Raw genomic sequence first — 284,464 nt, forward strand, 5'->3', positions numbered from 1 at the left:
CACACTGAGCCCCCACGTGGAGCTGCCACGTGCCTCTGGACCATTTGCCTCTATACTTGATTTGCATGAGATACTGAGGCCCTACATATTTAAAGTCTCCTTATGTGGGGTTTTCTAGAATATGAAACCGAAGTGAATCCCAATTGGAAACCCCAGCAAGCCCACTTCCAGGAATTTACTTTACCACATTTCCCCACAAATGTTTATAATAGCTATGGATGTTGAAGACCACCTAGTGTCCACCAAAAGTACTGGGAATCACCATCCAAATACATTATGGCAGCTCCATATATATACTGCACCTGGGGGGTGGGGTGGGTATGTGTTGCTTTCCAAGGATCCAATGTGCTTGTCATGAGCTGATGTACAATGATGTCCTTGATGTGGTACTAAGAGCCTCATGTAGAATATGCTACTATATATGTAAAAAATTAAAAAATATGTGAATATAAATACATAGAAAATCTCTGATTAATAACTTGGTGGTGGAGGGCTGCATACCTTTTTGTGACTTTTTAATTTTATCCAATGTATAAATTTACCTATTCAAGATTATAAAATGAACAAAAGACACAGGATCAGGAAGAGAGGTCACCTTGTGAATGGGACACAACTACCAGATATCCAGCTTCCTCAGAACCAAGGAAATTAGACAAGCATAGTCTTTCTGACCAAGGGATGGGTTATGGTGCTGGAGCCTGGATTCTAATTTGCTGTGTTCCTTTAAGCTGGTCACTTTCCCTCTTTGAATCTTAGCAGGACCACCTGACTTCTAAGGGCCTCCCAGATCCCAAGCTCTGCTCCTGTTCTGCAATTATGAGGTTCACTAGACAACCACTAGATGGCGAACCCATCCTGCTGCTAGAAGACAGATGAAGGGGGTGGGGGAGGGCTATTTAAATTTTAAAAATTTGGGTCACCCGAGGGAATTTTAACATCAAAGAGCAAACTCCTAGTAGTGGTGATATCTTGAGCATTGAAGGGTAAGTGGTTCAGGGAGATTCAGAATAACAAAAAGTGCTGAAGGTTCAGTTTAACCAGGGCTAAGAAGGTGGGGGTGGGCAGTCAAATTGTTCAACCAGGATGCAGGGGTGCCCAGCTCAAGGTCAACAGGACCGCAGGCCTGCTGGAGGTTTCAGACTCCACGTCAACTTGGGATGACTTCCTTGGCTGAGGCAGAGAGCCTGAAGGGTGTGGGCTGTGGAATCAGGGCTGGGCAGGTCTGTTGACCCCCCCTGAGCCTGTTTCCAGCTGTAAAATGTGTAGAACAGCCGTAGCTGATTCAAAGGGTTAATCTGCTACATATGATATTGGATGTAATTCTTTCAGTGGCCCTTGTCCTGGCCATGTTAGTTCAGAAAATGGAGCTGTAGTGCTCATAAATACTGGGGACGCTGCCTCTACACAACTCACTGTCTTCTGGGGATTAATACAGAGGACCCAGCTGGGAGGAAGGAGTCTGGGCCTGAGGCAGTGAGTTCCCTCACTCCTGCTCAATGCTGGGCTCCAGAGAAATGCTCTTGCCGTCTAATGTAGATATTCCCCAGATTTTCCTTTTTATGGGGACATGTGAGGAAAGAGCTGCATATCTTTGCTTAGAAGTGGTTCTGTTTAAATGTTGTAAAATGTAAACGCTATGGAATAAGAAGGAGGATGGCCTTTTAAAGAAGTTTTTGGCCAAAGCCAGCATTTCAAGCCGTTGGAAACCACTAGGGCTGTTAATGTGTAATGTTCAGTGACTCGGGGACATAGCAGAGATGGGCTTTAGCACAACCCAAGAACACTTTTGCCTGAGTAAGGAGTGATCCTGTGGGAGGGGCGTCAGCTGGAAGCCTTGGGTCCTTCTGGTCCTTCTGTCTTCCTTTCCAGCTGCGCAGGCCTTCAAGATGAGTGCTTGGTGGGGCTCCTATTCCCCACATAGGATTGTATGTCTTAGAAAGGGTGCCTCTCAGTTTCACCACAAGGCCAGGGTCCCTATAGGGTAGAGGGAAATTGGTGTCTCTTTCTCAAAAATAGACCCAAGGCCTTTCTTGAGAGCAGTAGATCCCAGTCTTCATTTTCTAAAATAGTGCTTCTAGAATGTGCCCATTAAAATGCACTTTCCAGTGCCCAGAACCCAGGGATTTTCCATGGGTGGATATGGCAAACCGGTCTTGGCACACAGAGGTCAGGGAGAGCAGTTCTGGCTGCCTCAGCAGTGTTGGATGAGGGTCATCCTTGCCTGAGGGGCCTGGACAGGGGCTGGGAGGGTACAGCACTGAAGGATCCTAGAGCACTGGTTGGAGAGAGCCAGGTGAGGGCCCACAGGTGGTGTGGATGAACAGACGAGGCAGGATCATTTCATCTCAACAGTAGAGCCTAGGTTTTCAGACCACTAGGGTGACCTTAAACAAGTCACTCAACCTCTCTGAGCTCTCCTCACCTGTACATTAGGGAGCGTGATTCTTGCCTTGCCCAGTGCCTGGCATCTGACAGTTACTCTGCAATGGTAAAAGCTGCTTTCTTCCCTCTGTCAGACCATTAACACTTGGACCCCTGGGGCACAGGATTCAGTCTCTGGTGAGAACAGGGCATGGGGCAGACTAAGCCTGGGCCCCCCCGATGGTGCCCATATACAGCCCTTCTCCTGACAAGGACCCGCGTGGCCAACCTGTCCAGGTCTTTCCTTATTCTTAGTCTTTCGGATCAGAATAGCTGAAAATAGACTCGATACTGCCTCCTTGGGCCTTATTAGGCCTCCAGTGCTGATGAAGGAAATGATGCAGGTTGAGATAAATTTGGGGTTCCTTTTTTTTGGTACTGGACATCGAACCCAGGTGCTTAACCACTGAGTTACATCTCCAGACCTTTTTATTTTTTATTTTGAGATGGGGTCTCGCTGAGTTGCTTAGGGGTTTACTAAATTGCTGAGGCTGACCTTGAATCCCAGCCTCCTGAGCCACTGGGATGACAGTGGCTCGCCAGGCTCAGTGTTCCTTCTAACTCTGGCCAAATCTTGTACAATGATTAGTTCTGCCTCTGCAGTCAGGGGCAGGGACAGGCGGGGGGCACTCCATCCTTCATGGCCTGTGGTGACTTCCTGACTGTTCTCAGGGCATCTTCACTAATATGCGCTTTGTTTAGATGGAATAAAAAACGTTGACCATGAGCCAACAGGCAAGAAGGAGAGGGATCCTTTCCATAACTCTTAAAATCATCCTAGCAGCTTGGAGTCTGAGGCAAGAGCATTGCAAGTTCATAGCCAGCCTCAGCAACTTGGTGGGCCCTAAGCAACTTAGCAAGACCCTGTCTGAAAAAATAAAAAGAGTTGGGGATGTAGCTCGGTGGTTAAGTGCTCCTGGGTTCAATCCTTGGTACAAAAATATAAGAAGAATTAAAAAAATAAGTCCGAGAAGTTTTCTGGCTCCAGACTTTTTTTTTTGTGGGATTCTGGACACACTGTTTCAGCTTTCTGCCCCGAGGGCCCTCATTCCTAAGGAAGGGATAGGATGAGATTGTCCCTAACCTGTCTCTCAGGAATGACAGACCCACTGAGGCAGGGATAACTCCATCCTTCTATGAACCCTCTGTAAATTTCCCCTGAAGATCCATTCCTCATGCTTTTGGGGCTCCCTTTGAGGCAGCCAGGAAGCCAAAGCTCCCCTTCCTAAGCATTTTAGCTGTGGGACTTTAGATAGCTCCCCTGTCTGTGTGTGGGGCCCTCATTTCTGAGGGGGCATGATTTTGACTCCCTATTCACTTCACAGGCTCAGGGAGTGGATGAGATGCTCAACTAGAAAGTGCTGACCGAGGTGTGGTGAATTATAAGGTCCATCTTGTGCCCGTGAGATTGTGCTGCTGTTTGGTTGTGTACCCCTGGAGATGCCGACACTAGTAAATCTAAAATCTATCAACCAACCAAAAAGCCAAGGTCCACCTAATGCTCCACAGCATGACGGAGTGGGAGGGAAGGCAGCTGCTGCTCATTTTTAATGTCCCAGTGTCTGACAGCAGCCTGGCTGGGGCAGGAGTCCAGCCTCAGCATCCTGAGGGCCCCTTTGCTTGTTCACCACCACTCCCAGCCAGGGCTGACCACGAGGGAGGTGGTGTTCTGGGGGAGGGACTGTGTCTTCTGTCAGTTGGGCAGGAGCTAGGTGGACAGGTGCCTACCCCTCACCAGCCTCAGCACACTCCTGTAGGTGTCTCTTCCTTCCAGCCCAGGAGGCAGGGCCACTGGAACCACTACCATGGTCACTAGGGTGGCTGCCAGGAAATCTGATTAGTGGGTTGTAAGCTACTGTGCAAACGTGAGGCCAACGAGAGCCAAAGAGATTCCAGCCCAGGCTTTTGACAATCTTCTTCTTGGCAGCCAGGCAGGTGAGTAGCTTGGTCCAAGCTCTGGAAGCATCAGTTAAGGCATCCCAAGCTCTCCCAGACTGCAGAGCAGGGTCTGTGCCCCCTACCCTGCCACTCCCCTCTCTAGTCTGGGATAGAGAGAAAGCGCCTCTTCCAGAGGGCAGGGTTGGGCCCAGGAACATCCCTGAGGAGTGAACGATGCAGATGCATCTTCCAGAAACTCTAAATTACATGCACTGTTCTCTGCTCTGAAACATTCCCTGGTTCCCATTTCCTGTGGGATAACATAGCTAAACCTCCTACCTTGGTGGATGCCTCCAAGGTCTCCCTTCCATTCTCCTCCTCTCTCTCTCTCCCTCTTCTCTTCCACACACTGTACTGACCATTTATTGATGCTCATTAAATGTAGATATAGTGTGACACTCCAGAAATATAACCACCAAGGAGATGCATACAGCCCAGACTCACGTAGCTCACCCTGTCTCCTGCCTGAGGAGATCCTGAGCTCTCCTCATGGTTCTGCAGACTCTGAGAACATTCTCCTCTCCTGCCTCTAAACTCCATTGTCCGTTGTTCAGCTCCACCATTTCTTTAAGACTCAGAACCAGGCCAGCGCACCTCTATGCTCCTTGCTCCCCAGCCTTGGGGCCGTCTCTGTCTCATTTGGTACTTGGCCTGCACACCTTCTCCCAGGCCTTTATCTCTTCCTGCAAAGCATGGTCAGCCCTATGGCCACAGTCCTGGTGTGCAGCAGGACTGGGATGCCTGTTCAATTCTGCCCCTGGGATCCAGCCACTAACAATGGATGACAATGTAGGGGTCCCCCTGGGGCCAACACTGGACTCATTGAGGAGGGCAGGGCTGCCTGACTGAACTGGAATCCGTAGGTAGTCATTTCACCTGAGGATCTAAGGTGCTTCTTGGCAGCCTCCTCTGGAAGGCAGATGCCAGCCCACAGGGGAATACCCAGGGAGCATGGCATTGAGGTTTGAATGGTCCCTGCCACTCACCCCAGTTCTCATGGCCCCAGGAAAGTGGGCTGGGCCACAGGAGGGGCTGTGACTAAAAACCTGGAAGGCATTTCACTAAACTCACCAGGAGACACTGGAGTATCAGACAGAATACTTTCATGATGCAGAATGGAGTGTGGCCCTGGATGGCTGTGGTGTGGGGACAGTCCTCAGTAGGTGAACCCTGCAGTCTGAGCAGCAGCATGGATGACCCACCTGTTTGGATGATTGTGGGAGAGGATAAGTCACCCCACCCTTCACCCTGAGCAGCTCTAGCCCCAAACAGCAGGTGGCAGCATGCTTGGGTCTCATGGCACTTGCCTGACCCCTGGTGTGGGTACCAGCCCAGGAGCCAAGGAGGTAAATGGTGGCTGCTCAGCAGTGGTTTAAATGGTGTGAGACCCTTTGGGACTCCTAGAAAGATCTGGAAGAGTGATTTTAAAAGGAGAAGAAACAATGAAATACTGTTTCATGGATTCTGAGAACCTCCCATTTCCCTGTGCCTGGTAGGCATGGGCATAAAGTTTCATACTACCTGCCACCCTATGCTTGGGCCAGCAATACCCTGTGGGGGCCTCGTGGGGAATTGTTACATCCACCTACCTTGAGTTATTCAGCTTTGAGTGATGCAGGTGGCACCACGTTACAGCAGCATGGGTTGAGGGGGCAGAAGGTGATCAGAATGACTGGTGGCCCTCTGACAAAGAAGTATGCCTTCTACCCTGGCCATCAGAACAAGTGAGTGTGGGTGGGGTTGCTTTGCTCGCTTGGTGGGCCATGCATGTTTAATATCTCTTCAGCTTATTTTTAAATTTTTTTTAGATGTTTATGGACCTTTATTTTATTCATTTATTTATATGTGGTGCTAAGAATTGAACCCAGTGCCTCACACATGCTAGGCAAGCACTCTACCACCAAGACACAACCCTAGCCCTGTAGCTTATTTTTTTTAAATAAACATTTCTTTGAGGCAAAATGAAAATATAAAAACTGCACATATTCAATATGTAAATTATCTTTTGAGGTGTTGGAAATCAACCCGAGGGCCTCATGCATGGTAAACAAATCTCTACAACTGAGCTACGTCCTTGGCCCTAGAATGTAGAATCTGATAAGTTTTGACAGCCATATATACCAGGGAAACCATCACCACAATCAAGAGAGAATGTATCTGTCCCCTCAAACCTGTCCTTATTCCCCTTTTGAGCCCTTCCCTCCTGTGCCCTCTATCACCTCTGTCCCTCTAGAGTGGTTTGTTTTCTTGAGCTTTGTATAAATAGAATCCTACAGTTATGCTTTTTAAAGAATTGTATTATTAACATTATTATTATTATCATTTGGTGCTGGAGATTGAACCCAGGGCCTTGCATACCTGAACACATGCTCTTCCATGGAGCTGTCCCCAGCCCCTATGCTCTCTTTTGTCTGACCTCTTTCACACAGGATGATGGCTTTGAGGCTCGTCCACGTTGTTGCCTATGTCTGTAGCTCATTCTCATACAAAGAATAACCATCCTGAACATGTATGCCAAGTTCGCTTATCTTTTTACCTGTTGAGGACCTATGAGTTGTTTCCATTGTGACCTATTCCAGATACAGTGGTCTATCACCAGCCAGGGAGTTCTGAGGTCCTGGCTCTGTTGCCCTTGCTAGATGCCAGTCCCTTCTCCTCTCTCAGCCTCCTATTCCCTTTGGAAACATGAGTATCCAATTCAAGTTCCTAAGGGTCCTTCTGGCTCTGACAATTGGCTACCCTTGTGTTTCCCTGTTGTTACCATATCCCATGCCCACCTCAGCCTGAGGGACTCCTATGACAGTGGGGCCGATGGCAGAAGCAGGCCCAGTCAGGACCTGGGTGCTCTGAGCACCACACAGTCCAAAACTCCTGAGCCTGAGGGGTGAGTCTCTGTAACTTTTTAGCATTGCAAGGCTTAGGGTAAGGAGTTTGGAATTAGGAAGCACATGTAATATTGAGTATGTGCATGAATCCCCTTTTACTACCCCCAGAGAAGTGTCTCTGCCTGGTGCAACAGCTGTACCCTGCATTGGCAGCAGAGAGCTGACCTTCCAACCCCCTCAACCAGAGGTGCTGGCAGGTGGGGTGGAGCTGGATGTGCCTACCCCCACTCTCTCCCACTGACACTCACCTTGTGGCTGGCTGGTCTCCCTTCCTGCTTAGCAGCATGCCCTACTTAGACCCCTCAGAGGGGTCAGCCCATCTGTTCACCATAATGAGGATGAAGGGGGTGGGGTGGCAGCAGCTTCCCATTACAGCTCTGGTGCCAGATCTGGAAGATTAATCCCAAATCACTCAGGTCTCAGGAACCCTGGAGTGGTTTCCTCCTGGCCTGGCGTCATCCCACCAACCTGCTGCTCTGTCCTGCGGGTCAGGAAAGGCTTATGCTTACCCTTTCTTCCAGAGGCTTCTGAGCAGTTTCCAGAGTCTCTAATTGCCAGGGGTGGGATGTGAGAACCCTGGGAAGGTAAGAAGACAGGCGGCCCCCAGAGTCGGAGGATGCAGTGGCCCATGTGGAAAGTAGAGCCACTGTAGCCTTGGGTTCAAAAGCTGTTTCTGCCATTTGGGCTTGTGAGGTGATTTCCCTGGTCTCCAATGTCCTTCCTGCTGGATGCAGAGAACTGTGTCTCTGCCTGCAGGGGAGTTAGCAGGATTTGGTGTCATTCCTAGCCCAGTCTCTAGCATATGATTCTTAAATATTCTTCACTCACTCACCCCAACCCCGACTGGCCTGAGAGCCCTGGTCCTCAAGCTCCCTGTGGCAGATCTCAACCCTTAGGGCTCCCTGGAGGGCCTTGCACACTTCCTTCAAGGTTGGACAAGTCTGAGCTGGAAAGGGGCTGGCAAGGCAGAGCCCTGCCCAGGAGCCAGGATGGGGTGTCCGCCTGGAAGATCTCAGGGAAATGTAGCAGCCCAGATAAGGCAGGGGCAGTTGGTGGGGAGGAGGGGAAGGCAGAGCCAGGCAAGGGAGCACCTGCTATTTTCAGTAAGTTCAAATCCTCAGTCCAAGTCACTGACACCCCAGGGATGAGGGAGCTCTGCGAATGTGACTGGAGCCCAGTCACCTGCCAGCTTTGATTAAACAGACAATTTTAGAGCATAGATAAAAGGAAGTGGTGAGTAGATGGAGCCAGCAACAGTTCACCAAGAACATGCTGGAATAAATGTCACCCTCAATTAAGGGCCCTCTATCGCGTCCTGTCCTCTTTGATACTTTCATCATCAAAGGCTTGAGTAATGGCACCGAAGGCTGGATTATCAAATCAGTGGATGAGGTGGGGCTGGGAGAGGGGAGAAATCAATTTATCATGGAGCCAGTCTTCAACACGGGGATGTCACCAAAAGCCTGGCCCAGCAGCAGTGGTATAAGTGTGCAGGTGTGCTGTGTTGCACCGACACGGGAGGAGCCGCTGCTGAGCTTCAGCATGGGAGAGGCCTGGCTTGAAAGGGGTGTAAATGGGCACCGAGCTTCTCTCTTGCCCTAGAATTTGCCACCAGAACACACAGCCAAGGACAAAGAGGTGTCCCCAATTCTCTGCAGTCTGGATCACTGAAAGGGAGGAGAAAGGATGACTGGGGTTGAGAGTTGTCACCGGGGGAAGACTCCAAGACAGGCTGGGGCAGCAGGCACCCAGGAACCAGGCATGGACTCTACAAGGAGGGCACGTGGCTTCTTCTTCCCTGGGCAGATTTCTCTGCTGACGTGAGCTTGCTCCTCTCCCTCTGCCTGGGACCGAGGGTAAAGAGCAGTAGGCAGAGGTGGCAGGGCTCCTTGGGGTCTCTCTGCACTCCCACTATCTGGGATGGTCAGCATGTGTGCATTGTCTGTGAGCCAAGTGGACACTGGGAAGTGGCAGAGGACTGGCTGTGGGGACCAACAGGAGCAGAGCTGAGGGGGCATTGGGTGGCTCCTCTTTGGAGCAGGGCTGGGAGAGACTCCTGCATGGGCTCTGGATCCCAGTAGGTGTCAGTATCTGGACCCTGGCATACCAAGGGCTCCATTGTCATTTTTGTCCCTCTCCCTGATTGGACTGTGGTATGGTCTATCCCAGAACAGGGAGACTATTAGCATTTGGTGGATTTGAGACTGAAGTTTTTAAGAGGGTCAGACTGGACTGGATTTCTGTACATCCAAGAGAGACCACCAATCTTTGAGTGTGGCCCTCAGTGTCATTTAAGAGACAGGAATGGGAGAGTCAACTTAGGGTTGTTAAGGATCCCAAGGGAGGGGGAAAACCTATTTCTTCCTTGGGGTCCACTAGGCTCAGACTGTATGACAATCCTGTCACAGGAAGCGTGGGCTGTGAGGCCTTCAGCTGCCACTAACAGAAAACCCATTTGGGTCTGTCTGCCCACTTTCATCACTATGACAAGAGTGTGGAAGGCAGGGCTCCCTAGGTTTGTTCAGTCTTTCCATCTCTTCCCTTTGCCATCTTCATTGTGTCCCTGATGTTTCCCCTCATGGTTGCAAGATGGCTGCCTCGGTTCCCAGACATCACAGACCTGGCAAGGCCCAAAGCAGAGGGGTGTGTCCTCCCCCATGATATATTTTAGGAGGAAGGAAGCCTTTCCCAATGCATCTGCCCCACCAAGACATTCCTGAAGAGCCCCAAACCAGAATGAAACATAACCCAGCCTTTGGACAGGCGTTAGAGGCCACTGTGATTGGTGGAGTCCTTGGGACTGGGTCAGGGGAAGGGCGAACACTTAAAAAATGTCAGACCTCAGCAGCAAGCAGAAGAGTATAGGAAGAGCTCTTGATTAGGTACAATGCCTGCCATGGTAGCAAGCGCGGGAGGGTTGGCCGCCGGAGTCTGATGTGTGTTTGGGCGGCATTAATAGAACAACATCCACAGCAGGGCAGGGATGGTCACCCTCTCTTTACTGGCTGGATCACATGTATATCAAGCCACAGGAGCAGAGGACTCTGAAGGTCTTCCTGATAGGGGCACCAGCTGGTGAAGGGGTCTATAGGTGCCGTCACAGGAGGTGTGGCTGAAGAGCTGGGGCGTTTACCTGAGAAGGCTTGGAAGCACCTGGCCGAGTGGAGGGAGGGCTTTTTGAATTCTCTGAATGATGCCATCTGTCCTCTGGTGACAGCCTCAGAGGCAAATCCACACTAGAAGCAGCTCTTGTCTCAGGAAAAGGGAGCCATTATAGCCTTTAGAGCTGCTACCGGGGCTGCTCAGTGGGTGTCTTGTGAGAGGACAGTGACCACCCTGTAGGACAGCTGCTGGGGGGACCCGGCTTGTGTGGCTGGACTGCATTCCAGGCCCAAGGTGCAGCACAGTGACTGAGCTTCAGTCAGGGGGTCCTTAAGGGCCACACCCTTGACCTCTGGCCTCTCCTCTAGAGAGAAGTGGGCAAGGACGTGGACACTCAGTACCCTGGAAGCCAAAGTGTCTTGGACTTTAGTTGGACATATGACTAAGTCAGAATGAGAGCTTGTACTACAAAGATGGGGGGTGGGTGGGGACTAAAGAGAGGTCAGAGCACAAACTGGCTTGCCAAGCTCCTCGTCCTGTTGTGCCTCTAGGCCCCCAGGTTAGACCTGTTGATCTGATTGGACAGCGTCCCTTGAACCCTAATTCTGGGTCCAGAGAAGGCCATGGGTCTTCCTGCCCCTCTGGCCTGGCAGTCAAACCAGAGTATTTTAGTCAGGGATGACCTGGTCACATGTGCCTTCCTCCAGGAACTATGGCAGAGTGTAGATGTGGGGAGCTGGCTCAGGTCAAAGGCATGACCTTTCCCCAGGAAACTTTGTCCCCTCAGTTGAAGGGCAGGGGTTGTTGGCTGGACATTCTGTTGCTCTTGATCTCATGTCCAGGGCTCTGGGGGACATGGAGGAATGTTTCTAACTCCATGTCTCCTTTTGCTCACAGGTTCTGGGAGCCAGGTCCATCTGAACCCCTCCCAATCCAAGAGGCATGGCCAGAGGACTAGGAGGCTGTAAACAGTGGGACACTGGCTGTCCTGGAGTGCTTGGGACCTGGATATAGTCCAGCCCTGCACACCAGGCACCAAGGAAATGCTTGGGACCCTGCTCAGCACCTCATATACACAGTGCATTCTAGCAGGACCTTGGGCTTCCTGACTGTAGTTTTGTCATCTGTGCAATGAGGACATTAGTTCTCACCTAAATCACCGTGCTGTCCTGATGGTTTAATGAGGACACGGCATGAAAGAGCTCCGTACAAGCAACATGGCATTAATGTAGATTCTTGAGGTGGGTTCGGTCAGTCACTGACCAGAGAGTGCCATGCAGTTATACCACAGCATCTACCCTAAGGATGGCACCGCCCACAGGGCCCTCTCTGCAGCTGGGAGACTGGGGGTGGGGTGTGTGAGTCTCCCAATGTTTGTCCAGATGTGAATGTGGTAAATTTCCAGCGTCAGAGTGACTCAACCACAGAGATTAGTAGCTTTCATTGATATCAGAGTCAGAGAAGCCTGGGCCCTCGTGTGTGTGGTGTGTGTGTGTGTGTGTGTGTGTGTGTGTGTATGAAAGTCAGGATATGTGGATGCTAATCCTGGCTGCACCATTATCTTGCTTCATGACTTTCCCTCTGTGAACCCAAATCCCTTCCTCTGATACAGTGGAATTGGACTAACAATCTAAAGTGTGTGTGTGTGTGTGTGTGTGTGTGTGTGTGTGTGTGTGTGTGTGTGTTTGCAATTTTTGTCAAGGGCAATGGTATCTGGAGGGATGTCATCTGGCTGTCAAGGCCCCATCTGGCTGGGCAGGAGGAGAGCACTGAGTCTACCCTAGAACAGGCTTTTCAGGGTCTACTTGGGAAACAGGGTCACTAAGCCTCCTAACCAGCACCCAGCTTTGAGATGGAGAGGGAGCATCAGTTTTAAGCTCTTCAGTGGCAATGATGAGGCCAGAGTTGGGCGTGGTCATCTGTGGGTAGTTGCTCTTTTCTCTGGCCATACGTCTATTCTGAATACATCCTTCCCTGGCCCTGAGACACCCCCACCCCTGCCTTGGCTTCCTGAGATGAGTTGTGAGGAGGCTGTTGGGGTTTGGGCAGAGGCTGTAGAAAGAATTACATAACCCTAAAGGTGGGGGAGGGCCTGAGGGGGAACAGCTTTTCTCAGCTCTGTCAGAATCTGCCATCTTGGCAGGATGGTGTGTTTAGATCACAGCGTCCCCTCTCACCACGATTGTGAATAAGAAGCGACCACTGTAGAGAGGTCTGCAACTTCTACCAAACCTCTGCTCAAGACCTGGGCCATCATGAAACAGTACCCAGCGAGGAGGGTGGGAACATGTGCTTGGTCAATGCAGCCACTGGGCCTGGGTTTAGACACTAGCTTTGCCACAATTCACTGCCTGATCTTGGGCCAATGGGCTGCTCTGAGCCTCAGTTTGATCTGGCACATAATTGAGCATCACATACATATTTGGGGTTGTCACAGATGCACTGACAAGCTAAACTCCTTCTAGGACCTAGGGCAAGGTAAGAGGGAAGGATCTTTTCATAAATGAGATGAGCATTTCCCATAAAGTGTGCTCAGGAAATCCAGGACATGGAGAGATGTCATGCATACAGAGGCTCTGATGCCTGGAATGAGTTTGGCAATGCTGGGCAAAGCAAAGGCAAGCAGCATCATGCTGCGGGATTTTCATAGCCTTTATTAAACTATGAAGTCTCGTGAAGCTCCATGAGAGGATGATGAGTGCAGCGTTTCCCCAAATCGGTTTGGCCAAGGAACCCCTTTCCTAGGAGGCATACATAGGACATATTTGGGGTAGAGATACCACTACATCCCTTTCTCTCTTGACTCCCAGGAAGTGCCTATCTCCATTGAGGCTCATCCCAGTGACCAAATCCATAGGGACTTGGTGTATTTCTGCCTAATCCTCTGTCTGCTGTGCTGGTTATCTAATTCTCGTGTTGCTGTGTGTCTATCTTTTAGTGCGGGAGGCCTCAGATGCCATGTGGAGTGAGGAAGGCGACACCAATGTCATCCACTGATAAAGAGCCCACTCTAGAACCATGGGCAATTCTGAGCTCTAATCACCACGGGCAGGGACTGGAGTGCGGTTCCCCTGGGGGATCCTCACAAGGTCTGTTTGTGATTATTTTTCGATGAAGAAAGGAGGGCAAGGGTCAGCATGTTGCCCAGCAAGCACTTTTAAGAAATTAAAAGTAACCTTGTGCTGTCATCGCTGACCTCCAGAATGAACCAGTTTCTGGTCTCAGTGTCTTTAACTGTTCTAGGAAAGGCAGAGGCTGTTTGTGCCATAGGTCATAAGCCCTGGATTTTGATGAGGTGGCCTTGGGAGTGGGTGAGCCAATGGGGAATTAAGCCCCAGTTCTGCTGTGGCCACCCTGATCCACCTAGGAGCATATGCTAGGAGACTGCCTATCGCAGCAGGGAGCAGGCAGGAGTACCATCACGGGGAAGCTCCTCGTGTCCTGTCTCTGCAGAGGGGTGCAGGTGCCACCTCTTTCTGCTTGAATCCTGAACCCCTTATATAGGTCCTTCTCTTATCTGTCAGTTGTCGTATGTGTGAAAGAGAGAGGATTTGGAGAAAGTGTCCCTATTTCATCCCCTTATTTCTCAAGTATACTTCAGTTTGCACATAGCAAAACCACTAGCAGATGGAGAAGTCACTTGAGTGGGTGATGACCAGCATTTTATAACATGCAATAGAATAGGATTTACATATTTATTTATATGTATTTTTGGTACCAGGGATTGAACTCAGGGACACTCCACCACTGAACCACCCACCCCACCCGCCGCCCCCCTTTTTTTTATTTTGTATTTTATTTAGAGACAGGGTCTCACTGAGTTGTTTAGCACCTTGCTGTTGCTGAGGCTGCCTTTGAACCAGCAATCCTCCTGCCTCAGCCTTCCGAGCTTCAGGGATTACACGCATATGCCACCACGCCTGGCAAATATTATTTTATGAAAGCTAGATGGGGGCTGGATAGGTATGTAGACTGTGGATTGTGCTCCTTGAAATTTGGAAGCCACTGGTTAGCTAACTCTGGGTGCTGTCACCAGCTGGCCAGGGTGGGTCTGCTCCGGGCTCTGAGGCCCAGACCTAAATCTGAGGTATAACCTCTAGATCCAGAGAAAAGATGTACCCTGAAGAAAGGTGTTTGTGATATGTCTTCTTTGAAAGAGACATTTTTTGGGTCAATCAGGTCATTGAGGCAGGGAGTCCACTGAAAGAGAATGGCATGTCACTCCTAGCTGTCGGTGTAGCTGGGGTGTGTCCAGCCAGGCTGGACACTGCAGGCTGTGTGAGGAGAGGGACATGGGAGTGAGGATTCTCGGTTCTCCTAGGTTGCCACTCATGGTTGTATGACTTAGGACGAATGACCTGCCCTTCTATGAGCCTCAGTTTACTGATGTACAAGGATGGGGAGATGTCTAAGCGCTTGTTCTCATAGTGTGTTCCAGGATGATAGTAAGAAAATCTGGATCTTCTGAGAAGTCCCAAAAGGGAAAGGAGTGTTCCCCATTAGGCTTCTCCCCAAGGCCCGCAGACCAGCCTGATTAGCCCGAGGCGATCAGTTAGGTGTGTTTGTAGACCTGGACTGGGGACCACGGGGTGGCTGCCCTCTGACTGCCGTAAGGGTTTGTGATAACAGAAGAGCTGGAGCCTGACCCTGGTCTCCATGGACAGCATTTATTAGGCGCCATTCTCAGTGTGAAGACAGATAGGCAGGGGAGCCAAGGGGAGGCCTGGCAGCCACAGCCTGGGGTATTCAGGGCTGCCCGGGTGGGGTGTGGGTGTGGGGACATGTCACCCACACATATTGCATATTCTGTGGCAGTGTGCCCAGGCATAAGGCATTGGGGAAGCAGAAAGACTGCCTGCGGTGTGTGTGGGGTGAGACGGGGAAGTGACATTGGCCTTCCAGTTCCCTGGAAAGGAAAGACCCAGTTGGAGACCAGCAGGCTGCTGTGCTCTGCCCCAGGGCCTTCTGCCTCTTTCTCCACCATCTCTCTGCAACTTTGGTTGTGGTTCCCTCGGGTCTGACGGGACTTGACCCCTCGAGGGCAGGGTCACACATAGGACAGAGGCAGCTAGCACTGTCCCCCACCCCCAACATAAAAACAGAGGGCACTCTTCTAGGCCCTGGGCCCCACCCCACTTGGCACCAGGGCCAGGTCTTCTACACTGAGATGGGATCACAGACAGGCCGGACTTCTTCCCTCTTGGGGTTCCCAGGGCCTAGAGGACATTGCTGAGGTGGAGCTTGAGGCTGACCATCCTTCAGGCCCCTCTCTCCAGCTTCACTGAATGCCAGGGCTGACCTTGCTCAGCAGAGTTGAGGAGCTGACCCTGGAGCAGCACGGGAAGGCCGAGCTGTGGAAGGAGAGGTCCCTCACCTCCACCCTGATGCTGTCCCAGCTACTCTACCAGCTCTAGCTGTGGGGAGAGTAGAGGGCATGCCCCCACCCACCACACTCCACCTGAGCCTCTGAGTTGCAGGTGGGGCAGGCAGAGGGCACAGAGGTCTAAGCCTCCTGCTCGGAGGAGTATTCATGATTTTGGCCATAGCTTATCTGTAGCTACTTGGGACACAGGTACCCACAATGGCTGCTGCGGGGCTAGGGACGATGTCCCAGTAGGACAGCAAAGACAGGCTGTCTTTGCCTCTCTGCCCAATTTTCAACTGCCCAAAGCTGCAGTTCCTGACCTTGACTGCTTACCTTGGTCCCAAGGACTTTCCTGCTTGTAAGCAGGTAGCCCAGAGACAAGGGCCCCTTCAGAGTCCCTGTCTTGGGACAGGAGTAGCAGAAGCTGCGCATTAGCAAGGTCCCTGTCCAGGGCTTGTGGTTCTGGTTTAAACCTCGGCTGCCCACAGGATGCTGCATGTGTGGGGCAGGAACCTTGCTTCTAAGCTGGAAGGAACATCACTCAGGCTATGACAGGCAAGAGGGTTCTTGTTCCCCTTTGCCTTTTGCTCTCTGTGTCACCTTGGGCAGGACACTTCACCTGTGTCCTCGTCTATGAAATAGAGACAAGAATTCCAGCCCTGGTGAACTATTTGGAGTTTTGTGAGACTCAAACGAATGAATAGACGAGATGGGGTTTGGGGAAGCTAAAAACCCACTCCACAAATTTAAGAGTTGGTAATGAGTAGCAGTAGCAGCCAGGGGTGGCCAGTTGGTGTCCTGTTCTGGATTTCAAGAGCAGTGTGTGGAAGGCTGGAGTCCTCCCCTTCCCCCAGATAATGCACTAGAGGCCACTAGGTCTACCCACCCGAGGCGCTGCCCTGCAGCCCAAAGCCCTAGAGCCTTTCCTCCGCTGCTCCCCTCTCCCCCTCCTGCCACCTGCCTATTCTTTCTTTCTGTCCTGCCCTCTGGGGGCTAGCTTTAGGGGCTGCTGAGGTTTCCACTTTCTCCATAAGGTGAAGCCATGCAAAACAACACAGAAGGTAGTGAGAGGCCGGGAGGCACAGCTGGGCATGAGGGGGTGAGGGGTGGGACTGAGTGGGGGTGACCTGGACAAAGACACCCTGGCTTTTGGAGCCAAGGAACGGAGGGAGACCCGACAGGACAGAGGTATAAATAGAGAGATGCAAACCAACGTGGAACACTAAGTCCCCTGGGGAGGTGGGGGTCTGGGTACCAGCAGGGCCTCTGAGGACTGGGGAGCTTCTTAGATTTCCAAAAGGGTTGGGAGGCTCCCTCCTAGCTTCTGCCTTCCCTCTAAGACCCCCCAAGTTTCACATTTCTTGGAATATGCTGGGCTCGGATGGGGGCTCCAGGAGTCCTCAGAGCCCGGTCTCCTGCCGGCTGGTGCGAGCAGGCACAGTTGGAGTTGGGGAGGTGGGGGACAGTGGTGGTGGGGGACTGGGGGCATCCCAAGGACCGAAGGCGGCTGGTGGGGGTGCTCCTGGCCGACCCCCCTCCCCCGATGCTCTTCGGGTCAGGAGCCCCGGCCCCCACTGGCAGGTGGTCCAGGCCCCGCGCAGGGGTTCATACGGAGCTCCTGCGCTTCATGAGGCTGCGGAAGGTGGACAGGCTGTGAAGGCCCGTGGACACCGAGCTGATGGCGGAGCGCTGCGTCCCGCTGCAGAGGCAGCGGTGCGAGTGGGTGTCGCTGTAGCGGCCGCCCACTCCGGGCGAGGAGTGGCTGTGCTCCACGCACGTGTCGGACGTGGACAGGTCCCGCGGGATGATCATGGGGATGGAGTACTGCAGCTTCTCGCGGCTCTTGTACCAGAGGCACGAGCACATGGACTGGAAGTGCAGCACCTCGGCGTACACGTTGCGGAAGCCGCTGCCCCCGGGGGCAGCCGTGGACGAGGCGGTGTCCGTGGTGTGCGCGCTGTCGCCACCGCCACCGGTGCCACCGCCCAGGCAGCTGAGGCCGCCCAGTCCGCTGCCCGTCTGCCCATTGTGCGTGAGCAGCGCGCGGTGCTCCGCGTCGCGCTTCTCGTCCTCGGCGTTCATGGTCATGAAGCGCAGCACCACGAGATTGAGGAAGGCGCCGATGACCGTGAGGCCCGTGAGGATGTAGACGAAGCTGAAGGCCACGTACTGCGGCTGCGTTTGCAGCGCCTGGTCCTTCTGCAGAGCCACGTAGTCGCCGAAGCCGATGGTGGTGAGCGTGATGAAGCAGTAGTAGTAGGCCTGGAAGAAGGTCCAGTGCTCGTAGTAGGAGAAGGCGGCGGCGCCGATGCACAGCGTGCTGATGCACGAGAAGAAGCCGATGAGCACCATGTTGGCCATGGACACATCGGCGCGCCGCATGCCCAGCCCCTTCTTGGCACGGTGCAGCAGGTACCTCACGAAGGTGTTGATGCGCTCGCCCAGGCTCTGGAACATGACGAGTGTGAGCGGGATGCCCAGCAGCGCATAGAACATGCAGAACACCTTGCCGCCATCCGTGCTGGGCGCTGCGTGGCCATAGCCTGGGGAGAGCGGGAAGAGGAGAGAAAGCACAAGCTGTGGGGCTGCCTTTCCGGAGAGCCTCCTCCTCCTCGCCTTCCCTCCCCATCCTGCAGATCCTGAGCCTTTCAACCCCTGTGGGCATATCTTCGTCCCTAGTCCCTGAGCCTGTGCAAGTAATCTTGTGACAATTTCAGAAGGCAGGTAAGAAGGAAGAAACTGGAAGGGCCCCGTAATTTTTTCCAAGATCACCCTGTTTGGAAGCAGAGCAACCCAGGTCAACCTGGGTCTGACCTCGAATCTGCTTGGCTTCAAAACCCAGGTGGTTTTATGAAGCTGGAGAAGGAGCTGGCTCTCAGAACTGCTGGACACTGTGTCCAGAGGCAGCTGAGGGAGTGTGAGTACCAGAGTCACTTGAAAACTGGGTTCTAGTTTAGTGCCCCCACCCCCGACATGCTCCCTGAGCTCTTTGGACCTTGACTCTGAGGGGAGGTGTTTGGATGAATGGGTTCTGACATCCTGGGATTCACTGTGGAGCGAGGGAAAATGAGGCAGGGACCAGCCTTGGATGATTTCCCTGCTGCCAGCCAAAGCTATGGGACTGGTAGGCCCCTGGGGCTGCTGGCCCCGCAGTGGCTGATAAAGATGGCCTTCCCAGACAGAGGAGTAAGTGCTCCAGGTCTTTGCAGCTCCCAATCTGGTATTGGGGCCTGGAGTCTTCCCTGGTCTTGGCCCCAAAGTAGGATATGCCCTCATGGGGATGACATTACCCTTGGCCAAGCAGGAGCTGAGTGTCCTTCCAGGTGTGTTACTGTCACTAACCAGGCAGTCTCTGTAAACCCCACCCCCACCCCCAGTACTCACAGAGTCGGGAGCCAAGCAGAGGCAAAGCCTCTCTTTGAGCCAACCATTGCCTGGTTACCTGGACAGAAAATGACCCTGGATGGGAACTTAGACACTCTGGAAACAAGTTCGGGCCCTGTCACTAGTGGCTGTGACCTTGGGCAAATTACTCTCCTTTTCTGATTATGTTTTTTTTTTTTATTTGTAAAATGAGGTCCACTGCTCTGAACCTCTGTCTTTCACCAAGCTGTGGAGGTATTGATTTCTTTTATTAATAGAATTATGCTAATAAAATAATGCTGGCAGCATTTCCAATTTTGCCTTTTTTCGAAGCCTTAAGAAATCTTAACCAAACTCTTCTTGTTCCATGCAGTCCTCCTGGATTCCTCACAGCTGAAAGTGATTTCTGCTTATTTGACTGGAATTGGTAATGTTCAACTTTGAACTCTAGGGCCCTGGATGACATACATCTAAACACTACCTTGTGGGGGGTGTCACTGGAAGGCCTGTCATGTTCCTCTCTAACTCCCACCTCCACATTGTCAGCCACATTGCCCCCATGGGGACCCAAAATGCACTTGATGTCTAAATTGCAGGGCAGGGGACTGCACACTTTTGTATCTGATCTGCCATGACTGGAGTGTGTGTGTGTGTGTGTGTGTGTGTGTGTGTGTGTGAGAGAGAGAGAGAGAGAGAGAGAGAGAGAGAGAGAAGAGAGAAACCTTTCTAACCTTAGTTTCCATATCTGTAGAATGGGGCTAATGAGTCACCTGTTTTGGGGAGGAATAAGTGAAATAATGTAGGCGGTGCACTTAGCCTAAAGCCTGGTTCATATTAAGTGCTCAATAATGGCTCACTGATGAAGAATGGATGAAGTGCCAGGTGACTGTCACATTTCCAAGACAGCACCAGGTCTGGGGGCAGCTGTGTTCCTGTTAAGCTGGCATCTCTGCCAGCCTAGGGCCATTTGAATCTTAAAGCTCAATGAGGTCTGGGAACAGCTGCTCAGGGTGTGTGAGGTGTGGGGCTGCCCTTAGAATGGGCTCCCCCACCCCCACTGTGGCATCGAGCCAGTGGCTGTGTCCCCTTTGTCAGAGGCCTGGACAATGGAGCTGCTGAGCAGCGGTCCTGGCCCATCCCTGGCCCAGCAGGGTGAGAACAGATTGTGCCCGCCAGCTCGGCCGCAGCAGCCAGACCACAACTCACCTCGACAGCTGTGCAGGTCCCGAGCCAGAGCTGCTGCTTATCCTGTCCTTCAAGTCCCCAAGGCCAGCACTGCACAGGCTAGAGGGCGGGTGCAGCACTGGTGACAAGACTCCACAGGGAGTGGGGAGTGTGGGCCTGGCCCTAGCTGTGTGGTCTTGGGCAAATCCCTTTCCCTCTCTGGGCTTCTTTGCCTTGTAATACTGGGCAGGGGTTGAACTAAAGCTATTAATCCCTGCCCTGGCTGCCTGCTCGAGCTGTACTTGGGAGTAAAGAAGATACTAGGCGTGAAAGTTCTTCGGAACTGGGTATGAAAGTGCTTTGGGATTGTAGAGTGTGCACTGGAACCAGCATGATGGGACCCTGGGGGAGAGTGCCTGAGAGCTAGTCCAGGGAGCAGGGCTCTCTGTGGGGTCAGGGTAGGGGACCTCCCATCTACCACCAACACCATCCCTGCCTCCTCGCTGGGCGATTGTTCATAGACTGTGACTTCTCTGGGCCTAACACCTTTTAGGAAACCCAGTGGCCACCTGCCCGGCCCCCTCACTGCCACCTTTGCTCACAGTGCCTGTCCTGCTGCTTGTCTTCACCGCTACTGCCCAGCACCCATTCCCATGGGGCCCAGCATTCGCAGCGACAATCCCCACCCCCGGCCTCCTCCTGTTGAACTTAGTAACTCTCAAAGCAAGTGACTCATGCAGGCCTGACCAAGGCTCTTACCAGGACAGAGCCACTGCCCTGGCCAGGGGGGCCCTGGCCTGGGTGGGCCTGCCCCTTGGGGTCAGATGTCCCCAAGGGTATCACTTCCCACTGCAGGCCAGGGCTTAGCAATCAGAAGCTCTGACTCCTCGGGGACATTGTTAACTTAGTCCTCAGAGCTTCCTAGGAGGCCATTGTCGAGACCGGCTCCACTTCACAGTTGGGGTCAGGAGGCCTGGAGAGGCCTTGTGAGCTGGCCAAGCCCACCCAGCCGTCCTGACTCAGTGTGTACCCCCGGGCACTGGAGTCAGTGTGGCACCGTAGGAAGGGTGACCGGAAGGGCGACCGAGGAGCGTCACCCTTGGAGCCTCAGCCTCAGATGCTGACTTGAACAGGACACAACAGGAGGGGGAGGGGAGAGAGATGGCCAGGGAGACGGAGGCCTCTCCAAGTATGGGGTCCCAGGTGAGCATGCCCCGCCCCTTTGCCTGTCCCATGTCACTGGGTGAAAGGGCAGGGGATCTGGGAGGACCTGCTGACGTGGGTGCCCAGCTTGGAGGACAGCCAGCCGGGGTGGAGCCACTCCCAGGAGGCCCCAGACTTCTGGGAAGTAGCTGGGAGTTTGGCAAGCCCCATCTGTTGCCAGAAGGTCGGCCGCCCTGGTCCTTGCCCACGTCAGGCTTGGCCTTGCGAGGGAGGGGGTAAGAGGTGTTACCCATCTCCTCCTTGCCCAGCCCTGGCTGAGGGGCTCTGCTGTCCCTCTGGGGCATCCTCTCTCACAGTATACCTCCTGGGCTGGGCAGTCAAGATTGACCACGAGACACTTGCTGCTGCCTCTCTGAGTCCTCACCCGGCTGTCTCCCCTTCCCTCACTCTGTCTCCCTTCCTTGAACCCACCATAAGTTTAAAGGTTCTCAGAGCCAGACAGGCTCTGAGTGATATTTGGTTCAGTCCTTATATTATACAGATGAGGAAATCAAAGACCAGAGAGAGAAAGCTACTTGCCCAAGCTCACACAGCCGGTAAATGATAGAGCCAGGACTATAACCCAGGATACTTGATTCCAAAACCAATATTTTTTTTCCCTGATCTCTGGCTCATGGGTAACCAGAGTCAGTTCATTCAACTAGGGCCAGCAACTCCAACTTGGGAGCAGCTTAGCTAAGAGATGGCTCTGGAACCTGGCTGGAGAAATAGAAATTGCCTTGAGGAAGCCAGGTGACTGGACATAAAAATTAATTATATATCTGGGTATGAGACCTCATTATTAGTATAAATATTTGAGGGTAGCGAGAAACTAAGAGATAGGACGGGAACTCCAGGTAGCTGTTCTTTTCCTCCTGGCCTCAGCAAGGAGCTCAGACACTGGCTGTCACCATCTTCTGGGGTCATGCAGAGCCTGAAGGGGTGCATCTACCATCCCCCCTCCCCCGCTGATCCTTCTCTCTCTGTGGCCTGTTTCCTAGTCAGAGCACAAGTAGCCACTCTGAGCCCTTGGCAATGGCCTTGGCTGGCCAGGGCTGGGCTGCCTGCTCCCACTGGCCTCAGATGCTGCTGGCCTGCCTGCCTGACCTCCTGCCTCTGGCCTAGCTGGTCACAAGCCCAGGCTGCCACCTGCAGCCTTGGGTGGAGGAAAGAGCCTGGGGCTGGGAGCAGGGACTGCGGGTCTCACCTGCCCCTGACTAACTTCGTGTCTTGGCCAGTGCCTTCCCCTCTCTGGTCCTCACTTCCCCCCATCTCAGTGTCATGGGCAGAGAGGAGGCTCCCACCTTCTCTCATGCTATCAATGCCTTGTATTATCTTCTCTGTTCCCCTACCCGTTTGCAGAGCCAAGATTGAAATGAAAAAAGTTTCATTAATGAAGTACCATGTGTTAATCAGTATCGTGTTGATACTACGTAGAGCAGACACTGAATACATGGAATACATGATTATTAAAGCCATAATGTATTTCTCCATCAAAATTAATTAAGAACACATCTGCTTATAGAACATCTGATTGGCATGGGATAATAATAATGATTCCATGAGACTGACTGACTTAATTAATTGTTATATGTTTGAAAGACTGAAAATAAGGAGGGGATCTCCGTAGTTTGAAGCTAAATAGCTTTTTAACCTTGGCCAAGTTTCTTAATTCTCTGTGCCTCAGTTTCCCCACTTATAAAATGGCCATAATACTATATGTACCTCATAGAGTTCCTGGGGGGATTTAAGCAGACTTAAAATGCTTAGGGCATTGGGATCTATAGATATTAATTATTAATAACATCAACAACCCCCGATCAGTCTTTCCCAAGGATAATTCTCTGAAATATCAGTTCCATGGGATGTTAATAACTGTTGGTTGAGAAAAGGGTTGCTTGGTTAAATTAAATTGGGGAAATGCCGGATTAAAGAGGATTTGTCATTTGATTTAAGTGTAGGCTGTGTCAGCGCCAGCCATGTGTTAATGTGCAAGGCCAGTGGAAGCCGGGGGAAGCTGCTAAGTTTCCTGCGTATTTGATCATGGAGAATTTTCCTCACAGTGCATTTTGCTGAACAAGCATTCTTTGGAGCACAGTTTGGGAAACACTCTTCCTTCACATCCAGAGCCTGTAGGGTCCTTCTTCCTATTTCTGACTTTGAGATCTGACTCTGATCTCCATCTTGGAGTGGATTAGAAACACAGTGCTTGGCGGTGCCCGGCCATATCCTGTCTCCCTGCAGACCCAGTTATCTAATGTAAATATGGCCCTGGCTGGGCTAATGTTTGTCCCGAGGGAAGATGGATGAGGTGACCTATGGCCTGAGACACCCAAAGGCTTTGAATTCTGGACTGATGCTGGAAATGGGGGAAGGGCCTGGCTTTGGGGTGCTGCCTGGGCCCTGTGGGGCAGCCAGCAAGGAGCGGGGGGCTCCAGGGAGGAGAGGGTCGGGCTCATCTGCGGTAAAGCAGAGGGCAGCCAGGCCTGAGCTGAGTGTCTCCTAGGAAGGGCCTTCGAGTGCTCTGCCTCCTCAGGGACAGACAGAGGCATGGAGCAGAGCTGCCTTTAGTCTGGAGATGGCATCAGTGTGGAGCCGGGAGGTGGGACTGGGGGCTCCTAGGTAGCCTGATTGGTGTGTTAAAGGGGGTGAGGGAAGGCATCGGGCACAGGAGCTCAGGCCTCTTGGAGGCAGAGGGCAGGGCTGCTGGTCTGGGGCATTGGGAGGGGGGAGCGCAGGTGCTCTCCCTCCCTCTTGGAAGATCTGGTTCAGGAACCTGCTGGAATCTTTCTCCCAGGGCTGCAAGTCCCCTCAGAGTTCCACACAGGGCCTGTAGGGGGCAGTTGCTCAGGAAATGTTGTTCAACCCCAAAGGCCAAGGTTTTGGAGGACTTTGCAGTCTGAAATGGCAGAGAGTAAACCTCCCGGCAGACATCCAGAGGGGGAGGGGAGGTGGCCATCAGCAGGAGGTCCTTTGGTGACTCATAGTTCCTGCTCTTGCTTTGGTACCCTGTCCCCTTCAACTTTAAGGCCTTAGAAGGACCCCCCCTCCCCCATGGCTTGGCCAAACCCAGAGCTGGGCCTGGGAAACCACAGAGCCTCGTGAGTTGGGGTGGGGGTGGGGACCAGCGTGCAGAACTGGGTCTGGAGTTTGTCGCCCTCCAGGCCAGAGCTCCCAGGAAGGACAGCTCTGAAGCCCAGCACCCGTCCCCTGGCTCAGCCCTGCCCCTTCCCAAGGCCTCTCTTCCCATCTCCTCTCATCTCCTCTCGTGGCTCTTCCCCCCACTCCAAACCAGCTTGTCTGTCCCTGCCCCTTCCTTCCTCCTGGATTTCATTCTCTCTCTCCTTAGCTCTCTCCCTTCCGCAGGTGCCCCCTTACTGATTGGGGGGCCTCTGGTGTAGGACTGTCTCAAGGCCCCCAGCCCCCACCTTCCCTGGGCCCACGTGGAGTGGGGGAAGCTGAGAGGGAGGGTGCTGGTGTCATGGAAAATCCCTGCGGCAGCCAAGGTCAGTGTTTGCAGACACAGCCTGGCCTGGAGCCAGGCCTGCCTCCTGGGCCAGCTCCCTGGGGCCTGTCCCAGAGGCCGGCTTTGTGCAGGGACCTCAGAGGCACCCAGAGCTGCTTTGGGTGCCTGCCACAGGGACCTCAGCAGCGATCAGTGCTGGAGTATGGAGACGGTACAGTTCAACTTGCCCATTTTATAGATAGGTAAACCAAGGCTCAGAGAGGAACAGGGACCAGCCCCTGGTCACAGCAAGTTGGTGATGAGCAAAGACTGGGTTGCAGGACCTCTGTTCTCTTTGACTGACCCATGCTGTGAAGGAGAGCCTTCTATAATCTGTTCTACTAGGCCAAGGAATAGGGAAGGCTGGGTTTAAAATGTCCATGAACTCAAGGCTAGTTTGAGGTTAGGCTAGACTCAAGGTCAGTGATGTGGCCAGGAGAAGTAGACCAGATGATCAAACCAAGGTGACCTCAAAACATTTCCCATCTGGGAGTATATCACATGAACCGTTTCAGTGGAAGCACTTTGAAAACTTCAAAGTCCCATCTAAAGCCCAGGTTAGCACTGCCCGTATTATTCAAATGTGTGGCAAAGTTGATCAGTTTTTAGGTGGGGTCTGAGATGAACAGAGGAGGGCTGGAGGTGAAGAACTTCAGGGTGTCAGGAGGGCTTCATGGAGGAGGGTGCATTTTCCCTGAGCTCCAAGGGGCTGATGGGAAATGCAGGACTGACAGGGAAACTGCTGGGAACTGGACACCTATTGGTAGGGGCAGAGAAAACAGGCGGGGTATTTTCATATGTCGGGCTGGGGAGACCTGCAGGATCTCAGAACTGCAGCTTCCTGGTGCTCGAGAGCCTTACAAATGCATCTATCAGGGGACCCTGCGGTGCCACTTCTAGGAATCTCTGCTGGGAAAAAAACCAGAGATGGGAACAGAGATTTATGAACAAGGATGTTTATAGCAGCATTTTCATTGTGAAAAATTGTAAACAGTCCAAATGTTCACCAATAGGGTTTGGTTAAACATATTAAGGTATATTTATGGGGCAGAATATTGTGCAGCCATTAAAGTGCTGTTCCTGAGGAGTCTCTTAATTACATAGAAAACCTCATATCACGTTAAAGATGGGAGGCACAACCCCTTCTGTATGGTGGGACCCCATACTAACTATATGCATATAAAAAATGTATGTATACATGCATACCCGCAGCAGAAGGAGCTAGGAGGAAATATCCTAAAAGCTCATGGAGTTTATCCTGAATAATGGGCTCATGATGAATTTTAATTTTCTTTTTATACTTTCTATGTTTTGCAAAAATTTTATTACTTTTATAAATAGAAGATGATGAATATTATAAACCTAACGACAATACACATCTTCCTGCTGGAGCAAGAAGTTCTGTTGAAAAGTGAAGGTCATTGAGGAGGGAGAGGGCTCAAATTTGAGGAGCTTTGAAAGGCAGGTTCAGGGTAGAAATCTTACCTGGAAGGCAATGGGGAGCCATTGACAGCTCCCGAGTAAGGGAAGTAGGTGCTCAAAGAGGTGCTGAGATGTATGACATGGCACCCCTGGGTGGGGGCAGGAGGATTCATTAGAGACCTTGGCATGGCCCAGTTGTCAAGGGCCCGGGTGTGAGCTAGACAGAAGTAGAGAATTCAAGAGTTCAGGTGGGGAGAGTGGGGGGTGGGTGGGGAAAGGTAAAGAGAGAAAAGAGGAAGGGAAGAGAGGGGAGAGAGAGCACACAGTGTGGGGGACACCTGCTGATGTGGTGGCACAGGCCTGTCATCCCAGTGACTTGGGAGGCTGAGGCAGGAGGATCACAAGTCCAAGGCTAGCCTCAGGAAATTCGTGAAACCCTGTTTTCAAATAAAAATAAAAAGGACTGGGGCTGTAGCTCAGTAGTAAAGTGTCCCTGGATTCTATCCCCGATACCAAAAAACCAAAACAAAACACCAACCCACAAAAAACAAACAAAACCCCAAACCCCCAAACAAAAACCAGTGTTTGGAATGCCCTTGTACTTATGAGTGAAACTCCCAGCTCTACGGGTGGAATTTTTTTGTCTCTTTTGTTCACTGGTATCTCCCCCACACATAGAAGAGTGCTTGGCTTAGAGTCGGTGCTTGATAAATCTCTGCTGATTTATTGAATTAGGGGGAGGTGGGCATCCCAGAGATGGACCCGATGTTTGAATGGGATGGAAACAGGGAGGATGAATGGAATGCGAGGCCCCAGAGGGAAGTGGGCAGGAACACACTGCAGGGCATGATCCTGGGAAGGACGCTGCCCTGCAGCTGTCCTTGGGCCTTTGGGATCTGCCCTAGGGCAGACCTGTGTCTTGTGTGTCCTTATGACCAGCTGTACATGGTATCTTTTTTTTTTTTTTAGTTGTTGATATTTATTTATTTATATGTGGTGCTGAGAATCAAACCCAGTGCCTCACACTTGCCAGGCAAGTGCGCTACCGTTGATCCCCAGCCCCAGCCCTGGACAGGGTATCTTTGAGTTCAGAACAACAAATTCAGATTTGATGTAGTGCAGTTTAATTAAATAAATCTGCCAGGGACAGCCTGGCATTGAGAAGGAATTCTACAGCCCAATATAAAGTGAACTTGCCACAGTGGACAGCCCAGGTAGGGGTCCAGAGCCTGGACGCCTGAAATCTCACCGTTTGGGCAGAGTTATGGGGGAGGGTTGGGTCACAGAGAGGTGATGGTGCACAGGAGTTAAAGAGAATCCAACTGGGAGTCAAGATGTCCTGTGTGTGCCCATCCTCACTTTGCCTCTGTCTTGCTATAGAACAGAGGTCAGCAAACCATTTTAAATAAAGGGCCTGACGGTAAATGTTTTGGGTTTCCCAGGCCATATGATAGTGTCTCACAACTACTCAACTTTGCCACTGGATCAAGGAAGCAGCCATAGAGGCTTTGTAAACAAATAGACATGGCCTTATTCTAATAAAACTTTATTAACAAAAATAAACAGTGGGCCAGATTCAGCTTCAGGCCCTAGTTGGCCTAGTTCTCTTACCTATAGATGGGATATTAGATTAGAAGTTCCCCAAGGTCTCTCTGGAAAGTTATATTTAGTATTTAATAAATTGTTAGCTCCTCCATGTCCCATGCACATGGGAGAGGGGTGAGTTTTGAGGAGGGCCAAGAGCCCAAACCTGTCTGTGGGATTGGTCCTCATAGCTCTTGGGAGGACCCATTTCCACATTATGGATACTTATGTTCTTTTCCTACCTGATGCACTCCTATTCCTCCATCAAAACACACCTCAAAAGCCACCCCCTCTGGGAAGCCTTCCCTGAGTTCACCCATCTAAATAAATCAGTGCTCCTGGGGCCCTTTGATCATTACTCATCATCCTTCAAACATTCATCCATTCATCTTGCCAACATTTTTGAGTCTTTCCTATGTACTGTGCTCTGAGTAGTAATCATTCCTCGTATTTCCTCCACACCAGCCTCCATCACTTACAAAGCAGTTTCTGTGCATTCCACTGTTGAAGTTTGCACGGAAGGCTGGCCAGGGCACTTGGACAATCTTGTCGGCCTCAGGTTTTCCCTATTGCCTGCCCAGCCCCTCCTTCTGATCCTGGACCCTGCCTCCTGGGGCCTTGAGTTTCTGCTTCCTTTTGCCTCTTCAGTGACTGATGTGTCTGAGTTTGATCTCCTGTTGGTCTTTCTGGCCTCTGAGCCTTCTGCGGGTGGGGTTGGCTTCTACTTCTCAGCGGCTCAATACCTGGCGTACAGTAGCAGTAGTGGTGGTGGTGGTGGTTAAGGTAGGAAAGCTCATGGTTATCAAGCACGTGTCAATAAATGCTTGGTGCCTCAGTGTCTGTCAGGCACCGTGCTAAGTGCTTTACACATGATTTAATCTTCATGGAAATTTTATTTTATTTTTTAATATTTATTTTTAGTTTTCGGCAGACACAACGTCTTTGTTTTGTATGTGGTGCTGAGGATAGAACCCAGGCTGCACGCATGCCAGGCGAGCGCGCTACCGCTTGAGTCACATCCCCAGCCCCACAGGAATTTTATGACAGAGGCATTATCTCCACTTTACAGATGAGAAAACTGAGGCACAGTTAGCTTTCATAACTCACTCAAGCCCACATGGCTGGTGAATGGCTGAGTGCAAGTCCTTGTTGGGGCCTGTCATCATGGACAACCCTACCAACATCAGCAGAGAGTGGCTGAATTCTGAATCCTGGGTTTCCAGCAATAGGGACTGAGCTGAAGGGCTGATATAACTCAGACAAGGCCACACAGGCATATGGCAGAACCAGGCCTTCCTAGGCCAAGTCCTGTTCTCTTTCTTTTTCATCTCAGTGGCCTCCTGGGCCTCTGGACTGAGGTCAGGGATCAGGCTCATCTGAGCATGACCTTCAAGAATCACTGCTCTTAAGGCTGTCCTGGGAAAGGGGTGACATGGGGTGGGTGAGTGGTGGGAGGCAGGTACTTTCCACTTCCATTCCCCCAGCCCCTTCCTACAGTGGCAGGGCCTGAGAGTGCACTGGGACTCCTTCACTGGTCTGAGCCAGATGGCAGGAGGTGGCAGGCTGAGGCTGCCACAGGCTGTCAGGGAATTCATGGCTGGCCCTGGAAGAAGACAGCCAGCTCTGGCAGAGAGGGTTATGGTGCCCAGGGAGGCTGAGCAGAGAGCAGGGACCCCTGGAGCTGAAGGGCTCAGGTTTTGGACAATCTGTAACGCATGACTGTCCAAGTGTACCCGCTGGAAAGTCAGTGAGACAAACATGACTTTGTTCCTTCTGAGCTTGTCTTAATTAATAAATAGAGCCAACATTTCCTAAGCACCTACCACTTTGTGCCAGGTGCTAGGCTAAGGGCTGAGACCGGATAGCTGGGACTGGCCTTTTGGGAACAGACACCAGCCAGCGGGCAGGTGGGAGAAGCCTCAAAGTGGAGATTTGCCCCGGGATGTGCTGAATCTATGTGGGAGCTGGAGGTGGGTGGTACTAGGTGAAGATGGGACTGGAAACCAGCAGGGTGAAAACAGATGCACAAATGTGCCAGCCTCTGTGGCTGGGAGCCTGGCAGCTCTGCTCCCAGCAGCCTCCAGAGATGGCCCTGGGCATCATTTAGGGTCAATATGAGCACCTGGTTGGTGTGTCAAAGCCTCTGGGCCCTGGATGTAACTACAAATTGGATCAAGTTCAATGTCTGAGGCCATACTCTCTTTCCCCCTTCCTTCCGTGTTGTTTGTATGGTTGGTTTCACCATTTACTGTTTGTACAATATCCACTTGATTTTGGAACAGTTTTAGATTTACAGAATTATGGCCAAGACCTCCCTTCTGCGTTGGAACCTCAGCAGCTCTCCTGCACTGGCTGCTGTGTGCGCCTCCTTCCCGCCATCACCTTCTCTTAGGAAGCCTTCCTCCTACTCTGGGTCCCTGAGCGTCCCCTTCTGCCAACTGCCCACGTAGCATCCTTCTCTGCCACACACTTGGCCTCTCTTGGCGACGTTGGCCGACATAGCATCACAGCAAAGTCTCCATGAGCAACGCTCCTTCTAGTCCAATCTGCATGTGCAGTGTGGGGGGCCAGCTGGCCCCTAGCACGGTGGGCGTTTCTCACCTCTGGACTTCCCCCCATGCCAGCTAAGTCTGGGGCTGCCAGTGAGAATGCAGATGATGGGTGTAACGAGGAAGGGAAGATCAAGGGAGGGTATCCACACACCAGAACAGACACGGGCCTCCTCTGCTCTTAGTGTGTCTACTAATAATAGCAGCAGTGTCAAGTAGGCCAGGCATCCTGTCAATTATCTCTGCTTCTCACCATGACCCTCCAGGTGAGCATTACTAGCTCCAGTTTGAAGAGGAAACCAGGGTCCAGAGAAGGGCAATACTACTGGCCCAAGGTCATCAGGCATAAATGGATGAATCTAGAATTTAACCTAGGTCTTTTGGCCTTCAACATCAGGTGCTTTCAGAGTTCTGACCACCTAAGGTGTCCCTGGGACCATCCACCTTGTCCAGAGATTAACAATAGCACATGCCTAGCAGCTAGGAGACCTGGGCCTGGGTCTCCTGACACCAAACCTGCTGCTTCTACCATCCACACTGCCTCCGTGGTCCCATCTCATACTAGGTAGCTGTGTGACCTTGGGGTAAGAAATACAGTATGCAAAATACCCCCACACTCCACTACTATAACCCCCTCAGGGCAGGACCTGGTCTTACAGTCTTGGCACCCTCCATTTGAGGATATAGGATGCTATTCTGGCCAAGAACCTTTTCTCCTCAGCCTCATTCCTGTTCTCTGCCAGCTGATGGACCCAGTGGTTGGATGGCCAGTCCCTTCTGTCCAGAGAGCAGACCCTGAAGCCTCTCTTTGGAGACCACCAGAAGGCTTCAGTATGGCCCTGAGTCAGAAAGCACAGGAGAAGAGAGAAAGCCGGAGGGCAGGTGCCAGGGCTACAAGGAGGCTGTCGACGGGCACATGTGAGGTCTGCCTGGCCCTGCCTACCTCTTTGGATTGGTCCTTCTTACTGCAATACATCAAGGGCGGGCATAGGTAGCCTCTTCCTTGTCCAAGCCATAGTGGACCAAAGACAGTGGACAAGTCACCCTGTACCTTGTCATCCTGGCCCAGATCACAGTGGATTGGACTAGCATGGGACACCTGACCCAAGAAGACCCAAGCTGCTGGCTCGCCTGAGCCACTCAGGTTCTGTCACTCTGAGTCACAGTCACATGCAAGTCAGAGTTACAGAGGAAGGAAAGCCAGAGAGCGATCGAGCAAAGCAGAGACAGGAGTAATGCAGCCGGAGAGACTGGGAAGGAGAGGCCTGTGCTTCTGGCTGCTGACCTTTGACACTGGCTAAGTGGTATTGTTTCCTTTTATAAGTCCTCTTATTTGTTCTGGTCCAAAGGGGCACTGTGCCCTGGCGAGGCCCCAGCCATGCCAGATGGAGGGCCCAGCTCTATGCTCGGCATCCCAGCAAACCCCACATGGTGAGCTGTGTAGCAGGAGGGCCCTGGTTGGGTTCTAGGAGACCCACATGGGCAGCACTCTACAGTGGTCAGGGGCATAGTAGCCCTGTGCAGCCCACTGGCAGAGATGATATCCATTCAACACTTGGGGACGTGAAGTCTGGCTAGTCAACATCTCACTCACAGATGCAGCTCCAGAGCTGGGCCTGGGTCTCCTAATACCAGACCTGCTGCTTCTCCTACCACCCATACCACCTCCCTGGTCCCACCTCTTACCAGGTAGCTGGATGACCTTGGGGTAAGAAATGTAATATGGAAAGTGCCTAAAACAAGATTTGGTATGTGGGGGCTCAAGAAGCAGGGGCTGTTATTACTATATCTGCATGGTTTTCCAGCACAGTGCTGAGCTACCACTCATCACGCAGAAACTTTAGTTCTCCACAATCAGTTGTGGGGAGGGGGCCTGGTCCAGCACACAGGCTGTTCATCTGCAACCCAACCCACCCCAGCTTGGCCTGCTCCTTCCCAACGCCCCCAACACTCCAGCTCCTGCTGTTCCAAGAGCTTCCCACCCTGTGCCAGCTTCTCCTCTGAGCACTTGCTCACGGGCTTGCTGTTGCTTGGAGTTCCCTTCTGCTTCTCCTCTGCCCTCTTGGACAGGTCTGGGTCTGCCTCGTCTGGCACACTTTTCCCTGTCCCCTAGCTGGGAGAAGGACACCTTCTGTGCTTGTCACTCTGCCTGGCCCTGGGTTGAACTTGGAGGTGGGTCTTTCTCCTGCTGGCCCGCCTTGCCCTGTGCCCATAGTGGAAACCTTGCAGATGTGTGAAACTGGTCTTGATGGATGGCTCGGGTGAGGTGGGGAGGCCTTGGAGCATGGTGGCCCCATCTCCATCACCTGCTCCTCACTCTCCTTCCTGGTCATGGCTAGTGGCCCAGACAGCTCTGGCCTGGCAGGGAGTTTGGGAGCAGATGCCAGGAGATGTGAAGGAAGGCTTTTCTTAGGCTCAGCACCCTCTCCAGGGCTCAGGAGCTCAGATGGTGAAGGTTGGCATCGTGCCCGGGAGGAGAGGGACTCCAAGCAACAGGGACTTCAGACTTGAGGCAGCTGCTGGGACCTTGACTCCTTTGAGCAAGCCTGTAGACATGGGGTCCCACCTCCGACACACACGGGCAGGTGCATTCTCTCTCTCTCTTTCCCTCTCTCTCTCCTTCTCTCTTTCCCTGACACACATGCATGCACACATACTCCAACATCCTGCCCACTTCTCCCAAGACTCCTGGCAGAGCTCAGTCTACCATCCAAGGCAGAAGGCAAGAACCTGCTGGCTGTAGAGCACACAGTCCCAGGAAGCAGAAAAGCCTGTAATGCAATGAGGGAGTGAGGGCCCCTCACAGAACCTGGCCCCTGGGTCCCCACTCTTCCTGCAAGTTTTGGGCCCTGAAAGCTCTGGGTCCCTCTGCCTTCCTCCAGCCCAAAGGGATGCAGACTCTTCTCAGAGATTAAGATTCCATCACTGTCTGTGAAACCACGCTTCAACCCTGGGCCCTGTTGGAAATGTTCTTTATGCAGAATCAAGTGACCAAGGTTTCAGCCATTCCTGGTCGGCATCCTTGGGGACGCTGCCCTTCATACAGAGACTGGGAGGCAGACACCCCTCCGCTTCCCAATGACCTCTGCCAGGCCACTTGCCTTCCCAGCTCTTCAGCCACTCTGCTTCTCACCGGACACAGTCGGACAACAGGTGGGCCCAGCCAGGGTCGAATACGAGAGTGACTTCCCGACTCCTGTGGCTTATAGAGGCTGCCCATTTATGCATTGGTGTCCTTAGCTTGTGTTTTATGGTGCCAAGAGCTCCAAGCTCAGCAACCTCTCCAGAGACCCAGGCAGCCTCCCTGGGTCCCAGGCGGCCTCCCCAGGACCAGCTCTCTCTAGTCACTGCTTACAGTACTGTCTGCCTCCCCTCCTCCTCCCAGCCCCACCGGCAATGTAGAATCCAGGCAGGCTGGCTTTCTCTGCACTTGACTTTATTCAAATGATTAAATGCCTCTGTCACTGGTCCTCCTCCCCAATTCAAAACAATACTCGCTAACATTTACACAGCGCTTACTACGTGCCAGGCACCGCTCTGAGCAAGCTGATATATGCACCTCGTTTAATCCTCAAACAACCCTATTCAGTAGGGACTATTATTATCCCCATTTAAAGACGTAGGAACTGAGCCACAGAGAGGTCAAGTACTTGTTCAAGGTCACACAGTAAGCACATGGCAGAGCTGGGCTCTCCCCAGTACTGTCCCTGACTGTTTCCATGTGAGTTTGGCCAGTAGGGAAATGCGAAGGCAGGTCTCTGGGTAGGTGGGGAGGGATGAACGAGAGCAGAGGAGCTCTCACAGATGGGGGAGTCACTCTTCCAGGGAAGAAGATGAGCCTGGGAGGGGTCTCGTGGGAGAGTGGGAGGCAGCCTGGTCTATGGGAGTTAATCATGTTCCCTATGTTTGTGCACCATTTCCGTTTGTGGTTCACTCTTGAGTGTTTTGACAAAGAGTGAGGCAAGTGTCACTATTGCTCATCTCAGTGAGAAACGAGGAGGCTGAGCTCCCACGGGAAGGTGACTCGGTCAAGGTCATGTAATGTCTGACATGGGACCTTCCCAGGGCCTTCTGCTGTGGGCCTACCTGCTGCCCCAGGCTGAGGCCCTGGCTTCTGCATAGCAGGAACCTTCTTTGAGCCATCCAGAGAGGGGCTGGTTAACTCTGGTCCTTAGGAGGGGACCTGGGGAAAGGGGCCCATCTTGCCCTGCTCATTCCTGGTCCTAACTGGAACAAGCACCTGGGAAGGGCAGCCGGCCAGGCACGTGCCACTGTTACTTTAAAAATAAACCGTGGAAGAATGAAGCTTAAAAATAACCCTGGAGATGTGTGAGGAACTAATTACTACTGCAGTCCCCTGTCAGGACTGCGGGGTGCAGCTGGGCCTCCATGGTATCTGGGTGTTGAGTCCCCTCTGCTTGTCTCTTCCAGTTGGAAGCCAGGTACCCAGCCCTGCCAGGGTAGCTGGTGGCAGATGGGGGTCTCACAACCCCAAGAGTCAGAGCCAGAGGCATCTCCTGGCATCCAGGGTGACATTCCTCAACTCAGAGATCAGGGCATGAGGCAGGATAGACAGGATGTGACCAGGCAGGGCAGGGCAGGGCAGCATTGGGTCTGCAGAGAGCTCAGGTCCCCTAGCTCCTACCAGATTTTTCTCTCTTGACCCCACATTGTTTCTGGGTGTCTTCCCACCACGACTTCCCACTGCAATCGCCTTGGCTCCAAAAGAAACTCTGAGGTCCTGAGCCCCCACCTTCTCCAATGCTCTGCCTGCCACTTCTCAGCTACAACATTCTCTTGAGAAGGACTTTGAGGTCCTTGATCCACCTGGATGACTACAGAGGCTCTCTGGCTTCCCACTCCTGGCTGCCTCCAGACTCAGTGCTCAGTGCTGGGCTGGAACTGGACCGAAGCTTAGCTAGACTCTCTTCTCCAGAGAGCAGGCAGGGAGCTGGGTAACACTCCTGTCCTGCAGGCCCAGGTTCCCTCAAGGCTCTTGGAAGCTCATGCAGCCCCCATCTTTTGCAGAGATTACGGGAACATCCTGCAGCCGCAGGGAGGGCAGGACATGGGGGCCCAGCTGAAGATGCAGCTGAAGACAGGCGCACAGGGATCAAAGAAAAAAAGAGCTTTCCCAGAGGAGGGAGGCAGAGGCCAAGACTGCTGGGAGCTGACAGGAGTGATCAAAGGACAAGGAGGATGGGGAGGTGGGGAGCTGCAGGCTGGCAGGATTGCAGGGGAGAGGGCTACTGGAGGAAGATCAGGGCTGCAAGTCAGACAGAGCTAGCCTGGGATTCCCGGCTGGGTGCCCTGAGCCCACAACCTGGCTGGCCTAGAACTTCATTTGCATAATGGATATAATGATAACTACGTCTGGGGCTCTGTGGGAGATCTGTGATGCACATGTGGAAAGGCCAGCAAAAGAAAGGATGATGTTGGTTCTCTTGCCTGCCTCTCCTGGAACCTAGTCCCTCTGTTCCAACAAGAACAGAAGCCCCTGTGCAGCCACCAGCAAGAACAGAGAACCCCTGTGCAGCCACCTCCTTCCTTGGCACCTGGAACAAGCTGTCAAATGCAACACTGTTTTCATGGCCAATGTCTCTGTTGACCAGCGTGTTGCCAAATCCACTGGCTGCTCCTCTATGGTCATCTGATTTGACCTCCCAGCTGCAGCTGGCACAGTGGACTGTTCCCTCTCTTGGAACACTCCTCCTGGCCTCTGGGACACCCATGTTGCCAGGTACCTCCCTATCTCCTTCCTTGCTTGACCTCTCACTATGGGAAGAAGGGCTGGGCACTCTGCTCTATTGACACCTATCCCCTCTCCCCAGGAACCTTGTCTAGCACATAAATTTCACTACCAATTTTCTAATTCCTGAGTTTATGTATTTATTTTTTATGGTACTGGGGTGCTCTATCACTGAACTATATCCTCAGCCCTTTTTCTTTTTAATTTTGAGATAGCATTTTGCTAAATTGCCAGGGCTGGCCTCAAACTTGTGATCTTCCTGCCTTAGCCTCTTGAGTTGCTGGAATTATAGGATATGCCACCTTGCCAGGATAACCCCCAAGTTTATATCTTAGCATTGTCTTCTGCCTTGAGCTGCAGACTTGTCTATCCAACTGCCTTTATGGGTTCATCAAGAGCATCTCAAAATCAACCTGAACATCTAAAACAGGAATTTTGAACCTCTTCACAAAAACTGTTACTCTCCAGGTTCCATTTTTCCATCTAGTAAATGCTTTTCCTCCACCTAGGTGCTCAGGTCAAAGATCCAGGACTATCCTTGATTATTCTCTTCCCCACACTCTCACAGATATCTCCCCCCACCTCCTCTCCCCGAACACATGCATCTTACCCATCAGTGGGTCCTGTCCACTCTGCTCGTAAAACAGCCTCAATTTGTCCACACTCTCCACCTCCCCACCATCTGTCCAAACTACGATTGTCCTCTCTTATGGGTTATGTACCGCAGTCTGGGAAACCCTGCTATCCCTCTTGTACTACGTCCACTGAGTATCTAGAGTGATCTTGTGAACATTTAAGTTGAATCATGTCACAGTCCTTCCGATGGTGCTATGGTCTGAAGTGTCCTCCCAAGTTCCTAGGTTGAAACTAATCACCAGTGTGATGGTATCAGGAAGTGAGCCTTTGAGAGGTGGAGGCCTCATGAGTGGGACTAGTGTCCTTATAGAAGAGGTTCCAGGAGGCTGCCTTGACCCTTCCACCATGTGAGGATGCAGCTAGATGGTGCCATTTCTAAACAGGGAAGTGGACCCTCACCAGATACTGGAACTTGCCAGCAGCTTCGTTTAGCTGCCCGGCCTCTAGAACCAAGAGAAATTATTTTTCGTTGTTTTAAGTTACTCCGCTTATGGTGTTTGGTTATAGCACCTTGAACAGACTAAGCCAAGTGACTTCCACTGTAGTTAGGATAAAATCCATACCCAGGCCACAACCTCCATGGCCCTGAGGATCCAGCCACCTCCTCTCCAGATCTTCACTCGCAGGCTGTAGCCATACTGCTCTCTCTGCTCCTGTTCCTCAAATTCCTCAACTGCAGCTTCCCTGCAGACTTATGCATTAGTTGTCCCCCTGCCTGGAGGCTCTTCCCCATCTTTGCATTGCCAAGTGTCCTCTTTGGCAGGCGGTTTTTCCAGGTCACTGTAGTGAGTGACCTCTAGTTGCCCATCTCTTCCTTCCTTCCTTCTCTACCATATCCCCTGGCTTTCCTGTCTCCTGGTGTGTCCTACCATTGACATTTGTTGTTTATCTGTTACAATATGGTTTGTTTATGGACTTTCTACATTCCCTGAAATATAAGCATCAGGAGAACAGGGGCTACCATTTTCCCCCTGTGAGTCCCTGAGGCCTAAGATGGTGCCTGACACATGGAAGATGCTTGAAATAATCAGGTGAAGGAGAAAACAACCGTGCAGGTGCCTGAGAGGGGTGGAGAGAGTCAGGGACTTGGCTTTGTTAGGAACTGCTGTGGGGCTGGGGAAGCCACTCCCCATATCCTCACGTGTGTCTCCTTTCTCATCTTGAAGAGAGAAGAGCCTCCAGGAAGGGGGACAGTGCTTAAGGAATCCAAAGGACTCAGGATGTCCATGCATGGCCACCTGAGGCCTTATTCTGCAGGAGTGGCCAATGTCAGTCCCTCAAATGCTCACCATCCTCGTCTAAGAATATTCTGAGATAACAAACCACTGTCCTAATCCCTGGCCCTTCAGAGATCTAATAGGCCACTTGTCCAGGTATAATGTTGAAGGCTGGTCTGTGAGCAGGATATCAGCTCCCAGGGCCCTGGAGCCTCAGAGTAGGCCCTGCATCTGTGCACATCCTGGGTTTGCTCAGTCTGAGAAGTTGCTGCTGCAGCCTCGCTCCTCGCTCCAGGGTCAGCCTGCACTCAGCACCAGCACTCCCTCTGCACTCCAGCTCAGGGGCTAATGAGGGAGCTGCCAGCCTGCAGCCCACCCTTCCCCATCTCTTCCCCTTCTGATGGGAGGTTCCTGCATTCCAGCACCCCAGGGGCTGGAGCAGTGTCCTAGCTTTGCTGATAAGCAGGACCTTGGCCACAGTCAGAAATGCTCTCTTTCCAGAACAGCGTGACTTGGCGGTCATATCCAGATCTCTGTTCTTGGGACTGGCCACAGAGGAAGTCCCTCCAGGGTCCGGACAATATGGGGTGAAGTCGGGACAAGAGCATAATTCATAATAGTGTGCTTCCTAGGAGGGAGTGGGAGGGAAGGTCAAGCTAGATCCAGTGGAGAACATCTGAACTAAGGGGCATCACCAGACCAACCCCTCACAGGCAAAGCCAAGTTCAGGTCTGACTTGCTCCAGGAACAGAGAAACAGTGGAGGGGACCAGGTCCCCCACTTTCCTTAGCTTAGCTACACTAAGTCAAATCCTCTTTCAGCTCCCAGAAAGAACTGGTAACCTGCCTCTATGGGTCTACTGTCGACCCTGGGACAGCAGGAAATGAGTACTCAGATCTCTGGGGCACTGAGCGAGGTGCTCCAAGAGGAGGAGGGTTGCAAATGAGTTGAATTTTAGGTTCTCTCTCACTCTTTCTCTGGCACCAACCGGAGGAGGACCAAGTACAAGAGGGGACCCTGCTCCAGAGCCCTGGGTCTCACTCTGTCTGACTCTCAGTGTGGAAAACCCATGGTTCTGAGCCATGAAGATGGGGTCATGCGGGTCAGTCTAGTGCAAGCCATCTGACTTGTTCCTCGACAGGGGAGACTCTCCACCGGTTGAGAGCAGTCTGAGAGCCTCAGCCATGGTGGGGACACTGCTTGTCCTCAGGTCCTCCACTGAGTGCCCGGGGGGAGGGCAAATGTGACCTGTTCCTGGAGCCACCCACTAACTCCTGATGACTTGCCACCTGGCTCACTCAGGAGCTTTGGCTTTGAATTAGTGAAGATTCTTCCTCAGCCACCCTCTGAATGTTTCTGAGATGCCAAGGAAATCCAGAAAGCACAGGTCTGTGGCTGGCAGGTGTCCCAGCCTCCCAAGGACAGAATGTTGGTCCTAACAAGCTCTCGTCTCCCCTGCACTCTCCACCTGGCTGCAGCTTTCCATCACCTGGGGAGTTTTAAACTTGACTTTCTTGGGTTTTTGCTCTAGCTCTAGTGAATGAACTCCTGGGGGCAGGGCCCTAATACCCATGGTTCTATTTGCTACTGTTCTGGTTGCTACAATCTTCCTACCAAGCATGACGGGGACATCTTACTTGTCGATGACCCCCCATACTGCCCCCCATACTAGGGAGTATGTTAGTTGCTCAACTCACTCCCAACAAGGCCCCCTAATGACCCCTCTTAAGAACTGTCACTCAGGTTCCCACTTTGATGGTATTAACAAATGTATTTCTAAGACACCTGCCCTTTTTGCCCTCTGTAGGCTGATGTGCATCTCTACAATGTCCCTATACCCACATCATGGAAGAGACCCCCAGCCTCTACCCAGGGGCGAGAGCAATTGCATTCTGGGGAAAGGGCTTAGTTAGAAGGTTGGAAGTTCTGGATTTCAACTTGACCCCTGCCTCACATATACTTTATCTGGCTCACAGGAAGTGACCCTCTTCTTTCATGTCCAGTTCTCTATTGGCAAAGTAGGAATAAGGATGCCTACACCTTGGGGTTGACGGGGATTTAGGAGAGGTACTATATGACCAAATGCTGTGCATGTGGGTTACAGCCCTGTTGTGCCACTTGCCAGCAGCAGCAACCAAGTACTGATTCCCCTAGCCTCAGTTCCCTATCTTTAAAATAGAGATTGGAGTATAGCCTCCCTCCTGGGGTGGCTGTGAGGGTTGGATGAGGTACTACATATAAAGATGGCAACCCAGAGTAACCACCCAATGAATGGCAGTCTTGGGTCATGACTGTGGAAACCGAGGCAGGCTCCATGAGCACTGGCTGCTTCACATCAGGTCTAAGAGTTGAATGGAACAGCCAGGGACAGAGCCATCTTTTGCACTGATCAGAGGCTGGGCCCTGCCTGGAACTGCTTGTCCCTTTTTGTTGGCTCCAGGCCTCATGGGAGACTTTTGCAGGGGCAAGAGCACTAGACCCTGTCCTGGAGGAGGGCCACCCCTGTCTGGGAGACTATTATCGCTCTCTCCAGGCTGCTCCACAGGACCTACAGTTCAGATCTCTGGAGAAACCGCCCCCTGATGGTCCTATGGCCAACAAGCTGGAATGTGACTCTCTGGATGTGTCTGAGATGGTCATTTCTGAATTGGAGCTGTGGTCAGGAGAGGCCCTGCACATTCCTGAAAAGGGACAATGAGTCCACACCAGGCTTTGGAATCTGAAGCAGAAATCTAGCAAGGGATGCCTGGAGTCCAGAAGTGTAGACTTGGGAGAGGGTAGAGGAAGGGGTCTGAGACAGGAACTTGGAGTTGCCCTGCAGAAAATATCTACACTGTTTTGAGTGACAACGTCCTGCCTGCAGCTCAGTGTCACCATCCGGGGGCTCCTGCACACCATCGATAAGGCTGTTTGGTCTGAGCTCCAGAGGGACCTTTGACCTAGAAAAGGAAATGAGCAGGGGAGGGAGGGCAAGTGCTCCTTGAGGGCTGGTGCGGGCTGCTGGGTGATCAGGGTGAGGGGGAAAGCGAGCAATCAGGATTCAGGTCTCCATAATCCACTGGTTTAACTGGATTTGGGAGCAGCCACTTGTAGGATCCAGGTGAGAGAACACAGGTTGTCTCTGTCACTTCTCATTTCCAGGGCTTATCAACTCTAGTCCAGCACCAGAACCCAGACCCCTGCAGGGTCTGCTCCTGGCCACCTTTCCCTGGGCACACTTAGACCCTCCCAGCCTCTCTTGTGCGTCCCCTTCTCTGAAACTTACACTGCTAATCATCACCCACTGAGATCATCACCTGCTCACCATAGAGGCCTGACTCAAACTCCACCTGCCCCCAAGAAACCTCTTCACACCTCTCTTTTGAGTTGTTTCACTTGGATTTAGCACATATACCAGTTGTGCTTTTCAAGATTCCACTAGACCCAAGACTTCCCGGGAAAGGATTGGAGTCTCCATTGTCTATTCTCTTGGGGACTAGCATAGTCCTTGGTGTACAGGCGACTGCAGGTGAACTCGATGATTTTTTGGTAGAGTGACCTGAAATGAAGGCAAAAGCCAGTTTTATTTGGAAGGTGACCCAGAGGGTCTGGGAGCCCCAGGACAGCCCTGAGTTCAACTCTGGGTGATCCAATTTACCAGGATGCTCCTCTGAAGATCAAGAAATCAAGGCATCTCAGGGCTTGAAAGAAGCTTAAAAACTGATTATTGTAACCTTCAGTCCAATACACACGCAGTGTTATGGTCTTTATGATGTGTTGACTAGGCTGGGATGGAGCCCCTAGTTATTCAAACCCTCATCTAGGTATTGCTCTAAAGGCATTTTGTAGATGTGATTGAAGTCCACAATCAGTTGACTTCAGGTAAGGGGGCACAGGTTGGCTCTAGATTAGAATCCAGGGTAATCTCAACAGATTATCCTAGATAATCCACATAGGTCTGATTCAATCAGCTAAAAGACCAATTAAAGAATAACTCTTTCTGTGGACAGCAATGTCAGCCCTGGAGAGAGTCATGGTCTGCTCTTTTTGATGTCCTGCTTTGTAAAATTTGGACTTGCCTTGCCTGCTCTACCATCCTCAACACAGTTCCTCCCAGCACATCTCTTTAGGCCTATCTCCTACAGGTTCTGCTTCTCTGGTTGAAGCCTGGCTGATACGGTGACCTCTGCAGCTTGTTCACCCAGGGCATGCTTATATGTTTCCTGTGATGGGGAGCTTACTACCTCTTGAAGTAGCACCATCCATCTTTGGCCAGCCTCAACTTTAACAACTTCTGCCTCAGATTGGACTGAACCAAGTCTTTCCATGAACTCTACCCACAGGTGTTGGTTAAACCCTGTGGGCACACCATATCCCTATTTTTCCATCTTAAAATATTCTTTTTCTTAAAACCATAGTCCATACCTCATGTTTTAATCCCAGAAGCCAGGCCTTCAGATTCTTTAGATCCTTGCTACTCAAAATGCGTGCCTTGTTAAGGGCACAAGAAGGGTAAGCCCACGTCTCCTTCAGTTGGTGACTTAGCCACTGTTGTCACTTTGTTACCTTTCTTATAAAATGGGGGTTTCGTTTTATTTTGTATTTTACTTTTTCTTTTTAAAAATGCCAGTAAATATCTGCATTGAGCTAGGGGAGAGGGGGGCAGAGACCTGGCCAGCTGCCCCATTTTTTAAATTCCTGCCCCTGGAGCCAATCCTTCTCTTTGGGCCCATTTTATTTTTGCTTATAGCTACCATGAATGGGACATGTTCCATCTTGTGCTGCTTTCCCACTTCAAGGTGCCATTTGGAGGGGAGAGGATCTGCTTCCTGCTGTGACAAGACTCTGGAATTCTGACTCTATTGCTTTATGATTTGATAAATTTGTGGTATCAAAAAGCTTGACATGTAGGATGGTAATATATGGCTATTTATGTTTTTGGAATATTTGCATCAATTACAATTAACAAAACTATGTTTTAAGCACCCCGCCCCCCCCAAAAAGTATGCTTTGGATCTATATCAATGGTGCTTGAGAACTTGGTAGACATGCAGAATCTCTTGCCTGGTCCCAGATCTATGGATTCAAAATTTGCATTTAAACAAGATCAACGGGTCACTCTCTCTGGATGACCCTTTGAGATGCATTAACTTAGGGAATTCCACTTGCTGAGCCCCAACTCCATATGGAAGAGAAGACTGAGGCCTGAGGCTCACCAGGGAGGTGTCTGCTCCTCCTGTGATCACAGGGCACAGGGTGGAGGGCAGTTTGTCTAAGGCCACTTAGCGGGACAGAAAGAACCCAGCGTCTAGCACCAAGGCCAGGTTCCTGTCTCCCATTTGTGGCAACCATGAACTCCCTCATTAAGAAAGTTTTGCTGGGTCACTGGAGGATGTAGGATGGGGAAATAAGGATGGTAAAGGAGGGACCAGCCTTTACGAAGGGCTAGATGGGAGGTGTGCCCCAGCTGGGCAGGGATCCCAGGCACAGAGAGGCCCGTGGGCCAGGATACCTCTTTTGTTGTAGGCAGCTGCTGAGGCAGCTCTAGTCAATGAGCAAGTGAAGCTGTGATCTACTGCCTTAGCCAGGGGCTGGGTGACTCCAGGCAAGGGGCAGGTCTCTGGGAGCCCTCTGAGAGCCCTGGGTCTGGGCAGTTTCTGGACAACACAGGAGGGTGCACAGACAGGGAGGCAGCAGCTGGCATTGGACTGCTCTCTGCACTGCCAGACGGGCATTTGTCATGTGGCTCTCTGAGGACTAGAGGCTATTGGAAGGGTCAGGGAACAAACTCCAAGCCTGGCTCTGATGATAATTGTAAGTGTGGCCCTCAGCACGCCCCTTCTCCAGGCTGGTCTACACTGAGAGTTCTGAAGCTAAAATTCTGCTGTGTCTTTGGGCTAAATGCTCTATGAATAGTGCAAGTGCCTCTGCTAAACCCTGGTTCCCATCATTCATCACTGGCTACATCCATGTAGAAGGAATCACAGAGGCTTCCTGGAGAGTGGGGGCGCGGAATAACTCCGTGAAAAGTTGCTCCCTCCAGGCTGGAGCCCACTTCCCTGTGCTCTCATTTGATATCTTCAGGGTTCTGGGCAAATTTCCAAACTTGCCTGAGCAGGGCAGGGTGGGAACACTGGTGATGAGGAGCTCTAGGCAGTACCTGGCCTGTTGCAGGCATGTGTCACTTCCCTGTGGCCAAGGTGGGGGTGGAGGATAGGAGAGCATGGCCGGCCCAGGTCTCTGCTGAAGTTTGCCTAGACGGACAAGGGGCTCCGTTAGAGCTTGGTTTTTTCCCTTGCTGCTGGCTGACGACAGGGAAATCATTTTTACATTTTTTTTAATTACAAAATCAACTCAGAGATTCACCGTTTGTGCTGCCAGCTGAAAGCTGTTTATAGTGGTGATTTGCACTACATTCATCTGTGCTTGTTTATGTTTTCTTTGAAAATACTTATTGTGTTTGTCCTGTCCCCACTGCGGACAGGCGTGTGTCTTCTATTTTTGTTCTATTCTTATCCCCACTATCTGCATGCCTCCGGGCTTCCACCATGATGTGTGAGGACTGGACACACAGGCAGGAGGCATGGCAGGGCCAGAAGGCCAAATACACCCACTTTGTAGATAAGGAAACTGAGGGTTAGAGAGGACAGCAACTGAGCTATGTGGGATTAGAACTTTTGCCTCCTTGCTCCAATCCAGGGTAGATTCTCTTACTCCAAGGAATCTCTCTCTCCCTAACTAGTTTTCTTCAGGGTCTATTTGCTGGGAGTGGGAGGAGCTGCCCCTGAGCCTGGACATCAGGCATGGGAGAGGAACTGGGAAACTTAGGGTGGGGCAGTGGGATTGGGAGCATAAGGGAAAGAGATGTGGCAGCTTCCTGGTCCTCAACTCCAGTGTCCCTACCTCTTAGAAAAGAGCAGAGGTAGCTTCCGCCATGGTGACCCTGAGGAGATAGAGCAGTTCCCTCCAAGGGGAAGTAATAAAGCATGAACAATAATATTAATATAATAATAAATGCAGATGCCATTTATTAAGTGCCCATTATGTACCAGATACTTTCTTTGCATGGTGCCATTTAATCCGGGGAGGCAGATGTTGTTATTTCTATCTTATCACTGACGAAACAAACTCCAAGAAACTAAATAACTTGTCCAAGGCAGGGTGGGGGTGAGGAGTAGGTTGAGAGGACACCAGGGACACTGGCTTCCAGGTTCATGCCCACGTTCCCACACCACCCTGCAGAAAGGCGTGTGGGGTAAAGCAGAGTGGCTGGCCCTCAGGCATGGAGGATGGAAGTGCTGAGTGGGTACTGAGGCTACTCCAGCTGGGTTGCCCCTCTGTCCCCTAGAGGGTCCAGAGAGAACTCTGAATAGTGGGGGCTGAGGCCTTGGTGCTGAGAGAGATGAGGGTATCAGGGGAGTCGTGGTACTGAGAGGTCCACTCTGGGCACCCAAAGGCCTGCATTCTAACCAGGACTGTGCCTTCATTTGCTGGTGACTATGCTGAGTATTTGGATGATGGCTAATATCTCTCTCTTTTATTAAAGGGTTCTAGGATTTGGAGAATGGAAGGTCACTTCTGGACTTTCCTCCTTTTGAAAGGTGTAAAAAATTCACATTCCCTGATGATCCATTTGTTTGAACTCTCAGACGCAGGATGCCCTGGACCTGTGGCAAGCATGAAGTCTGTGCTCACCTGGGGACAGGCTGGAAGCTGAGGGAGGGGCAGGACAGAGCTCCCGTCCAGCTCCAACCAGTGATGGATCACCTGGTCTCTTGTTGCCTTAGAGCCCCAAGGATTCCCGGTCTTGCAGTGGGAGAACAGGCACCTGTGAGTCTGTGGAAGACTCAGGGAGGGTCTGGTGCTGGGCACAGCTCTGGCACATGGTCTGGTTTGGTCAGGGGCCAGGCTGCAGGGGAGCAGCAGACTGGCTGTACGATGCTAGAGCAAGAGGCTCCCTCCTTCTGGGTGCTTTGCCAGGGAACGGTCCAGCTTTGGCTCCTCAGCGCCTGGAGACACAAGGGTCTGGCTGGATTCTTGAGGTAGAACAAGAACTGGTGAAAAATCCAGGGTGAGAGTCAGAGAGGCCCATTGAGTCTGGGCAGGTGCCTCATTTCCAGCCTGGAGGCCGTGGGAAACTCATTTCTATGCAGAGCCCATGGTTCCTCAGCTGAAAACTGGGGGTAATAATGCCCATCTTGGAAGGTTGGTGAGAATTAAATGAACGGATATAAATTAAGTGTCCAGAAGAGCCTGCCAAAGAGTCAATAATAAATGGAGGCTGCCATTATTATTGTTGTGCTGTTGCTGTTAATAAAATAACAGGGCTGGGGCTGGAGCTCAGTGGTGGAGGGCTTAATCTAGCGTACCTGAAGCCCTGGGTTTCATGCCTAGTACTCCAAAAATAAATAAATAAGCAAAGAAACAGATAAAGAAGCATCCTGAAAAAGTGGAAGGGGCAGGGGTCTGGGAGTTAGATTTTGCCCTCGCCCCCCCTCACTACTCTGTGTCTCTTTTCACCCCTCTGATTCCTATCTGTAAGAAGAGGGGGTGGTACCAGCTGATCCCCAGACCCCTTCCTGCTCTGACAGCCCCTGGCTATGAATAGACCAAGCTGGGGCACTGGAGGAGTTTGATGACTCAACAGCTAGGGAGGGTAAGGTTTCCCAAGGAAAGAGTTTCCATTTGTGTTTGGTGAACTTGGAGAACAACAAAGGAAGGGTTTCCTGGCTGGGAGGCCAGGGATGAGGGAGCGGGAGGAACCCTCGAAGCCAGTGGAGACTGTGACTAACCAGGTGAATGACTAAGTCCGGCCAGGCTGACCTTCAACCAATCAGGGATGCCTATGAGCACCCTGCAAGCTGGCATCACCCAGCACACTGTGGCTCTGCCAGGCCCAGCTGAGTCTGGGCTTCACAGCATATGGAGATATGGAGGCAAAGGAAGCAGCCAAGAGGCCAGCAGGGAAAGAGCACCGGGCTGGAGTCAGAAGACCCAGCTTCTGGCTCTGACTTTGCTGCTCACCAGCTGGGTGGCTCCAGGGGGTCCTCTTCTCTGACCTGACCTTCCCCCAGCTTCATCTGTACAAGGGAGATAACAGTATCTGCCCTGGCAACTTCACCAAGTGATGAAGGCTGAGAACCAATCACGAGATGAAAACACTGTGATCACTAAGATACCAGATTAATGATAGTTTCTGTCATTATTCCATTCCTATGGGACTCCCCATGAGAGTTCCCAAAACAGGTGTACAGGGGCTGCTGCCCTTGGGTTTTGGGTAAGGGTCACTTTAATAGCAATCCAACACAAGGCCTATCACTGCCCACCCAGGTAGGGTTTGTTTAGAGCAGAATCCCTGCAGACAGTTTCCTGCTAGGTGGCATGGTCACAGTGGGAAATGACAAAAAAACCTGAGATGGTTAGGCAGGGCAAGGAGTGCCAGTCTGGGGACCCCCAGAACTGGGACGATGGTCTGATGCTGTCTTTCTTCTTGCTCAGCACTGTATAAATAAATAATCGCCGGAACTGCGCTCTGCTTCTAGCCCCAGCTTTTAAGCCTGTCTCTAGGTGAGGACCACAAGCACTTTGGGAAAAAATGGCAAGAATGGAGGAGAAGGGCGGTGCCCTTTCTTTTCTGCATACCTTAGACCCATCAATAACATTTCCTGAGTGCTCACAGCTGCTGGGTACCGAGCTGGAACTGGGAGTACAGCGGTGGGACCTACAAGGCTCTGCTCACTTGGAGATTAATTATAATGTGGTTAAAGAGACAAACGCACCTTCTAAAATGTGAATAACCATTCAAATGAGCCTGCACTTGATCTCTCAGGTGGTCTTGATAATAAATCCTGTGGTCATCCACAGCAATGCCTGGGAGGCTTTGCAGAGCAAGTAGGATTTGAGCTGGACCTGGATGGTTAGCTTGGACAAGATAAAGAGAAGACCTAGAAAAGGCGCACATTTAATGCATCCTCAGGGGATAGTCCGGCTGTAGCAGAGAGCAATCATGTAAGAAAGAAATGAGAAATAAAGTCAGATATGAGAGGTTGGAGCCAGGTATAAAGGTTCTTAAAATTGGGATAAGGAGAATGAACTAGATCCTGTGGGCAGTGGGGAATCATGAGGGAGTTTGAGGAGGGAATTGGTTCAGTGGGGCTGTGTTTGGGGAGATTTTTTTCTGGCAGTCCTGTCCAGGTAAGGGTGAATTATTGGGGAGGTCACTGTGGAGTTGGGGACCATGGTCTAAGAAAGAAAGTGGGGCAGCAAGCAAGCACTTAGTGTGGGAAAGACAGAAGGAAAACCTGAGTCCGCTGTTAGTCTGATTCTCCAGACTGCTGAACAGCTATTGGAACTCTGGCAGGTGGCAGTGGGTGCGAGAGGACGGACTGCAGACCAAACCTGGTCTGGTCCTTCTCTTGCTCCTCTTTGGGCAGGTCTTTGGTCTCCAGAGAGCTGCAAGCCTTGGAACAGAGTCCTGCAGTGGATAGAAAGTGCCCAGTTCTGCCTTTTACCCCTTTGACTCCTGTTGACTCCCAGGAAAACACTTCCATCTTGTCAGAGGCCACGCCAAATGGCCATGAGCCCCTGGGAACTCAGCCAAGGCAAGGAGGGGGGTCATAGAGAGAAAAAAGATTGGAGAAAGATGGAGGAAACAGTTCCTGGAGGCATCCCAATTGGCTTGAGGGGAAGGTGGGTTTCCAACTTAGAATCTAAGTACATCAGAGCTGGGAAGAGCCCTTGAGATCATTTTGGCCAGACTCTCCATATCTGGACATTAGCCTGAGTCCCAAACAGGGAAAGGTACTTGCCCAAGGTCATACAACCTGTAAGTGATGAAGCTGGGATGGACTTGTAGGGTCTCAGGAAAGGGTAAAGTGTTTAATTCTGTCTGGACCTTTGAGTAGCGCCATCAAGGGCCTGGCTGGAGACTCCTTTCCTGAATATCCATTTGTATGCTTTGCTGTGTGTGTTGTGTGTGCACACACGTGTGTGCAACCTTGTCCTGTGTGTGCCCTTCGTATATCTGTGTCTATGCTGTCAGAGGATCTGGTGTGCATGTGGCCTCCTACACAGTGATCGGCACTGGCTTAGTAAAGAGAACTGGAACCATTCCTGTGAGGTAACTGTTTTGCTGGGACAGTGGGGAGAGCAAGGCTGGCAGGTCTGGATCTGGCTTCCAGCACCAGCTCTGCTGCCCTAAGAAAATCACATGCACTGGTTGGTGGTGCCCAAACTCCTGGAGTTGGAGACACACACACACACACACACACACACACACACACACACACACACACACATCCATACACAACAAGCAGCACTCACAGCCGCAGTTACAGGATGTTCCTGGCACCCAGAGTGGTCGCGAGTGCCGCGGAGTGTCGCCTACCGGCATCTGCACGCCGCCCTGGAGCCCAGCAGGTGTAGACACTCGGGCGTGGAAGCCCATCCGCAGGGACACAGAGGAGTCGCGCGCTCCGGCTGTTCACACTGGGCGCCCTGCCCCAGGGCCTAGCCCGGCCACACCCCTCCTCCTGAGCCTCTGCCAGTCGTTCCTGCCTCTCTCACTCACTTCAAATCCCCGGGGGTCCTCGCGTAGCCTGGCGGGGCCAAGTTAGGGCTGGCCTGGCCGGAGATTCGAGTCCTGAGCCAGAAATCAACGCCTTCTCCGAGTGCGGTCCCCACAGAGCAGACTCGCCGGGCTGAACTCGGGTGCTGGGAGCGCGCGGTTTGGCGCCCAGCCCCTCTCGCCAGAACCCCCCAGCCGCAGCAGGCTCCCGACAGCCCCGGGTCCCCGCCCGCCGCGCGCAGAGTAGTTACCGATGGTGGTGATGACGGTGATGGCGAAGTAGAAGGAGCCGGCGAAGCGCCACTGCACGCCGGCCTTGTGAGGCTTGAGGCGCAGCACGACGCGCTCGAGCTCCTCGTAGCCGCCGTCGCTGAGGTTGTAGCGCGCCCGCAGCTCCTGCTGCCGCAGCTCCAGCCGCTCCCGCTCGATCATCTCGGGCTCGGATTCCAGCGCGTCGAAGACCGCGGCGCCCACCAGCAGGTAGGTGAAGGTGCACACGATGAGCGCCAGCGTGCGCACATTCTGCCGCTTCATCGTTCCCCCCGGGCCGCCGCCGGTCCCCCGGCGCCCCCGGCCCGCGCCCCGGCCGCCGCTGCTGCTGCCCCGGAGGCGGCCTGGGGCATGGCTGCGCTCGCCGCTCTCCGCGCCGGGCTCCCGCTCCGCGCCGCCCCGGCCGCCGCCGCCGCCGCCGCCGCCGCCGCCGCGGAGCTGTCCCTTCAGCACCACCCACCGCCCTCCTCCGCCCGGCCCCGCGCCCGCCCCCGCGCCCGCCCCCAGCCCGCCGGCCGCCTCCTCCCGCCAGCCCTCCCGCCCAGCCAAATAAGGACTGGGGAGCCGCGACGAGGGAGGGGGGCCGGCGAGGGGAAGGAAGGGGGAGCGCGCGGGGAGAGCCCGGGCAGGACACGGGGAGGGAGTGTGGGAGAAGCCGAGCGGGGGGGAGAGGGGAAGAAGGAGAGAGCGAGCGCGCCGGCCCCAGAGCCAGCGGAAAAACTAGACCGGGAAACACAAATAACTACAGAGAGAGGGGGAGACGCAGGGAAGGGGTGTGTGTGACCGAGGAGGCAAAACCAGAGGTAGACACGCAGACCCAGAAAAAGAAGAGGCAGGTAGGAGAATCGCGGGCAAAGGATAGAAACAAAGCCACAGACTTGAGAGTGAGATACCTGGAGAGCTGGAGAGATAAGCAGATGCCACAGAAAGACAGCAAAGCAAGGAAGGGGAAAAGACAGGAGAGCCCCTCCCCCACTGCCCACCCAGATCATAGCATGTTGTCACTGGAAGGGACCTTAGCTTTGCTGTTTTGCCCCTTATATGGGCAAGGAAACTGAGGCACAGAGGGGTAAGGTACAATTCAGGGCACTCTGTGTATTGGTGACAGCACTGGGACTCAGCTAAGCTTTCCCTTCCCGCAGGCCACACTCCCGCCCCTGCTTGGGGCTCAGGCTGTCTCAGAAACAAGCAGGGCCCAACTAGGGACCTGGGTACACATGAGCCCACACCCAAGGGAGAGCTGCTCTCCGGAAATGGGTCCCTCCCAGCTCTGTTCAGCCTCCAGAACTGGGTGAGGAAACAGGCTAGTAGCTCAGCCCAGTTCTGCTCCTTAGGAGCTTTCAGGCTGTCATGTCATCCATGCTTTTGCCCTGCGCCAGTGTGCCAGGCAGGGCTCTGGGTTGCCAGAGATAGCTTCACTGCCATCTTGGGGCATCTCAGCAGGACAGGGATTTGGGGCCCAGATCAGGTGGCTCTGGACTGGAAGGACTGGAGCAGTTTCCCTGTACCTCAGTATCTTCATTTGTCAACACTGTGACTGTTGTGGTGAAGAGAGACAGGCAGGGGACCTCAGGCGAGGTGTCGCTGCCTCTCTCGGAGCCTTCTGTCTTTATCTCTTCTGTGAGGTGTCATAGCAGATGAGCCCACAGTCCTTGCTCAGCTCCTACAGCTCTGGATGGGCTGAGTGAGCAGAATGATTGGAATGCAAATCCCAGTGCCAAGGAGGGTCAAAAAGTCCTTCATGGGACCCTGGCATAGGCCACACAGACATGGAAGAGGCCCAAGGCCCCTTACTGAGGACAGGCTCTGAAGGCAACCAGCCAGAAGCGAGGCACCATCTGCCACATCCTGGGCCAGCCTGTCACTGCCAGCTACCACATTCCTTCTCCAATGGCACCCAGAAGTGCCACTAACCATTCATTCCACAACCATTCATGCCACAAGTATTCATCAAGCATCTGCTATGTGTTTGGCTAGGTGTGCTATATTTGTTATCTCTAGTCCCCACCTTAGTCCTGAAAGGCAGGTCTACTTATGCTCATGACTATTTTAAAGATGGAGAAACTGAGGCTAAAAGCAATGTAGACAATAACCAAAGGTCACTCAACTCCTCAACTTCCCAGCTTCCCAAGGGTTGGGTACAAGGTAGGCTCTATGCACTTATGATATATTGGGTTTTGGTCATATTCACTCTAGAGACCAGTGCCCCCAAAGTCTATCTTCCTGTGTAAGGGACTTGCTCTACCTGCTTGTTAGAATGAGAATGCAGTGTGTCCAGGGTTTGCTTGTTTCTGGCTGCCAAGCCCGATTGCTGTACAGATGAAAGGTGATAATATGAGTGAAAGAGCTTTGGAAAAAAGAAAAAGCTGTTTGGGGGCATGGCATTCATTATTAATTATGATAAAGCTCGTTCTTACAGCATTTTGGAACCAGAAAGACCTTTAGAAATAATCTAGTTCAGCCTTCTCATGTTACAGATGAGGAAACTGAGACCCAGGGATGGAGTTGCTGAAAGTTGCACAGTGAGGGAGAGGGAGTGGGCAGAAGCAAGGCTCATGCTCCCTGGCATGCAGCACCCATTATGAATGGGACCAGGAGACCTGTTAGTGGGGAGCACTTAAGACATCCCAGGAGGGTGGCCTGGATCCCCTCCTTCCCTCTTCTCTACCATCCTGTCTCCTATGGAATGGGAACCAGAGTGGAGGAGCCATCCTGGCACAGTTTAGGTTTCTGAGTGGCCCCTGGGACTTGAATGTTTGCATGCTCTCTTGACTTGGGTTGGCTTGTGCTCAGAACATAGCAGCCTATCTTACTTCCTTCCATGCAGGACTCCCTGGGTCTGCCCATACTTGCCCAAGGTCAGCCTGTCTCTGCCTCCTGTTTGCTGTGGCATTTGGGGTTCATCGGTTATCTTCCTGTGCCTTAGCTTGCACATCCATAAATTAGGGGTGGTTAGACCAGGAAATGTGCACCTTTCTTTCATTTAGAACATCTGAGGACCCTCCTGGGTTGCTTACATCTGTTTTCCCAGTTCTCTCAAGAATTAGGCCAAGAAGAGGAATAGCCACTGCTTTGAAGACTGACAGAGTTAAGATCAATAGTCTAGAATTTGTCATTAGTTGCTGTATTTAATTATACACTAAACATTATACATGATTACTTTCCAACTTCATCTTTTACTCCATTTCTCTGTTAGGTTCTAAACACGTCTGAGTACTTTCATGCTTCACGTGACTCAAGTGGCTCTCATAAACTGGGATACTGGTAACTCCTTGCCTCTCCCATTTGACTGTAATCTCTTATTCAGGCTTTAAGACCCAACTCAGAGGCCATTCTCTCCGTGAAGAATTCCCTGGTTGCCTCCCCTTAGAACTACCAGTTCTTTTGTTCTTCTACAGACTCATGGGTAAGCTTCAATTCAGCCTTTCCTCTGCCTATTAGATTAGATTATCTGGCTCTTTAGTTGTTCTCTTCCCACCGGCTCAGTGTTTTTTCCAGGTAGCGACCCTACTTACTCTCTTGCTACTCTTCCCACAGTGCTTTGCACATCAGAGCTGCCCTATATGTTTCCTCGGTACTTAAGTGAAGGTTTGAAGAATCCTGAACTGCTGGGTTCAAAACCAGCAGCATCAGTGGGAGAGGGATGCAGAGGGCTGAGTCTCAGGCAGAAAAGCTCAGCAATCTGCTTCTGTGACTATAGACAGACACTTCTAAAGCTGGAGGAAGCCCTGTCAGAGAGAAGGAAGGTACAGGCAGATATCAGTGTCCCAAAGCCCAAAGAAGCATGTCACACAAAGGAGAGGGTCTTAAACTGGGAGTTCAGAGGCCTGGAGTTCAGTGCCAGTGCTGCTGGAGGCATTGGGAGGGCCATATGGCCCATCTGTGCCTCAGTTTTCTTTACTCTGAGAGAAAAGTGTTGACTATGTCAGAAGGTCCCTTCTCATCTGATGATCTGGAATACCATGAGAGCCCTACTCATTCTACAATGGCTGAGAATGGAAGGTAGAAGGGTGCACAGAGATCCCTCTATTCATTGCTTCTCAGTCCTGCTTTATGGGCAGTTTTGTTGGAGACTGGGGCAATACCAGTGAGAGAGGGAGTAGAGGAGCTGGCCCTGAGTTAGACAGGCTAGATTCAAGTTTCAGCTCCATCAGTTATGAGCTGGACCAGAGCCTCATGTGAAATTCTGGTCCATCCTATGTCTAGACCAGGTATAAGCTCCTGCAGGGCAGGGACAGGCCTTACTCCTGTCTGCACCCCTTATCCATTAGCCAGAGCAGAGAAGGGCTCTGCAAGCTCTCCTCTATCTGTTCCTGTTAGCTTGGCTGACATAGGAGGGTTGGTAGGGCCTGGGGCTCATGGTTCACTCCAGCAGCATCAGTAAGGGACAGGACAGAAAAGGAGGGGCAGGACCCAGGAGCTGCAGCAGAAAGACAGGGAATGGCTAACACAGACCACGATTCCAGGAGCCCCAGCTTCAGGCTTCACTTTGGTGAGATTTAGGGTGCTCTGGATGTGATTGAGATGTTTCTTAGTGTATCTCTGCAGGGAGAGATGTTGGAGATTAGCCTGGCTTTACAGAGCATAACCCGGTCCCATTGCACCCAGCTTGCGTTTGTCAAGAGACACTGTTTGTTTAACATCTCAAGCCCAAATCAAACACAAAAGGCAACTGTTAGCAAAGCAAGCCTCTGTGGGCTGCTGGGAGAGAGCACTGCTGGGAAGCGGGACACCTGGCCCTCTTAGTCCTGCCCCAGTTGAGCTGTATTACCTGGGGAAAGGGCTGTCCTTTTATGGACCAAAATGAAAGCTCAGATTCAGAGATGATTGAGGCTAGCCCCAGCCCTGGGTTGGGCTTGGCTCTCCTAATGAGGAGAGAGGAACAACTGATCTTGGTGAAGTTGCTGTGGGGTCAGGCCTGCTCCTGCTCGTCACTAACATAAAGCCAAGTCTTTACCCCAAAGCTGCATGTCCTGCATCTGATGGAGCCCTTCTCCTAGACAGGGCCTCCTAAGTGGCCTCCTTCTCTCTGACAATGAGTACTGGCCTGTGATGAGTACAGTGGTCACTGTATATTGAGTTGTCCTCTGCATGGCTGTCTTGGTTTACATTCTCCCCAGCAATATGTGAGATTATCCACTTCATCCTTCTCAAAACTTTTATTTTTCAGTTTTTCTGGTTTTTGTCATTTATATGGTTCCCTACTTTCTACTCCTTCCCTTTATTTTCTCCCTTTTCCTTTCTTCAAAACCTCCTCCTCCTCCCCACACTTGGAGCAGGGACATAGGACAGACAAAGACATTACTGGGGTCTTAGGCAGCAGTGGTGACAGAGTGTGACCTGAAGAAAACCAGCTGCTATTCTCCAGCCTGGTGCATACATGTGTACACATGCATGTGTGAGCGAGTGTGCAAGAGGCTATGAGCCTTGGGCCTTTTTTATTTTTGGTACTGGGGAGTGAACCAGAGGAGCTTTACCACTGAACTACATCCTCAGCCCTTTTTATTTTTTACTTCAAGATACAGTCTCACTAAGTTGCTTAGACTTTCCCTAAATTGCTGAGGCTGGCCTCGAACTTATGATCCTACTGTTTCAGCCTCCTGAATCATCGGAATTACAGGTGTGTGCCACTGTACCCAGCCAGTCCTGGTCTCCTTCCTCTACTATTTCTCCCAAATCTTCATGTTTCCCCTCCACTCACCCTCTTTTCTACATTTGCCAAGTTTATAGAATAATTAAAGCTAGAGAAAACCTTAGGCCCCCCAGTGCCCATGGGGAAACTGAGGCCTGCCAGGGGAGCGAACACCTCCAGGCCTTGCAGCATATGGGCTGGAGCTGGCGTTCATGCCCAGTTCTCCTGACTTCTCAATCAGAACTACAAGGTAAGCTCCCTAAACTCACCCTCTCATTGTAAGAATCATGTCCCTTAAGACTGTCCTCTGCAGAAATTCTGGAGTGGCTGTAGCCTGTCTTTCCTGACAAACATGTGCTGCTAAAGAAAAAAAGAGAACCTGGAGATATAGTCAACAGCCTCACAAATCTTGAAATCCTTCTTTGCAGGTTTATGGCTTCTGAGAAGCAAGCAGAGGCAGCCTGTTCTTAGCACCAAACACAATAATTATAATAGCACTTGCAATGATTAATCAGCCTGCGAGTATTGCGTGGTGCCTAAGTGTACATGACAGCGTGTGTGCGTGTGTTTGTTTCTTGGGGTAGGGAAGAGGGCAAGAGAGGCAACTCTGCTCCTAGGGAACAGGCTTTAGGTGTCCTTCCCTCCGGAGGGGCTTGGGTGGCCACCATGGCACTCTTCAGCAGTGTCATTTCTGTCTAGGGCTGCAGTTGTTTCTGCCAAGGGAGGAATCCTGAGTTCTGTGGTTCCAGCTGCTGGGCTCCAGACCATGCTGAGAGAAAGAAATCGACAAACAGGAGCAGGATCCAGGCCTGTCAACCAAATTAATGAGGGGCCTTACCAGCATGATGAACGTGGCATGGTGAGAGAACTTGGAATGTTCAGCCTGGAGAAAAGATGCGGGGGACATGTGAGCTGCCACATGAGGAGGGATTAGTTTTGCTCTTTGTGGTCGACAAGGAGCCAGTGATCTGTGGGGGTGATGTAACCAGCCAAGAGCTTTCAACAGAAGATGGAACATCTCCATGCCCGTGAAGAGAAATGAACTGCCCAGGACGGTAATGAGCTCCTGGTTAAGATGGATATGAAAACATAGCCTAGTTGACCCTTTGGGTTGAGGCCATTTTAGAAGGATTCTAGGAGTTGCTTCCATGCCTGGCACAAAGTAGGTCTGCAAGAAATGCCTTTGGACTTGTCTGATAGATGCATTGAGTTTGAGGCTGGACTAGATGCTCTTTGTGATTCCGTTGGGCTCAGTCCAATATTTTTGGAGCAGACTGTCTATGTGAGGCTCTTTGTTCCTCCAACCTGGAAATGTTGTCATTCCCTGGCCTCTGGCCACAGGAAGGGCAGCTCTGGGGTTCTTGCTGCTGAGCTTCCACTGCTCTGCTTTCTCTTGGCTCCCCCAAACCAAGCCCAAAGCCCATTCACAAACACCCTACATACTGCCACCTGCAGGGGTCCAGCATGTAAGGTCTGAGCAGGGTCCCTGGAGGCCCTGGCACTCCAACAGGGGAAATGGGCCTCTGGCAGGCCAATTAATGGTAGCTGATTCTATTAAGCAGATAGCTTTCTCCCAGCAAAGCAATTACACCTAATCAGCCCCTTACAACAGTCCAAAGGGAGAGCCATTTGAGCCAGATACAAGCATGTGCAGGAACATCAAAGCAGCCTGGGCATACCTGGCAGGCTCATCTAAGACCAGGGCTGCTCCCCAGGTGGTGACCTTGGCCCTTCCCAGATTGTGTGGATCTCATACCACTATGGGGCCAGAGCATTGAGGAAATAGTAGTGAGGGAGTTCAAAGGCCGGGCTGAGACTTGGCTTTGCCACTAAGGAGCTGAATTTCATTGAGGAGGGACTTTTCAGGCCTTTCCTCAGTATCCATATCTGCCAAGTGCATAGAGTGGACTAGAGAAGATCCATTCCTGAAACCCTAGTCTAACCAGTCCAGTTGGTTTGGATTTTCATTCAGGTTAAAGTAAGCTGACCAGATAGATAAAAACATGTCTGAAATCTCCAAACATGGAAATGCATACTATTGGGTCTAATTATTCAGACTACCTTTGAAAAAATAATTGTAATAATATCTGTTAAAACATATAGCTGTCTTATTGATACTCAGTTTTCCCATAGAAATTTTATGAAATGTGTGTTCCCCAAGACACCCGGTTTAGTAGCTTCTGGGTCTCAGATTTGTCAGGGAAGTTAGGTCATGTTAGAATATGAAAAGGTAGGAAGAGGGGTTCTGGAAATTAGGGACAAACAAGATGGAGACAAATGAGATACTGGCCATGGTTGGGGTATCTGTCAATGACAATTCAAATAGTATTTTCCTTTTCTAGAGGAAGAACTATCTGAAAGACTTTTGGAGCTGTCAGTATGTTAATTAGGGATTTTCAACATCAGTTCTTTCTGGTACTAAAGTTCTGTGTTCTTTGGGCTGGTACCAATTAACTGGCGTGACTCAAACTTATCATCTGGGCATCCCAGAGGAAGCATCCAAAAGGCAAGAGTACCATCTGTGACCTTGGGTGAGCTATGGCTTTCTCTGAGCCTCAGGGTCCTCTACTAGGATCTAAGGAGACAGGAGAGGTCCCCATAGGACTTCCTCACACCGTGCTTGGGAGACTCTAGTGAGGTGGTGAATGTGAAATGAAGATGTGACTCATTCCAAGGTGACGGTGTTGTTAGCAGTTGGGGCCCAGGGCCCCTGTCCCTCCTAGCCTTTTTCTCTGTTTTTATTTTTGTGACTGTGGCTTTAGAAGCAGGGTGGCCTTGCTGAAGCAGACCTTGGGGCCACCTGACTTCCAGCTCCTCTGGCCTTGGTGCTCTCAGATGGCCCGTGCCTGTGGAATTAGATGGGGGCCTTGGTCTGTCTTCTGAGAAGAGCCCTGGCACTGATTGGCAACCAGTGACCTTGCTGGGCCACATTCAGCCTTTGGGCCTTTCTGGGGGTTGGGAAGTTTATGAGAAGCAACCTTGATTCAGGACTAGGGTTGAGGAGAACAGATTCTCCAGATCTGCCTCAGTGCAGAAGAGAAGGAGGGAGGTGGCATGGGGGATAAACAAAGCCCTGAGGCAGGCCTGGACTGTCCTGTGCCTGATGTTAACCATTTGCTTGGAGAGAAGCTATAGAGAAAAAAACTACTTTATTCTGCACTTCCTTCTGGGAGTGATGGGAGAGAAAGCTAGCCTGGGAGAGTGTTAGAAAGCCTAGAGTCCCAGCTGAAGCAGTAAGGGACATGCAAGGTACATGGGAGGGGTTTCAGATGATGAGATCATGGCCTCTCTGGTTTTGCATGGTACTCACAGCCAAACCAGCATTTCATGTCCTGCATGATCTGCCCAGCTCACCTCTCAGGCCTCATCCCTGTGGCTCCCCTTAGGGGTCTTAGCTCCTGCCATTCTGTATTCTTTGCAGTTCCTCCACATGCACTAGGCTCTTTCTTGTCTTTATACCAGAAATACACATATCAGGGACATAGATGAACAGGCTTCATTCCTAGTTTACAGATGAGGAAACTGAGGCTCACAGTGAAACAACTTGTCTAAGCTCTAACAGTTAAATAGATGGATCCAGGATTCAAACCAAGATCAGTCTGCCTTTAATGTCTGTCCTTTTCCTTCTCTGCCACATTCCTTCTCTAGAAAATCATGGAGGTCAGAGCCAGGCAGCAACAGGGAGAGGAGAGCAGACGGTACTAGCAATGTTGGGCTGGCTCATAGAGTTTAGAATGAATGAGTCACATAAGTGAATGAGTAGCTCAGAGAAGGAGCGGGATGGGCCAGGACCCTGCACCTGGGCTTACCCTACTCCCTTCGTATAGGAAACAGGAAGAAACTGTGGTCAGGGCCTAGCAACCCTAACTCAAAAAGGGGCTGGGAGAGAGGACCACCAGTGAACAAGCTAGGGAACCATTCATGGTGGAGATGCAGAAGGGAGGACCAGAGCTGTCCAGGGCCTAGCCCTGACAGGGTACCCAGGCCCCAGCCTAGGCAAGGACCCAGGAGAGTTTCCACGTCTGTGCACAAAGTAAAGAATGCCTTTAAGCTGGGTGCCTGGGAGAAGACTGTTTCCACCAGGGCCTCTGGTGATCTGAAGGGGAAGGGATCAGCCATCGCATAGATGAGGGCTGATCATGGCAATGCACGGAGCATGGGGCAGGGGGTACTGGGCTCTGTGTGTGTAGTTCTCTGATGCTCCAGAGATGGTGCTGTCCAATGATTCATGGAAACCACAGCATGTCAGGGAGATGGAGGTCAGCTGGGAAACCGCACTCAGGCGGAAGGGCACAGTGCCATCAGGGAGATGGAAAAAGTGATGTCGTTAAGGAACAATGTGCACCAAAGGAATGAGCTGTAACTGGCTGGATCTGAAAAGACAAGCGGGAAAACGCCTGCCAGAGGCCCAAGGGTGTCTGATGACGGCCTGACACTGCCCTGGAGGGGGGACAGACCCTCAGTCCCCAGGCTAGAAGGGACTTACCCTATAGGCTCCATGGTCCTTTTCTACCCCTGAATACCATGCCATGCAAACCCCTGGTCTATTAATAAATGCTTGATGAACTGAATCACGACAGGCCTCCTAGCCAGAGAACATTGCCCTGTTTCTCCAGAGCAGATCTAAGGAGGCAGCATGAGGCTGAGAAAGAGCAGAGTTGTGGGGTCAGCATGGCTGGGTGGTTCCTGCCCCTTCCCCTTCCCAGTGTGTAAGCTGTCTTCTAAGATGGGGCTCCTGATCCTCCTCTTGCAGGAGATTGGTAGGATCAAGTCAGGCAAGGAAAACTACAGTCCCTTAAATTTGGATTGGTGTATTGTGTCCCTCTGTTCCTTCCTTCCTGGATAAGGGGTGGAAAACCCACTCTGTATACCATAGCCGAGGAAGGAAGCCAGCCTGAGCCTTTGGAGATGTGGCAGGGGAAAGAGTGTCCTGTACCTGGCTAAGGGTGGGTGAGCTGTAGAAGGACTGGAATGATCAGAAGCAGCCAGAGACTCAGCAGGTACTTAGAAGTTCAAATCTTGAGATGAGTACCAAAGGGGACCTGTATGTGATAGGGGATTGAGCTGGTCTAAAGTCCCATTTAATAGATGAGGAAACAGAAGCCCAGACGGCAAGATCCCAGGGTTAGCATGATCTGGCACTAAGGCCTGTCTGACAGCTCAAGTCTCCCATTGCTGAAAATTCTAATAAGAATAATCTCTGTGTAGCAAAGAGATGATGGAACCAATGATAATGGCTGGGAAACTGGATTGGAACAGAAACCTGTGTCAGCCTTGGGAATCTGGAGAAACTGGAACCCATATTTTTGTTGTAGTCATAATTTCTGAGACCATGCTTAGTCCTGGGTGGGGCCCTCAGCTCACTTCTTGCTATGCAGCAATGCCAAATTCTGCACAGGAGGATGCTCACCTGGAATTTGTGGATAGGGAGCTGCCTGACACCGGGACTTCAGACCATGTCCTGAGGATTGACTAGGGGAGAGAAATGGCTACACCAAGGCCTCTGTCCATTTGCTGAGCAACTTTCAATATACTCTCATATTTGCCTCAAAACTCAGTTTTAAGGGTATATCTAGTTCATATTTGGTCACACTGTCATCTCCATTCCTCCGGGAGGACAGATGGCTCCAAGGTTCTCTCAGACAGTAGATGGGGGTGGAGGGATACCTGGCTTATTCCCCACTACACACTATGGTCTGTGCATTTTCCTTTTCTCTCTGCACACACCTCCCTAAGCCTCTTCAAAAATTCCTCAAAGGAAACACTACGACAGGTTCCCTCAATAACTTTAACTGTAAAGCCTGCTTCACCTCCAGCCCTTTTGCTCTTGGGTCAAACCAACCTTCTCTCCAAAAGTGGGGAGAGGATCAGAAAGGGAAGCCTCTGGCCTCCATATAGAGGGGGAAACTGAGGCATGCCTCTGACCTGAGCCTAGACCAGGTTCCAGCATCCCTGTCCCCAGGTCCAACAAGAGAGGCTTCGAGTGGTAGGGACGGCAGCAGGCTGAGAAGCACTGTTCTGTTTTCTTAAGCTCCCAGCTGGGACTGGGAACACCAAATCCTCTTTGAATAAAACAGAAAAGGGATTTTAAAAAAATCAAGACATTAACCTTCTGAAACTGGACACCCCCCATATAGAGATTAACTTCTTTCCTAAGCTTTTTTTTTTATTTCTATAAACATCTTAATTCATACCAACATCATGGCCAGCCTGGATTATAGCCGGATGGGGAGCTGAATGGCTTTGTCTTGGTCACACATGCACACGCACGTGCGTGCGTGCGCACGCACGCGCGCACACACACACACACACACACACACACACACACACACACACACCTGGAGCAGCAGAAAGAGTAGCAGAGGAGGAGTTGAAGAGCTGTGCTTTATTTCCAGCTCTGCCACTGAACCCTGGGTCTCAGTTTCCTCCTTTGGAACGGGGATGGTTGGACGGGATGATTCTAAGAGTCCTGCCTGCCCTTTGGAGCTGTCCCAGCTGTATGGATGGGGTTCCCCTGTGTACTACTTCCCCTGCCCGTTTGTCTCAGAGCCTCTCTGATAGTCATAAACCTGGGGACACAAACCTGGAGGAGGCGGACAGGAAAGCACACGCTCTGGGTCTGCATGATCAGCGCTGCTCATACGGCTATTCAGCTCTGCTGCCAATGGGACGTCACATGGGAGACACTGTGTGCTTCCCCGGGCAGCTGTAGGGGCTTCCTCAAATCTGCTCTTTTCCCTTTTGCTTCCCTCTTTTCAGTTTTTACCCTTCATCTGCCTTGCCCACTGAAGATGTCACTTCGTATTTTCTGACACTGGGACTTCAAACAATGTCCTGAGGATTGACTTGGGTTCAGGTTTCCCTCAGCCCTATGTCACATGGCTCCAATCTGAATCCTCAAATGGTTCCCATTGCTTTTAGGGCGAAACCCTGGTTCTCAGTGTTCCTGTAAGGCCCTTGTGGAGCAGGTTTTGCCTACTTGCCCAGTCTGACTTTGAGGCCCTCCTGCCCTGCCCTGCCCTGCCCCTGGGTTTTTGGAGCCTTCTTGTAGGTCCCCCAACTCACCATGCTCCCTCCATGTTGGCCCCCATGTGAACTCTACTTCCTGTGATGGTCCCTTCCTCAGTCCCTCATGTCATGTTCCTCTGGCTGTCATCCTTCTCCCCTGGTGACAAAACACCATTTGAACTGAAAGATCTGTTGCATTATAAGCCCAAGAGTTTGGTCTCCCCACTAGACCACAGGCTGCAAGTGGGCAGGGACAGATTGGGACGCCTATTTTCTTCACCATGGTCCTGTGCACCTGTTTAATGCCTGGTTCCCAATAGGTATTTGTTGAATACATGAAGGAATGTCATTGAAAGTTGCTCTTTAAGCATACTTGAGATGGATCCTGTTACTTTCCGTGTAATCTGAACACAGACTTCCCTGAAATAGCTCCCTCTGGGTGGGCACCTGACCTTCCCTGAAAGTTCCTCCACTCCCCCGCCCCCACCTCTCCCTGACTCCTGACTTTCCAGATTCTCAAAACCTCATTTCTTTTTAAACCTTCCTCTGACCTACCAGCGGCATCACCCCAATCAAGCAACAGATTTTAGATGCACATTTTTCTTGTTCACCCACCTTCATTGACAAGCCCAGTCACTCCATGCCTTGATTTTGTTTTGGTTCTTGAGGCTGCAGCCAGCTGCAGTTATTCTCAACTCTTGATGGCACTGGAGAGGAGGGTCGTTGTGGGATAACCCTGACTCCGTGGGGCCCAGGAGAAAAATGCTGGGTTTCTCCATGGTCCTGGGCCTGGGATAGATGGGGAGCCAGTGCGTTGGCTCTGGCTGGAGCAGGGTTCATGGGAATCCCTAGCTGACTCTCACCTTGGTCAATGTTCCTCAAAATATGTTCAAAAGGTTTCCTTGAGATGCTTCTGCAGAGGAAAGAATACTCTGCTCGAATACATCTGGGGAACTCAGTCCCGCTCAGTCCTTGATTGCAAGCCACAGAAGCCAATTGTCTGAATTTAAGCTTAGAAAGGAGTTATTCTAAGGACATGAGGTAGCTCAAAGAATTTCCTGAAGGATCAGAAAATAAAGTTCAGGAATAAAGCAACTGGGAAAAGCACCCAAAGTCACATTGTAGCACTGGTTCCGGGAAGACCCCACTGCCACACAGGCACCTTAGCTTGGGCCACCAGCTCCACCAGCCCTGGAACCATCACCTCTGCTGTAGCCTCTGGAGACCATTGCCACATCCCAAGCCCCACCCCATCACTATGCTGGGGCTTCTGCTTCTTTGTATTTAATTCTTCTTTACAATAGTAGGTTAGCCACTTCCAGCTTCTGTACTGGGAGGCAGCCTCTGCCTCAAAACACAGGGGGACATCCTCAGACCTAGGCAGGGAGAGCAGGTGCTGGGTGGCCCAAAAGAATGACAAGGTTCTTTACACTGTGGACACCTGGACATCTCCATTGCAATGCTTTAGGACAGAGCTTCTGGAAGTGGCTGACCTACATTGTCCCAGCCCCTCTTGCAGCAAGGGGGCAGACCCATGACCTCATTCCACCAACCAGATGCATTCTCTCAGGCTTTGAATCAAAATGTCCCCTTGAGGACAAAGTTACCCCTAGTTAAGAACCACTGTCTAGGATTGGCTGGAAATCTGTAATCCATTTGTGGAACCAGGATTGGTTTAATCTGCTTTTCCAAACGGATTTAACCATGGGAAGCCTTTTTCTCTGATGCTCTTTGGCTTAGTTTCATAGGACTTATTTGGGGAAACACTGAGGACCTAGGTCTAGGTGTTTCTTGAGGGTAGAAGGTTGCACAGGTCCAGTGGTGCTCCAGGTCTTCTAGTCTCCACCTCCTCCACCTGCCCATGTTCCTGAACAGGCTGGAGTCTCCCAGAGCCCAGCTTTGTGAAGGCCCAACCTCCAGGGAGTTGGTTGTGACTATGAGAAATATTCCCAGATCCAAGGGAGGAGCCTGCAGGATGCCAGTCAGGTTGTAGGGTCATTCTTCTTCCCTTAACTGTGAACTCACCCTGCAGACACAGGTATTGGCCTAACCACTAAGAATACAACCTTGGAAACAAGCCTCCTCCTGCCTGTGCTTGTCCCCTGTGGCCCCCAGCACCATTTGACAAGAATCCCACAAGACTCAGGTGGGCTTCAGCCCAGTAGGTCTCCAATGTTCAGGGGCCCAGCCTCCCTGACCATATTCCACACATTTTCACCAGGTCCATGCGTGTTCACAGGTTCACCAGGCTCCGGATTCAGGGTCAAGTGCATCTGCCCCAGCCCAGAAAACATTCCTACCATGCATAATGGGACACAGGACCCTGAGGAGGAGCTGATAGAGTTGTCATTGACAAGACCATAGGTGCATGTCTCCTTGCACACTAAGCAGTCCCTTCTGAGGACTTCTGTGACCCAACAGTCTTCCCACAAATGGCTCAGCTCTTGCTTGAAGCTTCATCTTTGGACCTCCCTCATGTGGCTCATGGTCCCTTCCAGTGATCTTGGCTCTTAACCTTGGGGAACTGGTACAGTGAAAATAGAATGAAACCAGGGTTAGACAAAGCTGTGTTTGATCTACTTTGGGCATGTCACCTTTCTCTCTGAACTTCAATTTCATTGTCTGTGTAGATTTTTAAAAAGCACTCTCTTCTCCTACATGCCAGGATTCTGTATTTTAGGTATGACCGGTGGCTCCTGGGTGTTAGAAGGTAGGTCCCCTGATGCCTCCTGAAGAACTGAGGGCCCCATGCTTTGGGCCCCAGGGTGTATCTTCATGGGGCAGGGGAGACAACTGGAGTATAAAAAAAGGAAAGAAAAAAAAAAAGTCTGAAAAATGCCTTGGATCTCAACCAGCCAGAGGATGCGCCAATGGAAAATTCCTGCTATGTGTCAGAGGCCCACCTGGCCCGGGTGACAGCCAGCCAGACGCACAGGCCCCACTGCATGTTTAGACAGCACTTTCCTGCCCTGGCCAGAGATCCCCCTGGCCCTCACCAAGGATTCTCCTGGGAAAAGGGGGTAGGGTGGTCTGGGGTCTTTGCCTGCGTTCAGCTGCCTGTATCTCAGATTCTGGGACTGGCTCTGGGAGCAGCATGGTGAGCTTTGATAGAAAAAGAGGGCAGCAGGAGGCTCAGGCCTGGCGCCTGCCCTAAGCCTACCTCTGTAACCCAGGAGTAGCTGTGTCCCCTCTGTGGGCCCCAGAATCCCTAACTGTATGGCATATTGAATGGACATGAATGTCTACGGAGTCCTCACAGCCCAAACATCCTGCTGGATCAGATCTCCAATATCAGAGGGCTTCCTCCTCTGCCACAGCAGAGGCCAAGGTTGCTCATGAGCAGATCCTAGGGGAGACTCCAGCAGATGCCTTAGAGGCTTATGCTGTCCGTCAGAGGAAAGTGGCCACAGTTATCTGTAACTATGGGACTGACACTTTCCTGCCAGTGCACACTGAGGTTTGCTAAGGGTGAGGGCTATGGACCTGGGAAGGGCCAAGGGGAACCTGGAGCCTCAGGGTACAGTATTTGTACAACACCTTTGGGGGAAGTCTTTGAATCTAGGAATGCTCCAGAGAACACGGTGCATGTTCTTTTTCTGTTGGTTGGTTTGTTTTCCTATTCTCAGTGCTGGAGATTGGAGCCAGGGCTTCACACATGCTAGGCAAGTGTTCTGCCACTGAGTTGCACCACAGCCCTAGGCAGCATGTTTTTTGATGCTGGGGATTGAACCAGGGGTGCTCTACCACTGAGCCACATCCCCAGTCATTTTTATTTTTATTTTTTTTTATTTTGGGACACAGTCTAAGTTGCTGAGTGTTTTGTTAAGTTTCTGAGGTTGGCCTTGAACTTGCAATCCTTTTATTTAGGTTGCATGTTCTTACATGGGCTGGGCAGGTTTCTGGGCTTCACTGTGACTAGGATGGAGTGGTCCTCAGATTTGGCACAGATCCCCAGGGGAAAGAATTTAGAGGAGCCCACAACAGGTTTGAGCACGTTGGATAAGGTGGGTCTGTGGGTCTCCATCTCTTGGGAGTTTGATCAATCTGAGACCCTAACATTTTCCAGTCTGGGGAAATGGTCAGTTCACCAGGGTAATGCTACAGGGGAAATCCCTTGGTTAACCTGAAACCTGGCCAACACCACTTATTGGCTCTTCTCAGCCCAGGTTCCCATAGAGAAAGTCTCTCTCACTGCCTGTCACCACCCCACTTAGTGCCATGACATGAAATACCTCCCAGGGTCATCCTGGCTTCTGAACCCTGACTCCTCCTGGTTTCTGGCTTCTGCCCACCTGGGGACTGTTACCTCATGTTCTCATCCTGTTTTGGTCCAGATCCCTTCTCAAGCATGTACTTAAAGGGAAACTCTGGATGACGTCACACGCATATCAGGACGAGGTCACACTGGCCCACCTGACTTGCTATGGCTGGGGCTTGTACCAGTCCATTGCAGAAGGGTTTCCAGGCCTCACCCCAGCCTGCCCCTTGCTTCCATCCTTCTGTCTAAGGCTAGAGCTCTTTCTCCAGGTTCTCCCACTCACAACAAAAGAATGATCTCCTTCTCAGACCTTATGTCTATCTCTCTCGGCTCCAGGTTAAATCTTCCCTGTGCACAACCCAGCTACCTGAGGTCTCCCAGGGAGTTAGCTCCAGGAACATTTTCTTTCCAAGAGGCCAGCACTCAGGAAATCCCTTCTCCTGTTCCTTGTTCCCTGACAGTTTCTGACCCATATTTCCCCCCATTTGCATTCCTACAGCCTCCCCTGGGATCCAAGGCATCCAAAAATCTCTTTCTTGCCCCTCCTGAGGATCAGACTCAACACCACACTGTGTATCTTTGAAATCCCAGGATGCTTTAGGATGAATGACAGGACTGGGCATACAGGTGTGTAATATATATGTGCATGTGTGCACACATGAGTGGACTCACATGATTTGCCCCTAAAGAGAGCACAATCTCTCCCTCTTACAAAGGTCCTCAAAGATCCCCTGTTTCCCTTGGCCAGAGTTAGCCAGGTTAGCTGAGTACAGGTTCCAAGAGGACAGCTGAATGCCTTCTGTGTCATGTCACAGAGCAGGGCATGGCTTCCAGGAGCTCTGAGCCCTGCAGCAGGCTCTGCTGCTCCATGCTGCTTGAGTATCTGGGAAGGGAGATTGAGCTCTGAGTATCCTTACTGGACGTGGGGGTGGAAGGCAGCTTAATCCAGCGGACAGGTCTGAACTCAATGGAATGATGTTTGAAAACAATCACTGGGTGATTGACTTACTTTTCCAGAGTGTTTCTTTGGTCTCACAGTTCAGGATTCGTGCTGATTTATGGAGCACAGGATTCCAGCAGCTCTGGGAAGGCTTCTGGTTTCTTCTGGGCTGGAGCTCATGGGGAGAGGTGGAAACAAGGAACTGCACTGGAATGCTGGGAGTCAGGGGGCTGAGGAATAGAGAGGCCCGCGGTGGGACCCCAGCAGAAGCCCAGTCACGCTTCTACCTGCCTTGGACCACAAACCTTTTGGCAAAGGTAGGTGGGATAGAAGCCTCAATTTCTGTTGCAAAGCAGGGCTGTGTTTGTTGGAGCCACAAAGAGACTATGTGTTCTGGGTACTCAATCTCTCTCATTTAACCGACGAGGAAACTGAGGACTCATGTAGGGAAAGCCGAGTGTGTGCCCAAGGGTCTAGCTAGAAAGTCATGGAGCCAGACTTCAAGTTCACATCTTCTGATCTGAAGTTAGTTCTCCCCATGAGTGCAGGCAGCACCCCTCAACCTCGGCAGGCAGCAGGGGAGGGCGTAGAGCTTGCAGGCTTCAGGTTTGGCTTCCAGTCCTGCCTCTACTAGTCAAATGTATGAATTGGTCCAGTGTCTGGATCTCAATTTCTTATAAAGTGGTTGTAGTCAGTGATGCTCTGGGGCTAGTTCATTCGGGATCCTGAAAGCCAACTGGGAGTGTTTCTTCCCAATCTGTGTTCAGTGGCATGAGGTGGGCTGGCTTGAAGCAGGTCATGGCAGAACTGTGGCTACCACAGAAATGACCAAAGGTAGCTGGGTGTGGTGGCTCAGACCTGTAGTCCCAGTGACTCAGGAAGCTGAGGCAGAAGGATCAAAATTTTGAGAGCAGCCTGGATAACTTAGCAAGACCCTGTCTCAAAATAAAAAGTGAAAAGGACTGGGGATGTAGCTCAGTGGTAGAGTACTGCAGGGGTCAATCCCCAGTACTGGAAAGAAAAAAGAAATAAAAGGGCAAATGCTACAAGTCAAGACTTTCCTCCCTCTAGACAGTTTGTTACACATTTTCCAGAACACCCCACATGTCCATCCTGGGGAAAGAGCATATACAAATAATCACCAACTTATATGAAAGGGTCTCACACATGTTGAAGTACTTACAAATATAGTCACTGACATTATTCAATAAGCAAATATTGAGGAGTCTGGCCTTCCTGTGGGCTGATGCTTGGGCCTCTGTGAGCAACAGAGTACTGGGATTGATGGGCCAGGGCTGGACCCAGCCTTGTAATCGTTATGACCTTGTGCAAATCCTTCCTCCCTTCCTTCCTCTCCCTGCTCATCTCCTCTCCAGAACCCTCCTAGGGATTCTGGAGAAGAAGCCAATTTTGCTGCAGGTACCAGAAGTGCCTGGAAATTTCCATCCCTGGGTACCCCTTAGCCAGTGGGTGAGGGTGTGGGGGGCAGTGGGAGGCTGGGCCTGCAGAATAGCCTAAAGCTTCCCACTGCCGGGTTTTATCTGGTTCCTGCTTGGCCTCCTACCCTCCCTGCCCCGTTTCCCCTGCTCCTGCCCATCTCCCTGGGAGAACTTCTTTAAAACATCCTCATCTCAGGGACAGCTCCTAGGAAGCCCAACCTGAGATATCTGCTTTTTTATTTTTCAACCACTTGTCAGTACTTGGCATGATGCCATGTCCCCTTTATTCTGCCTAGAATACAAGCCCACAGAGGCAGGGGCTTGATCAATTTTATTCACTCATGTATTCCCATGCCTGCAGCCATGTCTGGCACATAGTAGGTGACCAAAAGATATTTTGTTGAAGAAATTTTCTCAGTTCTCACAATGACCCTGTGAAGGAAAAGTTTATCACCCCCATTTTACAAATGAGGTTGCAGTCTCAAAGAAGTTTAATGACTTATCTACACTGACACTGACCGTGGGTGGCACAGCCAGGATTTTAAGCTCTGCCTGTGTGACTGCAAACCAAACTCAGCTTTGAAACCCAATCCCATGTTTTTAGTTTCCAGAACATTCCAGGATATTTTGTACCTCCTCAGTGCTTCTGAAACTGCTTCTTTTACAAAGATATATTCCTACTCACACTCTGAACTGACCACCACAGTGCCCTTTGAGCCCCTTGGCTCCCTGGACAGATTCCTTATGGTTCTTTCTCATGTTTATTTTCTCTTTCTCTTCCTTGAAGTATGAGGGTAAGACTTAATCTTATTTATCTCTGCTTCCCTAGCACTTAATTTGGACCTGGTAGAAGTCATCAATCTGTGAATGTTTATTGCATGAAAGAAAGGAAGGAAAGCAGGGAGGGAGGGAGGAGAGGAAGATGGAGGAAGATGTTCTGCACTGGGGAAACAGAGAGAGTGACCCCCATATGGAAAGGAAAGGTAGTGGGAGGTTGCTGGGGAAGCCAGGGGAGACTTCTTGTCGTGTGGTAGTGTGGAGACAGCTCTGATCAGTCACCCCTTTATCTTTGGGTCATGTTCTGGAGCAGAATGTAATCTGGTACCCTGCAGCCAGCCCAGTAGTCAGTAAGGGCCGAGTAAATGTTGAAGGAATGAATGATAATGTGGTATAAAGAATAAGACTCAATTTGGAGTCTGATTATAAGGTTCGAATTTGGTGGCCCCTTGTCCAGCTTTTCCTCCTCTTCCCCAGCAGCTGTTTCGGTCCAAGCATCATATGTCTCCCCAGATATCACCTCCCTGTGGCAGTGCTTGGACAAGTTTTCTGTAAAGGGAACCACCATGTCTGTTCTCTTCTGGCTTCGGCAGCCTTGTTGTTTAGATGGTAAACTCAGTCTCCATGGTTCAGCACAGGAGGCTCTTCCTGAGTGTGCAGTGATAAGAAGATGGATGTCCCCTGGGGCCAAATTGCCTGAGCTTGAGTCCTACCTAGATTACTCTCTAGCCATTTGGCTTGGAGAAAGTCACTTAATCTCTCTTTAACTATGTTGTCTCACCTATAAAGTGGGGATCATAACAGTAGTTACATAATTGGAACTTGTAAAGACTCATTGAGTTATTGCTTAGGACGTTCCCAGGTCTACACATGCTGACCAGCAAATGAGTGCCCTGTTTTAGCTTTTTTTGCTGCTGTGACTGAAGAATCTGACCAGAACAATTTTAGAGAAGGAAACGTTTATTTGAGGGCTCATATTGCAAAGTGGCCAGTGCCCCACCAGTAATTTTTCTTGCGCAGGGAGGGATAAGCCACCTTAGAAAATAAAGTCTGAAATAATTAGCGAAGAAATGAAAGACAAAGTCAGAAAAAATAGTTTTAAATGCAGAGCACTTGATAGGTCCAGCCCACACAGGAGCTGGAGTTGAAAGTTAAAAAAAAAAAAAAATGGCTCCTTCTTTATTTAAGAGAGAGCATCAAAAGCAGGGATAAGGTTTTAGAGGCGGAGTCTTACTTCATGATGTCTTGCAGTCAACAGGTTGATTGGCATCTTGGCAAGCCACACCCATCTCTGAGAAGCTGTGTGGCTACAGCAGGTCACCCCATCTCCAGTGCTGTGTGGGACCTGGCAGAGTTGAAGAGAAATCCACCTGTATCTGGGAGGTCTTAACCAGTGGGATTGCCACCGGAAGTTCCCAGATACCAGATTTTTCTATTCACTTGCTACAATGCCACACAGAGTTCACAGATGGCTCTCAACAGGCTCATGGTTTCAGAGGTCTTAGTCCATAAATAGCAGGCTCCATTCCTCAGGGCTTGAGGTGAACATCATGGTGGGAGAGGGTGACAGAGGAAAGCAGCTCACATGTTAGTGACTAGGAGGCAGAGAGAGAGACTCCACTTGCCAAATACAAATATATATACCAAAGCCATGCCCCAATTCCTACTTCCTCCAGCCACACCCCACCATTTCAGTTAATCCCATCAGGGATTCACTCACTGATTAGGCTAAGGTTACAACCCAATAATTTCTCCTCCAAACCTTCTTGCATTGTCTCACATGTGAGCTTTCGGGGGACATGTCACATCAGCCCCTCTAGCTGATCCATCACCATTTCTGTACCATCCCCTCCACCACCTTTTACCATTCCATGTCCTCTCATGTCTGGGTAACTTTGTCCATACTGTCTCTTCTTGGAATATTCTCTCTCCCATTCTTCTCCCTGGAAAGATATTATTCATCTTTCAAGTCTCAGTTCAGATGTTGCCTCTGTGTCTATTAAGTCTGTCTGGACTCTCCCAGGATGTCCTGGGGGCTCTCTCCTGTGATGGCTGCATTGGAAACTGAGGCAATAATCTTATTGTGTTGCACTAGCCTGTTCATTAGTCTGAGTGCCTTCAAGTTCCAGGCCTGCTCCCAAGCTATTTAGCGTACCTCCCCTAATACAAATAGGTCCTGGTGAAGATCCAATTTTACCAAAATTAATCTATAAATTCAGTGACATCCCAATAAAAACTTAACAAGGGTTCTAAATTTACATTTTTACAACCTAATCCTAAAAGTCATCTAGAAGAAAAAAATGGGGAAAATATCCAGGCAAATCTTGACACAGTAAGAACAACGAGAAGGGAATAGCCTATCTATAAACATTTACTATAAAGTGATCAATAGAGTGCTACTGGTATGAGAATAGATAACTTAATCAAAGGAGCGGGAGTAAGAAACAGATCCATGGAAATCTAGTGTACCATAAAGGAACATTTTAAATTAGTAAGAAAGGACGAACTGTTCAAACTGACTAACTGGTTTGAGGACAATGGAGTTCCCACTTGGGAAAAAATTAAGTTAGATGTTATATTGGTGATGATTTTTCTTCCTGAAAAGAGAATTCAATTGCTTCAACAACCAGCAACAAACAATTAGAATTTCACATTAAAAACACAACACCATTTATATTAGTACCAGAAAGAAAGAGAAGGGTGCAGGGCAAGAAAAGATAAACAGGCTGGCTTATGTATAAATCTAACAAAACGTGTATAGGATCAATATGAAGAAAACTATATCACTCTGATGAAGGAAAACTCTGATAAATAAAATATTCCATGTTCATGAACAGGAACACTCAATGTTATTAGATATCGGTTCTTCCCAATTTAATGTACAGACTCAACACACTCCCAATCAAAATCCCAACAAGTCATTGTGTGGATTTAAGCAAACTGATTCTACAGTCTGTACGGGAGGGCAAAAGACCTGGAATAACCAACACAATACAAAAGAACAAAAATATTCTTCAATAGATGGATGGTCAAACAAGCAGTGATACATAAGTATAATGGAATATTACTCACTGACAAAGAGAATGGAGCTATCAAGTCTCAAGAAATCATGGAGGAAGTATAAATATGTGTTGCTAAGTGAAAGAAATTAGTCTGAAAAGGCCATATGCTATATGATTCCAACCATATTACATTCTGAAAAGGGTAAAATTGTAGAGATAGTAGAATGATAAATGGTTTCTAGTGGTTCATGGGGAGGGGATGAATAGATAGAGTATGGGACATATTTAAGGTGACAGAACTACTCTGTATGATACCATGATGGTGGATACATGGATGGCACCATACATTTTTTTTAATACCCACAAAATTGTACAACTCAGAGAATGAATCCTAATGTAAACTATGGACTTCAGTTAATAATAATGTGTCAACACTGGTTCATCAATTATAACAAATGTACCACATGAAAGCAAGATATTAATAGTAGAGGAAACTATTGTGTGCAAGGTTGGGGTACAGTTGATAGATGGGAATTCTGTACTTTCTGGTGTGATTTTCTGTAAACCTAGTACTGTCCTAATAATATCTACTAAAATTTTATAAAGTAATTAATATACTTGGGAGAAAATTTAGAAGCAAAATTAACTGACAATAGTAGATTAATCATACATTCTGTGTTCCTCAGTTCCTTAAACTTCTAGTTTAAACTTGTCCTAATGTTCCTTCTGGATTAGTATTTGTCATTCTCAAAAGTGTATTGGGTCAGATGAATTTATTGGTCACCCTAGACAAAAGGTTATTTTTGCTAATATGTAAGAAATTCCTATAAAGGAATAAGAAAAAAAGATAATCCAGGAGAAAAGTAGGTAACATATATGAATAAATTTCACTTTTAATCTGTTTACTTTTAACCATATTTGAAGTGGGTTTCTCATAGAAAGTACATAATTGAACTGCTGTTTAAAGAAAAAAAATCCAATCCAGTTGGAAAACTATACCTTTTAACTGGGATGTTTAGACCATTACATTTAATTTTTTATTACAGTATTTGAAATGGCTATATTAGTATCCATACAGAGGAGATTTCAGAGTAAGAAATATTTCCAAGGATGAAGAAGGTCATTTCATAGAGATAAAGCAAACACTTCATCAAGAGGACATAATAATACCAAATATGTATGTCCTAAAAAGAAAGTTTCAAAATACATGAGGCAAAAGAGAACTGCAAGGAGAAACAGACAAACTCATAATCAGTTTGAGATAGTAAGTCCTTTTGTCCTTATTTTATAATTTTCTGTTTTTTCTATATGATAATTTCTTTTATTTCTTAAATGCTTACTCAAACTTAAGGTCTTTTTCAGATTAATTTATAATTTCTAGTTTCTCTGATATGAATTATCACATTTGATTAGCTAATAAGATGTCTATCTTGGCATTGAACTTCCCCATCTGTTTTATAATTTTTGTCTGTGAACTCGTCTTCAACAGGAGTTATTTATTTATCATGGGAGTTCTATAAGTACTCTGAGTTATTAAAGCCTCCTTAGGGATGATTTCACTATGGTCTCCTATTCTTTATTCAGGGAGTGGGGAGGAGAGTGTTGGCTTTTTCTGACCCTCTGGTTACCAATTTCTGCTTCATTTATGGTAGCTAAATTTTTTTTAAAATCACCCCTCTTTTTTTATTTCTCCTCCTTCACCTTCTTCTTCTCTGTTTTTAAGCTTAGTTATATTTTAAAATAAAATTTTAAAAAGTTATACAACATCTCGCTGTTTGGAACAGGCTTGGGAAATTTCTGCATCTGATTTGATTTCAGTTTTGATTAGATGTCTTAATAGGGCTCCCACAGCAAAATCTTGAAGTCAGCCTTCACCCTCTTTCTGCTTCGTGCCCTTTGTCTTGGAATTGTAAAATTATAATAAATTGGGGTTGTTTTTTTGAACTGAGAAATAAATAAGACTTTAGGATTACAAGTTGTGTATGCCTTTTTGGTGGAGACTAGAACTTGCTTTATGGGAGATATCCTTATGTTCTGGAATGTACCACTTAACTCTTTGAGCTCTATTAATACAAAGTGAGAGGCTACCTGTTGGTCTTGGTAAGTATGGGAACTCACTGATGGGCCCTAAAGGAGATGACTTACTCTGAGATGTAGAGTACTTTAACACTATACAGTTTGTGAATTGGTCAAATTATGTCTCTGAGGATCACTCTATTTTGAATATCACCATCTCCTAATTTGGAATCAGACCATCCTATGCCTGAAATTACTGTGTTCTTACAAAGTTGTGTGGATTGCTCTGGGATCCGCTGCTTGTACAAGATAAGGAGCTGGGATGGAGAAGAATATGGGAGAGAAGTGCTCACTTCTCCAGCTGAGGTTGAAGCTGACTGAGGTGGTCCAACCTGGACCTGGGAGTTAGGATTCCACAGGAGATGCTATTTTAACCTGACCCTCTCAGCTTTGGGGAAACGCCCTGTAGGTGTTTTTCTTGATGTTCCTATTATCAATGATATGGGCAAGAAGATAATTCTGGCGTGAACCAGAGGGCTTGGATGTGAGAGGAAAAAACTACTTCCTCTGATAGAGTGGGGTGACTGAGACTTGGACTCTGAGGAGGGGGCAGTTGGGATAGGCCTGGCCCTGGAAGGAGCTTTCTCCTGAGGTGGGGAAAGAGCTTGTGAAGGACTTTGAAATGAGCTCTGGGACATGTGCTCTGGAGCCACTTCTGAGAACAAAATAACATACACCCTGAAGAGTACTTCCTGTTTTCCCCAAGGTTGTAAGAAATTTTGTTATCTTGCCTCTGGCTGTAGTACAGAGTTGGGAGGAAGCTTTGCTTGTGCTCTGGGAGGAGGACTGAGAGCTGATGGTTCTGGGGTACAAATGGGCCTGGGAGAGAGCTGGGCATCGTGGTGGCCAGCGAAGCTGAGCAGGGAGCTGGCTGGAGCACACAGGGCTTGCAGGCCATTTGAAGGAACTGGGCCTTATCTTGTAAGCTATGGGGAGCCACCGCAGGATATTAAGAGAGATGGAGATGTGATCAACCTTGTATTACATAGAAAGGAAAAGCAGACTCTTTCAAATTTAGAGACAGCTGCAGTAGCTGTCTGCTGCTTTCATTTGCCCAGCACCTCTTCTGCCCCTCTGGTGACAACAGAACCCTCTCCCATGGGGAACATACCCCATGAGTGACTTGGGTAGAACTAATTGAAATCTTCCGCCAAACAGCGAGTGTGCTCATGACCCAGTCCAGGCCACTGGGAGGGCCTCATCGGGCCATGTGTGCTGCTTCAGGGGCAGAACTGTGATTCAAGTTTGGCCCAACCAACTGGATCTAGAACTTTCCAACAGAAATTCTAGAAAAGACCATCTTGATCTGATGGGGTCTCTAAATGGACAGTATATGAATCTAGGTTTCCTGGTGAGCAGAGTGGCTTTCTGTCACATGGAGAGAAGATATTTGAGAGATGGCATGAGTCAGAGCCCTAAGGACACAGCTTGAGGCACAAGTCCAGCCATGGATAGTACTAGGTGCAAACAAGCAGGTGGAGGAAAGGACCCTAAGGACATTACTGCATTTCTAGATTCAGCCATCCATGAAATGTACTTGATCCTCCTTTTCACATGAGCCAATAATGTTTTTCTTGCTTAATCAACTTTGTTACATTTCTAGTACTTGCATGTTCTTCCTGCTTTGCTCTTCCTAGACTCAATAGCCTCAAGTCACATGACATCTGAGATCTCCTCCACCTTGTTATCCTCCTCTGGTCGGAGATATCCATGCTAGGTCCTTAGGAAATCTTTCTTTGTTTTTATTTGTTTTTGTACTAGGGATTGAACCCAGGGATGTTTAACTACTGAGCCACATTCCCAGGCCTTTTTATATTTTATTTAGAGACAGGTCTTGCCGAGTTGCTCAGGGTCTCACTGAGTTGCTGAGAGCCTTGCTAAGTTGCTGAGGCTGGCTTTGAACTCGTGATCCTCCTGCCTCAGCCTCCTGAGCAACTGAGATTACAGGCATGCGCCATTGCGCCTGGCTCCTGGGGAAACCTTTCTAAGGGTGGTGTTACAATAAAGTTCATGATGGACTCTTTTCTGAATAACTGGGATATAAGGTTGAATCTTGTGATCAGATGCTGCTGAGCCCTCTTGAGGGGTCTCTAGTCATGGCTACATATTATCTGAAGTAACCACACTTCTATAAAGCACAAGGGAGTTCTAGGGTCCGCACCTAGCGCAACCTCAGTTTCTAAGTGAGAGGGAAAGGAGCAAGAGGATCCCCGGGCTGCCCTGAAATAGAGATGAAACTACTCAATCACCTTAACTGGTTGTTAATGAGCTGATCCATAATTTAAAAGTAGCTTTAAGAAATGGCAAGAGGAGAGCCAGACATGGTGGCAGATGCCTGTAATCCCAGCTACTCAGGAGGCCAAGGCATGAGTATCACAAGCTTGAGGCCTGTCTCAGCAACTTGGAGAGGCCCTGTCTTAAAATTAAAAAAGGGCTGGGGGATGTGGCTCACTGGTTAACTGCCCCTGGGTTCAATCTCCATACAAAAAAAAAAAAAAAGAAAAGAAGGAAGAAAGGGAAGGAGGGAAGGAGGGAGGGAAGGAGGAAGAAGGAAAGAAAGAAGGAAGGAAGGAAGGGAGGGAGTGCAAGAGGAAGCAGATAGAAGGAGTACAAAATCAGACCCACCTGAGCAGAGGTGGGGTGTGTGTGTGTGTGTGTGTGTGTGTGTGTGTGTGTGTGTGTGTGCGCGCACGAGCAGCAGGGAATGGCATGTCCACTTCCTCCTGGGTTTCTGTAATCACTTTCATGAAGGTGTCCTGAGGACCTGGATTTAGACTCCTAGAGGATGACCCTCCAGGGCCTGTGGGGCTGGGCCCAACCTTACAAGTCCTGCTCTGTCTTTTTCCTGGCTGCTCTTTTCCCAGCTACTCAGTTACCCACAAAATTAAAATCAGATGTCTGTCATTTGGGTGCTCTTAAGTCTTATGGCCTTATAAGGCCACCATGCCTTTTAACACAGGGGAGGAGATGGACCAAGCCCTCAACCTGTCATACTGCAGGGACTTCGATGTCCCATTTCTCCTGAACTCATCTCCTTCCTTCCTCCTCCCTTTCTTCCTCTCCCTCCCTCCTGCGGCTGTTTTCTCCTTTGTCTTGTGTCAGGACAAGTATAAAACAGATCCTGTTCCTTGATTTCCTCAAAGTAGCCCCAGCATAAGGCATATGAAGCACATTTTCCCTACCTGTAATTGGGAGGGCTTGTGCGTCCTAGCACAAAAACACCTTAAAGTCAAATATCAGCTGATTCCCTCTTCATGTCCCCACCCTCCCACTAGCCATTCCCCCTCCTTGAGGTTCCCCCCCAGGCCTCTTCCCACCCCACCCCCACACTCCCAGAGCCTCATCTTTCTTTCTCCTATGCAGTGGCTCAGTCCCACCCCCTGCCTCAGCCTGACTCTGGGACAGTCTGTCTGCTCAGAAATCCACCCAGGACCAGTTTTAAAATTACTTTTTCCTTTACCACAATCAAATTACGAGTCTTAACTCCTTCCCCTACCAGCCTCTAAAGGCACGTAAAATCCATCCATAGTATGGATGCCTATAATCCTAGAGGCTCAGGAGGCTAAATCAGGAGGATCATGGGTTGAAAGCCAGCCCCAGCAACTTGTGAAACTGTAAGCAACCTAGCAAGACCCTGTCTCAAAACAAAATATAAAAAGGGCTGGGGATGTGGCTCAGTAGTTAAGTGCCCTTGGGTTCAATCCCTGGTACTGAAAAAAAAAAATTTCATCCTCCTTTTGACATGAATCATGCCACACCTTTGGAGGGCAGAAGTAGCTAGAATGATTGCCGGTTGTTTAAATAGCAACTTTTATTTTTGATTGCTTCTCAAGAGATGCCCAGAGATGTCCCCACCAACCTTGCAGGTCTAGTTTGATACATCACCCCCACCTGGCCTCATCTTCTTGCTTATCACATGTCTATTCTCATCCTGCCTCTCTGTAGAACAGCCTTCCGGAAATAGCCCAAGCCCATGTTTCCTGCTTTCCTCTACCTCCTGAGCTAGACTGCCAGCCTTAAGCCTTGAGCCATAGGAAGGCCCTTCTCCTCTCCCAGCAACAGCTCAGAGCCCTCTGCTTTCCTGGGGTCAGTCCCTCTTGCCATTCTACTTCTGTGTGGCTGAGAGTCTCAGCGTGTGGTTCATATCCAGGGCCCCTAACTTTGATAAGCCCCCAGCGCCCTGTGGGCCTAGCTCATGAGAAGCTAAAAAATATTCACCTGCCTCTGCTGTACCTTGGGCCCTGGAAGGAAGGAGTCATGCTGGAATTTGGTCTCCAAGATGTTGTACAAACTGCAGACCTGATGTCCCCCTGCATCTCATGCTGGACCAGGGAGTCTGGAAAAGGGCAGGGAGCCCTCAGAGGCAAGACTCGGGCCAGGATGGATCTTCTCTAAACTCCCTTCAAGTGGTGGGTATCCCTCTCCCTTACTTGGGCCTCTTTCCCTCCCTGAAAACTAAGGGGTTGGACTCAGTGAGGCCCAGGGAAATAACCCTCCTGGGAAGGGACCATCTTACCTCTGGAGTTCATGATGATATCTGGAGCAAGGTGCCTCACAAGACCAGAGGCTGTGCTGCCTGCTCCAGAGGGGTCAGGGCTGGGTAGCTACTGGCCTGGGAGGCACAGGATGCTGGGTTCTGAGGAACTGAAGAGGCCTATGTGGCCGGGACGCAGTGGGTGAGAGAGAGTCACTCAGGATGAGGTTGGAGAGATAGGCAGACACCTTGGAGACCATAGTGAGGTGTCAATATTTATTCTAACTACAATGGAAGCCACGGAAATTTTCAGGGGGAGCTTGACGTGATCTATCCACGTTCTTAAAAGATCACATTCAGGCCAAGGGTGTAGCTCGGTGGTAAAGCCCTTGCCTAGCAGGCTCAGAGTTTGATCCTTAGCGCCACAATAAACATAATATTAATAAATAAAAAGATTATGCTGCCTTTGTGTAGAGAATAAACCAGAGGGAGGTTCCAGTGGCCCCGGGGGCCCTGTGGGGAAGCTAGTGAAGGTGTCCAGGGGAGAGAGGAGCAGGCTGCAGAACAGGCTGATCAGCGGAGATGTGTGCATGGAACCAAGGCACATTTTGGAGGTAGAAGTAATAATTGTTGCCATTGATATGGGGGTGAGGGTTCTGGAAAACTTGGACCTCTCAGCACCTAGTTAGGACAGGACCACTTCACTAGGACTCAGGCACCTGGCCATATATATATCAGTGATTCAGCCTACCTCAGGGGGAGGGAGGGTTGGGTTGATTGAGGGCTCACCCAACTTTGCTTCCACCTTAGAAGGGACTAAGGTAGGAGCCTTGTGCCTTGCTCCCAATGGTGCTGGGAAGGGGAAGGACTGTGGGGGAGAGGAGTGGAAGCCTGTGGCAAGTAGTAGAGCCAGCCCCCCCAAGTGGACCAGTGCTGGGACAGAGCACCCCAAATACCAACAGCCTCTGAGCCCTCCACTTTTTTTCCCCTGGCTGCCCATCCTCTGGGGTAGTGAGATTGGCCCTCCAATCTAGTTCCAAGAACCCTCTTTTCTAGAAGGGGCTCAGGGAGGTGACTTTCTGCTTCAGGGCTCACTGGCCAGGGCTGACAGATGACAACTCAATCAATTGGATTTGCCTGATTGGCACTCTTTGGGAATGGAATTAGAGGTGGGGTTGTGTGAGACAGGGGACGAGGGAGGAAAGCAAATAGGGGCTCGGTGTAAGAGGAGTGGGCCGTTTGCTAAATAAAATGTAAATCTGTGCTATGGTGGCTGCCAAGAAGAAAGAAGTGGCTGATGAAAACCATATGTCTCCGGGTAAGTGGAAGGAGCTCTGCTCTGTGCGCACGAGCACATGTTGAAGATGTTGCTGTTGGTCCTTCATGCAATGGAAAAATCTCCCATTTCAAAGAAAACAGTGTTAAGAGGCACTCTGAAACAAACCACATTTCGCAATTAAGTAGTTTACAAGGTCAGCAAAGGAAGGACAAAATAAGCCAGCCGAAAAGGTCTTGCTCAATGACAAAATTTGCTCAAAGGTTCAATGTTACAGGCTAAAACTGTTACTTAGGCTCATTCCATAGTGGGTTTTAAAAAAAATTCTTTATATTTTAAGAGCCAAAAAAGATGAACCTCGGCAGGGATGGAGAAGGAGATAAAAGTGTTTTAAGTGTTGGCGTGGTGATTGCATTTGCTGATATTTTAAAAAAAAAAGTCATTTTTTAAAAGTGTGAATTGTATTTTTACTTTTTCTAAATTGATCCTGAGGCAAACTAAAACCAAACAGACAAACATCACTACTGTTCACTCTTAGTCTAAGAACAGAGTTCTAATTTCTTCCTCCAACATTTGGGTTCTACAATGATGTGGTTCCAACCTGAATTTCCCTCCACTGAAGGCTGTTGCTGGCTGGCCCTGCCCCCAACCCTGTCCATCCTGTTTGTAGGCTGGGCCTGCGAGACCCTGTGGTCCCCTACTTCATTTGCCTTGTGATGCTCTTCCTACTGGCTATACAGAAAAAGCCCTTTTCCTTACTCTCTCTTTCCCTCTCTCTTTTGTACTAGGGGTGAACCCAGGGCCTTGTGTATGCTAGGCATAAGCTCTACCACTGAGCCCCATCCCCAAACCCTTGTTAGCTATTTTTGAAGGTTTTCAATCTCCAAATTCTACCCATTCCACTCTAATTTCCATTTGATTCTCTTGATTCCAGTTCTTCTGGAAATTTTCCATCTTGTCATCTATTTTCTTGACCATATTAATCGCAGCTATTTTAAAGTCTGGATCAGAAAACTCCAAGATCTGGATCACCTGTGGGGCTGTTTCTATTATGGAGATGGTTTTGGGCTCCGATTGATGTTAACTTTCATCACAGAGGATTTATTTTTGCTTTCCGGAAAGCAGTCAGGGGAGCGGAAGGTCATCCTAATCCAGTCTGGGATTGAGCTGGTCTGACGCTGGCGGTTGGACTTTGTGAGGGCTGCTCTATTTCTGGTTCATCCTTCTTCCTAATGCATAACTTCTCTGGGGTTCTCACTGAAAATCTGGCTTGTTTTTCAGGGTCGTTTCTCATGGGTGGACCTTCAATTCTAAGTTGGTCTTCCAAGCCTCATGTTGGTGCCAATAACTGTGCTCAGTGATCCATCTTTTAGCTACACTCCACCACTTGGGTGGGCGCTAGAAGAAAGGGGCCTTTAACCTTGACACTGACCTGGTGTGCTTCTCTTCTCCCAGAGACCCTGGCCCTCAGGTCTTGCTTGCCTTGCAATGTGAGCTCCAAGTTTGTCTCCCAGCTCCCAGGAGATTGTCAAAATCATCCACTCAAGTTCTTGGTGTCTTAATCTCTCCTTGCTGCTTGGTCTTTAGCCCCTGGGTCTCCCAATCAGCATCGGAAGGGAAGAGAAGCATTGAATGGCGCCTCCATACATTTCCTCTCTCTCTGGCTCCTGATCTCTTCAGATCTGGCTGTCTTCAAACAGATGGCTTTTGTATTTCGTCCAGCTCATTCCTGACGGGCGGACTGTCCTCTAACACAGGGCTCTGACATCCCAGGAAGTGGAATGCTCTGTCCACTGCATTCGAATGCGAACTTCCCGAGGGCAGGAACTGGTGTCTCCTTCCCCACTGGGATCCCTGGCTGAATCCCCATCCCCATAGCTTTAAGTGTCACCTGTGTCTAGACATTTCCAAATGCCTGTCTGCAGCCCAGAGCTTTGTTCTGAGCTCTTAAGCCCACCTATCTAACTGCCCCTTGTCATTTTCACGTGTCTATCACACAGACATCTCAAACTCAACACGTCCAGAATCTTGTTTTTCCACCCAAATTTGCATTTCCTCCTCCCAGGCTGCTGTAGGTCAGAACCCTGAGGGTCACCATTGACAGCTTCTGCTCCCTCCCCTCCCACAGCCCATCTCCCAGTGTGGGTCATTCCACCTTGAGATGCCACATGAAGTCATCCAGTTCCCGCCTTCTTGCCACCACACACCGCTCCCCTCCTGCAGGTTATTTCGCAGTCTCCTCACGGTTCTCCTCAGAGCCACATGGCCTCCTTCCAACGTATTCTCCAGCCACCCTACAGCCAGAGTGATCCCTTGAAAACCAAAATCTGATTATGTCATTTCTCGGCATAGCACCCTCCAATGACTTTCCATTCTTTTAAAGGAAAGCTTTGAAGATAAACCCTCAAGGATCCTGGGGGAGCCTGCGGATCTGCCCCCAGCCCCCTCCTGGGCTCAGCTCTTGACCCACACAATGGCCTCATGTTTTTTTTTTTTTCCAGCACCTCAAGTTTCTTCTAGGGGATCCTTCCCAGTCTTCTCCTGCCTGGAGATACATTTCCCTCAGGTCTGGCTTAATGTCCCTCTCCTCAGAGGAGCCTCTCTGACTCCTGCGTCGATGACATAGCCCTGTTAGCTCACTGTCACGTGTCCCCCACTCTTTAGTCACAGTGCAGGGAAACTACACAGCCACTTGAGTGATCATTTAATCCATTTCTCCCCTACTGCCTTCTAATCTCCTTGTCACCACTCCATCCCCAGCATGAACAAAGTGCCTAGGACACTTTAAAAGAGTCTTAAGTAACTTTTTTGAATAAATGAACATAAGACAAGGACAGCAGATGGCCAACCCCAAATCCCAGCCACCTGGCAGAGACAGACTGAAAACGCTCAGCAGAGAGGGTGGCAGGGAGCAGACTTTAGTTAGCAGGTGTCTAAGAGTGTAGCCACAGAAATAAGAAATTCTAAACCGCTGTCTAAGGTAGTGTTCTTATTGCCTGGTGGAAAGCACTGGCCAGGGAGCCCACAGCTCTGGGTTCCAGTCCCAGGCCCGGGACAAATCAGGACAAATAGCATTTTTATAATGCTTCAGGTTTACAAGGCATTTCCACCGATAGAATCTCATTAGACCAGCTCTGTGACCTCCAGCAAGCAGCTTTTAGAGACCTGGAGGGAGGGAGGAGATGGGCCGGGTTCCCGGAGCCAGTTGAGCTGTGGTCTCCTGCCTGTGTTCTTAGGCCTCAGTCTGTGCATCTGTAAAGTAAAGGTGCTGTGAACTGATGTCTAAGGTCTGTCTGTGAAGTTCTAGAATTAAGAATTCTCAACTTTTTTGAATAAATGAACCAGAAAGCAAGTGTCTGGAGTCTCCTTTCACATCAAATAGCCGTCTCCACTTTCAACACAAGTGGCAGGGCAGACTCAGCAGAGGCCTAGCAATCCCAGGGCTGATGCAGCATGATGTCACATGAAAACGGACCCTGGAACAGGATGTTTGTGTGGATTGTTTGACAGCTGACCCTAGACAGCAGGTAGGAGGCTGAGAGAGAGGCAGGAAAGAGGAAAGCCCGGCTGGGCATCCAGGTGTGTCAGGTGCCCTCTGCCTCTAAGATCCTGACTCTTCCTGGACCTGCTAAAGCCACAGAAGCCCTCCAGAGCTGTCACCCAGCAGTATGGGCAGGGAGCTTTTCTCCACCAGCTCCCACCCCGACTGGCTGAAGCTCTCCCTGGAGTGTTACTCTGAGCTTCTGGGCTGTTGTTTACCCACGTGATGTGGAGCTGTCTTAATAGAGAAAACTCCAGGCCAGAAAATGAAGGCTCAAGAATCCTCGAGGCAACACTGTCAGTGGGAGGCGGAAGAAGCTCACATGGACCCACCCAAGCCGCAGTGCTTGAAACCAGAGTGACGTGGGGCACCCTGGGTCTGATGCAAGATGAAAAGGGCAGGGTCACCCCTGTCCAGAGCCCAAGAACATTTCCTTCCACATGCCCACCAGTCCTCCCTGTTCTCTGTCAAGAACTTGCATCCTCTTTTCTGGGGAGATTTTCTGTATCCTGGGCCATTGGAATTTGGGCATGTATGTCGGGCAGTCTGTGTCAGCGAAGCCTTGGGAAGCAAACAGCAAGGCAGTCCCTGAGTGACAGCTGGAGTGGCTGCTGTGGTGGAGGTAGCTGAGAAGCAGCCGGTGACATATGTGCCTCTCCCCCTGTGCAGTGAGCAGGGTTCCCTAGGGCTGGCAACTGGGATGCTGCTGGTGGGGACACGCTGGCCAGCCTCCCTGGTGGCATGGTGCTTCCTTTTGTCCTTCTGTTATACGCTCCAGTCTCTCCTTCCCTCAGCCTTCCCTTCAGTCTGGTTTATTGATGGAACATTGACTGCTTTTCAGCCCGCCCCCTCCCCACCCCATGCTGTAACAATTCTACTTTCCCTTCCCCAGGCAATGCAAATGGGAGACAAGAGAGAAACTGTGTCTTATGGGGAGGTGGGGGAAAGGACACAAAGACTGAAATTCCAGGATATTATCTGTCCATATTCTCCACACCTGGCCTTTTGGGTAATGTGCGCATGCGCTATGGGAGTCCATCGGGTCCCATTTAGCCCCGGGAAAGCGCTTTACTGAGCTCTGCAACCTGTTTAGGCCCTCTGCGCCCTAACCCTTGTGGGGCTGTGGGACCTTCTTGGTTACTGCATGATGCCATCCAGCCAGGGAAGCCAACAGCCCTGCCTTGGGCATTCCCCTGCCGCTGCGCACCTGCGATGAAATGGTGCTGGAGCCGCTGCAGCGTGCGTAGGAGCCTAGAGGTCCCTTTGCCTCTGCAGAGCCGGCTCCAGTGCTAGGTTCTCTGTGCTCCAGGACGTTTCTAAGCACCATGGCCCCATCTTTGGGTAAGGAGCACAGGGCTGTCTCGCTTCCTCTCTGCGGTCTTCATCCTCTCTGTCCCGAACTACTAGGTGGCCCTGCCATTCTCGAGTCCAGGATGTCCCCCAGAGAAACCAGGATGTGCTCTCCCCTCAGGCCTGTACCTTTCCACACCAAAGCAATTTAGAAATTCCTTTCTATGGACAATGGGCGCTCAAAAGTCTAGTCTAGGTTCAGAGCCAGACATTGACCAGCTCCAGCAGGCTCTACCCTGGTCCCAGCGCTGAACCGCTGCTGTGGGTGTAACCCCCCAGGGCTGCAGGACTCGGCCACAGCCTCTCATTTACACTTTTCTTTAATAATATTTATGGCGGCTTACTGTGAGAGAGGCATAAAGGTAAGATTTAAACACCCCCTGACATTTTTAAAATAACAGCTTTGAGATCTGATTGACATACCATACAATTCATGCTTGTAAAGTATATACCCCAGTGGTTTTTAGAATATTCAGATTTATAACATCATCACCGCCAACTAATTTAAAACAAGTTCATTACCCCAGGCTGCGGGGTGGTGGGGGGGACCCTACCTATTAGCACTTACTCCCTAATCTCCCTCCCCCTTTAGCTTCTGAAAATTTATTTTTTTTCTAGAAAATGTTTTTTCTTTGTCTTTAAGGACCCAGCTCCTCACATGGGCTCTGGTGGAGGAGGCGGGCCAGTACTAGCAGGTCTAGATTGGGGAGATAGGGGGTGTGGGGGGGCAGGGTTGGTCCTTCTATGCTTCATGAGATCGACCCCTGAGCACCTTGCTGTGGATGGCACAATTTACACACTTATGTGGCTTCACATGGAGCCCGGGAAGCACATAGTGTTGAAGACACTTGCTTCAGAAATATCCCATGGCTGTGGCCTCTACTGTGTTTCAGCCACAAACTTCTTAATGGTCTTGTCCTTGGGCATGTATCTGGTGCAGCAAATAGGCCTTTTTGGTAGGACCATAATTCCTTCTTCCTCTTCTTCCTCTTCTTTTTTGGTCATCTTGGAAGCAAGAGCCAAAGAGTGCTGTTTCTATTTTTGAAGCAAAAAATGCTACCATGACCGTTCTTATATAAGATTTTTGTGTATACTATACTTTCATTTCTATTAGGTCTGTACCAAGGAGTGGAACTGTAAGATCATAGGGTAACTCTGCTTCATATTTTGATAAACTTCCAAAGGTTTCCAAGTGGTGGCACCATTTAACAGTCCCACCATTAATGTGTGAGGATTCCACTTTCTCCACGTCTTCACTCACATTAGTTATTTACCTTTATTAAAACAGCCATCCTAGTGGCACAAAGAGGAATCTCACTGTCATTTTGACTTCTATCTATCTCCCTGATAAAGCCAATGATGTTTTTAGTTTGCTTATTTGTCTTTTTATTGTTGATTTATAAGAGTTCTTTACATATTATAGATGCATTTTATTTTTCAGTGTCTGTTGAAAGAGATGTCTAAATCCATGTTGGAGAAGGGTTTGCAGTTTGTAGAGTCCATTGCATGGTGACAGAAATCTTACAAAGAATCCATTCTGTCCCATGCAGACCCTAGAGGAGAAAAACGTAGACCTGTCCTTCCAGAGAGCCTGCTCCCTGCTCAATCACACCCCTTTCAAAATCCTAGTTGAAGAGGAGTTGGAGAGATGTAGGGCACTGATGGGGGAGGGTGCAGGTTGGTTAAAGGCAGAATTACAGGGGGGATTTTTTCTTTCTTTTTTTTAAAGGAGTATAAGCTTTTATTTCTCGGGCAAATGAGATGGTACATTAAAAAGCATTTGGGGATTGTAAAAGGATATGCAAATACAAGGTGACATTCTTATTGTTACTATTGTTATTTGTGGGAACCAATGAAAACCTTCTCTAGGACAAAATCCATAAAGCCTGTGGGGGCGGGGAGGGGTGTGTGAGTTCCAGAGGATGAAAGCTAAAGGAGAGAGGAGGGGGCAGAGTTGGCAAACCTTGGGGTGTGTGTGTGTGTGTGTGTGTGTGTGTGTGTGTGTGTGTGTGTGAGGGGGGGGGCGGGCAGAGGGGAGAGAGGGGGGAAAGAGACCTTTGTGATTTCTGGCACATTTCTTTACCACTGGTCTAATCATTTACTTAATGTTTTTCTTTAATGGGCTCCTATTTCTTTTAATTAAAGAGATACATGTATAAAGGACATTTTTTACCACTTATAAATGATGAACCTGCATCATTTTCAGAATGGAAGTTACTCTATAAAACAAATATGAAAACCAAACATTGTTATGCAATTCTGGCTGCATCCTGCAGCCTTCTGGGTCTGGAACACTGTCCCCATCTTCTCCACCTGGATCGTGGCTCAGTCAGGTGTCTGCTCAGGTGATGCTCAGGACCACCAGTGCTCCAGCAGCAGCCCTCCAGCTTTCTTGCTTTCTGCTCTCATAGCTCCTTGACACCCAAGGCTGTGGGCTCCCGTTCGTGGGCTGTCTCCACTGCCTAGGCTAATGCATAGGAGCTGAGCCAGGACCTCAAATCTCTGGGCTCCTTTGTTTTTGTTGTCTTCCTTTGAGCAAATGTCAGCCAGCTGTTAAAGGCACAGGCAGATGGTGTCTAACAGCCACTTGCACCTCATGTAATCAGGAGAACCCAGCGAGAATGAAGAAGGAAGTGATCTCAACAGTCCCCTGGCCTTCCTGGGTTCCCCACTCCATGGCTGGGAATCCCTAGACCTGCAACTTGCCCATGCCAAGGGTGTCATTTACCCTCACCAGTTTCCTCTTTCCCCTGATCAAAGGAGCAAGGATACCCCACCAATCTCCCAGAGCTGCTGTCTCATAAATAGAGCCAGCTTCTGCACACAAGCCTGGCAGATAGGAGCTGCTCAGTTAATGGCAGGGTTTAGTGGGAGAGGGGATTTAGTTGCTGGTTTTGCCTGCTGAAGTCCTGCTCTTCCTCCCATGCCCAACCTTTAGAAATAATAATATGATTTGCCCTTCGTTGAGTTCTCAACCTGCACAGTATCTTGTTAAAAAAGAATTTTACCTACATCATTTTATTTCATTCTTGCAATCATTATAAAGCATAGATTTACTAGTCCCATTTTGCAGGTGGAGGGATTGAGGTCTGGAGTGGCTTTAGGATTTTCTCAGACTGACCCATCAAGGAGAGACGCAGCCAGGCCTTTCATATTTCAAAGTCCATGTCCTCAACCACCATGAACAGTCATTGGAGTGCCACTGTGCACACAAAGCCCTCTGCCCACAGTGTCTCCTCTTCCACATTCTTACAACTCTGCACTGTTACCTCCGTGTCCTCTGCCTCCATAGCCAGGGTGTATGCACGTGCTCGGGGTGTGGGTGTGCGGTCGGCGCTCCCCAGGGTCAAGTGGAGTCCTGGGCACCTTGTGGATACTTGGACTGGTGTCTGTTGAGGAAATGAAGGAACGAGAGCTCCAGGCTTCTTCTGCCAGGCTGTCTCTGGGGACAGAGTGCAGCTGCGTTTCTAGAAACACAGATTATCTGCACCAGAAAGTCCCTGGGCTCTTCACCTAGGACAGCATGGAGAGCATCTGCCCCAGGCCAGGGAAACAGCACCTGTTCTGGAGGGTGGCTGCTCAGACCACCCAGGAGGCAGAGGAGGGGAGGTGGTTTCAGAAGGACCCTCCTAAACTTCCACGTTGATGGCTGTACGGTCATTTTCTCTGTTTTTCCCAGTCCTGATCTTGACTCCCTGCCTCAGGAGATCAGAGGAGGAAGAGAGAGTGACCTGGGGTGTTTCTTCTACCAGCTACTGGGCCAGAGCTGGTGACAACTCTGTTGTCAGGACCCCCAGGATTCTGAATGATCCTGGGTGACTTCCCACACCTTCATCTCACCTCAGTGCAGAGTTCCTGTATTAAGAACTCTTCCTGTTATCCTAATTGAATGTGGCCTCTGTTCTTGCAGGGACCTGGCTGATGGCATGGAAGGTCCTTATTCTCTGTATCCCATGCCTGGCACAGTACTGGGACCTGGCTGTAACATTTATTGAGAGCTTACTATGTGCCAGGTATAGTATCTGTATTAACTCAACTAACTCAACTAACCCGCACAGCAGTCCTCTAATTATCATCTTCACTTTAGGACACTAAGACACATAGAAGCTAAGTAGCTTGCCCCATGTTACATGGTCACCAGGTGGCAGATTTAAGATTTGAACCCAGGTGGGTTGACTCCAGAGTCAACAACAGTGTGAATCTCGAGACCACTGTTGAGCTACCTTTCTATTTGTGGTTTGGGGTATGATGTCTCTTAGCCTGGGGAACCTAAAGAACCTGTCTCTGTGCCAACTTGGGGTCAGAAGATGGAACTTGGATCACCACGGCAACCAGATCAACTGGTGTACCAGCTGGTGAGACCTTGGGGCCAAGGTTCTACTGCTGGCAGAGAGAAGGCAGAGGTTGGCATGGGACAGTGTTTGAGATACCAGATGCATTGGGAGGACCTGGAGGAGTACCAGGTGGGGAGATGGGAGTTCTGGCCAGAGGTGGGAGCTTCCCAGAGCAGGTGGGATAATGGAGAACTCTTTCCTGAGATGCTAAAGTTTACCAGGCCGGAAGGTGGCTGTTGCCTTTGCTAAACCCGCATCCATGTGGCATGAACCAGTCCTGCACCCCCCCACCCCCATCTCCTGCTCCAGAGCCCAGGATTTTGGCCAAGTCTCTGATCCCCTCTCTAGGTCTGCAAGGAGGAGAGAAAGGCATCACCTCAGACTCTGCCACCACATGAGGTGTCTGTTACCTTGGGCTGTCGTGCCTCCATGTCCCCAGTGGTGGAATGAGAGACTGGGCTTTTCTTTCCCTGCTCCAAAGCTCTCCACTCCCCAGGAAACCAGGAGGGGCTGGACTGAGTGACTGGCCACATCTCTGATGTTTTTGCAGGCCCTGACCTTCCTGACCAGAAATGAAATTCTGTGGTGAGTAGAGGCCCCTGTTCGCCTTTCCCTTCCCCTGAGCCAGGATCTTGCCTTCGTCCAACCTCTTGTTCTAAGTTTGATTCTTGCTCAGAGCCACATGGCCCTGGACTGCAGCTGGGACAGACAGGGAGGGACAGACCCAAGCCCTGAATGGAGAGACATCGGACTTCAGGGCTTTTGCCGCCACCCAAGGCAGCGGTTCTGTAGGATCACAGAGCTGTCAGGGCCTCCTTGGGACAATGAAGGAAATGAGAAAAGGACTTAAGAAGTGGAGGGCTGAAACCCATTCTGGCCATCTATGGGCTGTGTGAACTGGGGTGCATCCCCCTCCCTGTCCTGCCCGAGCCTCTCCTCCGGCCCCTTATGTGCCAGACACCCTGGAGGCAGTGGGCGTGGGAGGGGAGGTCGGGCCCTGTTCTCACTCAGATCCCTGCCCAGTGTGGAAGCCTCCTGGCCAGGACCACCATCATCCTGCATGGAGATGTGGCACGTGCCACCTACCATGGGACTGTGGTGAGAGTGGATATGATGAGAGGTGTGCACATGCTTGGCCCAAGCCAGGTGCTCAACAAAACCCGTTAGAGGGATAACGGACATTTGGGGGTGGGTGGGAATTGGGGGAGGTGGGAACGAGGAGACCATTTAAACCCTGGCCTATTCCCTCTTGATCCCTCTGTTTTCTCTGCTTGAGCTAACCCTCCCTGGGCACCATGTCCAGCCTGGTGGCCATAAGCATAAGCCTCTCCAGGTACAAATAAGGATGAGGGGTGGCCAGGTAGCAGAGCTGTGGAGACCAGGGGCAGTCACAGGGCTGGGTTATTTCCCTTTTAAAAACAATATTTGCATGCTTTTTTCAAAAACAAAAAGCATCACAAATGCCCCAAAGACCCATATTCTCCTACCCATAGAACCTTTATTGATATTTTCTAGAAAGTAATACATGAATAAAAATAAAATGAAAGGAAATAATATTGTGAGCATGGCTAGAAAATTTAAATAGGATAAAAATCCCCAATGAAAAAAAAAATGTTTCCATTTCTTCCTCCCAGCTGTTCTCCCTGACACAGCCCGAGTTACCGGCAGTTTCTCCCCCAGGTTTCCAGAATTTTCCATGCACATGTCCTTCAACAGTTTTACCCCATGCATCCTGTAGCATTCATCTCATTCATACTGTTCTGCACCTTTTTTGGTGGTTGTTGTTGAAGTTTTCCTCTTGGCCAGTTTTACAGAAAGCACATAGAGATCTGCCTCATTCTTTTTTAATGGCCATGAATCATTCCCTCGTGTAGATGAACCATAATTCATCGCCAACCCCCTTGTTATGGACACAAGTTGTTTATAGTTTCCAGCTTTACAAATAATTCTATATTAAGCATTTATGTATAAATATCCAACAGGTGAGAGTCAGTCCTCGGAAGACGTTCGTAAGCACAGAGCTGCTAGGCAAAGGGTAGATCATTTTAAAAAGTGATAGACCTCCCAGGGGTTGCACGGGCTTGTCCTCTGGGCAATGGAGTGTGACCCAGCTGCTCCTCCTTCCACCCCCAGGGGCTTTTGAGTGGCATCTTTGGAAGGTAAGGATCTGGTGAGAGAAAGGAGAGGAGAGAGGGATTTTCTCTGGTGGATAAGGCCCTCCCCTTGCCTTTGTTCTGCACTGACCCTGGAAAAGGTCCTTGGAAACAAGCCATCCCTAGGGAACCCTCTTCGGAGCTGCTCACCCAGGCCTTGAGGTGGCCTTTGTTCAGATCCTGTTTCCAGCCTCTTTCCAGCCCTGTTGTGATGTCTTCCCATGAGAAGGGTGCAGTTCGACCTTCCCCCGGCTGCCAAGGAAGGCTCCACTTCAGCCCAAACTTCTCCAATGAGCATCTCTCTAAGCTTTTTCTGGCCCATCCCTTCTTTTGGCTCCATTCCTGAGCACAAGAGGCCCATGCCTGTCCCCTCTGCCCCCTAGGAGGCTCCCACCTTTCAGGGCCATGGAGACCATACATAGGCCAGTGCTGGCATGGTGTGGGACTGCCACTGCTTAAGGAAGGCAAAGGGGTCAACTTCTATCTTGCTTCTGTATCTCCATATTGGACACCTTTAAATAAGACAGATGAGACAAGCACATGGGGGTCAGAAGCTCCAAGTTGGTGGGGTGATACTAGAGAGATCTCTGTGGCTTTCAACCAAGGGCGGCTCCAGACCCAGGAGATCACAGGCTGAGGTTGTGCAGCTGCTGTCAAAAGCTCTGAGGAACGGAGGCGAACCAGCAAGGCTGGAGACGCTCAAGTGTTCTGGTTCAAAATGGGAATGACATTCCACCTGGCATTACCCTTGCATCAAGAGGACCCAGGTGACAAAGTGCTAATATACTGCATCATGGGACACCATCCTTAGAGAAAAGGAGGAGGAGCAGGATGTTTGATACAGAGCTGTCTCTAATTAAATTAAGAAAGCAAAATTCAGAGAGCTTCAAGTTAACATAGAAAATACAGCATCTTCTGTTTCTCTACTAAAAGGGAAAAAAAAAACCTATGAGGATAAAAGAAACATAAGTGATAACAGTAGATGAGAGAGGTCAAAAAAAGTTTGAAAAGTTCAAAGCAGATGACCCATGATCCAGACTTAACTGAGGGAAAACTGAAAGAGAATTGCCTGAAGGGGTTGGGGTGACAGAATCAAGAACCCAGAGTCTCAGGAACCTCTGAAATCCCGGATGCCAGGGTCAGGTGAAAACAGGTAGATTGAAAGTTGCATTGGATTCATTTCTCACCCTGCAACCCACATGGCAGCCCTGCCCTACCACAGGGGAAGACAGGAGCCCACTCTCTTAAGAGAGAGCCACACAGGCTGCTGACTGAGGACCACCAGGCATGTGAACAGGGGGAGCGTCTGCCTGGCCTTCAGAGTCTCGCTGTAAGCCTGAAAGGAAAACCAGGGGACTCTGGGTATGGCAGAAGGAATAAAAGATGGCCTACACCAACTAAGTCAGTCATCATGACATTTCAGAATGTCAGAGATAATGAGAAGGTCTTTCATAGAGGAGAAAACGTTGATTGATATGGTGCATTTGGACTTATGTTGGAAGGCAGTGCCTAAACACCTTCAAAATTCTAAGAAAATTTTTCCAGCCTAGAATCAGCTAAACTGTGAACCTAAGAGAAAGTGGAATAACAATATTTTTGACATGGAGATTTTGAAAAAGATGTTTTATAGACCTTCTTTGAGAAAGCTTTTGGAGGTTGTGCTCCATTCAAACTAGTAAGTAGCCAAGGAAAAAGAAGACATTAGAATTCAGGAAACAAAGGATTTCAACATAGAGGAAGACAAAATGCATTACCATCATGATAGTGCAGGGAAGCCAAAGGACAGTGATGATCAGTGGGGCTGGATGGCAGTTATCCAGATTAGAACCAAGGAGTCAGGGTGCCAGTAGTGGTACCCCAAGAAAACAAAATGAATCTACCAATGTTGATATTATAACTATGTTGAGAGGAAACTATAGTTCTGCAGAAAGTTTGGGGATGAATCTGAGTGTGGTAGCACAAACCTATAATAATCTCAGCTACTTGGGAGGCCAAGGTTAAGAGTTCAAGGCCAGCATGAGAAATTTAGTGAGAACTTGTGTCCAAAAAAAGAAAGAAAGAAAGAAAAGAAAAGAAAAAAGGAAAGGGATTGGGCTGTGGTTCAGTGGTAGCTTTACACTTGTCCCTGGGTTTAATCCTCAGTACTGGGAGGGAAAAACGCTTGGGGACAAATGAAATAATGATAGACACACTGAAATTTAAGCAAAAGAAAAACAAAGTCTTTATTAACTCTGGGAAAAACAAAAGGCCTTGAAAAAAAAAAAAAAGAAAATGTAATCATGTTGTGCTATGGAACTTAGCTGTGAGCAATGTTTGAATAATACATATAATAATAATAATATAAACACTGATTTTCTTTTTTTGTGATGCTGGGGATCGAACTCAGGGTCTTGTGCATGCAAGGCAAGCACTCTATCAACTGAGCTATGTCCCCAGCCCCTAAACACTGAATATTGATTCAGGCAAATTGTTTTATATTGGGAGGCTGGGGGAAGGAGAATTATATATAGGGAAAGAAATACTTTTTTATAATAGGATGTCACAGGATAATATCTACAATAAAAATATTGATAAATGGCAGTGTTGGTAGAGTATTTAGCACTTGCAAGGCCTTAGGTTTGATTCCTAACACCTCCAAAACCAAACAGAACTAAGAAATAGCAAACTGTTCATAAAATGCTGCCTCTGGAGGGCAGGGGTAGGGAGGTGGTGTGGGGTACTGAGCATTAGTAATTTTAATTGTAAGCTTTAGAGTACTGCTTGTGTTTTAACCATGTAACCGTGTGAGTTTGGTAAGCTAGACTTGTGAAATAAGAGCTGCTCCTACATATACACTGGGAAGGAAATCATCCCTGGAAGGACATTCATAGGCAAGGGTAGCCCTGGGAGGTGCCCAGGGTCCTGCACACAGGCTTAGTGTGGGTGCGTTGTCTGTGAGGGGAGCAGCTTTGACATGGATGCCCAGCTTCAGGGCAGGGACTCAGGAAATGATGCCCAGGAGAGAAAAAGGCCAAAGTGGGCTACCAAGGTCAGGGGAGGCCAGACCCAAGCTGTCACTTTTGAATAACATTCCTATGTGGCTTCTGATGACATGTCATGATTTTCCTATGAATGTGACAGAGAAATGTGGCCTGAATGACAGTACAGTTGGATAGGGGGTTGAACAAAACTGACCAAGAAACCGATGGGTAGAAATAACCTTTGTGGGGAGGTAGCTAACATTTTTCTACCTCCTTATCTGAGACTTGTGTAAGGACATAAAGGCCAGGTCACCAGATCTGCAGATGATACCTGCTGGGAGGAGCAGACCACAGCTGCTGGGGCTTGGCTCTCCAAAAAGGGACTCTGCTCTGAACTTCCTGGCTGTGGGACTTTCTTCCTCAGGTTTTGATCTCTGAAGGGGCCACTTCCCTTTCTGCCTAAGCTTCAGGCAGCTGCATCTGACTTCTGTTTAATCAGCTGTCCCCCAAACCCCAACTCCCAGATGCCTCTTTGGGGCTAAGGCCCAAGGGACTGTGGCCAGAACCTCCAAGTCCCATTGAGAGCACATGTGGCTTCATGGGCAGGGCTCAGCCTGATCTAGTCCAGACCTTTGTGGCTGGGGTCCGGTCAGCCTGGCTCAGGCTGGACTCTGGGGACATCACCAAGGGATCTCTCCTGCTGCCTCCTTGGGTTGACTGTGGGTTTGGTCTGGGGTCTGGAGCTTTGCTCCTAGCCCAGCTCAGGACAAACCAGTCACCAGGTTGGCTGGTCTTCCTTCCTTTCCAGTGCTGGAATCATACCAACCCAGGGACTCGTACAAGCTAGACAAGTGTTCTGCCACTGAGCTACACTCCCAGCCCCAAAATTCAACTTTTCTATTTTGGTGGTGGTCCTGGGGAACATAACCCAGGGTGCATATCTGGGGCAAGTACTCTACCACTCAGCTACACTCCTATCCCCTATGAGGCCACCCTTTCTTCTTAGCACCCTGGAAGTTCCCAGTTCTTTACGGTCTCCAAGCCCTGTCCTGGCCCTGTCCTGGCCCTGTCCTGGCCCCAACCTGACCCTGTCCTGGTATTCCTGACTTCTCCCGGAGCACCTGGTCAATAGGTGGAGTGTTGCAGGTTTACTTCCTGGGAGCTAAAAGCCTGAGTTTGAGGCTCAACTCTGCCCCTTCCCAGCTGTGTGTCTGTGATGAGTGTCTTACCCTCCCTGAGCCTCAGATGAGAGTCAGAGCACCTAATCTCATAGAGTCATCATTTGGAAGGAGGTGATTAAATCTGCGTCATTGTGTGTGCAAGGCCTGCACAAGGCTCATCACTGAGTGGCAGCCTCTATTATCATGGTATTCCTTTCTGCACAGTGACTCAGAAAAGCAGAGACTTGCCCAAGTACACACAGCTTGGAAATAGCAGATGAGGGGACTAAAAGCCACATTTTTAGGCTAAAGAAGGGCCATTTATCAAGTATCTGCAGGCCGTCTACAGATCAAGGAACTGTTGATCCTTGGGGTGGGGAGAAGCCCAGAGAATGGAGCCCAGGGAAGGACCAGAGAAGAGGAAACTGGGGCTTGAGCTGAATGAATCTGTGTTCTTGGTCTTGCAGACACAGTAAACCCTGGGAAGCTTATAGAATCTGCAGATGCTTGGGCTCTGTGCTGGCCTGGAATGAGAATCTTGGGGGCTGGTGGGTTTGGATCCTTTTACAAGCTCCCCCCATGAGTCTAAGAGAGACCACACTGAGAACCACTAAACTAAGAGTCTCAGAGGCAAAAGGGTGGTCCAGAAACCAAGAGCCATAGATGCCGAAACTGGAGGGAGCGCAAGGGAGAGGGGCGTCTGTCACGGTATCACTGAGGCTTTCATTGTATTGAGGGGAAACTGAGGCCTGGAGGAGCTCAGTGGTCAAGGTCACATGGAGGGCCGTCGGTGGAGCCAGCCTGAGCTAAGTGTGGAGGGAGCCCCGCCTGGGCGGCTTGACCGCTGGCAGGCTGAATGTGTGAGTTTTTCAAATGGCTTTGACTTCTGAGTCCATTAGTGATTAATTCAGAGTTCCATTTGGAGCAGGCTGATCCATATTTGGAGGAGAAGAACATTTTGTGGCAGCTGAGATGCAGCCGCGATTCATCTGTGGGCAGCCAGCCCATGTGGCAGCCTGGGAAGGCCTGAAGGGGCTCAGGGCCCTCTCTCCAGTCCTCCCGTCCCAGGAGCCTCTCCTCTCACCTGGGCAGAGGGGATGGACCCTTTGGAGGTAAACAGAGCAGCTGGAGGGCCCAGCTCCCCTCTGTATCTTCCCAGTTGTATGACCTTGGGCTGTGCATCCTCTGAGCCTCAGTTTACCCACCCATGGGATTTATAACCTGTATGCTGCTCCCACATGGGTCTTTTGGGAGATTCAATGAGGCAATGTGTTCGAGGGTGCCTAGCACATTAAGCGTGGGGGGCAATGGCAGCGGGCCTCTTCTCTTTCTCTCAGTGGTCCATCCATGTCCCCTTCTCTGGGCTCCTGGGAAGAAAACATTTTGGTGTAGCAACCCTGGCCTTTCCACCATATGACCTTAGGCAAATGATTTTACCTCCTTGGCCTTCTGTTTCCTCATCTGTAAAGGAAATAATGGTCCCTGCCTTGCAAGATTGTCATGAAAAATGAGAAACCTCCATGAGGGTTGGCAGTGCTGTGGGCACCCCAAGCTGCACCCCACACTGCGGGGTGTGGGAGCCGTTGCTCTGAGTGCGGTTGGAACGTGCTGGGCCACAGGGGAGAGTTTATTTTTAATTAGTAAAACTTACTGAAAGTTGGCCTGCTTTTTATTATCATCCCACACTGGCAATTCTAACAATACCAGCAGCAAAATACTCCTTTTGACAGAAACCCACCTCTCCCACTGCCCCTGTCCCTTAGAGGCCACTAGGGTCCCGGCAGTGATGGCTGTCCTTCCCTCCTTGTTGACCTGGCCACCCACATCTTGTTCCAACTCATTTGAGGAGAGTGTCTCTCAGCCTGACACCCTGCTTTTCAGCTCCCTCCCCAACTTGGGCAGAGCCTCTGGTCACGGCTCTGGGTCCCTTGCAAGGTCAGCAGGAGCAGGATGCTCTCCACAGATACTCACAGCCCTGTCCCAGCTCCACTTGTCAGGCCCTCCCCAGAGTCAGCCCAAATCCATTGAAGGAGACCACTTCACCACTGCAGTCAGGCCTGGAACCTCTGTCTGCCCAGAGAGTTCCCCAAACTCACCTCTGGTCACACAGCCGGTGGGAGAGGATCTGAATGGGTCTGCCGGCCTCGTCTGTCAGGACCCCAGCAGGAGCAGGTGGCACCTGGCTGGAAGTTCTAAAGATGATTTAAAGTGCCTTTTGGAGGTGGAGATGTCATCCAGACACTAGTCATCACCACCCCTGGGCCTGAGGCACCCAACTGAGGACTTAGAGTAGTGGCAACTGGTCACTTGGTCCTTGACAGAAGGAACATGGATATAGCCAGAGTAGGGTTGAGGCTGGGAGGGAAGGGAGGATGAATCCTGACCTCTCTTTCCTGCTGGGGTTTCTCTTGGGCCAATGCCTGCTAGAAGCCAGAGGGCGAGGAAGCTGGGGAGCAATTGGTACAGGATCTAAAGGATGCTTTCCTGTTCAGTAAGCTGTGACAGAGGAGTGGCTGGAGGGGGCAGAGGTGGCTCTGTGGTCCCCTTCAGGTGGGTCCTGGGAAGGCTTCCTGCTTTCCCCCTGAATCTCTATAAAATAACTCTCCAAAGTCTTTGCTTGGTCATGTGTCCTAAGTTCCACCGATCAAAGGTTCATTTGGATTTATAAACCGTGTGCCCCAGGAATGTCATGGGGGGCTATCGGTCACTCACGCTCCTAAGTGTGAATTGGTCTGCTCGGATTACTTGTCTCCTAGCACTCAGGTGAGATCAGAAATGTCCTGGGAGAGGAGAGGAACAGGAAAGAAGTAGAGGAGAGAAGGATAATTTTGAAGCACAAAGGGACCATAAAGGGAGTCCAGAGACCAGGCCCAGCTTGGGCTAGACGGCTCCTCTTATCACAGTCTCATTTGGGGTTCTGTATGGCCAGAGGGCATGGGGACACCTGGAGAACAGGAAAAGGACACAGATGGGCATCACATGGCTCAGGGGCTCCTCTGAGGTCCCCTGTACCACAGGCCTCCTCAGGTGCCGGGTGCGATGCTGACATTCCACATACCTCCCCCATCAATCCCTATAAATGTGGGAGGGAAACTCCTTACCCCAGTTAAGAGATGAGGAGGCTCAGGTGGGTCCAGAAGCTTCCTCAAGCTCTCAGAGCTATAAAGTGGCAGAGTCAGGATTTGAACTTAGGTCTGTCTGGCTATAGAGAATGTGTTTTTAACCAGCCTGTGGTTTCCCCGTCTACCCCCACACACAGCCCTAGCCCTTCCTCTCATTCACATTGAATGTGCACCATAGCCCTTGAAAGAGGTGATTAATTGCCCTTTTTCCAGAAGATGAAGCTAAGGCTCAGAAGGGTTAAGTAAGTTGCCCCAGGTCACACAGTCCTACTGGGGCAGTGCAGGATCTGGTGTCCAGTCCTCCTGGGTCCAGGCTGCTACGCTGTTCTCTCTATAAGCTGCCTTAGTCACTGTTCCTACAGGCCCAAGGGCCTGCTTATAGATGAGGACTAATGGTCCAGGATGGAATGAGAGGGACAAAGGACCAGGGGTCATCCTCTCTTAGCCTAAGGCAGAGTTCCGCTTTACCCTCTGCCTGTCACTTACAAGCAAAGTCCCCTGGACTGGCCTAGGGCCTCATACAGAGAGGTGGGTGATAGGGACGATCTATGCTGTGGTCTGGTGCTTGCCACCCAGTGGGCTTGTGTGCTGTGTGGCTGACAGGTTCTACCCCTGGCCTGCCCATGCCCATCATATGCTGAGGATGGGGTGGGCAATGGCCAGAAGAAGGGGACCCTGGTGTCTTCATCTCTACCTGAGGGACTAGACCAAGTCATAACAGAAGACCCACCAGAACTAACACTGCAGAGTGTGTCCCAGGTCGCAGAGCACTACGGCTCACCTTCCCTCATGCTCTGCACAGCTAACACCCCCTGGGCACATGGGTGGGCTCAGAGGTGTCTCTGGGATGGAAAGATCCATTGCTGCCCTTTCTATATCACTTCTCCCAGAGAGCAAGGAGACAGGAGGTGGCCTGCTAATTGCCTTTCCTGCCCAATGGTCACATGCCTGTCACCTCTCTCTCTCCAGCATCCACGACACCTTCTTGAAGCTCTGCCCTGCAGGCAAGTACTACAAAGAGGCCACACTGACCATGGACCAGGTCAGCTCCCTGCCGGCCCTGAGGGTGAGTCCAGGAGGGAGGTGGTGACACAGGGACCTCTGAGGGACTGAAGTGGAGGGGGGGCAAGATGGCCCTTGATGCTAGGGATGGTCAGCTGGCAGCCTTGCTTGAGGGGCTGTGGGACCTCCAGGCAGAGGGCCCAGCAGGATGTGGCTTCCAAACACATCTCACCTGCACCTATGCTCCCTACCTCCTCAGCCTTGGAGTGGGACCGGGATGCTGACCCTGTCATCTCTCAGATGAGTCAGACAGAATGTGAGGCCTGCCAAGTCCCACAGTTAGAAAGTGGTGGCCTCCCCTGGAGGCTCTGGCTGGCCCTGCTCACCAACCTCCAGGCCTGTCCGGGATTCCCTAAAAGCCTCAGCTCCCGCCCCACCCCTTGTGGTCTTGACCCCCGCACCAGCAATTTCCCTTTGCTATCCTTTGTGCCCCCAGGTGGGGTGAGTGGGCAGGTCGGGATCTATGCAGGACTGTGAGGCCTTGGGCAGCTCAGGTGCCACCTCAGGCCCTCTGCCCAGCCTGCCCAGCCCTTCTCCTCTTCTGCTCAGGCCACTGCAGTGGACTAGGGCTTTTCTGGAGGAATCAAGAATTTTCTCAGGTTCTTCCTCAAAAGATAGGAGAGCAAGACTTGGAGCCAGGATTGACCTCCCCATCAGACTACTTCCCTCTCCAGGTGTGACTAGAGAAAAGGAGGACATTGGCATTTTTGCTCTTGCCACCCTCTGCTTCTCTCCCTCAACTTAGTCATCCTCCCTGAGCCAGAGGTTCCTATTAAATAAAGGGGTGAGTCATACCCTCTTCTGACTTTCCCCACTTTTCCTGGGATGAATCCTACATTTCCTACACCCAGGATGGACACACACACACACACACACACACACACACACACACACACACACACAGCCCTTGCTATGGGTGCATCCTAGCCAAAGCACTTCCCTAGGTCTTGGTTTCCTCACCTATAAAGTGGTGGAGTGGTGGGGTGGCTGGGAGTCTCCAAGTACTGCTAAGCTCCTTGCACCCCGGCTGGCAGTGTTTTCAGGAGCTGCCAGCACTCGCCCCACCTCCCAATCCTTTAGGAACAATTTTTGGAGCCTTCATCTCCATTACGAAGAGGCCCTACTCTTTCCCCAGGGCAGCCCAGTGGAGCTCCCGGGGGGCACAGTAGAAGGACTCCCAAATCACTCCAGGGATTTAATTAAAACGTGTGCCTCCTGAGAGGCGATGGCAGGTTAACAAATCACAGCGCTCTCAGACTTCCCAATTTGTCATTCGGATCTTGGCAGAATAATGATTTGAGTTTGTCATTGTACAATGAGAGCCCATCACCCTTTCTGTCTGGAACGACACAGGTTCTGATTGCTGAGGGTGCTGGGACCCAGGAGCAGCAGGCTGGCTCCTGAAGGAAGGACGGGAGTGGGGACACACGTAGTCATTCAGCCAATGGCTACACTCAGGTTCCTAAGTGACAGGCCTGGCTCTAGGACAGAGACAGAGATAGAAGAACACAAAACTGGAGCTTCAAATGGAGGTTGGAATGGAGTTCAAAGAACTGAGAAAGAGGGGACAGTCGGGGGGTAGCTGGGAAAAGCTGGGGTGAAGTGAAACTTAGAATCCCCAGAAAAGCCAAACCATTGAAGAATGTGCCTACACCAGAAACTAAAAAGGACGTGCATCTTTGGGGCACCCCATACTCAATTCCACAACCCCACTCCCACACACCTGTGCTCGACACCCATGTCTAGCACGGTGAGTTAGACCTGGACATCGGCTAGGACCTGGGGCCCATGGTCACCCGAGAGGCAGGACTGGATAGCAAGTATCTGCCCACCCCAATGGGTCAGTGCCAGGCTCTAGTCAGTGCCAGGCTCTGTTTCCACCATCACCTGAGTATTAAGACTGGAAAGAAACTCCAAGTCCACCCAGTCCAGCCACTGTCCAGAACACAGGGTGCTCCCCACCCTAATTTTACCCATGGAAACCTGAGGCCCCAGAAGGACAACTCACCTGTGGCTACAGGAGGACAGACCCAAGGCCACCTCTGCTCATGGGGAAGCAGGCAGGACTCTGACCCGGGTGCCTCCACTTCTACTTGGGCCTTGGCAAAGCATCGACCTTGTGCCTTGGGATCCTGGGGTTAAAGACCTGTCCTGGGGGCTGACTCACTTCAGCAGACTCTGATCCAGCAACAGTCTTGTCCCAGTGTGACCCAGAGACTCTGTTCTGAGCCCCCAAAGGAGCGAGCCCTGGTCTAGGGTCAGGAGGGCTGGGTCTGTGACGTTCCATGGACGTTACACCTCCTCGGCTAGTCCACAGTGTGCTAAGCAGGAGACCTGCGGGGGCAGGAGGAGCCTTGTCTTTACATCTCCTTCACGCTCCTCACCCACTCCTCCCTCAGGCCAGGGTCGGGAGCCCATGGAGGGTGGAGGACCCAAAGGCTGGAGAAGGGCAGATGGGCAAGGTCGTCCCCACAGGGCTGGGCCCAGAGCCTTTCTCTGGAGCACCAGGCCCCCTCCCCAGCTTGTTCATTGGAGAGCAATTGAGAAGTAGGGTCCTGGGCTACAGGATTTTAACTTTACTTTTTAATTTTTAAACCTCTAAGTGGACACTATTTTATTCTACTTTATAATGCTTGTTGTAGAAAAACTGGAAAACACAGCAAAGCAAAAAATGAGATAAAAGTCATCCATTAACTCACCTCAAGGGATGATGGCCATGGCCATTTTGGCTTATTTCCTTCTGGACTTTTTTCGAAGCAGATATGCTGATAACGAGTGGGATCGAAAGGACTTTTTTTGTATGTTGCTTTCCCCCTCCCCCACTGTGGTTTATCTGTTGCTTTCTCAGATGGTCTGGAGCAGCCAGAGTTGTCTCATGAATTGAGGCCCCTGAGTCACTGCCACATCTTGAGAACTAGGGGGCCGGGCATGGGCCAGGAGGGGAGAAACTGGGCTTGAATTCACTTGTTAGCCCAAGATGTTCCATAAGAGGAATGACTGGGGTACAGGGATCAAAGGAGCAAGCAGATGTCAGCCCAGGAAGACTGGGTGGGCAGGGTGGGTGTATTGCAGGCTGCCCTTGGAGGAGGAGAGGCCTCCTCTAGGCCTCAGGCATTGGTCCAGATCCCAGCATGGTGCAGGTTTCTCAGCTATGCAAGGGACACTTTTATAACCACCAGAGCTGGGCAGAGGGAGTGAGCTCCCTGTCACTGAAGAGGACCAAAGAAGGCCAGTCAGTCCCTTGGCAGGGAGGTTCAGGCACATACTTATACCAAACGGAGATTGGACGAGATGCCTCAGGGCCCTTCTCACCCTTGGAGTGTGTGGTTCTGCCTCTGGGGCTTGGTCTTATTCTCTTTGTCATTTACCACAAGTGTGTCCCTGACATTTTACTTTAAAAAAAAAAAAGTTTATTTCGAGGAGGGACTAGAAATACCAACTTTCAATTTTGCCAAGGACACTAAAAAAAATAATATGTTATCCACCATCACCATTATTTCATTTTTTAAAAATATTCACTTTAAAACAAAAATGTAAGAAGCATCTCACCCCAGAAATAAGAACGATTCATAGAAAATGCATCTCTTTTTGTTTTTATTTTTCTCCCTTTGTCACCAGGTGTTAACAGCTTCATCACTGACCTGGTCGCTGTCCCTAAGACTAGTTTAGGGCAACTTAAACCTAGAACTAAAGTTCCCCTCTGCATCTTTCTAATCCTGGACTAAGCAGAAAGCTTGCTTCCCCAAAGAAGCAAGAGAGGCTTGCTAGAAGGTGGGGGCCCGAGTGGGTGGGTGTCCTCTGCGTCCCAGGGACGGAGCTGTGTGACTCACATTGCCCAGAACCCTTCCTTGGAATAGGCGTGGGGAACGGGGCCCCAGGGATCTCCAGGGACTGATATAACTTGGCTCAGGGGCTCGTGTGGTCTGGGAAGAAAGTTTTATTTTCTTAACTTGGGTTCCTCCTTGGAAAAAGTGGGCTTGTTAATGTCAGGAGGGTCCGTGGGTCCGTGGACAGCCAGGTGAGAGAAGGTCCTGGGTACAGAGGGTGGCGGGGACCACAGCCTTTTCCACGCAGTTTGGTGTCCTTTTTGTCTGCTGAATTTGACGTCTTTAAAAGTCAATTAGCACAATGTTTCTGTTCCTGTAAATAATGATCTTGCTTTCTGTAAACACGATGAGTGTGGCATGGTGTGACTCAGGTTTCGAGTTTCCAGGCCCAGAGTGTCTTTGTGTCCACTGTGATGGCCAGTGCAGGCCTGAGGAAGCCCTCACGTTTAGAGCGGGTGAAGAGGAGGCTGCACACTGACCAGGCCACTTCCTTCTCCTGTCCCTCCCAGCGCCCACCTCAGGTTGTGACGAGCTGATGGTCTTGGCCCTGACCTACTAGTTATCCTAGCACCAACCCTGTCCAGGCACAGAGAGGTTAGGAAGCCTGCCCCAGGTGTAGGAGGAGGAGCCAGGTGTGGCTTCTAAGGCTTTAGCTCCACCTCTGTTTCTGTCTCTCCCCCTTTCTGAGCCCTACTGAACTGTCTGTCTAGAAGAGCTGCAAAGGACTCACTCAAAAGACTGAAACACATCAGAAAGTCCTCATATTTATTCAGAACTCAAGAAATGGCCAAAGCAGGAGGCGTAGGAATGATCGTACCTTTTTTAATTTAATTTAAATTTTTTTTTGTTTCAGTTTTTAAATCAAAATTATTTATGCACGCTGGGAGTTGAGATGCCTTCTGAGGGTTGCTCCCGATGCCCTTCTGTTAGGCAACCATTTCAGCTCTTACCTGATTCTCTTGGTGTTTAGATCTCCAAAGGAAACAACCGTATTACTTTTTTTTTTCTCATAGTTCAGCCTTTGACTTCCCCTAGAGAAGGTGTTTAGCTCTTTCCCCTCCCCCTATGCCCATCCTACACATAGTTACCCATTCCCATAACCTCCCGCTGTTATATGATAATTTGGAGTACAGCAACATTCAGTATTGTATTTGTCAGCTTTTTGTTACTATAACAAAATTTAAATACTTGAGGCGGGCTACTTATAGAGAAAAGAGTTCAGTGTTGGAGGCTGTAAGTCTAAACGGTATGGCATAGACCCTGGCAAGGCCTCCCCTTTACTGTATCCCATCCTGGTGAGAGCACATGTGTATGTTTATGTCTGTGAAGTCTTTCTCCCTCTCCTTGTAAAGCCCCCAGGATACAATCATGGGGGCTCAACCTTAATGATCTTATCTGATCTATTCAGTTCCCAAAGGCCCAACCTCTAAATACCAGAATGGGATCAAGAGTCCACCCTCTCAATACCATTAACATAAAACTTTGGAAATTAAACTCCTATGAGATCAGGGAGACAAAACATACCAAGTGTTTACATTATTATGACTGCATACACTGTTCAGAGCTGGGCCATGAAATAAACTGTTTACCTTCTCTTTCTGGATATAATAATTATTTTTGCTTAGTTTTTTTATGTACAAATACTAACGTCAACACCAAACCTCTTCAACTGTCTGAACCTCCTCCAATAGCATCCATAAGGGAGAAGTTTTCTATACAGTTCATTTCCTTAGAGAAATTTCTCTTGGAGCCTTCCAACTGGTTCTAATCAGGACGCGGTTTCCCTCTGAGCCTGGTGTAGGTTATTCTCCTGGGATCTCCTTTCCCGACCATCTCAGGTGTTTTCACCTCTCCCAGGGATCTTGCATTTCTTGTTTTCCTCTCTCCCTTTACTCCTCTTGTTTTGGTGGAGTACATCCTTTAGTAGCTTTCAGATAAAGGGTAAAGGAGGTAAATATTTCAGCACCTCACATATCTGAAAATGTTTTTATTCTCCTTTGACACTTGACTGAGAAAGTTTAGATGGAGTTGAATTTGGGGTTGAATGGCACTTTTCTTCAGAATTTGGAAAGCATCACAACTGCATTTTAGCTTTCACTATTGTTCCTGAGAAATTCAGAACCTTTTTGTTTCCTGATTTTTTTTGTATATGACCTTCTCCCCACCCTACCCCCACTCTCTGGAAACTTGCAGGCTTTTCTCTTTGATTGCAGTGTTCTGGAATTGGCAACAGTATTCCTTCGTGTGGGTCTTTTTCCCTGTGTGTGAGGCACGAAGATGACTCATTCTCTCTGGAAACCCAAATCCTTCAGTTTAGGGATATTTCCTTTAGTAACTTCCTGGATAATTCTCTCCCTCCCATCTTCTCTGTTTTATCTTTCTGGAACTCTAATATCCTGATGTGGTACATCCTTTATTTTTATTTTTCATCTCTTGTCTCCAGTTTTTAATCATCTCTCTGCTCTTTTGTCCTGGGAGATTCTCCCACCTTATTGTCACATCGAAGTGGCCTTTTCAGTTCTGCCATCATGCATTGAACTTCCAAGAGCTCATCCCTGTTCTCTGGACTGGCCTCTTTTGAACAGCATCCTTCCCTTTTTCCTGGGTTCAATGTGCTCTCCAGGCCTCCTTCAAGGTGCTTTACCCACTTGCTTCCTGGGCTCCTTGGCTTCCATGCCTGAGCCTTCCTTGGATATCTCATAATCGAGAGTGGGGAATGGTTGCCCGTTAGAAAGCTGTTTCAAAGTGCAGTGAGCTGAGGGCCATTGATTGAGGATTCCCTAGAAACACCAGGAGTGATGTTCTGCATGCCAGCGTCCTAGAGCCAAGTCCAGAAAAAGGGCCGGAGCTGTCTGAAAGTTCAGCATCCATTTATTTATTCAATCCCCAGTTCTCAGCTGCGCCGGATGTCCCCCAGGGTAGAAAGTCACTATTATGCTCTCCCCAGAGAAAAGCCCTCCCGACTCCAGAAGGGCTTGGTGGCAGGAGCCCTAGGACTCCCACTGCCTCAGAACACTTGCCACCAGCCCTCCTGGTAGCCAGCCTCTGTTTCCAGTGCTCCGGGCTAGGGACACCCATTCCAGGTCTGTAGAGCATTCCATGGTGTCCATGAGAGCGATGTCACCCTTCCCCAGTGTGGGCTCAGGGTCCTGCTTTCTTGCCTCTGCTGGTCACTTGTCACCTGTCCATCTGCTTCCCAAGTGTGTCACTGTGCTACTGCTGTTGTCCCCTCCCATGGTCTCTGTATCTGTGGGTTATGCCTCAAGAAATTCCTTTGTTTTCATTTTCATGCTTGTCAGGGGGGAGTGAGGTCACCTGCCAGTGTCATGGTTTCTGGTGTAGAGTAAACATTACAAACCCCCTCTCCTCACAGTCATCCTCTTAGAATCTTCTGTCCCCTCAACAGTGGCCCCCCAAACTCTTCTGCTCCCGGCTCCCAGGCTCCCTAACATCCCACTTGATTGGCATCCTCAGAGCCCAGCTCCTGTGTGGGCCTCGTTCCCATCCCCACACGGGATGCCCAGGAGCTAGGATGCTAGGGAGCTTCCCTCAGCCTCAGGCAGGACCTGCACAAGGACCCTGGGGATTTGTCACCGCTCTTCCCTTCACTCTCATTGCCCAAGAGAAAATATCATGGAAAAGAGATGTTTTGTGGAGAACGTCCAGTGAATAGGGGCACTTGAACTTGGTTCTTACCTGGTCACCTAGAAGGGGTTATTGTGTATTTGCTTCAGATTGTACACTGAGTAGGGTCGTGGAGCCTTACAGGGCTCTTCTAAGGAAATTCTGGGTGATGAACAGGAGAATCACCCACCATGGGTGTTTTACAGAGCTCAGATTCTGGACGCTAGGGCCAAAAGCTGGGGCCTGGATGGGTTCACTGAGGCTCCTTGGTGAACCTGGTCCCTCCTAGAGACCTCAGATGCACTGAGTCAGGGTCTCCTTCCCACTTCTCATTGGGCTGAGAGGTTCCCTGGAGCCAGGCATATCTTGGCTGGATCAGGAAGGACTTCCTCGTGCTATCCTGGGGCCAGGCCATGGCCAAGGCCAGTGCTGGGTGCTCCAAGCACCCACATATAGACTCCCCCACAGCGCCCGGTTCAGCCAGACCCCTGTCCCCAAGAAAACCCTGATGGCTGGCCCAGTGAAAGTGCTATCATAGATGACAGTCCTGCTTCATCCTGCAGAACTGCAGGCTGGAAGGGGTTCCCGAAACTCTGTGCCATGGGAGATGGCACATCTGAAGAGTCTGAATCCTCTTGTCCCTGTTCATCTGGAAAGGGAGGGTAGGGAGGAGGCAGCACCTGGGTACCAGGGATCTTTCTGATGCCTTTAAGGATCAACTTAGTCACAGCTTTGACATGGCCACCACCTCACTGTACCTCCCAAGTGTAGACAGGCCTTCAAAAAAAAGAGGCTAAAGCCTGCAGATGGGCCATTCAAGGTAAAAGGGCCAGTCAGAGGCTGAGCCAAGGTCTGAACCCAGGCCCTGCCCCGCCCCCAGGCTATATCCACGCTCTGCCCTCTGAACTCCTTCCACATCCTGAGGAAATGCCACGTCTGAGGTTTGGCCCTTGATGAAGAGCTGACCTGACCCCCTAACTCCCAGGGGCCCAAGGCAGCCCTCCGGGCGCACTGAGCTAAGCCAGGGCGGAGAACCGTGCCAGAGGCAGCCGGTAGGGGAATCTCTGATTGCCCACAGCCCAGGCAGGGACAGCTGGGCCCCATGATAATCCTCAGGCTGTATTTAGGCCACTGCCCAGCGCCCCCTCCTCTCTCCCTTAGATATTCTCCCCTGTTTGCTAAAAAAAGCAGCAGATTGAATGGATGCATTAGTTCATTTCCAGCCCCAAATGTCCCCTGCCCTGAGTCACATGCTTCCTGGTCACAGGTTGCTCTCACGCTGCCTCATCTGATCTCACAGCATCTGTGAGGCACACAGAGGTGTTTTCCCATTCTACAGGCAAGGAAACTGAGAAGTCAAAGGCATGGCCCAAGGCCACACAGTTGCAAAAACACTCTGGAACCCCAGACTTCTATTTGCTCTTCTCCATATTCTAGGGAAGACGGAATCGAGGCCACCAAGCAGATGACACACATGCATACATGTATGTGTCAAAGGCAGAATGAAGAATGGGGAGTTGCTGACAGCCTGGGTGGTTGGTGACGGTGACAGGCCCTGCAGGACCCATCCTCAGGCAGCAGAACACACATGTGTGTCCCCGTGCTGGGTGGCCTGTAGGTCTGCAGGACCCCTCCTGCTCCCAGCACCCAGCCTTCCTGGCTCCTGCAGCAGGCCTGGGAATTGTCCGATTCCCAAGTCCCCAAGCCAGGCCCCACCCCTAGTGCCCAGACTCCAGAGTGGAACAAATGTTCCACTGAGAAAGAAGAGAGAACAAAGGGCCCAGCCTGGTCTCCCAGGCTCCCACCCCCAGGCCCCACCTCCAGGGCCTGAGGTCACTGAGCCCTTCACCCATTAGAGAGAAGCAGCTGGATCTCTGAGATAAATAAATACTGGGGGCTGATCAGAGATCCAGACCCCCCCCAGATGGAGCGGGCAAGCTCAGCTCTTTGCTCACCCAGGGCTGCAGGGCTGCGGTCCTTTCAGCAGAGCCCAGGCCAGCTGGCTGCCTCCGCTCTGCTCCCAGCAGCCCTGAAAATGTGACTGTGCCTGGCGCTGTGCAGGATGTCACCCATACATCATCTCATTTAATCCTCAAGGTAACTGTGCAAGGAGGGAGTTATTATCCTCATTTACATCTGGGAAGCAGATCAAAGGGGTTAAGCAACTCATCCGGCCCACAGCTGATGGAACTCGGCAGCGCTCAGCCCCCCAACCCGCCCCAACCTCCCGCCCTGTGGGGGGGTCCCAGCTCCCTGATGCCGAGTCAGAGCTGTGAGGGCAATTTGGCAGCTGGCTCCCTCCTTGCATTTTCAAGCATCATTAGATCTTTTTCTGACAACTTCATCAGTTAGCAGGGCTCAGAATTGGCAAAAATCCTTATTTAGACATTCAGCCAAAGAATTAAGAAGAGGTTTGTTTCAGAAAAAGCTCAGTGATGTAGGAGGCAGTCTCAGTGCCGGGCTGAGCAGGCAGCGGTGGAGGGATGGGATCTGGCCTCCAGCCTTGGCCTCTCCATGGCACCCCACCATCCTGGGCATGTAGCGCTCTTCTTGGGGCGTCAGTTTCTTCAAATGGGTGTGGCAACACCTTCCACACAGGTAGTTAGGAACACCTGGGAAGGTGAGGCAGCACTCTGGTCTGGTGGCTGAAAGGCCCCGGGGCCAATGCTGCCTCTTTACTGGTCTTGACTTTCTGCCTGGACCCCAGGACAGGGCATAGATGGCCTGCGCTCTAAGCTGGGAGTGTGTGGAGCAGCCTGCACAGGATCACCCCTGCACCGTGCAGCCTGGGACGGGGGATTCTGTACCCTGCAGCTTGTGCAGCCTGGGCCTGCCTCAGGGGGTGATGGATAGAACTGCCCACTCCGCAGTCATTGGGTACAATCAATGACTCAATCCATGTTTCACGTTGGGTGGGGGCAGGAGCTGGAAAGGCGCTCTGTCTTCACTTGTTTAGAGCTTGACCATTCCCATCTCCTTCCTCACGTGCCACATCTGACTGGACCGGTCAACCTGGGAATTAGCTCTGCAATTCTGGGAGGGGAAAATTCCGGCCCAGAGGTGACTCAGTGACTCACCCACAGTCACCCAGCTGGGACCTGGCAAGAGCCAGAACTCAAACCAGGACCAGGGACCAGGGATCCAGCCCTCCTGCCCCTGACCACATTCCTCACTTCCCGGGAGGTTCCTCTCGCCCTGGCCTTCATTGCTTCCTGTATGGTTCTGGTTCCGCTTTCCCTCAGGGCTCCCTAGAGCAGGGCCAGTTATCCTGCTGTGAAGCACTGGACAGCTGAGGCAGTGTGGTCTCCTGGAAGGACAGCTCTCGCTTCCACTCGGCCACACACCACCATGTGCATTTCCCTGCAACAGGGACGAGGAAGGGTGGCCTGCAGGTGAAAGGAGAGTCCCAGGTGGCAGGGCCAGCCTGCGGTCCTGGGACCCCTCCAGCCCAGGTTTCTTTCCAGAGGAGCCTCCTAGGACTGTGTGCATGACATACTTGAAGGATCATCTTCTGAAATTCCCCAGGAGCACCTAGAGAACAGGCAGCCAAGGGCCTGGTTGGTAGGACTGGGGACACAATAGTGCAGCACCCAGTCACAGTCCTGCACTCAGAGCACAAGACAAACAAGCCCCATCTCAGCTTTTCAAGAGCTCCGGTCCCCAGGGCCTTCTCGGCCTGCTGGCTGGAGGCTTTATTCCACTCAAGTCTTTGCTGATAACTTCATTTGCGCCCCCAGAGACCTCAGACTTGTTTAAAAATAGAAAAATAAACAACATTGTTCCTGAAGTGCCCCCTCCCCCCTCCAGGCCTCCTAACGAGGTGCTGGCTGGGCCAGCCCAGGGCTCCGTTCCCAGGGTTTTTGACCCTCTGCAGGCCTCAGGCCTGCTGCTGCCTCCACAGGGACTTGCAGCTTTGAAGGGCTTCCTGGTGGCCTAGCCGATAGCGTGGGGGAAGGGGAGATGCCTGCCTGGTGCTGTTGTATCCACTGTGCACACAGCTGGGGTGGGGGACATTCACCCAAGTGCAGAGGGACAGGCCAATCAGGGGGAACTTTCCAGGGATCTTCCCCTCCTCCTTGCTCTGGCCTCAGCCCCTCCCAGGACCATAGGTCCCATCAAAATCTGGCATTGGCTAAAGCTCCCCAGGATGCAGCCCATGAAGTCCCGTGGGCCCGACAGGATTGTCTGCACTTGAATGTGCAGGTTGTAGATGACATCAGTTTTCCCCATCTGAAAAATGGACCTAATGACTCTCATTAAGAAGCAGCTCTGTCTACTTCAGAGTGTTTTTATGAAGGCCGTGTGCAGGGAGAGACGGCAATGCCAACTTGCTCCAGGAAGGTGAATGGGACAGTGGGCACATCCCTGGAGGAATGGCATCTGAGGAGGGCAGAGCTGTGCTTGATGAGTCTCTGTGTGTGAGCTCCAGCCTCCTACCAGCGGGCTCCAGGGAAGGAGGGGTGAATAGTCACCAGGCTAATGGAAGAACCCCAATTCCTCACACCAGGAAGGTGGCAGAGAAACTGAGGTGTTCCACTTGCAGAAGGACTTAGGGGACCATAACCCTCTTTGTATTTGCTGGTGGACGGAGGAGGAATTAGATTTGGCTCAAGGGTAGCACTCAGGTGAATGGGAGAAGTGACCCTCAGGGAAATGTTCAAATAGAGAAAGCAGGCGCAGTCAAGAAGTAGAAGCTCCCTGTCACTAGAGGCCTCCTGGTGTGAACTGGCTGCTGTCCTACTGGGAACAGGCTCTGTGGGCACCGCCCACGTGCCCAGGACTAGAAGCAGACATTATCAATGCCTTTCCATCTTTGGAGTGTTTTGTGCCCTGAGCCCAGCTGGGCTCTAGAAAAGGGGTCACCCTTCTTCCTAGTTCTGCCTGAGGCCAAATACCAGAGGGAAGTAATTCCAGGGCCCCCCCAGTATCAAAGGAACTAAAGCAAACACCAGTGGCCAGGATCCCACTTCTCAGGCAGCTGAGAACTCAGATGAGAAACAGCTTCTCTGCAAAGATGGCTGGAAGCACTTGCTTCATCTGGCTCCCAGCATCCCCAGGACCTGTAGAGGCAGGACCCTCCTTTCTCCTGTACCCATGAGCCACTCACCTTCTGGGGCAGTCAGGGAGGGAACAGCTGTCGTGCTGCTTGGAGCAGGGACAGGCTCCCTCCCTGCAGAAGCAGCACCCCATCTGGCCAGCTGCTCTTGCTTGCTCTTTCCCAGGCAGATGGCCTCTGACACAGGAAGAGTCACCCAGGCAAGGGAAGGCTGCCCAACAGAATCAGCAGGTGGTGGTGGCTCCTGCTCCTCCCTTGAGTCCCATCCTCCTTAAAGAGGCCTCTGAACAACAAGGACCTTGGTGGTGGTGTTCGGGGGCTGAGGACCATTGTGCTTTCTCCAGCATGCACAGCGAGAGGATGGAGGCAGCACAGGCCAACGAGGCTTAGAACCTTGTGGAAGCATCCGTGGAAATGCTCACTGGTCCTCCAGCCTTAGCCACATCTTTTGGAAAGGTACAGACCTGGATGCCTTACAACACAAAGACCACAAGAAGAGCTGGGCCTGTGTGCTACTGAGCTTCTTACTCACTGAGCTTCCTAGAGCCCAGGTTCCTGCAAGGCCTTACAGGAAGAGTATCCACTTAGCTGCGGTGGCAGGGACACAGTCACTCAGGGATGGTGGCTTTTTCCATTATGATACCGGGTCTTTCTGGAACATACTCATTGGAAGCATGGGTCAGACCTGGGATCAAATCCTTGCTTTTCCTCTTGTGTCCTGACTGGATCTGGAAACTGGGAGTCCAACTCCAGAGAGGGAAACAGGAAAGAAGTAAAAACTCCTGTCTGAGATCCTAGGAAGAAAAGTTGGTTTGCTTCCTTAGCATATTGTATCCCAAGCACACATCTTTTCTTTTTTTGCTTGCTTTTAACTTATTGTTCGAATAGTAGGTCAGCATTCAAATGGTTTCTAAAAAGCAATTCCTTAGCACCCCACCACTCTAATGTAAAGTTTTCATTTTCTATTTTCTTTTGCCATCTTTTTCCCTAGGCAAGCTTTATTTTATAACACTGTAGACATATATAGATACAATTTTGTGCTTTTTCCATCAGGAACAAATGCTTTTTTCACATTGCTACATAAACTGTGTAATTATCATTTTAATGGTTGCATAATTGCATTGGGTTCTGATTTACTAAACCATCCCCTCATTGCTGGACATTAACATTGTTTCCAGGGGGTTATTTATTTATTTATTTCGCTGCTATAAAAAGGTTGTGTGCAGTAAACATTCTCATGTATAATTTTCTTCAGTTTTTTGAAACTATTTTCTTAGTCTAGATATCCAGGTTCTCCTCGGAGGCAGTCCACTCTGGGAATTTGAACTATGCAACCATTGAAATGATAATTATACTGAGTGTGTGGAAACTTAAGAAAACAGTGATACTTGGTGGGGGTGGGGAGAATGCACAAAATGAAAAACATGGACTCTCAAGTGTCCTTAACTCAAATCAATAATAAAATATAGAGCCCTGTGACACATCACTGGAGACCTCCTTCCAAGTTGACATCACTGCCTAAAGGTCACTTTACATGTCGGTTTTCAATAGGCAACTGTGTATGTGTTGTCATCTAATCCATTTTTCCATCTTCCCCTAAGAATATCCAATAAGAATGTTCCCCAGAAGCACTGTGCTGACAAGGGCCCAGCACTGCTGGCACTGCAGCTAACGCCGGGGGAGCTCTTTCAGCATCTCTTGCTGAGTATGTAGCCTGCCCCAGCCTTGGTCACCTGCACTGCTGCGCAGCTGGGGCCACACCGGGGAAGAGATGCAGAACTTCATGTCATTCCTGCGACAGATCATCAGCTCAAATGCTCATTGTCCTGAATGCAGCAATTTGCAGGACATTTTCCACTTCTACTCTGGTCCTCCGTGGGCTGGCACCAGCACTGGTCATAAGCACATTCCTTGGCGCTCAGCCTGACCCACCAGCTGGTCCAGAAGCCAAACACCTCCATGTGCTCTTTTGCCATTGTGACACAAGTTTCTCCCAGTGTGTGCTCCTTAGAAGTAGGGGCCAGACACACCTAGGGTCAAATTCTTGCTTTTCCTCTTATTTCCTCCCTGCTCCTTGGCTTTACAATGGAGGGGCAGATATTTCCTCCTCGGGTGGGGGAAAGGATGGGTAGTGTCACTGAACAGCTCAAATCAGTCTGAAGCCATCAAGACTCTTGTGCACAGTGGGGGACACCAGGAGCGAGTAACCAACTGCTTCTGTGAGCAGTAGGGGAGCCCTCTGGGTCGCTCTCTGAATGTCCATTGCCTGGGCTGGCCTTGGTGGACGGCTTCCTCCCGTGATTCCTGTCTTCTGTTTTCACTGCCTATAAAACAGGTATGCCTTGTGTTGAAAGGGCTTTTATATTGGCTGTCCAGAACTTTGTTTGTATTTTCCAAAGAAAACCATAGAAACTGTTGTTAAGTTTCTCACCTGAGCCCTGAGAACCCACCCTGATCACCAAGCAGCAACGTGAAAACAGAGAAACCACCTCACGCTAAGAGTCAGAGGCCAAATGACCCTGGGAACCTCCTGCCCTGAGAGCAAACCTAAGTCGCCATGGCTGTGAGCCACCTGGCCTCCATTCTGGCCTGTGGCGCGGTTCATGGCCCTGCCCTGGGCTCCTGCTCTTTTGTTTCGGGGGACTGTCAGGGTTCTGCCTGGGGAGCTCTTGCTGCTTCTGTCCCTCTGCCTCCGTCTCTGGCAAGTCTGCTTCTCTTCTTCACTTTGTATTGATCCAGACAAAACTTTTGGTCCCTTTGCTGAAGTCCACAGATACTCCCTCCTGCCAAGGATTCCGTGAACTGCGGCCAGCACCACTGCAGGCTGGGGAGAGGCTGGGTGGGTCCCAGGAAGCGCACAGTCTTAGAGATCCATCCCTCATCTCTCCCCCCATCTGTCTTCTCCCCTCCAGCCTGCTCTGTCCCCGTCTTGGCAGCCAGACCCTCCTTCCAGGCCAGCCTCCTCAGAGCAAAGGGGCCCTTCCACTCACAAGAACCTGCCCCCCACCCCCCGCCCGGTGCCTGCGGCTTCAGAATGTCAATAGCAATATTTCTCCCATTGTCTTAGTAATTAGATAAAATGGCAAAACTACAGCCTTGAACTAGAGAGTTGCTCACATAACACCAGCACTTTAATGGGTTCCCTAGGAGAAGTGGTTTTCACTAGAAGGCAGGAAGCAGAAGTAAATTTATTTATTTTCTAAATAAATCTGTCAGAAATTGGAAGGAAGGAAGAAGGAAGACAGTTAAAGGACATGTTTGTAGGAGAGACCATTTGTCACAGGTGGAGTTGACTGTGAGCAGCAGGGAGAGGTGGGAGGGGTGGGCTCACAGGGGTCAGAGGCGATGGCCCTGCAGGGCCTGGCCACAGCCCTTCACATGGGGAGAGGGAGGCCAGGTGTCTGGGTGAAACCACTGTTTTCGGGACAGGTATTCGCTCTGTGCTCCATGCCACCTCTCCCCACGGCTCCCATCTCCATTCTCTGCCCTTGCTAGGTAGGAGGCCTTGTTTTGGTGGGGACAGGAGCCACCTGTGAAGTCAACCCTATGGCATCCAGCATCTTGCCTGCCATTTCCCAGCACTGTGAGGTTGATGGGGACTTTGGTATTGACCAAGGATCATCCACTCAAAAACCACCTGGAACTTGTGAAGGTTCGGACTCCTGGGCCCAACCCAAGGTCCTGACCCAAATTGCCTATGGTTGGTTCATCTGAATTGTAGGAAAAGTCTTCTATGGGCTCAGAGACACGGCCAGCGTGTGGGCATCTGCGATCCTCTACCCTCATCTGCAGCATGAGGCAATGCACAGTTTGGTGACAACCCCCTTCTCACCAGAGCCACTCTCCTTGAGGCTCCTGGACACCTCACATGGAGGTGATACCCACATCAGCCTTCCAGGTCAGCCATGCCTCTGGCCAGGGTCAGCAGCTGACCTTGAGGAGGCAGAATTTATATTTCTGCCACCCATTAGCGGGCAGGGTGAGCCCCTGACAGCACGTTGGCCCAGGCAACAGCCTTGCTTGGGAGTTCAAAATGCACAGCTCTGTCAGCGCCTGGGGTGCTGGTGATGCTGAAGGGAAGCAGGTGAAGTGGGGATGGGGTTTTTGACTGGGGGTCTGCCAATACTGGGTGCTTTGCAGATATGATCTCATTTGATCCCCAGAAACCCCAGGAGCAAAGTTATGATTCTGCCCATTTTTCAGATGCGAAATGGAGAGGCTCCATAAGCTGCCCCAAAGCACCCATTTGTTTTTAGCTTATTGTTACCCAGGATCTGGAATATTGTTAAACAAGCTATAATGTATTGTAGAATTGATCCCAAGATGTTAAAATGGTCATGTGCAAATGTGAACAGACCCTTATCCAGAACACAGGTAAGTTTTGTTTTGCCCATAGCAATATTGAGAAGCAAGCAAAGTCAAGTGAGAGGACAATCAACTTTCTGGTTTTCTTTTTTTTTTTTCTTTATTTTTGCACTAATAAAAATTGGAGGTTCTATAAAGTAGTCAAGATCTTATAGATGTCAGATAAAGTAGTTCTATTAACTTTTAAGAGTCGGCCTGACTCCGGAGCCTCGGCTTGATCCATTTTTTACCCCAAATCTCCCACAGCGCAGTGCCTAGCCCCCTGAAAACTCAGGCCTGCAGTTCCCTAAGCTCCACATAGGAGAGGTGCTAGGGCAGGTGGCTTTTCTGGAAGGTTTTTCAAGGCAGTAGCTCGTACCCATGGGCCTGGGATCTGGGGAGAGACTGGTCTGATGGAGCTGAGCCAGGCTCAGGTCACCCGGGCCCACGGCTGTTTAATAATATTTAACATTTTTTACTGCCTTTCTCCTATTTGTTCCATTAGCAATCTGACTCCAGCTGCCGGTAGGACACATCCCTGCCAGGCCATCTGTCACCAGGAGACAGTTCCCACAAGGGCCTCTCTATGTTTTAGACTTCAGGAAGGTTGAACATCTGAAACCCAGAGAGGGTCCCTTTTCTAGGCTCAGCTGCTGGGGAAGATGCCCCCAGGGCCTGGCTCGCAGAGGAAGGCCTCACCTGGGGGGTTTCCCACCTTCCACCACCCCGCCCCCCGCCCTGGCTCCCTTACAGGGGAACAGGTCTATGAGCCAGTAGAATCTGAGCATTTCAGAATCATACAGAACAATCTGGGCCTTTGAGGGGCTTCAGAGTCATGGTCAGCCCCACTCTCCCACTTAACATTCATCCATTCTGTGAAACATGGGCTGCCAGGAAGGGGAGGAGATGTTGGCGGAACACGAGGCGGGAGGAGAGTCCACCACCTCACCTTGCTTCTGATTCCCCTGCCGAGAGCTTCTCCCCAGAATCCTACCACATCTCCCTTCCGCCTGCACTAGCCTCGGCTCCTGCTCTAGGCTCTGTATTCTGGTTTCTCCTTCCAGATCCTTTTCCCAGATCCTACCACTCAGCAGACACTGCCTGGTCTTAGCTATTGTCATTACACTTGGCTTATACAGTAGTTCCCCCTTATCCACATACCCCCTTTCCACAGTTTCAGTTGGGTAACTGAAACTGTGGAAAGGGGGTATGTAGATAAGGGGGATCAACTGTGATCTGAAATGATCAACTGTGATCTGAAAATTAAATGACAAATTCTATAAATAAGAAATTCATAGGTTTTGAATTGAGTGCCCCTGTGAAAATTGTAGTGAAATCTCATGCAGTCCCATCTGGGGTGTGAATCACACTTTTGTCCAGCGTATCCATGCTGTATATGCTACCTGACAGTAAGTCACTTAGTATCCTTCTCAGTCATCAGAGTGAATGTTGAGGTACCACCGTGCTTGTACATGGAGGGTTTAGTGCTATCAAGTTTCAGATATCCACTGGGGGATGAGGAGGGTGACAATGCTTGACTTAGACTCTTCTATGCTGTTTGTTTCTGAAAAGACTTCTGCAAGTGCCCAGGGAAGAGGTGGCATCTTCATTGTTTTGGTGTCCCCAGGACCTAGCTTGGTGTCTGGCACACAGTAACTCATACTTACGCACCTGCTACAAGAAGTTCAGGTTGCAAACTTTCTAACTTCATGCCCTGACAAGGAAGTGACATGTTTACCCCCTGGCAACTGGTTCTCTGAGCAACTACTAGCTGGCAAGGACATGGCACTCAGGGTAATGCCTCAGACCTCACTTGTTCTGTGTCTAGGAATGTGGGTTTAGGACATTTTCTTGGGAAAAAAAAATAAATATGCTAGGGGGTCAAGAGTAGCTCTTTAAAAAAGCATTGACATAGGAATTTGAGTCCTCACAAGGCTCCTCAGGGCAGGGAGGGAGCACAGTGACAGGGAGCCAGTAGCTGGTAGCTAGCTAGGGACCTGGAATCTGAAGAGTCACTTTCCTGCTCTGGACTTGTGGTTTCTCTTTGCCATGTGGAGTGGTAATGCCTGTCCTGTCACCTGTCCTGCTACTTGTTTGCAAGATACTCACAGCCTAACCCAATGCCTGGCATACAGTAGGTGCTCACTTGTGTTGAGTTTGTGAACTGACTGTCTGTGACCCAACACTGCCACCTTCTGGTAGAGTTACTCTAGTGCTGAAGGGCTACTCCTGGTTCAGACTGAATCTAGGAATTTCTCCTGGGCACAAGAATGGGAGCTAGAAGAGCTATCCATGAGGGCCACCTCTCTCTGTCCTCAGGTGAGCTCAGCAGCTCCATCCACCTGTGGTTTCCAAGACACTGCTCCTGATGACAAGCTCTTCTTCCATTTCCTTGGGGACAGCCATTTACCATGGTGCTGTGAGTCCAGGAGCACAGGGTGGGCTGGGGACTGGGGCTATAGCTCAGTGGTCGAACACTTGCCTAGCATGTGTTCAATCCCCTATTTAAAAATAAAACAGAACAAAACAGGGTTGTTATAGATTCTACTGGCTGATAGACCTGTTCCCCTGTGACCAGCGCCCTCCAATGGAGAAAGGACCTTTCATTTAAATAAAAATGATATTTTTCTTTTTCAGTATAAAAAATTAATACTGCTAATTCCCTTATATATGCTGCTTTCACTGAAAAGCACACATTTTGATATGTTGTGCTTTCATTTTCATTTAATTCAAAATATTTTCTATTTTCTCATGTTTTCTTTGACTTTGAAGGTTTTCAAGCTATCTTTTCATTATTGACTTCTAATTTAAATTTTTATTGTCAAGGAACATATTTTATGTGATTTAGGTCCTCTTAAATTTATGAAACTTGCTTTATAATCCTAAATCTGGTCAAAGTTCCAAGTGCATTGGGAAAAATAAAATGTGTATTCTGCTATGTAAAATGGAGATTTCTATAAAATGTTAATTAGATCCAGTTGGTTGATGATCTTTTAAAGTCTTTTACATGTTTAATGAATTTGAGGGGAGAGTCTACTTGTTTTATCAATCATTTGAAGAGAAGTATTGAAATTTCTGACTATAATTATGGATTATTTTTGGGCATACTCCTATAATTCCAGCTACTTGGGAAGCTGAGGCAGGAGGATTGCAAGTTCGAGGCCAGCCAAGAACTTGTTCAAGGCCAAAAACTTGTAGATTTTTCTTTGAAAAGGATTTAAAATAAGGGAAAATGCCTTTTCTATCTACCCACATACTTATCATTTCTGGTGTTCTTTGTTCCTTTAGGTAGATCTGGCTTTCCTTCTGCTATTTTCCTTCTGCCTGAAGGACTTTATTATTTTTTATAGCTCTAGTCTGCTGCTGCTGGCTTCTCTCAGCTTTGGTCTTGGAGAAAAGGTCTTTTTGCCTTCAGGTCTGAAAGATATTTTTGTAGGGTATAGAAAGAATAACAGGACGAGAACTTTCTGTTTGTTTCAGAGAGTTCAAGATACATTTTCACTGGCATCTAGCTTGCTTGGTTTCTACAAGGAATCTATAATTGTGTGTGTGGTTTTTTTTTTTTTTGGTTCCTATCTACGTGCCCATCCCCTGCCTCTTTGTTTGTCTTTATTGAGGATTTTTAGCTGGTGAGTATTCTGTGCCCAGTTGTCATTTTCTTGAAGTTTCTTCCGCTTGGTATCTGTGCACTTCTCTAAATGTGGATGTTATGGATTTCATTACTATGTGTTATGTCTTCCTCTACCTGTTTTCTTTCTTCTTTTTCTCTTTCTTCCCTTCTTCCTCCCTTTACTTCCTTCCTTTCTTCTTCCCCTTCCTCCTCCTCCTCCTCCATCTTCTGACAGGGTCTCGCCCTGTTGCCCAGGCTGGTCTCAGTCTTCAACGTGGGCTCAAGCAATCATCCTGCCTCCGCCTGCCGTGTAGCTGGAACTATAGGCGTGAGTCTGCGCACAGTTTCCTCCACCTTCTAGAACACAGGTAGGGTAGTTGTAATAGTTATTTTAAGACTTGAGCCTGCTCTCTCATTTGTGTCACTTTGGGATCTGTTTCCATGAGTTGATTTTGCTACTGATTATGGGTCTTACCTTTCCGGTTTTTCTGCACGACTGGAAATTTTTTATTGGATGCTAACAAAACATTATAAATTTTCTCACATTAGGTGCTAAATATTGTATTTATTTAAATGTTATGAATTTGTTCTTGAAAGCAGTTTTGTTATTGAGATCACTTGATCCTTTCAATGCTTGCTTTTTAAGGTTTCATAAACTGGGTGCTTTATACCTTGCATTCAGCTCTCCCCGGTGTCAATGTCTTGCATAACCATGAAAACATTTAGCAAAAATAAGATTTTTTTTTTTTTTTTGGTACTGAGGATTGAACTCATGGGCACTATACCACTGAGCCACATCCCCAGCCCTATTTTTTATTTTATTTAGAGACAGGGTCTCACTGAGTTGCTTAGGGCTTTGCTAAGTTGCTGAGGCTGGCTTTGAACGGGTGCACCTCCTGCCTCAGCCTCCCAAACCTGCAGGATTACAGGCGTGCACCACCGCACCTGGCAAAAACTTAGACATCAAAATTCGTGCAACACTCTGAACCCAATCACAGACTTTGTTTGGATTCTACCAGTTTTTCCACAAATGGCTCATCTGTTCCAGGAATCCCCATGTTGCATTTAGTTACCATGTGTCCTTAGTCCCCTGTAATCTGTAACAGATGCTCATTCTTTCAAGATTTCTTGGAGAGCATTGGCTAAATGTTATTGTATTTAATTTGTGTGTGTCCTGTGATTAGACTGGGGTTATAGATTTGTGCAAAGACTACCACAGAGGCAAGTGCCCCCTTCATCATATAATGTCAGGGGTTTATGATATCAACATGATATATCATTGGTGGCATTAATAAAGGTCATTTGGTCATTCGGTTAGGGTGGAGTTTCCAGGTTTTCCACTGTAGTTATTTAATGAACAGAGCTGGAAAACATAGGCAGGCATACTAACCCCCACACACCACACCTCGGTATTTAGTTTTTGTATCTATCCATCTGTATTTTAGTATATAAGTAAAATCCCCACGAGTTCATATTGATGACACTGACTAGCCCAATACCGTATCTAGCTTTGCTTATCTGTAATTTATCTGTTGTTTGTTTATCTATCTGTTCAACCCTAGCCTACACATGGTCTCAGAATTGCTAACCCACACCCTGTGAGAAGCAAATTTCCCACCTGGAAGCACAGGGTATATTTATTCTTTTTGTCTGTCTTTACAGAACCCAGCTAAACCCTGTTTGCCAAAGGTACTTGGACCGTTCCTCTTTTTCCCTGGCCCTCTCAACGACTTGTCACCACACATTTATGACACAGATACTTTCATTTGCCACAGATTGGTCTTTCATCCTGAGCCCAGGCTTCCTCTTCTGGTTTTCTTGTTCATTTGCATCCAATCAAAGTTCCTGTGGTGCCCAGTTCTACTGTTTTACCAAACGCACAGGCATGGATCTACCACCAGGTGGCACCCTGCAGAGCAGTTCCTTTGCCCTAAAACTTTCCTCTTGAGGTGCCCTTGTATTCATCTCCTCCTACAACCGCTGGCAACCACTCATCTATTTTATATCCTTATATTTTGCCTTGATGAGAACAGACTCATATAATACATAGCCTTCTTCGTCTGACTTTCTTTACTCAACAAAATACATTGCAGAACCTTCTGCATTGCTCCATGCATCGATGGCCTTTTCCTTGTTATTGCTGTGCCTTTTTCCAATGTCTGGATGTACCTCATTTTATTTACCCCTTCACCTGTTGAAGTGTGTATTGATTGTTGTGACTGGACTTTTTCTTATGATGTCTTTTTCTTATGATTTTTCAGTTTTAGTTGACTCAAATTTATGAAGTGTTTCCTTATGGTTAGATCTTTTGTATACTGTTAAGTGATCTTTACTCTGAGGTCATGAAGATATGCTCCTCTTTTCTTCTGAAGTTTTATTATTAGTCATAAACACAGTAGGTCTCTGATCAATCTGGAATTGATTCTGTATATGGTGTGAGGTAGGGATCAGGATTCGGTTTCCTCCATGTGGATATCAGCTAACCTCCACACCCCTTACTGAGAAAAGAACTCCTCCTCCTCAGTGCAAGGCAGTGCCATCTTGATCTTAAATGAGAGGGCCATTTGTGTGGATCTGTTTCTGGGATCTCTGTTATGGTTATATGTTGGTTTGTCTGTCCTTGCATAATATTACACTGTCTAAATCAAAATAAAGCCCCAGCATCGATCTTGATATCTGGTAATATGGGTGCTTCAGCCTGTTTCCTCCTCTTCAGGGTCGCCTTGGCTACTAGAAACCCTTTGCATTTTCATTTGCATATAAGGTTTAAAATCAGCTTGTCAGTTTCCACCAAGAACCACTGCCTGGAAGACTTTACCTAGACTTTCAATAGCTCTATGGATCTATTTGGGAAGAATCAACATCTTAATAATATTGAGCCTTCCAATCCATACAAACAGTATATCCAAGGGAAATTTTTAAAGACACTAAAATATAAAAGATTTTGGTGCAACCTCTTTTAGGACACAGGATCTGCCCCTCAAACTTAGCAGTGCTTCCCTCAGTGAATCTGTTCCAGGTAAACTGAGGCCTCTATTCAAAACTGAGGAGTGCTGCCAGGTGTGGTGGCACAAGCCTGTAATGCTAGCAGCTTGGGAGCCAGAGACAGGAGGTCACAAGTTCAAAGCCAGCCGCAGCAACTTAATGAGGCCCTAAGCAACTTAACCAGATTCTGTCTTAAAATAAAAAAATAAAAAGGGCTGGGGATGTGGCTCAGTGGTTTAATACTCCTGGGTTCAATCCCTGGTACCAAATTTAAAAAAAAAAAAAAAAAAAAAGGAGGCATGCTGACCACTATATACTCCTCTCCATGATTACCCCATCCACCTCTTTCTTTGGTTTTATTTGTATTTGTTTAAAAATACAAATATTAATTATATTACTCTAATAAGGATTGGCAGTAGATAAATGAACAAAACTAAAATATTATTCAAGAATAATATACACTAGAAATTTAGAAAATTTTAATGGCAATGAGATTTTAAATGTAATAATTTTTTTGATCTCTTTTAAAAAATCAAAGTGCATCAGTGATATCATTATTGAGTCACTGGTATATTTTTGTGTGAATTTTTTCCAGCAACTGTAAAAAGCTCTTTTTGACTAAGAGCTGGTTGGAGAAATGGTGAGGAGATATTTTTAAGCTAAGTCCAAATATTTTCCCTCTGGCTTTCATCTTCAAATCAAATCTCTTGTTCAATAACTTTGAGAAGATCTTTTTTTTAAAAAAAAAAAGTTTAATATTTTGGCAGGAACCACAATCTTTTTTTAAATTAACAAACTGTAGTTTTTGTTTCAAAAAAAAAACAAAAAACAAAAACCAAAAAACCTCCCAGCATTTTTTATCATGTGCGATGGAGGTTGTACTGCTGAGTTACCTGTATAAATTTCCACACTGACATGTTTATATTCTCCTTGTTCAAAATGCCTTGAATCTAGGGTACATGTTATTCTTGAAATGGAAGCATTACTTTGTCAATTGTCACTTCCTTCCTCCTCTGGAGAATTGAAGACTTTTAAATGAGTGTGAAATTTTATGCAGACTCTAACGCTCTAGATAGATTCCAAAATTTATTGGTTCAGCTTTTGGATTGTTAACATTATAGCATCAAGATTCTAGAATCCAGCAAACTGGACCTGTGATGGCTAATGACTTTTGTTCCTTCTGCTGCCCCTTCCTGGCTGTTCTGTCTGCCCTGTGGGGCTGGGCTGTTGGGCACCCTGGGACACAGGCTGAGCTGTCATTTAGCTCAAGGTAGAGAGGTACTGAGGTTGCATTAACTGGGTTCTTAGAAACTCTCCTTTTGCCTGGAGCTATATGTGTTCTAAGTGATACCTGGTCACAAGGGGCTCTGTGTCTGGGGATATCCCTCTGGATATGACAAGGCAGGGAGGTTGAGAGAAGGAAGCGGTCCCCTGTTGGAACAGAGACAGGCCTGGGACAACCTCCTGGTGTTTGCCTGTGGGGCCTACAGAGAGCTATACCAGCCGCCCCTTGGCGCCCAGCTCATCAGTGTTCTGGTGACCCAGCCCAAATTAACAGCCTGACATCTGCCCTGATGTCCTGCACTGTGCTCTCCTTCCCCCTTCCCCAGTCTGATGGCTTGTGTCACCTCCCCCTCTCCTCCTGGCTTCCCCCTCCTGCACCAAGAGCTCCTGTGGCCCCTCCAGTACTTCTCACTTAGAGTGACAGTCACCGTGGCGAGCCACCCAGTTCTCACAGGCCACTTCTCTGGCTTCATTCTACGCTCCAGTTGTGTACTTTGGGACACAATGAAATATTTATATTCAAGTATGAATTTTCAGAACTATTTACAAGGTTCCCCACATTTTAATGGTCACTCTGCCAGCCTCCCTTGCACCTTTCTCTTTTGAGGTTTAATGGCTATAAGACCCCAAAGAGGAAATAGGGTGGGGTGGGCACAGGAGGCCTGGGTCCTGGGCTGGCTCATCTACTCACTGACTAAGTAAACTTGGGTATGTCCCTTCCTTCCCCAGAGCTACAGTTCCACATCTAGGAGAGGAGGAGGTTAGTCTGTATCAGAGATCAGACATTTTTGATGGTGCAACCCCCACCAAATGAAAAAGAAATGTGACACGTCTTCACAACACATGCATAGTCCTTTAGGACTATATATATTTACTACTATACTATTGTAGTATAAATATGCAAAACAAAAAAATTAAAAGGAAAGCTAAAAATCACATAAAATATTTTAAAGTAAACTCCTTGTATTATATGTAACAGAATTTCTTCCTTGCACCATTTTATTTTTTTTGCATGGGATTAACAAGTGTAGGGAGAACGATGTGGTTGGATTGCTTCATTATCCTTCAAAACCTTGCTTTAATGCTTTGAAATAGAGCTGTTTAGAGGTCTGGTGCTAATTTAGTTGTTTTTTTAAAATTGACACATAATGTACATATTTATGGGGTGCAGCTAGGTTAGTTTATTTTTAACAGCTGTCTAACTGGTCCATAGGGAAGAAATGTGCCACGGGCTGCGTGAATAAATCATGGCATTCATTTTTATCCCCATCCACCAACTAAATGCTTTTTATTGAAATTAAGCTATGAATTGTCTATCATCCTTTGTATCAGTGACTCCAATAGCTAATTGGAAAGCATTGCGTTTTTATATTTTTAACAAATGTACTAAAAAATCCACTGACATGCTTTATTTAGAAAATTTTCAGACAGGCTACAAAAATCTGTTTCTAATATTTTCAGGTATGCAGATGTAAGCATTTTTTATAGGTGACACCACGTTTTTTTTAACAACAAAAATACCACTTTCAAAATATTCTCTTCAAAACATGAGTTTCTTTGGAAAAGAATTAATGTTCAAATGAGTCACCTAATTTACCTTGAAGAGTCCAATAAATTTGAGTTCATTTTAGTGAACAACACAACAAATACACAACACACACACATGCACATGTGTATGTGTGTGTATATATATACATATATACACACACACACACACACACACACACACATATATATATATATAAGTAAAATTTATTTAGCAATATAATAGGTATCAAAGAGTCACTTGTCATTGTAAAAAGCTCAGCAAATTTGGGACACTTGTCTTTTTTTTTTTGGTACTGAGGATTGAACCCAGGAGCACTTGTACCACTGAGCTACATCCCCAGTCCTTTTTATATTTTTTGTATTGAGACAGCGTATCACTAATTTGCTGAGGCTGGCCTTGAACCTGCAATCCTCCTGCCTCTTTTTATGCAAGAAAAACATATCCCTCATCTTTAAGTTTGATGGGTCCTCTGCCAAGAGATGACCAACAAACCTCTGTGTGGTCCAGGAGATTTTCCCTTCTGATTACAAATCATTCCATACATTTTAAATATATATTGTTTTAGAAAAACTAACCATATCAATGCATTCTGTTGTATTTTCTGTACTTGCATGTATGTGCGTGCATGCGTACTATGCTAGCGATTGAGTCCAGGTCTTATACATGCTAAGCAAGCACTCTACCTCTGAGCTGTAACCGCAGTACCCTGAATTTATCTTCTTAGCCACAGTAACCTGTGGGAAATCCTATAGGAAATTAGTTTCACACGTGTCACCCTCTCTTTTCATCACGGAGCAATCTTTCCATCAATGACTACACTCAATTTTACCCATAAATGGCGTTTTTATTAAAGAAGCAATTTACTCTTCAATGCATAACACCTTTTTCTTTAGTGGCTTGCAGTAATGTGATTCTTCATGTATTTCATTATTGAAACAGAACCCAGTAAACCATACTGGAATCATCTGTATTTTACCTAACATTTAGAAAAGCTTCTGCAGTGTGAAATCTGTTCTAGTGCTTATTTCCCACATCTTCAACAATATTTTCTCTGCATCTTCCAACGGGCTCACCATGTTGGTTTATGTTCTTACTGCCATCCGGTATCACCCCAACTGCCCAGCTTCCACTCACTACAAAATGAAGGGGGTGCGTGCGTGTGCGCGTGCGTAGGTAAGTCACGTGATATGAGTCAAAGGAGAAATGAATTGGCCTCCTGGCAACCATCTCCCTCCCATCACTTCTAGCAAACTCAAGCAATGGAGGAGGCCCCAGGGAAAGGAAGATTGTATCTCATTTCCTGGATGAAAATGTGCTTTGGCAGTGAGCTTGTTGACCTGCTTTGCACCTGTCTGAGCACAGAGAATTGATGCAGAGACTTCTTGTTATATCTGACTGGATTCCCCAGGTTTCCATCTCTTAGAGAAAAACTGGTATTTTGAGTAGGAGAGGGAATGGCGCTGACACTTTCTTGTTCACTTGAATTTGCATTGTAAGCATCATCTCCAATGCGTTGTCCTTGGTAGGAATCTTGTTAAGCCACGTATCCATTTGTGAGAAAAGTTAATGTAGTTAAAAAAATTGCTAATGTAATCTGCAAAGCTACTTAGCTTGGTCCATGTGACCTGGAACATGTCACAGTAGATAAGGCTTATCAGCTTTAATTAAAGGCATCCAACAAAGCATTTCTGGGGATGTTGAGGTTAAAGAATGGAGGATCTAGGTGGAGGGGAGCTTGTCTGGAGGTTCTAGAGGTCAGCCTGGATTCCCCTGGACCCTGGCCACACCTGCAACATATATTTGTGAGATTTGTATATATATTATAAATTTTTATAAAATTATGTATATATAATACATGTAATGGACTCCCACTGACGGAGGATCTTATTTACATGGAAAATTTCTGTGTGTTTTGCTTACTAAGGTGGCCACAACAAAGTGCTATACACTATGTGGCTTAAACAACAGAAATTTATTGTCTCATAATTTGGAGGCTAAAAGTCTAAAGATCAAGGTATGGGCAGCATTGGCTTCTGCTGAGCACCAGAAGGGAGGTGCCTGCTAGTTTGCTGGCAATGTTTGCCATTCCTTGGCTTGCAGAAGCACTACCCTGAGATCTACCTTTATCTTCACATGAGTTCTCCCTGAATGTGTGTCTTTGTGTTTCCTAATTTCTCCTTTTTATAAGGACATCAGTCAGATTAGGGGCCCACCTTCCCTCATGTGACCCCACCTTAATCCAACGAATTACACCTACAAGAACTCTATTTCCAAATAAGGTCGAATTCTCAGGTGTTCTGTATTAGAAACTTCAACATATGAAATGAGGAGGGGACACAATTCAATCTATAATACTGAGTTACACCTCAGATGTTCCAACATAGGATCTTACAGGGTAAGAGCTTAGAAGTGTGTGTGTGTGTGTGTGTGTGTGTGTGTGTATTCCATGCACTCTCTTGAACAAATTTTCAAGCACACAACCCACAATTGGAAACTAGACTGTACAGCAGTCTAAATCTAAATCTCTAGAACATACCCCTCTCACCCAGCTGAATCTTTGCACCTGGCTTACATGAATTCATGTTTTTCATAAGAACCCCAGGTGACTAGATGCTCACAAGTTTGAGAACTATATAGTCACCTGAGATGACACAGAATGTCTCCCACACACCTCAAATAAGTAGAAATATGAATAAAATGAGATCACACATTTGAATATGTAGTTGAGTTCTAAAGGAATGAAAGAAAAAAATCACACACTGAAAATGAAGCAATCTAAACCAGAAAGCAGAGCATTGACTGAAGCTAGTACAGCCCAAAGGAGCTTTAGACAGGGGTACTGAGCCCTGGGGACTGGCTGAGCCCAGATAGATGTCCACAAAGAAGGTGACAGCCAACACATGTTTGGATCAGAGGAACTGGGTGAACCCTTTTGCATGAAGCTTGGAGCTTAAAGAGATACCTTGTCAGTGAAAGGGGGACTCAGAAAAATCAACCAGAGTTGTTTCAACCACCTAGAAATTTGGAAGATTAAGGAACTAGTGGCCATTCACATCCACTGAGGCACATATAAGAAAAAAAGGGGTTTTGGTTGGGGTAGAGGCAGCAGGTATTGGGGTCATTTTGGAAGAAGGGAGCAGAGTTGGGTTCTGGTAAGATTTGCCAGCAGATGATAAAATTTTAGAACAGGTAAGGGCTGGGCCCCTGAGCAATTGGGGGAAGGAGTTCCTGGAAATGAGAATGAATTAGGGGCACTAAGAATCAGTGGAGGAGGGTGCCAAAGATGAACTTGCCACTTGTAAAGATTTCCAAGATTGTTCTCTGCAGTTCCCCCTTAAATCTAGTATTAGTCAGTATTCCATTACTGTAACAAAATGCCTGGTATAATCAACTTAAAAAGAGTCAAGAATTGTTTGGCCTCCTAGTTTTGGAGGTTTTACTCGAGTGTTGGTTGGCCCCGTTGCTTTGGACCTGCAGGGAGGCAGCACATCATGGCAGGAACATGTGGAGAAGGAAGCTGTTTGCCTCATGACAGTTGGGAAGCCAAAGTCAAGAACAATAGAAAGGGGCTGATTCCCACTGTCCTCTTCAAGGGCACACCCCCAATGACCTAAGACCTCCAAGTGGACCCACTTCTGAAAAATTTCACCACCTCCTGATGGTGCTAAACGGAGGACCAAAATTTTAACAAGTGGGACTTTGAGGGACATTTAAGATCCAAACTATAGGAAACCCTCATGAGGTCTGCCCCCGCGCTACTTTATCCCAAAGCCCACTCCTGGGCCTTTAGAAGGAGTAGCAAGCAGTCTCAGCAAGCCGCCTCTGAGCTGGCAGGAAAGCAACTGGAGTGCTATTTGCTCAGCAGGCCCAGTTTAGGGGAGCCAGGATTTCTAAAGTCACCCTTCCTCATTTGGGGACTTAGTTTGAGAAATAGTTTGTTTTTTTTTTTTTAATGAAAATTGCTATGCAAATTACGGTATCTATTTCAATTAGGTAACAACTATCAGCTCTCATTTGCTGGTTGGTATTTATCAGACACTGTGCAACTTGAAACCTACCCTGCTTAATCCTCATGACAATCCTATTAGGCAGATACAGTTACAGTCCCACCCTATCTTGTAGATGAGGAACCTCGGGTTCTGGGAGCTTATGTAATTTGTCTAAACTAAAGTCACTCAGTAGTAAACAGTGACACCGGGACTGAAACCCATGTCTGTCTTGCTTCTAAATGATATGTCAACAGCAGCTTATTCTGAGGGAGTCGGTTACAGATGAGGTTTGTCCTATTCTTATCTTTTCATTTTCCAAGCTTTCTACATAAAATGGAGACAAATTAATAGCCATAAGAAAAAAAAAACACAACACAAAAATAATAATAAAGCCTTTGGAATGTGTAGGCAAGTGGAAACAGTAGTGAGGACAGTGATGTCAGGTAGGGGCTCTTATCCCTCATCCCAGGTACCCACATCATACCCGGGGTCCTGGCTCACGGAGTCAGCACCTACCCCAGTCTTTAGGTTGTTGCTGTTTTCTTCTCAAACCCAGGACAGAGTGCTTGTGACAGATGGGAGAGGCTCAGGGAGGCATGACCCCGACCCTGATAGGCCTCCCTCACTCTCCTTCTCCCCACCCACAGGTCAACCCTTTCAGAGACCGCATCTGCAAAGTGTTCTCACATGACGATGTGTTCTCCTTTGAGGATGTGCTGAGCATGGCCTCTGTGTTCAGTGAGCAGGCCTGCCCCAGCCTGAAGATTGAGTACGCTTTTCGTATCTACGGTGGGTGCTGTGGGCGACTTGTGGTAAGAGGCGGGTGGGCATACTTACCACATCTGGAATCCAGCAACATCAGTTAATTGATGGGATGGTGTTGACTGGGGTTTACTTGGGTCTTTGTGGCTATGTATCATGTTTCTCAAGTCCTAGGGAATAACAAAAATAATTGAACTCAACCTCAATGGATGGGTGCCCTCCCATCCATGCCATTCAGGTCAATGGAGTCACTGGTGTTGATATGTGGTGGTGGCGCAAGGGTGGGCCAGAGGGAGAGAGAGAGGAAGAGAATGACAGGTAAGTAGGAAGGGGTTATGTTTACTCAGCAGAAGGAGTGTTGGGTGAGAAGAAACATGAACACTAGAATTAGGTCAACCACAAATGGCCAAGCAATCTTGAACACATCATTCCACTTCCCTGGAGCTTGGTTTTTCTCATATTTAAAATGAAGGACTTGAAGTAGATCAGCTCTGAGGTCCTTTGACTTTATTTGTGGCGGGCGGGGGGGGGGTGTCTCTGATTCTGTCTGGGATAGTTTCAGGGCTCTGCTAACATTCTGCTCTTCACCAGGTAAATGTCCCCTTACCACAGGTGGCACACCGGGTACTCTCAAAAGAAATCAAAAAGAAATCTTGCCAAGAGGTCAAACAGGCTGTGTGCAAGGCTTTGAGTGCACTGTGGCTTACATATACAGACTTGTACAATTCGGCATCACTCTTTCCATTTGAGCTGAGACATGCATCTTCTCCTGTCCTCATGCATCCATGAGCCAAATTACACAGGCTGATAAAAACCCTGAATTCATTCTGACTTGAAGAACCAGAGTGTTAGGGACAACTAACCCCTGAAAAGTAAGAGGAGAGTTCAGAGAGAAGGAAGCCAAAGAAAAGAGCCTATGTTTTTTTTTTTTTTCCATAAGCTCAGCAGAGATCTCTTCTGATTTCTAAATTATATATAGGCACAAACGCAAAGCAACTTTACTAAGGATAAGAAACTGAACTAAGATTTGAGGAACTACTACATTTTAACAAGGCCCCCTGATTTGCAGTCTGAGTCCAACAAATTGCCTACTAAAGGCAAACATTAAGCACTCTTTGGAGGAATATAACAGAATACAGAGACTCCACAGCAAACATCTATGATATCCAAAATGCAATCCAAGATTACACAATATACAAAAATTTTCTTTCAAAATTAATGCATTCTCAAGAAGGAAGACTGACTCTGACTTGATCCAGGTGTTGAAATTAATTGACAAGCATTTTTACATGGCTATTGTAACTGTATTTTAGCCAGATTCTTTAAAGAAACCTATCTAATAGTGAGGGAGAAAGAAAGATAGAGACAGAGATAGAGATAGAGATAGAGATAGAGATAGAGATAGAGGCAGAGATAGATGAGGGGACTGATTTTGATTTCAGGACATTTTAGCCAGCTTTTTCATTGCTGTGACAAAAAGACTTAGCAAGAACAACGTAGAGAAGGGAAAGTTTGTTTGGGGCTCATGGTTTCAGAGGTTCAGTCCATGGTCAGCCAACTCCATAGCTCTGGGCTCAAGGTGAGACAGAAAGTCATGGCAGAAGGGCATAGAGAATGAGAGCAGCTCAGGACATGGCAATGAGGAATCACAGAGAGTGCTGTGCTCACCAGGGACAAAATATAAACCCTAAAGGCATGCACCTCGTGGCCGAATTCTAGTCACACACTACCTGCCTATGATTAACCTCTAGTTAATCCATATTATTGGATTTATGCACCGATTAGTTTAAGGCTCTCGTAGCCCAATTATTTCTTCATCATCTCATACATGAGCTTTTGGGAGACACCTCATATCTAAACCACAGCAGGATGAAGGTGGCCAATAAGTCCCATGGTTTGCTGTCTACACACTGGATAACCAGGAAAGCTGTTGGTTTAATACAGTCCAGTGCCTCAAGAATCAGTGCTGATGTCCAAGGATAGGAGAAGATAAATGGCCTGTTCATATAGGAAGAGTGAATTCTCCCTTCTTCTGTCTTTTTGTTCTACTGGGCCCCCCTTTAATGGATTGAATGATGCTTACCCACATTGATGAGTATGATCTTCTTCACTCAATCTACCAATTCGAATGCTAATCTATTTTGGAAACATCCTCACAGACACCCAGAAATAAAGTTTTCCCAACTATCTGGGCATTCCTTAACTCAGTCAGGATAACACATACAACTAATCATCACAATAACCATGCCCAGTGATGCAAAAGCAAATATACTCAATATACTCATAATTAATTAAAAAATAAGAAATCACAGCAGAGAAATAGAAACTATAAAAAAGAATGAAATGAAAATTATAGGACTGAAAAACAAAACAACTGAAAATTTCAATGAATGGGCTTAGCAAAAGAATTAAGATGACAGGAAAGAATCTGTAAACATGAGTGATCTAATCTGAATAACAGAACAAATATTGAGAGGATTAAAGAATAGAGCCTTAGACATGTAGGACAATGGAAAGATCTAACATATATTCAATTGGAATCTCAGAAGCAGAGGAGAGAATGAATGGGACAGAAAAGATACTTGAAGAAATAATGAACCGCCTTCCTAAATTTGATACAAGACACAAATTCATAGTGAATTCCAGGAAGGATAAGTAAAAATGAAATCACATACCCAAAGTAGCCCCGACCTGTCCATGACACTCTTCCTCTTTCCTTTCTTGCAAGTATTTCTAGAAGCCTTCAGAGAGTTCCCACTGTTTTCTGCTATTCTCTGTCATCTTTTTCCACCACGGGTGGCAGCTGTACTAGCTCAAGCCCCTGCCACACAGTTCTGAACAGGGCAGCTCCTCTGGGGGAACATGGATCCAGGCTCCCTGTTCATTCTTGACTCAGCCAAGAGTGTTCAAGTTACAAGTCACAGAGATTTACCCACATGAAAGGAACTGATAGGGAATCGCATTATAATCATTTCCATTGTTGAATAAGAAATTTTCACAAACTTAAAGGCTTTAGATGACACATATGAGTGATTCCACAGTGTCTGGGGGTCATAAGTCCAGGCATGACTGAGTGGGTCTTTCTCTTAGGGTTTACAACACTGTCATCAAGGTTCTCTCTGGGCTGCATTCGCTTCTGAAAAGGAACAATTACCTGAAGCTGGCTCAGGTTGTTAGCAGATCCATTTCCTTGCGTCCATAAGACTTTGGGCCTTGACCTCTGGTTGGCTATCAGCTGGTGGCTGCCCTCACCTCCTTGCCACATGGGCCTCCCAACATGGCCACTTACTCTTCATAGACAGTGGGGGAGAATGTGCTTTGAGTCACTTTGCTGTCAGATGTCTTACATAGCATCATGCGACCATGAAAGTGACTTTTCATCACCTTGGCTAATTCTATTGGTTGTGAGCAAGTCACAGTCCTCACCCATGCAAAATAGAGGTGTGGATCATGGGTGCCTAGGGACACTGGAGTTTGTCCAGGCAGTATAGAACCCGAGGAGGCTAGGATGTAGCCGGGAAGCAGCCACTTTTCCCTCGCTGTGGCTGCCTGGTCTCTCTCGTCTTCTGCTCTCTAAGAACTTCCTCTTTCTCAGATCTGATTTTTATGCTTCTGTGCCCGTGAGACAAAAGTGATTACCCCCAACCCCATGTGGCCTGTGGGCTCTTCAGGCATCTGTTTCCTCCTTCATTTTCTCAGCAGGTGCTGATTGGCTTAGCCAAATCAATGATCTGCTGCCCTGGGCTGGAAAACCAAACTTGCTCCCCTACATCCAAAAAAGAAACAGAGTCGTGAACAAACATGGCCCGAGAAGTTGGCTGCTTGGGTTGGGGACACTTCTCAGCAATGGTAAAGTAATACCCTGGGCAGATGTCCTGAAAGATGTCTGCTCTGCTGTCTTTCCAAGGTTTCCAGAACCAACCAAACAAAATCCCCAAACCCCTCAGGGGCTTTAAGAGCAGGAGGGCATCTCCAGGTTTCCAGCCCGGGGGCTGAACCATGGTCAGCTCTGAATCAGGGAGAGCAGCATGACCGGGTCAGGTCAAGGATCAGACACCACATTGCCCTCCTGTGTCCGTGGAACCCAAACAGGAAAACAAAAAGCTCAACACCTCCATGCAAATCGGCTTGCAAATAGATGCCAGCGGACTCATGGACGCCAGGCTGCATCAGAGGCACCCAGACAAATCTCTTTGGATTCAGAAGATTTGTGGCTTCACAAGCTGTCAGCGAGATTAGAAATGGAACTCGTGAATCCCTGTACCTCATGCCTGGCACATGGGGACTGCTCAGTAAGTCCAGGTGGTCGTGCTCTACAGTGAAGGAAGAAGAAAATGAATAAAAAGAAGGAAGAGATGGCAAAGTCAGGAAGTACAGGATGATCATAGTCAGGGTCACGGTGACGATTCGCAGCAAAAGTCCAAGACTAACTCAATACTCTCACTCCTGGTAACTCCGGGTGTAGCCTGTGGTCTGGCGGCATGGGCACTAGCACAAAACCTGTTAGAAATGCAGATCCTTGGGCCCTTCCCACACCCACTGAATCAGAATCTGCATTTTTAGCAAGATCCCATGAGATTCTTTTGCACTTGAAAATCTTAAGAAGCACTGCTTTAGCTCAGTGATTCTCAAACTTGGCTGCACATTAGAATCACCTGGGAGTTAAACAGAACAGAACAAAACAATAAAAACAGGTGCTTGGGCCCCAGCTCCAGAGACTTGATGTAATGGTGTTTGAGTACTTCCTGGTGTTTCTAATATGCAGCAGAGTTTGAGAGTTATTGCTCAGTCTGCTACAACATCAATGTTACATTCAGTCACTCTTCACACTGCTCGTGTTTAAAAAAAAAAAAGCCTGAAATCAGGCATTCCAGAGTTGGGGCGATGACTCCAGGTGGCAATCAAGGACCCAGGCTCCTTGAACCTTCCTAATCTTTCAAAAATATGGGACCACAGTCCTCATGATCACAGAATGGCTTCTCTGCCATTTTATCTTCATTCTAGGCAGGAAGAAAAGGGGACGAGAGAAGGGATAAGAACAAAATGTGCGTTCAAATACATGGGTGAATCCATTTTCCTTTCACAAGCTAAGAACCCCACCCAGAAACTTCGGTTTATATTTCATTGGCCAGAACAATGTCACATGGCCATCCATAGCAGCAAGGAAAACCGGAAAGTGACATATTTTAAGCTGAACATGGTATCATCTGAATAACATTTCTGTTAGTAAGAAGACAAAGAGGGGGGGCAATCGGTCAAGAGTTCACCAAGAAATTGCATCTCCCTGGATCTTACCTCCTGGCCTCCAGTTTCTGCTTTGAGGAACATTCTAGCCTCCAGTTGATAATCCCCCATCTCTCCACACTGCGGGGAGATTTTACACATTTCAGAGACCAATACCCCAACCACAACCTTCTGCTCCAATCAGCATAGTCCCCACCAGTTGTGGATTCCCCTTGGGCAAAGCACTGGTGGCAGATCTTTCCACATCTTTCTAAACCTGACCCAGCCACAGAATGCTGGTGATTGGGAGAGACAAGGGAGGAAAGCCCAGTTCTCCTGGGAATAGCAGTGAATGCATGTCCCCCTCAGCCAATGGACCAATTTTGATAACAATACCTTGTCAATTGCAAAGAGCAAGAATGACAGAGACATTGAGACGATGATGGCAAGAGTCTTTTGGAGGGAACTGACGGCTGAGCCCTGACTCCACCAGTTTCCTAAGCATCCTGCTGTTGGTGTTTCCCAAGAGAAAGTCTCTACCTCCTCCTGAGGGGTCCAACGCTGCAGCTCCTAAGGCTGCTGGGGTGGCATGGGCTGGGACCTGGCCAGTGGCCCAGAGCTTCCCGCCTCTAGCCCTTTCCCAGGCTGTTCTGCCCTTGCACCCCCAAAGGAGAGGAACTGTCCAGGACTACATTTGTTCCAGCAAATTATTCTGTTTCCAGATGGCTTGGGACCAAAGCCATGTCATTTGCTGCAGTCCTCTGCCTATGGGAGCTGGGCCAGCAGGATGCCTGGGGACACTGCGGGGTCTCAAGAAAAGAATTCGGAGTTTCTTGCCAGTGGTGCAGTGTCACTGCGGCTGTGGCTGCTTCCAGGCCCCTCTACCCTTTTCACCTGCTCTGAGCCATTTCCTGTGGTGGACGATGCAGAACTGTGAGCAGAGAATCTCCACGATCCACTCGGGCCTCAGTCTCCAATTCTTGGGGCTGATAAACATCCAGCCAGGGAAAAGGCACTGCTTAAGGAGCCAGGAATCAGTTGTGCCCTCCACATCTACATTCTGCCTTCGGAAACAGAGATGGTGACTCTGCCATTGAAAGACTCTGTGGTACCAGCAAACGCTGGACATCAAGTTCTCTAATAGCCCAGTATATGCCTATCTAGCTCCTGTTCTTCAAGGTGGGACATTACACAGTCCCTAAGGTTTGTGTTTTTAGTGCTGAATAATCATCCAGTGATGTCTAATTGAGTCCTTACAGTACAAGCATTGTCTTCTGTGTTGAGCACCTTCTGTGTTCCAGACCCCGTGCCAGGTGGATGTGACTCCTTATTTAATCTTTGCAGCAACTTGGGAGGTACTACTGTTATTCCCTTTTTCAGATGGGGAAACTGAGGCTCTGGTAATGAATTAGGATTAGATTTGGTGGTCAATGACAGGAAGCCCTATGCAGATCTAGTTTAAATAGGATAGCTTCTAAAACCACTGGGAGCAGATGAGGGGTGAGTTCACAGGTAAAGCACTTGCCTAACATACACAAGGCTTTGAGTTCTGAGATGAAGATCTCCATAGCACGTGGTTGACTCAGGACTTGGGGGTCAACCTAGCTGAGTTTGAATCCCACCTTTCCACTTTATGGCAGTGTGAACAAACCATATGACACCTCCATGCCTCAGTTTCCATTTGTATAAAATAAGACTAATAAAAGGTTGATTGTGAAGATTCAGTGACTTAAAATAGGTCAAGTTCTTGGTACAGGCTTGAGTGTGTATTATGCACTCAATCAATGACTATTATTTTTGCCACGTTACTTAGCACTTAATTGTCTATAGCCTGCCCATCTGGTCATGCCTTGCCCTGTGGGCCTGCCCAGGTCCCCCCGTCTGAGGTAGTTGGGCCCTGCTCAGCTTCCCAGAGGCTGATGGGATTCTGTGTCTTGGGCTCTGGGACTCAAGGCCCACAACTCCCATCACCACCTACCTCCTCTTTGCAGATTTTAATGAGAACGGCTTCATCGATGAGGAGGACCTGCAGAGGATTGTGCTACGACTGCTGAACAGCGATGACGTGTCTGAGGACATGCTGATGGACCTTGCACACCACGTGTGTACTCGAGAGCTGAAGGGCAGGGCCTGGGTGCCTGTGGTTCAAAGCCCTTGGGTATCAGACCACCCACTTGGGAGGAGACCCAAGGCTGAGCCTCAAGCAGATTGGCACACTGGCCTTTAGACCACTTATTCCCTGGTGGCTACCAAAGGGGTGGGAAGCACAAGGTGCCTTGAGGAGTGGGCACACAGGTGGAAGCAACTACCTCCCAATTGTCTGTCCTTCCCCCGAGTCTCTTCCATGGTCCCCAGAGCCATGTGCCTGACCCTGCAGTCCGGGGCCTCCCACCCACATGGGTTCCTGCAGGCAGATAGACCAAGAGCAGCTGGACACATAACAACATCCCCTCCACCTAGTCCCAGAGCCACACGATGTCCAGATGTCCTAGAGTGACCGTGAAAAACCTTCCAGTGTTTCTGGTCTGAATGGAACAAGAGGGAAAGAAGCAGCGTCACCACCATCTTCCCACCTGACTGAGCCCCTAACGGTGCAGGGCCCCTGCCTGTGACCAAGCGATGGGGCAGGTGGGAGGAACCCCTGCCCTCACTATCAAGATGGTGCTGGAGAATCTTCCTAGGAGTGAGAGTCAGCCTCGGAGATCTCGGATCCCTAGTGCACACTGCCTTGTTTCTCTGGGAGTTGGGTGAGGGGTGAGAACCAGCCTCACAGGTGGGACAGGGGCCCCAGGAGATGAGTGTAAGCACCTGGCAGAGATCCTGGCATTTGCTGTCCCTTGGCACAGGCATTTCTCTCCTTCCCCCCGCGCCCCGTCTCATTGTCACCAGGCTCCCCTCAGCCTCCTTCCCCTGGCCAGGTCCTGAGTGAGTCAGACCTGGACAATGACAACATGCTGTCCTTCTCAGAGTTTGAGCACGCAATGTTCAAGTCTCCAGATTTCATGAAGTAAGGAGTTCTGGAGGGGGAGGGGTTCCCAGCATGGTGGGTGGGGGAGGACTCAGGAAGGACCCCCAGTCTCCCCTTGGCCAGTGGAGCATCTCAGTCTCCCCAAGGAATCACAAGTTTCCAAGGCACTTTGCAGATTCTTTCAGGATTAGTAAAGCTGCAGCTTCTGAGGAATTAGGCAACCCCGGGGGGACCTGAAACCCAGAGGGGAGGACTCGGTTCCAGGGCTCTGCAAATGATGGGAGTGGTCCAACCTCAGAAGTCCCTGGGCGGCCAGCACACCTTCTCCCAAGAGCCACTGCGCTGCAGGACTGACCTGGGAGCTTGCCTTTGCCCTAGTTACCCTGTGTCGCAGGAAGGTGGGGATTTGTACAGGAAAGTAAAGGTGCTGCTGGAAGATGCTCATAGAAGAAGAGAAACTTAATGAGATAAGCAACCAATTCCACTTCCGAGACGAGAGCAGGAAGGAGACTTAATGGCCTTGTTTGGTCCAGATCCCCTGAAGATGGCTGGCCATTTCCGTACTTCCCTGGCTGTGTTTTCCAGTCCTTTGGGGATCCTTCAGTTACAGGAAGTGCACTCCCTCTAGAGGCAGCCCAAGTTGGGGTGAAAGAGCCCTTACAGGGCTGTTGAGGTAGCATCGGGTGACCAGTGTCTTCTACGTCTGCCCCTGTTCTGCCCCTTGGTCTCATAAGCTAGGAGATTTTGATAGAAGGGAAGAATGCCCACTCAAGATGGCTTAATAACCAATTCAAAAAGAATAGAGGGGCTGGGGTTGTGGCTCAGGGGTAGAGCGCTCGCCTAGCACGTGCGAGGCCCTGGGTTCGATCCTCAGCACCATATAAAAATCAATAAATAAAATAAAGGTATAAAAGATATTTTTAAAAAAGAATAGAGAGCTGGGCCTCATAGAACACCTGGACAGGAGCCCCCCAATAACTGCTCCTCCACCTCTCCCCGGGCATCTCTGCTTCTGTCCTCACTCCTCTGCAAATCAGCAACCTCTGCTTTTTCAGACAGGAGACCTTCAATGGCCTCCCCACAGTGGCCAGGATTCTCTCTCTTTGGTTTTGAATGACCTTCAGTGACTCCTCAGTGACCTCTCTCAGCTCTAACTCTGAATTTCCAGAGACAGGGAATTGGATTGGCCCAGTTGAATCAAGTGGTCCCCTCTGCTTCCATATACCCGGATGGGGGCCAGAGTTCCCCATTCCAACATGGCAGCCAGAGGGCTTGTAGCTTGGGTGGACCCTAGAGATACACACTTGGGGGCCACTCCAATCAAAGGTAGTTCTTCTTCCTCCACAACACGAAATTGGACCTGGCGTCCGGTCTGCCTTGTATTTCTCTTTTTCCAGCACCATCGGGTTCTAAAACTTTTTGCATTCTAGTGTTGCTAAACTTAAAGAAGTTTCATTTGGGCCATTAGCCAGAGAAAGGGACATGAGAGGTGGGCTAGGGAGGACTCCAGGACCAAAGAGAGCCCCGAGTTGGAGGGCCCCTTAGAACCCCAGGCTCCAGATGAGCCTCTGGATTCTTCCTTTCAGCTCCTTCCGGATTCACTTCTGGGGATGTTGATGTGCCACAAACTCCTGATCCAGCAGCCTCTCGGAGACCCCTGGAACCCGCCCCTCCAGGCACTGACATCTGATTTAAAACATGACTTTGGCCCCCTCCCGAATATTATTTTCTAAATAAAGCAAAGGAAAACCCTTTCTTCAGCCCATTAATCCATTGCTTTTTGAACACAGGATCAGACACAAGAACGTGGCATTCAGAACTGCTCGTTCTAAGGCTTCAGTTTGCCAACGACGCCGAGCGAGCTGGGATGGCAATCTCTGGAGGCCAGGGTTCAAATCTCAACTCATGTCAGCACAGGGGACCAGGCCAAGTGGGATGAAGTTCATTAAGAAAGAATTTGTCCTTTTGTCCCTTTGCTGGACTTCTCCACCCAGCATCTCCCAGAGCAGAGGGGCATAGAGATGTGCACATAGCTGTCATTCCAGCTGGCGCCTGGCTTCCTTGTCCTCATCCCATGAAGAAGAATCTTGGCCCCACTTGGCAACCCCAGGCCCTTGGGATAAGACCACGTGTGACCAGAAACCAGGGTTTATTTGCTTTGCTATTCAGCCAAGTGCTGGGATGAATTTGGCCACTCCAGAGACACTTGGGGGCTGAGCTGGTCAGGGACTTTGGGACACAGAAGCAGCCTCTGTGGGGACTTCAGGGTCATCAGATACCCACCTGATAGGCACATGGATTTTCCTTATTTGCCCTGTCCTTGGGAAGGTGGTTAACTCTGGCTGCAGAGGAAAGGCTGTTTCACCTCACGTGCCCTTGAACCCTGCTGTAGTCCCTTTGCCTCTGGGTCGTGACTTCCTCAGTCAGGGGCAACAGGGCCCCTCAAGCCAATCCAGAAGGTGGAACTCTGGGGAAGCCCTGCAGTGCGGTGGCACTCCTGAGGTCCATGCCCTAGAGCCTGTCTACTGAGACTTTGTCACCGTGTCCTGCTCCCTGCAGGAGACTCCAGGGGGGGTGAAAAAGCAACCTAGTGAAAGCAGATACTCCAGGCGTTCCAAGGCCACCGGACACCCACTCCAGGGCAGGGCAGGTAGAGGGTCCTGAAACAGGTCCTTGAAGAGTAGCTTAGTCCTGGGTCACTCTCTCCCACTCCCTTCTAGAAATGGCCTCAGGGTAGATGCCAAATCAGCTTGTCTCTGCCAATCCAGGCCAATGCAAGAAGTAACTGCCTCAAGCACCTTCTCTAAGGTGATGCTCCTCCACAGTGTCCTTCAGGGTCCTAAAGTCTGCCCCTCAGTCTCCATATAGGTCAGAAGTAGAGTATATAGTGGAAAAACCAGGGCTCGGGCATCAAACAGACCTGGGTTCAAATCCTGGCTGGATCTCTTCTTCACTGTGTGTGCTTGGGCAACTTTCTCAACATCTCTGGACGATGTCTTCATCCATGAATTGAGGTGAAGAACATCTTCCTCACAAGTTACCACATGAGTCAAACAGTGCTGAGCCAGGGCTCCCTAGAGAATTCTTTCCCATCTCACACCCAGTATAATTGTTCTGGGGCCACTTTTTTAAAAAATGGATAGCATGCCTTTATTTCACTTATTTATTTTTATGTGGGGCTGAGGATCGAACCCAGTGCCTCACGTATGCAAGGTGAGCGCTCTACCACTGAGCCACATCCCCAGCCCAACTTTGCCCTCATTTTCAGATGTGCATTTCGGCTTCCTTGATTACACCAGTAGAAACACAAAGGAGGTCTGTGTACCTGAGTGACCTGCCACTGAGGTTTGGGTGCCCTTCCCCCTTTGGTTCTACCTGCCCCAGGATGCAGCTGGGCAGTGCTGATCCTGGGCTTGAGCTGAATTTTCCATAGACTCTTAATACACCTTGTAGAGTGACCCTATGGCACTTTCCCATCATGGTGAAATGCCCCTAGGACCCAGGGGAGACGTGCATGGGACAGTCGTGGCGAAAGATTTTATTCCAAGCAAGCCAAGCTGGTCAGGCTGAGGATGCAGGGGTCAGCCACTGGTACTATGATCTGTACTCAAAGTAGCAGTCCCTCCTCTGCCGCTCTTGTGCAGACACCCGCTTCCCCGATGGGAAGGTCTGGTAGGTCCTCAGGTTCTCAGGGGAGTTTCTTAAAAGGTACCACTTCTTCTTTGGGCTCAGAGGAGGCCTGGATGTGAGGAAGGAGTTGGAGTCAGGCAGTGTGGCCAGGAGGGAGGGTGAAGAAGGCCCAACAGGCCATGCCCACCATCAGCCCAGGCTGGCCCTGCAGGCTGCTCATTGGTTTAATCTGATGAGTCACCCTGACTTGAGGGGAAAGTGATTTGTGTTTACATAGTAGTACAGTGGTTAAGAATGAGGACGTGGGTGTCAGACAGAACTGACATGGATTCTGACCCTATCTCCTGCTGGAAATGGACCACTATTGGTATCACCTCTTAGCTTTTTTTGAGGAGTAAACCAGCTACTGCATACAAAACACCTAACATAACACTAGACAAGAAGAAAATCCTCTACAAGTGTTACAAGAAGTGATGATGGTGATGGTGATTGTGGTGATAGTGATGATGGTGGTGACAGTGATGGTGGTGGTGGTGTTGGGACTGGAACTCCAGAGGGGAGAGACTTGCCCCAGGCAAGAGAACCGACCCCAAACCCTCATGCTCAAACACCTGTTGATCATCTGCCCTGAGCATGGAACCCTCAGCAGCACAGGCTGCCGGCACTTTAGAAAAGAAAGAGAGCTGGGCTTTTCCCAGCTCCCTGCAGCTTCAGGAGGGGCACATCCTGGAAAGAAGGTCCCAAGAGGCAAGCTGTCCCCAGGACAGGCTCACTCTCTCCAAGGACTCACAGACCCAGAGCTGTCCCAGGCAGTGGAGACGGTCAATCCAGAGTCTAGAGTTGGCCACAGGAGGAACAGTTGCCTTTCAAACCTGGCCTTCAGCTAGCCAGGCCATCCAGCCACAAGGCTCCAAGGCAGTCACTGAATCTCAAGTTCCCTGTTTATAAAATAGACCCATCTACCCCACAGCCACTTCCAGAGGCAGACAAAGTCGTGTCTCTAAAAATCTATTAAACTGTATGGAAACAGCTGTGGCTTTATCTGAACAAGGTAGCGAGGGCTGGGGCTCCTGGTAGGGTCAGCCCGGTTCGGAAACCTCAAATCTCTCCACTGACCTCCTGACGTTGTCCCTCCCCAAAGAGTGGGGCTGTGAGGGACGTGGAAGGAACGGGCTGGGAGGCTAGCGAGGCATCAAGCACCCTCCCACCTCTACTACAGGACATCACTGTGGGTGCCTGTGTGGCAGGAGGGAGCCTGGATCAGCTAGCAGGGAGGAGCGCTGGCCTTAGGAGGAAAGCCGCTCTCCCAGGTCAAAGCAGATGTGGAGGATGGGCTGTGAGAAACTTTTATATTTTGTTGGATGCCCAACTGAACCTTCAAGATATTTCCAAGTCCCAAGTCCCGGGTGAGGGACTGCAGCCCCGCCCAGAACAAACCCAGTCTGGGCGGAGCTGGGGACGGATTCCTCATTTATTGAAGTGCCCTCCGTGTCCGCCAGAGGGCAGCAGCTCCCTGCCGCTCCGCATTTGGACCAGTGAAGCTGCAAGGTTGGCCTTGCCAGGGAAAGAGTCCCCAAAGATCAGTGAGGTGCTTCTAAACTCCCCGTGCATCTGATCGGGATGGCACTTTTCCTGGTTCTGCCCATTCAGGTTCCTGGAATCCCTCCTAAGGCTGCAGAAGCCAGGACTCCCTTGCTCTGAAGCTGCCACTTTGCACAGCAGGCATTTTAGGGCAAGGTTGTAAACGCAGGTCTCAGCCAAGGTGCTGCAAAACCCTGGGTGGGAGCAGGTGCCTGTGGGGGGTGTTTGTTCAAGATGTGTCAGCGTGGATGGGGAGAGAGCAGCCACTCACAGGTCGGTAGGGATGGGGTACCGTTCCTGCTCCCTCACAGGTAGTACAAAGTAGGGGACCCGAGGCACCGCGCCGGTCTTGTCTAGGTAGTACTTCCGCTGCTGCTGTGCCAACTGCAGCCCGACCAAGGAAAAGATGACAGATTGTTAGTGACTTTAGGCACATGCCAGGCTGTACCTAGGCAGACGCAAAGCAGTCTCCTCTAATGTCCCTGGGGGAGTCTCCAAAGCTCCAGTGTCCCACCACAACTGCTAACCCCCTGGTATCCTCTCTGAGCCTCAGTTATTTGCCCATCTAATGGGGATAATGACACACACACACACAGAGACCACTTTTGCTGCAGAGAGTAGACAAGGACCAGCTAAGATAAGGCATGAAACCCCAGGTGAGCAGGGGCATGCACACCTGCTGTCCACACCAGTAGTGTAAGCTTCTCTTCCTCCCTCTCCTCCCCTCCTGGACAGGGCATGTTCTGTTGTTTGAGCCAGGATGGAGGGAAGGGCTGTCACAGACTCACTGAGATGGCCCCATGGCTCTTCAGAGTTTGAGGGCATCTCATCATCCTGCCACTGAGGAAGCTGCCTTATCCCTACAAATCCTTGCCCTGGCACCAGGTGGCACCTGTGTCCTTGCAATCCATCTGGGAGGGACATTTGTAACAGAAAGTGATGCAGAGAGTAGCATTCTGGGAACAGCACAGAATAAGCCCACACCCCACCAAGGGGTCAAGTCCAGCTCAGGCCCCCTGGGCCCTACCGGGATGGCTTCCAGAGCCACGAGGAGCAGGACAAGAGCAATGGGGGTGTTGGGGACTCTGCTTCTTCCTCCTCTCCTCCCCCTAAGTAGTTTGGTATAGTTTAGAATAGGTCCCTCAGGGGACCTGGGGACTGGGGAGGGTCACTGGGCACAGGGTCCAGGTGGGTATATCAGTAGACTGGACCCGGGTAGGGAGTTTTAGTGGGGCTTTTGCTCATGTATTTTCATCCTGTGGTGAATCTTAGGCCTTTTGTTTCAGTGAGCAGGGGTTCATACGGCCGGGTACTACAAGGGACAGATGTCAGGTCAGGAACACCTCTGGAGGACCCAGCTCCAGTGGCAGTGGGAATGAGCAGGAACAGGATCCATGGGAGCCCCTGGGTGGTGGAGGTCAGGGAAGCAGAGTCTGGAGGCCCCCCCACTCCCCCTTCCCCAAATCACTAGGTTCCCTGCTGGCTCAGGGGCTCTGAGAAAGAAAATCAACATGCCCCAGCCCTGCCATTGTCCCTCTCCAACAGGGGCAGCAGGTACAAGGGCAGTTCACCTGGTAGAAGTGAGCAAGCTCTCTGGATCGGTAGGCGTCCAGGTTGAAGCGATTGTAGCTGGGCAAGTTCAGGGAGCGGTCCCAGGTTTTCCAGCGGTCAATGAGCACCAGATTGGGGTTGGGGGAGAAGAGGGTGGGGAAGTGGCCACCACTGCTGAGGGGAGAGCCGCTCTTATCCATGGCTGCATTGCGGTGGTCCTGGAAGTACTTGAGGGTGATGGTACCGTAGGGAGCGCCGAAGGAGAAGTCAACACCAGGGACATGGCCTTGGTACCTGCGGTAGCAGTGGGGGAGGGGGAGATGCAGATCATCAAAGAGCTCCAAAAGGCCCCCCGAAGCCCTGAGGGGTCTAGCGGCCCCTCTGGTGTTGGGAGGGCTCCTGAGGTGCCCTGACCAGTTCAGGTCTTTGGGGAAGGCCAAGTGGACAGGAACCTGGGACTCTTCCTTTGCACCGAGGTCTCTGGGTGGGCATCTTCTACACTAGGGGCCTTCCCAGGGACCAGAACTGCCCCTCAGTCAGCTTGTAGGCAAATCACTGTCCCTCGGTGAGCCTCCATTTCAGCCTGAAGATGTGGGGGACCTCCTTCAGCCTCAGCATGCCGTAGTCATCTCATTATAGAGTTGAGAGACTATAGGAAGCTACTGGGGGTACAGCTGATGAAATGTCACAGGTGTTAGATTTGTGATAGCTGAGGCCTGGGATAGAATGTCCCCAACACCTCAGCTTCACTTGGTGCTACTCAGATGGCCTGGAGGCCTTGAACACACTTCTGGAGTGCCAACAGTCCCCGAGGAGCTCCGTCACCCTCTGCCACCACGGAAGCCCAGTGAGAAGGACAGGAGGTAAGTGGAGGCCCTTGGGGACACAGGCTCTCTCAAGACCCTTGGTTAAATGAAGCTCACGTGGAGAGGGACAGTCAGCAATGTCCAGAGTGTGGGCAGCGACACTTGGCAGACACCAGAAGGATGCTTTTCCACTCGGCACAACCCTCAGGCTCCCGTTGAGCTCCCCGCCCTCTGAAACCTGGCTTTCCCCCATGATGCCATTGAAACTGTTCCTGACAGTGACCTTGTAGCTTCTGACCTGGGGACATTCTTTATCATCCTAGGCCTTCCTGCAGCCGTGGGCATGGCTGACCTCTCCCTTCTGGAAACGCCCCTCTTGGTCATTTTCTCTTGGTCTCCACCCACACCCCGATGGTTCCTTCCTGGTCGCCTCATGATCCTTGTGTTCTACTTACCTTTTAAGTGCCTCGTTCCTGGGATCTGTCCTGGTGATGGCACCCATGGCCTTAACCACCACCACGTCACCCTCACCTACATTTCCAACCTGGGGTCTCCTCTAGCTCAGACTGCAATCCACTAGACCTTCCCTGGACATCCCCCAGGAGGATCTCCCACCTCCATCTTCCCCAACAGTCTGGCCCATCTCTGAAGAGTCCCTCCTCACTGGCCAGGTCAGAAACACAGGCATCTGTCTCCTCATGTCCAGTGGTCACCAGGTCCTGTGGCTCCACCTGAGCCCAGCCTCATCACCCCTCATCTGGACTCTGGCTCTCTATTTCCTAACTGCATGCCCAACACTACCACTCCCCACCCCAGTCCATTTTCTATATTTTGATTAGATTGAACTTTTCAAAGTCACATCCTTAGCAAGGCATCTGAGGCTGTCTGGGATCTGACCTTTGCTTACCTCTCCAGCCCCAGCAGCCACCCTACACCCCGGTCCTAAGGAATCACGGGATTCCCTAGCTCACTTGCTCTCTCTTCTTCCTGGTCTCTTCTCATGACCCCTCCTAGGTCCTTGCTGTGTGTCTTCTGCCACCAGGACTTGAATTCTGTCTTCTCCATCCATCTCAACCCCTTCTCTTTTAAGACTTCCAAACATAACTTCTAAAGATTGCCACCCCTCCTAGGTCTGGGTGGCATCCATTCCTTTTGCACCTGAAGTCCTTCTTTGAGCCGCATCTCTCTGTGCTGCTACTGCCCCTTTACATCTCCTTGTGTCCCCCACCAGACAGCGAGCATCTCAGGGCCAGAGCTTGCTTGTGTTTTACTTGTCCAGGTAACACAGGGTCTCAGTACCAGGTCTGGCACATGGGATGTGGGTAGGAAATTGTTTATTAAACAAAGAGGAGCTGGGTGGCATGCCTGTGGTACCTGTGATGTCCACAGTTGGACTTAAATGACACCAAAGTCTACTCCTCATGCTCCGGGGACCTCCAGCACATGTCCTAAGACCCTCATCCATGAGACTCGACATCCTCCCTTCTCTCATTCCAGTGTCCTAACCACCTGCACAACACTCCCAGGGAAGCCCAGGAGTGCTGGGAGCCAGCTCTGCCCGTCTGCTGCGACATCTCAGGTACTCATTGAGCCCCGAGGGCTTGGAGGTGGTTGGTTCCTCAGTACCTCTGGAAGCTGCCTTGGGCATCAGTCTCCTCACTGAAAGGGAGGGTGTTGGCTTAGAATTAGGTGGTCGTGTGTGGTTTCTTTCTTTGAGTCTTCAGGAAAAAGAAGAAAGTTAAGCAGAGGGACTACTGAAGGTTTCTAGGCCATTGTCTGCTGTAGGCAAAAATATCGAGGGCCCCCCTGCTTCCTGGTGCCACCGGCTCCCTGCTGCCAGCGTCATGGCCTCGCCCCAACCTCTCTCTTCACGTGCCTTGACTTCATGGGCATGCTCCCCTGGACACCATGACCCCCACTGGTCCTAAAGTTTTCCCATCTCGGAGCTCTTCCTGCCAATGGCCATGCCTCATTCTGATTTGGGACGATGGGGAGTTGGGAGTTCTTGTTGCCCCACCCCATGAGCCTGCATGGTCACCTCTGTCACTTCCAGGAGACTCTGTCCAGAGGGTCCCCCCTCGGGTATCTGTAGCCCACCTCCCCAGGCTTCTCTCTCTTTGTCCTTCCTTCTTCTCTTTTATCTCCCTCCTTCTTGCCCCCCCTTCTCAAAATGGAGTCTCACCATGTTACCTAGGCTGCTCTCAAACTCATGGGCTCAAGCAAGCCTCCTGCCTCAGCCTCTGAGTTGCTGGGACTACAGGCGCACACCACCCTATCAGGCCCTCTATGCCATCTTTAATGTCTCCTTCTCCCTTGGCTTCCTCCTTCCGCCTAGAGATGTGTGTGAGCCTTTTTAGATTGCAAAAGTCCTCAGTACACCTCCCGCCCTCCCACACACTACCCTTTCTCTTTATTTCCTCATCTCTCCACAGAATACCCTGTACCTTCTGCCTTTATTTCTTCAACCCTTACTCTTTCTTGGCATTCCTTGGTCTGACCTCTGACCCACCACTTATACATGAACCTCTACTTTTTAAATTACGGTCACGTAAGGCCATCCAATGTCCTTGGTTCACATTGTCTCTCTGCAATATTTTCACTGATGTAGAAATTTGTTTGAAAGAAAACATATCCTGAGAAGTAGAAGCAGAGTTCCTGAGAGTGTTTCACGCTGTAATTGAAACTTCCTAGAAATATACATTCAATAAATTGAGAGGTCAAGGCCAACAGAGACAAGAAGATTCGGCTTCCTTTTATCCTGAGTCCTGGTATGGAGAAAGCTCCAGGCCATCCTTGCTCCTGCATATTGGAGGCAGAGGAACTTCTGAGTGGTAAGGTGAAGGGAGAAAATGGGCCACTTGTAGCCCAATTCTCCTTCCTCCTTTCTCTTAGGAGCAAGGACGCTCCCGACTCCCCTTTATGCCAGAAATTCCACAGGAACAGGCTCCAGCCCTGGATGTCTCAATCTGGGGTTTGGTGCATCTAGGCACCAAATATCAGCTCTTCCTCTAAGATCAGCTCTTCCCCTCTTTTCAGCTGGTTCAGAATACAGAGAATAAAAGAATAGACACTAGTTGTCAGGTGCTGCCAACCCCCCACAAAAAAAAGAAAGCAACATAAATATAAAGAGAAGAACCTAGCCCAAGAAGGTCACAGGGGTAATGCCAGGCCTTTCCTAGCACAAGAGAACTCAGGAAATGAACACTCACAGGCGCTTCCTGAAAGTAGCGTGCAGTGACTACCTCCTGCCAACCAAGAGGTGCTCAAAAGAAAAATATCAGTAAATTAATAACTAAGTAATGCGGATCGTCTGTGAGAATGAGGGGTGGTGATCTTCAAACCTATTTGAGAATAGAACTCGGAATAGCAACCAGGTGAGCGCTGCTTGCAGAGCAGAATGGAAATGTTATAAAACCTGTCAAAGTAAAAATAACGTAAGCAACCAAAATTGGGGGGTGGGTGGAGGGAGAAGGGAGTGCACTTACTAAGAATGCCACCAAGCAGTCAACCCATGACATCAGAAATGGAAACATGTCGCTAAAAATACAGAGCATAATGACTGTCACCCTTTGGTGGCTTTTGTGCTCTCTCCCTTTAGGGGGATCTTTTAGGGATTAATATCTCTTGTGATGAGTTGACACTGATCTAAGTTCTGCCTATTCTTCCATTTTATTTCAGCTTCTTTCTCTTAAATCCTAGGAAGATTAAATTTCATGCTTTTCATTTTGAAATAACAAATAGGATATGATTGTTTTCATAAAATTTGCTTTCACCTACTTCTCCTTCCACTCCCCCACCCGGTCTTTCATCTGAATGCAAACCTAAAGAGAGACGTGGTGTGAAGTCCCTCAATGGTAACCCTGGTGAATTCTGAGTATTTGGACTTAACGGTGATTTTTTGTTTTCTTCTTCATGTGCACGTCATTTTTAAAAATGGCATTAAAAGTCACTTTGTTGGGAACTCACTGTGTGCTGGCACGATACTAGGTCTGATAACACTCAGCTTCTATGCTTGCTCAAGGGTTAAGGAGTCATGAGGTGTATGTCCTGTGTGCCAAGGCTGTGCCAGTATCAGCAGGACCAGATCCAACCCAAGTCCAACCTAGTTCGAGGCTCTCACACTGTGCCATGCAAAGAGGAAGGCCATTCCCATGGTGCACGACAGGCCATGGATATTGCTCTACCCCCGCTCATCTTCTGGTGTTAATGTTGCCCTGGGTCCTCTTTCCTTTTCAGGGATCCATTGTTTCCAGGATAACTCACCCACTTGAGATCTCCCTCACACCAGTGGTGCCCAGATCTATGTCCCAGTCCCCCACAATTCTCCTGGCAATAGATGCATACACTCCATTGCCCACACAGGGCCTGCCCAGCATCGCTAAAACCAGCCTGCTTCTCCTCCTTCCCCAGTTAACACCACCCAGCCCACCCTTCACCTAAGCTAGAGACCAGGACTGGGTGGCTCCACCATCCTCCCCATCCATCACCCTCCACACCCACTGCTCCCTCCATCTCCCACAGGTGCCCTTGAAGCATCTTCTTTGCCCTCTCCCATCCCACTGCAGCGCTCAACTGACAGTCTCCAATCTGCTAGTAGGTCTCCCAGGCCAAGCTTCGCCCCCTGCAGCCTGCGTCCACACTGAGACCAGAGCATCTTCCTCGCCTCTTCTCACCTCCCCATGGGTGCCCCAGGCCCAGCAGCAGTACTCACAGTCCTGGGGCCCTTGTGCCCCCAGGCCTCCGAGCCTGGCAGGAGTCCCTCTATCTGGAATGCTGTGCACATGGGCCTTCACCACCACTCAGGAAAAGCTAGCCCTGTCTGCTGCCCTCTCAGACCGTACCCCCATACCTAGCATCTATGCTCAGAAATAGGCTTATCATCCATCCCCAAGTTCACATTCCTGTCCACGTGAGTCCACCTCCTCTGCTAATTTGCGTTCTCCCCGATCCTCAGCACCGGCATATGACAAGTATTCAAGAAATGCTCGCTGGTGGAGGGAGAAGTCCAAAACCCCCAGGTAGCTCTGATCATCCGAGAGCTCGAAGCATCCACCCACAGGGGCGTTGGGCTCCTTGGAAGAAAGAAGCTATAGAAACATGACTTGTTCTTGTGATTCTTCTCCTCGCCACCCCCAAGCTCTCTGCCATGCTCCTCCTCTGCTCCCAGCTTTCCTACCCTCTCTGAATGCCAAGATATTTGCATCCTAATAGAATAGAAGCCCCCTCCTCCGCAGCGCTCCCAAGTTCTGCCTGGTTTTCCTTGCATGTGGCACTCAGTAGGCACATCTTGGCAAGCTAGGTCTATATCCCTTTGTGTGCCTTAAGCACAGTAACAGTAGAGCCTTCTATGGCCCTGTTTTAGTGGGCTTTGTGGCAGGCCCAGGTAGAAAGGCCAGAGAGAAATGGCGGGTTTTATAACTAAGCATCCAGCAGTCCCATGGCACCATCAGACCTCCTTTTTGACCTCTTCATCTGCTCCAGTCCCTTGATCTGCACCTGAGTCCCTCCATCTACTGACACACAAGAGACAGGAGCCAGGCCCCTGAGCAGTAATCGCATGTGGATTCTAACACCCAATGTGGATTACTGTGTGCACAAGGAACAGTCCCTTTCTGCCTCTTAATAGCACGGTTGGCACCATAGCTACCATTAAAATTAATTACCACGAGCCGTCAGGGATCCCACGAGCAGTCTTATTAACTAATTAACTTGTTACTATTTGGCGTGTCCCCATTCCATGTGCAGCCTCTGCTCCACAACGCCTCCTTCTGCAGACAGCTCTGACGGGAGCCTTCCCCCCCACACCCCCAGCAGAACCTGTGGGCTCCCCACGGCCTACAAAGTTAACAACAACTGGGCCAGCTGCTCGGGGAGTCCCCACAGGGGCCTGGGGAGAGGTCTTTCTGGCCTTGTCATCCACTCTCACATGGCAGCTTTTCTACTCTAGCCAAATAGGTCATTTGCTGCTTTGAAAGCACATCCTGCAGACATCAGCCTGTGCTTTTGCTCACGCCATGCCCTCGGTCCAGAAGGTCTCCGAGCACCTCCACTGTGGCCCCATCCATTTTCCAGGTATCTTTCAAATACCCTCCATTCCAGGGAGTCTCTCTCATCCACCCACAGCCCCCACCTGTCCTCGCCCATTTGATCATCTTTGCTATTGAGCTTCTCTGAAGTCTCAGTTTCCAGCCTATTGTATTTGTAACATTCTGCACCCTTGGGATATTATTTCTTTCTGAATTATAGAGTCCCTGGGGAGAAAGGGCCATGGTTTTCTTCAATGTGCTAACCTGCCATTCCTCAAACGGTGGATACTCTGTAAATATTTATTAGATCCAGCTGACAAATGGAGACATGTTTTTAAGGTTTTTCTTCAGGAGAGGAGGGTCCCTGTTACAAAAACCAGGTTTCCCAGGGCTCCCAGCCTTCCTTTCTTGGGGGCTCCCCAATTCCTCCCAGCCATGTGAGGGGCAGCAGTTACTATAATCCCCTCCCACTTCCTTGAATGACTGAGAGATGAATTTCAGGGAGGAGACAGGGACTGGCCTTGGGACAGAGGAGCAGGACAGGGCTGAGGGAACAGCATAGCCTGTGGGCCCTCTGAAAAGAAGGCAGAAGGGTGGACGGAGGCCCCTGTGTGCACAAGGAACACTCCCTTCCTGAGAACAGGTGGCCCCTGGAGGTCAGGGATGGGACTTGGGGTCCTGCAGGGACAGGACCTGGAAGACAGGTGCAACCTTAGAATTTAGTTTCTTCTCCTGTACTTTGTACTTCTGGGCTAGAATGCGGGCAGGCTGTGCTCTCACAGCTGGGAATGAGAATTGACAGAAAGTAGCTCTCTGCTGGGTCTCAGTCAGACCTTGCAGCCTGGGGCTGGAGGCTGCCAAGGAGAATGGGACATGTGGAAGGCCCCACAGTGGGGACTCTTTTTTTAGGGGAAGGGTGCTGGAGATTGAACTTAAGGGCACTCAACCACTGAGCCATATCCCCCGCCCTATTTTGTATCTTATTTAGAGACAGGATCTCACTGAGTGACTTAGCACCTCACTTTTGTTAAGGCTGTCTTTGAACTCTCCATCCTCCTGCCTCAGCCTCCCATGCTGCTGAAATTATAGCCATGTGCCACTGTGCCTGGCACTGGGAACCCTTTTTAGAAAAGCTTAGAAAACAGGCCCACACCTGCCCCTTCACAAGGGTCCTCTGCATTGCAGAGTGCCAGTCATCCTTATTCCTGGTAGCATCTTGAAATCACCTGGAAGAATTAAAAAACTCTGATGCCTGGGTGAGTGGGCAATGCCCAAACAATTATATCAGAAGCTCTAGATGGTACGTGAGTATGAGTATCCATTAATGCTTCCTAGGAGATCCTAACGTCAACATCTGGGCACACAGCCCTGCATCTTCCTGGGTAGATGAGATGGCCTTGGTTTCATACCCCAGGACAAACTGGCCAAGCACCAAGGCCTGCGCTGGAATGGAAGGGGCTTGAGAGATGCTCCTGCCAAAACCTCTTTCCATTGCCCTGCTGGAGCCTCACCTCTGAGGGCCGAGGCACAAACCTGGGGAAATGGCAGAGGCAAGCAATACTGCAGGTGGCTGGCATGAGTTCGCACCAGCTTCAAGAGAGTTATTTCTAAATTTTCATGAATGTGTCAAGTCTGTTGTCTAAAAAGTCAGTATCAAAGGGGAAATAGTGGGGAATGATACTGGCCAAATTATACTGTTATATCACGTGCATGCACAAATATGTAACAATGAATCCCGCCATTATGTATAATTATAATACACCAATAAATATATGGAGGAAAATCCATTATTAAAAATTAAATCATATAAAGTTACAATTAAACAAATCATATTAAAAAACAAAGGTAAAATGTGCCCAAAACATCACTTCCTAATCATTTTACACTTTACTACTGTCTGGGCTCTCAAGGTCATTTATGTCTAGTATATCTTAGAGTACCAATACAGTGTCCCCTTAATTGGTTGGGGGTACATTCCAAGACCCCCAGTGAATGCCTGAAACTGCAGATAGGACTTTGAACTCTCTATATGTACTATGGTTTTTCCTGTACATTCATACCTATGATAAAATTTAATTTACAAAATTAGGCACAGTAAGAGATAAACAACAGTAATGGTAAATAGAACAATTATAACAATATACTGTATTTAGAAGTTAATTCAAACTTATGCATTGTTTATTTCTGGAATTTTCCATTCAATATTTTCAGACCACAGTTGACATCCAGTAACTGAGACTACAGAAAGTGAAACCTCCATGAAGGAAACCACTGTCCCTTATGATGATGTGCAGCTGCACATCACACCAGCTCATTTGGGGACACCATGTTGCTAGCTACACCTTGAAATCAGCCGTGGAATATTTACATGAGTGAAGGCTTTTTTCCTCCAGAGAAACCTTTATCAGCATACCACCGGGTACTTGTGTCTGCTGCACACAGACTCTGGGCATGGGGCACAACCATCTTTGTAAGTCCACCCTCCTGAGAATCGTGATTATGGAACACACTGGCGTAAGACCCAGCTCAGTGCATGCATGGGCACCGCTGCCAGTCCAGGAAGATAGAGAGAAGGGCTGGATATGAGTCCTCCTGTCCTCACCCCTGGTGAGAGTGGCTGGGTGGGAACTGTGGCATCAGGGGCAGCAGCAGGCTGGGCATGAATGAACGCACTGAGAGCCCAGGGAGCTTGGTGGGAGGCAGGGAGCCAGGGAAGGTGCCACCCAGGCCTGACCTACAGACAGGACGCAGACACTCACTGAGGCTGGTCTCATCCCTTAAAAAACCTTTAGCCTCAGGGACTCTGACCCAAGAGATCCCTGTCCACTGCAGGTTGGCCCCCAGGCCAGGCATCTTCAGGTACTGCTTCTGGCAAGGTGCCAGGACCTGTGTTGCCCAGAAGCAGCAAGGAACAAAATGGAACGTCCTAGTCATCTATCTGAAGACCAGCATCATCAGGGTCTTCCACCACTGCCCACCCCGGCCCCCAGCCTAACCACAGGCCTTGAACATCTTGAAATTGCAGAGATCTAAGAATAATAGCTAACAAGTACCAAGTCCCAGGCTTTATGCATATTAACTGATTTAAGACTCCATTAATCTGCACACCATTATTATCCCCATGTGACAGATAACTTGCCTCCGAGTAAGGAAGGGATGGAGTCAGGATTCAAAACAGGCAGGAAGGTTCCAGAGTCTCTCAATGTCTACTCCACTCCCTCCCTGCTGACTGAGGGAAGCAGAATGAGAGGCTGTGGGAGGGATGGGTAGACACTGGGGTGACCTGGGGTATTTGAAATCACAAAGTCGTGGCAGGACAACTTACTTGCTGAAAGCTCTTGAGCAAACTGCTCATTCCTCATCTGGGTTGTGAAGAGTTGTTTGTTTTTTTTTTTTTTTAATGATTTGTATGAGCTGGGGGTATAGTTCAATGGTAGAGCACTTGCCTAGCATGTGCAAGGTCTTGGGCTCAATTCCCAGCACTGCTTAAGAAGAAATAAATAAAATAAAATAAGGGTTTGTGAAGGCCCACACAGTGTTCAGACATAGGGATTCATGGTACTACCAGTGGGCACCAGTGACTGGATCCAGCCCACCTTTACCATGACCGGCATAGGGCTCAAGCAAGACCCTCAAGACATCAGTGCCCACATCTGGAACAGGAGGGAGCTGCCTGATCTCTGAGGTCCTTACCAGGCAGAATATCCTCTGCCTCTATGAATAAAATTGCAAAAGGGTTGATTTGAGTGTCAGAAGAAACTGGCTATGCTATAAAATCTGTGATTAATGTTTGAAAAAACACACAAAAATAATAATTATCCAAGTGTGGCTAGGAATCTTGGATCCTTTCATTTAGAGAACAAAATTGCAATAAGTAGCGTTCAGAAACATAAAACAACTCTTTAAGGAGAGCACGTCCCTCCCAGAAAAATCCAGATGAGAAAGCTGAGGACACAGCCTCAGCTGCTCAACCTCGCCCAGGCCAGGCTTGAAGCCATATTTTTGACACGTGTTAACATCATTTCCATATCAATCACAGGACAGAACAAGTGCTCGAGGGACTGCAGACAAGTGGTGTGATGGAGAAACAGCCTGGGATTTGCTTTTGAAATGTGCAGCTCCCATCCCTTCCAGATAGACCAGGGAGCCACGAGGCAGGGTTTGCAGGTGCACCAGGCCTTGCCACATGGCAGCAAATGGCCAAGAAGTTGGGCAACAGAAGAACTTCCAACAGAGACTGTGGCGGGGGGGGGGGGGGGCTAAGAAAAATGAAATCTCAACGTATAAAACCAAACCTCATAATAAACATTCCAGAATGTGGTGCAAACACCACCAGCCAAGGCAGCAGAGATGGATTTGCACTAAATCTTAGGTATTTACACGAGACTGGGAGTCCCTCAAAGGACAGCCCCTTTCTGACTTGTCTTTGTCTCTCCATAATTTTTTTTAAGGTGGATACAATATCTTTATTTTATTTTTATGTGGTGCTGAGGATCGAACCTAGTGCCTCACACGTGCTGGGTGAGCGCTCTACCATTTGAGCCACAACCCCAGCCTCAAGTCTCTCCAAAATCTTACTGCAACACCTGGTATGCCCAAAGTGAATGCCTCAGTGATGAATAGGCAAATTCTAAGCCCCCTTTCCCAACACTCTTGGCTTGGCTTCTGGAAATGATAAATCAGCTTTCTCTGGTGGGAATCAAAATAGCTTTGAGCTAGCTGTCCAAGACCCAGAGAAAGGTCCTGTCCACAGGAGGGCTGAATGAAAGCTAGAGCCCCAGCCCTTGGATGCAGCTACTTTTGCATGCACGGTCTCTGGAAATGATGCTAATATGACAAGTCCCTCCATGTCTTGCTTATTCAGCTTGAAAATGGGCCAAACTTCATACAAAATATACTGTGAGTCTGTTCACTTTGCAGGAGAGAGTATGTGGGGTTTTTTTGTTTGTTTTTTTTGTCTTTTTCCACCCATTTGAAGACCCTGTCTGTAGAACTCTCAAGGCATGAATTTCACTCACTCATTCTATACCAGCTTGCTGATACTGGCCAGGTGGCTTCTCTGAATCCAGTCCCTGCCCTCCTTACCCATGCTGACTGAGAGGAAAGATAAGACAATCTTATGTCCTTAGAAGAAGGGAGATCCGGAGCAGAAATCGCACTCTTTAGGAGAAAGGGTCAACGAATAGGAGGGAACAATTGGACTTGCATTTTAGATGTTTGGAGCTTGAAGACACTCAGAGAAAAGAAAGGGAGGGCTGGTGCTGCATTTGAAAACGCTAATGGCAAGGCAGCTCTCAGGGCTGGTGCAGGAAGCTCTCAAAGAAAAAATTCTGTGAAGATAAAATGAGATCAGCGAAAGGACCGGCCACAAAGTCAGGAGGATAGTGCACACTACCATCCATCAACTACTGCCCACCCTACCCTGCCAGATTCTGCCAACGGGCACCCACCAAATCTCCTTCCATCCTTCAGCCCACGAATCCTAATCTCGCCCGAATCCTGGGTGCCCGGCACGGTCCGGCTCCTTTCTGGGGGGCTCCTCATGGTCTGTGTGTTCCTGACTAGTGCCTGGGGGTCTCTGAACCCTCAAGCTCCCTGGTGCCTCCCTCTCCTCCCGCTTACTCAGGCCCTAACTGGCACGAGGTCCGGTTAGCCCAGGCTGGCTCTGCCCTTGCTCTCGGCACCGACATCCTACTAAGGGATCTGGCGAGCCCGCTGCTGCTCACAGCCGCCGCTGCCCGCTCACACAGCCCGCACCCCCAGGTCCGCCCCGAGCCGGGAGGTGTCTTCCGACCCCGGAGGCGCGAGGGGCGGCGTTTGCGGACCCGGGAGGGGGCGTGCCGAAGGGCGGGGGCGGGGCGCGGGACTGGGTCCTGCCCGCGCGCTGCGGCTTACCCGGGCATGAGGCTGGGGGGCACGAAGGCGGCATTGAACTCGGTCAGTAAGGTGCCGGCGCTGCGGGCAGCCATGGTGGGTGCGGTGAGCGCGCGGCTAGCCCCGGCGCTTCGGCTCGTGCCCGGCGGTAAACAGCCCGCGGGTCACCCGGCAACTGAGCGCCTGGCAACGCGAGTCTGGCCCCAGCGACCCTCGCATTCCGGGACACTGGGTCCTTCTCGCTGTTCCCTCCCTGGAGCAGCCCCCACGGGGCGCTCCCCAAAGGTGCCGCCCCGGGGCGCCCCGTCTCTATCGTGCTTTGCTCTGTCCACCCCCCACCGCCCCCCAAACCGAGCTTGCCCTCAAGCCTCAGTTTTCACATCCACGAATGGGCTCAGCTGCCAAATGGAGGTGGAAATGCAGTGGAGATGTCCCAAGTGCCCTATCACGGAGGGTCTAGCGGTGACCGGCTTGGAACGCTATGGCGGGAAGGGACAGGCGGCTCACCTGGCTTTAAAGGAGGATCAGGCCCAGGAGCCATCCCTCCCACAGTGCCCCAGTTCTGTGGAGGTTCTAGGAAGAGGCTCTGCAGTAGGCCCCGCTTGGCGTGTTTCCTTAGGACTCTAATTTAAGAGTGTGGAGGGGGCGTGTGCATGCCCTTTGGGCAGAGGGGCATTTTTCTCATTAATCTCTCCTTTCTCCCTGGAAACTTCCTCTCCCCCTCCTTTTGTTCCTCAAGCTGCTCCACAAAAGTAGTTTTATAAGTAAGGGTCAAAAATCAAATTACAAAAATGTCTGGGTCGGTGATTTCCATTAGTCTCCAATCCACAGTTCACTGGGGCCCTGGAGTCTGCAGTGTTGGTGTTTGCCCCACAGAGCAAATCATCTGAGGATCCCTGTGAGCTTTGCTTTATCTTAAGCCTCCCTGGGCCTCCACATCTGGACTTCTCCAGGCCACCCTGTTATCAGCCCTAGGCAGTGTGCTGGGCAGGGCCAGGATCTTATGTATTGCATGAGGGTTAAGCGTATGGGGACAGCTTCCAAAGTGCCATGCTGTCTGTGATTTAGACACAGACCCTCCCTCCCTGGCAGCAATTCTGGAATCAATTAAGAATGCCTGCAGTTTGCCTTCATTGCTCACAGTCCATCTCTTCCCCTCAGAGGTCAGATGAGAAGCATCACCTGCAGAGTTGGACTCTGTAAATGGCAGACCACAGACACTAATGAGCTCACAGGATGCCATTGCAACCAGAATTCTCTAGAGATGCTCTCTGACAGGTGACAAGGAAACTGGAAGGAGCCACAGGCTTGCAAGAGGCACAAAAAGCAGAACTGGTGGGAGAAGGAGCCACAGGGATATGAGGGGAAGGAATGGCCACCCGTCCTTCAGAATCCAGTCATATCTGTATTTTCCTGAAGTCTCCTTGGGAACATGCACTACAATAAGAAAAATATTAGGAAAAAAATGTTGAAAGAGCAATCCCGGACTCAGATGTGACTACTTCAGGAAGGCTTTCCAGTGACCCTGATGGAGCTGCTCACAGCTCCCTTACCCTGTGCCCACTTGTGCATATTTTAGTCCATTCAGCTCTTCCACTTGGGGTTCAGCCCAGTATTTGGCTTGTCTCAGAAGGGTCAGCTAACTAAGCTGAGACGCTATGTGCCATTTTACAGATGCAGAAAGTGAAGTTCAGCAAAGCTCAATCAATGCCCCTTGCCCAGGACAGGTTTGTGCGCTTTTCCTAAAGAGGCACAGGGCTAAAAGAAGTCTTCTGAAATTCACCTCTTTCAGGAGAAACCTCCAAGGACCTCAGGAAGAGATGGATTCTTTTTCTATCAAGTACTGCTAAGCCTTATATACACAGATCACCTGCCCTCATGGGTGGGAAATGCTAAAGAGAAATTGGTTTTCTTTAAAAAAGACACTGAACTTACCAGGATGTTAAAATTTTAGACATTCATTTCTATTCAATAAATGCAATTTTCCAAGACAATTCCTAATTCCATATGATTAAAAATGTGTGGAAAAGATGAATATATGGGAGGAGCAGGAATTGAAGGAAAAAAGAAGAATAAGGAAAAAGAACAAATAGAAATAAGGAATAAGGACAGTGTTAAGGAAACATCTAGAAGGAGGAGAGAAGGCTCTTGTGACAGGGCACAGAGGGCCTTAGGTATTGAATAGGGGTTAAGAGTATTGAGGAAACATCCTGCAAGTTATTCAGGCTACAGAATCCAAGGGAGTACACTGTGAACGTTTAATATTTCTCTTTTTAAACCTTTAGACTTTGTTAGTAGGTCATCAAATTCACCCTTTTATCCTATCGATATTTATTGGGTATCCTACTATGTACTGAATACCCTGTGAAGCTCTCGGGTGCAAAGATGCTAGGCACCAGGGCTTCCCCCAGGTTAGGGGGGGGGATGGGAAGAGGCACGTGGAGCAGCCTTGTATGCTGTGAGATGAGATAGGCAGGAGCCACACAGAGGAGGACCATAAGTTTGCCTGGGTGCACATGCAGAGGCACCCCCAGGAATAGGCACCTGAGGAACTGGGGCCAGGAGATTGGGTGGGGTGGGGTGGGGTGGAAGACATACCACCAAGACAGAATGACAAGAATGCCAGGCTTGGTGGCGCACACCTGTAATCCCAGCAGCTCGGGAAGCTGAGGCAGGAGGATCATGAGTTCAAAGCCAGCCTCAGCAAAAGCAAGGAGCTAAGCAACCCAGTGAAACCCTCTCTAAATAAAATACAAAATAGGGCTGGGGATGTGGCTCAGTGGTCGAGTGCCCCTGAGTTCAATTCCCAATAACCCCTGAAAAAAAGAGAGAAAATGGCAAAGCCAGGATGCAGAGACCCTGCACAGTTTCCAGGGACTGGAATCCCGGCCTCCAGGGTCACTTTCCCTACAAGCCCCTCCTGAAGGAAAAGAGGGACCATTCTCCTTTGTTCCTTGTAAATTCTGCCACAGACCTCCCTTCTCTGGCCTCTAGCAGCTGATTAGAGCAGGAAGCAGGACAGTCCTCCTCCTGTGACCACCTGTCAGCTGTCTCCCCTGCCCTAGCCTTCTTCATCCCCAGCCCTGGTTGGATGCCTGGTCTTTAAGCACCACCCTTGCAGAACAGAAGCCTCTATGGCTGTTACTGCAAGCATTTCCAGTCCCCCGCTGCCAGTCTGGTCTGCAACCCCAGCCTCTCTGCCTCCCAAGATTCAGCTCCCATGATAAGAAATCAGAACTCAGCTTCTCAGGGACATGATCTTAGGGCAGGGGGACACGTGGTCTCTTCTTCTCATAAAGCTTGTATTTCTGAGGGACCCCACTAGGTATTGCCCTAATGCTATCTGATTAATGTTAGTTTTCCATCCAGGAGGCTTTGGATTAGGATTTCTACGGCACAGTGTCATCCATCCACAGCAACCAAGCCTGGCTTGTCCAGGTTCCCTGAGCCTTGCAGGCATGAGTGACACAGGTGGTCAACTTGGTGCAGGAGGCAGAGTGAACCATCCCCCAAACTTCAGTGCAACAGCCCAGCTTCTGTGCACACAAATCACGAAGTTCCTGATCCCCACGTCCACTACCATCTACTTGCTCTTGATAGCAGAGCTTGCTCAGCCCTGCCAAGGAGCTAGTAGGAGCCTGCACTCCAATAGCTGAGAGGAGACACCTGAAGCCGGACAGGGCTTTATCTGAGAGCCAGCACTGCTGAATAATGAATTCCAATTCTGTGTGCACTCCCCGGCTGCTCACTGGGGGCACAACAGACACACACACACACACACAGTAACACAGGCTGGGCTGACAGCTCAGAGGGGCGGGGGCTGGCGAGGCTGGGAGGCTCTGTGAGTCGCTGGAAGGAGCAGCTCAGCTCGGTTGCCTTAGTCTCTGTGGGCAGCATCAGCAGGAGGAGGCAGCGGCAGCGGCAGTGGGGAGAAGAGGGAGGTGTGCAAGCCACGCTCCGCCAGCTATTCCCTCCACGCTGCTTTGCCTGCCAGTGCCCAGGCTGTCCTCGCCAGCATGGCCCTGCTCGTCCACCTCAAGACCGTCTCGGAGCTGCGGGGCAGGGGCGACCGGATTGCCAAAGTGACTTTCCGAGGTAGGGAAGCCCCTATCCCAGCTCTGCAAGCTGGCCCAGCCTGTGCTCTGGTGGCTGATTGGGTAGGGCAGGGCTAGAAGGATGGATGGCAAAGTTCTTGCAGGGACTGGCACCATGAGGCTTTTCCTTGGTAGCCATCTGTCCCTGGCCTGACCAGCCCTTGAGATTGCCTGAAAATCAGGGTGCCCTGTATTTCCACATGTATCTCTCTTTGCACCTGCCAACGTGCCAGCACCCTGGCAGGGTGCAGAGCCCTCTGCTCAGGGAGGCAGAAGCAAGGAACCTCCCACTGGGCTCAGGGACCCAGAACTGAAAGGCCCAGCCCTGCAGAGCCTTCCTGGTCCCTTCACCCCCTCTCTCAGGTTGATTTCTTTGGGTTCAATAAAGAGGTGTGGACTTGGAAGAGCAGGGTAGCTGGTAGACACTGAGGCAGCTAGGGACTCTCCAGGCCCCAGGACAATGGAGATGGTAGGGATACTGTGGCTTCTCTTAGATCTACTGTTTTCCTGGGATCCTGCAACTCTTTGGCCCGTCCTCTATCAATTATTTTCCTATCCTCCTTCAACCAATGTGTTCGGTGACCACTTATTACAATCTACCAAGGGTGAGGGCTGGAAACAGCTGAATATGACCCAGGCCTTGGCCTTAAGGAGCCCGATCTGGTGGGGCAGGGGCACCAGTGGGGAGACAATCAGGACAGTTGCGTGATAGAGAGGTTGGGGACAAAAGCAGCATGTAAACTGCAGAAGCAACACACTAATCCCAGTGGGGTGGCAGTCAGGAAAGACTTCCAGGAGGAGGCAGCACTCAGCTGGCCGGAGCCCAAGGGATCAGCAGGAGGCAGCAAGGGCAGGAGAGGGAACAGCATGCTGAAGGCTGGGGAAGAGCTGGAATGCAGGAACGGACAGAGGCTTCACAAGGCTGGAGAAGCTGTAAGAGCTGAGATCCCAGAGCCAGGCAGAGCCACGGAGGCAGGTGGGACTTCTCCAGGACACAGAATGTCAAGCAGAAACAGGCAGGCCAGGCTGCCCTCTGCCTTTTGCCCACCCACCTTGGCTCTCTGCCTGGCCACAGCCCAACTCTCTGGTCCAGGGGATCTCAATGTACTCCTCACCAGATCCAGCCCCTCCTACCCAGAGAGGGGTCTGAGAGTGGGGCAGAGATGGGGGAAGCTGAGAGAGCCACCACATTGAAGACCGAGTGAGCCTTGGGCCCAGGCTGCACGCAGTATCTGCAACTCTACCAGGAGGGACAGGAGATGTGGCAGCCCCCGCAGAATGCTCCAATAGAAGTCCTGGCCACCCCCAGCACCCCCTCACTGGGTTGCCCAGTTGCAGCCTGCTGTGCATAGGGTAGGGTGGGGGTGGAGGTGACAGCAGCAACTCTGTTGGCGGGAGGAGGGACAGGCAAGGCTGGAAGCCTGTTGCTTCCCAGCCCAACCCACGCCCACCTTCTCTGCAGCACCCTGCATCTCCATGGGCCACCTGCCGGCTCATACTGGCTTTAGGAGAAGCAAGTCTGCTGTTTGATTCATGAAACACGGCCCTGTGTTCCACACACGGCCCGGGGCCTGGCTGCTCAGGCCCCACGTTGCTGTCATAAGACAGTCCAGGCTGAGCAGGGTTAGTCCCATTTCAGGCAGAGAAACAAAGTATAGAGAGACCTGCTTGGGATTAGTGGGGAGGCCGAAGTGTAGGACCTCACCCAGGTTGCTCAATCCTGTAAGCTCTGTTTTTTCCCCCAGGGTCAACTGGGGTAAGCACCTGTCCATCTGAGACCCAAATTTCCCTTTGAGCAGTGAGGCTGACCACCCAGGAATTAGCCTATCTGCAGCCTGGTCCCTGCAGGCGGAGTGGAGAAATCCATTTCTAGGCTCTACATTTGCAGAGCTCCTGGGGAAGGGGGCTGGGCAGGTAGCAGTATAGGCAGAAGACAAGCAGATTTCCAGAAATAATCCTTTGTTACAGAAAGGCCTCAGCCAGTCACCCTCTGCCTCCAGCAGTTGACAACGATAAGCTCCCCAAAAGGCCAACCCCAACAACAGTTCAGAGGGAGCAAACCGCTTTGAATGTGGCACAGTGCTTCATGACACGCACAACCACTGTTGTGATTTAGCAGGAAGAATCCAGAAATTTGTGATCAGTCAGAGGAGATACTGGTTCCAAGTTCCCCAGACCCCCTGAAGGAAGCCCAGTGCCAGGCTGGGTGAGGGACAGGCCCGGGACCCTGGAGCTGAAGGAGACCCTGCCCCTGTCCTAAGGAGTTACAGTCTCATTGGTCTAGACAGAGACACAGGGAAGTTAGATTCCAATCCCAGACATGCCTGCAACCACAAGGCCTGAGACTTTAGTTTGTCATTTACAAGCTGAAGATAATGGCTTCCATTTAACTCAGAGGTCTGTGGTCATGAGAAGTAAGTGGGAGTGGGCTATCCAGGAAGGAGCCATCTTGACAGCAGGTGCTACTCAAGACAGGAAGTATTGCTGGGTGTGGTGGCACACGCTTACGATCCCAGCGACTCAGGAGGCCAAGGCAAGAGGATCCAGGGCTCAAAGCCAGCCTCAGTAACTTAGCGAGGCTCTAAGCAATTCAATGAGACCCTGTCTCTAAATAAAATACAAAAAAAGGGCTCAGGGTATGTGGCTCAGTGGTTAAGTGCCCCTGAGTTCAAACCCAGGTACCAAACAAAAATAAAAACAAAGAGAGAGAGAAAGGAAGTGTTCGCTTCAGTCTTATTCTTTCTCAGCTATAAATTAATTTGCTGCATCAATCAGAGGGCCATGGGATGCAGGATGAGCAGGGCCTCTGAGTTCTAGCCCACCCTTGTGTCCAGTGCTCAGCCACTTGAGCCCCCGGACATGGGGACTTGGGCTGCTGGAGAACAAGAGTGAGTGACAGACTGTCTGGGGCCAGCCAGCCCTGTCATCTCCTGTCACCTTCTGTTCCTTGAGCATTCTTGCCAAAACATAAGGGTGAGGATGTTTTGGGTGAGACGGTGACAACTGAAGGCTGAACCTTAGTGCCACGCAATACACGCAATACACATGGACTGGCCACTGTCACAGATGACTGCCTGGGCAAGGCTTCTCTGGGGGTTCATCCCTGCTCCTTCTCTCCCATCCCCACCCCAAACCCCACCCCACTGCATTCCCACTACACGGCCAGTCCCCAGAGAGGCTGACCTTTTAATATTGCCACACCTTAAGACCATTTCTTCTGCCCAGAATGATCCCCACCCTCCACCTTGAGAATTTCCATTAACTCTGGGCATCCTTCAAGGCCCAGATCACATGCCACCTCCTCCAGGAAGGCTTCTGTCCCCTTGCAGCACTCTGTGCAGCCTCCTATAGCTGTATTTTAGGGACAGGCCACGCTTCTGTGTGCACTACTTCTGTGCCCCTTTGAGACAGATCAGATATCTACTGAGTTCTGTGCTAAGCACCAGCTGCTCCTCAAGATGAGTAAGAAATGGCTTCTGTCTCTGAGGCCTTCTCTGTTGAATGGGTTTAAATTCTTCCACTCTGGCCCAGCTCCACAACTGTGAACTCCAACTAGAACTTTCTATCCAAGGGAGATCAAGGAACTAAAAGAGGTCCCAGGAGCTAAAAATCAAAAATTTTGGCTCATCCTCCCTCTGTTGACCTCACCAGCTCAGAGAATCTTCCAGGACCCCAGAGGGAGGCTGACCTCATCCTCTGGCAAATGTTGGGGGATCCAATTCTGGACCACAAGTAGGAAGAAAGAGGGGATGTAGTGGCCCTCCCTCTTCACAAGCACGCTGTTCCTGAAGCTTGCTGTGTTGGCACGGGGAAGAGGTGGGGACTGCACAGTCCCGCCACAGGAAACCATGCAGGGCACACAGGGGCTGAGGGGGGCTCAGGGGAGGGGTAAGGTGCAAGATGGGTTAGAACAAGGAGCTCTTGAACTGGGTCTTGAAAGACATGCCTGCTTGTCCACGTGGAGATGCAGAAAGAGAGGCAAGGAGGGGTTGACAGGAAGGCCAAGCCATCTGGGTGGGGACACCAGGACCTGCAGAGGGGTGATCCCAGCTGAGAACAATGGCTGGGAAGCCACAGCAAAGCTACTGGAAGGGGCAGCATAGGGCCAGTGGTGACTGCTGGGAAGAGACTGGGCCCTGCCCTGTACTGCTGTTGCAGGGAACATATCAGACTCCAAATTAGATTTATTTCTCCCTGTGAAATGGGGGAGTTGTCCCTCTTGATGATAAATACAATTTCTATCTGGAAACTTCTCTGCCATTCCTGGTAATGGAGGCAGAGTATCCCAGTGCCCCACCCCTGAGATGATCCTGGCTATCTGGGCCTGCATGTGGAGTGGACTCCGCCCCAGCCTAGTACCACCACCCTTGGAGAACAGGGGTGAGCATTGCCCCCGCTGAGGGCAGGAGATAGGGGGTCCCTCAGGACAGCCTCTGCAGGCGGTGGACACAGCTCTGTGCTTTCGCCATTAACACATAGGACACAGCCCTGGGCCCTCCATACTTCCCAGCGCACACAGGGCCCTTTCCCACCCCCAGGGAAGCCTTCTCTGCCTCAAGCCCCAGGTGGTGATGTTCCCTCCTCCTCCTACCCAGAGCAAGCCCAAGCCAATGCAGACTCAACTGAGACTAGGCATTGCACCCAGAAAATTCCCCAGGCTCTTCCTGCTTTGATAAGAGGAGTATATTTTCATGCTATAAAAATGATTGTAAAAATCGTCTTCTGCTGTACAGCAAGAAAGCTGCTGGAAACATCCAGAGAGAGCAGACTCGCAGATGATCTCCAGAGCAGCTGAGGCTGGGTTCTCCCGTCCGCCTTTACTACTAATAGGAAAGCTTCCTCTCTCCCACCTGCACCCATCCTGGAGTTTGAAGCTTCTTTCCTTTTGATTTTTTTTTTAATAATAAAAAGCCTTGAATATACACAAGAATAGGGGGAATAACCCATCCATTTTCAAAGACTATCAACTATGCCAAGCTTGTTTCCTTTATCTCCCTTTCCATTCTCCACCCCAAATTATTTCAAAGAAAAAAATACCATATTTACATCTGTAAATACTCAGAGCATAGCTGTGAAAGATAAGGATTTTAAAAACCTACTTTATCATTCAAAAAAAAAAAATACCAATTCCCTAATACTGTCAAATAACCGGTGATAAATTTCCTAATTACCTCATCAATGTCGTGGATTGCCAGTTTATTAAAAGTTTCATTTTAATGTGCTTTGTAAATCAGGGCTCTGATCATTTATTCACCTGGACTTTCATTCGTCTCCAGTAACAAATATTTACTGAAGGCCACTTTTGCCAGGCACCCTTCTCAACCCTGGGAGGACTGTAAGAAGTGAGCCAGACACGGTTCTTGTCCTCAAGGGCAAGGCAACTGTGGCAAGGCGTTGTGAGTGGATGCCAGGAACTATGGAGAGAGAGGCAGGGGCCAGGTCAGAACACGGCAAGGGAACCCTGCTGAGACGAGGAGACCAGAAGGTGGCCTGCAGAGTGATCCCGAAGGAGTTCAGGAAAGGTGGAGAGGCCCTGGTGTATCTTAGCCACCTGGACCAACAAGCAGCCAGTGGTAGGCAGGGCCCAGGAGGAAGTCTTCCCTGAGCACAGGGGAGTTGCTATGTAAGCGGGCCCTGGAGAGATCATAGCATTTTGGCCAAGACAAAGCCGAGGGAAGGCCCCATTCCAGGCAGAGGGGCCCTTAAACACAGAGGGCTTCAGTGGCTTGGTAAGGAAATAGGAGACACCCAACCTCTTAGCAGAAGAGTGGAGTCTAAGATCTGGATTTGGAAAGAACTCTAGGGGGTCAGGACTGCAGGCAGGGAGTACAGCCAGGGTTGTGGGGATGGAGGAAAGGGATGACCTGGAATTGAGAGGAAGGGCAGCACTGGGACTGGGGAGGGGGCAAGAGGGCAGGACAGGTGCCTCTGTGCAGGAGCAGAGCAGATTGTGGTCTTGGGGACCAGTGATGTGAGTGCGTGCCAGGTATTATGGAGAGAGAGGCAGGGGCCACTATTTGCCAGGGATTTGGGAGATGACCTTAGCTGGTTCTCTTCTGGACTCCTACCCATTAATAAACCCTGAACTCTGGTAGACATGGAGATGTCGGGCTGAGAGCACCTGGAGCCATGACCATCCAGGTGGGCATCATCAGGGCTGGCACCTTGGCTGCTTCTCCAGGGCCAGCACGGTGCCTGGCACCAAGCAGACCTGAAACAGAAGTGTGAGAGGTTCGCTGCCTGCAGACGGGGCTCCTCTGCAGCCTGAGGCTCAAGCAGCACCAGGCAGTGATCCATTTCTCTCACTGACAGTTCCAGAAAGGTCTCCTGAGATAGAGAATATCATGTGATATCCTCAATCCACTGACTACTTCCTACGGGGATAGACCCACTCCCTACATACTGGTTTAAAAGTCTTTGTTCCTATTTTTTTTTTCCTCATCTGCAAAAATGGAGTTTGGTTTTCACTCATTGACTTTTTTTTTAATAAAGCTGAAATTTAGGATAAAATCAGCACTGCAGCTTTGACAATATTTGTATCCCATTTGAGGGTGTAGAAACAGTTACCCTCCCATCATACTTCATTATGTTCCCAGCGCCTGGCAGAGAATGGGTACTCTGCACAGCTTGTGGATCATTAAGACCACAAGTTCCTCCATCTGTCACACTATTGGGAGAACCTAGAACCCAGCAGTTGCTAAATGTGTGCTGGTACTGTCCTAGGCTCCAAGAGAAACTCCAAATTCCCTCTCTGTTTCTCTGCTAAGATCTAAAATATGGGCGCCACTGACACTGGTTACTTGGCAAAGTCAGAGTAAGCACCAGGGGGAAGTAAGGGTTTGAGTCAAGCCAGAGAGGGTTGGGGCTTAGGAGCTCCGTCCTGTTCCTGCCTCTCTGGAGAGTCCATGCCCTGAGCTTGAGTCTATGCTGTGTACACCTGGTGTTAGCAGGATAGGAAAGGGGAGGCAAGTGGAGGTAGAAATGATATTTGAATAAGATTCATGTAAAACAAAGGGTTAGAGAGAAGGGGCCTCCATTTAGCTGAGAGATGGGGCAATGGAAAGGCAGCCTCCCCCTGTAGGAGGCCCAGGGAGTCTGGTCTCCCAAGTATGGCTCCGTGAGCTGCTGATGATTTTCAGAGAATACATCACTCAAGGAACTTACACATAGCTACTTTTTTTAGACAATTCATTTTGAACTAAATTCCTTCATTCAACTGTTATTAAGCAACTGAGCTCCTCATAGGGAAGAAAAGTTTGTTACAAGAGATAATCACAACTAACCAGGCAAGAAAATCAGGGAGATGGAAGATTTGACAACCCTGTCAACCAGCTTCACCTAATTGACATTTCTAGGACCTTACACCTTAAAACTGAAGAATACGCATTTTTCTTAATCACACATGGTATACTCACCTTGACAGACCACATGCTGGGTAACTATCCCTATATCTCAAAAGACTGACATCCTACAGAGTTGTCCTCTGACCACAGCGGAATTCAATTAGAAATCAATAGCAATAAGATATCTTTAAAAGCCCTAAATATTTAAAAAATTTTTAATGATCTTCTTAATAACCTATGATCAATGAAGAAAACAAAAGAGAAATTATTGAATGTTTCTAATTTAATGATAACAAAAATACAACATATCCACATTTATAATTTTAAAACATATAGCAGAAAAAGAAAAGGGTAAAATCCATGATCTAGGCTTTGGCTTTAAGAAGCTACCAAGGGAAAAGCAAATTAAACCTAAGTCTTGAAACCATTATGCTAAGTGAAAGAAGTCAGACCACATATCATATGATTCCATTAATATGAAATGTTCAGAAGAGGCAAGTCTATAGGGACAGAAAGGTTAGTAGATCAGCGGCTGCCAGGGGCTGCGGTAGGGAGGGTGGGGATGACTGCCTCTGGGATGGAGCTTCCTCCTGTGGTGATGAAAGTATTCTGTGGTGTTAAAATTACACAGTGGCCATGGTTGCACAACCCTGTGAATATACTTTAAAAACCATTGAATTGTACAGTTTAGAAGAGAGAGTTTAATTTCAATAAATAAATACGCCCCCCCCCCCAATTTCCCCAAATTAGACCCAAATAAAGTAAAATGAGGGAAATAGAAAACAGACAACAGAGAAAATTGACAGAGCTGAAGTCTGGTTCTTTGAAAAAAATTAATAAAATATAAAAACCCTAGCAAGAGTGGTCAAGAAAACACAAATTACCACCGTCAAAAATGGAAGAGGGACTATCATTGCATTAAAAAGAAAATAAGAGAATATTATAAATAACTTTTTCTCAATAAATTCCACAACACAAATGAAATGGACAAATCCTTTGAAAAACAACTTACCAAAGCTGACACAAAAAGAAATGAAAACTATAAAGAGCCCAATATCTATAAATAAATTGAATTTATAATAATAAGGATAAAGAATGACAATAAACTTCCTTCCCCCCAAAAAATTCAGATAATAGAGGTTTCACTCATGTAACCTAGAAAATATTTAAGAATAGTAATACCAATCTTACACAAAAACTCTTTTAGAAAATAAAGTTGGAAGAAACTTCCCAAAATCACTTTATGATATTCAAACCTGACAAAGATCTTCCACACATGAAAAAATCAGAGCTAAACATCTCTCATAAACACAGATGTAAAAATCTTTAACAGAATATTAGTCAACTGAATAGTAATTTATGAAAAGGACAACACATCATGACAAGTGAATTTTATCTTACAAATGCAAGGTCAGTTTAAAAATTAGAAAATTAATCAAAGTGTGTCACTATAGTAACACAATAAAGGAGAAAACCCACATGGTTATATCTATAGATACTGAGAAAGCATTTGAAAAATCCAACACCCATTCATGAAAAGAAATCTTAGCAAACTAGGAATAGAAGGGACTTCTTTGATTGGATGAAGAATGACTAACTCCAGAAATTAAGATCACAGGCAAGGCAAAGTTTCCTCTCTCACCACTTCTGTTCATCATATTGTGCTGGAATTCTTGCAATAAGAAAAAAAATACAGGGGAAAAAAGAAGTAAAACTGTCTTTTTTCACACACACACACAAAAACCTGATCAGTTATATTAAAAAATATATCCAAAAACTACTACAACCAATGAGTAAATGTAGTAAGCTTTTAAGAGACATGATTATCAAAACAAAAATTAATTTTTATGGAAAAAATCATCAGTTGGAATATAGAATTTAGAAAGACTAAAAAAATTACATTTACAACAGCATAAAAATTATAAAATAGGGCTGAGTGTGTAGCTCAGTGGCAGAGCACTTGCCTTGCACGTGGAAGGCACTGGGTTCGATCCTCAGCACCACATAAAAAAATACACAAATAAAATAACAGCATGCTATCCATCTATAACTACCAAAAATTTTTTTTTAATTATAAAATATCCAAAAATAAGTTTTGTCAAAGACATGAAAGACCGCCACACTAGAAACAAAATACTGAGAAAAATACAAGAAAATACATTCTTCTTGTTGATTGATAGATTCAGGATTGTAAAGATGGAAATTCTCCATAAACTGCTATATATATTGAATACAATCCCAGGAAAAATCACAACAGGTGCCGGGTACAATGGTGCCTGCCTGTAATTACAACAACTTAGAAGACTGAGGCAGGAGGATTGCAAGTTCAATGCCAGCTTCATAAAAAAAAATTAAAAAGGGCTGGGGATATATCTCAGTGGTAAGGCACCCCCTTAGTACCAAAAAAAAATTATAACAGGCTACTTCATAGAAATTGAAAACTATTTTAAAACTTTATATGGACATGTAAAGGATATAGGATAGCCAAAGCAACCTTGAAAATGGAGGAAAGAGTTGGAAATTCAAAGCACATGATGATAAGGATCAGTGTGGCATTAGCCTAAGAATAGATACTTAGACCAATGGAACAGAATAGAGTGTCCAGAAATTGATCTCATATATATCCAATAATTGATTTTCATGTAAGGTATTAAATATCTAGAAGAACTCTGTGTGTGTGTGTGTGTGTGTGTGTGTGTGTGTGTGTGTGTGGTGTGTATACATATACATACACACACACATAAATGTATATATATATATATACACACATATATATGAAGTAGGAGTTTAAAATTCATATACTACCTCATATTACTATTAATAATAATTCAGAATAAATTATAGAACTAAGCATAAAAAACTATAAGCTTCTAGAAGAAAACATAGATTACCTTTGTTATATTCTTGAGTTAGACAAAAAATTCTTAAAGAAAATATAAAAAATATCAAACAGAAGAAATAAACTTCACCAAAAATTGATAGATTGGATATTTTAATAATTAAAACCTCCTATCCATCAAAAATATACAAGAGCTAGACATTAAAAAGTACATTCTGTAGGGTATCGTTTGTATGACGTTTATGGGAAGGCAAGCTACACACAGTATGAAAATATTCACATTTATGTGACAAAGAACTTGTAGCCAGAATATATAAAGAACCCCCACAAATTGCTAAAGACAAATGAACAATTTTTTAAATAGGCAAAAGATTTGGACAGATACTTCATAGAACAAGATATACAAATTACAAAAAACAAGCCACATTAAGATGTGGTCGATATCATTTATCAGTAGAGATATGAAAATAAAAATTACATTGATATACTATTCTACACTCATTAAGATGGCTAAAAATTTAAAAACATAACAATAACCAAATGTTGATGAGACCATTGAACAGTTGAAACTTGTTTTACATTGCTGATAGGATTGTAAAATCGTATAAGCATTTAAAAATGCAATTTCTTGTAAAATTCAACAGATACCTGCCCTGTGATCCAGTCATTTGCTCTTAGGTATTTCCTCATGAGAAAGAAAATCACAAGTCCACAAAAAGATGTTTACAAAAATATTCACAGCATCTCCACTCCTATTAGCCCGACATGGAAAATAATCTAAAAGTCTACCAACAGAAGAATGGATCAACAAGTTGTGGAATATCACTCAACAATAAAAACCAACGATTTCCAGTTGTCCCTCCATATCCATGTATTCTGCACCCACTAATTAAATTGAGGATTAAAAATGTTTGAGGGGAAATTGCCTTTGTATGAAACACATACAAATTTTTTTTTGTCATTATTCTAAACAATGCAGTACGACTTACACCGCATTTACATTGCATTGGGTATCACAAGTCATCTGGAGATGACATAATAAAGCACATGGAGGATGTGCATAAGTTAAATGCAGATACTAGGAGATTTTGCATAAGGTACTACAGTATCTATAGATTTGAATATCCATGGGGAATTGGTTTAAGGAACACCCATCAGATATTGAGGGACAACTCAATATGTATGCACCAATATAATGAATTGCAAAATCATTACCTGGACCACAAGAGCTAGACATCAAAAAGTACATTCTGTAGGGTATCATTTGTATGATGTTTAAGACGGGTGAAACTAATCCTTGGTGACAGAAATCAGATCAGTGGTCACCTGTGGAGAGTGACAGAAATTAAATGCAAAGGGAACCAAGGGCATATTGGAAGGAAATGGAAATGTTCTATATCTTGACGGTGTGGTAATTACATAATATATGATTTATTGAAACTCATTAAAATATATACTTAAGATCTGTGAATATAAATTTTACCCACTAAGAAGAGATAATCATACTAAAATACCTTAAAATTTGAACTGTTACAGAACATGAAGAAAATGTTGTTTCTGATTATATGATACTAAAAATACATTACAGATGTGATTCATACTAGGGGAGACCATTTTTATATTTAGCACATAACTTAAAGGTCTAAGGGAAAGACAGGAGTCTTTAGGAGAATAACAGCTATTTCCTGAGTAATCAACTCTGCTCAGGTGCTATTTTAAGCTCTATCATTTTCTCCAATTTATGGATGAGGAGACGAAGGCAAAGAAAGTTAAATAACTTCTTCAAGGGCTAGCAGGTGGTGGGGCTGGGATTTGAAACCAGGCCCTGAAGCCTGCAAGCCACACCCTCTGTCTTGTGCCCCCTCTGCTCATAAGGGACTTGAAGTTTCACTCAGACTTTCTCAAAAACAGCCTCTTGCTGACCATCACAATGGTCCCAGAACAGAAAGCTGGTCTAAGATGGTTACCCCCAGATTTTCAATGATGACTCTGAGACTCCAAGGGTTGGACAGTCAGCTCCAGGACTCCCAGCCTATGAGCCACGGCACCAGGCACTAGGCCTGGCTCTTCTCCCTGAACCTGCACCCTGCTTCCTGGAGCTCCATGGGAGTGACTGGCCTTCAAAAGAAACAGGTTCCCAGCAGCCCAGGAGGCTGAGGCAGGAGGATTGGGAGTTCAAAGCCAGCACTGAGTAACTCAGAGAGACCCTGTCTCTGGAGAAAATATTTTTAAAGGGCTGGAAATGTGGATCAGTGATTAAGCGTCCCTGGGTTCAATCCCCAGAATCAAAAAAAAGAAAAGAAAAAGGGAAGGGGAAGGGAGAGGAGGGGAGGGAGAAAGAGAAACAGACTGATCAGTGGGCCCTTTCTCAGAGAACTGCTGTGCCTGAACACAGGGAGGGGAGGCGCTGGGGTGTGCACAGCCTCACAAGAGGGAAGCATCACCTTGTGCAGTTCACACTGAGGCTTTGCTATTTTAAATAAGGCAGGGAAGTACCAGTGACAGGTCTGAGTTTCAAGGAGTGTCGTATGCTATTTCTCAGCTCACACAGGGTAACAGCAATAGCAGGCTGGGAAGATGGCCAGATGGCTGGGTGCTGGCAAAACCATGATGTTGCTGGGATTTGCCCTCAGACTTCTTCCCTCCCTCCACGGGCCACTCCCTGTTCTAAGAACTTTCCTCCATGGGCCACTCCCTGTTCTAAGGACTTCCCTCCATGGGCCATTCCATGTTCTAAGGACTTCCTTCCATGGGCCACTCCCTGTGGACAGACCCTTCCATTGCTCCCTTCCCAGCAGGACTCACTGTCCAGGGCCCACTGTGTCAGGCTCCATCCCCTGCCCCACACTTGAACACTGACACACACTCTTCTCTCCACCCAGAGTCCCTCCTGCTGTCTGCTCCCCAGTCCCTCTGCATGTTGACAGCCTGTCTACTCTTCCAGTGCCCACGTCCAGTGTCTCATCAATGCCTCCCTTGGCCCACCAGAAGGAAAGTCATTTCTTCTTTTCACACCTCTCTCTTCATACTTCTTACATGTCAACCACCAAACTCTGCCCTGTATATCAGCCCCTTCTATGTCTGACATACCACTCCCCACTTTCTGGATTGTAATAAGCTCTTAAAGGCAGCAGTTGACTCCCTGTACTGGGGCAATTGGCAGGGCTGATATAGACTCAGAGAAGACCCATGGCTAGCTGTGGAAAGGCACAGGGGCCAGCGTCCCTCCATGCCTGTCTTTACTCAAAGGTCTGGGCCCCAGCAGAGCAGGCTGCCTGGAAGAAGGAGCTCTTTTGGGCAGGTGGGGCATTTTGTACATAGCATCTAAGAGGCTAGCATGCTATTCAGCCTATGAAACCAATATTGGGCTCACCTGCACTTAGGGGCCCAGCTACAGTGGATATTTTTAAACGATGAATGACATAAAAGTTACTTCTATTAAACTTTGGAATCCTAAGCCTCTCCAATAGGGAATGGGTATAATCCATGTCATGGCACTTATTACACTAGGAGCACAGATCTGCAACGTATACCCCATTTATTGGCTCAGGGAAGAGTTTGTTTCAAACCAAGCAGCTCATCTACCCTGGGAGCAGTGGCCTCTCAGGGAAGGATGCTGTTCAATTTCCCATCTGACTTTCTCCCTGGATCCACAAGAGCCTCTCCATGCAAGGAAGAGTCTATTTTCTTCAAGCTTTATTCTCAATCTTCCCTGTAGCAAGAAAGCTGATTGGATATTGGGATTTTTAATGGTTTTGTCCGAAAGCCATTCAAAATGAAACTGAATTGCCAATAAGACTAGTGTCAAATGGAGTCGATGTTAAGTGGAAATGAACTTGAAACAAGATGGGGTTACTGATAACTGAAAAGAGATGATAGAGGTCCCTTGGCTCTGTGCCAGTGAAGACAAAAGGGCCACCCAAGTCATGCTGCCACTGTGTGTCCATAGCCTCCTACACAGTGGCTCTTCAGAAAGGTTTAACAATGTTTTGCTTTTTTAAGTTGATCTTTCCACTCTTTCTGTATAATTGATTTGTTTCAGCAAATCTTTACGTGTGTGTGTGTGTGTGTGTGTGTGTGTGTGTGTGTGTGTGTGTGTGGAGAGAGAGAGAGAGAGACAGAGAGAGAGAGACAGAGAGAGAGAGATTTCAGCTCGTCCCGTTTGCTGAATACTCACATCTGTATCCCTAGTGCCTAAGCCAATGAGGTTTAGCGCATTTTCAAACAGAGACGACATGTGAATTCTGCAATGGCTAATTTCACAGTGTTTGACTTCCTTTCTAATAGGCTATGCAAATACTCAAGCAGTGGAGGGTTTGAGCCTCATGCTTAGCTTGGAGCCCATTAGAACCAGACTCCTCCTTGGAGGTCCCCACCATATCTCCCCCTGGCTGTTTTTTTGCATCCTTGAGCACAGCCATACAGAGCCTCATTAAGACCTTTCTAGGATGCACAGCTCTTTGATTATTCAGAGCGGCAGGTCCTTGGGGAAGCCTGATGCACCACTAGGCTCACCTGATTCTCCATTTGTATGGTGTATATCACCTGCAGGGAAAATTAGCAGTTGAAGCTCAGGCTCCATCTCTCCTGTTTCCTTCTCCTCTGACCGCTGCTTTGTGGGGAACTTGTTAAGATTTTTCTATTTGATTTTGTTTTGTCCCTGGCTAGTACTAAAGATTATTTCTTTTCCATCTTTTCTACTTCGTATCTATTTTCTGTATAAATGACTCTGCTTTATAGCTTCTAATTATCTCAGATGCAATCCTTCCCCACCTGCCCCCACCCCAGCCCCCCCCCCCCCCCACACACACACACACAGACTCAGATTTGCCACATCACTATTTCAGTGAATCCAACATCAACCCTGCCTTCCTCATGAGAGTGGGGAGCAAAGTCAGTTCCTAGAGGGAGCACCTAGCTGAGTCTCCTTCCATACCCGGCCAAGGCACCATCTCAGAGGAGGATCAGAGGGGCTCCTTAGTTAAATGAGGTCTCCCAGGTCTTCTGTGGAGGGGGAGCATGCATACCAAGATCCGTCCTATATTCCCAGCCCTGCCCGTCAATGGCAACCCATCCTAACCCCCATCTGGAGACAGCTCTTTCACAAAACAGACCATTAATTGGTCTAGATTAGTGGGAACTTAAAAGTGTTTTTCTTTCAATTATAAGAGTAAAGCATGATCATTTTAAAAAATCCATGTATAACATCCAGTAAATAAAAAACAAAAGGTCAAAGTACGCTGCTTACAATACCTTTTCACTCCCCCTCTCCAGGGAGGACCAACTTTAATGGTTGGAATTTTTTTTCTAAGCACATACAAAATAGATACATAGAATTGGTTGTTTTTTTAAAAATAGGATTAAAAAAACATCTAGGATCCAACCATACATGCTATTATTTATTTATTCATTTGTAGGTCATTTCAAAGAATAATAGATTAATTTTAAGTAATAACTTTTTAACCTATCCCACCTCTGGTTTTCTCCTTATAAAAAATTATAGCCTCTTTTCATGTTATTCCAAATCACCCCCCAAAAAGGTATTAATCCTCCCTCTCTGCACCATTTCTGCATTTTGTGAAAATTTTTACCTTGGGATATATATTGTAGTATTGAACTAGGGACTCTTCGAGGTCCCTGGCTTCCCCTTCTTGCCCCCTGAGGAAAGGGTCCTATGCATTTGTCCATCCCTCTGTCCTGAGTCCCAGGATGTGGCCCGGTACATCAGGGACTCCTCAGGTGAATGCTTTGCAAAGTGAACTGGAGGAGATGCTCTCCACACATGGCTGCCTCGTGCCCCTTAGTTCACCCCCGACTATCCCCTGATTTAGTTTTCCCAGCAGCTTGGGTCAGTTCAGATTGGATGGGCCAAAAAGGGAACAGCCTCTGACACCCAACATGCCCTATTTGGTGGCATATGGATGTGGGGGCAGCCAGGGGTCTGGGACAGTATATCCATCCCGCACTATTACTTGTGCCTGCAGAGAAAGAAGGGACCAGGTACTGAACACAGGAAAGAGAGAGGTCACCTGAGACTCTCCTCTCTGTAAAGGCTCACAGAAAAGGAAGGGAGATGAGGCTCTGGAAGGGGTGGAGGAGGCCCTTGGGACAGAGGTCTGGGACTTGACTAGTTGTCCCAGGCTTTGTTTGGGTGGGACCAGGTCACAGAAGGTGGCTGGGCTCCACAGACCCCCATGAGCAGGAAGGGAGCTTGCCACTCCCTGGACCAGGCTTCTGCAAGGGCAGCAGGGCCTGGGACAGCCAGTAGAGCTGGGGGCTGCAGAAGAAGGTCAAGAGAATCCCTGGGGAAGTGGCCAGGGGAGAAGAGAGCCCTGGGGTCCACTCCCATGTCTATTCTGACCAGCTTGGCCTTCCTGGATTTTAGTATCCCATTTGTAAAATGGAGCGAATGGCCTTTGACCTGCCTACCTTAAGGACTGCTGAGGGTCAGAGAAGAGGTGACATGGGGACTCGCCTCATCCTGGAGAGCTGCATAGCCCTGCGGTCCGGCAGTTCATGACCACAGTTTTTTTCATCAAATGCTGTTACAATGACTCGGGCTGAGGTCTGACTGGAGTCCCCTCTCTCCCCCACACAGGGCAGTCCTTCTACTCCCGGGTCCTGGAGAACTGCGAGGATGTGGCTGACTTCGATGAGGTAGGCACCGTGTGGGGCCTCTCCTCGGGCTTCTCCAGAATCCCTGAGCCCAGGGGGGAGCAGTTGCCCTCTCTGCCCTCAGGGGACACATCTGGCCCCAATCCTGGTGGCTTGCACAGAGCTCCTCAGCTCTCCTCCCTGCTACCTGTCAGGAAATGGTGTGGGAGGGTGTGGAGGAGCCTCTTCTCCTCAGTGAGAATCCTCCCCTGTGTGTGAATGATTCTGCAGAGAATGGCAGACCAGGCCCAAATCAATGGTCCACTGTGTGATTGGGGCGTTTTTTCTACATTCCACAGGGATGTAGGCCTGAACCTGAGCCGAGGGCTCAATGGGGTAGAGCAAAGGGTGGAGGACCCAGGCCAACCCCACCAGGGCTTCCACAAGGCCAGTCTCATGCAGACTACACCCCTTTCTAAGAGCCTAGATGCTGTTCCCACCTAGATCACCGCAAGCTTCCTGTGATGGAGACACTGGGGGACACACAAACACAGTGTTTCCCCAGATAGCTTGCTTTTCTTTTGAACTGCAGGATTCAGGGTTGAACATGAAAACATTTGCCTCAGTTTATGGGACACTGTCCCGTTGGTCCCACAAGGCCCCACTTCTGCGTGTACATATGTATGTCTTCTCTTTGAGCCCCATCTTTCCCTCCATATGCAACTGCTCAAATGTATGAATGCATATCTTTGGGTTTCTTATGATTTTTGCAAGATCTGTACTGTTGTCTTATAGAGCATGTGTTTGTTTACTTAAATGGCAATGTGTTCAATATTTAATTTTCTTTCCTGCTTTTTCCACCGTGTACTATTTTTAAGTTCCATCTGTGTTGTAGAGTGTTCCATGGAACACAGCCAACACAGGATGGTGACAAACCATCCTGGTTTGCCTGAGACTGAGAGGGTTCCTGGGACACAGACTTTTACTGCTAAAACTGGGAAAGTTCTGGGAAAACCAGGCCAACAGTGATATCTCATTGTTGTTTTAATTTACATTTCTCTGATTACTGATGGAGTTGAGCATCTCTTGATATGCCTTTAGCCTTTTTGGTTTCCTCTTTTCTAAATTGTCCATGTTCTCTGCCCTTTTCCTGATTGGGTTGGTTGTCTTTTTCTTGTTGAATAGCAAGTCTGCTTTGTATATTCCAGACATCAACCCCTGTTGGTTTAAATACTGAAAATACTTTCTCCCAGTCTGTCATCTGTCTATGGACTAGGTCTATGGGGCTCCTCATTGACCAAAAGTCTTTAACCCTTAATGTTTTCTGGTTTTTATGAAGTCTTTCCTCTGATTGTATACTTACATCTCTTCCATTACATTTGGTGTTAGATAGAGGTCCAGTTTTATTTTTCTCCATTTAAGAAATTGCTTTTCCTAACATCAGCTTACTAAACCATCACCTTCTCTCCACTTACTGTCTCTGGAGGCCTGGGTCTGAGCCTCCTGCCCTATCCCATTAGTCTACAATCTACTCTGGATCTTTGCCACAATGCCCACATGAATATGGCTCTTCTGTGTGTAGGTTAATATCTAGTGAAGCAAGTTGCATTTTCTTACTTTTCTATTGTTTTTAAAGTTGTCCTATATGTGAACCTTTATTCTTCTGGATAAATTTTAAAGTAAGTTTATCAAGTTCTTCCAAAAGCCAGCTGGGATTTTGATTGAGATTGCATTGAACTGAAAAATTAACTTAGGATGCTGTTGGGTGTTTGTAATATTAAAACTTCTATTCAAATGCCCTATCAGGCTTTATTATTATTTTGAGTTTTCTATATAGAAATCTTATGTCATCTTGATTATTTCCTAGATACTTTATGGTTTTGATGATATTGTGAATGGTTATCTTTACTTTTATTACCTTTTTTTTAAAGTTAATTATTGCTGACATAGAGAAATGCTTTCAACTTTTTTCTAAATTCTGCTCTTTTTTTCTGGCAACCTTGCTGAACTCCTACTGATTCTAATAATTTGTTTATTGATTCTGCTTTTCTTAAGCACATGATGTATCATATGATCTACAAAAGAAGTGTTTTGTCTCCTCCCGTCTGATCTTTACCACCCCCCGCCCCGAGCTTTCTTATCTTTCTGTAGAACCTTGGACATGATCTCTAGTGCTATATTAAACAGCAAAGTGTTCTTGAAATAAAAGAACATAAATGCATCTAAAGTTTGATCATTAAATGCAATTATTGTAGTAGAGTTTTAATATCTAACCTTGTCTTACTAGTTCTCTAAGAGTTTTCATCATAAAACATCATTAAACCTTATCAAAGTATTTTCCTAAACGATTGAGACGATCACAATTTCACTCCTTTAGTACATTTTGTAATGTATTAGTTTCTAACACACTGTTAAATCCAGTTAACAAATATTTTTACTTAGAATTTTTGCAGAAAAGTTTCACAGTGTTCCAGAACTTCTGGAACAACTCATAAGAAGAATCCTTCTTTCTTGATATTTTGGAAGATTCAAATGTAAAAACATCTAAGGCTGGAGTTTTTTGAGAGAAAAAGCTCTTTGTCTCCTTTTTTGATGTATCTATTTCTTCTTGCATCAACTTGTCATTTTTATATTTTTCTGGGCATTTTAAATTTCATTTGGGTTTTCAAATTAATTAAATTGTATAAGATCATAATATTTTGAAATTATTTTTAAAATCTTTATTGTTTCTATTAGTTATTGGCCCTTTTCTTCCACAATTCGTTCATCTCCTTGATTTCCCCACTTCAGGCCACCTCTCATGCTTATATTATCTAGGTTAGAATTTTGATTCTAAGTTCTTATGATGTGTGGCCTCCTTTTCTTTTATTCATCCCAGCTTTCTTTTTTCTTCCTTAAGACAACAGTCTTCACCAAGTTCTGATCCCTTTACTGCTCAGATCTCTGGAAGCTTCTTTTGGATTTGATTCTCATTTGACTATTTCTCCCAGAAGCGTTTATGATTTGGGTCATTTTGTAGCATGCCTTCTAAAGTGCTCACACCCACTCTTGTCTTCAACCCAAAGGACTCACAGAGACCCATGCCCAAAAGATCTGTAAATTTTTTCTTATTTTCTCAAGCTTGAGAGTTTCACTAGATGTAAAATTCTAGGTTCAAAGTTCTGTTCTTCACAATTTCCAAAGTATGATTCCATGTGGCTGAGAAGTCTGATGGCTGCCTGATGCTTGTAACTTTGTGACGATATAATTCTGCATACAATTTATTTAATATAATAAATAAGTATATGATTTTTTAATCTTTGGTATCATTAAACTGTTCTACATCTTCAGGTTTTCCTCATTGTTCCTGTCTTGCCTTATTAGTGAGCCCTTCCAAATATCTGGCCTTTCATCTTTCATTTATTATAGAAAATTCTATCTCCAATGTTATTCAATATTCCTTCCATTCTTTTATTCAATTTCTTCTCTCCTCTGCCGCCTGCATTGTCAGATGTCAGTTCTTCTAACAGGCCACATCTCTGAGCTCTTTTGTTGTTTCTTTTTTAATTCTTTCCTGATGTCTTCTGAGGAAGCCCTTCAAGTTGATCTTCCAGTTTACAAACGTGCTCTTTCACATAAGCACGTTAATATTATATTCCTGGCCCTCATTTTATGTCGCCAACATACTTCTTGGTGGCCTGCTTCCTCCCACAGGCTGCTATTGGTAAGGGCTCTGCCATCTTTCTTCTGTAGGAGATGAGCTGGCCAAGTCTCTCTACTTTGCTCTAACAGTTCACCATGTCAGGTCTGGTGACAAGTTTTGGACACGGGTCTCTGTGAGTCCTTTGGGTTGAAGAGAAAGAGGGTGTGAGCACCAGGGTGGGACCCCCGGTCACCCCAGAACCATAAGTCCCTCTACCAAAGTCAGAATCTCCTCGTTGAACTTTTGAAGGGAGACTTGGTTGACAGAAGACAGTCTAGATTGTTAACCACCTGCCCTGGAAGTTCCATAAGAGCAGGTGTGAGCTGCTGGCTGGTCAGTACCTATCTTTGTTCTTACCCCAGCAGGGCTTTTGCCACCACTTGATCAATGAAGGGAGGGGAAGCAGTGATCCAAGGCAATGCCAGGGAGCAGGGAGAGGGAACTCTCCTCCTACAGAGTTGTCCTCCACCTAGTCCCACCCTGACCTTCCCTGCACCTCTGCCCCTCACCAGATAGCCCCCAGTCAACCTCAGACACCAGCTTAGCCTGGGTCTCCTGGGTTTCCACACTCTCTTGTCTGTTTATTACTTCCTAGAATCCATATCTCCTTCTGCTACTGTGATTTCTGCTGAGTAACTATGGGGCAAAAGCCAACAAACGGTCCTAAGTCACCATGTTGTAGTAATCCAGAAGCTTCATACGACCCCCAAATAACTGACCCCTTCTTCCTGGCTTTGCCTCACACACCTGGCTCTGTTAGGGCAGAGAAGGACCTCATGGCAGACTTGAGGCTCCAGGCTGAGGGGCCATGCAGAACTAGCTGTCTCTCCTGCCCCTGGGCCCAAGCCACACGTGGTGCCCACAGGCCCAGAGCTGGTTGAAGGGAAAGCAAAGCCTTGACCTTCTCAATTGGGCTCAGGAGCAGCCAGGGACACAGATACCACTGTTTTCCGAGTGGGTACAGCCCCAGGGACCGTTGGATTCCTTGTTTAAAGTGAATCACCAGAGCCAAGGGAGGCTTCTGTCCTTGCCTCTCCCCATCCTGACTTTCATCATGGCTTTCAGCCTCAGGTACATTGTCAAAAGCTGCTAAGGATGGGTTTGGAGTCTCTCTGAGATGAAGAACGGAAGGAGGGATCTTGTGATGAAGGACCCATCACTGCCTACTAAGCCAGCCTGCAGGAGGCCTCGGGCTTGCCCCATTACACAACTTGCCCACTCCCTTCCCCTCCTGTTTTCCTCAGCGAGGGCCCCAGAGAGGGGAACAGCGTGTTGGTGAAGACGCACCAGCCTGGCCCAGCTCCCCATGGGCCTGCCTCTCCCGGCCTCATCAGCCAGGTGTAGCATCCAACTTCCTCCTTCTGAGACTCCCAGGGGACAGGTCAGCCCTGGCTCCAGCCAGCAAGCAACCTGATGCCCCTTCCAAGGGCACCGCCACCCCTTTCCATGCACTGCACCCGGGATACCTGAGCCACAGATAAACATGACATTCAGAGTTAATCACCGTGTCCTTCTTGCCCAGCCCAGATCAGGTGGAGACTGTCTCTGCTGTCCCTGAGTCTCTGCATGGGACCATGTCTGAGCAACTAAGGGGAGTTCCAGGCCCAGGGTAGAGACACTGTGGATTCAGAAGTGGGTTCTATACAGGAGCTTAGGAATGGGGCCGCCTCCAGGGCAGTGTGTAGAGACCACCAGGAGGAGCAGGGGCCAGGGAGCTGTGACAGATACACTGACGAAGCCTTCCCACCCTTCCCTCCTGGGGGGTCCCCACAGGAAGACTGAGACAGCCTCACCTGCAGCAGCCCCCTGCTGCTTCCTGAGCCATTATTCTATCCAGTACCCACAAGAATTCACAGGCGATGACACTCAGGCTGAGAGAGAAGGTCCTTTACAAGGTGACAGTGGAAATGGCCAAGCTGGGATTCTAAGTCCACACTGAGATTAGATTCGAAGCCTTCTCAGGATACAGCAGGTGGGCAAGACCTATCCTCCCTGGCTGCCCCCTGAATTGGCCTGTCAGGGGTTCCAGAAAAAGCCTGGAAAAGGTCCCCTCCTCTGTTCAGACGAGGGTGAGGGTTGTTATGGGGCTAAGCAACCTGAGTGGGCAGAAGGTGGCTGGAAGAAAGACAATGCTCCTGCAATAGTGGGTGGAAAGAGAGCCTGGGTGGTGTCCCCTTTCCCAGAGGCTGGAAACCCGAGAGCCTCCATTTAACCTACAACTCTGGAGAAACCAAGAGGGAGGCAGGCCCAGCCTTCGTAGCCCAGGAGAGCATGTGCAGCCATGCTGAGTTCACCTCAAGCTGGTCTGGTTTGGCACTAACACAGACCTTGTGTGGACCAGATCCCACAGGAGAAACCAAATTAACAATAGTACTTGAGCAAGGATAATAAGAACCCCTGCTATTTACTGAGCATCTAGTATGTGCCAAGTAGGGCTGAGAGCTTTGCCAGAGCATTATACTCACTATAATTCACCATGTGGCCATCATCCAGGTCATAAGGAACCACACCAGATTTCAGTCCAAGTTTATCTGATTCCAGAGCCTAGGGACATTTGCAAAATGGACAAGACTCAGTCCTACCCCAAGGAGCACATCCTAGTGGGAAGATGGGCCTAGTACAGATAGAGATGAACCATGGACCTTCTGAGTCCAGGAGAAGGAGATAACCTCAGCCTCGGGGTGGCAGAGGAGGGGACCTGGCCCCATCCGCCCACTTCTGCTCATGGAAATTGTGGGCTGTAAGCTCTCTAGGAGCAGCAATATGCCAGCCTTTTCATCATTGGCTGGCATCCAGCATGGGTCTGGGAGAATATTGCCAAATAAAAGCATGAAGGAAAGCCTGGCCATCCACTAGACTGGCACCTGTCACCCCAGGCCTCTGCTCAGGTCTGCAGGGCTCAGCAGAGCTGGTAGAATGTAGAAGCTCTTAGCTTTGGCCTGGTGAGATAAGACATAGGCAAGGCACAGACATGATGGCTTAAAAGGGCCTTTGAGGCCACCTAGTTTAACCCCCTTGTTTCACAGTGGAAAAAACAGGTCTAGAGGGACGAAATGAGCTGCCCATGACAGCTGAAGGACAAGCAGACTGGAACTTGAACCCAGGCCTTTCAGCTCCCAGGGCTGTCTGTTTCTATAACACCCTGTGTGTCTTTGCAGCACATATTCGTACAACCTGCAAACAGAAGACAATCCCTTAAGGATGCTATCTTGCTGGCTGAGGACAACTCCAGTACTAGTCAGTGATCGAGCTGGGCACAAGCCAGGTCATTCTCCACACACATCAGGGACATCTCTCTGCAGAGCCTCAGATCCCTGGGGCTGATAGGAAGTGGAACCCTGCACCCTAGCCAGCACCAGTCAGGTCAGGGCTAAGCCTGGAGCTGGTGAACTGGGTCATGACTGGACACTTGAAGGGCTCCTGAGACCTCTCCTGGCAGAGATCCTCTTTCCCTCCCACTACCCTAATACCCACCTCCCTACTCCTGTCAAAGGTACTATTGCAGACTACTATTTCAGGTTAGTGTCTGTCTCCAGAACTATCCAGAAGCATTCCCACAAGGTATCATTCGCAGGACCTGGTATACAGAAGGTGATCAGTAAACATGTGGCTCACCGGCTTGCAACATCTTGAGCCCCAGTGTTTAGCTTAGCTGCTACCTGGTCCTCTGGCAACACCAGGCACATGTCCTGGGTCTGAGATGGAGAGGGGTCTTAGATGACATGCTGGGTTTCTTTGGCCCAGTCTCAAGGCCATCTGTTTTCAGGGAATCCTCCAAAATAGAATATACCATCCTTAGCTCTGGCCACAGAATCATGCTGGTGCTGCCCAGGCTGGAGAAGTGGCCCCTGGACCCACACACCTGCAACCGGGCCATGTCTGTCACCAAGAAGCTAGGCCTAGCTCCAGTTTCTGGAATGACCATCATGATCACAGCCATTATAATAAGCTACTCTGTTAACTGGGAACTCACCATGTGCCAGGTCTGTGCTGAGCGCCTGGCCAGCCTCATGGTTACCCCAAGAAGTGCATCCTGTTGCCATCACACTTTAGAGAGGAGCACTAATCTGCCAAAGTGCACTCCACAAGTAAGGAGCAGCACTGCAGTTGGGTCTGTCATTTGAGACCTGTTTGCAGAGCGCCTACTATGGGCTGGATCCTGCAATGAGTGTGGGGAGACCCCAGTGAACCTGACTAAAACCTGGGTTTTAGCTCTGCTTCTGCTCTGATTGCCCCGAGAGTGACAGTCAAGGCTGTTCCTGGAGTTCTCAAAGCCAGTGGAAGGAGAGGAGCAAGAGAACTGGTGCATGGGGAAGCCAGGCCTGGAGCATGGAGCCAAGCTCTGCCTCTGGTGACAAGTGTCCTTGACATAGTCTGATACTTAGAGCCACAAGAGAGCGTAGGGTGATGTCATCATTACCTAGTGTTGTGTAATGAACCACCCTAAACCATGACTGACACAACCTGTGTGTGAGGATTGCTTATGATCCTGTGTTGATGGGTTTGAACTGGATGTTGTTCAGCTGGAGTTCCATGGGTGCTGCTGTCATCTAGGGATGACACTTTGGGTCTCCACCTCATGGCCTCATCCTCTAGGGACTCTATCTCCACATGGCCTCCCTCTAACAGGACAGCCTAGACTTCTTTACATGCCATTGTCTTCTAAGAGGGTGAAAATGGAAATTCTAAGAGCCACACAATATCACCTCTGCCATGTTCTGTTGGTGAAAGTCAGCCATGGGGCCAACCTAGGATGCAGGGAGACACCCAGGAGTACCACAGACACGGGTCCTTCAGGGTTTCCCCTGTGCCCAGGGTTAGGTGACACTCTCACCTGTTTTACAAAAGAGGACGCTGGGAGGCAAGGAAAGCTGCTCAAGATCACAGAGCTGCTAAGTGGCAGAGCCAGGACCTGAACCTGGGTAGCCTGGCTCTTGTCTTAACAACTAAGCTGTATGGCCTCTTAATTTAGGCAAATCCTCACTGGGCCCTGGTTTCCTTATCTGTAAAGTGGGGGTTCGATTATATAACATGTGTAAAGTGCATAGCCAGTGCCTGGTCAGCACTCAATAAGCAAATGTTGTGTTGCGGCTGACAACCTAGAAGGATGGCCGGAACCACAGGCCTCTGAGTCAGCCTCAGGAGAAGGCCCAGCAGAGTGGACTAAGCCCAGCCAAGCTCTGGAGACTTGGGTTCCAGTCCCACCCTCTGCCACCAACCAGCATTACGCCTTTGGGCTCCTCCCTTTCCTGCATCTTTGCTGAGCTGCTATGTCACCAGTGCATGGTGTTCCAGGTAGACCTTCTGGAGACCTTCCTTCAGAAGCCCTTTCCCTTCAATCAAGTGGTCCAGGGGTTAAATAGCATTGTCAGGGGAGGGGTGCAGTGAACCAGGCTCCCTCCTGAGGTCCCAAAGCCCCAAACTTCCCACCTCATCCTGTTTATTCTCTGCCATGTATGGACACACCACCCCCGTAGGTAGCAAAACAAGACCATGAGAAATGAAATCAGGATGAGAAGAGCAAAAAAAGAGAGAGACAGGAAAAATTGACAGGCCATGGCAGATGAAGAGTCAGAGAGGGAGGGAGAGGAAGGACCAGGGAGAGGGGCCGCACATGTATAGAGGTCCCACAGGAAAAAACAAAACCAAACAAATAATGCCTCCATCTCCACAGTGCCATGTTGTTTACAGAGTCCTGTCATCTGTGATTGCATTTGGTTCTTTCAACAGAGATGAGGTAGATATTTATCTTAATCCGAAAATACAGTTAGGAGTGGGAACCACCGAGAGGGAGAGAAAGAGAGAAGCTGATGTAAGACAAAAGGGATGTACTAAGCAAAAAAAGCAGAAGAAAAGAGAGAGAGAGAGGGAAAATAGAGAAATGAGCAGAAAGAATAGTGTAGGTAAAAAATAGGGAGATGGCTACTGAGCCCTTGTCCACTTGGCCAGCTGGCCTATGGTTGGGCCCTAGGGTCTCCACCAGCTGAACTGCGCCCAGCAGTGGGCCAGCAGAGACCCCAGGAGCTCCCTTTGCCAACCCCTTGGCTCAGTCCATCGAGTTTCCTGGGAATGACTCTCCTGCCGCCCTGGCGTTAACCTAGTTAAGCCGCTCTCCCTCCATGGTGCCATTTCCTCCCATCTCGGCTCCTTCCTGTTCCTCTCTCCTTCAACACTGAATCCCACCAGCAGCCCCTGGGGTGGATCAATAGGCCTGCCCGCTTCTTCCAAGAGCCCAGTCTCGGTGGCTCCCCAGCACTCTCCCCTCGCCTAGAGCTAATGAGCTGGGCTTTCCAGAGCCGCCTTATTTCCCAGCAGCCCCATCCAAGCCGCCTCATTATGCCAACCGCCTGCCAGAGGCACCAGTCAGCGGGAGCCCGAGCTTCTTAATGAGGCCCAGGAGGCCTCCCAGCTCTCCCGCTCCCCTCCACCACCTCCCACCGCACCCCAGGACCCTCCCTCCTCTGCCTCTTCCTCCCTCTCATGCCCACACCAGCACCCCCAGGACTGGACCAGTCCTGAAGGGAGGTGACAGGAAGGCCATCTTCCTGAGACAGGCCTGCACACACCTGCCAGCCCAGCCCAGTGTGTCCCCAGCCCTCCAAGTCCCCTCCAGTCAGCAAGAGGAAAGCCCAACTTTGGAAATGGCGAGCCTGCAGCCTGGGCCTGAGGAAGCCAGCTCCCCAGCGCCCTCAGCCATTAGCCGTCTCCACATCATACCATTTCCCTGAGCCCCAGCTTGCCTGTCCATAAAACAGAGAAGGCACTATTGGCCTCTTGGGCTGTTGTAAACGAATTAGTGCACGCAGACTTCAGACCCCCACACCATGAAAAGCTCTCTATAAATGGCAACAATTACTACTATCATTGTTATTATGTACTGCTGGCTTATGGAGCAGTCTGAATTGGAAAGGGTATAAAAAGGAAACTTAAACAGTCATTGCCTCCCACCTGTCAAATCCCCCTGATACCATCCTCCAACAGCATTGAGCAGCTCTCCAAGCCCTGGGGCCATTTTGGTTATCCAAAGTCCAGCTAGGAAGAGTATACACCCTCACCCAGCACCTGTTTCTACCTGGCCTTCTCCCCATCTCTCGTGAGTGGGGTTCCAGATATGGAATGGATGGGGACCCCTGCTCAGACCCTCCGAATCTCCCATTCCAGCAGAGGGAGGGAGCGAGATCATTCTGGGTCCAGAGCTTCTGGCTCTGTGGCTATAGCCCCACAGCCTCCTCTGAGCCGAGGACCCCTGTCTATTAGGAAGCCCTTGAGAGAGGGTTTCTGGGCACTTCCTGCCTGCAGAGCCTAAGCCACACACTTGCCACACCCAACGAAGTGCCCTGGGCTCCTGCCCTCTGTGCTCTGTGGGTCCCCTAAGAGGCTTTGGGAAAGGCCAGCTGGGTCAGTGCCCAGGCAGATGCTGCTAGGAACCTGCATGTCAGGCTGTCTGTCTTGCAGGTGCCCGATCTCTATGAACTGCTTCTCCGGGGGATACCACAAAACACTAGCCCCCAGGATGTAATTCTTTCTTCTTTTCCCTTCCCAGTCTTCTTTGCTGTCCCATGCAGGAGGAGGACTGGGTGAGGTGGGGTAGCAGGTCCTGTGTTGGGCCCTTGCTGCCTCTTCTAGGGTAGTGAGAAAAATCCCAGCCAAGTCCCGATTTATCATTATTTTTGATTTAGGGAGGACTCCAAAGGACAAGGGTGACTCTAGAAACAGCACATTGGGGACAGGCTGTGGGTCTGACCCTCCTAACACTCAATAGCTAAAGCTTGTCCCCAGTGTTAACTGCCACATGAGGGGTGGTTTGATCTGCCAGGGCAGGGTCTACGCTGGTCAGAGTAGTCCACTGGGAGAGATCCCGAGGCCCATGACTCCAGTCAGCACGCACCAACGCCAGGTCACACCCACAATCATTGCTGTTGCCCTGGAGACCGAGTCACAAGTCCTGGGAAGGTCTAGGATCTTGCACTGCCCACGTGACCTTCTGAGCACCATCTGTGGAAGAAGAGTGGTCAGCCACCCCCGTGATGTGACTGTGGGGATTAGAGTCCAGCTGAGTATTTGTCCCTAGGGAGTCCTGGACGCTTGTGAGGGGCAGGCTGGCTATTGGCAACCCCTCTCACCCTCCACACCCTACCCACTATTTATACCCAAGGCCACAGCTCTCCCTCTCTCCCCAGACGTTCCGGTGGCCAGTGGCCAGCAACATTGACAGAACCGAGATGCTCGAGATTCAGATTTTCAACTACAGCAAAGTCTTCAGCAACAAGTAAGTGTGGGGTGGTGTTGGAGGCCTGCCCTGATCCTCGGATGACCCTCTCTTTGGGCTCAAATTGGGACCTGCACCCTTGGCCTGCCCTGGGCAGATCTTCAAAGACCAAAGAGGTCTTGGGCTGGTCTCTGCCTGCCATTCTGCTCCTTCATGATGTCCTCAGAGGACCCCATTTCAGAGTAACCATGGTCAGCCAAGAGCACCTCACTTCCTGTCCACCCTTCTGTCCCCAGCCCTGCCCAGGCTTCCTGTCCTTTTCTTTAAGCTCTCCTCTACCTTATGCTGGGGGGACAGCAAACCATGAGAGAAGCTAGAGACAGAATGGCTGATACTGTCCTACTGGCCATCTGGGGCCTTGGGAATGAACTTGTCTCACAGAAGCTGGGAAGCAGTTTGGCTGATGGTCTAGAAGACAAGCATGATCTCAGATCCCAGGTCAGTCATCTACTGTGTGACCCTGGGCAGCTTCCATAACCCCTCTGAGTTCAGTGTCTTCTTGTGTCATTTACCACAAAAGGCAGCTATGAGATGAATGAGAGAGAGCCGTTCATTCATTCAACAAATGTTTACTGAGCACCTCTGTGTGTCAGCACAAACTAGGCACCGGCCTGGAGGAGCTTTCATTCTGGAAAGGAAGTACACCCTCCACATGAGCATTGTCACTATGAGGTGTCCCATAAGAGTGTCCCCTTTTTTCCATGTGACATACAGAATTCAGAAGAACTTGAACAATTTAGAATTGTGGTTAAATGTGAGAAATATAAAGTTTGGATTCAAAACTTAATTAATCTTGGCTTCAAAAATTAGTTGCTCCTGTGTAAGATGGAGGAAGTCATGTCTTAACTGCAGTGTGCCCAAAAAGGTGTGGAGATATTCATTCAGTGATGGCTCAGTGTGACTCAACAGTGGGAGGAAAGTACAAACCAAAAACATCTAACCGAATCCTAGGTCATATCAGTAGAAGTAGTTCAATCTGAGCCAGGGAGGATGAGGGGTCCACTCTTCTTATATTGGTTGCAGAAAACTTCAATAGACAACACCTGGGGTTGCCTGAGAGAAGGGACTTTAAACCTTGCTTTATGACAAGAGAATGCAAGCCTAAAGGAGAAGGCCATAGAGGACATATTCATCTGTTCACCTGTCCATCTACTCATCCATCCATCCATCCATCCACCTATCCATCCATCCACCCAGCCAGTCATCACCAAACATCTACTGAAGGAACACCCTGTACCAGACGGACACCAAGCCAGTCATTAGAGGGGCTAAAAGGAAGGATCAAGGCACAGGCCCTTCGTGTGAGGTTTGTTGCCATGGGAAGAGGAAAAGAAAACATGTGCTTAAGCCAAACGAGGACCAGGCTGCCTTGCTGGAGGAAGCAGATGGCAGAGTCAGGGCGCTCCAACCAATGCACCGCCATGGGAGCCCCCAGCACGGGGAGAGGGTGAGCCCAGAATAGACCACGTGGGGATGTCTGAGTCAGGAAGGGCTGGGCTTCATGGGCTGCGAGGAGTATTTGATTCTGTGGGATTTATTAGGAGCCCTGGAGACCTCTGAGTGTGGGGCACAGGCACTTCTGGGCTTCTGGCAGGGCTGCAGGGAAGACACTTAGGGCCTGGAGGCCTCCTCTTTGCCTTGAAGGGGGTCACAGCATTCAGGCAGCTGCCTCTGGTAGCTGCAAGACAGGTCGGTAAGAGACACCTACCTCTCCAGGGATCCCCAAGATGAAGCATGGCCTTCTTCCCTGGGGTGAGATACCCAAGTGACCTATGAAGACAGGAGTCACAGGAACAAGAGAAGGGTCCAAGGCAGACCACGTGGTTGTGGGGAGGAGGCAGAATCAGAAGCTGAGTGCCAGGAAGGGTACCCAGGAACCCCAACAGGGACCGGTCCACAGATGTCAGAGCTTCCATGAGCCTTAGAGCTCAGCAGAGCAAGCCTCCCCATGCCGCACAGGGATATGCTGGGAGTTAAGGCTGCACACAGGTGTCCTTAGTGCCGAGAGAGCTCTGCTTCCTATCCTTCCCTCCCTACCCTTCCTGTCCCCATCCAAGAGAAGACAGGGGAACCCTCAAGGGGCGTCCAGGCCTGATGAGAGAGGGTCTGCAATTTCTCAGAAACCCAGAGAATGTCCAGCACACTGTGGGCTGAGAGATGGGATGGGGTAAGGAAAGACGGCTCATGGAGACACAGGCCCGTCCTGACCTGGGCCAGCTTGCGGGGAGGGGTGCCTGGAGTCAGGTGGGGCTCAGGACTTCCCATCCTGAAGTCAGGGCTTTATTTCCCAGAGCCAAAGAAAAGGCCCACCTGCCCCCCACCTGGTGATCTAGGGGTTTCTGGGAGATGGAGACATGGTGGGAAAGAGGGAAGCATCCTAGTCCAGAGCAAAGAGTCTTCCATGTCTGCTTGGCGCTGCCTGGAACTAGGCCTCCTTCCAGGAAACTTGAGCTTCCCAGGAGGACGAGAGGCTGGATTCAGAGTTCTTGGGCATCCTGCTCTGCCTGTCCAGGATCTTGAGGGGCAATGGCCTGGCCCAATTGCCAGGCTCCTGGCTGCTGAGGATGCCAGGGTCCCTGAATAATTCAGAAGCCAGGAGCGCAGTGGAGGCCTGAGGCATTTGACACCGGCTCCCAGGGGGACACAATGAATTATTGATAGGATTCTGGTGCCCAGTTGCCAATCTATTGTGGTCAGTCTATAGACCCATCTACACCGGGGCCTCCTTCCCTACTGGCTAATTACCTGAGACCCCCCTGGCCCTGCCCTGCAAGCCAGGCCCATCCACGGGTTCTTCCAGCAGAGTTCTTCCTGGTGATGGATGGCTTAGCTAAATGGCCCACATAAGGGAAGCTGCAGAGGGTGTGGGGTTAACTCCCAGATCCTTCACCAAACAGCCTGGGGGGAACATTCCCAGAGAAGGCCCTTGCCCATGGTCACACGGCAGGTTCAGGGCAGAGCTGGGTCTTCAACCCCAACCTCCTGAGCCCTAGGCCAGTGCTCCTTCTCACAGACCACATGGCCTCTTACCTGCATTTGCAGGGAATCAACCCTGCTATCCAAGGGGTAGATAAGCCCACCCCTCCTCCATCACCTTGGGTGCTGCTGTCCTGTGCTGACCCACCCAGAGGAGAAAGAGCTACTGTATTTAAGGCCAGGCTGCACAAAAGGCAGCTGGGTGGGCAGGGTGGCTCTGGGGTTGCCACAAGGGCAGGAGCCAAGGGCTTTCCTGCCCCATCTTTCCTGGCTCCTTCCCCAGGGAATGCCTGCGAGGAGGGCTGATGGTGGCATTCCCGTTGTTTTGAAGCTGTTTCCACGGCAAGCACCTTGTCTTTTGCTTATAGACCTGTAAAAGGTGCAAGGTTTTGTAAACTTCTTTTCTTAATATTTTATGTAAGACTTAGATACAATCAATTGTCCATTTCAAAGAATATTATTTTTATTTGGGCTACTAGGAGTTAAAAAACCCCAAGTTACTCCCTGGAAGTGTGGCAAGTTGATCCCTTTGAGGATGCAAGTTTGGAGTGTCACAGTCCCAGCTTCCAGGCTGCAGCAGAGGTGGGAGGGTCAGTGCAGCCTGGATCTGCTGCCAGAGTCCAGCCTGCAAAGGAACAGCCTTGCCTAGGCCCTCTACCCCGCCCCACCTCAAAGGAGTGTCTCTGTACACCCTTCAGGGAAGCAGGTGGCATGGCCTGCAGACATGCTGGAGCACAAACCAGAAAACATACAACTGCCAGGTGTGGAATCTCCCTTAGACTCCGCTGGCTGTACTCATATCTGACTCCGGACTCTGGCTCTTTCCACTGTCTACACTGGCCACTTAGTCTACAGGGTGTAGGCAGGGTTGGGATTCTCCGGGAAATTAAACTCAGTCCTCCTGAGGTGCGATGAAGGCCGTGGAGACTGGCCTAGCAGTGGGAGCCTCGTGGAGTAGTGGGGTCCTGGTGCCCATCACTGGTGTGTCCAGCAGAGGCTCCAAAGCCTGGTCAGGGAGGTTGCTTCAGACATCAGCGCTGGACAAGCTGTCCTCTCAGGACCCTCCCAAGTCTGAGGTCTGAGACTCAGGCAAGGGAAGCCCCAAAGGCACCAGAGGCTTCTCTGAGCACTTGCAGGTGAACAGCTCCTTCCTGCCCCCTGGGGGTGTCTTGTCACAGTGCAGTACCTCTGCTGAACCTGGGGAACTTTCTTGGCTGTTCCTGGGCCTATAAAGATGGGGACAGATGTGCCTGAGTTCTAGCTTGCAGCAGGTCCTGGTGGAGTGACAGTGTCTTAAAGAGCCAGTCAGCAAAGTGTGAGAATAAGCAGGTTCTCAAGTGTGCACTGCAAGCGGCAGTATCAGCGTCACCTGGATACTCCTCAGAAATACACACACGGCGTTTCCCCAGCTGAGGAGACACCAGGATGGGATTGGGCCTTCCCTGGGGCTGGTCTAAGAAGAGGCTAGAAGCCCAGTTACGTTTTAGACTGGAGGGGTGACGGACAATTTCACCTTTAGGGAGATGGGGTCAGCTGGCAGATGGGGCTCTGAGCTCTGGAGGGAAACATTTCCTATGTCTCCAACATGGCTGCTCCCAGCACTTCTTCTTCACACAGATGGATTCCCCACCTGCTCTTTTTTAAATCAGTATTCATCCTCCATAGCCCTCAGCGTGGTATAGACGTCGAACACGTCTCAGAGTTCATCTGATAGCTCACCTCACACCTCACCTCACATCTTTAGGGCCCATGTACCTCATAGACATGCTGCCCTGGCCAGATGTGACATTAATTATGTCCCTGTCTCCTTTCTCAGCCCCACTCTCTTCCTCTCTAAACCAAGGGCAGCACAGTTGACCCCCAGGAGCCTTCCAGCTCTCACACATGGTACATGTCCCCAGGGTCTTTGTTTCTTCTACAGAAATGGGGTATGTGTTCTAACGGACCCAGATGGAAGCACCATGTGAGTTCACCTCTCTGAGGACCCTGCTCTGTCCCAGAGCAGCAGGGGACAGAGCAGGGACACCCACTGTTGCTCACTAATTCAGCCAACAGATACTGAGGTCTCTAAGCATGCAGGAAATATCAAATACAGGCAGGACATAAAAACCACCACCAGTGTGGGCGTGAGGACCTCATGATCAGTAGAGGAAAGGGATCAGGGTGAGGGAGGAGAGGAGGGAAAGGCGAATTGCTGGGGAATTATATTGGCCAAATTATATTGTTATATTGTGTGCATGTACAAATATGTACCAACAAATCCCACTGTTTTTTAGGACTGTAATGTAGCAATTAAAAACTGTGTGGAAAAGAGAAAATACCACTGACCCTGGTTCACAGCCTGGAGGCACTGCACAAACAAGGACTAGAGCATCTCATCCACTTGGTGAGATAGGGGTCGTTAGCTCAGCTTAGGAGCAAACAGACTCAGAGAGTGTAGGTGAGTTCCAGGGACAGATGCCTCGCTGATGTGAGAGCTGGGTCTCAAACCCCAGTCTCTCAGACCACCAGACTGTGCTTCTAACCCCAATGCTGCATGCCTGTCCCCTGCTGTGCAGTCGGAACATGGGATTCTGCGGTGGCACAGGAGCTTGGGGATTGCGGATGAGGATAAAAGAAGACATGGTATTGGCGATGGGCAGCCTTGCCCATGGTTTAAGAGGTAGAAAGGAGGAGCTTTGTGTATCCAGCAGCCTCAGTCCTTCCCAGATGCCTCTATAGGACCCCTGGAAGCTGCTCTGGAGGGTCTCAGCTGAAACCTACTCCCACCGTGCCCTGGCCCCAGGCCGTGAACTTTATTTATCCCAGGGTTCTGCTCCCCAGACTCTCCTGAGAAAACAGGCCTCACACAAACAACCACACACACCTGTAGGGGTCACGTACCCTCTGGACATGCTGCCCTGACCAGGTGGGCCCTGACTCTAGCACCAGCCAAGGAGTCCTGTCTCTTTCCCAGCTTTTCATGGCCCTTGGGATGCCAGCCTTGCTCCTCACTGTGGCTTCTGGTGTGAAGCGACCATGCCTCCTTGCCATTCACAGGCTGATCGGGACTTTCCGCATGGTGCTGCAGAAGGTGGTGGAGGAGAACCACGTGGAGGTGACCGAGACTCTGATCGATGACAACAATGCTATCATCAAGGTACGTGTGACCAGAGTCCTTGGACTTTCCCATCATAGGGAGAGGGCATCTGCTTCACTCCCTCTCCCCAATACACAGGGTGGTCTGGAGAGGGCCTGCATGGCAAGGCACGGTGGGCAGAAGAGACTGAGGACACTGGTAGAGACACTCAGTCTCGTGACCGGTGCTGAATCCTCTGTGGCATGGACACCCCAGACCTTCCTATAATGACACTAGGAGATGGAAGGTGCCATTCCTTCTCTTCTATTGAGTCCTTCCACTTGGATTCCACTTGGGAATCACTAAGGAGGCTTCTCTCATCTTCCAAAGCCAGACGGAGCCCTGCTGGGCCTGGAGCCTCCACTCTGTGCATCTGACTTGGCTCCTCTCAAAGGCCAGTCATTCTGGGAGGGCAGGGGCCTCATTTTTCACTCCACTTGTCACACTCCAGCCCTTCAGCCTGAGCACACGTGCCCTAGTGACACTGTCCAGCACTTAACACATGTCCTAAGAAAGGAGGGGTAAAGCCCTGGCCACCCAGCCCCCAGGCTCTGTTCTCACCTGTCCCCTCCAGCTCTTCCCTGGACGCCCATGGGCAGTTGACATGGTGGTGAGGAGCCCAGCCCCGGGTATGAATCTTGGTTAGGCCACCTGCTAACGGTGACTGAGGCAGGGAACGTGTCATCTGCAAAGTGAACAGAAGTATGGTATCTACCTTTCAGGATTGTTCTGAGGATTAAATGAGAACACACAGGAAGTGTTTATAATGGGAGAGCACACAGTAAGGGCTCAATAAATACATAAAATAATACTGTTAACTGTCATTTCCTGGCCTCATGGGTGCAACAGGGGCTGTACCATGGTCCCCCCATCACCTCCAAGGGTCTGCATAAAGTATGCCTTTATGTAGTAACTGTTAGAAAGAGCTTCAGAGGGCAGGACTGCAGCCTCAGGACCCAAAAGGAAAGGAGCCCTCTCTGAAGAGTGCTCAGAGTGGGGCAGAAATCTACACTGTGGCTTGGCATCTCAGCACGTGGCCTCATAAGAACAAGAAGAACATCTGGGGCTTCTGAGCCAGGCCATTCTGAGCCAGGCCTACTCTCCCTCAGGCTAGGGTGGGCTTTTTGAAGTTAGAGGGTGGAGTCTCAGCCACCGCAGCAAGGGGAGAGGGAATGCAGAACAAGCTGTGGACACCAATGGGAATGGAAGGCTTGGAGAAAATGGCAGCCTGCGTGAAGAGAATATAGTGTGGGAGGGGAGATGGGAAAGAACCAGGAAATGGGTGGGAGCACAGCCATGCCTGGATGTCTAGAATGCCACCTAGGATTTCAGCTGAGAGGACATGCAGATTCTCTAGCCCATATAGCATTTACCTTTCCTGCCATTTTATGGATGGGAAGCTGAAGTTCTGGACGGGGATGGATGTCCAAAGTCAGAGAGCTGATCTACATCAGCGGCAGCTCTGAGACCCAGGGCTTCCAAATCCAGGTACCATTTCCCACTGCAACATCCTCAATCACACCAGAGAGATCCCATTGGCTCAGGGAAAAGGACATGGGGCTTATAGTCAGGAGCCTGAACTCAAATCCCAGCTCCAGCATTTCTGAACTGACCGTAAGCATGCTGCTTACCTCCTGGTTTGTTAGGCAGGGTAGGTTGAAGTGTTAGGATCAAATGAGTTCACATGGAAGCCTCTTAGCAAGACACCTAGCACCAGGACGGATCAGAAAACATGTGCACCTTTCCCTTCCCTTGGGAAATGCAGGCTTGGCCATTAGGGGGTCCAAGTGCTGAGGGAAGGCTGCCTGTCAAGATGCATGAGCAGGTCACCCCCAGAACTGTGTGGAAGGGCAACCATGTCCCGGAGGCCTCTGTTCACCCGTGTAGGTTGAGGAGGGAACTGGCAGGAGTCTTCGCTATGCAGTGGGGGCAGTTGGCTAGTTCTCAGTAAGTGGCCAAAGGACACAGAGCAAGAACCCCATCAGGATTCTCAACTGTTAAGTCTGCGCCCAAGTTTGGTGCTCTATTTACTCCAGTGGAAAAGCCCAGGACAACCCCAAGATCCCTTCCTCTCCAGGTAGGAAGGTGGGTGTCAGAAGAGTAAAAAGAAAGACATGCTGATTCCATGCCTTTGTAGGGTGTCCAGGGCCTGGGTCCTCACCTGGAGGGCAAGCTTAGCTCATTCTGTCACATTGCCAGGCAGACCCCCTCTCAAGCCTACAGGCAGCCACAGTTCTGAGGATGAGGAAGTGACCTAATCTTTGGGGACACTGAATGACGCTTTTGATTATGCATCACAGACTCAGACCCCACCTCCACTGCCAGGCTCACCTGTCCAGGGTGGGCCCCTGACCTTGGGCACCAGAAAGGAGCAGAGTCAATGCAGTGAGATTGGGGGCCAGTTCCCATAGAGCTGGCCGAGTCTCCAGTGTCCATCTTCCTGAGCCTCCTTTTTCTCATCTGCAAAATAGTCAGGGGGATACTTTCCCTCACCTTCCTCCAGTAAGTCGGGTGAAGGCATTTCATGAACACCACAAAGCAGCAGAGTTCCCCGGGCCCGCGATGGTTGGCATCCCAGCTGCTCACACCCCTCTCTCCCGCCAGACCAGCCTGTGTGTGGAGGTTCGATATCAGGCGACAGATGGCCAGGTGGGCTCCTGGGATGACGGAGACTTCCTGGGAGATGAGTCTCTTCAAGAGGAAGAGAAGGACAGCCAGGAGACGGATGGGCTGCTCCCTGGATCCCGCCCCAGCTCCCGGCCACCAGGCGAGAAGAGCTTCCGGAGGTAACAGGTTGGGCCCCTCCAGCTACCCACTGCCCCCAAAGACATGGGGAGGAAGCCTGATCCCACTAGAAGGCCCCGCCCCCCGGGGAGTGCAGGGCTGAGTTGCTGCAGAATCATAAGAAGCGGGCAGAGGTTGGGCAAGGTGCCTCACCTGCACCCCCAGAGCCCACGGAGGAGGCAGCAGGGACTCAGATAGGGATCCCACAGGGATCAGAGGCCTCTCTCAGGGTTAAGCTCTAATATGAGGGGAAGGGGCTGGACCTCCTACTCCTCGGGGAATGTGAGAAGGAACAAGGAGGCCTTGACCTTTCTAGTCCAAGACCCAGCAGGGCCAACCAAGCCCAGACAACCTGGCCTGCACCCTGGCCCGGTGAAGACACCCTAGAAAGGGAGGCCTCTTCCTGCCAACAGTCCTGCTTGAGACCCAGCCTCTCTGCTAAGAATGTGTCAAAGTGGGCTGCGGCTGGAGCTCAGTGGTAGAGCACTTGTCTCTCATGTGTGAGGCCCTGGGTTCGATCCTCATCACCACATAAAAATAAATAAATAAAAATGAAGATATTGTGTCCATAAACAACTAAAAAAAAAAAAAAAAGAATGAGTCCCAGCAGGCATGGCAGCACACATCTGTAATCCCAGCAGCTCTAGAGGCTGAGGGAGTAAGCTCAGAAGTTTGAGGCCAGCCTGGGCAACTTAGCAAGACCCTGTCTCAAAATAAAAAATAAAGGGCTGAAGATGGAACTCTGTGGAAAAGCCCCCATAGGTCCAGTACTCCCACCCACCCAAGAAAAAGAGTCCCGGCACTTCTGTGGCCAGAATACATCCCTGCAAATGTCCTGCCACCTACAGACGACAGGGAGCTGTGTCATTCCGCAGGCGTCCCATGAGCTGCTCACATGCACTATTTTTTTCAATAAAGGAAATGCCATTGCATTACTCCCTGAGCTCAGAGAGGCCAGATCCAGGCTAGGCTAGCGAGATGGCCAGGGTTCCCGGATGGCTGGAAACGGTGTGAGAAATGCCCATAAGCCTAAAGGATCAGGCTGTGTGAGAGCAGGGATCCTCCAGGTCCCTGGAAGCATCTCCCCTCATCTCCTTCTACCCTTTCCTTCCCAAATAAAGTTCACTCAGTCCCTGTGCTGGAAACACACACACACACACACACACACACACACACACACGTCCCCAACTAGTGCAATGAAATTCCTTCTTCACACTTGAACTTTTTCGCGCTTCTTTACCCCTCCATCCCCACACAAGCTTAAGAAAACTTGAGACTGTCTACATTGGGCCAGCCATGGTCCCCCTCAGACTCTAAGCCTAAGTGCCAACTCTGCCTCTTACTAGCCATGTGGCCCTGGGCAAGTCACATAACCTTTTTGACCCTGTCCTTTCAACTTTAAAATAGGAAAAGCCATGAAAACCCCAGCCCTGTTGTCAGGAGAGCCAAGGGGACCCTCAAGAATGAGTTGTAATCAAGGAGCCAAGTACTGCCAGGGAGGGTTTGGTGACAATCGGTTCTTTGTCCTGGACCATGCAAAGGATCAGGAATGGAGTTAGAATGCTGAGGGGAGGAGCAGAGACCCAGTAGGGCCGAGGAGCTGCTGACACTTGACTACCACTTGGTCCCCATCCACTGACTCCACTCAAGGAAGAGCTGAGCAGGGCTGGTTCAGAGACTGCAGGAGACCTCTAAGAAAGGGCTCTATCAGGACGTGATTGGAAGCATAAGAGGGTCATCAGTTGTAGGGACAGGAGTGCTGACCTGAATCACGAGAGCTACATTCCATCATGACTCTGTCACTCCCCAGCTAAGTGACTCTGGGTATGTCACCAACCCCTCAGGACAGTAGTAAGCATGAGTTCAGCAGATTGGCATGCTGGGCCCTCAACTCTGACATCCTGAGGGACCCAGGGTGCTCTGGATCCTGTAGGTAGCATCCATAGGAAGCAGCTCTCTTGGGAGCTCCTGGTGGCCAAGGGCTGGCTCTGTAGGTGGCTCTAGCACAGGTAATGCCAAGCCAGTCCTACAGAAGGGGGCCTAGAAAAACAAGATGTAACTCAGTTCTGAGACCCCCAGAGAGTTCTGGGCACCAAGGACATAGAGCTAGAGGGCTCCTCCCACCCTTCCCCTCAGCACAGCCCGCCATTCCCTCCCCGCCCCCACCTTCACATGGCTACTCCCAGGAAGCAGCAGCAGGATGAGGGGTTTCATCCAAGCCACTGGGAACTGAGCAAGGGTGACAGCATCTGCCAGAGCTTCTTGTCTTCCAGGTGCCACCACCCTGATTGGAGGGCAGGTGAGAGCACACACTTTCCCGGCCTGCCATGGGGGCACCAGTCCAGGCCTGAGAGCACCGTGGGGTTGGCTATTGTCACCACACCCTGTCTCCAGGCCTTGCAGTCAACCCCCAACCCAGCCACTGCCTGTGAACCCTCTGCTCCCACAGTTCCACCTCTCCTAGGCCCAGCTCAGTGGCATGACCTCTGATCTATTCTGCCCACATCTCTAGTCCCTGCCTCCAATCAGGGGCCTCTGGTTCCTGTCGGCTCTCGTAAAACTCCCCCAGGAGGCAGAATCCTGCCAGGATACAGTGCAGTACAACGAGAGCCTCCAGCTCTGCTGTTGGAGCCCACCTTCCCATATGTAAGATGGGCTCCCCGATACCCACGGGAGTGTTGGGAGAAGTAGAGGTAATCGTGTGGTCACCATAGTGCCTGGCAGGTGACAGGTGCTCAGGCAGCCCTCATTTTCTTCCTCTTCAGGCTCCACATTACCCTGACCCCAAATGAGCAAGCAGCACCTTTTGGTCCAAGTCCCTTCTCAGTGCTGACACACTATAGCAAGGGGTCTTTGAATGTTGTCCACACAGGAGATTCGGCCCCCTGGGCAGAGACAGGAGTCTCATTTACCCCACTTCCACAGTTCTCATAAGCCCTCTGCTTTCAGGAGCACAAAATCAGGGTTCAAACCCTGCTAGTTGGCACACATTGCCTCAGTCTCTGGAAAGACAGGTGACTTTGGCCCCAAAGACACAAAAATGCCCATGTGTTTACACACATTCACATGCATACACTTTATGTGACAACAGGGAGTGGCACACGGCGCTGGATGCTGACCTCTGTTGTGACTCTGTCTCTTAGAACAAAGAAAGGAGCCTCAGCTTTAATCTTGCCTGGACATTTTCTCCAGATTCCCTGTATTCTGAAACATTTGCCCCTTCTCATATTCTACCTGCTCTAGCCCTCCAACCCTCCATTACTTGGGCCTCCTTCTAGGCTGCTCTCTGCTGAGTCTCATTTGGGAAGAGGAATGACAAGAGGTGTTCTTTTTATCTACCTATGGACATTCTTCCACTCCAGTGGAGATCTGTAGAAGCCAAGGACCTACCCGTCATGTCTGAGACAGAATGACACATCATTCTTTAAAATACAAAAATGAGACAGGCATGTATGGAAGGCCAGGGGCTGTGAGAGAGGTACACAGCTGTGTGCTAGGGTTGAGTATGGCAGGTGTGTAGAGGTGCAGTACACCCTGCCTTGCCCTCAGTGTTCCTTTATCAGTACCCTCCACTCCCAGAGAGCTAGAAGAGCCTTCCCTGCATCCCTTCACCAGGCTCGCTCCAGACATACAACAGCTCCAGAGGAGCCAGGATCAGCCAGTCATGCCAGATCACGGGTGAATGGGGCTCAGGAGATTACTCTCCAACCCCATTGCTCCACCTGATGTTTGGGCCATCCCCAGCCCAAGACCTAGTGAGGCCTACCACCATGAAGTACCTGGGTCCTAATAAGCACTAGAATCCCCACAGGGTCGCCATGTTGATCCTGCTCTTCTGTGGCTGCTTTTAACAATGAAAAGAGGGATGGGGATGGGGATGGGGCTTAAAGAAGAGGTAGAGTTGAGCTAAGGCTGAGTGCCAGACTCACACAGAGAATGCTAGAATGCTGGCTGAGGAACAGAACTTACCCAACCAGGAAGGGACACCAAAACCACCATGTGGACTCTAGGAGGGAGTTCAAGTTCACCCAGGGCTTCCCCAAACAAATGGAACCTGAAGTCATGGTTTGCTGGCTGACTGAATAACGGCAGCCTGAGCCTCTGCAAGCTCACTTGGAAACAGACAAGAAGAAAGTCCACTTCACAAGGCAGATTAACTATGGCAGAGCCTGCTGCTAATGTTGACAGCAGCAGTAACAGTGTCGTAGTAAAATCACAAAAGTATTCTTTCTTCAAAGAAAGACATAGCCCTTTCCCTTCTCTGTTTCCTCACTCAGGGAGTATGGGCCTGTGTGTGTTCCCTTTGTTGGGTCTGAGGCCTGGAATAGGTAAGGAGGAGAGAGGAACAGAAATCCCCCACTGAGTGAACCTAACATCTCTGAAGTTTTAGAGCAAAGACCAAAATAAAAGAGAAAAGCCTCAATGCCTGTTGTTCAGTACACTGAGTCCACCTTTCTGCCCACTCTTGCCCACTCCCCGGTGTTGGACCTCCCCTCCTGGTTCCTCTGTTGCAAGAGGCTGACAGATTTTCCAGGGTCACAGCATTCTTTAAAATACAAAAATGAGACAGGCACAATGGCATACTCCTATGATCCCAGCCACTAGGGAGGATGAGGCAAGAGAATCCCAAGTTTGATGTCAGCCTGTACAACTCATTTTGAGGCCCTGTCTTAAAATAAAATAAGGACTGGGGTGTAACTCGGTGTTAGAGGGCCCCAGGGTTCAATCACCAGTACAGGGTGGGGGAGGGGGAATGCACCTCTTCCTCAGAAGCTCAAATAGCAACTCAGAGAAAAGCTACTCTCCTTGGATTAATGTGAAGATGGAGATCAGCAAATTTCCCATTGAGCAATGGCTCACTGGAGCCCCTGCTCCCTTGAGCAAGCCCTAGCAGCCTTCAGAGGCCCTTGTGGGTGCCCACAACAACCAGATCCCAGACCAGTCAGGCTGGGCCAGCACAGGGCCTCTGAGACAGTGTCCCCACTCCAGAGTGAGCTCTTCTCTACTCAGTAGTCTCAGCTGACTGTGGCAGCCAGAGACCTGGCTAATATTGACCTCTCTGAATTACAAACTGATCTGCTTGCGTGGTTAGCCAGCTAGTGCAGGGCATTGACCGAGTGTCTGGAGGTCTCCTGAGACAGAGCTGTCAGGGTGTGTGATCAGGTCTACCAGGGCAAGGTCTGTGTCAGGACAGTATGTGAGAAGGGGGAAAATCTGCTAATGGTTATTTGCTTTCTTTCCTTCATCCTCACTGAGGAAGCATTGAGAGGAATATTCCAGAAGCATTGCTAGAAGCCTCCCTAAAGGAACACCATTCTTCCACTGCTCTGAGCCCTGGAGTAGTAACCTACTAACTGCCCCCATCCCACCTTTCTTCTCAAAGGCCAGATGTCCTTCTAACAGCACCCCAGTACCCTTAACCCTCTTGAAGAAGGTTCAGCCCACTATTTCCCTGAAGGACCCCATCGCCTGGGAGCTCAGGATGAAGGAAGGAGGTGGGGGAAGAAAAGGCCCTGGAGAACCTGCAACCCACTTTCCATAATCACCAGCCTGTAGCCTGGGGTAGAAGGGATCGGCTGGTACCCCAGGCCCTTCCCCTCTCTCCAAGGCAAAGCTGAGGGCCATGTGATCCCTGCCCAGCACACTTTGGTTTGTTATAGCAAAAGCTGTGGGTGAGGGTCTGTGGGACAAGGAGGACCCTAGGGAGTATGGAGGTCCACAGGGCCAGGGTCTAAAACTGCAAGTGTCTCTGGTCCACATCCTCTCACTTGCATCCCCTTGTCTCCTTATTTCTTCTCCCTACTCAGCAAAGGCAGAGAGAAGACCAAGGGAGGCAGAGATGGCGAGCACAAGTAGGTGTCCCAGGCCAGGGCAGAGCCGGTGGGTGCCAGCTCCTAACCACAGGGCTGCCGAGGGCGGGATGGGCCCATCTGAGGGTGCTTAGGCATGGGCTGTCCTGGTGGAGCCAGCATGGGAGCATGCAGGGCGAGGGAGGTCAGTCCATGGACCATGGAGGGGGGTGAGGAGAAGGGAGGGGGAGGGGGGCGGGCAGGTGGCCAGGCTTTCCGGTTTCCACTCTTGGTTCTTGGGAGTGACCCCATCACCTTTCAAAAGTGTCCTGTTCTTTGCCCATATTTCGATTCACTTGCCACTCCTGTGAGTCAGGCCTTTAAGCTTCCCTGCGAGGGAAGGTGAGGCTCGAGGCAAAGGATGGGATGCAAAAGAAGCCACTAGTCATCCCCACACACACTGCTGCCAGTCTAGCCAGGGCTGGGCAGTTGGACAGACAGCAGTGGAGGCCCAAGGAAGACAGGCTGTGGGCACTGGGTGGCTGTAAGGTATGCCGGAGCATGATACCCAGAAAGCTAAGGAGAAATAGCCACTCTCTGGTAGCCTCGCAATCTCCACTCCCCAAAGGGAAAGGAGACATGAGGACTGTCTGGGAGATGACAGAAGGGCAGGGCCAGCCATCCGGGTCTGTCAAGGCAGGAGGCCTCAGGTTACCTTGGGCTCGTGGGCTCCCCCAGAGGCACATTGTCACTTGGAGAAAGCATCACAAGGCAAATTCACAAGGGCAGTAATAGTCAGGGCACTGGAGGGGACCTCTGGCCAACTCCCTTTTTTACAGATAACAAATCTGAGTTTCAGGAGATAGGGACAGAGATGGAACTAACACACAGGGAGTCCCACCCCCTCCCCCACCCCCAGAGCTCACCATGGACCCAAGAAGTTTAGAGCACTTGACTATAGTTAATTAAATCTCCAGATATACCAATGAGGCTGAAAAGCCAGGACCACGATCATTATCTTCTAGAGAGGGAAACTGAGCCCCAGAGATTTTCCCAGAACTGTAATTCCAATAAGTTAAAAATTAGTTCATGTGAGGATACCATGGAAATGCCACCATTGTGTGTCTAGAGTTCACACTGATGGGCGCTGTGCCTGGGGCACCTGTTGACATCGAGATCCCAAGGAACTCATAGCCTCTCCCATGCTTTACCATAAGTACCGAGTTCCCATCTCGCCTGTAACCCACAAGCAACAGCTATGACTACACAGCATTAAGGCTACAGTGATGGAGGCAACCACACCACGCGGGGATGGCTCCACCGGCTCCACCCAGGGACATGAGGGTTGTAAGAGTTTGCTGAAGCCTCAGGCAGAGCGCATGGCAAGGCTTGGAGAGGAAACCAGGGAGCTGAACTCCAGGGCAAATGGGAGATGATAGGGATGCAGAAGGGGAGTTCCTCCTAGAGAAAGGCCTCAGGGATTCTTAAATTTCAAAGGTTATATATGAGACATAAGTCACCCGTCTACCCAGGGCTCTGTGTGAGATCGCAATGCCCTTCTTGATGTCCAGTTCCCCAGTCTGTCCTGATAGTGGGCCCATAATATGCTCTGGTTCCCTAGTCCAACCTCCACTAGCTCTTTGCCATCTCCCATTATCATATGAGATAAAGCAAACCAGCATGTATTATTATTTTAATGTGGAGCATAATAAGACTAAGGAAGAGTAGGGAAATGGGATTTCTAAGAGAGTAAACAAATCAAGGCTCTGGCCTGGGAAGAGAAGAGACTGCAGTCTCTGAAATGAGATGGTGCGGCAAAGCTGGTTAGTTTTTATCTACACTGAGGGGAAATAAATGGTAATAGATGTAAGCTGCAGTAGGGGAAATTCAAGATTCGATCCACAAAAGAAGGTCTGCTCACTGGGATAAGTCACTTTGGAAAGATGGAAAATGTATTTCCATGATGCTGTTTGCTTAAGTTTTGTATAATAGTAGACACATGAGGAGCACTGAGGACCCCTAGCACTCCTAGGGTCAGGACAAGTTCCTGTGGGTCTCTCAAGAACCGGTGCAACTGGTGCAAACAGGTCAGTTTAGAGACAAGTGGTTCTGGGTGAAGGATCCTCCTATCCTCCTGCATAGGAAGCTATTTGCAAAACTAAATGAAATTCAACACACTTTCAGAGACATCTTCAATGATTGCAGAACCCAATTAGATGAAATGTAGAATTATGAAATTTACTGTACTTGGGGCATGGAAAATAAAGGAAATAAAGCCATCAAGGGCGCTTAGAAACATGTCCCCAAGTTTTTAAAATCTTGTTGCTTACACAGTGCAAAGAAGCATCACAGACCCTGCTTCTCTTACATAGGAGTTTGTTTTTATCCCAGTTACCTAAGGCCTGGCAATTCCCTGGCAATTCCAGTTGAAGCCAATCGTGGGGCATAAGCCCTGGGCCGTGAGAAATCACCAGATCCATAAATGAAGAGTTTACAGTGAGTGCACTAATTTTAAAATATGTCCTCTAGAGAGAATTCTAGATATATCATTCTAACTGTGGTGAACCCAGCCATGGGGAACAAATGTGAATATAAATCTTCAGAGCATCCTAAGAGGCCACCCTCCCTCTGCTCCTATTTCTCAAGTTTAATGTGCCCATGAATAAGGAGCCACTTGATTCCAAAGTAGTTTTTCACTGAGTTGATTATTGGCTTCTTTGTCTGTTTCTTACCACATTCTATCTTCAATGATTGCAGAACCCAATTAGATGAAATGTAGAATTTTAATTTCAAAATTTTTTATAAGTTTCAGGACAACAGAAACAAAAAATACATATTTTAAAGGAGTCTTTAAAGACAAGTGGATACTCTTCAAAAACCTCTGATTAAGTTAACATTTATTTTTTAAAAAATCTCCTTTACCTTTGCCAAGAGAGCCCAGCACACTGCTTGCTAGGAACTGGTGCTGGTTTAAGGCAGGAGGGGCTTTTCCTGTAGTGACCTTCTGATATGTCAGTAATCAGAAAACTACAAAGGCAGTGGCAATGACATTATACTCTATTGCCCATGGTGCAGGTCACTGATGACCAAGTCTAGAAGAAACCAGCAGAGGCACAGATCCTCCGGAAATTATATCTATCATCACACATTTCCACATTTTTCATCAAGAGACAAGCATGTCATTTTGAGACATTCCCAGAATACTATCAGTGAACTTCAGATGGTTAAATAATATAGAACTGGGAAGGAGGGGTTTCTCTCTTGAATTGCTTCAGGGTGTGGTAGAGATTTTTGGATAACTATAGTTTTTTTAAAAGTATCAATCTTACTTCCAATGATGTTTGTTTTAAAGAATAAAGTGACTTTCTAATTCAAATGGTGGGGGGCAGTGGGTGGGTACATGGGATCAGCATCAGAAAGCCACTGGAGCAGACTGTGATGATGATGACACTGTGCAGCTCACACATGGAGTGAGGATTCTAAGAATGGCCCAGTCTAGGAATGGCTAAGACAAGATTGTACAAGGGCAAAGACTGAACCTCCAGGAGACTCCTGGGTGATTCAAGAGGAGAAGTCAATGAACAGTGAAGCTGGGCAGAAAGGAGTCCCAAACACAGAGACAGGAAGGGACAGGTGGGGAGACATGGAGTAGAGTGAGGGTCCACGCTAGTCAAGCTTCTTATAGCCAGGCCTGTTGCAGAGGTCAGCATATAGCTGGCACCCTGCCCCCAAAGGGGTGAGATACCACAGGATGCTTGTGGGTAGGTCAAACACATGGCCCCTTTGCCTGCTACCATGCCATTGTTTCTGATGGGTTTATTGATCTGCCCAATGCTATGTTACCAGCAACTTAACAAATATAGCTTTCTCTTTCCAAATGTGTTGATGCTCGGGTTGTTTTTGAATGAGCCCCTTCTATGTGGGACTCTTCACAGACGACAACCCAATCTGCAAATTGTGCTGGCACAATTGCCATGGCAACAGGCCCTGGAACCTTTCTGCCAAAGTCCCCATGGTCAGGATGGGATTCACACTCAGAATAGCCCCAAGCATTAAAGCCAGCACAAAGTGAATATACTGCCACTAGGAGACAGGAGCTTTGTATTTCAATCCCAAGTCTGCCACTTACGTGGGACAGTGAAGTCATTTTCATCTCTCTGAGCCTCAGCTTTTCCTTGGATAAATGAGAAGTATATGTCTTTCACAGGATTCTTAGGAATATGAAATGAGCAAACATCTGGAAGAGCCTTTGGCCCATAGTAGTTGCTCAAGAAAAGTTTTATACTTTTGTTTATAAGTTATATACTATGGTTTGGCCACTTTGTACGTTTTACAGGTATGAGTGTATAACTTACTCTCTTAATGTTACAGTTAAGATAATTCGAAAGACATCAGCTTCCTTTCATAGACCCCTTTCTTCACATTGTTATTCCCTAAACAATAGGATACTGTCAAGGGGAGACATACCACTGTCACCTCAGCCTTCTTCTATCCTTCTTTATGAACATGTTAGTAAGCTGATGTCATGTGAAAGGGGTGGTTTTGATTGCCTCTCGGGGGATACAGACATGCCTTGCCTAGTATCTGAAGAGTAAAGAAAATCCTGGGTTTAAGATAGAGCCAGGTTTGGGAAATAAGATTGGCTTATCTGGGGTTGAGGAACTTGAGATTTCTAGGACATTTCTAAAAGAACAGAAAGGTTCTCTCCAACCTCACATTATACAGCATAAAGAGCAGGGATGTGGGGGCTTAAAAACTGTCAAGCCTCCACAGGGAGATGCAGACACAAAGATGGTGGGCTCTGTAATAAGCCAGTCAGGGGTGGGCCTGCTCCTTTCCCCAGTGAGACCTAAAGGATGGCAGTCACATCCAGGGGAGGAGAAGGGGAAGTACAGGAGTCAGGTGTCCCGCTCATGTAATATGGATGGGGTAATGGAATACTACACCTTACCCCCTGCCGATCCTACTGCTGGTCCCTCCTGGCTCCAAGGACCTCAGGCTCAGCTACAGGGACATCACTGAAGGGCAGTGAGGACTCCTGCCCTCTTCCCTCAGCCACCCCCCCCCACTACTACCTCTGGGGCACAAGGCCACACCAAGCCAGAAAAAGAGGTAGGAACCATGGAGCTGCCATAAGTTCCTGGGGGTGGGGAAAGGGTTTCTGAAAGAGAAGAGACAGGCAGAAGAGGCGAAAGCCCTAAAGAGAGATGGGAAAGGGCAGTCTCCTCTTCGCTGGGACCAGGGAGAATCCCAGGCCACAGAGAGGCAGGGGGAATGCAAAGCAGGCATGGGGCACCTGGGCCATCTGAGAACTGAACAGCTGGCTTCTCCCAGCCCCCTGAGCCCTGCCCTTCTGTTCTGATACTATGTCTCTGATCATCTGGCTTGCTTTCCAACCAGCTAGGGTGGGATGCAGGGACAGGGAGGATGAGCTTGGGGACCTTGTAGAGCTCGGGAGCTCTGAGAAGACTGGATTGAGGGAGCTGAAGAGGCGCTCTAGGTAACACCTCCTTCCAGCTCCAGGCCACTTTAGCTGGGCCCGCCCCCCTCCTTGGCACCAAGGACAGGCAGTGGGGTTTCCCTCTGCCCCACTTCCCCTGTGGCTCCCAATTTGGGAAGTAAGACACACATACCCATGTATCTTGGGACCAGTAGCCGAGGGGCCCGGGTACCCCTCACCCTTTCTCTCCGTGTCCCCACCCCGGCTGGCTCTTGGGTGTTGGTGTGTTTCCCTCTGTGCGTCCATCTCCCTCCACCTCATTCTGGCGGCCCCCTCACAGAGCCGGGAGGAGCGTGTTCTCCGCCATGAAGCTCGGCAAGAACCGGCCCCACAAGGAGGACCCCCAAAGACAAGGTAGGGCACCTGGCCCCGAAGGTGGCTCGTCCTGACCTCTCAACCACTTTTTCCGCACTTGATCACATCAAACCCCGCCCCCTGGGCAGGTCCCAAACAGGACTTTCTGGGATTGGTTCAACCAGAGCCACCTGGGCGGGGTCTGGCCTCCCATTGGCTGGCTGGAGCCAGGCCCCGCCCTGAGAGCCCAAGTCCTCTAAGGATGGTGCTCCAGGGGTCGGGATGGGCACTGCCCTTTGGCACCACCACTAGTCTGGAATTGGGCAGAGAGCCCTCTTCCGGATGGAGGCTTCCTGTCCTCACTTCTCCCCTATCCTTTGTTCTTTACACCACCCAGGGATGTTTAATCGGAGGGAATAAATAGCAGGAAACAGTTTTTAGCCAATTCTTTTGTGGGGTGGGGGGAACCAGAGTCCTAGGAGTGCTTTCTCACTGGAAGAAGTCACCGTCCTCTCACTAGGCTGCAGCCTGGCCTCAGCCAACTGGCAGGTCCTGGCAGGCTGGAGTGGCCTGTGGCACTAGTCCCTCAGGGAGAATGCTGCTGGGGAAGGGAAGGACAGATGTCCAACAGGAGGAAAGGGGGACAGACAGAAGAGGAGAAATGTGGTGAAGAGGAGAGCTGGGTGGGAGCCACCTGTCCTTCACGTGCCCACTCTCAGTCTCCTGGCCACCATCTCCAGCATTTTCTCTGTGGCCCACTAGTCCCCCAAATCTCTGTCCTTACCTCTTGCTACTTGCCAGTTACTGCTGTGCCTTCTCCGTAGACTGAGAGTGCTACTGCTGGCTGAGGCCCACACTCACCACCTTTGGGTGGCTTTTCGGTGTTGTCATTTCTTCATCTCAGTGTGTTAATACACACCAGTACAGGGCTGGGTCCTGAATTTCATCAACTATTTTGCATGGATAAGATCCCTCACAAACCTCAGTTTTCCCATCTATGACATGAATATAATGCCTACCTTGGCAGGTGTTCCCTATAAAGATTAGAGATTCATGGGTAAAGTGCCTGGCATTTAGTAACCACTCAATTAAAGGTAGCAGTTGTTATCCATGTAAGTATGGATTCTTTATTCCCTACCTTCTTCCACTTTAGTAAATAGTGTTTAATGAAAGAGTTATATTCAACTAAAATAAAAAAGAAAATGAGACCAAACATAGTATCAAAAATAAAAGACCAAGATTGGGTAGAAAACACTGCAAGTATACACTGCCACCACCCTCCTCCCATTCAAAGCAGATGCTACCAAGTAAACCTTAAATTTGATTCTTAGCTTTGCCACCCACCTAACCAGCCCTTCTTCTTCCCCAGATGAACCAGCAGTGCTGGAGATGGAGGACCTTGACCACTTGGCCATTCGACTGGGAGATGGGCTGGATCCTGACTCAGTGTCTCTGGCCTCAGTCACTGCCCTCACCACCAATGTCTCCAACAAGCGGTGAGTTGGCATGAACCCAGCATCCCCAGCTGTCTCCACTGTACCAGAAAGGATCTCAGTTGCCAGGCTCAGAACTTGTGTGGGGAAGAATCAGGCCCCATGGACTGCCCTTTCCTGTCCCCTCCCCTTCTTCTTTTCCCTGGGTGTCCCTCTCACCCCTTCCCTGCACAGGCAGAATGCAGCTGCTGCATCCTGTTCCCAAGCCATTGAACACCTCCAGGCCAGGGAAGGCACGGAGCTGCCAGCCCTCATTTCAGCCTGGTGGCCTCATGTCTGGCCCCTGTTACTTCTATCTTTGGTTAGTCCTCTCCTATGGGGACCTCTGAGGACAATTAATCCTCATTCTATTTGGCATTCTTCTTAGGGGTTTGCAGACCATGATTCTGTCCCTCCACCCTACTGCAAGCTCTAACCCTGCCACCACCCTCCTCCCCACAAGCACACCCCTTCCACCAGGCCTGATGGTACCTTCTCCTCCTCAGATCTAAGCCAGACATCAAGATGGAGCCAAGTGCCGGGAGGCCCATGGATTACCAGGTAGGTGGCACCTGAGGTCTACTGCCTTATAGATTCTGCAGTGGTGGGCAGTTCTAGCCAGATGTGCCTTATAGACCCTGTCTCATGAATCTGGGAGTCATAGCAAACCCCAAATTGCATATAAATTCTCAAAGTCGACTTGTTCCTGGGAGGCATTCCTAGAAAGGATAGAAATATTGAGGTACAAACCCAGAGAGGAGCTGGAGAGCTCTGCTTGTGCTGGTCAAAACCCTTCCAGGCTTTTGTGTTCAGCACAGGACATCATAAAGTAAGAGGGGCCTGGAAAAACCATAGAGACCAAGGAGAAACACATGCAGGCAAAGGTACGCATGCGCACCCACACACACAAAGTATTCAAATAGTTGAATACTAGCCTTTGGAGAAAGATTTTTGGGGTGATTTTTTAAATTGTTGTTCTGTATTATTCTATTGCTGGAAGTGGTGTCAGTCTTGTTATATCAGGATAGTGGGAATGTGGATTTTTTTTTTTGCTTCTCTGCATTTTCTGATATTAAAACAACTTCTTTGCATATTTTCAAAACTGGAGACAAACAGGCTGAGACAGGGAGGGGTGTGCAGCTGTGAGGTTATGAATGTGGCTCAACGCTGGCAGGACAGGTGATGAGCATGGCTGCTGGGACAGGCCACGCTGGCCCTAGCTTTGCAGGGCCAGGCCTTCAATCTTGGCTGTTCTCCCAGAGTTGACCAGAGCCTGAGAGACAGAGTTACACACAGGCTGGTGGACAAGCCAGGAGCACCTTCTACTTGCATATAAACTGGAAGCAGGAGAGAAGGAGGAGGAATCTTTGAGGCAGGTGCCGGGGCCCTGCCTTGCTCCAGACCCTCCCCCGAAGGTAGTGAGACCCAAATATAGGTTCTTAGCATTGAGTGGGTAATCTGAGTGGTCGAGGGGGACAGAGCTCTAAGGACACCCCGCTTGGCTGGCCCTGCATTCCCTATTTGTGGATGGTCTGTCTGGGTATCAGCACCAGGCCCCAGATTCAGACTGAGCCCCTCTCCCAGGGTAGAGCTTTATTTTGATGCTCATGCACAACCCCCACTCTCCTCACCTCCCTCAGGAGATGACGTGAGTGACGAGAGCCACCTTTCTATGGGAAAGGCACATCTGAACATGTTTCCCCAGGGATTCGCCTCCTCTCCCTTCATCCATGCTTCAGTTTTTCTTCACTTCTCAGCAACTGTCTTCCCAAGGGCTTGAAAAATGGCCCCAGGCAGAGTCCAACAGACTCACACTGGTGGTTGTAAGCAATGATGCCAAAACCCAAACACAAAGAGTCCTGAGGATTCTGAGGGCTTTCTAAGGGCCCAAGGGTTTGCTTCCGTATGCTTAGAACCAGGGAATTCCAAAGAACAAAAACTCCAAAGAACAAAGACTCCAACTCAAACACCATGCCACAGGCCTGTCTCATAAAGAAACATTGAAATGGAGTTGTTGTTGTTGTTAATGTAACTTATTTTTTGAAGATTTATTATATACCAGGCACGGTGCTAGGAGCAATATATGTGTCTCCATTTAAATTAATTCTTAACAACTATCAGGAAACTGAGGCCAAGAAAGTTAAAGCACTTGCCCCAGGTCACATAGAGAGTCAAGGCCAGAGCCCAGGTTCAGACCCAGGGGCGTCGGACCACAGCACTCAGGGTCAGACCTGGACAGTTGCTCCCTTCTGGTCCCTGGTTTAGCTCACTCACTGCTTACTGCTTGTTTTCAAAGGCTTTTCAAACTGTTTTCTGCCAGAGACTTTTGTTAACTAGATATTTTCCCTCCAAAGACTTCTTAAACAACATCCATCTACTTTCCAGTCTTGAGTTACAGAAAGCCTTTTTTGAAGGGAGAATGGGTTACAATGGGGCTTGTTTAAGCCTTTGGCATGAAAAGGTTATTGGAAGTTAAGACTCTATAAACTACTGTGCAAAGAATATTCTAGAAGGACTTCTAGTGTCTGTTTATGCTCATCAAAGTAAACTTCCAGAGCTAAGTTAATTGGCCCTACTTCCTTTTTGGTTCCCTGAAGAAATGGTGATTGTTGAACTTCTTTGAAGCTTGGATTCTAAGCTGTCACTCAGTCCTTCTGGACTTCAAGCTCCAAATAGAAATGTTTGCTTTCATGGTTCAAGTGTTGCTTCGATGAGTAAATATTCAGTTTCCCATTTCTATACTTTCCTGGCAACATTCATACTGCAATTAGGTTTCTGATTTCTTAACACCGTGACTTATGATGTGTGGATTTTTCTTGATATTCAGGCTGTTTATCACATTTGATGCATACAGTGAATGATAATTTTAGAAATGATTCTTGTTTTATTTATAAAAAAGGAAAATAGGGCTGGGGATGGAGCACAGTGATAAGAGTGTTTGCCTAGCATGCACAAGGTGCTGAAGTTTGATCTCCAGCACTGGAAAAAAAAGAAAAAGGAAAATAATTCACTCAAGTAAAATCATATTTAGAAGTTGCATGAAAGCACAGCAACTACATTACCACATCTTCGAGATGAGAAGCACCAAGAGCCATCTTTCCGGTTCCATTATAGGTAAATGCTCATACTAGCTGAGATAAGGCATTTTGGTTAATTGGTCTTGTGAAACCATCCCAAGGCATCCCCGACCCTGCCAGAAGGCAGATTCTAAGAAGCCACTTAGAGCAGACGCTGGCACTGCCCAGAGTTTCCCTCTGTTGAGGATGCCTTTATCCTTTCATCTCACTCACTCCACCCTCACCCACCCTCGTGGGTAGCTGGTGTCTTAGCTGGTAGCTGAGAGATTTGTAGCGTGGTGAGTCCTCCTCACTCACACCTGGTAGCATATTGATGCCAAGTTCAGCAGCCCCAAGTCTATTTACCATGACCACTCCAAGGGGACAGAAACTTCCAAATCCAAAGTGATTTAAAGTGAAGATTTGGGAAAAGTAGTGGTCACATCAGAAATTCCACAAACCAACCTCTGGGTGTGAGGTGTTTTTTTTTTCCTTTTTCTTTTCTTTTTTTTTAATCTACAAGCCAATAATCACTTACACTAAGTTCCATGAGGTGAAGGAGTTGACTTCACTCCCACCTGTGCCTGGCCCCAACAGGTATCCCCTAAATATTTGTTGAATGAATAGACAACTGGAAAAAGGCTTCCCAGGGCAAAAGTAAGATTCCAGGGAGCTGGAGGCTACTTGAAGGACACAAAACACACACAACATACAATGGTCAGGTTGAAAAAGTGGCTCGGTGGCACCGAAGCCTCCCTGCCATTCAGAGAGATTAAAGGCAAGGAGAGGGGCAGGAATGCAGGAAGGGAGCCAGGTTCCAGAAATACAAGAAAGTAGCAGAGGCCTGCAGGCTCACATGAGAAACCCTGGGGCAGGAAATTAAATCTAGGCTAACAAAGACTCTAAAAGCTTAATTCCTAGCTGGGCACAGTGTTGTGGGCCTGTGGTCCCAGCTACTCTGGAGGCTGAGGCAGCAAGATGGCAAATTTGAGGCCACGCTGGACAACTTAGACCCTGCCTCAAAATGAGAAATAAAAAGGACTGGGGACATAGCTCAGCCATAAAGCACCCTGGGTTCGATCCCCGGTACGATTTCCTGTGCGACTCCCAGCAGCACCTATGTGCAAAACACAGATAAAGCTTAGTTCCTGAGGGCATGAACCCTGTGAGGTGGTTTTGGCACCCCACCCTTCACCCCTGGGCAGAGCCATCCCATCCATCTTGGGGAGAACTCAGGGCTCTAGAATCACCTAGGAGCTTTAAAAAACTGACACCTGGGCCCATCCCTGACACTGGTTGGATTGGCCAGGAGTATGTCCTGAGCCCCAGAGTGGGGGGATGCCCCTGCCCCAGATAATTCTAGTGAACTTGGCTTAAAGGCCACTCATCCCATGTCCTGCTGCAAACCAGGGCACTGAGGCTTGGAAAGGAAAGAGCCCAGGATCTCCCAGCAAACCAGACAGTGGTCAGTGCAGATCCGAGGACGTGACTCAGTCGATGCGGCTCCCTGAGCCCTCCTGCCCTACTCCTGGGCTCCAGCAGGACCAGGCTCCAAGGCCCACTCAGCTGTCTCCCCGGCTCTTCCTTCTCCTGCCCACAGGTCAGCATCACAGTGATCGAGGCTCGGCAGCTGGTGGGCTTGAACATGGACCCTGTGGTGTGCGTGGAGGTGGGCGACGACAAGAAGTACACATCCATGAAGGAGTCCACCAACTGCCCCTACTACAACGAGGTCAGTGGCCCCATGCCTAGGTGGGGAAAGGGGCCTCCTGAAATGTGGGAGGTGGCTGGGCCCCAGCCCCACCCAGGCCCAAAAGGAGCAGCTGAGTGTCAAGGGATGTACGGTGCTCCCAGCAGAGGTGACTTTAGCCCACTGTGTTATAACACACTGACACGCAGTGCCAAGCCCTCTGGACCCCTAGTCTAGAACCCAGTCTGGCCCTGTTCTGGCCAGGGCCACCCATTGAAATGAGTGTGGCCTGGGTGCTCCTGTGCGACTCCCCAGCAGCTCCTATGAACAAACCCCACAGCCCCACGAGACCTGGTCCCAGCTATTTTCCAAGCCAGAGCCCTGGGCAGTGCAGCTTTCTCCAGCCCAGCCATCAGTGTGGCACCAACGCAATTAATGAACATTTCCCAGGTGCCCAGGACTCTCCTGATGCATTAGTTACATCAGCCATCAGTGGTTGCCACTGATACCCCACTGCTCACACAGGGACACTGAGACTCCTGTAGGAGGTTCTTATTCACAAGGTGCCTGCCCTTTATGCTCAACCACCTTCATGGTCACCTAAACCTCTGGGGGCTTCCCTTCTACCCACTGGCCTTGACTTTGGGTGCAAGAAGTAAAATACCTGGTGCCCTCTCTTGCTTTTTCCAGCCCTTTGAGGTCACATGAAATATGAGGGACCTAGTTCAATGCCCCTGCCTTACAGAGGAGGAAGCTGAGACCTCAATACCAGAAGAGACTTCCCACTGTCCAGGGGTACAGTCAGTTCAGAGCAGGGGCTAGATTGTCCAGCCTCCAACCCAGGGCCCTGGCTGTCACCAGGGCACAGCATCTTGACCCCTGGGCTCCACATGGAACCCCATCATGACCAGCTCTGGTGAAGGAGGTCCAGGCCTCTCTCAGATGTCTAAGAACACAGCAGACTGGCCCAGAAGCCTGGACCCTGAGCCTTCCTTTTCTCAAGGGGTACAAGGTGGCTCCGGGAAATGAGATATGCTGGAAGACTGCCACTGAGCAGTCTCCCTTCAAGTGAGACACCTGTCCTGCTTCCTGAGGTGAAGGGAGGGCTGAGGGGAGCCATGAGCCACTGTGGGAATCCTCCAACTGCACCTGCAGGAAGATAAACCTGTGCACATCAGATTTGCCCTTCAGCCAAAGCCTGGCCGAGGTTTCATGTGTAGCCACAGATGGACCACATCTCCCAGCCAGTTTCTCTTGGGGCCCCAGGGCAAGACGTCACTACTCAAGACTCCTTCAGTCTTCTGTGGAGTCAGGACATCTCTGACCTCATGTCAGGACACACCCATGACTAGAAAAGCATCTAACCTAAATAAGGTCTACTTTCCCATGATAGGTACAGAGACAGGTCCCTGTGACCTGGTGTGTTATTGGTAGTGGTAAAGCCATGATTGGTGGGCTCAAGGGCTCACTTTGCACCAGGCCCATGCACCTCATGTTCTATTCAAATTGCTCCCTTCTTCCAAGGTGCTCTGCCACTCCTAGCAAACTCCTGTACCATGCAGGGCCCAGCTCAGATGTCTTGCCATTGAGCAGTCTTCCTTGCCCTCTCTGGGTCAGAGGTCAGTTCCAAGCCCAAGGCCTTTATTTCCTTTTTCTTCTCTTCCTCTTCAATGAAAGATACCCCAGGCTCACAGATAGGTACTGCAGCTGATGAATTCTCTGAGCTAGCAGGAACTCTCCTTTGGTTGCACTAAAACAACAGGGGGAGATACAAACAACCAACACGACTTAGCAGATTTCTAAGCAATTCCAAAAGGGAATTGTGCTCAAGAAATACCAGGAATGTGACCAGAGACAGTTCAGAGGGTGTAGGATTCTGGCCTTAACAGAGCTAGCGCGTAGCACGGGGCTGACCCATCTCCGAGGCTCCAGGCCTGATGACCCATCCTGCCTGGCTCTGAACCTGCCCATGTGAATGGAGGCTCATGGAGGGAGTTCTGCCCTCCCAGCACAACCAGCCACATTCATGGCCCAGAACAAGCCCTCTTCCCCATGCACCTGGTCCTGCCTGGACATCTGGGGAGCACCATCTTCCTTTTGCCTAAAATCGACCTCTCCCCTTTGCCATGGACCCTTCTCTTCCTACATCCCGAGGAGTCTGGCACCACACCGTCCCCCAACACAACTTTGTCTTTGCCTTTCTTCTGGCTCCTTCACCTTTGCCTGTGCAGTTTGACGGCAGCCCATTTTGTCTAAACAGCACTATGAAAACCATGCCTACTCAAGGACAGGAACTAGACGCTCATCATCCGTGGATCAAGGGCTTTGCCCACTCCCATGGATCTCTCCAGCACCACCTTTTTCTCTCCTCTGTTCCCAGTAGGCATGTGAGTTGTCCCCACCTTCTCTTTCCCAGTCACACCTCAATCTCTGCCCCACAGCATACCACAAGGTCAACGAGGACCTTACTCCTGAGGACAATGTCCCCTAATGTCCTCTCTCCCTTGACTGCCCAGTCCCTCCATCCAGTTGTCTGCCCTCCCCTCCTTTTGCTCCCACGTTTCTCCAGCTCCTTCTCCCAACCTCCTGCTTCCTCTTCCCACTGCAGAAGTCTGCTTCTTGGATCCCTGTCTTGAGCCCTCTCATACTCTCTCCCTCTGATACTCTCTCCTCCATTCAAAAGCTGCAGTCACCATCCAGGTTCCCAAATCTAGATTCCCATCTGCCTCTCCAGAGTTGCAGGCTCCCCACCCCCAGCCAGTGCCACCCGGACCTGTTACTGCCACACTGAGCAACTAAGGTTAATTGTGCATGTACTGCATCCACACCCCGGTTGAGAGCTCCACCAGGGTCCTCTCATTTCAGGACTTCACCACCACACCTCACAGATGTCCCTGTGCCCCTGGAGAGGTTCAACTTGCCACCTGAGACTATTATCCCCATATCACAGGGGTAAACTGAGGCTCAGGAAAGAACATGACGAACCCCCAAATCGCAGCTAGATGTGGCCAGTTCTAAACCTAGTGCTTTTACCCACAGTGCTCAAGGGCGAGGCTCCTGTACTCTTGTGACTTTTCTCTCTAAGCGCTTCTTTTCTCACCCGTGAGTTCACCAAAGCAGTGATACTTTTGCTCACTACCCACACCCTTATCCCAGCCCTTGCACCCAGGCCAGGGCAAGGGTGGGGACCACAAGTGGCAGCCTCCAGCACAAGAAGACAGCTCACACCACCGCATTTTAGGTTTACAGTCAAAGAAGTGCCTTCACACACCTTAAGGCCTCAGCACTAAGAGTCGCCTTATTTTCCCTCTTAACCTCAGGGAAGTTGCATGTTCCAGGCAGAGTTGTGGTTTAATGGAGATATCTGTGTGGCCCTCAAACCGCAGTGTATCACACAGTCAAGAGCATTTTCAATTCAGTGACCGATGAAATAATATCTCATCAGAGCTTCATGAGGTGGGGGTCCATATCCCCGTTTTACCGCTTGGGAAACTGAGGTTCAGAGAAGGTGCTGTTCAAGTCCACACTGCTAGAAAGAGGAAGAACTGGGCCTGGAGCCCACAGTCCTTCTGAGCATGTCGATGTCAACTAGTGGTTCCACTGACTGGCAGCAGGCGGCCCAGCCTAGGGGATGGGGCCCTGCCTCTACCACTCAGAACAGGATGGTTCACACTACTGCTCATCCGAACCTTGGGGCTCAGGGGAAATGGCCAGGGTACAGACAGACACTGCCAAAAGGGAGGGGCCTTGCACTGTCCTGGGCTCTAACTGCAGCCCCCCAGTGACAGCGGCCTGTCCTTCCCCCTGCAGTACTTCGTCTTCGACTTCCATGTCTCTCCTGACATCATGTTCGACAAGATCCTCAAGATCTCGGTGAGTGGGGAGCAGCCCCGGCAGACAGGGCCACTGGCTTCAGCTGCACCTGTGCGCAATCTTGCTAGGCCCCTCTGGCTGGACCAATCATATAAAGGTAGCCTGGTGCCTGGACACATGGCTGGGCACAGGGGGCTCAGGATGGATTTTGGCCCCTCCTGTCCCTTTAGCCAGATGTCTCTGTGTCATGTACAACCTTCTCGCCAAAAAAAACAAAACAGGTGTGGCAGGAGAGGCGGATGCTGAGCCTGAGTGAGCCACCTCAGCCCTGCCAAACGCCCTCCCCCTTCACCATTAAGTTTGGGTCCCCAGAAATATTGAGGTGGTGCCACCATCAGGGGGCCCGCCCTGGCCCCATGGAAAGCTTCGCCCCGGGCCCTGCCTGACTGGCGGCTGGTGGTTCTGCCCGGAAGGTGATTCACTCCAAGAATCTGCTGCGCAGTGGCACCCTGGTGGGCTCCTTCAAAATGGACGTGGGGACTGTGTACGCCCAGCCTGGTGAGTAGCTGTGCATGGGCCAGCCAGCCAGCCAGGTGCGTGTGGCTCCGGGAGTGGGGCAGTTCCTGAGCTCAGCCTGGTGGGGGACACAGTCCGGAGACTGTGAGCACACACCACGTTGCCGTTGGAAATGGTGCACACAGCGTGTACACAAATTCAGGCAACAGCTACCCCTGTCTGATGGTTCTCCCTGGTTATCAGGGGAGGAACACCATGCAGAGCCTCGGAGGCATTCTGGACAGGATGTAGCACGTGCTGCATGGCCGCACGTGTCTAGGGTGCAGAGAGAGGTGCCTATCCTCACAGCCTGGGAGGGTCTGTGGCCAGCCTCCTGCCCCCTGAGCTGGCACCTGCCAAGTTCCGTCCTCACAGGAACTCCATCATCCCCCTTTGACAGTTGGGGGACCTGAAGCTCAGAGATGCTCCAGGCCCCCAGCTGATGGGGTGTGTAGGGGGGGTCAGGCCATGTTCTCTAGAGCCCTCCCTGAGTCACACTGTCCAACCCAAATGTGGTGGTGATGGCCATTGCTGAATGCAGTATGACAGCCTCTGAGGGACTCCTGGGCTCTAAGAAACCCCGGTCACCTGAGGATCAGCCATGTGGGGCAGAGGTCGGGCAGCTCTGTAAGTACCTGTAGGCCAACAAGGAGATGATGAGGCAACCCCATGGGCGGCCCAAAGTGCTTGTCACCACATGGCCAGCTTGGGGCCCTTTGGGGTTCCAATTTCACCCACAGTGTCACATTTTACCTTCACAAAAAAGAGAAGTAGGCAGCAGCACCTCTTCCCGTTTTACAGATGACATAAATGAGGCTAAGAGCCATGAGGGGCTTAGAGGTGTCACTTACCTAGAAGGATGATCACCTGGCACTTGTGGTTCAGCTTAATAGACAGTCAGCTGACACACCTTCAAACTGGGACTCAGATCAGGGGATTTGAGTTCAGATGCCCAGGAATAAACACATTAAAATTACAAAATCATAGAACATTCAAGCTACAGCAGACCTTAAAAGTATCTGGTCCAATCTTTATTACAATGGAGCTGCCCAGGGTCATGAAGGACTTGCCCAAAGTCTGGGAGCAGAGCCTAGGCCTCAGGCTTCCAGGGCAGTGCCTTCTCCACTGCCCCACACAAGCCATGGGCCTCAGGGGAGGCCAGCTGTACTGACCTCCAGCTCTCTAAGGAACAGGGAAGAGTCAGTCTGCTTTCCAGGAAACACGTACAGCTTTGGGCCATGGTTCTGAATGTCACTAGCATCCTGAGGATGTCCTCCTCCCAGCACCCCCTATTTTAGGTATCCTCCCAGGGCTGAGCAGTGGGTGTCCCCTGTTGCCATTGGCAGGCCTGAGGCTTAGAGTCAAGATGAAGTTGGAAAGTAGAATAGGGGAGCTCTGGTTGGTCAAGCTCTGGTTGGTTGGGCTTCTGGTTGGTCAAGTCCTGGTCAGGAAAGCATAGCCCGCATGGAGCCTCAGCAGGTCCAGCACTGAGTCAAGCATGCCATCCAAAGATGGACCCTCCCTACCCCATTATAAGCACATAAGCACCATTCCCTTATGGAAATTGAGGCTCATCAAGCTCAAATAGCTGGTCCAGGGCCACACTGGGAGTTAAGCGGGCAGAACTAGGCTGTGGGCCCCCACCTGGGCTCTCCACTAGGGTAATCCATCCCTGGACTTGCTGCTCCTGCTGACTCTGCCCCTGAGCCTGGTGCCCTTCTCAGAGACCAAACCGGGGTAGTGTTGGGAAGATGTTTACAGGGACCCAGAATTACTGGATGCTCATACAGGTGGTGTCAGCACCTGGTGGAACGGGAAGAGCTTCAGGGGTGTCCAGAGCCTATTCTCACCCTGGCAAGACCCTCTTTACCCAGTCATAGGCGACAGGAGGAAACTTCAAAGCTGCTGCTGGAGAGGAGTGTGGGTTTGTAGGTCAAGAGGAGGCCTGGGATGCTGGCAGCTTTCCAACCAGCCAGTCAGAGCCAGCAGGTACCAGAACCAGACTGGACACAGGTGAAATGATGTTTCAGGCCACTACACACAGAGCTGGGCTCTCAGGTTGTTCTTGCATCTCTGACCTGGGATCACACAATGTCAGGACTGGAAGGGCCTCAGAGGTCATCAGACCACTGAGTACCTGGCATAGGGACCCCTGCCTCTGCTTAGACCTCCCAGCACCCCCTATTTTAGGTATCTCCACTGTGTTTATGTCAGATAAAGAAAAAAAAATCTATCACCTGCAAACTTCACCCATGTCTATAGGTCCACCCTTCAGGACAGAAAAAGAAAATTCCCTATTTGAATAGCTTTAAGTTTGAAGGTAAAATTCATGTCACTCCTGAGAGTGTGTTATTCTCTTTCTTGCCAAATTTCCCTAATTCATCTAACTATGTCCAAATCTGCCCACCTGTCCACCCATCTATCCATCCACCCCTTCCATCCATATGTTAATGGACCCTGCTATTCATTTATCCATCCATCATCCACCCATCCATCCACTCCAACAGCCAGTCAGCCCACCCAGCCTTCTGTCCATCTCCCATTAGCCATCTACTGTCTGTTCATCTGTCCCCTCCTACAAACATCTGTTCAGGCAAGGCCCTGAAGCTCTGGGATGCCCAGGACACGGTCCCCTCCTCTTGAGGCATGCCAGCCCAGCAGAGGACTCCAACAACTCCCTACACCTGTGACTTCCTACCCTCTGCCCTCCTTGACCCTTTTTTTAGGCTGCTGTAGCATTAGCTGTACTGAGACACAGCTGGGCTGGCTGAGCCCTGGACAGGCTAGTTTCTGCACCCAGCCCCTAACTCACCCCAAGGAGCCTCTGGGATCACAACCTTGGAGGACACAGGCCTGGGCTGCAGTAGAAAGGGGAAGAGGAGGAGGAAGGAAGGGAGTTCTGAGCCTGGGGATCAGTGCCTCACAAAACACAGGGAAAAGCTCCACAAAGCAATGGGTTCAATGCCAACCTGAAGGAGCAGGTCTTCCTAAAGTGCCTCTCCTTTGCTCCACACTGTCCTAGGTCCTGGGGACCCTGGGGTAGGACCACGGGCCCCTGTCTTTAGGAGGCTCTCAGTTCAAAATTGAAACCAAACAGCACACAGACAATCACAGTGAGGTGGGAGACAGACGTGGGGGGCACCAAGCTGTGAGGAAGTCAGGGCAGGGTGCATGGACGAGAAGACCCTGGGGCAACTGGCCAGGGACGGAAGAGGAGGGATGGGACTCATTGACTGTGAACGCAGTGGCCTGGAGGTGGTATCAGCAGGAGCTCAGAAAGGAATGAGGGCTTCGCCTGGGGAGTAGTGCAGAGCGAGGCAGGGACAGCCACATCAGGAGCCCCACACCAAGCCCTGGGGCTTCACTCCAAGGCATTGGGGAGCCCCAGAAGATTTGGAAAGCAGGGAGGTAATTAGGTAGGAGCCACCACTTCAGAATACCCTGTCTGGTGGCTGTGTGTGTCCGGCTACAATGGCGCCAGTAGGAGAAGCCACAGGCCAAGAAACCCAGTTAGGAGGCTCATCACCGGGAAGCCACAGCACACATCCCGTGGATGACCTGGGCGGGGCTTATCCAGCTCACAGCTCCTGAGACCAATTTCCCTCTGTCTCTTCCTGGCCCAGATACAGACAGAACTGGGGACCCTGCTCTCTAGGACCTGCAGCCTGGGGTCTCTAGAGGCCAAAAAAAGTGCTAAGCTCTGCAGGGCCCTTGGTCTGCCCTAATGGCAGGGAGCTGCAGGGGTGGGGACATTGGGTACAGCACCCCTCATCACCACTGCAGAGCACCAGTTCTATCACAAGTGGGCCATCCTGTCAGACCCCGATGACATCTCTGCCGGGCTGAAGGGTTATGTGAAGTGTGACGTCGCTGTGGTGGGCAAGGGGGACAACATCAAGACACCTCACAAAGCCAATGAGACAGAAGAAGATGACATTGAGGGGTGAGCCCCATCTCGCCCCAGCCCTTTCTTTCCCCAGAGGAGCTCCCGGTGTGGACCCCCCAGAGTTCTTGCGTCCACCTCCCTTACCCTTGTTCCCACCAGGCACCCCACACAGGAGGGCCTGGGCAGGGCAGGAGCGGGGTTGCGGGAGGAGTGCTTTGACGGTGCTTTCACTACAGACTTCCAACTCTGAGGAATTCTGTAGGAAGAGTAGACGCTGGCAGACCAGCTTCCAGAAGCTGCCAGGTCGGGGGTGCTGTACCCTCCTGGGAGAGTCCATGTGGTGCGCCAACTGCTGGCAGCAGATAGAGGCTTTTGAGAAACATTCTGGGACCTCAGCTGCCTCAGTGGGAAAGAGGGCAGGGAGCCAGTGACTCGTGTCTTCCTGGGCTGGGGAAGGAAGAGCAGCTACTTGTGAGGTTTCGGTCTGGGGGACAAAGACTATGGCATGAGGCTGGGCAAATTGACAACAGTACTCAGATTGGCGCCCCGCTCTGTGATTTACAAAATTTATTCTGGTATTATAACCTGTTTGAGCCTATTATATTGTTTTCGGGGAGGTGGATTTTGTTGCCCCCACCCTACTGGTGAGGAAACTGAGGCTCAGTGTGATGGGAGATTTGCCCTGCTTCCCGCAGACAGCGGGTGCCATGAACTCCGGTGTCTTCAATCTGCATCTGGGCCCTCTCAGCTGTCCTTCGTGGATTGGGCCAGACCCCAGGGTAGGCAGATGCTAGGGTAGGAGGTGGGGGCCCTGGACCTGGCCACCATGGCCCTGGCTGGATGTGCCGGCAGGAACTTGCTGCTCCCTGAGGGGGTGCCCGCAGAACGCCAGTGGGCCCGGTTCTACGTGAAAATTTACCGTGCGGAGGGGCTGCCCCGAATGAACACGAGCCTCATGGCCAACGTGAAGAAGGCTTTCATCGGTGAAAACAAGGACCTCGTCGACCCCTACGTGCAAGTCTTCTTTGCTGGCCAGAAGGTACGGGGATCTGTGGTGTGGGAGGTTGCGGCTGGGAGTGCCAGGTGTCAGAAGGGCAGGTGATGGGCGTGCCAGCCTGGGAAAGACACGAGGTGAAATCTGGAGCCTCCAGCTCAGGCTGGAAGGTGAGGTCAGTCTGGGAATGGTCTTGGCCATGGGTGGTGCTCAGAGAATCCTCCCTGCCTCACAGGGTCCTCAGGCCAAGAGCATGGGGGAGGCGAGTCTGAGAGGCTGGGGACACACACACACACACACACACACACACACACACACACACACACACACACACACACCCTAACCCTCACGCCTTCCCACCAGGGCAAGACTTCGGTGCAGAAAAGCAGCTATGAGCCCCTGTGGAACGAGCAGGTCATCTTCACAGACCTGTTCCCCCCACTCTGCAAACGCATGAAGGTGCAGATCCGAGACTCCGACAAGGTCAACGACGTGGCCATCGGCACCCACTTCATCGACCTGCGCAAGATTTCCAACGATGGAGACAGAGGTTGGCAGCAGGAGCCCAGTTGTGTTAGGGGTGGGGACACAAAAGGAAAGAGTAAATGAGACCCTCTCCTCATATCACCCCTGTCATCCCAGACCCCAGCCTGACAGGTCCTTGTGTGTAGCCCCTGCCTCAAGGAAAAGGGGAAAGTCACCACCTACTCAGTGACCCGGTCCCTCCTCCTTGTCCTTGCTGCCGCAGGCTTCCTGCCCACACTGGGCCCAGCCTGGGTGAACATGTACGGCTCCACACGCAACTACACGCTGCTGGACGAGCACCAGGACCTGAACGAGGGCCTGGGGGAGGGCGTGTCCTTCCGTGCCCGCCTCATGCTGGCCCTGGCTGTGGAAATCCTGGACACCTCCAACCCCGAGCTCACCAGCTCCACAGAGGTGCAGGTGGAACAGGCCACGCCTGTCTCAGAGGTGAGGCCCCTGGGGCTGTGCTGCCCTCAGTGCCCCCAGTTCAGCCCCCATCCCACCCTGGAAGCCTGAGTCCTCAAGGGCCCGACCCCAGAATGAGACCTCCTCCAGGGAGGAGAGGCCTTCATGTGGCCCCTCAGCAGGACTTCTGTCCTCGTCTCCCACTTGTCTGTCCCCTTCTCAGAGGTGCCCCCATGGCCACCATCTCCCAAGATGGTACCTTAGTGTCTGCCCCTCTTCCCGGTCATGTCAGCTCTTCTCCAGGGCCATCAAGACTGAGGGCTTTAAGGTCTGGGCTGCTAACCCCAAAACTAGGTAGGATGCCCTCCATCAGCCCAAAGGGCCAGTCTAGGTCCTGTTGGAAGGAGGCCAGCCCAGGCCATTGCCCCACTGAGGTTTGAACTACCTCCCGCACAGAGCTGCACAGGGAAAATGGAAGAATTCTTTCTATTTGGAGCCTTCCTGGAGGCCTCAATGATTGACAGGAAGAACGGAGACAAGCCAATCACCTTTGAGGTGACCATAGGTGAGTGCTGTGCTTACAGAGGGAGGGTCTCCAGGCCAAGGGGCTGCTGGTGGTAACTGTTGGACCCTGCTCCCTGACCCCTGGACGCAGGCAACATGAACCTCTTTCCCCTGGGTGTCCGCAGGCACCCACACAGCACCTCTGTGGGAGGGTACTTGTTCCCCAGAGGGGCCAACCTTCACTCCACCTTAAGGGCTGGCCTGAATCTGGGATAAGGGAAAGAAAGACAGGACAGGCTACTGGGGGTTAGAGAGGAAGAGTGGGGACCCAGGCCATGTCCTAGGCTGGACCTCAGGCTCAGCCAACATCAGGGCTGTCAGCAAGATCTGGGGGACATGGGAATCTTTCTCCAGCTAATGCTCTATCCTGTCTGAGCCCCATTCTCTGACTTTGCCTCTTCCTAAAGAAACACCTAGACTGGACAATTGTTGGGGCCTGGTAGGGGGGAAAGCATTCTCCTCTGATGCTCCATTCTGTGTCCAGGCAACTATGGGAACGAAGTTGACGGCCTATCAAGACCCCAGCGGCCTCGGCCCAGAAAGGAACCCGGGAACGAGGAGGAAGTAGATCTGATCCAGAACTCCAGTGACGATGAGGGTGATGATGGCGGAGACCTGGCCTCAGTGTCCTCCACCCCGCCCATGCGGCCCCAGATCACAGATAGGTGGGCTCACCCTCCTGTGGCCTGGTCCTCCCACTTCCTGTGGCCCTGGGCCTCAACCGCCCCACACCTCCCACTCCAGGAACTACTTCCATCTGCCCTATCTGGAGCGCAAGCCCTGCATCTACATCAAGAGCTGGTGGCCAGACCAGCGTCGCCGCCTCTACAACGCCAACATCATGGACCACATCGCTGACAAGCTGGTCAGGGCCAGGCGGGGGCTGGGAGTCCTAGGGAATGGGTGTGTCTGAAGGGCTCTCCCAGAGGTCCGCCCAGAGGCTTGCCATGTGGCAGAGTGAGGGGCTGCAGGAATGGCCCCAGTAAGACCTCTGACCACCCCCTGCCCTAAGTCCCAGAAGTCTGGAATGGAGTCTGAGAAGCCTGGCCCCTCCAGGCCTGGAGTGCCCTAGAGGCAGCTAGGCACGCCTTCTGTCTTAGTGAAGTAGGCGTCTCTCCAGCCTTGAGTCCTGTACAACCCACTAAGGTCACAGCCAGAGGTGACTTCTTCCTTCAGGAACTGAGGTCTCCAGGTTCTAAGAAGAACCTGGGGAGTTGGCTGCTTCCTCTTGATGAACAAGGAATGGCCCTAGTGAGAGGTCCCAGGTCATTAGGCCCTTCTTCCTCCCTGATGAACATGGAGGAGATGTTTGGGAGGCCAAGGGCGTGGGCTATGGCCCAGCATGAACCCATGCCCCTGGTTCCCAGGAAGAAGGACTGAATGACGTGCAGGAGATGATCAAAACGGAGAAGTCCTATCCTGAGCGCCGCCTGCGGGGAGTCCTGGAGGAGCTCAGCTGTGGCTGCCAGTGAGTGGGCAAAGGGGTGGCGGAAGGGGTGGGCACAGGGTTACCGGACAGAGGAGGAAGTGCCTATGGGCTAAGCCCTGGCTCCCTCCCTTCCCAGCCGCTTCCTCTCCCTCGCTGACAAGGACCAGGGCCACTCGTCATGCACCAGGCTGGATCGGGAGCGCCTCAAGTCCTGCATGAGGGAGCTGGTGAGGACGTGCTGGACCCCAGGGTTGGAGGAAGGCTCTTGCAGTGAAAAGGGGACATCTGCCTCTGAGGTCACAGCCCCCTCGGTCATGGCCCCCACAGTGCCCCAACAGCGATCTCCTCCTGCACCCCTTCCCCACAGGAGAGCATGGGGCAGCAGGCCAGGAGCCTGCGGGCTCAGGTGAAGCGGCACACGGTGCGTGACAAGCTGAGGCTGTGCCAGAACTTCCTACAGAAGCTGCGCTTCCTGGCAGACGAGGTGCATGGCCTGCAGGGAGGACGGGGATGCACAGGACGGGGTGGGACAGACTCCCTGTGCAGCCCCTCCAGCTCAGGCTTGGGGTCCTTCCCTCCAAGGCCCCTTCTTCGTCCAGGTCCAGCCCCCAGGCCAGGCAGGCTCAGGGGCCAGAGTGGAGAAGGGCCTTCCCCTTGACCCCTCTGCCCTTCCCCCGCCACAGCCCCAGCACAGCATCCCTGACGTCTTCATCTGGATGATGAGCAGCAACAAGCGGGTCGCCTATGCCCGGGTACCCTCCAAGGACCTGCTCTTCTCCATTGTGGAGGAGGAGCTGGGCAAGGACTGTGCCAAGGTCAAGACGCTCTTCCTCAAGGTGCTACAGGGATGGGACTTGGGTGGGGAGAGGTTGGATCCCACTAAGGGTCCCACCCACATCCATCAGGCCTGAACTGATTGCATAGAGCTCTCAACTAACTCATGTTCAGAAAAGGGCTGGAAAGAGAGTGAGGGGGCAGAGGGAGCTGTGCTGGAGTCCCTGCCTGGCCCATACCCTCTGTCCCCACCCCATCCCAGCCAGTGGGATGGCTACTAAGGGCAGGCACAGCTCTGACCGAGGCCTCTACCAGCCCTCCTTCCCTGCTCCTACCCCTCCTGGTGGGTCCTGGCATTGGCCAGCCTCCTGGTGACCCCAATCCTGCCCCCAGCTGCCAGGGAAGCGGGGCTTCGGCTCAGCAGGCTGGACAGTGCAGGCCAAGCTGGAGCTCTACCTGTGGCTGGGCCTCAGCAAGCAGCGGAAGGACTTCCTGTGTGGCCTGCCCTGCGGCTTCGAAGAGGTCAAGGCGGCCCAGGGCCTGGGACTTCACTCCTTCCCGCCCATCAGCCTGGTCTACACCAGTGAGTGAGGACGCCTCGCCTGGTGGGCCCCTCTCACCCAGGAGGGGCTATGCCAGGCCTCAGCCTCCTCTTCCCTGCAGAGAAGCAGGCCTTCCAGCTCCGAGCTCACATGTACCAGGCCCGCAGCCTCTTTGCCGCGGACAGCAGTGGTCTTTCTGATCCCTTCGCCCGCGTCTTCTTCATCAACCAGAGCCAGTGCACGGAGGTGAGGGCCTGTGGGGGACATGCCCATAGGCGTGTGATTGTCCCTGATACTTGACCTTCCCCATCTGGAAAGAGCACTGGAGGCTTCTGAGTTTGTGGGCCCAGAGAGCAGGTCTACTAGTACCCAGGCTCCTTAGACCTGCAGGCCCAGGTCACGCAGGCCAGGACGACAGCTTTGAGGTTGCATCCACAAGGCAGAGAAGACAGGAAGACTTTGTCAGGGCTCTGGAGGCAGACCTCATATTCACCTTGATTTTAAGATTTCTGACATTCCTGCTCCTGGCTTTCCTGGAATCCCTGACTAGGAATGGTGTCAGCCACTCACTATCACCTGCTCCCTGTCTCCCACCCCATGCCGCAGGTGCTGAATGAGACACTGTGTCCCACCTGGGATCAGATGCTGGTGTTTGACAACCTGGAGCTGTATGGAGAAGCCCAGGAGTTGCGGGATGATCCCCCCATCATTGTCATTGAAATCTATGACCAGGACAGCATGGTATGAGTGGGTGTTGGCATCAGGGACCCCAGCAGCACCACACCTCCCCCTGGTCCCCTGCACTCAACTTGCTGGCCTCCTCCCCACTCCCTCCTGGGCTGGTGCTGGCTGGGAAGCTGGCAATGGGGCTGCTGACCAGTCCCTCCGGGTGCCTCCCGCCCACCCGTTGCAGCCTAACCTTTCCCAACACTGAGCCTCTGGGATCTCAGGAGTCAGGCCAGGGCATCCTCACCTCCCGGCACAGACATACAGAGCCCAACATCCTCAGGAGATGAGCCGGAAAATTCTACTGTCACCGCAGGGCGCTTGACCCCCTGCCCACACCTATCCGTCTGTAACAGCCTTTAGCTTTCCATGGTGTGGGGGGCTGGGGGGACCTGGAGTGGGGAGTAAAGGATTGGGATGACCTCCCAAGAGTTGGGAAGCCACCAACTCTTCCTACAAACCACCTCACCCATTGAGGTGCCCCCAGAGAGCTCTGGACTAGAAGAGAAGGACCTTATTTCTGGTCCTGAGTCCTGCATCTGCCATTCACTGCCTGGCCCTGAATAAGCCTTTGGTTGTCCCTGACACTTGACCTTCCCCATCTGGAAAGTGGGTGATCACACCTGCTCCTTACACCAACACATGGCCAGTAGTAAGGACCAATGAGATGACAAATGTGAACACAAGTGCAAGAGGCCACCTGGGTTGTTTGTGCTGTCAGGGCAAAGCCGACTTCATGGGTCGGACCTTCGCCAAGCCCCTGGTGAAGATGGCAGATGAGGCATACTGCCCACCCCGCTTCCCACCCCAGCTCGAGTACTACCAGATCTACCGCGGCAACGCCACAGCCGGAGACCTACTGGCTGCCTTCGAGCTGCTGCAGGTGGGTCACAGGGGATAGGGCACGGTCTGGGGCTTCCCTCCTCCCCATGCTGCTGTGACCAAAGCAGGGGGAGTGGTTCTCAGGGGCGTGGGTCCATTTGGCCATCCTTATCTCCCCTGATCTCACCTCATGGGGGAAAAGACTCCTCTCCCGGACTCCCCAGCATGTGACCTATGACCCCCATTCCTCAGATTGGACCGGCAGGAAAGGCTGACCTGCCCCCGATCAATGGCCCGGTGGACGTGGACCGAGGGCCCATCATGCCTGTGCCTGTGGGCATCCGGCCCGTGCTCAGCAAGTACCGGGTGGAGGTGCGCAGGGCCTCTGTGGTCCCTCCCTGTCCCTCCCTGTGTCTCCCACCTGGCTTTCTTGTTCCCTCTCATTCTCTCCACTGAGAGAAAGTGCACGTTCCTCTGCAGACAGCAAACCCTGGTGCCTGAGAGGGGAAGTGACTTGCCCAAGGTCACCCCGGGAGCCAGCAGCAGACCCAGGTTCCCACCCCAGGCCAGTGCCTGCCTCCATCTGACTGGGTCACACTGGGGCTCAGGGCCTTTCCCAGCACCCCTGTCAGTTCCACCTTCGATCCTCCACACCTTCACTGTGAGGCCCCACCTCACCTCATCAGTTCTCCTGGCACTGTCCCTGCCCACTGAAATCCGTCCTCTGCTGCCTGTTGCCAGGTTTCTTCTCAGGAGACCCTGCCACCCACCTGCCACCCACTGCTGTGGCCTGGACTGAGCAGCGCTCCCCCCCAACCCTCTCCCAGGTGCTGTTCTGGGGCCTTCGGGACCTGAAACGGGTGAACCTGGCCCAGGTGGACCGACCGCGCGTGGACATCGAGTGTGCAGGGAAGGGGGTGCAGTCATCCCTGATCCACAATTACAAGAAGAACCCCAACTTCAATACCCTGGTCAAGTGGTTTGAAGTGGTAAGCACAGGCCCAGACAACGGAGGGCAGAACTGGCGATGGAGCTGGTGTGGCTCCACCTGGTGGGGTTCCTCTGCCCCCTTCTCTGAGGTTCAGGCTCTGTGTCACCAACACCCCCAGGACCTGCCAGAGAATGAGCTACTGCACCCGCCCCTGAACATCCGCGTGGTGGACTGTCGCGCCTTCGGTCGCTACACATTGGTGGGCTCCCACGCCGTCAGCTCCCTGCGGCGCTTCATCTACCGGCCCCCGGACTGCTCGGCCCCCAGCTGGAACAGCACTGGTACGGCCACATCTGGGCCCGAAGCCTGGCTCGGCCCCCAGAAGGGCTGCTGCTCACAGCCCGGTGCAAGCAGCCACCAGTGTTATATATCCCATGGTCCTGTGGGAGGGCAGGAAGGCGGGCCCTGTCTTGGATGCCAAGAAAGCCTGCCCAGGGCTGCCCCTCACTCTGGAACCAGAGCAGGCCAGCCTTGGAAAGGCCCCAGAGGGCCTGAGAGCAGATGTCCTCCTCCACTGGGTGGAGGAGACCCAGGCCCTCCCTCCTGGTCCAGCCTCCACTCTGCTGCTGGGCCTCCAGAGGCTCACCCTTCTTTCTGGCTTACTTTCTCCCTCCTTATTCCCATCTTTGTCCCTTCAACTACCCTGTCCCTCCTCTCCCCACAGAAAGTTCCAGACTCAAGTCTCAGGCACCTGCTCTTCTGCCTCTCTGACTCTCACTGTTCTTCCTGTGCCTCCTCTGTCTGTCTGTCTCCCTGTCCAGTGAGGCATCTCCAGGGCTGCCATGGGCTATGCAATGGGGGACCCTTCTCTTACCCCACAGGGGAGGTTGTGGTGAGCATGGAACCAGAGGTGCCCATCAAGAAACTGGAGACCATGGTGAAGCTGGACGCGGTAAGGCAGCCCCAGACTGTCCTTGAACTTGTGACACGCTCATAAGCCAGGCTGCTCCACCCTGAGAGAACAGCATTAGGTCACTCCTCTTTCAGTGAGGAGTGTGGTTATCAAGGGCCAACCCGACTATACAGGCAACTCCACCCTAGCCCTGTCCTGGCATATGTGTGTGCAAACCTGGTTGGGGAGGGTACGGCAGTGGGGGTGGGGGTGCAAGTTCAAGAACAGAGAGAGCATTAGTAGGGTGAGGTGATAACCTGCAGTCATTTGTACTCCAGCACATGACACCCTAGGCAATGGATTCCTTGTGAAAGTACCCGTGTCCTTCCTTCCAGGAGCCTGGTTTTCCCTCCAAGCCATTTCTAAAACACCCTACAGGCCTGGGCTGAGAAGGATTCCAAGTGGAAGCTCCTTATTCCTCTTGGCTTTAGGATGCAGCCAGTTTTAAACTACTGGTGCCTCTTGCCACTGTGCAGACTTGGTGGTGCCCACATTAGTCATTTGTAAAAGCCCCCCAGCTGATCCCAGCGTGCAGCCAGGGCTAGAGCCAGCGTCCCAGAGGGCCTGAGGAAATCCTCCAAGCAGGCCCCAGCAGACTCACCAGGCAGTGTGCTCTCGGGATGAGGGGCTCACAGCACACCGTGAGCTTCCATTCCTGCAGGCACCCTCTGGGCTCCCACCTGTCCCTGTCCTCCACACTTCCTGGGGTGAGCTGCTGCCTGCCCCTTCAGGCCGCAGTGGCTAATCCTGTCCTGTCTCCTTGGTTCCCCTCTGCAGACTTCTGATGCCATCATCAAGGTGGATGTGGTGAGTGTGGGGGCCATGCAGGTGCCCTGGGGCCAAAGGACCTATGCTAGTGTCAGCTGTCAGGCCCGAGGGCCCTGCCTCAGGGACCGAGCCATCCCCTGAACCTGAGCTCCAACTACTGCCTCACCCTCATGGTCCTCACAGGGTCGTGGCCTCCTCCCCTACAAAACGCAGCTCTGTCTCTTTGACACGGGTGGCCCCATAGAGCCACATGGGGGCCAGGGCTTTTCAAGAGCAGATGGCCGGAGTGGGAGGGGACCCTCTGGGTCATCCAAGGTTCTGGGAAAGAGCAGGGAGTAGGGGAGCCCACAGGCCTGTAGACCTAGGCAACCCTCAGGCTGAAGAGGAGAAGGAGAAGAAGAAGAAGAGGAAGAAAGGCACCGCGGAGGAGCCAGAGGAAGAGGAGCCAGACGAGAGCATGCTGGACTGGTGGTCCAAGTACTTTGCCTCCATCGACACCATGAAGGAGGTGAGGCTCTGGCATGGCTGGGGGTGAGGAGGGACGGGCAGCCTGCTCACACCCCCTCCAGATCCCCTCCTGCTTTCCCCAGAGCTGGCTCCCTGCCCTCCGGCTTGGAGTCCCCTGAGAACTCACCTTTTCCGGGCTGGTGGTCCAGTCTGCCCCACCCCGCCCCTGCTGGCGTGGTTTCCTCTTGTCCTCATTCAATTATCCCACAAACGTCTTTGATAATCCAGTCACTGTGGGAGCCCAAAGATAAGATGCCCACGTGCCCTGAGGAACCTCAGTCACTGGGCAGAAGGGACATGTACCTTAGAGTACTGTGTGGTAGCCAAGGCAAATGGAGGCCCCAGGAGGCAGGGTGTCACTCTGTCTTTTGGCAGCAACTTCGACAACAAGAGGTCTCAGGGATTGACGGGGAGGACAAGGAGGAGATGGACAGCGCAGAGGGTGAGCCCTGTACCCTGGCCTGCTGCCTCCCGTCCCCAGCTAGGCCAGCTCCCCTGCCTGCCTCACCAGCGGCTTCGCCTTCCCCCTCCCACAGGCCCTCACAGTCTCCTAGCCTGGGCAGATCCCTGGGAGTCCTTAGGTGCCAGGCAGCAGGCAAAGCCCCTTATCTGGAGTAGTTTTTACTCTTCAGCATCGACAGTGGTGGGCAGCCATTTAAAGCCACAGAGTATCAGAGCGAGCAGGAACTTCACAGCCACCTCACCCAGCATTTTCCAGACAGTATGGATGAGGATTCTGAAGGGAAGAGAGGGTTCTGTGGTCAAATTGGTTCAGGAACGGCTGGTTTAAACATGTTCCTTGGGTTTCAACAGAGCCTTTAAAATGCAAACACTGTAATTCTCTAAAAGGTAGATATTGTATAAAATCTTCTCCCACTGAGTCCACCACAACACCCTTTCTTCCAAAGCCGCCAACTGCACCTGTGCTTGATGTTCCACTGGATGCAGTTTGGCGCCTTGTTGATACCATGGGCAGGTTAAGCGCAGCTGGAGGGGGATGAGGGGGCCCAGGGCCACCCAGCAGCAGGCCTCTGACTCCAGACCTGGCCTCCTTCCTGGCCTCCTTCCCGGCCCCACTCTGCCAAATGGCACAACCGTAGTCTGTATTCCCGGGCCTGGCCCAGTGTCGAGGGCAATGAGACAGGAAATTAAATAACGAAGAGAAGGAGCGGAGAAGCTGGTTCTCCAGCACAGGCCTTCTTGTCTGGTCACTTTGGCCCTGTGTCCCCTAAGCTGACTGAGCTCTCCTCTCTGCTTCTGGCCAGGCCTAAAGGGGCCAATGAAGGGCAAGGAGAAGGCAAGGGCTGCAAAGGAGGAGAAGAAGAAGAGAACCCAGGGCCCCGGCCCCGGCCCTGGCCAAGGGTCTGAGGCACCGGAGAAGAAGAAACCCAAGATTGATGAGCTGAAGGTGAGGCTCCGGGGCCCACCCTGCCAGGGAGCAGGGGAGGCGGCGGACAGGCATCAGGCCCTGACGGCCTGGTCCCGGCCCAGGTGTACCCCAAGGAGCTGGAATCAGAGTTCAATAACTTTGAGGACTGGCTGCACACCTTCAACCTGCTGCGGGGCAAGACCGGGGACGATGAGGACGGATCCACCGAGGAAGAGCGCACTGTGGGCCGGTTCAAGGTCAGGCGAGGAGCACGGCCAGCCCTGGAGCCTCCCACCACCTCCAGTTCTCTCTGGTCGCCTCACCACTGCCCTAGCCACTCCTTCCAGAACCCCTGGACATCCCCTCGGTCCAGCAGCTTAAGACCCTCCCACAGTAACTGGCCGCTGGTTGTTTGGATGCCACCCCTGCCGACATCCAGGCCGACCCTGACCTGGGCCCCCTTGCCTCTCCCCAGGGCTCCCTCTGTGTGTACAAAGTGCCACTCCCAGAGGATGTTTCCAGGGAAGCGGGTTACGATCCCACCTACGGCATGTTCCAGGGCATCCCGAGCAATGACCCCATCAACGTGCTGGTCCGAGTCTATGTGGTCCGGGTGAGGCCCCCTTTGCACCCCCAGCCCTGCAAGTCCTCCTGCCCCAGAGGAACCGGAGCCGCTGTAGACTGACAGTCCTGAGTGGGAGGCACCTGGGGATCATCTGGCCTAGAAGAGGAAGTCAAGGCCCAGGGAAAGGCAGCAACTTGCCTAGGGCCACACAACGAGTCCCCTGACTGGTCCAGTGCTCCTGCCCCACCTTCAACATCATGGGACCCTCAGGGAGCAGGGCAGAGTGCCCAGGACCCCCCTCAGGCAGCACCCTCCCCCCCCCCAGGCCACAGACCTGCACCCTGCGGACATCAACGGCAAGGCTGACCCCTACATTGCCATCCGGCTGGGCAAGACTGACATCCGTGACAAAGAGAACTACATCTCCAAGCAGCTCAACCCGGTCTTTGGGAAGTAAGGTGCCCCGGCTTGGCCTCACTCCCAGCCCAGCCCCTGCCACAGCCCAGCCTTCAACGCTTCTCCTAACCCCCACCTGCCAGGTCCTTCGACATCGAGGCCTCCTTCCCCATGGAATCCATGCTGACAGTGGCTGTGTACGACTGGGATCTTGTGGGCACCGACGACCTCATTGGGGAAACCAAGATCGACCTAGAGAACCGCTTCTACAGCAAGCACCGCGCCACCTGCGGGATCGCCCACACCTACTCTATGTGCGAGGGGCGGGGCGGGGCGGGGTGCTGGGGGCGGGCAGGCCTGCTGCACCTGACCTGAAACAAGACTCAGAGGTGGAGATTTGGGAATGTAGACATACTATGGTTTCCGTCCCAGGCCAGCGCTTCTCCCCTAAAGGATCTGGTATAGCCTCGGGCCAGGTCTGCAGATTCCAAGGCAAGGAGTGGGCCAGGGGATTCCAGGACAGAGAAGTCAGAGCAAGGAGAAAAGAGTGGCCTAGGGAAGGGGGTGAGACAGCAAAGGAGGAGAGGAAGAGTCCTCTGGGGATCTGAATCAGCCTTTGACATTTAAAGGCTGTGTGACCCTAATCAAGCCCCTTAACCTCTGGTGACCAGTTTCCTCAGGGGAGTCTTTGAGGTTCCAGGAGAGTAGGCACATTGGGGCAATGCTTGGGGAACACTGAACTCGTGGGCCAGTCTGAGCTAGGAGGGGCCAGGCTTCAGGAGCCGTGGTACCTTGGGAGACCTGGAACCCCGGGCAGGCCCACCTGTTGACACGAGGCGACGATCCATTTTAGAGAACTGCCACCAGGGGATGGCCTAGTCCCAATCAGAGCTCCTCAAGCCTGTGTGTCCCCTCCCACAGACATGGCTACAATATCTGGAGGGACCCTATGAAGCCAAGCCAGATCCTGACACGCCTCTGTAAAGAGGGCAAAGTAGACGGTCCCCACTTTGGGCCCCCTGGGCGAGTGAAGGTGGCCAACCGTGTGTTCACCGGGCCCTCTGAGATAGAGGATGAAAACGGTAAGCGGCCCTGCACCACACCTCCTGGCCCCTTTCAGGGTGGCTCCAAAGGCCATGAAGAACCCATACTGTCCTGTAAGGGGCTCTCGATGGTGTCCTTATCCACGTCTGGGCTTGGTGACCCTCTGCTCCTACCCCAAAGCCCCCTCCTGTCTGCCCAGCCTCTGCCATCCACCCCTGCACCCCGCTTTCCCATGAACTGCCTTCTCTAGCCCTGCTTGCACCCCTGTAGGCTAGAGAGGTTGTCCCCATTCTGTAGATGAGCAAACCGAGACCCCACAGAGGGTGTGACTTGCCCAAGGTCACATGGCACTTTAGAGGCTTGAGGACACAGGCACAGACGCCTCTGGCTCCAAGCCCTGGGCTGTCCTCACTCCTCTCCCATGAGGCACCTCCCAGAGAATCGGGAGGTACCTGTGCTGGGGACTTATGCCTGGGCCTCAGGTGCTGGGACAGGAGCGGCTTCTCCCTGCGCTGCTCCCTCTCACACCTAGCAGGATGGTTTGCTTAACCTCCCCAAACAGGGAACCTCAAGGACACGGACCTTTCTGGGTCCTATGGAGTAGCTGAGATCTTGGGCAAGTCACCTCTGTGCCTCAGTTTCCCCAACAGTAAAATGGAGCTGGGTGACAGGGCTCACAGGCTCAGGGCCCTGTGCCCCTAAGACCCTGACCCCTGCACCAGTGCCTTGGTTCTGGGGAGGCCGGGTGTGCAGTTGACCCACTGGTACCCACAGGTCAGAGGAAGCCCACGGATGAGCACGTGGCCCTGTCTGCCCTGAGGCACTGGGAGGACATCCCCCGCGTGGGCTGCCGCCTGGTGCCAGAACATGTGGAAACCAGGCCACTGCTGAACCCCGACAAGCCAGGAATAGAGCAGGTGATGCCCTCCTCGCCAGGATCAGGGCTCCCTGGGTATTTGGGATCAGTGAAGATCAAAATGGGCACATGAAAGTAGAAGAGGGACCTCCTGCCCTCATTGCACTCCCCCAAATCTGGCAGGCCCCCACCCACCAAGGCCAACTTGAATGGCCAGTGTCTTTGCTCAGAATGTCTCCTGCAGAAGCTGTGATTGGTTATTGGTGACATCATGGGAATTCCTGGCACCCAAAGATGGAAATTGATGACAGAACGTGGGCTGGGAGGGTGAGGAAACTGTCGTTCCCAGAGGCAGAAGTCCCTGAGACATCACCACGGCCTTCTCTTCCTCAGGGTCGCCTGGAGCTGTGGGTGGACATGTTCCCCATGGACATGCCAGCCCCTGGGACGCCTCTGGACATCTCCCCCAGGAAGCCCAAGAAGTGAGCTTCCTGGAGCCTGAACTACTCCCTTTCCTCCTTCCCACTGTGACCAGAACTTTCAGTTGGAGACACAGGCCCAGATGGCCTTGGTCAGTCCCCATTCCCTGGGTCTCAGGTGTGGCCAGACCTCCTGAGGGAGAAAAAGACTGACCCATGAGTTGTGGGGCCTGCTATGGGTAGGTCCCCATTTATTGGGACAGGGGAACACTCTCTACTCTGCCATGAGCTGGGGAGATGAGCCACACCCCAACACCCCAGCACCCCAGCACACGCCCATCCTTGCAAGGATGAGTCCACTGGTAGACACACCCACTCACCCACTTCAGCTCACGCACAGCCCTCCCATGGCACCCGCATGCAAGCCCACACATGCACACGCATGTACAGGAAACAGAACCGCCGGAGGCCTGCTCTGCACAGAACCCCCGAAGGCCTGCTCTGTACCCTTGCAGTCAGCTGCTGTCACGTCTTCTTTCAAGTCCAAAGAAGCAGGAGGACATGACACACTTCTGAGTCAGAAGCCAAGCACCTGCCTCTCCTAGTAGACCCTGGCCAGGTCGCTTTGCCTCCCTGGTCCTCAGTGTTCCCCTTTATAAGGTAGCAGAGTGGAGCCTTGCCTGCTTCTGACATCCACAGTGGCCTGGGATTCAAGTCAGCTTCCTGGTTATATGAAGCTGTATAGAGACCCACACTCAGGAGCTCCCATTCTTCTTTACGCGTCCAATGTTGCCATCTTGATTTCTTGATGATTTATTTAGCAAAGGGCCCTGCATTTCCATTCTGCACTAGCCCCGGCAAATTATGCAACCTGTTCTACCAGAAATATCCTCCAAGCCTGAGCCATGGGCATGCTATTCCAGGTCCTACCACAAGAGTGCAACCCAACCATTTCCCATCCATTTTTAGTGGATGACTCAACCTCACTCTTGAAGTATAAATGCCTCATTTATAATTACAATTAAACCTCAAGGGGAAATGCTTCTTTGGAGACAGGACATAAAAATAACTAGAGTCTGTGGGTTTCCATCACAGGCTTTTGAGCTTAAGCTTCTCTTAAAACTGAAGAAGCTCTGATCTCTGGAGTCACATAGAGGTTGCTCCTGACTCTCCAGCCTCACTTCAGCGCCCCACACTCTCCTCTTTGCCCCTCTCTGTCCTTAGCCACCCTGTCCAGGAAGGAGTGTGTTCCAGCCTGACTGGACCTCCCCCGAGGCAGATGAGCATGTTCCTGGCTGAAGTCCAGCTCACCTGGGCCCCACAAGACAGAGGCCTCCCTCTGGCCTCTGTTTGCTCTCCTGTCCACCTGCCAGCCCAAGTCCCCAGGGTTTCCCTCACTGTCTCGTCTCCAGCATGCACCCCGCCCTCAAAACCCCCACCCAGGCTGCTAACCGTCCCTCCTCCTGTGTAGGTACGAGCTGCGGGTCATCGTGTGGAACACGGACGAGGTGGTCCTGGAGGACGATGACTTCTTCACTGGCGAGAAGTCCAGTGACATTTTTGTCCGGGGGTGGGTGAGAGAGAAACCTGTGCCGGGGGGCTGAGCTGGGCAAGCCTACCTTCCAGAGAGAGAAGAAAAGGGGGCTGTGGGGGGGTGAGGACCCCCAGGGTATGGCCACAGATCTGGAGCACGTGGCTCCTGGCAGGTGGCTCAAGGGCCAGCAGGAGGACAAGCAGGACACGGACGTCCACTATCACTCCCTCACTGGTGAGGGCAACTTCAACTGGCGCTACCTGTTCCCCTTCGACTACCTGGCAGCTGAGGAGAAAATCGTCATCTCCAAGAAGGAGTCCATGTTCTCCTGGGATGAGACTGAGTACAAGATCCCCGCGCGGCTCACCCTGCAGATCTGGGACGCTGACCACTTCTCAGCAGACGACTTCCTGGGTGCGGAGCAGGGCGGGGCCTAGCACCCAGAGCAGAGGGGCAGGGGTGGGAGAGGTTGGGATAGGTGAGCCCAGCAGCCCTTGTGTGGCCCATGAGAGCAGAGAGATCAGACGGGGTTCCTGTCCCCCAAGAACCCACCTAACCACACATGGGACAGATGTCCCCAGGGTCATTACCAAGGTGCTTTGGACACATCAAACAGTGGGCAGTAAATGCTGACGGAGGGATCAGCAAGGATCCATAAGGGGGTCGGGAGACTTTACAAGGACTGTGACAGAGGGGAGGCCCAGGGGGTGGTGGGTGGCAGACACCAGGAGATGCCCACCAGGCTGAAGGAGGGCCTGAGTAAAACGTGGGGACAAACCCCCTGCCCCTGTCACGCTTGCCCAGCGCTGACTCTAAGATTGCCACAGGGGCCATCGAGCTGGACCTGAACCGGTTCCCGCGGGGCGCCAAGACAGCCAAGCAGTGCACCATGGAGATGGCCACCGGGGAGGTGGACGTGCCCCTGGTTTCCATCTTCAAGCAGAAGCGGGTCAAAGGCTGGTGGCCACTCCTGGCCCGCAATGAGAATGACGAGTTCGAGCTCACGGTGGGCACCGCCTCCTGCTGGGGAGTGGGCCAGGCTGGGCCAGGGTGGAGTGGCCAGGCCCTGGGACCTTTCTGTTCTCTTCAGGGCAAAGTGGAGGCGGAGCTGCATTTGCTGACAGCAGAGGAGGCTGAGAAGAATCCAGTGGGCCTGGCCCGCAACGAACCTGACCCCCTAGAGAAACCCAAGTGAGTGCCCTGCCTGCCCAGACCCCCGGCCGTGCTGGTCTTAGGGGCAGAACAGGAAGGAGGGACCAGAACCCTCTGGTTTTCTTGCCCCCACTCCTCAGGCAACCTGTGTTCCTATCTGGGTCACAGCCTCACTGTGGGGGAGCCCCCTCCTCCACTCCTGAACCCCACCACCTCCCTCTGAGCCAAAGGATGGGTTAAGGAAGCAGCTCCTCTCCCCAGCCACAGAGGTAGAGGTTCTTCCCAGAATTTGCCAGCTAGCGGACCAGAGGTGGTGTTGGGCCTCAGATGGCCTTGAGGTCCCAGAGCTCATATACTCTGCCCAGGTGGACTTCCCCTCAGCAGGGCCCTTCACCAGCCCAGCCCCAGCTCCCCCGTCCTTTCTTCCTGATGCAACAGCCGGCCCGATACAAGCTTCATCTGGTTCTTGAACCCTCTCAAGTCTGCCCGCTACTTCCTGTGGCACACCTACCGCTGGCTGCTCCTCAAACTGCTGCTGCTCCTGCTGCTGCTCCTCCTGCTCGCCCTGTTTCTCTACTCTGTGCCTGGCTACCTGGCCAAGAAGATCCTTGGGGCCTGAGCCCCACAGCCTCCCGGGTCTGGTACTTCTCCCCTCTGCCTCTGGACCAAGGGCTGCTGTCACATGGACACACACACACACACACACACACACACACGCGCGCGCGCACACACACACACACACACACACACACACTTAAACCTTAAACACAAATGCTCATACACAAGCCCTCACAAACATTCAAACTTTCAAAACAGAATAATATTCTCAGAATTAGAAGTGGCTACTTCACATTTTTATGTGTTAAATCAGAGAGGTGAAGTAACCCAACCCAGTAAATTAGGGCAGAGCTGAGTGGGACTCCAGCCAAGGTGTCCAAACTGCCAATCCAGCGTTTTTCAAACTACAGCGCCTCCCGTCCCAGCTACATTCCTTGCAGACTGTACTCCAATTTATTGACAGAAAAAAATTGATAGTGACAAGGAAAGGGGAAAGGTTGAGCTAGGATTCCCCAGCAAAAACCTGAAATGACTTCCCCCATCGAGACGTCCCTGTGAGGTGCTGAGTCTGCCCTGTGGAATCTCAGTCCCATCCAGATTCAGACCCTCAACAGCCAACACTGAGCACCACCTCACGGGCTGAGAGCTTCACACGCACCCTGCTTCACCATTTCACAGCCCCAGGAATCAGCTATGACTACCGTCCATAGGAATGGAGGCTCCAACAGGTGCCAGCCATAGCTGGAGTCCAACTAGATGCCCTGTGCCCAAAGTCCCTGCTTCGTTGTCCCGTGTGTACTGAGCTCTCTGGAGCGTAGCCCATGTACTCTGGGAGGTACTGGGTAACTTGAAAAAGCATATTCTGTACTTTCACTTTATATCTGGATCTCTTATGAAAACTGCTGTTTTTGTGAAGTGGTAAAGCTCAGCAAGCCTCTTGGGTAGGGCATTTCTTTTCCGCAGAAGGCAGAGCAAAGAAGGTGGAGCAGGTTGGCGAGGGCAGCGTGCCCTGCTTGGCCAGGCCTGGTGGGACATAAGTTTGTACTCATTATGAAGGAAGAGGTAGTGCCACACTGGTCCCCTGAGAACAGGGGACAACACAACCCTATATGATGAGCGGCTGAGTACAGGCCCATAGTTCCAAGGCCACTGCCACAGGCGGCTGCCTTTGCTTCAAGTGTCAAGGCCGAGGCCAGGCGGCTGCCCCATGCCTAGAGGTCCATCTAGGCTTTGGGAGGAGCACGAGGCTCTGCAAGCAGCAAAGCTGGTGCTTCGACGTAGGCAACCCCCGGGCTCCGGCACCCACGGCTGAGTCTGCAGGCCTCAGTCTGCTTCAGGGCCTCTGGGTCTGGAAGGGGAGAGGGTGGGTGCCCCGTGGGGTGCCCGGTGGGGGCTGCCTGTGCCACCGCCTGACCAGCCCCTCCCGCTGTCCCCCAGCCGGCCCGACACGGCCTTCGTCTGGTTCCTCAACCCGCTCAAGTCCATCAAGTACCTCATCTGCACCCGGTACAAGTGGCTCATCATCAAGATCGTGCTGGCGCTGCTGGGGCTGCTCATGCTGGGCCTCTTCCTCTACAGCCTCCCCGGCTACATGGTCAAGAAGCTGCTAGGGGCGTGAGGCTCTGCCACCTCCCTCCGGCACCCCTCCAGCCCCTGCTGCTGTTCCCTTCCTGCAGCCTGGACTCTCTCCTCCCTCCCTGGGGAGCCTGAAGAGCCCCACGTCCACCCTCCAAGCCTTGGGCCGGGCCCTGCCTCCTGCCTGCCAGGCTGCCATCCGCACTGCCCAGACTGCTGTGTGCCCAGCCCTGCCCCTCAGATCCTGCCTGGGGGCCAGGGAGCCCGGGAAGAGGTGGGGACCTGGAGCAGGTCCCTCTTGCCCCACTGCTGGGGTCCCACCCTCCTTCAAGCCCTGCTCCAAACCCTCCCCTGGGGTTCCTGAGCCCAGGATTAAAACTTTAATGAGATTAACCAAGGATCACAGGCCAGTCCCAGGGCTCTGCAAAGAATGAAGGAGCAAGAGGGCACCACCACCCAGTCCTGTGAGCGCAGCCGACGCCACCAGTCCTGCCCCAAAGCCCCAGGGCAGCCGCCGCGTCCACCCACGCTCCGCTTGGCTCCTGCCCCTTCCCAGGCAGCCGCCTGTCTACAGGTGCCCAGCCCAGGCCCCTCTGCCCAGGAGGTGCTCGCAAGCCCAGACAGGAGCACTGAGCTGGGCCCATGTCACCACGGCCCCACCCGCGAGGCAGTCCTGCCCTGCCCAGCAGCTGCTGCCAGGAGTTTGAGCTTCAAGTGCTGCCCCTGCCTGCGACTGGGTTTCTCTTGGCTGTTTGTCCTTTCCTGAGTGTGATTTTTCTCTTAATAAAATAAATCGAACACTGAGCTGACAAGTCTGTGTTGATACAGTGATGGGAAAGCCACCTCCGTGGGGCACAGGTCAGCGGACACGCTGGGTTGGTCAACTCTTCCCTTGTGGTGGCCTCTCGTGGCCCAGGGATCAAGATGAGCCTCAGGAACAGGGCTGCCTGCTCAGGCAGCTCACAGGAGGAGTCTCCCCAGCCCAGAAGGCACACCAGGATGTACAGAGGGCCCCAAGTACACAGAAAATGTCCCTCGGGCCTGGAGACAATCTGAAGGCTCATGACCCTATAAGAGCTCCAGCCTCCACCCATAGAAACCAGCTGCCCCTGCTCTTCCTCAAGTACTGCAACCATAACCCCCCGCCTCTTTCTTTCCCTTTTGTTCCTGCAAAGATAAAGGAAATGATAAACTCCTTGGAGTACATTTATAAAGTAGTACATTTCTAATATATTTATTCAGGTTCTTACCTTCTGCTGTACATGAGTAGACAGAAATGCCTCTGTCACAAAAATGAGGAAACCATTTATCCCTGGATTTTGGCTTGCCAGTGTTCTTTTTTTATTCATGTATGTTCTCAAAATCTCATGTGTGCTGTGCTAACTCATGAAGTTTCTTCTTGGATTCCTGATTTGATTGACTTAATTATACATGACCTAACTATACTCGAATATTACGAAAATAAAAGGGTAAAAGTAAATTACTCTTCTGAAAATGTGTCCTGTGCTTTTGACTTTTTAAGTTCCATAAATACAACAGTCTTCATTTTCTTAGAGACCCAGTATCATTTCTAAACCAGAAATATTCTTTTTTTTTTCTGCTAATGATGCTATAAGAAGGAAAAGAAAGTTTTCTGCTTAAAAATATATAGTTATTGGGTATTTCTAGCTATGTTAAAAATAAAATACGGTTTCAAACTGGAAAAAGAAAAAGAAAAGAAACCAGCTGTCCCCAGAAGCAAGAAGGTGCCCCAGGCCACTGGCCTCACTCTGGTCACACACCAGGACCTGAGCCCAGGAACAAGTTCCCTCATGACACACACACACCAGGTCTGGCCTCTTTACAGAGATTCAGCCACAGTTTTCAAAAAACTTTAATCAGAACTATAGGAAACAGGTGACTCGCTTGTTGACTTATTTTGACAGCCTATAAGACGGCTCTGGAAAATCTAGAGTGGGCTCGGATCACTAGGTAAGTGCCAGCTCTGGCACCAGCCCCACTGCCAACTAGAGCACGTCAGCCCTTTGAGGTCCACCTCTATTTTGTGGGTACCCGGAACACATGAGTTGGAGGAATCTGCAGTTCAGAGTTTATCTGGAAAAGAAAGTGAAGGTCATTCCTTTCCCCCAGGCCCTCCTTCTTGTCCCCTGGGGTTCCATGCGTATGCTAGCTCTCCCTGAGTCCCCAGACCCTGCAAGAGTTCCTCTCAAAGCTAACGCACACACAGAGCTCAAGGCTGCCGGGCTTCGGGCTTCCTGTTCCGGTGGGCTCTGGCCACCAACCTCTCCTAGTGTTCCCCCTGCCCCCACCCCGCCATTAAACCCCCCTCCCCTCTTCACTTGCCAGTGCATCCTCTCCCCTCCCCAATGCTCTTGTATACAGCATCCATGGAAGCAAGGTCCCAAATGTCTGAGTCCTGTCACAGGCCAAGAGGCCATCATGATGCCAGGGGCTAGCCTCAGCTGCCTCACATGTGTGTAGCTGATGACTAATGGCCCTCCGGGCCACAGGACAGCACTGTGCTAAGGACAGGAGAGGAGAGCACATGACTGTTACAGCAGTACGGTTCCGTTCTCGGCCGGGCCAAGGGAGACACCACGACTCCTGCAGGAGGAGGCACAAAGCTGGGCAGAGCCCATGTGCCCAGCACAGACACCTCTCCCCATGAGGGCACCCTGCATCAAATCACAGGCCAAGGAAGCTGATCTGGCCCCAGTCTCTGGGGGTCTCCCTAAGCCTCCAGGTTTTGCTGCCTTTTGTGAAGTGGGAGGACAGTTCTACCTCACATAGGTTGTTAGAGTGGAGAAAAACTGGGGCCTGTGTAAGCTGGGAAGCTGGCTCTGGCTCTACTTGAAAAACAGTCCCAACCAGCTGGTGCCAAAGCCACAAGCATCTAAGAGACACAACCTGGTTGCCCTGTCATTGTCTCCACCTGAGGTGCTCCTGTTGCTTTGCATCCCATCTAAACCACCTCACCGAGGGGAGGGGCTCCTCCTTGCTCCGCTGCCCACCCACCTTGGAGTGGAGATACTGCTGCAGCAGCATCTGCAGCTCCGAGTTCTGCTGCTCCAGAGAATTGTTTTCTATCAGCAACTTGGCTCTCTGGGTCAGGACGAGGCTTTGGGTGGGAAAACAGGTTAGAGACCCACTGAATCCTCCACCCTCTGCCAAGTGAGGACCAGGACCTCTATGTTTGTTCTGGCTAGACACAGAGGAGGGCCCCAGATGCGTCATCTTCCACCCAGGCTAGGGCCGGACCAACCAAAACTCCCCTACCCCCTCCGCCACACCCAGCTTTTCTCCTCAAGACTGAGTGTGACCTGGAGTGGGGCTGTTCGGAGCAGGGTCTTCCCCCACAGACCTGCCCTGCTCCCTCCTCCTCCTGGCTCATGACACACACTTACTGGTACTTCTCCAAGGCTGTGTAGAGAGCATCCCAGAGGTTCTGCTTGGAGGGAGGGATAACCGTAGTCAGGGCCTTCCAATAATCAGAGTCCTTTGAGTTATCTCGTGAAGAATTTGCCGTTCTCATTGTTGCCCGGATGTTCCTGCAGGTCAAGAGCACTAATGCCATGATCCCCACCTGACACCCAAGGCCCCCGAGCAGTGCTAATCTCAGTGCCTGAAGTCAGTCACAGACATCCTGCCTTTCCACCTGCCACCTTCCCTCCCAGCTGTCCAAGTCTCTTAGATTATGGCAGATTCTCAGAAAGTACACCTGCTTCCATGTTCCTGACTGGGGCTATTGTTCCCTCCGTGAAGGTAAAAGTCTGTGTTGATACAGTGAGGGGAAAGCCACCTCTCTTTCTCCCAATTTTTTGTTCACCTCACTACTTTACAGCTTATTACTATGCCTCCCCCTTTTTCCATGAATGCATCCTGACATCAGCTCTTAAACTCTGGCACTTTCTTCCATGCCCTCTATGATGTCTTTAACCCAGAACAGCATTCCCTCCCACCCAGACAAGCCTCTCCATTTCTCCCTGTTTCCAGCATCACCTCCGTCTGCTATCAAAAGGATCTTTCTAAAGTGCAAGTCAAATCATGGCTCCCCAACTGCTTCATATCCTCTCCCAGCTCCAGTCACCAGGGCAAAGGCAAAGATCGTGGGCACACAGGCAAGGCTCTCCAAGAGCTGACCATGTCCCCACTCACTGGTCCCACTCCCAGACCCAGGGCACTCTCGCCATCCCTGCCATTGTGACTCCTGAATGTAGCGGGCCTCCCCTGGGCTATGATGTCCTGAAAAGCCCTTACCCCTACTTTGCCCACCCATTCTAGTGCCATCTCCACCCAAATTCTCTGATATGCCAAATGGGGATGGCCATCTCCCCCTCTGAACAATGCCACACCTCACATAGGCTTTGATGCCATTCTGACCACAAGGAGTTATCCTCGTTTTGCTGAAGCATGGCAGACCTCATTAAATGTTTGGTGAACCAGTGACGAATGGGGAAAGTGTCAGTCAGCCCTGCACCCCACTTCTTTCCTCTCTGCCCAGCAGCCTCTTCACTCACTAGCCTCTGCTTGGCTCCCAGCACCCACGCCTCCCAGGTCTCAGGCAAGCCCTCTGGTGCCCTGCACACCTGGGTTTCTTCAGACCCATGACAAAGGCCTCCAGAACCTTGAGAACCTCATTGGGGTGGATAAGCTTGGGAGAAGGCGGGGCCTCCTTCTCTTCTAGCTCTCTGCCCACAAAGCTCTCCTCCTCTTCCCCCTCCATGGACTCTGCCTCCTCCGTCTCCTGCTCTGACTCCTGCTCCAGCTCCCACGTCGTATTCTTCTCGAGCCCTGTCGCTGATAACAAGCTCATTCTCTCCAGAGCTGACATGAAGCTTGATTGCTCCAAGTTTGCTTGAGTCCAAGAGCCGATCTGGAGAAGGGTGCACAGGAGAGAGTGGGTTGGGGACACACAAGCACCAGTGTGTGAAGAGAGACAGGAAGAGAAGAAAACAGCAGAGTTTATAGAAAGTTACAAAGACAATCGCACAAGGACAGAAATAGGAGACAGACGGGAAGAGATGGGGGATGGACAGGAAGAAGCACGTGGGGCAGGGGAGGGCTTCAAAACAATGACAAGGTTCTGCTTCTAAATCTGGGTCCACGGGTGTTCATTGACTTGATATCCATAAGTGGACATGTTATAAATGTCATTTGAATCATAATACACAGTCAATTTTTTAAATTTAAGAGTTCTTCTGTCTCCCAGGTTATTCAGTTTATATCTTATAGGCAAATTAATGTAATGAAGAAACAGTATGTATATATAAGCAAGTAGATATGTAAACACATTAAATACTTTTCCTTCCTATTTTTATGTAAATGGTACTACTCTATACATGTTGTTTTATAAATTGCTCCCTCCTCCCCCACTCTCTGTCTCTCTCATTTGTTCTTTTGGCTTACAGACTTTTTGTATAAATATATAAATAATTTCCTGTTCTTTGTTTCCATTTAGTTTTTTTAAAACTAACACTATGTAGGTGTTCCATATATTACCAAATAAATTCCTCGATGACAGACATGAAGGTTGTTTCCAATCTTCTGTTACTTCAAACAATTCATTGAAATAAATAAGCCACAATAAACACATCATTTCAACTGAATTGAGACATATCTATAGAATAAAATTCTAGAAGAATAATTGAAAAGTGTATAGAGTTTTGTAATTAATACTGTCAAATCGTTCTCACTTGGAGGTGACAATGTGCACTCCTACCAGCAACTTAGAATGTGCCCATTTCCAATACACCAGTCATCACTGTTGTCAAATGTTCAGAATTTTTGTCCACTTCACCAACTCTTTTTGGAGACCTGTCAGGATACTCACACTCACATTTTTCAATTCTTTTTTTGTTTTGTTTTTCTTTTTTGTGGTACTGGGGATCAAACCCAGGGCCTCATACCTGCTAGGCAAGTACTCTACCACTGAGCTACATTTTCAGCCCTTAATTCCAATTTTGAATTAAGATCTTGTGTCTTTTTAACATGATGACCTCTTCAGAAGAGTTGGTATTTGGTTCTCTCACTGAAATCAGTTACAACAAAGGTATGTATGGCATTGCAAACCATCTTTGCTTTTCAGGAACATGTTAATGGTCAAAAATGATGGACTGTGGTGGCCCAGATCTTATAGTGGCTGAGGCCAAGCTTTGAGGGAAGGCCCAGGGAAAGATCCCTTGGATCTCAATATGACAAGAACATCTCTCCCCTAGTCACTCTTCCCTTTGCAAATATAGAAAATAATAATAAGGAAAACGCTGTTAGCTATTCCTGGCGTAAACTCCCAAGATTGCCCAGAAGTGTTACTTGAGGGCAGCAATGCCCTCTGGGGGCTTCCTGGAGAGCTGAGATGCCCTTTCAGTGGCACCTCACCTTACCTGGCTGGAAGATAAATGATGGGTTCGGTATTCAAGGAAGAACTTCACCAGTTTATACAAGTCATCCTCACTCTCGATTCCAAGAGCCTGGGGGAGGGGACAGGTCACTGTTCAGACACCATCAAAGAGATCCCAGGCCTGGGATGCTGACCTCAGCTCCTCAGAGGAGGGGACGCGGCCGCTCCACTGAGCATGCCTGGAGCCTGTTGTGGCCCAGAGTAGAGGACACTGATCCAACACTGAGAAGCTACAGTGAACTGGGGGACATCAGAATAGAGAAACGAAGCTCAGAGGGAAGCTCCACGTCCGGTAGGTAGGAGAGAGCTAAGGGAGCACCAACACACACCTGAGTTTGGGTTGAAGGGAAGAACCTGCAGCCTGAGAGCCTGGCCACAGAGTGAAGCCAGCAGGAGGTCAGGGACAGGAGACATCTAAATGGAGCTGAGGCCAGCTTGCTGTGCAGAGGGAAGGGAAGGGAAGGCTGTGACAGTGAGCCCAGGAAGCCCCCACGAGACCTGCACCTAGTCTCAGGGCTGAGGCAAACCAGAAAGCCACAGGGGCTCTACTAGAATGAGGCAGGCTTTACCCGCTGGCACCCCACGACCTCACAGCCCAGTGGGACTCACTGAGAAGATGGCGTCCAACTTCAGCAGATAGCATTCGTTCTTCTCCAGGGGAAGGAGAAGGCTCAACAGCTTGCTCTCTATGAGGAAACCCTGAGGAGGAGGAGGAAGGCATCACCAGCTGGAAACGGGGCTCAGGGCCTGCAGCCACCTTCTGTGTAACTCTTGAGGGACGACTCCACAGGCGGAAGCCCCTGGGCTGGGACTCTGGGCAGCAAGGCCCCCAGAGGAAGGCCATCGAGGGACGCCTCTGAGCCATTCCCAGGGAGCAAGGCCAGGAACATCAAGTTGTAACTGCCCCCCCACTTCAGAAAGGTGCTCATTCCCCTTGCCCACAAGCCACTGGGCAGTCCAAACCCAACCCAGTCACAGGGGCCCGCCTCACCCATGTTCCCCAAAGAGCTACACAACCCAGCAGTAGGCCCTGCGGGGAGGAGAGGAAGGCATGGAGGAGGGTGGATTCCGAACTCAGAGCCTGTGAAGTGGATCAGGGAGAGGATGATTCCAATCACCCAGAGTAACCTCAAAATGAGCCCCTAGATGAAGGCCACATCCAGTGTGGCCTCAACAACTGGTAGATGGGTTCATGGAGGTGAGTCAAGCACTGGTTCCAGTTATCAGGAGCTCCCAGCTCCCCTGGACTACACCTTGCTGGGCCAGCTCAGAGGCACAGGGTCTCTGTGAACTGGCCCCCAAGTCCAGGGCCGACCCCAGCTCCACTCTTAAGACCCACTCTCTGGGAATGGCCAGGGGAGGGCAGCCACACCTGACCCCAGGCTGCACAGAGCCCAGCAGGACTCAGAAGCCGTCCTGGCTGGCCTCACCGACTCATCACATAGGAGCATCAGGATCTTTCTGGTAGTTTTTGCTGAAACTTGCTTGGGCAGGTCCAGGTAAGAGGATTCTGAGGCATTCTCTTCTAAGCCATCCTCATCTGCAGATGGGTCAGAGAGGATATGGGGGAAAAAGTAAGATGAGTTTTTGGCCTTTTAAAAGCAACTGAACCTCTTAAATGTACCTCTTAAAGCCCCTAAAGGAAGCCTATGATGTTGGGGACAAGGGCTTGGGGAACCGAATCAGAGACCACCTGGAGAACTCCATCTCACTTCCCCAAATTGCATCTACCCAGAGCCTTCTGTTCAAAGTCCAGCCCTGAGCCAAGAAGTGGGAAGGAGAGACAAACCTATTGATTCTCATTTTGGAAACAAACTAAAGCATGATACTTGGTTCCTAAACCTGCAAAGATTAGAAGCAACCAACTAAAAGATGGGAGGAAATATTACCAACAAGACCTGATGGCTGCCAGGCATGGTGGTGCACGCCTGTAATCCCGGTGATTCGGAAAGCTGAGGCAGGAGGATCATGAGTTCAAAGTCAGCCTCTCAGCAACTTATTGAGGCTCTAAGCAACTCAGTGAGACCCTGTCTCAAAATAAAATACAAAAAAGGACTGGAGATGTGCCTCAGTGGTTAAGCACCCCTGGGTTCAATTCCCAGTACAGAAAGAAAGAAAGAAAGAAAGACAGACAGACTCATAGCTGAGAGCAAGAGTCAAAATTTTAATTAAATTTTTAAATATTTTATTCTATACATTCCTTATCAGAAAATGGGAATGAAAGTCATTTTATTAACCAGGTTTTCCTGGTCATTCAAAAGGGAAGATAATATCTATGTCTTTGAAGAGCCCAAGATATCAAATTGCTGGTGGAAAAGCAAATTATGGTGTCACCTCTGTGCAGCAATATTCAAAAAAACTACACAGGCATTTTCCCTTTGATTCAGTTATCCTACTTCTAGGGAGCCATCCCAGCAATCCACTAGCAAAAACATGAAAAGATTAATCTATTTGTTTTAGCAATGTCTGTAATCACAAAAGCAAACAAAAGTAGCCCAATGATGATCAACCAAGGGCTATTTGAATAAATCAAGGCACAGACACAAATCGAGAACCATGTGAGGAAGAAGCAGCAAACACTTCTTTTACTACAATAGGTGAAAAGAGCAAAGTAGAAACAAGTACAGCTTTCACTTTCCTAAAAAAAAATTAGTTGCCATGAATAAATATGCACAGATATTTATATATTTATATTTGTTTATAAAGTAAAGCAAAGCAAGAAACCTAACTATGTATCCAGTGGGTGAAATAAACCAAGCAGAAACTATTACAAGTGACTTTAAAATGCAATAATCTATCTATACATCCCTAGTGAGATATATTTTAAGAACCAAAAGAGCTAAAGTTTAAACTCTTTTTAATAACTATTGTTGGGGAAGGAGCTGTGGCTCAGTGGAAGAGCACTTGCCTTATATGGGTGAGGCACTGGGTTCGATTCTCAGCACCAAATAAAATAAGTAAAATAAAGGCCCAACAACTAAAATATATTTTTAAAAAATAACCATTTGTTCTTGGTAGGGTAATGTTTTCTTCTGAAAAAGTTGTGGTGTTATGGGGAAAGTAGATGAGAAATTATTTTGAAGTCAGTATCAAGTTTTTCAAATTGGGAGAAAGAAAATACACTTTGAGGGCTGGGGATGTGGCTCAAGCGGTAGCGCGCTCGCCTGGCATGCGTGCGGCCCGGGTTCGATCCCCAGCACCACATACCAACAAAGATGTTGTGTCCACCGAGAACTAAAAAATAAATATTAAAATTTCTCTCTCTCTCTCCTCTCTCACTCTCTCTTTAAAAAAGTAAACCATGTGTATTTAAAAAAAAAAAGAAAAAGAAAATACACTTTGATAAGGTTATGTAAAACTCCTGGCATCTTCTTAATTGGGAAGTATTAGGGTGAATTTGATTTATTTTATCATTAAAAAAGAATCCTATGGGGATGGAGCTGTAGCTTGGTGTAGAGCGCTTGCCTAGTATGCATAAGGCACTGGGTTTGATCCTCGGCACCACATAAAAATAAACAAATAAAATAAAGGCATTCTGTCCATTTATAACTACAAAAAAAATTTTAAAGAATTCTATGTACCCTCAGACCATTTCCTATTTGAAAGGACCAGGCATCCATGGAGAAATGGCCAATTCCAGACTTGAGGTAGGAAAAGTAAAATGCTCCTGGAATATCTGGTTATTCTGAATAGCCAGGAAGCTACTACTACTGGGGCTATGTCAAAAGAAGCCAGATGCTAGCATGAAAAGATTCCCACAGTAGTACAATTTGAGCATCAGTATGAATATTAATTATAGCAAATTCAGATACCTCAAATCTGTTTCAATCCATGCATTTATATGATACTTTAAATAAAATCCTCATTGACATTTAGGAGGTGCTAGAAACCCAATCCATGATTCTAAAAATAGGCAAATAAAGAAAAACACAGGGCTGGGGATATAGCTCAGTGGTAAAGCACTTGCCTAGCATGTGAGGCCCTGGGTTCAATCCCCAGTACTAAAAAAAAAAAAAAAAATGGGCATCTATTCTGCTTTTCCTACACAAACTGCATCTCAGCAAATAGCTAATGAGAGAAAGGTTCTCTTCAGAAATGTTCTAGCTAATAAAGATTTAATGATATAATTTAAAATATCACTATTTTGCAATCCCAATGCCATTAATGGCTTTCGGACAAAGATTCTCGGTGGCCACTGACATCACAAGGAGACAAACACATTAGTTGGTTCTGATAGAGGTACACAAGAATGCGCTTGGCAAAAATAAATTGAACCTGCAATCTGATCAAACTTTCTAGGTCTTACCACCAGTGTAGACTCAATGAAATGAGAGGTGACTTCAAAGCTGTGTCAACCAATCATTCTCTACACCTCTGAGAGGTCGGTTTTCTTATCCATAAAATGGATGGACTGACCAGTGTCCTCAGAGGGCCCGTCCACACTACGGTTCTGTGGCTGGCTCTGCTCTAGTCACCTGCTTGCTTCAGCACCTCTTCTACTATTTGTTTGGCGGTCTTCTGTGGCTGCTGGGAAATAGGCCCCACATTCTTCAGGAACCAGAAATCGGGTGCTGTCCAGGGGAGACCCAGATGCTGCATATGGATGATCCTGTCCACATCAAAGGCTCTGTCTATTAGCCCCTTCGCCTCCTCTTCATTCATCAGCCAAATCTCTCGAAACTTCTCAGCATCAATAATAGCAAACTGTCTGTGAAGGAGAGTCACCAAGCATGGCCAGATGACCTCACAGCCTGGCCAGGGTCCCTCAGTTGGCAGAAGGGCAAGAACATGAGCAAGAACCATGGTAAATCCTGGGCCTGCCCCAATCCCTAAGCAGCTAATCCCACCTACAGTGAAATGGAAGCCATCCCAACAAGAAACAAGAAAAGGCAGGTGACACATTATTAAAGGGCCAGAAGAACAAAGCACACAAGATTCTTCAGTGCCCTGAGCACCAAAAAAGCTGGTCATATCAAGTCTAATGAAATCACTGTCACCATGCCACTACCAGCTCTCCCTCCTCCCCCAGCCCTGACCTCTATCCTAGTACAGATGCCTTAGGGTCCAAGGCCCTAAAATACCTCATGGCTCTCTGTAGCTCCTTGAACTGTATCACAAGACGCTTGTATTCTGAGGTCAGAGAATGGTTCTCCTCCTGGAAATGCTTTACCTGCTTGGCATATTTTGATCTCAGGTTGTTGAGTACATCCTGCAGGCTGGTTGGAGAAACAAAAGTTAATCCACAGCAACTAGAAGGTTCAAGTTGTTCTTCTCATCCACACAATGCAGCTCCACAGTAAATCTAGGGTCAGAATGGTGGAAGGGCAGAAAGCCTCCCACAGATTCCAAACCCAGCTCCCGCTATGGTCAAGGAGAAGAAGGCAACAGGAGCCAATGGGAATTTCAAACAGCCGAGACGACCAGGCCCACCAAGAGGCAGCCTCCTGCTCCCGAGTGGGGATGAGCCCTCCTCAACACACCCCTCCTCGGGGGTCCTCCCCCAGGCCCACCCTCACACGTTCACCTCATCTAGCTCAGCAACATCGAGGTCATGATTTGGAGGCTGGTTTCAATTCTGAAACCAAGAAAACACTAACACTGCGTGCCACAAGCCTGTGACGACGACTCCTCCTTCCTCAGAGCTGATGCTGTTCTCAGCCCACTCACTCACTCACTCACTCACTCACTCTTTGCCTCTCGAGTCAAGGATATGTTTGAAAACAAGACGCTGTCAGCCAGTCAGACAAAGACAGGCATTACTCACAGTAAGGAGTGAAAAGTGCCAGGGGGCAGCTTGCCAGGGGAGGGGAGGGGTCCAAAGGTGCAGACCAGGGAGAGGCGGTTAGGACCTGGCCAGCGGCACCCTGATCCACTGCTTCTCGTAACTTCTATTGCCTGCCCGTGTCCTGCCCGCTTCACTATTTCACCTCTTTGGGAAGCTTTGCCAGACAGCTCCTTCTCCCTGTGCTGATTTGTGTCTCGCCCTGCTGTTCCCCTAGGTAGGACGGGGGCGTCGACTGGGATTTTCCACAAATATTGCTCCCTAACTGCTCTTGTCTCTCAGATAACCAGACTAAGATGCCAGCTCATCTTTTCAGTATCATTTTCTGTTACAAGTAACTATCAAAAGGTCCACTGTTGTTTCTCTATATATCCAACATTCGTCCAAAATGTAAAAACAACTTACTAGAAGAATTTTAAATAATACTAAATCATCTGGCATTGGGGTAAATCCTCAACACTGTTTCCTTCTTTAAACAAAATGTATTATGCTATCTGATCCTTAGAGCCCAGTACAAAGCTCTGGAACTTAGGAGACAATTCCTAAAGGAAGAAAGGCAGGAGAGATGGAAAGAAGGAGACAGAGGGACTGGGGTTGTGGTTCAGTGGCAGAGCCCTTGCTTTGCAAGTATGAGGCACTGGGTTCCATCCTCAGCACCATATCAAAATAAATAAATTAAATAAAGGTATTGTGTTCCATCTAAAACCATATATATACATACATATACACATATATATCTATACATATGTATACATATACACATATACATATGTATACATATATACATATACATATATATGTATACATACATTTTTTTTAAAAAGGAGACAGAGAAGAAGGGTGGGAATGGGGAGGATGAGTAAGAAATTGCAAGCTATCAGTACCTTTCAGCGAACCACAGTATCTATACAAAAGTAGCTGATGCAATGACATTTACATTCATTTTGTAGTTATAATAGCAAAAGATTAGAAGCAAACTGTATCTATCGGTGGAGTGTGGTTAAATAAATTACAGTTCATCTACACTGTGGAGCCCTGAGCAGCTTAAGAAATCAGGTGAAAGCTCTCTATGAACATGAAGGGAAAGGCCTTCAAGATACAGAGTTGTGCTTCTAGAATGCCATCCCTTGTGTAACAGCACAGGAGGAATGAGAATATTTGAGTGGTGTACCACATAAAGAAAATCTGGAATAAAAAAATGAATAAGTGCTTCAGAGGGGAGAGAAGAGCAAGACAAATACTCTGCTTGGGAAGAAAGTAGAACCACTTGAGTATAATCTTTTCCAAAAAAAATTTAGAAAGTTATATTTTTAGTAGGTTTCTAACCCTTCAGGAGACAAAAGTTCACACTCATCCCTAATCTCAGCATGGAAGGACCCAGAAGAAAGATGCTCTGTGTGCCAACTTACCGATTGATCTTCCTCTTTTGCTGGGATTTAATAACTGTACTTTCCTCATCTCTCTTCTTCAGCACCTGGAAGTTGTACTCCAACTTCTCTTGGTTTAGCTGATAAGTTGCTTTCATCTGCTGAAGCTGTTGCTCAAGAATCTAAAGTTTAAAAAGATTTAAAAAAAAAACTAATAGGCTCTGATATAATTTTTTGTGCTGAGAACCTCAAGTCACGCCAGAGGAAACTTAGAGACAAAGCGCCTCAACCTGGACTCTTAGAACTTCTATTAAAGAGTCAAATTAAAAGCAATTAGATAAAATACAAATCACTCATCTCTAAGCCAAAACATGCATACCCAAAGCCAAAGAAAGAGCATTTTAGGGCTTTCGAGTCCAACTAATCCTGCTACTTTGCATCAGACCTTTTAGAGATATGAGCAACCCCATTGAAAACATTATAAAAAAGAATGTTGTTGCAAATTTGAAATTTCCCTGCTCTGATCATCCAGAATGGTAGTATTAGAGTTAGCAATTTAATAGCACTTAATAGGAGATCAGACCTCCTACTCTGGATTTCTATTATCTGGACTCATTCATTCAGCAAATATTTATTGAGTGCCTTATATATGCCAGACATTATCCTAGGGGCTGCTGGGAAAATACTGGTGGATAAGTAAGCACCAGTGATAAGAAGACAGAGGTAAGCACTGGGTATTATGGGACCAGGAAAAGGGTACTTTCCTTGGACGTGAGGGATTAAGAAGGATCCCTGAGGTCTCAGCATGCCAGCCTAGGACCTTGAGAATGGGTAGAAGTACTCAGGTGACACTGAGGGGAGGAGTTCTGGAGGGAGGAAATGGCACATACAAAGAAACAGAGGCAAGGGACAAAGAGGCTGCAGGGTAACCATAAGCATTTAGGATGTGAAGCACAAGGCAAGCAACGGTCAGAGATGAGGCTGAAAGAGCAGCAGCACCTACCACGCCAGGAATGTAAAGTATTATCCAAAAGCGAATGGAGCACCACTGAAGGTATTTAGTGGGTTGGGGGCGGTGACCAGTCCTGCCCCATGGAAGAACACTTCTGACAGTTTGGTAGGGGGAGTAAGAGGCAAGGTTGGAGGGAAGGCAAACATAGATAGGCTGACCTGCTCCTGCAGCCTGAGAGGAAGGCAGGGTTGGAAAGGACAATGAGGCACAATCAGATCTTGATGAAACAGCCCCAGGCCACACTCTTGCCTCCCTCCTTCCTGTGTCCCTCCACCAGGCCACAGACTAGCCAAGGAATCCACTGAGGCAGTGATTCCAAGAAGCTATTTCAACCCCCCTCTGGGTCATCTTCCAGGAGGGTGACTGGCAAGGAGGTGACACAGAGAGGCATAAAAGCAGTGGCACTTCTTCAGCTCAGGAGGTGCACCATTTCCACACCCCATGTGGGATCCACAATCCCCTTTTAACCAGGGGAATTAATCAAGCATATTCTTCTTAACCACTGCAGAGATATTTCGATTTCTATGATATATTTGAACATCTTCAAAACAGAAGCCTAGAATCTCTATTCTTTAGCAGGTGAAGAGCCATATTGGTCCCTGAGACAATAACTAATTGCATCTCTCAACTTCTCTGCTTGTTTAGTCCACTTTTTACTTACTTTTTCTGATTATATGCTTTTCTTTGTAAAAACTTTTCTGGATTGCAATAGCAAAGTTTGCTCATTGTTGAAAATTTGAAATGTACAGCAAATGAAAAAGGAGAAGCCGGAGTAAAAGGCAGAAGAAAAACTACTATAACTCTACCACCCAAAGGTAACTCTGTTAACATACTTCATGTTTCCCTCCTGAGTACTTTACATGGTTGCAATCAAACTATGCCGGTTTGATTATAATTCCCTATAATTCCTTCCTTAACATTGTTACATAAGGATGTTCTGTATTAGTAAAATTTTATTATTATCATTTCAATGGTGCATAATACTTTTAGATATTGTATTATTTTATTATATATGAAATGTTTATGTTTATCATATATCATAATATTTTACCATTTCCTCACAGATTTACGCTTTATTGTTTCAATACTTTTCACTACTATATAATAATGCTAGTATAAATCATAAATAAAACTTTAGGGTTGTTTCGCTTATCATTAAGGTAGTTTCTTAGAAGTGAAATGAGAAATGACTAGGTCAAAAATTCCCATATCAAATTGATTTTGAAGAGCAAGAAATGGTTTATGCTCCCACTGGCCAAGGGTGCAAGTCCCCACCTCACCACTTCATTTAAGAATTGAGCACTGCAGGCTGTAGAGTTCGAAGTGAAGAATGGCCTAGGTAAGGTGCTCAGGGTGGGGCAGGGAGCTGCCAGGAGCCTCACCTGACCCTCCCGGAGCATGACAATATTTAATGTTGTCATTGCTGGCATGTTCAAGGGCCTAAAGGCCTATAGGAGATGCCGACAGCACAACCTCAGTTCAAGTACAATGATCTGGGTCCTGCCTTCTTTTAGGGATGGTCCTGAGTATCTCTTAGGAAAAGGGACTCAGCAGTTCTTCCTGGAAAGCTACAATGAATTATATCCCAGTCTTCTATAGGAACCAGCCATGCTGCTTCAAATATGGCTAACCCAGCTCCTAACCCAGTGCATCAGGAATCAGCACAAACCAAACACACATGGGATAGACGGAAGGGAGGCCAGTGGTCTGGGAGGTGGCACAGCATGAAAGTCCAGGAGAAAAGCTCCATGTAGGATGGTGGCAATCTGAGAAAGCACGAACACTCACAGAAAGGAGGTCTCCAGAGCTGCTCTGGATTGGGGATGGCAGCCAGCAGCTGATGCAGTCTTCCCTGGGGCTCAGAGTGCCCGGGTGCTCTGGAAGCTTCCAGAGGCCTTCCTGCTTCTTATAGTTTCGCAGTTGGTCCCTGTCACTAGGACAGAATTTCCCAAAAATCGATTTGGCCACAGAACTACTCTTATATTTGTAACACAACAAGCGCATAAGGACTTTAAATATAAGCTCCATCACATGAACTCTCCTGAGTGTCATTCTTAAAGGCAGATCATGACACCATATGTAAATAGACTATGCATTTTTCTATATATTTTATTTTTAAATAGCTTTTATTTTTTAAAAGTTAATGTATGCATTACCAGAAGAAAAAAAAAAAACACAAGCAAAGAACAAAGTCACCCAGTCATAAGCAACTTAGTTGGACGTGTCCCTCCAGGCCATGCATATACATACACACCATCTCATTTTGTGTGATTGAGATCATAGTGAGTATCATGCTTTTCCACACATCATGAATATTCACCAATTCAAAATCCCCAAGCTACATGAATATTTTTGATAACCAAGAATACACCACACCAACTCAATCTGTTACAAAAAAATGTAACCCTCTCTTGGGGACAAAAATTTCACTGAAGACAGAAATGGCAACAGGCCTCCAGATAGACATGTTGGCAGAGTTACAAATAAGATAATGCGTTCCCTTGATGCTCAATTTAAAATGAGACAAGGCAACAGAATACACCAACGATAGTGTTTCTATGAGGGTTTGTTTTCAGACTTCTACTACTAAAATATTAGCAAGAAAGCATGTTCCCAGTGAATTAAAGTATTCCTATAGAATAGCCAGAAGATGCACATGCCTCAAGACTCACATCAAATGTAAATCCTTGAGCACTTGTTCCCATCTCTCCCTGCATCCTTCCTCCGCAGCAGCCTAATGAACAAGTCCTGATAGGCCTGCCCAGAGATAAACAATTCCATGTCCAAGATGCATCTTTTCTATCAATTATAACAAAAAGATATTGGCTAATGCACTAGCTCTACTTTTTATGATACACTGTCACCTCGGGACATCCAGAAAGCTTATACATTGTGAGATAAAGCATAAACTTTGTGCAAAATAAACACAAATACTTTAACAAAATTGCACACAGCGATCTTTGGTTATATTCTAAAACTGTCTTCCAGATACGAGATACTAGCAAGGAGCACTTCCCCTCACCCTTCCTCTTCTCCCTCTTCATCATTCCAGTGACTAAATTTAGGACTGCATCTAGCACCAAGAGAGAGATTAACAAAGGTCATTCCCAGAAGACAGTTCTTCCTAAAACCAACAAAAAGATATTGATGTATGGGTTATTTTGCTACTTCTAACAAACTTTGTGCATTATCCTTTAATACCCCGAAATATTAACTAAAATGTACATATAACAATAGCTAGGCCATCTGAACTAATCTAAGGGCACAGAGTGCTTCTCTATGCATGCTTCCTCCTTCCCCCACCCACCACGCAGCAAACCTTCAAGACATCAAGTTCAGAGCTGGGGTTGTGGTTCAGTGGTAGAGCACTTACCTAATGTGTGAGGCACTGGATTCAACTCTCAGAACCACATAAAAAATGAATAAATAAAATAATGGCATTGAATCCATAAACAACCAAAAAAAAGACATTAAGTTCAGCAGTTCCATTCCCCTAAATCGCCACCATTCCTATGTAGTCATGAAAAATACTTTAAAGGGCATTACATCAACCCTCTACTTTTACCATGTGCTGTGCACTTTTAAATATCTAGAAAGATGAGATGTTTCCAACAAGGACTTATGTTTCTAACTATACGTACTGGAGCACTGAATAAACTGCACACACTTACTTAACAAAGGCTAGACTTTGAAGCAAAAAAGAAAAAAAAAAAAAACCTTTTCAAAGGCTAGAATTTGAAAGTGTCTTCCAAACAGGAACATTCTGGCCTAGAAACCTTCCCCTTCTCATCTCTTATCAACCCAGGGTTCAGATATATGCATCTGTAAAGCTTAGAGATGACTTTAACAATTTCACTTCCTAAGTGTTTTAAGAACAGTGTTTCCTATGAATTTTAACACACAGTATACTCAGTGTGTTAGCTCACTAACTCGACTTTTGTCGTACACTGACAGCCTCCCTAACATCTAGATAGACTAGATGTCAATTAAGACTCACTTGTCTTTATGTGCACTATTTACACAGCCTAGTAAAACAAAACTCATGGATCTAAGGAGCAATGATCAATCTTGCTTCACAGAAAATACATTGGTATAAAGCCCTTTGAATTTTCTATTCCTTCTTCCTCCCTGAACCAGCACAAATATAATATGTACTGCTCAGAGAAGTGTTTTGACCATTCCTTTTCCAAAAGACAGTTATTTCATTATGAATTTTAACAAAAAGATGTCTACAAAATGTTGTATTTACTACCTTTACTTTTAACATACTTTGTGTACTTCTAAACATCTAGAAAAACTAGATGTTTCAAATTAGGACTTAAGTTTGTCCACTATGTCCATAGTAGTGTTGAATAAACTACACACATGTGACAATGGTTATCAGAAAGTGACTTCTAACTAGGATCATTCAGGCCTGGAGTCCTTCGTTTCTTCTACTTGTTTATCCTACATCACATGTGATATAGGCATGTGTGTCACTCATAGGTGATGCTACAATTTCACTTCCAAAAGTCCCTTTCAGACATATTGGCAGAGTTACAAAGTGTACACAGAGTATACAAACAAAGAGTACAAAATGTGTTACTTTACTGACTCTACTTTTCTCATACACTGGCAACCTCTTTAATGCCTAGAGACTAGATATTTTGAAAGAAAAAAAATCACAGGTATTGCTTTTTTGTCAGCTTTGTGAAAACTCTGAGCTAGAAGAATTTGGTCATGTATTTTCCTTGTGGTCTGAAATAACATAACTCTGTGTTAATTTTTTAAGCAAAAAAGGGGGGAGGGGAAACTGTCACCTACTTGTTTTAATTTACATTTCTTTGCTTGCACGTGTATTTAAAGATTTATTAGCCATTTCTACTCCCTCTCATGGCACACATTTGCTCCTGTTCTTTGCTAGAGAGTACTCTGAGGGGACATGCACAGGCTCACCCTCTCACCAAACCTCTGTATCAGGCAAATCTGTACTGGCTCCGCATCGCTGATGTCACTTAAGAGTTAATAACATGTGGTCAAGCTAGTAACAGCCCATGTCCCTCAGGACACAGTCTATATAGTGTACACCTTAAGCTCATGATAATTTTAATACTAGTGACTCTATTGTTAATTATCTCAGGCAAATAGTCTATTTAGCATAGAGTCATCCTTGATCATTACATATTGAATACAGATTATCCAATTATCCAAAGATATTTTGCAAAGTTGCACTTTAAATTCCCAAGATTAATAGACAAACATGACTTTAGGTTTTTCTGTGAATTCTTCTTTTCTTAAGAGAGAGAGAGAGAGAGAGAGAATTTTTTTAATATTTATTTTTTAGTTTTTGGCGGACACAATATCGTTGTTGGTATGTGGTGCTGAGGATGGAGCCCAGGCCCCACGCATGCCAGGCGAGCGCGCTACCGCTTGAGCCACATCCCCAGCCCATGAATTCTTGATAGAGATGGCAAATTAACCTGCCACAGAACTGCCTCCCTAGGAAAGGGAACACAGATGTTGGTCACACCTTCTCTGCTTCTCCTGGGGCAGTGGCTCTGGGGCAGTGCCATCTCCTGCCCACAGCTCAGTAAAGGGATGCCATCACCACCCCACAGTTCCAACAGAACATGTGAAATAGGCTTTCCCTCTGCCTTCTCGGCTGAATCCAAAGATCCCTCTGGACCCTATGAAGGGGACCCCAGGATCTCAACCTGTAACCACACAACTGGCAATTTCATCTCCAGCCCACATTCTTGCTTTCTCTTTTCTGCACCATTTATGCAGCTTGCTTTCTTACTCAGTGGATGACAATTCCCTGAGGGCAGGGAACTTCATCTTGTTTATCTCTGAGCTTTACATAATGTAAGTTAACAATATTTGTTCAATATATAATATTTAATTTTGTGGTTAATATTCTGGTATTAAAGAGAAAAGCTCCTAGATGTGAACTAGGTCTTCCATAATTTTAAATATGTATGAAAGAGCTAAAAATAAAAGCATTTGTTTTCTGCATCAAGAATTAAACTAATTGTTTCTAGCAGGATTCTCTGGGACTGGTGGGAAGGAGTGGTAGGATCCTTCTCTAGGGCAAGTGCATACACTTCCCTTTGCTTTAGTCATTAATAACATGGCCTTTATTTTCACTTGAAAGTATAGATAGATGATAGATAGATAGATAGATAGATAGATAGATAGATATAGATATAGATATAGATAGATTTTTTTTTTTTGGTGGGGAGGGTACCAGGGATTGAACTCAAGGGCATTCCACCACTGAGCCACATTCCCAGACCTATTTTGTATTTTATTTAGAGACAGGGTCTCACTGAGTTGCTTAGCACAAGGCTGGCTTTGAACTCATGATCCTCCTGCCTCAGCCTCCCAAGCTGCTGAAATTACAGGTATGTGCCACTGGGCCCAGATTTTTTTTTTTTTTTTACTTTTTATACTTTACCCATCAAACCAAATAAATCTATGCATTAGATTTTCCTGTTTTTTGGCTTATAAAAATTTTATTTCCACATCTTAGAGTGCTATGAGTTAGTTGAGAAGAGCAAATTTGACATTGAGCTACAGTCAAATCTTCTTACCAAAAATCAATATCATTTAAATTGAATTTCAAGTCAAAGTATAGCTGAGAGTTTCTATGATACATGTATGTACATCCTGTTCTATTCCTCTAGAGAACCCTGACTAATACAAATATTAAGATTCAATTATATAACATCTAAATATAATCAGAGAAGCATTTTTTAAATTGATTTTAATAACATCTAAATATAATCAGAGAAGCATTTTTTAAATTGATTTTGAAACATAGAATCCAAGGCTTAGAAAGTGCTTTGGAAACTAAAAAGTCTAATCTCCTTCAGCAGGAATTCTTCTTCAGCACTGAAGACAGATGGTCATTTGGCCTGGGAATACATAATGAGAAAAAGGACCCTGTCTTATAGAATACCCTTTTCCATATTGGATAGTTCTGTTAGAAGGTTCTTTCTGAAGAGTCAGAATTTGCTTTACTGTCATTTTTAATATCAGTCACAGGCTTTGTGGCATGATGGGAAGGAACTAAATGGGTATGAATTACCATGTACTAGCTATGAACACTTGTCTCTGAGCTCAGTTTCCCCGTGTATAAAATGCTATTAGTGGTTTCTCCTTTTGCATTATCATAAGGCAGTTTTCAGAAGCCCCAAAGCCCCAAGGCTCTTAGATGCAGGATTATAATACTTTATGAGACTCTAACTCCATAAACTCCAAGAGGAATGCTCCACTAAGAAATCAATACTATGCATTAAGTGCCTTGAGTGGGGGAGACACCATTAGACGGTTTTGGTGTCCAGAGCAATAGGCTTTGGCCTTCTACACAGCTGACTTCCCCCCCAGGGACTCCTTCCCTTTCCCAGGCTCAAATGCACAATTCTCAGTGCTTCCTCACATGCCATGTTTCCAGACCCTGGTAGCATCCTGGCAGTTCTCCCCTGGTTTCTTCTAAAAAATGTTCCTCTGGGCTGGGGGGTTGTAACTTGGTGGTAGAGCACTGCCCAGCAAGAACAAGGCCCTGGATCAAACAAGTTTGATCCCCAGCCCTGGAAGGAAGGAAGGAAGGAAGGAAGGAAGGAAGGAAGGAAGGAAGGAAGGAAGGAAGGAAGGAAGGAAGGAAGGAAGGAAGGGAGGGAGGGAGGGAGGGGGAAAGAAGGAAGGAAGAAAAGAAAGAAGGGAGAGGGCAATGTTCTTCCACATATATCCTGGCCATGAGCAACTTTGGACATGAATCATTTAAAAGCAGATAATTAATAAATATTTGGTGCCTGGGCTGCCTCTGGAACACTGTGAAAGTAGCTGAAGATGAGACACTCACAGGCACTCAACACCTGTACCACGGAGCCTGCTAGCGAGGCGAGCTGCTGTACCTGCACATCCTGCTCCAGCTTGATCTTGATCATGTTGTACTCTTCACAGTCCCAGATCCGCTGCTTGTTCAGCTGCTTCTCGTAGTCCTCCACTTTCTTAATGCGGTTGATGAGATACTCCAGCTAAAGGCACAGGATATGAGGAGAAAGTTAGGAACCCTCCTTGCCCCCACTCAAGCCTGCACAGCGGACGGTTTGGAAGTTCCACGGCTAGGGAAGTCTGCTGGTTCAGAAATCCCAAGGCCCCAAGGCTTTAACTCTTAGATCCAGGGTTGTCATGCTTTATGAGACCCTTCTCCAGAAGCTCCAAGAGGAATACTCCACCAAGAGATTAAATAACAATCATTGTCAGATGTTTATATTTCTAAAACATCCCCTAGGTCTTGGTCAAGACCCTTCATTGTTCTTTACACCTCTGAAATAAAGTGATGATCCCATGCCCTTTTAAAATGTGTCTTAAAACACCTTTTTGGGTCACACATATCCATGGCTGGGGTAGATACCAAGGAGGAAGTGACAGGGCTGTGGAAACCACAGCAAGCTGTAAGGTGGTACTCGCCCACACAAGAGACAGCCCCACCTACAAAGCCAGGCTGCTCAACCATGAAGTGCAGAAATGAATGCACACCACGGCAATCCTGCCAAGATACTAAAGGCTAGCAATTCCGTCAGAGTCGGAATCACACCAGACTCCATGGGTTGCCCTTGACATTCTCCCACCCACCTGCCACCCCTTTACCTCTTTGGAGTTGTGGGTCTGCAGTGCCCGCTCCCACTTCTTCTTATTACTGGTCAGCAGCTCTTGTCGTTCCAACTCAAAGGCTTTCTACAACCAGGAGGGGAAGGAAAGGGTCCTTGTATCTGCTTCAGTGAGACAGGTCACACCAGAATAAGCTTTTAGATGACTGCACAAGTGCCATGTCACCAACCACATAAATGAAGTCATATCCAAATGCAGATTTGCCACATTTCACATGGCCAAATGGCAACAGAAAGAGTTGCATGGAAATTGGGCATTAATTATTCTACATTTCACTTGAATTTAGAGAAGAGGTGCACCAACATTGTCACGGCATAGTCGCTTATCAGGAGCAGGGCACTGGAGGATAGCCAGTGCTCTGGTTGTCCATCCTGGGCAAACTCTGACTATAATTCAACCTTGACCAGGACTGGCGCATTGCCACAGCTGAGCTCCATAAAGCAAAGGCAGCACGCAGCCCACAAAGGCCTGGGAATGCAGAAGCAGATCTGCAAAACCCACAAGCCCCACCCTCTTGACTCTCTTCCATCTTGGCAAGATCTAAATCTCCATCTCAGTCCATTCAAATTCAAGGTGTCACTTCCTGAATCCTATTGGGCACTCCCTTTCCCCATCCCCCACCCAACTGTCATAAATAAATAAATGGCTCATGTAGGTCGATGGTTATGGCATACTAACCTTCCCCCTCATTCCTCATCCCTGTCATATTTTATTTTGTGTCACATTTATAATCATCTATCAAGTTATAAATGTAGTAATTTGTGGACTTCAGGCTATATCCTACTAGAATGCAGGCCCCGCCAGGGACTTGTTTTGTTGTGGCTGATCCCCTGCCCCTGGAAGAGTACCTGACATACAGTACACACTCGATGATTACATGAATGAGTGAATGAAAGAGCAAATAAACTAAGGAAATCCAGAAATCAAAGGACAGACACACCCAGGGCCCTCCTTAGACCATTAGGACAGACCCAGCCCTCGCAGGGTCTCCCAAGTGCAGAAAGCAGCCCCTCTCACACCCCTCACCTCAATGACAGAGAGCTCCTGACGAAAGGACTTCATTACGTCCTTCACCTGTTCTTCCATCCTCTCCAGAAGCAGACTGATGTCATCTGACTGTTTCTTCAAGTCCTTCACATATTGGTCATCCTTTACTTTTAATTCCTTGAAGACAGTGTGTAGAAGGTGGGTCACAAACTGAGACAGAGCAAGAGGTGCCGAGCATATGCCCGTTGGCCCCCTCTCATCCTAATCTGTAAACACCGTAATTAAAACCATAAGAAAAATAGCTTCAGAAGAACCTTTGAAGGCCTAGGAAACAGCACAGCTCAGCTCAGGGCAACGCCACAGGAGCCCAGGATCAAACCCCTTGATTATCACTTGCCGCAAATCTGCCTACAAGCTCCCTGAAAGCCTAGTGTCCCAGCTAAGTAATTAATGTCCCAGTTCCAATGTGGGAATATAAGAAAGGCTGGTGTCCCAGCTAAGTAATTAATTAATGTCCCAGTTCCAACACAGGAATATATCTACTGCAGAGTAAGCTCCATTCTTAATGAAGAACATAAAACTTGAAACAGCAGTTGCTACAGAAGTATATCTTTCTACCAGCCAAAAAATTTTAAATCACTACAAACTTTTCCTCTGGCTAAAAGTTTATCACTTGAGGGCTGGGGTTGTAGCTCAGTGGTGGAGCACTTTCCTTTCATGTATGAGGCACTAGGTCCAATTCTCAGCACCACACAAAAATAAATAAATAAAATAAAGGTATTGTGTGTATCTACAACTAAAAATATATTTTTTTAAAAAGTTAATCACTTGGGCTGGGGTTGTAGCTCAGTGGTAGAGCACTCGCCTAGCACATGTGAGGTACTGGCTTTGATCCTCAGCACCACATAAACATAAATAAAATAAAGGTATTGAGTCCATCTACAATTAAAAATATTAAAAAACAAAAAAAGTTAATCACTTGAAAAGGCACCCAAATTGGAAAAAAATAATTAAAATGATATCTATTCACAGTTGACAACATGATCTGATATTAGACAACCTAAAGATTTTTAAAAACCTGTTGGTACTAATAAATTTAGCAAAGTTGCAGGACAAAATCAACCCTCCAAAATCAGTCACATTGTTATGTATTACAATACCTAAGGGTATACAAATGCCTATGTGGATGTGCCTGTGTAAAAATATAAAGTAAAAATCAGCCACATTCCTATACATTAATAATAAATAATCCAAAAAGAAGAAATAAAGCCCACTTAATGCATATCAAAAATAATGCAATGCTTAGGAATAAGCTTAATTATGGGGGTGAAAGACTTAAACTCTGGTAAAACATTTAAAAAGTACAAAATTGGAGATCACATATTCTCTGATTTTAAAATGTTCTACAGAGCAATAGTAAAATAGTGTGGTACTGACATAAAGAAAGACATACAGACCAATGGAACAGAATAGAGAGCATAGAATTAAACCCTGCATATGTGGCAAAATTGTTTTCAAGAAATCTACCCAATTGGAAGAAAAAATAGCCCCTTCAACAAATGTTATGATACTGGCTATTCACAGCAAAAAAAAGAACAGAAAAAAAGAAATTGAACCCTTACCTTATACCATATATAAAAATTAAATCAAAATGGATTTAAAATCCAAATATAAGACCTAAGACTATTAAACTCATAAAAGAAAACAGAGGAAAAGCTTCAGGACATTGGATTTGCAATGATTTCCTGAATATGATATCAAAAGTACAGGGAACAAAATAAAAATTAGACAAATGGGACTATTCCAAATCAAAAACCTTCTGTGTTTCAAAAGAAGCAATCAATAGAAGAAACTTACAGAATTGGAGAACATAATGGAAAATCATGGAACTTCAACTCAGTAAAAGAAAAAAACAATTAAAAATTGGGCAAAAGATTTAAATAGACATTTCTCCAAAGAAGATATGCAAATGGCCAAAAATTGAAAAAGATGCTCAATGTCTCTAATAACTGGTGAAATGCAAATCAAAACCATCATGAGCTATCACCTCTCACCCATCAATACAGCCACTATCTAAGCAACATGATATAATAAATATTGGCAAGGATGCAAAGAAGCGGGAATCCCATATGCTGTTAGAGGGAATGTCAATTGTGCAGTCATCATGGAAAACTGTAAAAAGACATATTTAAATATTAAAAATACAGCCAGGCACAGTGGCCCACACCTGTAATCCCAGGAGCTTGGGAGGCAGGAGGAACACAAGTTCAAAGCCAGCTGCAGCAATTTAGCGAGGCTCTAAGCAACTTAGCAAGACCCTGTCTCAAAATAAAATACAAAAAGGGCTGGGAACGTGCTTCAATGGTTAAGTGCCTCTGGGTTCAATCCCTGATACCTAAATAAATAAATAAGAATAGAACTAAATAAATATTAAGAATAGAACTACCATATGATCCAGCAACTCCACCTCTAGGTATAAATCCAAAGAAATTTAAAGCAGAATATCAAAGAGATATGTGTACACCCTGGTTAATAGCAATATTATTCACAATGGCCAAAAGGTATTCACAAATACCAAAAGATAGATAGATAGATAGATAGATAGATAGATAGATAGATATGAATATACTGAAAAAGGGTTAAGGTGGTCAAATTTAATGGTATTTGGTTTTTACCATTAAGGATTTATTTCATCTTCAATTCTGAAGCTTAATTTGGCTGGGTATAATATATCTTGGTTGGCATCCATTTTCTTTCAAAGCTTTTATATATTATTCCAATCATTCTTGGCTATTAGGTTATGTGTTGAGAAATCACATAAAATCCAGATTGGTTTTCCTCTAAATGTGACCAATCATTTTTCTCTTGCAGCTTTTAAAAGTCTATTCTTATTCTATGTATTAGGCAATGCCATTATAATATGTCTGGGAGAAGATCTATTGTGATTTTGTATCTTTTGAGTCCTATATGCCTGTTTTTTTTTTAATTTCCATTGCATTCATAAGGTTTGAAAAATTTTCTGATACTATTTCATTGAAAAATTGTATATCCCCTTAGCTTGTATTTTAGAGCCTTCATCTGGCCCAATGATTCCAAAATTTGTCCTTTTGATTGTATCTCAGATTTTATATATATATATATATATATATATATATATATATATATATATATATATATTGCAGACTTAAAAAAAAGAAACAAATTCTGTCACATGGTTCAGCACAGAGGAACCCCAAGATTATTATGCTAAGCAAAATAAGCCAGTCACAAAAAGATATATATACCATTGATTCCATTTGATTCCATTCATATGAAACTACCACTTGAAGTAGCCAAAATCACAGAAACAGAAACTAGAAAGGGAACTACCAAGGACTGGGGAGGAGAGGGAGGGAATTAAAATCTAATGGGTACAGAGTTTCAGCAATTATAAGACGAAAACAGTCTGGAGATTGTCAATGGTATGGACATATGAACACTACCAAACCAGACTCTGAAAAAGAGTTAAGGAGGTGAAATTTAATGGTATTTGGTTAATATCATTAAAAAATAAAGAAAATATGGGGGAAACTGTCACTTGATTTGTTCAGCATTCAAAGTAGTCAAATAAGGCCTTTGCTTTAATCCATTGAGGAACGGCAGAACAATGACCTATGCCAATCCCCCAGCCAGATCCCCCTGGGCCAGGAGGTGGCTGCTACTTGCCTGCTGCAATTCATTTATAAGCTTGTTCTTGTCCTCTATCAGCTCTGCACAGTGCAGCTGCTGAGTGTTGAGTATCTCCCATAGGTCCTGGGGAATGCGCTTCCGCTTGCCCTCCTCCCACTTGGTGGTGATTTCATCAAATTTGTCCTGGCTGTTCTTAACTTCATTCTCCAGCTTCTCAAGTCTACAAATACAAACATGCCACCAGCCTCAGGTGCTGCCTTCCAATAGTGCACACAGGTTCTCTGGAGTCTATAATACAGGGCCCAGGCACAAGGCACAGTCCTCAGACTTGCCCACCAGAACCAAACCAAACCCAGGAAGTATTTAAATTTAATGCTTGATGGTAAGTAAATGATCAAGTAAATGATCTAATGACATATAACAAAAACAGATCCACCCAAGACTACACACACACACACACACACACACACACACACACACCACACCACAAACACACCACAAATATATGGGAAGACTCAACTGGTCACATACATCTTAGTAAGATATGACCCAGAATAGTTCTGACACACAGTTTGTGTTCAAGTCCTGACCTCCCTACTGACTGACTCAACCTTACACAAATTGCCTCACTTTCCTCATTCATAAAATGGAAATGATGAAAATATCCACCTCAATATGGCTGTTGTTGAGATTAAATAAAATGACACACAGCATAGGTGATCGCTAAACAAATGGAAATTAAGTTATCATTTTTCATTATGACCTAAGTGTCTGGCCACTCCTTTCCCAGTAAATGACTAGTGAAATGTACAAGAAAATTCTGCCACTACTAATGGAAAATAGGGAAATCTTTCCAGAAACCCTGTGATGGAGCACACTGAGGACAGGATGAGAAGGAAGGTGGACACATTAGAGGACACTGGCCTGCAACTCACTCCTAATCTAAACAGACTAAAGGTGTATGAGTTCTCTAAACAAGAACACAAACCACTATGGACAGGAGTCACAACTTGAAACATCCTGTGATCCCCTCTCTCTCTGTTTTGCATCTCAGACCACTTCCAAGCTAGGGCACATAGTATATGTCACAATTTTATTGATTTCATTATCTCAAGAAATGGGCAACATCTGTCAGTCATCTTTCCAAAACACACTGATCTTGTAACTCAGCTTATAAGTCTTCCATTTTTCCCTCAGTGGCCATAGGATAGCCTAACTCCTTAGCATAACACACAAGGTATTTTATAAGTTGACCCTGCTAGTGACCAGCCAACTCAGTTTCTGGTACTGCCCATACAAGCAGTGGGATGTTTCAAGAATAAAGTAACCAATATATGGTAGAGCTGGAAATGTTGCTAATGTGGGGACTACCTATGCTGAGCAAATAAAAATGGTGTATGTATATGTTGAGATGAGCTAAAATGGCCAAGTGGTTGCTCTTGTAATGGAACTGCATTTAGGAAGCTAATTAAAGAACAATCCAAAGTAGGAGGTTAAATGAGGAACTCTGTTCCAGCTGTCAATCCACTTCTGTGTTCAAACAAAGGAAGTACAACTATTCTAAGTAGCTTCACCTCCTCTCGGGCAACCTGAGATAGGTGTGCAAAGCAACCTGACTATCAATAACCCTTGAGGCTGAAGGGTGGACATGGGTGCCTTTTGTCCCTCTGTTCCTAGGCGTAGAGCCAAGATGTCTATGGATCTGGCCATTTTGATCAACTGAAACCCAGCACTGACCAGTTGATATGTTCAGCCTCATCTCTTTTTCTCTATTACCCCCATCCAGTCTTGGCTATCATGACATTCCCAAGCACATTGTGTGACCTTATGCCTCTGCTCAAGTGTTCCCTCTGCCTAAACGCCTATACCTCAACTCCTCAAACTCCTATTTATCCCTTACAGCCCAACCCAAAAGTCGCCCTACCTGGGAAATTCCTCTATCTCTACAGAGACATCCAAAGCCCTCCTCGTGTGTCTTTGCATAACTCTTTGCACATACCTTTAATTTAGAACAAATTCTGGTTGGGTGTTCCCATGTCAATCATAAGCAGGGGCCATATTTCGGTCCTCTTGAAACCACACAGCTTGGCACACATCAGTAATGTAATGCTTAAGAAAGGGAGTGAGGGAGCTGGGACTGTGGCTCAGCGGTAGAGCACTTGCCTAGCACATTCGAGGCCCTGGGTTCGATCCTCAGATCACATAAAAATAAATAAATAAAGGTATTGTGTCCAACTAAAAAATAAATATTTAAAAATAAATAAAGAAAGAAAGAAAGAAAGATGAGCTAGAGCCATCTGGTAGAGCGCTCACTTAGCATGCGTGAGGCACTGGGTTCCATCTTTAGCATCACATAATAATAAAATAAAGATATTGTGCCCACCTATAACTAAAATTATAACTAAAAATAAATATTAAAAAAAAGAAAGAAAGGGAGGGAGAAGGCAGAGAGGAAGGGAGAGACAGAGAGTGAGGAAAAGAAAAAGGAAGGGGAACTCATATAAGAGGCAAGAAGGGGATTCTATTAAGCTGGACAACCAACCCCTCTTTCCAATGATTCAGAGGAAAATAGGGAACCATAAAGAGACCATTGTCACGTCCACCAGGCTGCAGAGCAGTGGGCTCCCTACCTCTGACGCTTTATCTCCTCTTCTTCAACTCTCCTGTGGATCTCTCTGATATCTGCAGCCACCTGGATATTTGTCACCAATTCAGTGCCACAGAGCAGCAGTTTAGATAATTTCTGAAAATAGACATAGGAATTTATAAAGTTAGAACATTTTGTAAAGAATTTAGAAGGTTAGGGCCATGGATGTAGCTTAGTGGTATAGCATTTGACTAACAGGAGTGAAGCCCTGGGTTCCATCCCTGGCACTGCAAGATATATAATAATAATTATTATTATTATTATTATTTAGAAAATTAGAAACATTTTGCACAAATATCTATAGCTCTTCCAACCATTCCAGCAGGAACCAGCAGCTACCTCAAGAGTTTGAAAGGTACCATCTATTTAGCAACCCTTTTCCATCAGGACATTTGTGACCTAATATTATAGCTTACAACCCACTAATGCTATAGTTCTCAATGTACTTCATTCTCTTCATAGTATGGATCAGCCAACCAATGCTCTGGGCATGTACTATAGGTACATCTCAGCACTTTTCCCAACAGATCTCCAAGCCACTGACCCTGCCAGGGTCCTTTCTAAGAATCTCAGATGAGGAGGCGCGGCAGATGATGGTAGTTGTCTTCTAAAGTGCATGTCCCCCTCTTCTTTGAGTAAGAGAATGCTCAAATTTTAGCTGGGCATGTGACCTTCCAAAATATACATTTCCCAGACTCACTTGCAGCTAGAACATGGTCTGATCAATGATAATATGTGCAAAAGTTGTATGTGCCATTTCTGAATTGTGCCTTAAGGGAAAAGGTGTACCTTCTGCTGCTGTTCTTTTTCCCTCTCTGAGCTGGAATATGGGGCCAAAGTATGATGTCATGAGCAAATGGAGGCAACCTAAGGAATGGCAGAAGGAGCTGAGGTCCTCAGCATCAAGAGAGCTCCCAAATGGGAATGACTCTGATGCAGCTCTGCCTAGAGACAGCAACATGGAACAGGTGATTCCCCGCTGGTTAAACATGGAAACACACTGTCACCACAGCCCTCTGCTCTTCTGGCACTAACAGGACCCATTTACCATCAGTTCATACCAATCTGCTTTCTTCTTTCTGTTTGTAACTCTTGCTTTGATCTTCCTCACTCTCCTTCTTCCCATCTGTATACTCTCCAAGCGCCTCCCTGTGACCGAAAAAAAACAGAGAAACTGGAGTTATTTCTACTACTTAAATTCTATATTTAAAAGTTCCATAGTACTTCACACCACATGCAAAAATACATTCTGTTTGGATAAAAATTTAAATAGTAAAAAAAAATGCAATCATAAAAACACTAGAAGTAAATATAGGAGACTGTTTGTATATTATTAGCAAGGAGAGCCCATCTTTGAATGAAACCAAAATCAGGGAGAAAAAAAAAAAGATTAAATAATTTTTTTACTTTCTAAAATTTAAAAGTCATATTCTTAAGGGATAATTTGGTAAAAGATATTTGACAAAATTTTACCATCTATAAAATAGAAAGGCCCTGAGTTCAATCTCCAGCATCATCTTAAAAAAAGGAGGAGGAGGAGGAGAGGAAAGGAGGGAGGGAGGGAAGAAGGAAGGAAAGGATAAAGTAAGGGAGAGAGTAAATTTAATTCGGGGCAGGTGTTGGAAATCAGTAGCATGCACAAGGCCCTGTGTTTGATTCCCAGCACAGGAAGGAAGGAAAGAAAGAAGGCCCTTCAAATCAATACAAAAAAGACAAAATACCAAAAAAAGAAAAATTAGCAGAGGATATGAACAGGCAATTTACAGGTGAAATACAAATGGCAAACAGACATTTGAAAATATCAGTTTCACATATAATCAGAGAAGCTGAAGCCCTTTGAGGAATCACTACGTCTCTATCAGACTAGAAACTATTTTAAAGACAGATGATATCAGGTATGGACTAAGAATGTGGTTGCCCAAAATTAATGGACCCAGGTCCATCTGCTCACCATTCAAAAGCCAATACTTGGGAGGTGAGAAGGAAATCAGGGTAGTACCATGATCCTCCTCAAGGAAAAAAGAAAAAGAAAGGATCATCTTAAGGAACTCAGGTATGTAAAAGGGTTCTTATAAGGAGGAAAAGGAGGTACAAGGGCAATAGACTTCATGTCAAGAGGGGTCTTTATCATCCAGGGTGTGTGTCTCCTGTATCTCCTCTTCTCCCTGCACCACCACCCCATTTGTTTTTTTGTTGTGGTTGTTTTTGGTTCCCACTCTGGCCAGAACATAGAAATTGACCTTGACCTTCTGGGGATAGTTCCTATGATTCTTTAGACAAACTTATGACTTTTCTGCAAGTTAAATATCACAGCTATTTTTACATGCTTTTTGTTAGTTGATATACAGAATTTTAAAATAAGAGGTGTTATACATTCTGATGTTCTGGGTTCGCCAGATGTTCTGGGTTCACCAGATGTTCTGGGTTCTGGAAATCTAAAGAAAGAATATCAGTTTTCATCTTAATCATTCAGGTTCTGCTTTTCTTTAGAATTTAGAACACTGGGCAAAGGGAGAGGAAGTCAAAGAACAACTTGCAAAGGGACAGCCAGTGTTACACAATTATTTACACACCATTTAAACATGGAACAATCTGTCCAAAAGGCAACTTGGCAAGACATATTAAAAAATGTGTGTCTTCCCTCTGGCCCAACAACTCCACCTGAAGAATTTTCTCAGAAATCTCTCACACAAGTACATAAAGAAATATACACAAGAATTATTACTAATTATGCCAGTAAGATCATGAAAATATGAGGGCTCCTCGTACTGCCTCAGGAAAAATGAAACCATCATTTTATGACTCCAATATTCATTGTGAAACAAGTGTGTCCCTTTATCTCATTCTTCCTTGACCTTTTCTAACACTGACATCCATTTCCACCCACATTGTTCAAAGTCCAGCACGGCCTACACAGTGTGATACCAGTTACCATCCCCTACTCCCAATCTAACTGAAACCCTTTTTCCCTGTTATTTCAGTCACTTTCCCCATCCTCTTGAACTTCTCTTTGTTCTTACAACACTATTTGCTCCATCCTACTAATGCCTTTAGACCAACAGTGTTCTCATCTCCCTGCCCGCAAAATTCGCTTGTCTTTCTACTTTGGCCACTAATTAAAATTAATTAACAACTCTATCTAAATAATCCCTTTTAGCCACTTTCTGGAGCAAAGAGCAGTGCTTCAGAAAGAAAAAGAACTATACAGTCCAGAGCAGCTACAAATTCTTATCTAGTTTTAACATAAATCCCATCGCTGCCTTTTATTCATCATTTATCTGCTTAGCATTGTGCAACCCAGTAGAGTGGCCATTAATCACATGTGACTAGCAAGCACTTTAAGTGGGCGGGCCACGAGTATAAAATACACACTAGATGGATTTGAGGACTTTGAATTAAAAAATGCAATATATCTCACTAATATGGTTTATACTGATTGCATGCTGAAGTTATAATATTTTTATGTATTAGGTGAAATAAAACAAATTAGGAAACTTAAATTCACCTGTTGTTTTTTACTTTTTTTTTAAATGTAGCTACTAGAAAAGTTAAATTCACACATGTGGCTAATATTGCCTTTCCACTGTTCAGCACTGACCTAGCCTGTTCCCTAAAGTAGCTGTGGCAGACTTTGCTCTCAGACTTGGGCTCCCTCCTGAGGACTTAATCCTCTGTGGGGAAGCTGATTCCTCACCACAGCCACACGTGCAGGAACTTCCATTTTGAATATCCCACTTCCTCATCAAAGTCCCTTCTCAAAATTCTAAAAATTGGAATTGGATTGATTATTCGTCTGGGTTGAGAGTCCTAGGTAGGAAATCATTTTCCTTCCGTGTTTGTTGTTGTTTTCCCCCAGTGTAGCTGAAGGATATGGAAAATAACATCCTCTAAGAAAAGGATGTTTACTGTTTACTGTTCTTTCCTTCTCAAAACAGCCCCCAGGGAGAAAAGGATGACAGTGTGATCACAGAGGGGCTCTGGGCTTCCATCCCAGTAACAAGGAGTTTCAAGCTTTCACAAATGTTTAAGATTTTTAAAATCTGCACAACTAGCTTCCTAACTGTCCAGCCGGCCCGTCCTTGGTCTCTAATGGTTAAATCACACTGCACATTCTGCTATGGTGAAGTCTCAGCAAGACCTGTAACACGCAGACCCCTCTTGTAACCAGTTGCCATTTTCTCCCCTGAAAATGTGCCACTCCACCGCTGCTTAGTAAAGACCGTTGCTGGTCCGTTGACCTCTGCTCCTGTTTTCAGTTATATTTGCTTCCAGCAGTTATTCAGTCATTCAAGAAACTGAAGTTATTCAAAAAACTTCAGTTTTGTTTTTTGTTATGGTTGTTTTGGTTCCCACTTTGGAAGTCAGTAGACCCTTCTCTCTGTTCTCAGTGTTCTGAGCTTTCTCAATGGTGTATCCCTCAGGTAGGTCTATTTTCTTGTCAGTTATATTTGTTTATGTGAGTTTTGGGATATTTTGGGGTTTTGGTTCTGGGAAATTGAACCCAGGACCTCATGCACACTAAGCCTATGCTCTGCCACCGAGCTCCCCAGCCCCGAGGGCGGGTCTGTTTTCACCCACTGTGCTGGACATTGTAACTCAGTCCCTCTCTCAGGAAACTCTGATCTACAGCTCTGAAAAAATGTCTTGAATTCTTTCTGTGACAATGTCCTTCCCTCTGTTTACTGTTCTTTCCTTCTCAAAACAGACACTAGATCTCCTGGGCTATCCTCTACTTTAAAAAAAGAAAATCTTTTTCTTTACTAGTTTTTATCTTTTTCTTTCTTTTTGCTCTATCCTTTAGGCAATTTCATCAGCTTTATTTCCCAGCTTCCATTTTTCATTTTTTAATTTCCAAGAAGTGTTCTCTGAACACTCCTTTTTAGCAACCTAGTCTTGTTTCATGATTGCTATATAATCTCCTTTTTCTATGGGAATTTTAATGATAATCTTTTGGTGGTACTATTATTTTTTTTCCTCCCTAAAATAGTCCTAAGTTCTTCTCAGGGGCTTTTGTTTATTTGTCTTGCATTTTGATAGCTACCTTTTATGTTGAAGAAACTTAACATATCTTGGTTACCTCCTCATGATAAGACTCTTAATGAAAAAATTAAAATAAATTAAAACACTATAAAGGGGGCTGGGAATGTAGCTAAGTGGTAGAGCACTTGCCTAGCATGGCTGAGGACTCGAGTTCCATCCCTGATGCTGCAAACCACACACACACACACACACACACACACACACACACACACACAGTAAAATAAATGTTTTATATGAAAAAATAAAAAACAATAAGCTACAAAGGCAAAATAATGCTTATAAGCTATTTTTAAATAAAGCTGTTTTTGCTTACATGATGTAATTTTAAAACTTGAGTCTTATTAGCCTACCTGTTGCTGAATGTATTTGTTGCTATTATTTTCCAAAATGTTCTCCATTTTTTTTGCATATCTTGAGATATACCAAATATCTAAAGCTACAATTATATTAGTAACTTTCATTTATGAAAAGGACATTAATACCACCAATTTAATATGTCACTCTCTTCACAGTAATTGCCTTATTATTGCCAAAAAAAGAGTTGTCTTTTCTTTAAAAAAAAAAAAACTGCCTAAAGGATGGTTTTCTGTTTTTTATATGTACATAATTACCTCATTTATACAGAACCCCAAAGTTCAGAGAAAACAAAGACAATTTAGTACAATTTCAACCTAAATCCTCCATCATTTGGACCCTTGTAATATGAAGGCTGAATAAAGCAGAAAAAAAGAATTTTAGTACTGTGAAAAAAATACCAATGATGGAGGAGGAGGAGGAGGAGGGGGAGGAGGAGGGGGAGGAGGAGGAGGAGGGGGAGGGGGAGGAGGGGGAGGAGGAGGAGGAGGAGGAGGAGGAGGAGGAGGAGGAGGAGGAGGAGGAGGCGGCCTACAGGCACTGAGGGAAAGGGGCACCCTAACAGGTTCAGCGCCAGATGATCTACTTGAGCTGTTGCCTGTGCAGAGCTGGGGGCCAGGGTACTCAAGTCCTTCTTTCAGGCTGGTCGGATTTTGCAGACTTCTCCATCGTCCTCAGGGTGGAACACCAGCAGGCAAGGAGCAGCAGGTCTGCGCGCTCTCAGCATGCAGTGCACATGTGCTCTTCCTTGTCCAGCATCCCCAAACGCAGTGGGAGAAAGGTTCTTGGCATCTGAGTATTAATTTTCCAATCAATTCCCTTTGTGCTCTCACCCCCACTTCCAGATGAATTTGATGCCACCAATTTCTTAGTCTTTGGAAGATTTACTACAGAGTAAACCAAGGGGGTTCTCAGCTTTCTTCATGACCAGCTTATAGTTCCATATTCTTGAATCTTCAAAGCCACTTTCCACCCATTCTTATGCTTCCTAGCTTCCAAAATTTTGTTACTGTTGAGTTTTCTGTTCTTGACTTTGTGGGTTTATGTCTTTTTTTACCTAATTCCATTAAGTGTCATTTTAATGGAGCATTTGTTGGGGTGGTGGTGGTACTGAGGATTGAACTCAGGGGTGCTCTACCACTGAGCTACATCCCCAGCCCTTTTTATTGTATTTTGAGATAGGGTCTTGCTAAGTTGCAGAGGCTGGCCTCAGGCTTGGGATCCTCCTGCCTCAGCCTCCCAAGTCACTGGGATTAAAGGCCTGCCCCACTGTACCCAGCTTAATGGAGGTTTGATCTCTCTTCACTATGGATGTATATAGTCCATCTGTCATATTTACACAGAAATGACATCTCCCAGGAATTCTAAGCTTCAACTGAGGCCCAGAGATTGGGAGTTTCAAAGACTTTAGCATATTATACAGAACCCCAAAGTTCAGAGAAAACAAAGACAATTTAGTACAATTTCAACCTAAATCTTCCATCATTTGGACTCTTGTAATATGAAGGCTGAATAAAGCAGAAAAAAAGAATTTTAGTACTGTTCTTTATCTGCATATGACATTTGATTATTTTAACAGTTTTCTTCTTAAAAATATACCTCCGTGACCTAACAGAGTCCAGGCAGCTACAGCAGAGGACACCAGTCAATCAAGGAATCACTAGCTATGGATAATTTTGAAATAATACAACTGACTAAAATTATCACCACACATTAGCAATTCAAAACAATGCCAGTGATAAAATAGTCCTTTCTGAAAATCTTCTGTTAGGCTAAGTTTGAAATTGCTGTAGATGCTGTTGGGTTTTAATATTATATGTGTAGGCCACGCTGTAGCACATTTTAATTTCTTAATAAGGACCTTAATTCCGAGAATTAAGGCACATACACACTCAGAGCACATTTGAAATGGTTCAGAAGTGCCTGTCCCCAACCACTTGGTTGCCACTGTCTGTGCAGAACAGGGATTTGACAAGCCAGCAGGAGCACAATCATTGCAAAGGCAAAAAGCCAAAATCAAAATCACTTCAATTCTGTCATTCTGTGTGCAACTTGTTTTCTACAGCTTAAAAATCCATTCTTTTGGAAACATTCCTTCATATGATTATATCCTTCCCTACTCTTAAGCACATTAATGTAATTAAAAAGTATTAATCCATTACTTCTTTCTCATTTTGTACTGTAAATTTCATTTTCATTTTTTAAATTTTTACTGGTTTGGT

The 284,464-nt window shown here is 49.3% G+C and overlaps 5 protein-coding genes and 3 long non-coding RNA genes across 37 annotated transcripts in view; 3 read left to right on the plus strand and 5 right to left on the minus strand.

Annotated features, from left to right (window-relative positions):
* Positions 1 to 14,992: 14,992 nt before the first annotated feature.
* Kcnk3 (potassium two pore domain channel subfamily K member 3) lies at positions 14,993 to 50,333 on the minus strand. Its single transcript, XM_078029514.1, has 2 exons — positions 49,900 to 50,333; positions 14,993 to 18,254 (listed from the first exon to the last, which is right to left on the minus strand). Exons 1-2 carry the CDS (start codon positions 50,180 to 50,182, stop codon positions 17,317 to 17,319), a joined length of 1,221 nt encoding a protein of 406 aa, XP_077885640.1. The 5' UTR covers positions 50,183 to 50,333; the 3' UTR covers positions 14,993 to 17,316.
* Positions 31,677 to 141,457, plus strand: Cib4 (calcium and integrin binding family member 4). 19 transcript variants are annotated; one of them, XR_013429163.1, is made up of 7 exons: positions 50,706 to 55,800; positions 56,250 to 56,409; positions 131,398 to 131,539; positions 135,212 to 135,361; positions 138,727 to 138,836; positions 139,196 to 139,742; positions 141,290 to 141,350. XR_013429163.1 is itself a non-coding variant. In XM_078029518.1 (7 exons), exons 1-7 carry the CDS (start codon positions 55,763 to 55,765, stop codon positions 141,318 to 141,320), a joined length of 720 nt encoding a protein of 239 aa, XP_077885644.1. In that variant the 5' UTR covers positions 50,706 to 55,762; the 3' UTR covers positions 141,321 to 141,457. The 19 variants fall into 19 exon arrangements, 13 of the variants coding, with proteins under 13 accessions (XP_077885649.1, XP_077885644.1, XP_077885647.1 ...); XM_078029518.1 differs by having other exon boundaries at positions 139,654 to 139,742; positions 141,290 to 141,457; XM_078029521.1 differs by having other exon boundaries at positions 139,703 to 139,742; positions 141,290 to 141,457.
* On the plus strand, positions 56,613 to 74,949 carry LOC144369423 (uncharacterized). Its single transcript, XR_013429169.1, has 2 exons — positions 56,613 to 68,073; positions 71,224 to 74,949. It is a non-coding gene; the product is annotated as an uncharacterized LOC144369423 (long non-coding RNA).
* Positions 91,504 to 92,565, minus strand: LOC144369424 (uncharacterized). Its single transcript, XR_013429170.1, has 2 exons — positions 92,329 to 92,565; positions 91,504 to 92,192 (listed from the first exon to the last, which is right to left on the minus strand). It is a non-coding gene; the product is annotated as an uncharacterized LOC144369424 (long non-coding RNA).
* Positions 94,050 to 103,796, minus strand: LOC144369422 (uncharacterized). The gene is made up of 4 exons (XR_013429168.1): positions 103,182 to 103,796; positions 102,491 to 102,816; positions 98,395 to 98,481; positions 94,050 to 97,665 (listed from the first exon to the last, which is right to left on the minus strand). It is a non-coding gene; the product is annotated as an uncharacterized LOC144369422 (long non-coding RNA).
* Positions 141,458 to 142,852: 1,395 nt separating the features above from the next.
* On the minus strand, positions 142,853 to 159,361 carry Cimip2c (ciliary microtubule inner protein 2C). The gene is made up of 4 exons (XM_005322560.3): positions 159,193 to 159,361; positions 146,486 to 146,759; positions 145,186 to 145,298; positions 142,853 to 143,442 (listed from the first exon to the last, which is right to left on the minus strand). The coding sequence occupies exons 1-4, from the start codon at positions 159,264 to 159,266 to the stop codon at positions 143,298 to 143,300; spliced, it is 606 nt and encodes a 201-aa protein (XP_005322617.1). The 5' UTR covers positions 159,267 to 159,361; the 3' UTR covers positions 142,853 to 143,297.
* Positions 159,362 to 163,032: 3,671 nt separating this feature from the next.
* Positions 163,033 to 247,827, plus strand: Otof (otoferlin). Of its 8 annotated transcripts, none has more exons than XM_078029528.1 (48): positions 163,033 to 163,266; positions 180,046 to 180,104; positions 191,904 to 191,992; positions 198,008 to 198,107; positions 200,691 to 200,872; positions 206,678 to 206,722; positions 212,440 to 212,513; positions 213,823 to 213,949; positions 214,432 to 214,486; positions 218,582 to 218,713; positions 222,482 to 222,544; positions 222,958 to 223,042; positions 226,823 to 226,982; positions 227,778 to 227,964; positions 228,283 to 228,469; positions 228,668 to 228,891; positions 229,306 to 229,414; positions 229,898 to 230,078; positions 230,158 to 230,278; positions 230,781 to 230,881; positions 230,979 to 231,069; positions 231,210 to 231,326; positions 231,526 to 231,678; positions 232,010 to 232,199; positions 232,280 to 232,404; positions 232,765 to 232,899; positions 233,606 to 233,767; positions 233,959 to 234,078; positions 234,534 to 234,695; positions 234,816 to 234,978; positions 235,459 to 235,589; positions 236,367 to 236,396; positions 236,734 to 236,865; positions 237,240 to 237,306; positions 238,130 to 238,272; positions 238,356 to 238,490; positions 238,709 to 238,846; positions 239,124 to 239,251; positions 239,338 to 239,508; positions 240,116 to 240,276; positions 241,013 to 241,155; positions 241,488 to 241,576; positions 242,985 to 243,083; positions 243,220 to 243,461; positions 243,875 to 244,053; positions 244,138 to 244,238; positions 244,638 to 244,840; positions 246,195 to 246,308. In XM_078029528.1, exons 1-47 carry the CDS (start codon positions 163,188 to 163,190, stop codon positions 244,816 to 244,818), a joined length of 6,048 nt encoding a protein of 2,015 aa, XP_077885654.1. In that variant the 5' UTR covers positions 163,033 to 163,187; the 3' UTR covers positions 244,819 to 244,840; positions 246,195 to 246,308. The 8 variants fall into 8 exon arrangements, with proteins under 8 accessions (XP_077885654.1, XP_077885656.1, XP_040127394.1 ...); XM_078029530.1 differs by having other exon boundaries at positions 235,519 to 235,589; XM_040271460.2 differs by lacking the exon at positions 244,638 to 244,840 and having other exon boundaries at positions 246,195 to 247,827.
* Positions 247,828 to 248,187: 360 nt separating this feature from the next.
* The window catches only part of Drc1 (dynein regulatory complex subunit 1), a 42,880-nt gene continuing 6,603 nt past the window's right edge, over positions 248,188 to 284,464 (minus strand). The window contains exons 2-18 of one of the 5 annotated variants that reach the window (XM_078029533.1): positions 277,910 to 277,997; positions 276,832 to 276,944; positions 274,238 to 274,421; positions 270,572 to 270,709; positions 269,525 to 269,611; positions 268,786 to 268,908; positions 259,921 to 260,060; positions 257,811 to 257,945; positions 257,205 to 257,437; positions 254,160 to 254,269; positions 253,339 to 253,428; positions 252,713 to 252,799; positions 250,919 to 251,205; positions 249,737 to 249,880; positions 249,348 to 249,450; positions 248,863 to 248,936; positions 248,373 to 248,829 (exon numbers count right to left, since the gene is read on the minus strand). In XM_078029533.1, the coding sequence (XP_077885659.1) occupies positions 248,649 to 248,829; positions 248,863 to 248,936; positions 249,348 to 249,450; positions 249,737 to 249,880; positions 250,919 to 251,205; positions 252,713 to 252,799; positions 253,339 to 253,428; positions 254,160 to 254,269; positions 257,205 to 257,437; positions 257,811 to 257,945; positions 259,921 to 260,060; positions 268,786 to 268,908; positions 269,525 to 269,611; positions 270,572 to 270,709; positions 274,238 to 274,421; positions 276,832 to 276,944; positions 277,910 to 277,997 (2,317 nt within the window). In that variant the 3' untranslated portion in view covers positions 248,373 to 248,648. Of the gene's footprint in view, positions 248,830 to 248,862; positions 248,937 to 249,347; positions 249,451 to 249,736; positions 249,881 to 250,918; positions 251,206 to 252,712; positions 252,800 to 253,338; positions 253,429 to 254,159; positions 254,270 to 257,204; positions 257,438 to 257,810; positions 257,946 to 259,920; positions 260,061 to 268,785; positions 268,909 to 269,524; positions 269,612 to 270,571; positions 270,710 to 274,237; positions 274,422 to 276,831; positions 276,945 to 277,896; positions 277,998 to 284,464 lie in introns of those variants that run through there. The other 4 variants (XM_078029532.1, XM_005322564.5, XM_040271464.2 and 1 more) reach the window with 4 other exon arrangements.

The sequence above is a fragment of the Ictidomys tridecemlineatus genome, chromosome 12 (genome assembly GCF_052094955.1).
Source record: "Ictidomys tridecemlineatus isolate mIctTri1 chromosome 12, mIctTri1.hap1, whole genome shotgun sequence".
Lineage (NCBI taxonomy): Eukaryota > Metazoa > Chordata > Mammalia > Rodentia > Sciuridae > Ictidomys > Ictidomys tridecemlineatus.

Coding starts and splice junctions, on each gene's coding strand:
- Cib4 (XM_078029515.1), top strand. CDS start 55,763: ATGCCCAGTTCTCCTGACTTCTCAATCAGAACTACAAG. Junction 135,362..138,726: donor GGGGACACTTCTCAGCAATG/GTAAAGTAATAC, acceptor TCCTCTTTGCAG/ATTTTAATGAGAACGGCTTC. Junction 138,837..141,289: donor TGATGGACCTTGCACACCAC/GTGTGTACTCGA, acceptor TCTTCCTTTCAG/CTCCTTCCGGATTCACTTCT.
- Cimip2c (XM_005322560.3), bottom strand. CDS start 159,266: ATGGCTGCCCGCAGCGCCGGCACCTTACTGACCGAGTTCAATGCCGCC. Junction 146,760..159,192: donor CCCCCCAGCCTCATGCCCGG/GTAAGCCGCAGC, acceptor CTGCTACCGCAG/GTACCAAGGCCATGTCCCTG. Junction 143,443..145,185: donor TACCCCATCCCTACCGACCT/GTGAGTGGCTGC, acceptor CCTCACATCCAG/GCCTCCTCTGAGCCCAAAGA.
- Kcnk3 (XM_078029514.1), bottom strand. CDS start 50,182: ATGAAGCGGCAGAATGTGCGCACGCTGGCGCTCATCGTGTGCACCTTC. Junction 18,255..49,899: donor CACCGTCATCACCACCATCG/GTAACTACTCTG, acceptor CGCTCTCCCCAG/GCTATGGCCACGCAGCGCCC.
- Otof (XM_040271460.2), top strand. CDS start 163,188: ATGGCCCTGCTCGTCCACCTCAAGACCGTCTCGGAGCTGCGGGGCAGG. Junction 226,983..227,777: donor GAAGAAGATGACATTGAGGG/GTGAGCCCCATC, acceptor ATGTGCCGGCAG/GAACTTGCTGCTCCCTGAGG. Junction 239,509..240,115: donor ATCGCCCACACCTACTCTAT/GTGCGAGGGGCG, acceptor CCCCTCCCACAG/ACATGGCTACAATATCTGGA.